The sequence below is a fragment of the Pseudophryne corroboree genome, chromosome 8 (genome assembly GCF_028390025.1).
Source record: "Pseudophryne corroboree isolate aPseCor3 chromosome 8, aPseCor3.hap2, whole genome shotgun sequence".
Classification (NCBI taxonomy): Eukaryota; Metazoa; Chordata; class Amphibia; order Anura; family Myobatrachidae; genus Pseudophryne; species Pseudophryne corroboree.
In genome coordinates, this window is record NC_086451.1 from 230667028 (window position 1) to 230955385 (window position 288358).

Sequence of the window (288358 nt, forward strand, 5' to 3'; positions counted from 1 at the left end):
GTGTTCCAGTCAGTGTACGTGTTTCCACCACTCCCTCTCATCCCAAGAATCCTAAAGCTCATAAGGAGAACAAGGGTTCAGGTGAACCTCATTGCCCCAGATTGGCCAAGAAGGGCTTGGTACGCGGACCTTCTGAATCTACTGCAAAAAGAGCCAAGGCCTCTTCCTCTTCGGGAGGACCTGCTGCAGCAGGGGCCGTTCGCCTATCAAGACTTACCGTGGCTACGTTTAACGGCATGGAAGTTGAGCGCCTGATTCTTGCTTGGAAAGTTATTCCAAAGAAAGTTATTCCTATCCTCATACAGGCTAGGAGAGGGGTAATGTCAAAACATTACCATTGTATTTGGAAGAAATATGTATACTTGGTGTGAGTCCAAGAAATTTCCTGTGGTGGAATTTCAACTGGGGCGTTTCCTCTTCTTCCTGCAAGCAGGAGTGGATATGGGTCTGAGGTTAGGATCTGTGAAGGTCCCGATTTCAGCGCTATCCATTTTCTTTCATAAGCAATTGACTGCCCTCCCTGAGGTTCAGACCTATTTGAAGGGGGTTCTGCATATACAACCTCCCTTTGTACCGCCTACGGCGCCATGGGCCTCTTCAGGAGGTGGAACTCAAATTTCTTACATGGAAGGCGGTCACTTTGTTGGCCTTAGCTTCTGCTAGACGTGTTCCTGAGCTGGGGGCTTTATCATGCAAAAGCCCTTACTTGATCTTCCATGAAGATAGAGCGGAGCTCCGGACTCGTAAGCAGTTTCTTCCAAAGGTTGTGTCGGCATTTCATATCAATCAACCTATTGTGGTGCCAGTGGCTACTGACTCCTCAATTACTTCAAAGTCCTTGGATGTAGTGAAGGCTCTGAAGATTTATGTGAAGAGAACTTCTCGTCACAGGAAGTTGGACTCTCTGTTTGTTCTATATGATCCCAAGAAAATTGGGTGTCCTGCTACTAAGCAGACTATTTCTCGCTGGATTAGGTTCACTATCCAGCACGCTTATTCTACGACAGGACTGCCATGTCCAAAATCTGTTAAGGCCCACTCTACTCGTAGGGTGGGGTGGGGTCTTCCTGGGCGGCTGCCCGGGGTGTCTCGGCATTGCAACTTTTCCGAGCTACAACTTGGTCTGGATCGAACACGTTTGCAAAGTTCTACAAGTTCGATACTTTGGCCTCTGATGATCTCAAGTTCAATCAATCAGTTTTGCAGGAGCCTCCGCGCTCTCCTTCCCATTCTGGGAGCTTTGGTACATCCCCATGGTACTAATGTGGACCCCAGCATCCTCTAGGACGTAAGAGAAAATAGGATTTTGGTACCTACCGGTAAATCCTTTTCTCGTAGTCCATAGAGGATGCTGGGCGCCAGCCCAGCGCTTCGTTTCCTGCTGTTGTTATTTGGTTCAGTATAACTTCATTTTAGTTGAGTACTGCATTGTAACTTGGTAAGTAATGTTTCAGCCGCCACCGAATAGTTCAAGCTAGTTGTCTTGACGTGCCTTGTATGTGTGAGCTGGTATGAATCTCACCACTATCTGTGTTAAGTCCTTCTCTCAAAGTATGTCGTCTCCTCGAGCACAGTTTCTAGACTGAGTCTGGTAGGAGGGGCATAGGGGGAGGAGACAGCCCACACTCTTAAACTCTTAAAGTGCCAGTGGCTCCTGGTGGACCCGTCTATACCCCATGGTACTAATGTGGACCTCAGCATCCTCTACGGACTACGAGAAAAAGATTTAGCGGTAGGTACCAAAATCCTATTTTTTCTAGACATATCTAGAACACATAGTTGTTCTTGAAAAATGTAAATCCCTACTTCCAGTGTTAATTTCGTCAAGCATTTTAAATTTAGTATTAGTCTTGTTTTTTTGTTGCATAGTTTTATGTTAAGATTTAATTAGAGATAAGCGGGTTTGGTTCTCAGAGAACTGAACCCTACCAGACTTCATGCTCCGAGCCAGGATCGGAGTCAGGCTCGGGTTTTTCCACCTGACTCGGAATCCAGAACAAGGCAAAACGTCATCATCCCGCTGTCAGATTCTCGCGGGATTTGGATTCTATATAAGGAGCCACGCGTCCCCGCCATTTTCAGTCCCGCATTGAAGAGAGCAGAGAGAGGACGTGTCTCCGTTCTCTCAGTGTCCTCAGTGGCCATGTCTTGTGCTGCATTTGTCCAGTCACAGTGGTTGTGTCTTCTTGCTGCCATATGTCCAGTGCTGCTGTATAAGTCCAGTCCAGTGGTGCTGTGTTGTGCTGCATCAGTCCAGTGGTAGTGTCCTGTGCATCAGCCATCAGTCATTCCAGTGATCGGGCAGGCACAGTGGTATCCTCTGCTGCTATATGTCCGGTGCTGCTGTATAATGATAACAAGTCCCTTACAGTGTTGCTGTGTTGTCCTGCATCAGACCAGTGGTAGTGTCCTGTGCATCAGCCATCAGTCATTCCAGTGACCAGGCAGTCACAGTGTTATACTCTGCTGCCATATGTCCAGTACTGCTGTATAATAATAACAAGTCCCTTACAGTGTTGCTGTGTTGTTCTGCATCAGACCAGTCATAGTGTCCTGTGTATCAGCCATCAGTCAATCCAGTGAGCAGTCACAGTGGTATACTCTGCTGCCATATGTCCAGTACTGCTGTATAATAATAACAAGTCCCTTACAGTGTTGCTGTGTTGTTCTGCATCAGACCAGTCATAGTGTTCTGCGTATCAGCCATCAGTCATTCCAGTGACCAGGCAGTCACAGTGGTGTCCTCTGCTGCCATATGTCCAGTGCTGCTGTATAATAATAATAATAATAATAATAATAATAACAACAAGTCCCTTACAGTGTTGCTGTGTTGTCCTGCATCAGACCAGTGGTAGTGTCCTGTGCATCAGCCATTCCAGTGGCCAGTCACAGTGGTATCCTCTGCTGCCATATGTGCAGTGCTCCTGTGCCACATATAGGCCCTCATTCCGAGTTGTTCGCTCGCTAGCTGCTTTTAGCAGCATTGCACACGCTAGGCCGCCGCCCTCTGGGAGTGTATCTTAGCTTAGCAGAATTGCGAACGAAAGAGTAGCAAAATTGCTACAAAAAATGTTCATGCAGTTTCTGAGTAGCTCCAGACCTACTCCTAGATTGCGATCACCTCAGTCCGTTTAGTTCCTGGTTTGACATCACAAACACGCCCTGCGTTCGGCCAGCCACTCCCCCGTTTCTCCAGCCACTCCCGCATTTTCCCTGACACGCCTGCGTTTTTTAGCACACTCCCGGAAAACGCTCAGTTACCTCCCAGAAACGCCCCTTTCCTGTCAATCATTCACCGATCAGCAGTGCGACTGAAAAGCGCCGCACGAACACCAGTAAATCTACTAAGTTTTGTGTTAAATAACAGCGCATGCGCGCTGCGTACCATGCGCATGCGCATTTTCCACCTAATCGCTGAGTTGCAAAAAACTGCAACAAGCGAACAACTCGGAATGACCACCATTGTGTTACATAACTCCAGAAAAATTAATGGAGAACAAAAATTTGGAGGATAACATAGGGAAAGATCAAGAACCACTTCCTCCTAGTGCTGAAGCTGCTGCCACTAGCCATGACATAGATGATGAAATGCCATCAACATCGTCTGCCAAGGCCGATTCCCAATGTGATAGTAGAGGGCATGTAAATTCCAAAAAGCCAAGGTTCAGCAAAAAGACCCCAAAAATAAATTTAAATGATCTGAGGAGAGATGTAAACTTGCCAATATGCCATTTATGACATGGAGTGGCAAGGAACGGCTAAGGCCCTGGCCTATGTTCATGACTAGTGGTTCAGCTTCACATGACGATGGAAGCCCTCTTCCTCCCACTAGAAAAATTTAAAGAGTTAAGCTGGAAAAAGAACAGAAAAGAACTGTGTGTTCTGAGATGGTATCACAAATCCCCAAGGAGAGTCCAAATGTGTCGGCGGTTGCGATGCCTGATCTTCGCAACACTGGACGGGAAGAGGTGGCTCCTTCCACCATTTGCACGCCCCCTGCAAGTGCTGGAAGAAGCACCCACAGTACAATTTCTGATATTCAAATTGAAGATGTCACTGTTGAAGTACAGCAGGATGAGGATATGGGTGTTGCTGGCGCTGAGGAGGAAGTTGACGATGAGGATTCTGATGGTGATGTTGTTTGTTTAAATGAGGCACCGGGGGCGATACCTGTTGTCCGTAGGATGAAGAAGCCCATTGTGATGCCTGGGCAAAATACCAAAAAAGCCACCTCTTCGATGTGGAATTATTTCTCCACAAATCTGGACAACAGGTGTCAAGCCGTGTGTTGCCTCTGTCAATTTGTAATAAGTAGGGGTAAGGATGGTAACCACCTAGGAACATCTTCCCTACATCACCTGCAGCGCATTCCTCAGAAGTCAGCAGTGCCGTTTCTTGCGGCGGGCGAGCCGTGCAACTGCACGGGGTGCCCGCCGCGGCACTTGCTGAGCACTTTCAAACCCCCTCCCCTCTCCTCCCAAGTGCCCAGCTCGGGGGGCGGGGTTTCGCGGAATGACGCGTTTGCGTCGTGACATCACGACGCAATCGCGTCATTCCGTGAAACCCCACCCCCCGAGCTGGGCACTCGGGAGGAGGGAGAAGGGGGAGCCAAGCCGCCCAGCGCTGCGCAGACGAGGGAGAGGCGGCTGAAGAGCGGGAAGAACCGCTTCAAATGTAAGTCAGCCCCTCTCCCTCTCTCTCTCTCCCTCCCCCCCCCCCCACCACCACCACCTGCCATACTGTGTAAAATGGGGACACCTGTCTGCCGGAATGTGTAAAATGGGGACACTTGCCTGCCGGAATGTGTAAAATGGGGACACTTGCCTGCCGGAATGTGTAAAATGGGGACACTTGCCTGTTGTACTGTGTAGAATGGGGGCACGTGCCTGCCAGAATGTGTAAAATGGGGACACCTGTCTGCCGGAATGTGTAAAATGGGGACACTTGCCTGCCGGAATGTGTAAAATGGGGACACTTGCCTGTTGTACTGTGTAAAATGGGAGCACGTGCCTGCCGGAATGTGTAAAATGGGGACACCTATCTGCCGCAATGTGTAAAATGGGGACACTTGCCTGCCGTAATGTGTAAAATGTGGACACTTGCCTGCCGGAATGTGTAAAATGGGGGCACGTGCCTGCCGTAATGTGTAAAATGGGGGCACGTGCCTGCCGCAATGTGTAAAATGGGGACACTTGCCTGCCGTACTGTGTAAAATGGGGGCACGTGCCTGCCGGAATGTGTAAAATGGGGACACCTATCTGCCACAATGTGTAAAATGGGGACACTTGCCTGTTGTACTGTGTAAAATAGGGACACTTGCCTACCGTGCTGTGTAAAATGGGGACACTTGCCTGCCAGAATGTGTAAAATGGGGGCATGTGCGTGCTGCAATGTGTAAAATGGGGGCACGTGCCTGCCGCAATGTGTAAAATGGGGACACTTTCCTGCCGCAATGTGTAAAATGGGGACACTTGCCTGTTGTACTGTGTAAAATAGGGACACTTGCCTACCGTGCTGTGTAAAATGGGGACACTTGCCTGCTGTAATGTGTAAAATGAGGACTTTTTTTTTTTTATCCTGTGGTGGCAGTGATGATGAGATCAGCTGAGGCCACGCCCATCTTAACAAAGCCACGCCCATTTTAACGAGGCCACACACCCTTGTCGGGAGCGCGCGTTCCTTAGGCGCGCGCATACTTTTCCTCTTTTTATCTATGGGGGGGGGCGCATTTTTTCTTATGTGAATGGGGGGGCGCATTTTTAAATCTCGCACTGGGAGCCAAATTGGCTAGAAACGGCCCTGGAAGTCAGTGTCAAGTTGTGAAACTTTGGGTAAGAACGTAAGCAGTCTAATGACACCTAAATCCCTTCTTCCTCTTGTACCCAAGCTCCTGCAAGTCACACCACCGACTCCCTCAACGTCAAGTTCCTCCTCAGCCATGAACGTCAGTAGTCCTGCAGGCCATGTCCTTGGCAAGACTGACGAGTCCTCTCCTAACCGGTATTCCTCCGGAGTATCCTTGAGTGGTACGCTTGCTGTTGCTGCCACTGCTGTTGTTGCTGCTGGGAGTCGATCATCATCCCAGAGGGGAAGTTGGAAGACCACTTGTATTACTTCAACTAAGCAATTGACTGTCCAACAGTCCTTTGTGAGGAAGATGAAATATGACAGCAGTCATCCTGTTGCAAAGCGGATAACTGAGGCCTTGACACTTATGTTGGTGTTAGACGTGCGTCCTGTATCCGCCATTAGTGCAGTGGCATTTAGACAATTGATTGAGGTATTGTGTCCCCGGTACCAAATCCCATCTAGGTTCCACTTCACTAGGCAGGCGAGACAGAGAATGTACAGAGACGTCAGAAAAAGTGTCACCAGTGTCCTAAAAAATGCGGTTGTATCCAGTGTCCATTTAACCACGGACATGTGGACAAGTGGAACAGGGTCAGACTAAGGACTATTTGACTGTGACAGCCCACTGGGTAGATGTATTGCCTTCCGCAGCAACAACAGCAGCAGCTGCACCAGTAGCAAATCAAAACTCGTTTCTAGGCAGCTTACGCTGTGTATCACCGCTTTCCGTAAGAGGCACACCGCTGACAACCTCTTACGGAAACTGAGGGACATCATCGTGCATTGGCTTACCCCACTTAGACTCTCCTGGGGATTTTTGATATCGGACAACGCCACCAATATTGTGCGTGCATTACAACTGGGCAAATTCCAGCATGTCCCATGTTTTGCACATACATTTAATTTGGTGGTGCAGAATTTTTTTTAAAATGACAGGGGTGTACAGGAGATGCTGTTGGTGGCCCAAAAAATTGCGGGCCACTTTTGACGTTCTGCCACTGCTTGCCGAATACTGGAGCACCAGCAAACACTCCTGAACCTGCCCTGCCATCAACTGAAGCAAGAGGTGGTAACGAAGTGGAATACAACCCTCTATATGCTTCAGAGGATGGAGGAGTAGCAAAAGGCCATTAAAGCCTATACATCCACCTACGATATAGGCAAAGGAGGGGGAATACACCTGACTCAAGCGCAGTGGTGAATGATTTCCGTCTTGTGCAAGGTTTTCCAACCCTTTGAACTTGCCACACATGAAGTCAGTTCAGACACTGCCAGCTTGAGTCAGGTCATTTCCCTCACCAGGCTTTTGCAGAAGCAGCTGGAGATATTAAAGGAGGAGCTAAGATGGAGCGGTTCCGCTAAGTATGTGGGACTTGTGGATGGAGACCTTCATACGCTTTGCCAGGATTCTTGGGTGGTCAATCTGTTGAAATCAGAGCACTACATTTTGGCCACCGTACTCGATCCTAGGTTTAAAGCCTACGTTGTATCTCTCTTTCCGGCAGACACAAGTGTGTAGAGGTGCAAAGATCTGCTTGTGAGTAAATTGTCAACTCAAGCGGAATGTGACCCGTCAACAGCTCCTCCTTCAATTTCTCCCACTACTGGGGCTGCAAGGAAAAGGATAAGATTTCCTAGCCCACCCGCTGGCGGTGATGCAGGGCAGTCAGGAGCGACTGCTGACATCTGGTCCGGACTGAAGGACCTGCCAACGATTAATGACATGTCTACTGTCACTGCATATGATTCTGTCACCATTGAAAGAATGGTGGAGGATTATATGAGTGACAGCATCCAAGTAGGCTTGACAGTCCACATGTATACTGGCAGGAAAAAGAGGCAATTTGGATGCCTTTGCACAAACTGGCTTTTTTTAACCTAAACTGCCCCCCCCCCCCCCTCCAGTTTGTACTCCAAAAGAGTGCTTAGTGCAGCCGGTAACCTTGTCAGCGATCGGCGTAGGAGGTTACTTCCACAAAATGTGGAGAAGATGATGTTCATCAAAATTAATTATAAATTCCTCCAGGAAGACCTTGTCAGCAATTGTCTCCGGAAAGTACAGAGGGACCTGTGATGGTGGATTCCAGTGGGGACATATTAATACTCTGTGAGGAGGGGGATCTACACAGTGAAAGGGGTGAGAAATCGGAGGATGAGGATGAGGTTGAAGTCGTCATCTTGCCTCTGTAGAGCCAGTTTGTGCAAGGAGAGATTGATTGCTTTTTTTTTGGTGGGTGCCCAAACAAACCAGTCATTTCAGCCACAGTCGTGTGGCAGACCCTGTCGCTGAAATGATTGGTTTGTTAAAGTGTGCATGTCCTGTTTATACAACATAAGGGTGGGTGGGAGGGCCCAAGGACAATTCCATCTTGCACCTCTTTTTCTTCTTTGCATCATGTGCTGTTTGGGGACTTTTTTTTTTTAAAGTGCCATCCTGTCTGACACTTTCGTATATGTCCCGTGGTACTGCCATTTATTCCAGTGATTTTGCCGTATAATTCCAGTGATTTTGCCATTTAATTCCAGTGATTTGGAGGTATAATTCCAGTGATTTTGCCATTTAATTCCAGTGATTTGGAGGTATAATTCCAGTGATTTTGCCATTTAATTCCAGTGACTTGGAGGTATAATTCCAGTGATTTTGACATTTAATTCCAGTGATTTTGATGTATAATTCCAGTGCTTTTGCAGTATAATTCCAGTGATTTGGAAGTATAATTCCAGTGATTTTTGCAGAATTGCAGAATTTTTGAAAAATGACAGGGGCGTGCAGGAGATGTTGTCAGTGGACCAAACAATTGCGGCCCACTCACGACATTCAGCCACTGCATGACACTACTAGATGGGCAGGCGGTTGTGTCGCTTATCTTAGTCATACAGTAACCTCGGTGCACCTCTTTTTCTTCTTTGCATCATGTGCTGTTTGGGGCCTTTTTTTTGGATATCTGCCCTCCTGTCTGCCACTGCAGTGCTACTCCTACATTGGCCAATTGTTTGTGTTGCATGGCTTAGTCATACAGCTACCTCATTTCACCTCTTCTACATCTTTGCATAAGCTGCTGTTTGGGGCCTAGTTTTTGAAAAGTGCCATCCTGTCTGACACTGCAGTGCCACTCCTAGATGGGCCAGGTGTTTGTGCCGCACCCTTGTGTCGTTTGGCTTAGTCATACAGCAGCCTCGGTGCACCTCTTTATCTTCTTTGCAACATGTGCTGTTTTGGGCCTTTTTTTTTATATCTGCCCTCCTGTCTGACACTGCAGTGCCACTCCTAGATGGGCCAGGTGTTTGTGCCGCACACTTGTGTCATTTAGCTTAGTCATACAGCCACCTCGGTACAACCTTTTGGCCTAAAAACAATATTGCGAGGTGTGAGGTGTTCAGAATACACTGGAAATTAGTGGAAATGAATGTCATTGAAGTTAATAATACCGTAGAATCAAAATTACCCCCAAATTCTGTGATTTTAGCAGTTTTTATGTTTTTTTTTAAAATCATCCAGATATAAAACCAAAACCAAAACACGAAAGGGTGGTTTTGGCAAAACGAAGCCAAGATCAAAACACGAAAGTGGAATTAGAACCAAAACCAAAACACGAAAAGTGCCAGCCGCACATCTCTAGATTTAATCAGTGAATCTCAGTGAATTTCAGTCTAATTTTAGTTTGATTTTAGTCCTGACCAATCAGAGTACAAACAGCCACTCACTGTATTACAGCATGTAGAGAGATGGTGTGGGACCGCAAGAGGAGCTTGTTATATTTTTTTTTGTTTGTTTTTATTTGGTTTCCGACGCGTGAATGGATGTGTAGGCCAGAGCTCCAGTGCATTGCTTTGCACATGGCCCACAATGCTTAAGGTGGCCCTGCATATTACACAGCGCTTTACGGTGAATGTTTAATTATTCACATCAATATCTACCTCAGTGGAACTTACAGTTTATATACTCTATGCAAAAGAGTTAATTTAATCAGAGGCTAATTAACCTATGAATATGTTTTTGTGTAGTATGTTTAGGGTAGAGCTTGCACCCCTAGCACATAAGCTTACTAAAAAACAAAGAAGAATCCACTTAGTTGTCATCACACCTAGACTTTATGTGAGCTTGGTAAAGGAACAGACAAAAAATAAATACACCAATACATGCACCATAGACCTCTATTTCAGATTTCATTACATTACAAGCTTCTATTCATCTTTTTTTTTAATCAATCTGAAAAGAAACTGAATATAACAGGCATTGTAGATACAACAGCTCTGTAGAGGCAAATCTCCAGTCACTGCAAGTTGCTAGATTTAGAATAGGCATTTGCACGTTATTCTTGGCTTCCATTACCTATTAAATTTCCCATACTAATTCCATCCTCGCTCTTTTAATAGGTAGACTCTCATTTTCAATACATCCGTACATGAACAGTGATGGTAATGGTGCCATTATTCTTATTAACCTTGCGAGATAACACCAGCACAGTATGCAACATTGTACACTAGAAAAATTTATGTTTATTTTCACATCAGCCTCTTCTGCAGTGAAGCTCACAATCTAATTCCCCCCTCCAGATATCATACTGGTTCGAAGTAAAACCAAGGCCCAGTACTACGTGGCAGGAAATCCAAGCACTACACCCCCGAAACATCTTCACACTGGCCAACACCTCCTCAATTATCAAACTATCAAAGTTTTGATGTTGTTGCTCTACGTTATGCCAATATATAGTGGAGTAACTTTCCACATTCATCTCTAATGTGTAGGTATATGTATGGTGTGGTGTGGTATGCGTGACCGGCGGTCAGCATACTGATGCCGGTATCCTGGCCATGGAATGCCAGCGGGGGCGAACACAACAAGACCCACACTGTGGTCACCACGGGTTCTATTCCCACTCTATAAGTGTCATGGACACCCACGAGTGGGAATAGTCCCTGTTGGTCGGCATGCCGACCGTTGGGATTGTAAGGGGGCGGAATATAGATGGAGGTATTGTGACAGGCGGTCTCCTGACTGCCAGTCACATAACTACATCTCGTATGGTGCAAAGGTCTGTTTGAATAAGCACATCCAATGGTTCCCAAAAGTTACAATTTCACCCACAAGAGCATCAACTTTTCAGTGGCCGACTTCATCACTGGACCCTGCACCTTACATGTCACACCCAGTGCCGTAACTAGACATGTGTGCAAGAAACTGCCTCGGCGCCCCCCCCCCCCCCCCCCCCCCATGAAAAACAGAGGCAGTGCGCGCCTAAAAAATATATAAGGGCATGGCAGACAGAGTCCTCTTTTTTACACATTATGGCAGACAGTCCCACTTTTTACACATTACGGCAGCCAGTCCACATTTTTACGCATTACGGCAGACTGCGTCCCCTTTTTACACATTACGGCAGACAGCGTCCCCTTTTTACACATTACAGCAGACAGCGTCCCCCTTTTTACACATTATGGCAGCCAGTCCCCCTTTTTACACATTACGGCAGCGAGTCATCCTTTTTACACATTACGGCAGCCAGTCACCCTTTTTACACATTACGGCAGACAGTGTCCCCCTTTTTACACATTACGGCAGCCAGCCCCCCTTTTTACACATTACAGCAGACAGCATCCCCTTTTTACACATTACGGCAGACAGCATCCCCTTATTACACATTACGGTAGACGGCATCCCCTGTTTTACACATTACGGTAGACGGCGTCCCCTGTTTTACACATTACGGCAGACAGCGTCCCCTTATTACACATTACGGCAGACAGCATCCACTTCTTACACATTATGGCAGACAGCGTCCACTTTTTACACATTACGGCAGACAGTGTGCCCTTATTACACATTACGGCAGACAGCGTCCACTTATTACACATTACGGTAGACAGCGCCCCCCTTTTTACACATTACGGTAGACAGCGCCCCCCTTTTTACACATTACGGTAGACAGCGCCCCCCTTTTTACACATTACGGCAGACAGCGCCCCCCTTTTTACACATTACGGCAGACAGCATCCCCTTATTACACATTACGGTAGACGGCATCCCCTGTTTTACACATTACGGTAGACGGTGTCCCCTGTTTTACACATTACTGCAGACAGCGTCCCCTTATTACACATTACGGCAGACAGCGTCCACTTCTTACACATTACGGCAGACAGCGTCCACTTTTTACACATTACGGCAGACAGTGTGCCCTTATTACACATTACGGCAGATAGCGTCCCCTTATTACACATTACGGTAGACAGCGCCCCCCTTTTTACACATTACGGTAGACAGCGCCCCCCTTTTTACACATTACGGTAGACAGCGCCCCCCTTTTTACACATTACGGCAGACAGCGCCCCCCGTTTTACACATTACGGCAGACAGTGTCCCCTTATTACACATTACGTCAGACAGCGTGCCCTTATTACACATTATGGCAGACAGCGTGCCCTTATTACACATTATGGCAGACAGTCCCTACACACACACACAGCCTGTCACCTCCAGTCACACCACACACACACAGCCTGTCACCTCCAGTCACACCACACACACACAGCCTGTCACCTCCAGTCACACCACACACACACAGCCTGTCACCTCCAGTCACACCACACACACACATCCTCCCCCCCTCCCCTCCCCTCTCGCCATCTTTACCTCCAGGAGAGCTGTAGCAGCCAGAGACGGACGCAGGGAGACCAAACAGCATAGTCGGGGCATGGCCTAATCACGGACCCGTGGCCACGCCCCCTTGCAGCACTGATAGGCGGTCGGGGAAACGAGGAGGCGCAGGACGGACCGGACATATGCCAATCCCTTCCAGCGTCCTGATCCGCCGCTGCAGGTACAGGTTTTGCAGACAAGCACTGAGCAGCGTGGACCTGCAGGTGTTGCCGGCGGTCCTGCTCTCTCAGTGCACATGCGCTGTGTGCCAGGCACCGCCGGCATACACCTAGTTACGGCACTGGTCACACCCTCTTTATTATACTGAATATACACATTTTACAAGTGTCATAGCCAGGATTAGAAACCACAACCTATTACACTGGAAGCAGTCACCTTACTGATGAAGTTATTTGCTCCTGTATAGGAAATATGAGAATTTTAACTATATGAAGATACTTCTCTGACAATTACACGTAACTTCATATACAGGTTGAGTATCCCATATCCAAATATCCCAAATACGGAATATTCCGAAATACGGACTTTTTTGAGGGAGAGTGAGATAGTGAAACTTTTGTTTTTTGATGGCTCACTGTACACAAACCTTGTTTAATACACAAAGTTATTAAAAATATTGTATTAAATGACCTTCAGGCTGTGTGTATAAGGTGTATAAGAAACATAAATGAATTGTGTGAATGTACACACAGTTTGTTTAATGCACAAAGTTATAAAAAATATTGGCTAAAATGACATTCAGGCTGTGTGTATAAGGTGTATATGAAACATAAATACATTCTGTGCTTAGACTTGGGTCCCATCACCATGATATCTCATTATGGTATGCAATTATTCCAAAATACGGAAAAATCCAATATCCAAAATACCTCTGGTCCCAAGCATTTTGGATAAGGGATACTCAACCTGTAGTTATAATTCTCAGGCTTCCTATGCAGGATCAAATAGCCCCATCAGTAAAGTGTCTGCTGTTAGTGTAACAGGTCATGGGTTCTAATCCTACATATAACTTCTAAGAATTGTGTGATTTAAAATAAAACAACTAAATGTATAAATACAGTATATAATTTTTTTCACAACACACACACACACACACACACACAGACACACACACACCTTAATATAGGAAATAGGGGGGCACCAATATTTATCTTGCCTCCGGGCAACTGGGATGAACTAACGCCACTGATGCTAAGTATTGTGTATAATAACTTGACAACACAATGGGGGGGGGGGGGGGGGGGAGTAATATAGCAGGTCGCTATAGCACATACTGATTCGCCTCATTAAAGAAAGCAGCACTGATAATGACAGGCCTGTAACTGAGCATACACCACCGCTGTCATACATTGGGTAGAAGCATTTTCCGCTAATATCTATATTAGAGATGAGCGGGTTCAGTTCTCCGAGATCCGAACCCTCCCGAACTTCACCTATTTTACACGGTTCCGAGGCAGCCTCGGATCTTCCCGCCTTGCTCGTTTAACTGGAACGCGGCCGAACGTCATCATCCCGCTGTCGGATTCTCGCGAGATTCGTATTCTATATAAAGAGCCGCTCGTCGCCACCATTTTCACTCGTGCATTGGAGATTGAATTGAGAGGACGTGGCTATGTTCTCTCCCTGAAAAGCTCCATATCTGTGCTCAGTGTGCTGCAAATATCTGTGCTCAGTGTGCTGCAAATATCTACGTTCTCTGCCTGAAAAGCTTCATATCTGTGCTTAGTGTGCTGCAAATATCTGTGCTTAGTGTGCTGCATTTTGGTGACCAACAGTATAGTTGTACAGTACAGTAGGCCATTGCTGTATCTTGCAGCTCTGTGTCACTGCAAGTATCCATTCCATATCTGTGCTGCATTTTTGTGAGCAGTATATATAGTAGTACAGTGCAGCATTTTGGTGACCAACAGTATATAGTTGTATTCTAAGGGAAAGTATTGGAAGGTATTCTAAGAGATAGTATTCAGAAGTTCCTTGAAACCAATAAGGTCATTAAAAGGAATCAACATGGGTTTATGAAGGACAGATCCTGTCAAACCAACTTAATTGGCTTTTATGAAACAGTAAGCGCAAACCTAGATCAGGGTAAAGACGTGGATGTAATCTTTTTAGACTTTGCCAAAGCGTTCGATACTGTACCACACATGAGACTTATCTACAAGCTACAAGAATCAGGGCTAGGAAGCACAATATGCACTTGGGTCAAAAACTGGTTAGATAATAGGGAGCAGCGCGTTGTGGTTAATGGATCTTTTTCAACTTGGACTGAAGTGCTAAGTGGTGTGCCGCAAGGCTCAGTATTAGGACCGCTATTGTTCAATATTTTCATTAACGACCTAACAGAAGGTCTAGAGAGCACGGTGTCAATTTTTGCAGATGATACCAAATTGTGTAAGGCTTTAAATACAGAGGAGGATGCCGAGTCTCTTCAGAACGACTTAGTTAAATTAGAAGCATGGGCAGCCAAATGGAGAATGCGCTTCAACACAGACAAGTGTAAGGTAATGCACTGTGGTAACAAGAACAAAAATTACACCTACCTACTAAATGGGGTAAAATTAGGGGATTCTGTACTGGAAAAGGACTTAGGTGTCCTCATAGATAGCAAGCTAAGCAGTAGTACCCAAAGTAGGACTGCAGCAAAGAAGGCTAATAAGATATTAGCATGCATAAAACGGGGTATTGACGCTAGGGACGAGAGTATTATACTCCCGTTATATAAATCACTAGTGAGGCCACACCTTGAATACTGTGTACAATTCTGGGCACCGTACTACAAAAAGGATATCCTGTAGCTTGAAAAGGTACAGAGGAGGGCGACCAAACTAATTAAGGGCATGGAGACGATGGAATACAAGGAAAGGCTTGAAAGACTAGGCATGTTTACATTGGAAAAGCGGAGACTAAGAGGGGATATGATCAACATCTACAAATATATAAGGGGACAATACACAGATCTTGCGCGGGACCTGTTTTTGGTTAGATCAACACAGAGGACTCGTGGACACTCGCTCAGGTTAGAGGAGAGGAGATTCCACACAATACGGCGTAAAGGCTTTTTCACGGTAAGGACAATACGTGTTTGGAATTCCCTGCCTGAGGGAGTTGTAATGGCGGAATCTGTCAACACCTTTAAGAATGGGTTAGATAAATTCCTAATGGATAGGGATATCCAGGGGTATGGTGCAGAGTCATGCATTATAGTTACTATAAATAGGGATAAAATGCAACGGCTGACAGCAGCATCAGTCAGAAATTTTAGTCAAATCATCATGCATAGGAGACCACAAATAGGTTGAACTCGATGGACAATTGTCTTTTTTCAACCTCAGATACTATGTATGTACAGTAGGCCATTGCTGTATCTTGCAGCTGTGTCACTGCAAGTATCCATTCCATATCTGTGCTGCATTTTTATAAGAAGTATATATAGTAGTACAGTGCAGCATTTTGGTGACCAACAGTATATAGTTGTACAGTACAGTAGGCCATTGCTGTATCTTGCCGCTCTTTGTCAAGTATACTATCCATATCTGTGCTGCATTGTTGTTGTGAGTAGTATATAGTAGGACAGTGCAAGTGCAGCATTTTGGTGACCAACAGTATACAGTTGTACAGTATAGTAGTCCATTGCTGTATCTTGCGGCTCTGTGTCAAGTATACTATCCATATCTGTGCTGCATTGTTGTTGTGAGCAGTATATAGTAGGACAGTGCAGCATTTTGGTGACCAACAGTATACAGTTGTACAGTACAGTAGTCCATTGCTGTATCTTGCAGCGCTGTGTCAAGTATACTATCCATATCTGTGCTGCATTGTTGTTGTGAGCAGTATATAGAAGGACAGTGCAGTATTTTGGTGACCAACAGTATATAGTTGTACAGTACAGTAGTCCATTGCTGTATCTTGCCGCTCTGTGTCAAGTATACTATCCATATCTGTGCTGCATTGTTGTTGTGAGCAGTATATAGTAGGACAGTGCAGCATTTTTGTGACCAACAGTATATAGTTGTACAGTACAGTAGTCCATTGCTGTATCTTGCAGCTCTGTGTCAAGTATACTATCCATATCTGTGCTGCATTGTTGTTGTGAGCAGTATATAGTAGGACAGTGCAGCATTTTGGTGCCCAACAGTATACAGTTGTACAGTACAGTAGTCCGTTGCTTTATCTTGCAGCTCTGTGTCAAGTATAATAATAATAATAATAATTTTATTTATATAGCGCTCTTTCTCCAATAGGACTCAAGGCGCTTAACAGATACATAGCATAATATAGTACAGAAAATAATGAAGTACATTTTCATAAAATACAGAAGCATGAAGATACTAAAAGGGACATTATGGAAATGCTTGAGTAAACAGGAAAGTCTTGAGTCTACTTTTGAAGGATTCTATAGTTGGGGCCTCTCGCACTGTGCAGGGAAGTGAGTTCCATAGAGTCGGAGCCGCATGACTAAAAGCTCGACCCCCAGATGAATTACGGTAGATTCTAGGTACTGCTAAAAGTCCTTCATCTACAGATCGCAGTAATCGAGTGGGGCAGTATGGGGTCAGAAGCTGTTTCAGGTACCTTGGGCCTTGGTCATGTAATGCTTTGAAACTCAGTAAGCCAATCTTGAAGATGATTCGCCATCTTACAGGCAGCCAGTGAAGGGAGTAGAGGATGGGTGTTATGTGGCTAGAACGGGGCTGGTTGGTTAATAGCCTGGCAGCTGTGTTTTGCACCAGCTGTAAGCGTTGCAATTCTTTTGCTGGTAGACCAAGGTAGAGGGCATTACAGTAGTCTAAACGAGATGATACAAATGCATGTATGACTTTTGGCATGTCATCTGAGGGAATTAAGTGCTTGATTCTGGCTATGTTCCTCAGGTGAAAGAATGAGGATTTTATTGTGGCTGATATCTGATGTTTAAGTGTCAAGCCACCATCCAGGACAACGCCAAGATTCCGCACACGATCACTGGTCTGTAATTCTGAATCCCCCAGTGTTAGTCCAGTTGGTTGGCTATGCTGCAGTCTTGTCCTTTGATGTTGCGGTCGTATCAAAAGGACCTCTGTTTTATCCGGGTTCAGTCGCAGCCAACTGGCGCTCATCCACTCCTGTAGTTCAGCTAGACAGCCATTTAGGGTTGCTATTGGGTTATCAGTGCCCGGAGCAAAGGACAAGTACAGTTGTGTATCATCTGCATAGCAGTGGTAGACCAGGCCATGGCGCCTGATTATTTCGCCCAATGGGAGCATGAATACTGCAAAAAGCATGGGGGATAGTATAGAACCTTGTGGGACACCACATGGCAATGGCACTGGTGGTGATGAGTATAATCCAGATGATACTCTCTGTGACCTGCCTGTGAGAAATGATTTGAACCAGCTTAGGACTGTGCCATCCAGACCACAGAAATGTATCAGTCGCTCAATCAGAAGCCCATGGTCCACATACTATCCATATCTGTGCTGCATTGTTGTTGTGAGCAGTATATAGTAGGACAGTGCAGAATTTTGGTGACCAACAGTATACATATACAGTAGTACAGTACAGTAGTCCATTGCTGTATCTTGCAGCTCTGTGTCAAGTATACTATCCATATCTGTGCTGCATTGTTGTTGTGAGCAGTATATAGTAAGACAGTGCAGAATTGTGGTGACCACCAGTATACATATACAGTAGTACAGTACAGTAGTCCATTGCTGTATCTTGCAGCTCTGTGTCAAGTATACTATCCATATCTGTGCTGCATTGTTGTTGTGAGCAGTATATAGTAGGACAGTTCAGCATTTTGGTGACCAACAGTATACAGTTGTACAGTACAGTAGTCCATTGCTGTATCTTGCAGCTCTGTTTCAAGTATACTATCCATATCTGTGCTGCATTGTTGTTGTGAGCAGTATATAGAAGGACAGTGCAGTATTTTGGTGACCAACAGTATATAGTTGTACAGTACAGTAGTCCATTGCTGTATCTTGCAGCTCTGTGTCAAGTATACTATCCATATCTGTGCTGCATTGTTGTTGTGAGCAGTATATAGTAGGACAGTGCAGCATTTTGGTGACCAACAGTATACAGTTGTACAGTACAGTAGTCCATTGCTTTATCTTGCAGCTCTGTGTCAAGTATACTATCCATATCTGTGCTGCATTGTTGTTGTGAGCAGTATATAGTAGGATAGTGCAGAATTTTGGTGACCAACAGTATATAGTTGTACAGTACAGTAGTCCATTGCTTTATCTTGCAGCTCTGTGTCAAGTATACTATCCATATCTGTGCTGCATTGTTGTTGTGAGCAGTATATAGTAAGACAGTGCAGCATTGTGGTGACCACCAGTATACATATACAGTAGTACAGTACAGTAGTCCATTGCTGTATCTTGCAGCTCTGTGTCAAGTATACTATCCATATCTGTGCTGCATTGTTGTGAGCAGTAGATAGTAGGACAGTGCAGCATTTTGGTGACCAACAGTATACAGTTGTACAGTACAGTAGTCCATTGCTGTATCTTGCAGCTCTGTGTCAAGTATACTATCCATATCTGTGCTGCATTGTTGTTGTGAGCAGTATATAGTAGGACAATGCAGCATTTTGGTGACCAACAGTATATAGTTGTACAGTACAGTAGTCTATTGCTGTATCTTGCAGCTCTATGTCAAGTATACTCGCTGTCGGATTCTTGCGAGATTTGTATTCTATATAAAGAGCTGTGCGTCGCCGCCATTTTCACTCGTGCATTGGAGATTGAAAGGAGAGTACGTGGAAACGTTCTCTCCCTGAAAAGCTCCATATCTGTGCTCAGTGTGGTGCAAATATCTGTGCTCAGTGTGCTGCAAATATCTGTGCTCAGCGTGCTGCAAATATCTACGTTCTCTGCCTGAAAAGCTCCATATCTGTGCTCAGTGTGCTGCAAATATCTGTGCTCAGTGTGCTGCATTTTGGTGTCCAACAGTATAGTTGTACAGTACAGTAGTCCATTGCTGTATCTTGCAGCTCTGTGTCACTGCAAGTATCCATTCCATATCTGTGCTGCATTTTTGTGAGCAGTATATATAGTAGTACAGTGCAGCATTTTGGTGACCAGCAGTATATAGTTGTACAGTACAGTAGGCCATTGCTGTATCTTACAGCTCTGTGTCAAGTATACTATCCATATCTGTGCTGCATTGTTGTTGTGAGCAGTATATAGTAGGACAGTGCAAGTGCAGCATTTTGGTGACCAACAGTATACAGTTGTACAGTATAGTAGTCCATTGCTGTATCTTGCGGCTCTGTGTCAAGTATGCTATCCATATCTGTGCTGCATTGTTGTTGTGAGCAGTAGATAGTAGGACAGTGCAGCATTTTGTGACCAACAGTATATAGTTGTACAGTACAGTAGTCCATTGCTGTATCTTGCAGCTCTGTGTCAAGTATACTATCCATATCTGTGCTGCATTGTTGTTGTGAGCAGTATATAGTAGGACAGTGCAGCATTTTGGTGACCAACAGTATACAGTTGTACAGTACAGTAGTCCATTGCTGTATCTTGCAGCTCTGTGTCAAGTATACTATCCATATCTGTGCTGCATTGTTGTTGTGAGCAGTATATAGAAGGACAGTGCAGTATTTTGGTGACCAACAGTATATAGTTGTACAGTACAGTAGTCCATTGCTGTATTTTGCAGCTCTGTCAAGTATACTATCCATATCTGTGCTGCATTGTTGTTGTGAGCAGTATATAGTAGGACAGTGCAGCATTTTTGTGACCAACAGTATATAGTTTTACAGTACAGTAGTCTATTGCTGTATCTTGCAGCTCTGTGTCAAGTATACTCGCTGTTGGATTCTTGCGAGATTCATATTCTATATAAAGAGCTGTGCGTCGCCGCCATTTTCACTCGTAAATTGGAGATTGAACGGAAAGGATGTGGCTACGTTCTCTCCCTGAAAAGCTCCATATCTGTGCTCAGTGTGGTGCAAATATCTGTTCTCAGTGTGCTGCAAATATCTGTGCTCAGCGTGCTGCAAATATCTATGTTCTCTGCCTGAAAAGCTCCATATCTGTGCTCAGTGTGCTGCAAATATCCGGTGCTCAGTGTGCTGCATTCTGGTGTCCAACAGTATAGTTGTACAGTATAGTAGTCCATTGCTGTATCTTGCAGCTCTGTGTCACTGCAAGTATCCATTCCATATCTGTGCTGCATTTTTGTGAGCAGTATATATAGTAGTACAGTGCAGCATTTTGGTGACCAACAGTATATAGTTGTACAGTAGGCCATTGCTGTATCTTGCAGCTGTGTCACTGCAAGTATCCATTCCATATCTGTGCTGCATTTTTGTGAGCAGTATATATAGTAGTACAGTGCAGCATTTTGGTGACCAACAGTATAGAGTTGTACAGTACAGTAGGCCATTGCTGTATCTTGCAGCTCTTTGTCAAGTATACTATCCATATCTGTGCTGCATTGTTGTTGTGAGTAGTATATAGTAGGACAGTGCAAGTGCAATATTTTTGTGACCAACAGTATACAGGTGTACAGTATAGTAGTCCATTGCTGTATCTTTCGGCTCTGTGTCAAGTATACTATCCATATCTGTGCTGCATTATTGTTGTGAGCAGTAGACAGTAAGACAGTGCAGCATTTTGGTGACCAACAGTATACAGTTGCACAGTACAGTAGTCCATTGCTGTATCTTGCAGCTCTGTGTCAAGTATACTATCTATATCTGTGCTGCATTGTTGTTGTGAGCAGTATATAGTAGGACAGTGCAGCATTTTGGTGACCAACAGTATATAGTTGTACAGTACAGTAGTCCATTGCTGTATCTTGCAGCTCTGTGTCAAGTATACTATCCATATCTGTGCTGCATTGTTGTTGTGAGCAGTATATAGTAGGACAGTGCCGCATTTTGGTGACCAACAGTATATAGCTGTACAGTAGTCCATTGCTGTATCTTGCAGCTCTGTGTCAAGTATACTATCCATATCTGTGCTGCATTGTTGTTGTGAGCAGTATATAGTAGGACAGTGCAGCATTTTGGTGACCAACAGTATACAGTTGTACAGTACAGTAGTCCATTGCTGTATCTTGCCGCTCTGTGTCACTGCAAGTATCCATTCCATATCTGTGCTGCATTTTTGTGAGCAGTATATATTTAGTAGTACAGTGCAGCATTTTGGTGACCAACAGTATGTAGTTGTACAGTAAAGTAGTCCATTGCTGTATCTTGCAGCTCTGTGTCAAGTATACTATCCATATCTGTGCTGCATTGTTGTTGTGAGCAGTAGATAGTAGGACAGTGCAGCATTGTGGTGACCACCAGTATCCATATACAGTTGTACAGTACAGTAGTCCATTGCTGTATCTTGCAGCTCTGTGTCAAGTATACTATCCGTATCTGTGCTGCATTGTTGTGAGCAGTATATAGTAGGACAGTGCAGCATTTTGGTGTACAACAGTATATAGTTGTACAGTAGTCCATTGCTGTATCTTGCAGCTCTGTGTCAAGTATACTATCCATATCTGTGCTGCATTGTTGTTGTGAGCAGTATATAGTAGGACAGTGCAGCATTGTGGTGACCACCAGTATACATATACAGTAGTACAGTACAGTATTCCATTGCTGTATCTTGCAGCTCTGTGTCAAGTATACTCGCTGTCGAATTCTTGCGAGATTCGTATTCTATATAAAGAGCTGCGCGTCGCCGCCATTTTCACTCGTGCATTGGAGATTGAACGGAGAGGACGTGGCTACGTTCTTTCCCTTAAAAGCTCCATATCTGTGCTCAGTGTGGTGCAAATATCTGTGCTCAGTGTGCTGCAAATATCTGTGCTCAGTGTGCTGCAAATATCTACGTTCTCTGCCTGAAAAGCTCCATATCTCTGCTCAGTGTGCTGCAAATATCTGTGCTCAGTGTGCTGCATTTTGGTGTCCAACAGTATAGTTGTACAGTACAGTAGTCCATTGCTGTATCTTGCAGCTCTGTGTCACTGCAAGTATCCATTCCATATCTGTGCTGCATTTTTGTGAGCAGTATATACAGTAGTACAGTGCAGCATTTTGGTGACCAACAGTATATAGTTGTACAGTAGGCCATTGCTGTATCTTGCAGCTGTGTCACTGCAAGTATCCATTCCATATCTGTGCTGCATTTTTGTGAGCAGTATATATAGTCGTACAGTGCAGCATTTTGGTGACCAACAGTATATAGTTGTACAGTACAGTAGGCCATTGCTGTATCTTGCAGCTCTGTGTCATGTATACTATCCATATCTGTGCTGCATTGTTGTTGTGAGCAGTATATAGTAGGACAGTGCAAGTGCAGCATTTTGGTGACCAACAGTATACAGTTGTACAGTATAGTAGTACATTGCTGTATCTTGCGGCTCTTTGTCAAGTATACTATCCATATCTGTGCTGCATTGTTGTTGTGAGCAGTAGATAGTAGGACAGTGCAGCATTTTGGTGACCAACAGTATATAGTTGTACAGTACAGTAGTCCATTGCTGTATCTTGCAGCTCTGTGTCAAGTATACTATCCATATCTGTGATGCAATGTTGTTGTGAGCAGTATATAGTAGGACAGTGCAGCATTTTGGCGACCAACAGTATATAGTTGTACAGTACAGTGGTCCATTGCTGTATCTTGCAGCTCTGTGTCAAGTATACTATCCATATCTGTGCTGCATTGTTGATGTGAGCAGTATATAGTAGGACAGTGCAGCATTGTGGCGACCACCAGTATACATATACAGTAGTACAGTACAGTAGTCCATTGCTGTATCTTGCAGCTCTGTGTCAAGTATACTATCCATATCTATGCTGCATTGTTGTTGTGAGTAGTATATATAGTAGTACAGTACAGCATTTTGGTGACCAACAGTATATAGTTGTACAGTAGGCCATTGCTGTATCTTGCAGCTGTGTCACTGCAAGTATCCATTCCATATCTGTGCTGCATTTTTGTGAGCAGTATATATAGTCGTACAGTGCAGCATTTTGGTGACCAACAGTATATAGTTGTACAGTACAGTAGGCCACTGCTGTATCTTGCAGCTCTGTGTCAAGTATAATATCCATATCTGTGCTGCATTGTTGTTGTGAGCAGTATATAGTAGGACAGTGCAAGTGCAGCATTTTGGTGACCAGCAGTATACAGTTGTACAGTATAGTAGTACATTGCTGTATCTTGCGGCTCTGTGTCAAGTATACTATCCATATCTGTGCTGCATTGTTGTTGTGAGCAGTAGATAGGAGGACAGTGCAGCATTTTGGTGACCAACAGTATATAGTTGTACAGTACAGTAGTCCATTGCTGTATCTTGCAGCTCTGTGTCAAGTATACTATCCATATCTGTGATGCATTGTTTTGTGAGCAGTATATAGTAGGACAGTGCAGCATTTTGGTGACCAACAGTATATAGTTGTACAGTACAGTAGTCCATTGCTGTATCTTGCAGCTCTGTGTCAAGTATACTATCCATATCTGTGCTGCATTGTTGTTGTGAGCAGTATATAGTAGGACAGTGCAGCATTGTGGTGACCACCAGTATACATATACAGTAGTACAGTATAGTAGTCCATTGCTGTATCTTGCAGCTCTGTGTCAAGTATACTATCCATATCTGTGCTGCATTGTTGTTGTGAGCAGTATATAGTAGGACAGTGCAGCATTTTTGTGACCAACAGTGTAAAGTTGTACAGTACAGTAGTCCATTGCTGTATCTTGCAGCTCTGTGTCAAGTATACTATCCATATCTGTGCTGCATTGTTGTTGTGAGCAGTATATAGTAGGACAATGCAGCATTTTGGTGACACACAGTATACAGTTGTACAGTACAGTAGTCCATTGCTGTTTCTTGCAGCCCTGTGTCAAGTATACTATCCATATCTGTGCTGCATTGTTGTTGTGAGCAGTATATAGTAGGACAGTACAGCATTGTGACCACCAGTATACATATACAGTAGTACAGTACAGTAGACCATTGCTGTATCTTGCAGCTCTGTGTCAAGTATACTATCCATATCTGTGCTGCATTGTTGTTGTGAGCAGTATAAAGTAGGACAGTGCAAGTGCAGCATTTTGGTGACCAACAGTATACAGTTGTACAGTATAGTAGTCCATTGCTGTATCTTGCGACTCTGTGTCAAGTATACTATCCATATCTGTGCTGCATTGTTGTTGTGAGCAGTAGATAGTAGGACAATGCAGCATTTTGGTGACCAACAGTATACAGTTGCACAGTACAGTAGTCCATTGCTGTATCTTGCAGCTCTGTGTCAAGTATACTATCCATATCTGTGCTGCATTGTTGTTGTGAGCAGTACAAAGTAGGACAGTGCAGCATTTTGGTGACCAACAGTATATAGTTGTACAGTACAGTAGTCCATTGCTGTATCTTGCAACTCTGTGTCAAGTATACTATCCATATCTGTGCTGCATTGTTGTTGTGAGCAGTATATAGTAGGACAGTGCAGCATTTTGGTGACCAACAGTATATAGTTGTACAGTACAGTAGTCCTTTGCTGTATCTTGCAGCTCTGTGTCAAGTATACTATCCATATCAGTGCTGCATTGTTGTTGTGAGCAGTATATAGTAGGACAGTGCCGCTTTGTGGTGACCACCAGTATACATATACAGTAGTACAGTACAGTAGTCCATTGCTGTATCTTGCAGCTCTGTGTCAAGTATACTATCTATATCTGTGCTGCATTGTTGTTGTGAGCAGTAGATAGTAGGACAGTGCAGCATTTTGGTGACCAACAGTATATAGTTGTACAGTAGGCCATTACTGTATCTTGCAGCTGTGTCAATGCAAGTATCCATTCCATATCTGTGCTGCATTTTTGTGAGCAGTATATATAGTAGTACAATGCAGCATTTTGGTGACCAACAGTATATAGTTGTACAGTACAGTAGGCCATTGCTGTAACTTGCAGCTCTGTGTCAAGTATACTATCCATATCTGTGCTGCATTGTTGTATTGAGCAGTATATAGTAGGTCAGTGCAAGTGCAGCATTTTGGTGACCAACAGTATACAGTTGTACAGTATAGTAGTCCATTGCTGTATCCTGCGGCTCTGTGTCAAGTATACTATCCATATCTGTGCTGCATTGTTGTTGTGAGCAGTAGATAGTAGGACAGTGCAGCATTTTGGTGACCAACAGTATACAGTTGCACAGTACAGTAGTCCATTGCTGTATCTTGCAGCTCTGTGTCGGGTGGTCTTCAGTATGCTGACTGTCGGGATCCTGGCGCACAGTATACCAGCGCCGGAATCCCGACAGCCGACATACCGACACTTTTTCTCCCTCGTGGGGGTCCATGACCCCCCTGGAGGGAGAATAAAATAGCGTGGTGTGCGTAGCGCGCCACTGTGCCCGCAGCGTGGCGAGCGCAGCGATCCCACAAAGGGCTCATTTGCGCTCGCCACGCTGTCGGTATGCCAGCAGTCGGACTCCCGGCGCTGGTATGCTGGTCGCCGAGAGCCCGGCCGCCGGCATACCATACTACACCCTCTTTGTCAGGTATACTATCCATATCTGTGCTGCATTGTTGTTGTGAGCAGTATATAGTAGGACAGTGAAGCATTTTGGTGACCAGCAGTAGTAGTACAGACAGTACAGTAGGCCATTGCTAATGAAATATTACTGGCATATAATTCCACACATTAAAAAATGGAGAACAAAAATGTGGAGGGTAAAAATAAGAATTTACTTACCGATAATTCTATTTCTCGTAGTCCGTAGTGGATGCTGGGGACTCCGTCAGGACCATGGGGATTAGCGGCTCCGCAGGAGACAGGGCACAAAAGTAAAAGCTTTAGGATCAGGTGGTGTGCACTGGCTCCTCCCCCTATGACCCTCCTCCAAGCCTCAGTTAGGATACTGTGCCCGGACGAGCGTACACAATAAGGAAGGATTTTGAATCCCGGGTAAGACTCATACCAGCCACACCAATCACACTGTACAACCTGTGATCTGAACCCAGTTAACAGCATGATAACAGCGGAGCCTCTGAAAAGATGGCTCACAACAATAATAACCCGATTTTTGTAACAATAACTATGTACAAGTATTGCAGACAATCCGCACTTGGGATGGGCGCCCAGCATCCACTACGGACTACGAGAAATAGAATTATCGGTAAGTAAATTCTTATTTTCTCTGACGTCCTAAGTGGATGCTGGGGACTCCGTCAGGACCATGGGGATTATACCAAAGCTCCCAAACGGGCGGGAGAGTGCGGATGACTCTGCAGCACCGAATGAGAGAACTCCAGGTCCTCCTCAGTCAGGGTGTGCCCCTGACCAAGTATCAGCTCGGCAAAGTTGTAAAGCCGAGACCCCTCGGGCAGCCGCCCAAGATGAGCCCACCTTCCTTGTGGAATGGGCATTTACATATTTTGGCTGTGGCAGGCCTGCCACAGAATGTGCAAGCTGAATTGTACTACACATCCAACTAGCCATAGTCTGCTTAGAAGCAAGAGCACCCAGTTTGTTGGGTGCATACAGGATAACAGCAAGTCAGTTTTCCTGACTCCAGCCGTCCTGGAAACTATATTTTCAGGGCCCTGACAACATCTAGCAACTTGGAGTCCTCCAAGTCCCTAGTAGCCGCAGGTACCACAATAAGCTGGTTCGGGTGAAACACTGACACCACCTTAGGGAGAAACTGGGGATGAGTCCGCAGCTCTGCCCTGTCCGAATGGACAATCAGATATGGGCTTTTTTGAGACAAACGCCGCCAATTCTGACACTCGCCTGGCCGAGGCCAGGGCCAACAGCATGGTCACTTTCCCTGTGAGATATTTCAAATCCACAGATTTGAGCGGTTTAAACCAATGTGATTTTAGGAATCCCAGAACTACGTTGAGATCCCACAGTGCCACTGGAGGCACAAAAGGGGGTTGTATATGCAGTACTCCCTTGACAAACTTCTGGACTTCAGGAACTGAAGCCAATTCTTTCTGGAAGAAAATCGACAGGGCCGAAATTTGAACCTTAATGGACCCCAATTTGAGGCCCATAGACACTCCTGTTTGCAGGAAATGCAGGAAACGACCGAGTTGAAATTTCTTCATGGGGCCTTCCTGGCCTCACACCACGCAACATATTTTCGCCACATGTGGTGATAATGTTGTGCGGTCACCTCCTTCCTGGCTTTGACCAGGGTAGGAATGACCTCTTCCGGAATGCCTTTTTCCCTTAGGATCCGGCGTTCAACCGCCATGCCGTCAAACGCAGCCGCGGTAAGTCTTGGAACAGACATGGTACTTGCTGAAGCAAGTCCCTTCTTAGCGGCAGAGGCCATGAGTCCTCTGTGAGCATCTCTTGAAGTTCCGGGTACCAAGTCCTTCTTGGCCAATCCGGAGCCACGAGTATAGTTCTTACTCCTCTACGTCTTATAATTCTCAATACCTTGGGTATGAGAAGCAGAGGAGGGAAGACATACACCGACTGGTACACCCACGGTGTTACCAGAACGTCCACAGCTATTGCCTGAGGGTCTTTTGACCTGGCGCAATACTTGTCCAGTTTTTTGTTCAGGCGGGACGCCATCATGTCCACCTTTGGTCTTTTCCAACGGTTCACAATCATGTGGAAGACTTCCCGATGAAGTCCCCACTCTCCCGGGTGGAGGTTGTGCCTGCTGAGGAAGTCTGCTTCCCAGTTGTCCACTCCCGGAATGAACACTGCTGACAGTGCTATCACATGATTTTCCGCCCAGCGAAAAATCCTTGCAGTTTCTGCCATTGCCCTCCTGCTTCTTGTGCCGCCCTGTCTGTTTACGTGGGCGACTGCCGTGATGTTGTCCCACTGGATCAATACCGGCTGACCTTGAAGCAGAGGTCTTGCTAAGCTTAGAGCATTGTAAATTGCCCTTAGCTCCAGTATATTTATGTGGAGAAAAATCTCCAGACTTGATCACACTCCCTGGAAATTTTTTCCCTGTGTGACTGCTCCCCAGCCTCTCAGGCTGGCCTCCGTGGTCACCAGCATCCAATCCTGAATGCCGAATCTGCGGCCCTCTAGAAGATGAGCACTCTGTAACCACCACAGGAGAGACACCCTTGTCCTTGGAGATAGGGTTATCCGCTGATGCATCTGAAAATGCGATCCGGACCATTTGTCCAGCAGATCCCACTGAAAAGTTCTTGCGTGGAATCTGCCGAATGGAATCGCTTCGTAATAAGCCACCATTTTTCCCAGGACTCTTGTGCAATGATGCACTGACACTTTTCCTGGTTTTAGGAGGTTCCTGACTAGCTCGGATAACTCCCTGGCTTTCTCCTCCGGGAGAAACACCTTTTTCTGGACTGTGTCCAGAACCATCCCTAGGAACAGCAGACGTGTCGTCGGAAACGGCTGCGATTTTGGATATTTAGAATCCACCCGTGCTGTCGTAGAACTACTTGAGATAGTGCTACTCCGACTTCCAACTGTTCTCTGGACCTTGCCCTTATCAGGAGATCGTCCAAGTAAGGGATAATTAAGACGCCTTTTCTTTGAAGAAGAATCATCATTTCGGCCATTACTTTGGTAAAGACCCGGGGTGCCGTGGACAATCCAAACGGCAGCGTCTGAAACTGATAGTGACAGTTCCGTACCACGAACCTGAGGTACCCTTGGTGAGAAGGGCAATTTGGGACATGGAGGTAAGCATCCTTGATGTCCATGGACACCATATAGTCCCCTTCTTCCTGGTTCGCTATCACTGCTCTGAGTGACTCCATCTTGATTTGAACCTTTGTATGTAAGTGTTCAAAGATTTCCCATTTAGAATAGGTCTCACCGAGCCGTCTGGCTTCAGTACCACAATATAGTGTGGAATAATACCCCTTTCCTTGTTGTAGGAGGGGTACTTTGATTATCACCTGCTGGGAATACAGCTTGTGAATTGTTTCCAATACTGCCTCCCTGTCGGAGGAAGACGTTGGTAAAGCAGACATCAGGAGCCTGTGAGGGGGAGACGTCTCGAATTTCCAGTCTGTACCCCTGGGATACTACTTGTAGGATCCAGGGGTCCACTTGCGAGTGAGCCCACTACGCGCTGAAACTCTTGAGACGACCCCCCACCGCACTTGAGTCCGCTTGTACGGCCCCAGCGTCATGCTGAGGACTTGGCAGAAGCTGTGGAGGGCTTCTGTTCCTGGGAATGGGCTGCCTGCTGCAGTCTTCTTCCCTTTCCTCTATCCCTGGGCAGATATGACTGGCCTTTTGCCTGCTTGCCCTTATGGGGACGAAAGGACTGAGGCTGAAAAGACGGTGTCTTTTTCTGCTGAGATGTGATTTGGGGTAAAAAAGGTGGATTTTCCAGCTGTTGCCGAGGCCACCAGGTCCGATGGACCGACCCCAAATAACTCCTCCCCTTTATACGGCAATACTTCCATGTGCCGTTTGGAATCTGCATCACCTGATCACTGTCGTGTCCATAAACATCTTCTGGCAGATATGGACATCGCACTTACTCTTGATGCCAGAGTGCAAATATCCCTCTGTGCATCTCGCATATATAGAAATGCATCCTTTAAATGCTCTATAGTCAATAAAATACTGTCCCTGTCAAGGGTATCAATATTTTCAGTCAGGGAATCCGACCAAGCCACCCCAGCGCTGCACATCCAGGCTGAGGCGATCGCTGGTCGCAGTATAACACCAGTATGTGTGTATATACCTTTTTAGGATATTTTCCAGCCTCTCAGCTGGCTCCTTGAGGGCGGCCCTATCTGGAGACGGTACCGCCACTTGTTTTGATAAGCGTGTGAGCGCCTTATCCACCCTAAAGGGTGTTTCCCAACGCGCCCTAACTTCTGTCGGGAAAGGGTATACCGCCAATAATTTTCTATCGGGGGAAACCCACGCATCATCACACACTTCATTTAATTTATCTGATTCAGGAAAAACTACAGGTAGTTTTTTCACACCCCACATAATACCCTTCTTGTGGTACTTGTAGTATCAGAAATATGTAACACCTCCTTCATTGCCCTTAACATGTAACGTGTGGCCCTAAAGGAAAATACGTTTGTTTCTTCACCGTCGACACTGGAGTCAGTGTCCGTGTCTGTGTCGACCGACTGAGGTAAATGAGCGTTTTACAGCCCCTGACGGTGTTTGAGACGCCTGGACAGGTACTAATTTGTTTGCCGGCCGTCTCATGTCGTCAACCGACCTTGCAGCGTGTTGACATTATCACGTAATTCCTTAAATAAGCCATCCATTCCGGTGTCGACTCCCTAGAGAGTGACATCACCATTTCAGGCAATTGCTCCGCCTCCTCACCAACATCGTCCTCATACATGTCGACACACACGTACCGACACACAGCACACACACAGGGAATGCTCTGATAGAGGACAGGACCCCACTAGCCCTTTGGGGAGACAGAGGGAGAGTTTGCCAGCACACACCAAAAACGCTATAATTATACAGGGACAACCTTTATATAAGTGTTTTTCCCTTATAGCATTTTAATATATATATATACATATCGCCAAATAAGTGCCCCCCCTCTCTGTTTTAACCCTGTTTCTGTAGTGCAGTGCAGGGGAGAGCCTGCAAGCCTTCCCACCAGCATTTCTGTGAGGGAAAATGGCGCTGTGTGCTGAGGAGAATAGGCCCCGCCCCCTTTTCGGCGGGCTTCTTCTCCCGTTTTTCTGAGACCTGGCAGGGGTTAAATACATCCATATAGCCCCCAGGGGCTATATGTGATGTATTTTTAGCCAGAATAAGGTACTATCATTGCTGCCCAGGGCGCCCCCCCCCAGCACCCTGCACCCTCAGTGACCGCTGCTATGAAGTGTGCTGACAAAAATGGCGCACAGCTGCAGTGCTGTGCGCTACCTTATGAAGACTGAAGAGTCTTCTGCCGCCGTTTCTGGACCTTCACTTTTCGGCATCTGCAAGGGGGGTCGGCGGCGCGGCTCCGGGACGAACCCCAGGGTGAGACCTGTGTTCCGACTCCCTCTGGAGCTAATGGTGTCCAGTAGCCTAAGAAGCCAATCCATCCTGCACGCAGGTGAGTTCACTTCTCTCCCCTAAGTCCCTCGTAGCAGTGAGCCTGTTGCCAGCAGGACTCACTGAAAATAAAAAACCTAACAAACTTTTACTCTAAGCAGCTCTTTAGGAGAGCCACCTAGATTGCACCCTTCTCGGCCGGGCACAAAAATCTAACTGAGGCTTGGAGGAGGGTCATAGGGGGAGGAGCCAGTGCACACCACCTGATCCTAAAGCTTTTACTTTTGTGCCCTGTCTCCTGCGGAGCCGCTAATCCCCATGGTCCTGACGGAGTCCCCAGCATCCACTTAGGACGTCAGAGAAATAGGAAAAGATCAAGAACCACTTCCACCTCGTGCTGAAGCTGCTGCCACTAGTCATGGCCGAGACGATGAAATGCCATCAACGTTGTCTGCCAAAGCCGATGCCCAATGTCATAGTAGAGAGCATGTAAAATCCAAAAAACTAAAGTTCAGTAAAATGACCCAAAAATCAAAATTAAAAGCATCTGAGGAGAAGCGTAAACTTGCCAATATGACATTTACGACACGGAGTGGCAAGGAACGGCTGAGGCCCTGGCCTATGTTCATGGCTAGTGGTTCAGATTCACATGAGGATGGAAACACTCATCCTCCCGCTAGAAAAATGAAAAGACTTAAGCTGACAAAAGCACAGCAAAGAACTGTGCGTTCTTCTAAATCACAAATCCCCAAAGAGAGTCCAATTGTGTTGGTTGCGATGCATGACCTTCCCAACACTGGACGGGAAGAGGTGGCGCCTTCCACCATTTGCACGCCCCCTGCAAGTGCTGGAAGGAGCACCCGCAGTCCAGTTCCTGATAGTCAAATTGAAGATGTCACTGTTGAAGTACACAAGGATGAGGATATGGGTGTTGTTGGTGCTGAGGAAATTGACCAGGAGGATTCTTATGGTGAGGTGGTTTGTTTAAGTCAGGCACCCGGGGAGACACCTGTTGTCCGTGGGATGAATATGGCCATTGACATGCCTGGTCAAATTACAACAAAAATCACCTCTTCGGTGTGGAATTATTTAAAAAAAAATGCGGACAACTGGTGTCAAGCCGTGTGTTGCCTTTGTCAAGCTGTAATAAGTAGGGGTAAGGACGTTAACCACCTAGGAACATCCTCCCTTATACGTCACCTGTGGCGCATTCATCAGAAGTAATTGACAAGTTCAAAAACTTTGGGTGACAGCGGAAGCAGTCCACTGACAACTAAATCCCTTCCTCTTGTACCCAAGGTCGTGAAAACCACACCAACTCCCTCAGTGTCTATTTCCTCCTTAGACAGGAATGCAGGCCATGTCACTGTCAAGTCTGACGAGTCCTCTCCTGCCTGGAATTCCTCCGATGCATCCTTGATTGTAACGCCTACTGCTGGTGGCGCTGCTGTTGTTGCTGCTGGGAGTCGATCGTCATCCCAGAGGGGAAGTCGGAAGATCAGTTGTACTACTTCCAGTAAGCAATTGACTGTCCAACAGTCCTTTGAGAGGAAGATGAAATATCACAGCAGTCATCCTGCTGCAAAGCGGATAACTCAGGCCTTGGCAGCTGTGTTGGTGTTAGACATGTGTCCGGTATCCTCCGTTAATTCACAGGGACTTAAAGAATTGATTGAGGTACTGTGTCCCCGGTACCAAATACCATCTAGGTTCCACTTCTCTAGGCAGGCGATACCGAGAATGTACAAAGACGTCAGAAAAAGACTCACCAATGTCCTAAAAAAATGCAGTTGTACCCAATGTCCACTTAACCACGGACATGCGGACAAGTGGAGCAGGGCAGACACAGGACTATATGACTGTGACAGCCCACTGGGTAGATGTATTGCCTCCCGCAGCAAGAACAGCAGCGGCAGCACCAGTAGCAGCATCTCGCAAACGCCAACTCATTCCTAGGCAGGCTACGCTTTGTATCACCGCTTTCCATAAGAGGCACACAGCTGACAACCTCTTACGGAAACTGAGGAACATCATCGCAGAATGGCTTACCCCAATTGGACTCTCCTGGGGATTTGTGACATCGGACAACACCACCAATATTGTGCGTGCATTACATGTGGGCAAATTCCAGCACGTCCCATGTTTTGCACATACATTAAATTTGGTGGTGCAGAATTTTTTTTAAAATGACAGGGGCATGCAAGAGATGCTGTCGGTGACCCGAAGAATTGCGGGCCACTTTCGGCATTCAGTCACCGCGTGCCGAAGACTGGAGCACCAGCAAACACTTGAACCTGCCCCGCCATATGCTTCAGAGGATGGAGGAGCAGCAAAAGGCCATTCAAGCCTATACATCTGCCTACGATATAGGCAAAGGAGTGAAAATGCACCTGACTCAAGCGCAGTGGAGAATGATTTCAACGTTGTGCAAGGTTCTGCAACCCTTTGAACTTGCCACACGTGAAGTCAGTTTAGACACTGCCAGCCTGAGTCAGGTCATTCCCCTCATCAGGCTTTTGCAGAAGCAGCTGGAGAGATTGAAAGAGGAGCTAAAACGGAGCGATTCCGCTAGGCATGTGGGACTTGTGGATGGAGCCCTTCATTCGCTTAACCAGGATTCACGGGTGGTCAATCTGTTGAAATCAGAGCACTACATTTTGGCCACCGTGCTCAAACCTAGGTTTAAAGCCTACGTTGTATCTCTCCTTCCAGCAGACACAAGTCTGCACATGTTCAAAGACCTGCTGGTGAGATACTTGTCAACTCAAGCGGAACGTGACCCGTCAACAGCTCCTCCTTCACATTCTCCCGCAACTGGGGCTGCGAGGAAAAGGCTAAGAATTCCGAGCCCACCCGCTGGCGGAGATGCAGGGCAGTCTGGAGCGAGTGCTGACATCTGGTCCGGACTGAAGGACCTGCCAACGATTACTGACATGTCGTCTACTGTCACTGCATATGATTCTGTCACCATTGAAAGAATGGTGGAGGATTATATGAGTGACTGCATCCAAGTAGGCACGTCAGACAGTCCGTACGTATACTGGCAGTAAAAAGAGGAAATTTGGAGGCCCTTGCACAAACTGGCTTTATTTTACCTAAGTTGCCCCCCCCCTCCAGTGTGTACTCCGAAAGAGTGTTTAGTGCAGCCAGTCACCTTGTCAGCAATCAGCGTACGAGGTTACTTCCAGAAAATGTGGAGAAGATGATGTTCATCAAAATGAATTATAATCAATTCCTCCGTGGAGACATTCACCAGCAGCAATTGCCTCCAGAAAGTACACAGGGACCTGAGATGGTGGATTCCAGTGTGGACGAATTAATACTCTGTGAGGAGGGGGATGTACACAGTGAGGAATCGAAAAGGTGAGGAACCGGAGGATGATGATGAGGTGGACATCTTGCCTCTGTAGAGCCAGTTTGAGCAAGGAGAGATTGATTGCTTCTTTTTTTGGTGGGGGCCCAAACCAACCAGTCATTTCAGTCACAGTCATGTATCAGACCCTGTGGCTAAAATGATGGGTTTGTTAAAGTGTGCATGTCCTGTTTATACAACATAAGGGTGGGTGGGAGGGCCCAAGGACAATTCCATCTTGCACCTCTTTTTTTAATTTTTTTTATCTCTGCATCATGTGATGTTTGGGGCCAATTTTTTTAAGTGCCATCCTGTCTGACACTGCAGTACCACACCTAGATGGGCCAGGTGTTTGTGCCGCCCACTAGGGTCACTTAGCTTAGTCATCCAGCGACCTCGGTGCAAATTTTAGGACTAAAAATAATATTGTGAGGTGTGAGGTGTTCAGAATAGACTGGAAATGAGTGGAAATTATGGTTATTGAGTTAATAATACTATAGGATCAAAATAACCCCCAAATTCTATGATTTAAGCTGTTTTTGAGGGGTTTTTGTAAAAAACACCCGAATCGAAAACACACCCGAATCCTACAAAAAAATTTCAGGGAGGTTTTGCCAAAACGCGTCCAAATCCAAAACATGGCCGTGGAACCGAATCCAAAACCAAAACCTGAAAAATTTCCGGTGCACATCTCTAATGTAGAGCTATAGAACAAATAGAATGCTACAATACGGTTATTTTGCCAAATAACCACATTTAAGGGTATTCTGACCATACATGAAGAGGGTATGCGGTTAACATACCGCCCGTCGGGTCCCGGCTGTCTCAATACTGACGCTGGAATCCCGGCAGGGGTACTATACACTGGCAAGGTAGGTGATTCCCCCCTGTATGGGTGTCCATGACACCCATAGAGGAAGAATAGAACCTGTGTCGAGATAAGCTCACCACCGAGCCTGCAAGGGGATTGGTTGTGCTCGCCCCCCCCCCCCTGCTGGCATTCTAGCGCCCGGGATGCCGACGTCGGTTTACTGTCATTTGGCATGTTTTGTAAGGGGCCCATTCATTATATTTAGCTAATGACCATCTGCTGATGCAGTCATCACACACCCTCATTTCTCAGCCAGCACAGCGATCATTTGGAGGTCACACATCCCACTATGTCAGACTGTAGCATATGATCAGCTTTATAAAGGTATGCCCTTAGGCCCCGTACACATGGGGGAGATGTGTGCTGAGTGATCTAGCTCAGACCGCTCAGCACACATCTCTCCCCCCGCTCAGCACTCAGCGCGATATGTGCTGATCGAGGATGGGGTGGGGGAGGCCGCTCATTTCACCCAGCGGTGAAATGAGCGATCACCACTAGATTTGGCAATCTAGAGCTGGCTATAGTGACGTGCGGGACCACGCATCACTGTTGCCAGCACCCTACACACGGAGAGATCCGTACTTAATTTCTAAGCAATCTAGCCAGATTGCTTAGAATTTAAGCACTGATCTCTCTGTGTGTACCTCCCTTTAGTAAATACCTCATGACTTTGTGTTATCAGTGAATATTATAAAACAATAAAGCATGAATATTCAGTATAAGAGGTTACAAAAACAGGTGGTAGTCATGTGACCGCCGGTCGGCTGACCGACAGTCACATGACCTCCTCCGTGAGCCCGATGGCTCACTATCCTGATGGTCGGCATGCCGACCAACAGGGACTATTTCCACTCGTGGGTGTCCACGATACCATAGAGTGGGAATAGATCCCGTGGCGACCGCAGGTCGCCACCGAGCCCGCAGCGTGGCGAGCGCAGCGAGCCCGCAAGGGGCTTGCTGCACTCGCCCCTCCCCGCCGGGATCCCGGCGTCGGTATGCTGCCGGGATCCCGGCGTCGGTGATGTGACCGGCGGTCAGGAGACCGCCGGTCACCCGTACTACACCCTACAAAAACACTTTGCAGGCATTTTAGAATGGCTGTAGTTGCACTGCCTGAATACACACAGGAAAGTGGGCAAGCCTGTGGCCTGTGGCAGAATAATGTGGAAACCCAAATTAGATTTAAAAGAGAAAATAGGGTTTTAGGCAGAAGTTACTACATTTATATGATTTGCAGGAATTTGACAGACAGGGGGAAGGCGACACAAAGCACTTGGTAATGCAGAGTGTGAGGGGGCGTATAGGAATGTGAGCTTTACTATGCATGCTGTCAGTTTAGTTACTGATATAGGGGGTAATTCCAAGTTGATCGCAGCAGGAAATTTTTTAGCAGTTGGGAAAAACCATGTGCACTGCAGGGGGGGCAGATATAACATTTGCAGAGAGAGTTAGATTTGGGTGGGTTATTTTGTTTCTGTGCAGGGTAAATACTGGCTGCTTTATTTTTACACTGCAATTTAGTTTGCAGATTGAACTCACCACACCCTATCTCTCTCTGCACATGTTATATCTGCCCCCTGCAGTGCACATGGTTTTGCCCAACTGCTAAAAAATTTCCTGCTGCGATCAACTTGGAATTACCCCCTAAAATACACACAATACTGTGTGCAGTAGCGGATCTTGCCACGGGCAAGCAGGACTTTTGCCCGGGGCGCCGCCATCCGGAGGGCGCCGCACCATGGCAAGATCCGCTACTGCTGTGCCCCCGGCTGCCCGCTGTGTCCCCCGCTGCCCGCTGTGTCCCCGCTGTGAAGGGAACTAGACGCTACGCGTCTAGTTTCCCTTCATGGAGAGGACCTTTGCTGTGCGGTGCGCGATGATGTCATCACGCACCGCACAGCATTGTGGGACTGACACAGACGCTAGGGGTCATAATTGACCTCTAGTGTCTGTCTATGCCAGATCCGAGGAGCGGCGCCGGCGGAGGTCTGCAGCGGTCGGGAGCGGGGATAGTAAGTATTCATTTTTTTATTTTTTTTTCAGCGGCGCTACTCTACTGTACAGGGGGCGTAACTGTCCACACCCCCTGTATGAAGCCACGCCCCTATTTCCCTCCTGGGGCGCCAAAAGGGCAAGAACCGGCCCTGACTGTGTGTCTGTGTTGTCCTGAGTCCAGTGCTGCTGACTGCTCTCTATCAACCATTCTGCTCCTTTTAGCTTTGCTGACTGTCCTGGTATAGGTGAAGGATGGAGTGGGTGAGGGGCGTGATTGCAAATAAAGGACAGCTATTTATTTAACTTAAGCAGTAGCCAGCCTAACACCTCCTGGCTCCCAGAGTCCCTACTGCACAGATGTATGTCACACTCTGGCTTCCAGCTGCCATTCTCCACAACACCCTCCGGACTGCCCTCACCAACACAACCTCAACATTAACCTACTTTCACAACACGGCTACTTTCATTTTGTCATCATTGCTACAAGTTACAGGTTACCGAAGAACAGCACACAACTGGGTGACATACAGCCAGGGACCACCTTAAGCATCTATTCAAATAAAAAAACAGGCAGTCATGTTATGGATCATCATTATTTTAAACCTTTGATATTAACTGTGGAAAACAAAAGTCTGCACAGATATCACAGTTTTATCAAGATCTAATTGTCTCTCTTAAAAGTCCCCTGCAAACTATCTTTGTTATCACTTATAAGTGTGTAACATATGGTATAGGTATACAGAAAAACAACTGTATCATTGTCTGACTGCCATAAAATGATTTCAACGTCTCTGGAACATTGGCCCTCATTCAGATGTGGATGGAGGTGCTATTGCTGCTGCTTACACAGAAGCAGCACGGATAGCACTAATATGGTAATGCAGCCTCCTGCTGCATTACTATTCCGAACTGCAGTACTGAGTATGGGAACTACCCCGGCACCATCAGCCGGCTGCGTGACCCATGGGATCGTGCAAGCTGGCGGCTGCAGCTGCTACCTGTAGGCCAGGAAATCTCCATATAATGACAAATGGTAAGGGGGGTACACACGTAGGGATGTGTACTGAGCGATCTATCACTGACCACTCAGCACACATCTCTCCCCCTGCTCAGCACTCAGGATGTGTGCTGAGCAGAGGAATGGGGGGGGGGGGGCGCTCACTTCACACAACAGTGAAGTGAGCGACCTGACTGGATTGTGCCTGCAGCACAATCTAGAACCGGCGATAGCGACACGCGGGGCCGCGCATCACTCTCGCTATGGGCATACACACAGAGAGATTCGTGCTTAATTTCTATTTTGTCTTCCAACATTGCTGGGTGATCATATCATACAATCCACTAAGAACCTAGCAATCTGGGGAACCATTATGTAACAGGTATCATCTATCCTTGTGTATCAATGCCTATTTCCCTATAGATTGTAAGCTTGCGAGCAGAGCTACCTCTATGTCTGTCTGTCTTTGCCCAGTTTTGTTCTATAACTGTTGTCCTAATTGTAAAGCGCAACGGAATATGCTGCACTATCTAAGAAACTGCTAATAATAAAAAATAATAAGCAATCTAGTCAGATTTCTCCGTGTGTACCCCCCTGTACTTTGTCCACTTGTGGTTCTGAATCACCCCCAGTGTATCTGAAATTACTTAGATCAATGCTGTCCAAGTAGGTGCATTGATGTTTTTGTTATAAATGTGTTCTCGGGAAAAATATATATTTTTAAAATCATATATTTATGCCAGTCTATGGAGCTTATCAAAGAAGTGACACAGTGAGCCAGGAGGACTACAAGTTGTGCAGCCCTGCCTTTGATTGTAAGCTCTCATGTGAAAGATCCTCTACCAATGGCTTGAATATTTGTTTATTCAACTTCTGTATAATACTATACAGCACCATATGATGTGCATAACTGTATTATAAAGCATGTTGTGATAACTATTGCGCAGAACTGAATACACAGAGTTGGGCATCCTTGTGACATCCTAGACATTAGAATCGTTATCCTTTTCCCCCGAAATGTTAATTTTATAAAAGGTGTTTATTTATCCAATTGAGCATCTGTGATATGTGGCGAGATCCACCTCGCAGCTTACATGAGTTACAAAGAAACTACTGGTAACGTCCAGGTACCAGATACCACAAGACCACTTTATAGGTCTTGTAGAGAATGGCATGGACTGTGGAGTCATCAGTCATTTTTTACACAGTTTTATCTTTTACTTAAAAAAGAATATATGTGGAGATGTGTATCGGCGCTGGGACGGTGTGCTCCCATCAGAATGCATGGGATCTGTGTCTCCTGCAGGGCACCGAGTCAGACAGCAGCTGGGGCAGCTTGGCTGTCCCCAGCGTTGGTTGTGCAGCAGCGGCAGGTGTCCGTTGCAGGGACTGTGTATTGGTTCCCTGCGCCGGACCAGAATCGTCAACGGATAGCACCGCAGCAGCGGCACTTTAAACTTGGCGCCAATTTGGCAGCCCATGAGAAGCGCCGGCTGCGGCATTTCAAATCCGGTGACCTCTGCGAGCCAATCACGGCTCGTGGAGTGCTGGCCAGTTACGGGCAGCCGTGGCAAGCTAATCAGTGCACGCCGTGTCATAGGCCCCACCCCTGGTGAGTGACATCAGATCCAGGAAGAAGATGTCCAGCGGCAGCTGGACGCGGAGAGGCGACGGCGGTGCCCCTGGCCAGGACTGGCCAGCGGAAGAAGAGTAAGGCTGAGGACCCGGAGAGGCCACAAGGGAAGGAATGAAAAAGAGCCCCCCTGGTGCCTCTCCCACTGGCACCTGTCACCTCCCCCCCCCCCCCCATCCTCGCTAGACCATCAGGGAATGGGCATTAGGCTCGGGGGAACAGACAGGGTCAGTGGCCTGTGGCGCAGTAGGCGGGCATTAGACCCGAAGGGTATAGTCAGGCATTAGGCCTATGTCCATGTCCATATGTAGGGCCCTAACATAGGAAGACCATGGGACTTTATTTAGAGGTATGACAAGTTACTATGACCCATTGAATTATACTATGTAATGGTGTATATAAATGAATTCATGTATTTTCCATTATATATATATTTAACTATGTATGTGGCTGGTAATGATTACATGGTGTACAGGGCTGATACTACTTATGGGACAGCTGGAGAGATTGTTCCAGAAACTGACCCTCACGCTGCTATAACGGTCAAATGGCAGAGACCGAGGAGAGCAGGTGCACAAAAGTCAGTTGGTGCTGGTGATGCAGGAGACTGGATGCAGCTGGGAACTGCTGAACACAGCCAGCCCCGGGAGCGGTGAGAGGAGACAAGTGACAGCCACTAGGGAGAACCAGCAGAACTTTACAAGGGGGAGCACGGTGAGAGTGTGACGCAGCCCAGAGAAGACGCAGTCGGGAGCCCGGAGTCTGCATAGTACCTGCCAGCTATCCTTCCAGGCATCGGGAGGAGAGGAGGAGATCACACTGAGGTATTGTGCCACTGCACCATAGCCAGATTAAGGGGGGGTCGCAGGGCATACTGTACCCCGGGCCCCCCTTTGTTAGAGGGCCCCCCAGCAAGAGCACACTAACATCGCTAGCTTTCCCTCTTATGCAGTAGCAGAACCAGACAGCCAGAATGCGAGCTGGGCAGCATGCATTGCAGGCAGAGTATCAGGTTTTATGAGCTACCAATTGAGCTGTCCGACCAGAGGAGAGATAGGAGGGTGGAGAAAGCTGTAAGTGACACGGGTATCACAGCTTCTTTAATTCCCTGACTGGGTGTCTGAGTCCTGTGTAATCTGTTATCTAATTAGGGTCTAGAGAGAGACACACATACAGAGTCCTCCTGAGTCCTGTACCAGTGTGTAAGTAGTACAGAGGCTGCTGCTACTATTCTTGCATGTGACAGGATAAATTATAGATCTGTTTTCTATGTGTATTTTAAGGTTGTTTAAGTTATCTTTGTTCCACTACAAGAAAATGTTATAAAATAGTTGTCATTGAATAGGTGGAGCTATAAACCGTAACCATGCATTATTAAACTATTCGTTTAAATCTAATATACCACATTGGGTTATATTTAATATACACAGTCCATACATCCTAATATAATCCAGTCCTGGAGGGATAACATGCTGTCTTAAGTTATCACTGCAATCACCTGTGTTGAAATACCTTTCTTATCTATTAAATAGTTCAACACAGGTGACACCAATCATGTATTAAGAAGGAAGTCCAGATATAAAGTATTTTGTCCCTCCTGGAATGAGTCATGTTGGGGGTATGCACAATCTAAAATACACTTCCCAACCTTCCACTGGGGGCCCCCTTGTCTTAAGTGCCCCGGGCACCCCCAAGGCTTAATCCGGCCCTGCACTGCACGCTGCCCCCGCAGAGTCTTCCAGGCAGGCAGGGGAAGGTGGTGTGACCCGGCGGAGAGCCCTCTTAGAGTCCTCTGAGCAGCAGAAGCAGCGAGAGGGGAAGCGGAGTTGGCCGGTGCTATAACAACATAGACACCAGTAGCAGCCTAGCAACAGCCACACACACCCTAACCCCGGGCCGAGCCACAGAGTGAGGCGCCTATAAGCAGTGAAGAAGTGGCCTATGCAAATGAGAGAGGAGGAGTAGGGAGAGCCCCTTACTGCAGCATCAATGGGCGGAGGTGTAAGTGTATTTAAGCTGATATTCATCGTACACCTTACACCAGCAGTACTATCGCTCTAGTCTATGACAGGAGTGGGAGTGATTATACTGGCGCTAGACAACAGATATAGAGGAGCCAACTATAGTACAGATAAATCAAATTTTATTGCATCATTGGTCCAGTGTGGATTGTACAGTATCGGTTCCTGCTCCATCATAAGAAATTAAGAAAGCTGGAAAGTGCTAGAGGGCTATGTATATGTACCTGTGGAACTGTGCCCAAGGACTATAGTAGCGCTGCATAAATATTTCTAGCAGTGTCAGTTACCAGTGTTGCACAGCATCAAATTAGCACTGGTGCAGGCGAATCGGAACATTAAGCAGCCCTGAGGATTAATTTTTGAAGGATAGGAACTGCTATGTTTACAAAGGGTGTCGTTCTGCTTAGGAAACAGTAAGAGCGGAGACCAAGACATTAAGCGCAGCATTTATATAAAGACAGCAAATAAAAGCAGAGTCAATAGTAAAGGGATAGTCCAAATTAATCTGCATTTTATAAATAGATGCTGAACAATTCACCTGTTCCATAAGTACAAGGTGAAGAGACTGGTAGTCTAAGTACAAGGTGAAGAGACTGGTAGTCAGCATATAAAAGACTCTACTGTTATGAGCCAAACTACTTCAAGTACACCAAGACTGTGATTGTATTTCATATATTGCTTCTAACCCGGATATCGTCTAAGGGACAGCTTAAACACTAAAACTCTGCAGGAACATAGAAGACCCTTGTGTTAGGAAATACACAGGAATACAGTTGGTTAAGGAGGTACAGCCGCCAGGGATCAGATATACCAACGTCCCAAGGAGTACCATATAAAATTGTATAGCTACAAATACACATCTACTGTGAAGGGAAAAATCCGATTGTTAGTGTTTGATACATGTAAGTTAAGAAATACCTTCTACTCAGCAGACCACAGAGAAACATTTGTAACATTATATAGGACAGTAACTGTTGCAATAATTTTCCAGACTGAGCCAAGAGGCCTTTCACTAGCTAAAGGGAGAATTGAAGTTTATGGTTTAGTAATGATGTTACATAGTCTGTACTAAATGCTGCTGTTTTCATAGGTTTATGGGCCCTATAGTGCACTATCACCCTAAGAGTACCCGGGTCACTCAAACACCTATAGGTGTTATTTCAAAGAGTATTTTTTTTGTAATGCATGCAGTTGGAAATGTATGGTATAGAGTATATAGGATATTCTATGATATAAAGAGATAAGCTGAGATAAAGATTTATTACAATATAATTTCAAAGTTATAAGTGAGAGAAGTGGTTGTGTTTTATTTGCCATAAATACTTACCAATAGGGTTAATTGAGAATCCAGTTGATGACCGTTGGAGTGAATCTGAAACACAAGGAAGAACAGACAGTTGTGAAGGTACAGGTCAAAGTGCAACCTAGGGGAAGGGTATTAATACATGCTCTTCATTGGCTTTCCCAAGCAAGCCTAAACTACATAAGTGCTTGGGTGGAGGCACGCCTTAGTAGTCACTGATAGTAACCCCCTCACTGCAGGGAAATAGTGGGTAGGAAAGGGTTACACATATCAGAGGGCATTAGGCCTAGGTGAAGTATAGCCCATTAGGGGGTATAAGGTGACCTTGGGCACTAGACCCAGGTCACCAGGAATAAGCCCACTGTAGGCGGGCTTGTAAGCCTGAGGCTGAGCCACATTGAATAAGAGTGATCTGAGCACTAGGACCAGGTCACTCCAACCGACCCCAAGTTAGGCAGGCTATAGGCCTGTGGGATAAAGTCAGGCCTGTGTGCAGTCAGGGGACACTAGGCCCAGTATAAATAGAGTGCCCCTTGCAAGTTTCTGAGCCATAGGCCCAATTAAGCAGCATGGGGAAGTGGGCAGGTTGTGCGGCTCCCACTCCCCAGTAATCTAAAATAAGTTTTTCCTCTGTGTGTTCAGCTCCACACACTTAGTCACAACAGTAAGCAGATAGGAATTTAAAGGGACAGGACATTGCTATTTCTTGTACTGTACTGTTGTGATTGTTGTTTGCAGGGCAAAGTTGTTATAAAGTTTGTGCATAGTTTGTGTTGCACCACATACACTGAGTTAGTTTGAGGGCTCTGTAATTGATGCTAGTGTAGCAGACGCACACTAGGTTAGCTGTTGGCTGGCCCTACACGGCTGTGGTTTGTTTTGCCTCCTTACAGGGACCTGTAAGTGAAGAGGAAGATTGGCAACAGTGAGCATCATCTGTGTCTGTCTGTCCCTGTGTCCTTCTGTCCCCTAAGCGCCGTTTCAGTGGACCTTGCTCGGCTGTGCAAGGTCCAGGGTACACCTCAGCATTAGAGCGCTGTTAGGTGAAAATTGGGTGGGTGAGGCTTTATGCCAATGATGAATTTCACCTAACCGGTGAAGGTCGCTGCCACCCCTGGATTATACTCTTTTTCTTTGGAAAAGAGTTGATACTCCTTCACTGTTTTCCTTTCCTTCCTCGCTCATTCGTCGTCTGTTTCTGGAAGGGGATCACCGTGTCCAGGTTCCATTGAAGAGTCCAGGTCCGCTGAGGTTTCTGGATCCTGAAGGTGAAAGCACGGCACGAGGTAAGCAGTGAGACTACACCTGCACGGCAGCAGGCACTGCACCAGCACCCCTCCCACATTTATATATATATATATATATATATATATACAGGCTTTAAAATCTTTGAAGCAAGACACTAATATCGTAATTCGCCCGGCAGATAAAGGTGGGAGTATAATTATACAAAACCTTGAACAACACAAGTCGGAAATTCAAAAACAACAACAAGCTAAGCGACCCAAGTGGCCGACACAAACACCTGGCCCATCTCGGAGTGGCACTGCAGTATCAGACTGGATGGCACTTCAAAAAAATTGTCCCCAAACAGCACATGATGCAAAGAAAAAAAGAGGCGCACCAAGGTCGCTGTGTGACTAAGCTAAGCGAAACAAGTGGCCGACACAAACACCTGGCCCATCTAGGAGTGGCACTGCAGTGTCAGGCAGGATGGCACTTCAAAAAAATAGTCCCCAAACAGCACATGATGCAAAGAAAAAAAGAGGCGCAATGAGGTAGCTGTGTGACTAAGCTAAGCGACCCAAGTGGCCGACACAAACACCTGGCCCATCTAGGAGTGGCACTGCAGTGTCAGACAGGATGGCACTTCAAAAAAATTGTCCCCAAACAGCACATGATGCAAAGAAAAATGAAAGAAAAAAGAGGTGCAAGATGGAATTGTCCTTCGGCCCTCCCACCCACCCTTATGTTGTATAAACAGGACATGCACACTTTAACGAACCCATCATTTCAGCACCACAGGTATGGATGGATAGTATACTTGACGACACAGAGGTAGGTACAGCAGTGGCCTTCTGTACCGTACTCCTATATATTATATACTGGTGGTCAGCAAAATTATGCACTGTACTCCTACTATATACTAGAGATGAGCGGGTTCGGTTCCTCTGAATCCGAACCCGCCCGAACTTCATGTTTTTTTACACGGGTCCGAGCGACTCGGATCTTCCCGCCTTGCTCGGTTAACCCGAGCGCGCCCGAACGTCATCATCACGCTGTCGGATTCTCGCGAGGCTCGGATTCTATCGCGAGACTCGGATTCTATATAAGGAGCCGCGCGTCGCCGCCATTTTCACACGTGCATTGAGATTGATAGGGAGAGGACGTGGCTGGCGTCCTCTCCGTTTAGAAATAGATAGGAGAGTGAGAGTGAGACACTTCATTTACTGGAGCTTAGGAGGAGTACTCAGAGAGTGCAGAATTTTGCTGATAGTAGTTAGTTAGTTATACTAGTGACTGACCAGTGAGACCACCAGTGCAGTTTTATTATTATTTAATATAATCCGTTCTCTGCCTGAAAAAAACGATACACAGTGACTCAGTCACATACCATATCTGTGCTCAGCCCAGTGTGCTGCATCATCTATGTATAATATCTGACTGTGCTCACACAGCTTAATTGTGGGGGAGACTGGGGAGCAGTTATAGGTTATAGCAGGAGCCAGGAGTACATATTAAACAGTGCACACTTTTGCTGCCAGAGTGCCACTGCCAGTGTGACTGACCAGTGACCTGACCACACTGACCACCAGTATATTGTGATTGTCTGCCTGAAAAAGTTAAACACTCGTCGTGTGACTTGTGTGGTGTTTTTTTATTCTATAAAAAACTAATTCTGCTGACAGACAGTGTCCAGCAGGTCCGTCATTATATAATATATACCTGTCCGGCTGCAGTAGTGATATATATATATTTTTTATATCATTATTTATCATCCAGTCTATACTAGCAGCAGACACAGTACGGTAGTTCACGGCTGTAGCTACCTCTGTGTCGGCACTCGGCAGTCCATCCATAATTGTATACCACCTACCCGTGGTTTTTTTTTTCTTTCTTCTTTATACATACTACATCTCATTATCATCCAGTCTATATTAGCAGCAGACACAGTACAGTACGGTAGTCCACGGCTGTAGCTACCTCTGTGTCGGCACTCGGCAGTCCATCCATAATTGTATACCACCACCTACCCGTGGTTTTTTTTTTCTTTCTTCTTTATACATACTACATCTCATTATCATCCAGTCTATATTAGCAGCAGACACAGTACGGTAGTCCACGGCTGTAGCTACCTCTGTGTCGGCACTCGGCAGTCCATCCATAATTGTATACCACCTACCCGTGGTTTTTTTTTCTTTTTTCTTTATACATACTACATCTCATTATCAACCAGTCTATATTAGCAGCAGACACAGTACGGTAGTCCACGGCTGTAGCTACCTCTGTGTCGGCACTCGGCAGTCCATCCATAATTGTATACCACCTACCCGTGGTTTTTTTTTCTTTCTTCTTTATACATACTACATCTCATTATCATCCAGTCTATATTAGCAGCAGACACAGTACGGTAGTCCACGGCTGTAGCTACCTCTGTGTCGGCACTCAGCAGTCCATCCATAATTGTATACCACCTACCCGTGGTTTTTTTTTTTTCGTTCTTCTTTGTACATACTACTATAGTATAGTAGCTTACTGTAGCAGTCTGCGGTGCTGCTGAGCTGACAGTGTCCAGCAGGTCCGTCATCAGTCATCATTACCTAATAAATATATTATCTACCTGTCCGGCTGCAGTACTAGTGATATTATATATACATACATATATATATTGATTTCATCTCATTATCAATCATCCAGTCTATATTAGCAGCAGACACAGTACGTTAGTCCACGGCTGTAGCTACCTCTGTGTCGGCACTCGGCAGTCCATCCATAATTGTATACCACCTACCCGTGGTTTTTTTTTTTTCTTTCTTCTTTGTACATACTACTATAGAGTATAGTAGCTTACTGTAGCAGTCTGCGGTGCTGCTGAGCTGACAGTGTCCAGCAGGTCCGTCATCAGTCATCATTACCTAATAAATATATTATCTACCTGTCCGGCTGCAGTACTAGTGATATTATATATACATACATATATATATTGATTTCATCTCATTATCAATCATCCAGTCTATATTAGCAGCAGACACAGTACGTTAGTCCACGGCTGTAGCTACCTCTGTGTCGGCACTCGGCAGTCCATCCATAATTGTATACCACCTACCCGTGTTTTTTTTTTTTCTTTCTTCTTTGTACATACTACTATAGTATAGTAGCTTACTGTAGCAGTCTGCGGTGCTGCTGAGCTGACAGTGTCCAGCAGGTCCGTCATCAGTCATCATTACCTAATAAATATATTATCTACCTGTCCGGCTGCAGTACTAGTGATATTATATATACATACATATATATATTGATTTCATCTCATTATCAATCATCCAGTCTATATTAGCAGCAGACACAGTACGTTAGTCCACGGCTGTAGCTACCTCTGTGTCGGCACTCGGCAGTCCATCCATAATTGTATATCACCTACCCGTGGTTTTTTTTTTCTTTCTTCTTTGTACATACTACTATAGAGTATAGTAGCTTACTGTAGCAGTCTGCGGTGCTGCTGAGCTGACAGTGTCCAGCAGGTCCGTCATCAGTCATCATTACCTAATAAATATATTATCTACCTGTCCGGCTGCAGTACTAGTGATATTATATATACATACATATATATATTGATTTCATCTCATTATCAATCATCCAGTCTATATTAGCAGCAGACACAGTACGTTAGTCCACGGCTGTAGCTACCTCTGTGTCGGCACTCGGCAGTCCATCCATAATTGTATACCACCTACCCGTGTTTTTTTTTTTTCTTTCTTCTTTGTACATACTACTATAGTATAGTAGCTTACTGTAGCAGTCTGCGGTGCTGCTGAGCTGACAGTGTCCAGCAGGTCCGTCATCAGTCATCATTACCTAATAAATATATTATCTACCTGTCCGGCTGCAGTACTAGTGATATTATATATACATACATATATATATTGATTTCATCTCATTATCAATCATCCAGTCTATATTAGCAGCAGACACAGTACGTTAGTCCACGGCTGTAGCTACCTCTGTGTCGGCACTCGGCAGTCCATCCATAATTGTATATCACCTACCCGTGGTTTTTTTTTTCTTTCTTCTTTGTACATACTACTATAGAGTATAGTAGCTTACTGTAGCAGTCTGCGGTGCTGCTGAGCTGACAGTGTCCAGCAGGTCCGTCATCAGTCATCATTACCTAATAAATATATTATCTACCTGTCCGGCTGCAGTACTAGTGATATTATATATACATACATATATATATTGATTTCATCTCATTATCAATCATCCAGTCTATATTAGCAGCAGACACAGTACGTTAGTCCACGGCTGTAGCTACCTCTGTGTTGGCACTCAGCAGTCCATCCATAATTGTATACCACCTACCCGTGTTTTTTTTTTTTCTTTCTTCTTTGTACATACTACTATAGTATAGTAGCTTACTGTAGCAGTCTGCGGTGCTGCTGAGCTGACAGTGTCCAGCAGGTCCGTCATCAGTCATCATTACCTAATAAATATATTATCTACCTGTCCGGCTGCAGTACTAGTGATATTATATATACATACATATATATATTGATTTCATCTCATTATCAATCATCCAGTCTATATTAGCAGCAGACACAGTACATTAGTCCACGGCTGTAGCTACCTCTGTGTCGGCACTCGGCAGTCCATCCATAATTGTATACCACCTACCCGTGGTTTTTTTTTTCTTTCTTCTTTGTACATACTACTATAGAGTATAGTAGCTTACTGTAGCAGTCTGCGGTGCTGCTGAGCTGACAGTGTCCAGCAGGTCCGTCATCAGTCATCATTACCTAATAAATATATTATCTATCTGTCCGGCTGCAGTACTAGTGATATTATATATACATACATATATATATTGATTTCATCTCATTATCAATCATCCAGTCTATATTAGCAGCAGACACAGTACGTTAGTCCACGGCTGTAGCTACCTCTGTGTCGGCACTCGGCAGTCCATCCATAAGTATACTTGTATCCATCCATCTCCATTGTTTACCTGAGGTGCCTTTTAGTTGTGCCTATTAAAATATGGAGAACAAAAATGTTGAGGTTCCAAAATTAGGGAAAGATCAAGATCCACTTCCACCTCGTGCTGAAGCTGCTGCCACTAGTCATGGCCGAGACGATGAAATACCAGCAACGTCGTCTGCCAAGGCCGATGCCCAATGTCATAGTACAGAGCATGTCAAATCCAAAACACCAAATATCAGTAAAAAAAGGACTCCAAAACCTAAAATAAAATTGTCGGAGGAGAAGCGTAAACTTGCCAATATGCCATTTACCACACGGAGTGGCAAGGAACGGCTGAGGCCCTGGCCTATGTTCATGGCTAGTGGTTCAGCTTCACATGAGGATGGAAGCACTCAACCTCTCGCTAGAAAACTGAAAAGACTCAAGCTGGTAAAAGCACCGCAAAGAACTGTGCGTTCTTCGAAATCCCAAATCCACAAGGAGAGTCCAATTGTGTCGGTTGCGATGCCTGACCTTCCCAACACTGGACGTGAAGAGCATGCGCCTTCCACCATTTGCACGCCCCCTGCAAGTGCTGGAAGGAGCACCCGCAGTCCAGTTCCTGATAGTCAGATTGAAGATGTCAGTGTTGAAGTACACCAGGATGAGGAGGATATGGGTGTTGCTGGCGCTGGGGAGGAAATTGACCAGGAGGATTCTGATGGTGAGGTGGTTTGTTTAAGTCAGGCACCCGGGGAGACACCTGTTGTCCGTGGGAGGAATATGGCCACTGACATGCCTGGTGAAAATACCAAAAAAATCAGCTCTTCGGTGTGGAAGTATTTCAACAGAAATGTGGACAACAGGTGTCAAGCCGTGTGTTGCCTTTGTCAAGCTGTAATAAGTAGGGGTAAGGACGTTAACCACCTCGGAACATCCTCCCTTATACGTCACCTGCAGCGCATTCATAATAAGTCAGTGACAAGTTCAAAAACTTTGGGTGACAGCGGAAGCAGTCCACTGACCAGTAAATCCCTTCCTCTTGTAACCAAGCTCACGCAAACCACCCCACCAACTCCCTCAGTGTCAATTTCCTCCTTCCCCAGGAATGCCAATAGTCCTGCAGGCCATGTCACTGGCAATTCTGACGATTCCTCTCCTGCCTGGGATTCCTCCGATGCATCCTTGCGTGTAACGCCTACTGCTGCTGGCGCTGCTGTTGTTGCTGCTGGGAGTCGATGGTCATCCCAGAGGGGAAGTCGTAAGACCACTTTTACTACTTCCACCAAGCAATTGACTGTCCAACAGTCCTTTGCGAGGAAGATGAAATATCACAGCAGTCATCCTACTGCAAAGCGGATAACTGAGGCCTTGGCATCCTAGGTGGTGAGAAACGTGGTTCCGGTATCCATCATTACTGCAGAGCCAACTAGAGACTTGTTGGAGGTACTGTGTCCCCGGTACCAAATACCATCTAGGTTCCATTTCTCTAGGCAGGCGATACCGAAAATGTACACAGACCTCAGAAAAAGAGTCACCAGTGTCCTAAAAAATGCAGCTGTACCCAATGTCCACTTAACCACGGACATGTGGACAAGTGGAGCAGGGCAGGGTCAGGACTATATGACTGTGACAGCCCACTGGGTAGATGTATGGACTCCCGCCGCAAGAACAGCAGCGGCGGCACCAGTAGCAGCATCTCGCAAACGCCAACTCTTTCCTAGGCAGGCTACGCTTTGTATCACCGGTTTCCAGAATACGCACACAGCTGAAAACCTCTTACGGCAACTGAGGAAGATCATCGCGGAATGGCTTACCCCAATTGGACTCTCCTGTGGATTTGTGGCATCGGACAACGCCAGCAATATTGTGTGTGCATTAAATATGGGCAAATTCCAGCACGTCCCATGTTTTGCACATACCTTGAATTTGGTGGTGCAGAATTATTTAAAAAACGACAGGGGCGTGCAAGAGATGCTGTCGGTGGCCAGAAGAATTGTGGGACACTTTCGGCGTACAGGCACCACGTACAGAAGACTGGAGCAACACCGAAAACTACTGAACCTGCCCTGCCATCATCTGAAGCAAGAAGTGGTAACGAGGTGGAATTCAACCCTCTATATGCTTCAGAGGTTGGAGGAGCAGCAAAAGGCCATTCAAGCCTATACAATTGAGCACGATATAGGAGGTGGAATGCACCTGTCTCAAGCGCAGTGGAGAATGATTTCAACGTTGTGCAAGGTTCTGATGCCCTTTGAACTTGCCACACGTGAAGTCAGTTCAGACACTGCCAGCCTGAGTCAGGTCATTCCCCTCATTAGGCTTTTGCAGAAGAAGCTGGAGACATTGAAGGAGGAGCTAACACGGAGCGATTCCGCTAGGCATGTGGGACTTGTGGATGGAGCCCTTAATTCGCTTAACAAGGATTCACGGGTGGTCAATCTGTTGAAATCAGAGCACTACATTTTGGCCACCGTGCTCGATCCTAGATTTAAAGCCTACCTTGGATCTCTCTTTCCGGCAGACACAAGTCTGCTGGGGTTGAAAGACCTGCTGGTGAGAAAATTGTCAAGTCAAGCGGAACGCGACCTGTCAACATCTCCTCCTTCACATTCTCCCGCAACTGGGGGTGCGAGGAAAAGGCTCAGAATTCCGAGCCCACCCGCTGGCGGTGATGCAGGGCAGTCTGGAGCGACTGCTGATGCTGACATCTGGTCCGGACTGAAGGACCTGACAACGATTACGGACATGTCGTCTACTGTCACTGCATATGATTCTCTCAACATTGAAAGAATGGTGGAGGATTATATGAGTGACCGCATCCAAGTAGGCACGTCACACAGTCCGTACTTATACTGGCAGGAAAAAGAGGCAATTTGGAGGCCCTTGCACAAACTGGCTTTATTCTACCTAAGTTGCCCTCCCACAAGTGTGTACTCCGAAAGAGTGTTTAGTGCCGCCGCTCACCTTGTCAGCAATCGGCGTACGAGGTTACATCCAGAAAATGTGGAGAAGATGATGTTCATTAAAATGAATTATAATCAATTCCTCCGCGGAGACATTGACCAGCAGCAATTGCCTCCACAAAGTACACAGGGAGCTGAGATGGTGGATTCCAGTGGGGACGAATTGATAATCTGTGAGGAGGGGGATGTACACGGTGATATATCGGAGGATGATGATGAGGTGGACATCTTGCCTCTGTAGAGCCAGTTTGTGCAAGGAGAGATTAATTGCTTCTTTTTTGGTGGGGGTCCAAACCAACCCGTCATATCAGTCACAGTCGTGTGGCAGACCCTGTCACTGAAATGATGGGTTGGTTAAAGTGTGCATGTCCTGTTTATACAACATAAGGGTGGGTGGGTGGGAGGGCCCAAGGACAATTCCATCTTGCACCTCTTTTTTCTTTAATTTTTCTTTGCGTCATGTGCTGTTTGGGGAGTGTTTTTTGGAAGGGCCATCCTGCGTGACACTGCAGTGCCACTCCTAGATGGGCCCGGTGTTTGTGTCGGCCACTAGGGTCGCTTATCTTACTCACACAGCTACCTCATTGCGCCTCTTTTTTTCTTTGCGTCATGTGCTGTTTGGGGAGGGTTTTTTGGAAGGGACATCCTGCGTGACACTGCAGTGCCACTCCTAGATGGGCCCGGTGTTTGTGTCGGCCACTAGGGTCGCTTATCTTACTCACACAGCTACCTCATTGCGCCTCTTTTTTTCTTTGCGTCATGTGCTGTTTGGGGAGGGTTTTTTGGAAGGGACATCCTGCGTGACACTGCAGTGCCACTCCTAGATGGGCCCGGTGTTTGTGTCGGCCACTAGGGTCGCTTATCTTACTCACACAGCTACCTCATTGCGCCTCTTTTTTTCTTTGCGTCATGTGCTGTTTGGGGAGTGTTTTTTGGAAGGGCCATCCTGCGTGACACTGCAGTGCCACTCCTAGATGGGCCCGGTGTTTGTGTCGGCCACTAGGGTCGCTTATCTTACTCACACAGCTACCTCATTGCGCCTCTTTTTTTCTTTGCGTCATGTGCTGTTTGGGGAGGGTTTTTTGGAAGGGACATCCTGCGTGACACTGCAGTGCCACTCCTAGATGGGCCCGGTGTTTGTGTCGGCCACTAGGGTCGCTTATCTTACTCACACAGCTACCTCATTGCGCCTCTTTTTTTCTTTGCGTCATGTGCTGTTTGGGGAGGGTTTTTTGGAAGGGACATCCTGCGTGACACTGCAGTGCCACTCCTAGATGGGCCCGGTGTTTGTGTCGGCCACTAGGGTCGCTTATCTTACTCACACAGCTACCTCATTGCGCCTCTTTTTTTCTTTGCGTCATGTGCTGTTTGGGGAGGGTTTTTTGGAAGGGACATCCTGCGTGACACTGCAGTGCCACTCCTAGATGGGCCCGGTGTTTGTGTCGGCCACTAGGGTCGCTTATCTTACTCACACAGCTACCTCATTGCGCCTCTTTTTTTCTTTGCGTCATGTGCTGTTTGGGGAGGGTTTTTTGGAAGGGACATCCTGCGTGACACTGCAGTGCCACTCCTAGATGGGCCCGGTGTTTGTGTCGGCCACTAGGGTCGCTTATCTTACTCACACAGCTACCTCATTGCGCCTCTTTTTTTCTTTGCGTCATGTGCTGTTTGGGGAGGTTTTTTTGGAAGGGACATCCTGCGTGACACTGCAGTGCCACTCCTAGATGGGCCCGGTGTTTGTGTCGGCCACTAGGGTCGCTTATCTTACTCACACAGCTACCTCATTGCGCCTCTTTTTTCTTTGCGTCATGTGCTGTTTGGGGAGGTTTTTTTGGAAGGGACATCCTGCGTGACACTGCAGTGCCACTCCTAGATGGGCCAGGTGTTTGTGTCGGCCACTAGAGTCGCTTAGCTTAGTCATCCAGCGACCTCGGTGCAAATTTTAGGACTAAAAATAATATTGTGAGGTGTGAGGTATTCAGAATAGACTGAAAATGAGTGGAAATGATGGTTTTTGAGGTTAATAATACTTTGGGATCAAAATGACCCCCAAATTCTATGATTTAAGCTGTTTTTTAGGTTTTTTGGAAAAAAACACCCGAATCCAAAACACACCCGAATCCGACAAAAAAAATTCGGTTAGGTTTTGCCAAAACGCGGTCGAACCCAAAACACGGCCGCGGAACCGAACCCAAAACCAAAACACAAAACCCGAAAAATTTCCGGCGCTCATCTCTACTATATACTACACAATGCAGCACAGATATGGAGTGTTTTTCAGGCAGACATCGTATACTGGTGGTCACTGGTCAGCAAAACTCTGAACTGTACTCCTCCTATATAATATTATACTGGTGGTCCCCAGTCCCCACAATAAAGCAGTGCGAGCACAGATATATGCAGCACACTGAGCACAGATATGGAGTGTTTTTCAGGCAGACAACGTATACTGGTGGTCACTGTCAGCAAAACTCTGCACTGTACTCCTCCTATATAATACAGCTGCTCCCCAGTCCCCACAATTAAGCAGTGTGAGCACAGATATATGCAGCACACTGAGCACAGATAAGGAGCGTTTTTTTCAGGCAGAGAACGGATAAAACTGGTGGTCGCTGATCTGCAAAACTCTGCACTGTAATCCTCCTATATTAATATAAAGCTGTTCCCCAGTCCCCACAATGATATAAGCAAGCACAAATATTTGCATCAACTCAACAATGAATAAACGGAGAGGACGCCAGCCACATCCTCTCCCTAACATTTCCAATGCACGAGTGAAAATGGCGGCGACAATCTCGCGAGAATCCGACAGCGGGATGATGACGTTCGGGCGCGCTCGGGTTAACCGAGCCATACGGGAGAATCCGAGTATGCCTCGGACCCGTGTAAAATGGGTGAAGTTCGGGGGGGTTCGGTTTCCGAGGAACCGAACCCTCTCATCACTAATATATATATATATATATATATATACACACACACACACACACACAAACACACACACACACACACACACACACACACACAGTACTGTGTAAAGGTTTTAGGCAGGTGTGGAAAAATGCTGCAAAGTAATAGTGCTTTCAAAACTGGAAGTGTTAACAGTTTTTTTTTAGCAACCAATAAAATGCAAAGTGAATGAACAGAAGAGAAATCTAAATCAAAAGTCATATTTGGTTTGATCACCCTTTGCCTTCAAAACAGCATCAATTCTTCTAGGTACACTTGCACACAGGTTTTTTGAAGGAACTCGACAGGGAGGTTGTTCCAAACATCTTGGAGAACTAACCACAGATCTTCTGATGTGAGGCATACAGATGCTGTATACAGTGCCATCACAAGGGGGTTGCGGGGGGTGCGACCCACACCTGGGTGTCACCCACCAAAGGATGACACCAAAGTGCCAGCTCCTGCTCAGTGACAGTAGCCGGGTGCTGCACTGTAACATTACAGTGCAGCACCCCAGCTCCTGTCACCGTGTAGGAGCTGGCACTGCAGCAGGAACACTACCCGGGGGCAGCCCGCTCCTCCCGGACCCCCGGCATGATGAAAACAGGGGTCAGGACAGCTAGCCACGCCGCCTTCATGCAAGACCATGTCCCCATAATTTGAAGCCACACCCCCATCTAGCAAAGCCACACCCCTTTTGTGCCCACCGCACCGGGGTCTCAAGGGGCTTAGTGACACCTCTGGCTGTATATACACTGATGTTATTTATACAGATGCTGTATGAACACTGATGATGGATGGTAGAGTTGCTGTACTGCAGACAATACACAGAGATGGAATAAGAGGAATATCCCATGGGATGGTTGTGGTGCCATGGTAATAAGTGGGGACAATGATGTAGTGAATGAGTGTAATGAGCGTATCTATCACCTGCTGCTGTGCTGCCCACATCTGTCTCAGTGTCCGGCTGCATTATCCCAGGCTGCTGTTTGGATTTGGCAAGGGAAGGAGGTAAGGAGGAAGGGCTCTGCCTCAGCTCTGTTGAATGCCTGTGGTGGTGACAGGGAGGTGGGGCAGGATGTACTAACCTCTCCCGCTGCGGTATTAGGATTATCTCTGCATTCCCGGTGTTTACTCCTCGTTAGTTGTTTCCTCCTGCTGCCCGGAACCCCCCATCCGCTCCCACAAATAATGAGTGTAATGGTGCCTAGGAACTAGCCAATATTCTTTCTTACGATGCCGATCCCATGGGAGCGGGCATCGGTATCGCAAATGCATACACATGCATACACATGGTGCGATTTGCACTAACTTTTCTTACGATTTTGACTACAGTGGCGGATTTATAGGGGGCCATTAGTGCGTACGCCCCCCCTACACATACCGGCACCGGGATATATGGCCGGGTCCCGCCACGGTGCTGGACTGGAGAGCGGTACTGCGCGGCGGGGGAAGGGGAGACGAAGAGTTGCAGTGTAGGCGTGCGCACGGGGGGTGCCTGGTGCGCACAGGCATCCCTGCACACACGCCTGCTGCTGCCGCCGATTCCCGTCTCCTTGACGCTGAAGGGAGGAGAGCGCTTGCATGCGCCTCTCCTGCCCACTGTGTCCCCGTCTCCTGCAGTCATTTTAAATGTCTGTGGCTGTCAGCCAATCAGAGCTCACGGACCGGCTCTTGATTGGCCTCCGGCCCGTGAGCTTTGATTGGCTCACAAGCCGGCGCTATATTTCAAATGGCCGCCGGAGACACGGACTCAGTGAAAGGAGGCGCAGAAGAGACACGCGGTGCGCTCGCTCCCCCTCAGCATCAGAGACAGGAATCGGCGGCAGTGGCACTGGCAGCAGGAGGGTAAGCACCACTGGGGGAATATGTATCTGGCACCACTGGGGGCATATGTATCTGGCACCACTGGGGTCATGTGTATCTGGCACCACTGGGGTCATGTGTATCTGGCACCGCTGGGGGCATTTGTGTATCTGGCACCGCTAGGGGCATTTGTGTATCTGGCACCGCTGGGGGCATTTGTGTATCTGGCACCACGGGTGGCATTTCAGTATCTGGCACCGCTGGGGTCATTTGTGGTTCTGATGTGAATTTTGGCTCATTCTATGTGCTATAATGTAAATTTCGGCTCATTTTGTGTGCTATAATGTGAATTTCAGCTCATTTTGTGTGCTATAATGTGAATTTCGGCTCATTTTGTGTGCTATAATGTGAATTTCGGCTCATTCTGTGTGCTATAATGTGAATTTCGGCTCATACCGTGTGGTATAATGTGATTTCTGGTTCATTCTGTGTGCTATAATGTGAATTTCGGCTCATACAGTATGCTATAATGTGAATTTCGGCTCATTTTGTGTGCTATGCAGGAATGGTGATTCGCCAGTCTGTATCACCAGTGCGCAGGGTTCTCTCCACTAACTGGCAACATTTTATTAGTAATGGCAACAATAGGAAATTTTAAAAGCGAACGGGAAGGGCATCTATAAGTGGGAGGGGCTATGATTAGGGGGAGGAGTCATAATTCTTAAACCGCTCCCCCCTAAAAGTTAAGTCTAGATCCGCCACTGTTTGACTATATGGTCAAAACCGTAAGGACAAATTGCACCGTGTGTGTATGGGGCTTAAGGAGAATGAGCCACATCTTATTAGCCCTGCTGAATGGGAATCAGTATGATATGCCGGCTGACGGGATCCTGGCATTCATAATACAGACGCCAGGATCCCGATGAGAAGACGGACAGGGGTGAGTGTGGGGTGTTCTTCCCTCTCCCCTAACTCTCCCTGGCCGCAGCCTAACCCTAACCTCCCCTCTTAATGCCTAACCCTTACCACCCCCTGCAGTTTCCTAATCCTAACTCCCCGTCCCTGCTGCCTAAACCTAAAACTCCCTCCCCCGCAGCCTGACCCTAACACTCCCTGGGAGTGCCTAACTCTAACATTCCCTTCCCGCTGCCTATTCCTAACCTGGGGTTCCCTCCTTGATCCACATCCAATCACCCAATGTAACTAATTGTACTGTATTACTAGCTTGGCTCTCATTAAGTGGGTGACCTATTGGGGCCTCTCATAGCCCCACTGACCCCAGTGAGTGGGCGCTTTCAGTGTCTATAACAGGATGGCACCAAATATGGAGGAGGCTACATACAAGTGCAGTATAAAGCTCCCTGCATCCAGCATCAGCAAGTGCTGCACTCTCTGCCCTGAGCAGTGACATGAGGAATGGCAGCCAGGGATTTTGTCCTCAGCTCCCAGACAACTCTCTCTCTGGCAGGGGGTGCTGGGTGACTGGTGGGCAGGACTTGCAGGAGTAAAATGTGGGATCCAGAGATGGCAGAGAGGAAGAAGGCTCTCTGTAACACCTCCCTCTCCTCTGCTGGCTGGTATGTTTTCGAAAGGTGTGTAGTGTACACACGGTGAGATAAATCTGTGAGATTTTGACTATATAGTCAAAATCTTATGAAAAGTTAGTGCATATCTCAAGGTGTTAGGCAGCTTGCGATACAGATTCGATCCCGATGCGCGCTCCCGTAGGGTCGGTATCAGGCTAGATAGACTGTGCAGGCAAGTCAATCTTGACTATCTAGTGTACTATCTAGTATAAAGTATAGTCAAAATTGGCACTTAGTCAAAATCGTACATAGACAAAATCTCAAGCACAGATAGTCAAAATCTGTACAATCTGTGCAATCTGGTCTCTGGGGGAGTTCAAGGGAAATCGCATAGTGAAAATCGAACATAGCAGGGATCTCACCGTGTGTACACACCCTTACACTATGCCCTTCCCCTCACATACACACACACACTCAGTCACATTCGCACATACTAAACACAAACACCTGTCTCCTTCAGCACTCCCAGCACGCAGCAGAGATCTTCTTTGTGTCCCTCTCTCTGGCAGCCTGGTCCATATAGCTCTGCCCCCTCAGCGTCAAGAAGCTCCGTCCCCTTTTTGCCGAATGCTGTCAAGTAGGGAAGGACTGGAAGCTTGAAGCTGCTAGTGCCTGTCACACAGTGCGACTGACAGGCGAAGCAGCCACCAGCAGCAGGGGATAGGCGCAGCACTGGAATGCAGAGAGCCTCTCCAGCCTGGCGCCTCCCTGCTTTGCATCCCTTTGCTGAGCGGGTAGTGTCGTGGCTGTGCGGGGTGTAGCATGAGGGTGGCGCAGCGGAGTGGGGACAGCACCTTTCCAGTCCAGCGCCATCCTGCATTGCTGACTCCGCATACCGCATTGCGTTGGCCCTGGGCGGGGCAACATGTTAAAAAAAAACACTCTTACATCCGACAGATGGCCCCACGGGTCTGCCAGCACACCGGGGATCTTCCTAGGGAGCCCTGTGGCCAGTTCGCCCCAATCACAATAGTAGTCCTTCAGTGCTCCCACAGCCTATGGATGCGCTATAGGACCAATACTCTGTCTGCATAGATGCCAGAGCAGTCACATAAATTTCAACTAGGACAATTCAGAGGTCTTAGGTTATAACACAGCATTAACTTTTTGTAAAGTTGAGTTACTGTTTTCCTGGTGTCTGAGGATCCTTTAATCAGATCATAAGCAGCTAAATCTGGAGAGCTCTGTCCTGTAAAAAATTACAGTGCTTTTTAAATAATAAAATTAATTTTTTGTAATAAAATTAAGCTGTAAATAGTTGCATGTAAAAAAGCATGTTAATGTCCATATGCTGAGGACCCAGCTCTGCATTAACAGCATATGTGTGAGAGGGGTGCGGTGGCCTGCTGCCATGCAGGTGTTGACTTGCATCTTACCTGGCATCGCACCCTCTCACCTTCAGGCCGTGAGATGAACCAATAGTCCTGGTACACTAACTGGACATGATGATCTAGGAGGAAGGAGATGAGGTGAGTACCATCCGTCCCTAACGGTGAGCGATAAGTCCACCGAACTGAGACATGTTGCCAAATAGGGACTTCGGGCCTAAGTGATGGTCATCACCGTCACTCTTGGCCTCAGACCCTGAACTTTCACCTAGCGGTACTCACGCACCAGAGTGCAAGGTACTGTCTGCCCAGAAGAAATGTAGATAGGTAGTGACAGACACACACACACATACACAGGGACTAACACACAGAGATGGTTCTCATCGTCGTCAATCTTGTATTCCGACTACTTCTCCACTTACAAGGTAAGGAGACAAAGACACCACTGCCGTGTAGGCCCTAACTAACTTACGCCCAGATGTCTCAAGCTTTGGAGAGTGATAATTGCACGGTGATAAAGTACCAGCCAACTAGCTCCAAACTGTAATTTCTCTTACGTCCTAGAGGATGCTGGGGTCCATATTAGTACCATGCGGTATAGACAGGTCCACCAGGAGCCATTGGCACTTTAAGAGTTTAATAGTGTGGGCTGGCTCCTCCCTCTATGCCCCTCCTACCAGACTCAGTTTAGAAAATGTGACCGGAGGAGCTGGTCACAGCTAGGGGAGCTCTACTGAGCGTCTTTAGAAAAAGTTAAAAAAAATTCTTTTCAGAGTTTTTGTTTTACAGGGAGGCTGCTGGCGACAGCCTCCCTGCAGTGTGGGACTGAGGGGGGGAGCAGTGTCCGCCCTGCGGGGTCTTGAGCCACTGCTCCCACTGACTGAACATTTGGCTTAAGAGGGGTCTGATCTCGCCCCGCCGCAGGGGAACGCTTGCCCCGGCAGCCGGCCACCACCCCCTCGGGAGCTGAAGAGGTGGCGAGTGAGTCACTGTCCCCTCTTGCAAGCGGGGGGACAGTGTGAAGCAGGCGGCCTTAGGGTAAGGAGCGTGGTCTCACAGCGCTCCGTGATGGCTCAGCGGTACTGCGGTGCGGCGCTGGGAGGGGCGCCCTGGGCGAGCGCCGAACCCTACACTGTCCACTGCAAGTCTGTCGGGGTCTGCGGTTCCAGGCCAGCGCAACTCCTCCGGCCAGTATAATCTATCAGTGAGCGGGAAGACAGCGCCATTGAGGGGGCGGAGCTTCTCCTCAGAGCGGACCCTGCAGCGTTCAGCTCCATTTTTTCCTGCCTACACTTACTACAAGTGGAACCAGGTCCCTCCAGAGCAATCTCCAGCTGTCTGTACGGTACCAAGGGGGTTGTAGAAGGGGGGGAGGCTGTGTACAGGCTGTGTCACCTATTAAGGGACACAGCCAGCGCTGGTAAGGGACTCCCTATACCTTTAAAGCGCTGTGTGTGGGTTGGCTCCAATCTCTGTGTCTCTCTGCCATTCTTGGGGGAAACTCTGTCTTCATAATACCCTGTGTGTTTGGGGGGTGTTTGAGTGTGTGTGCAACATGTCTAGGGACACTGGCCCTCATTCCGAGTTGTTCGCTCGGTATTTTTCATCGCATCGCAGTGAAAATCCGCTTAGTACGCATGCGCAATGTTCGCACTGCGACTGCGCCAAGTAACTTTACTATGAAGAAAGTATTTTTACTCACGGCTTTTTCTTCGCTCCGGCGATCGTAATGTGATTGACAGGAAATGGGTGTTACTGGGCGGATACACGGCGTTTCAGGGGCGTGTGGCTGAAAACGCTACCGTTTCCGGGAAAAACGCAGGAGTGGCCGGGGAAACGGTGGGAGTGCCTGGGCGAACGCTGGGTGTGTTTGTGACGTCAACCAGGAACGACAAGCACTGAAATGATCGCACAGGCAGAGTAAGTCTGGAGCTACTCTGAAACTGCTAACTCGTTTGTAATCGCAATATTGCGCGTACGTCGGTCGCAATTTTAAGAAGCTAAGATTCACTCCCAGTAGGCGGCGGCTTAGCGTGTGTAACTCTGCTACATTCGCCTTGCGAGCGAACAACTCGGAATGAGGGCCACTGTTTCATATGCTGCAGAGGATTTGTCTTCGCAGGAAGACTCCATTCCATGTAATCGGTATTCCACTGTTTTAGCACAGATCCCAGCTAGAGAGCCAGAATGGTTAGTCTCTCCGAGGGGGACTATTTCTCAGATTTCTGATAGAGTTGCTAGGACTGAGCATGCCACTCAGGTCCTCCAGTCCTATGGTTGTATGGTCTAATACTGCCTCCTCGGGGTCCCCTGCGGTACATTCTCACAAACGTGCACTTGCAATTATGCAGGATGACACGGACACCGACTCTGATGCTGCAGACGGTGACGGGGATGTATCGAGGGGGACAGCATCACTTGCCAAGGGGGTGCAGTTAATGATTGAGGCTGTAAGGGATGTTTTACACATTTCGGACACAGCTCTGGAACAGGTGGAGGAGGCCCCCCTCACTTTCCCGGCATCCAAAGAATTGAATGCTATCTTTGAAAAGGCATGGGAAACTCCAGAAAAGAAATTCCAGATTCCCAAGAGGGTCTTGGTGGCTTTTCCCTTCCCAGATGAAGATAGGAAGAGATGGGAGTCCCCGTCGATAGTCGACGCTTCTGTCTCCAGGCTGTCCAAATAGGTGGTATTACCGGTCCTGGGATCTACCGCGTTAAAGGACCCGGCAGATCGCAAGGTGGATGCTACGCTAAAATCCATTTACACGGCTTCAGGGGCTATATTGCGGCCTACTATAGCCTGTGCTTGGATTGCTAAAGCTATTGCCAGGTGGTCTATTACTCTGCAGGGGGAATCGACTACCATATATATATATTGGTAGATGCTCAATTAGCTTAGTGATATCATTCAGGTGCTCGAAAGGGAGGGGTATTTCTAAGCAAGAAAAAAAGGCATTTGTTTCCCCCAGCACCCTGAATGATAACCGTAACCAGATATAAATTCCACATGATAACAGAATTCAGAGATCTTCGTTACACATATTTGCGCAAATGTGTGAATAAGCCCCAATGCCGCATCAAGGCGTCTCTGTATATTTGGGGTCCCTAGCGCTATATCTAGGTGCAGGGTGTGGCACCCCAAAACACCAGCATAAGCCAGAAAGCCCAGCGTAGCATACCAGTGAAAAAACAATAGTGTTAATAAATTAGTATTTAGGAAGCCGAAGCAATAGAGAAAGTGATACAAAAATGAAATGCAATTAAAATAGAGAAATAGTGTTAAGAAATTAATAAGTGAAAAGTGTTAATAGAATGTAAATAAACCTTTACATTCTATTAACACTTTTCACTTATTAATATGTGTAACGAAGATCTCTGAATTCTGTTATCATGTGGAATTTATATCTGGTTACGGTTATCATTCAGGGTGCTGGGGGAAACAAATGCCTTTTTTTCTTGCGGGGGAATCGACTACACTAGACAAAGGTGACGTTGATTTATTTTTACGTAATATTCAGGATTCTGCAGGGTTCCTGGTGGATTACATGAAGGACCTGGGTTCCATGGCGGCGGGGATCTCCTCCATGTCCGTCTCGGCTCACAGAGGTCTCTGGCTGCGCAACTGGTCTGCGGACGCGGAATCCAGGAAGTGTGTAGAAGGCCTACCATACAAAAGTCAGGCTCTCTTTGGGGAGGCGCTGGATGCGTGGAATGCCACGGCTACCGCGGGTAAGTCTCCTTTTCTCCCCTCAGCTGCACCGGCTACGAAGAAGCCCTTTTCATCTACCACATCACAGTCCTTTCGGCCCGCGAGGCCTAGAAAGAATAAGTCTTCGAACACCTTCTTCAGAGGTGGTCGTGCCAAGCTAAAGAAACCCGCTCCCACAGGTTCCCATACCCAGAAGCCCGCTTCTGATTCCCCTAAGTCCTCCGCATGACGGTGGACAGCTAGGCCTGGAGGAAGGTCAGGTGGGGGCAAGACTCTGGTAGTTCAGCCACGTCTGGGTGTCGTCAGGTCTGGACCCCTGGGTTCTGGATATAGTGTCCAGGGGGTACAGACTGGAGTCTCAAGATCCCCAGCCTCACCGTTTCTTCAAGTCAGGCTTCCCAGTGCTGCTGGCAGACAGGACAATTCTTCTGGAGGCCATCAGAAAATTGGTGGTGTAAGAGGTCATTGTTCCGGTCCCACTTCAGCAGCGGAACAAGGGTTATTATTCAAACATTTCTGTGGTACCGAAACCGGATGGTTCAGTACTGCCTATTCTAAAATTAAAATCTTTGAATCTTTATCTCAAGGAGTTCAAATTCAAGATGGAATCTCTGAGAGCTGTCATCTCAGGACTGTCGGAGGGGGAGCTCCTGGTGTCCCTGGACATCAAGGATGCTTACCTCCACATTCCCATTTGGGCGCCGCATCAAGCATATCTCAGGTTTGCGCTGATGGACGATCACTATCAGTTCCAGGCACTGCCGTTTGGCCTCTCCACAGCACCGAGGATCTTCACCAAGGTGATGGAGGAGATGATGGTTCTCCTCCGCAAATGGGGTGAACATAATTCCATATTTGGATGATCTCCTGATCAAGGCGTCTTCCAGAGAGAGGTTGTTGCGTTCCACCGCGCTCACGACACGGCTGCTCAGGAGGCACGGTTGGATCCTAAATCTTCCAAAGTCTCATCTGGTGCCGACAAGGCGGCTGTCTTTCCTGGTAATGAACCTCGACACGGAAGTGCAGAAGGTATTTCTCCAGGTGGAGAAAGCGTTGGTGATTCAAGCAATGGTCCGGGAGGTCCTAAAGCCTACCCGGGTATCGGTTCATCAATGCATACGCCTTCTGGGGAAAAATGGTTGCTGCCTACGAGACTCTACAGTACGGCAGGTTTCATGTTTGACCCTTTCAGCTGTACCTGTTGGACCAGTGGTCGGGCTCTCACCTACACATGCACAAGAGGATACGCCTGTCTCTGAAAGCCAGGATTTTGCTCCTCTGGTGGCTGCATCTTCCGCACCTTCTGGAAGGGAGAAGGTTTGGAATTCAAGACTGGACCCTTTTAACCACAGATGCAAGTCTAAGAGGTTGGGGAGCGGTCGCTCTGGGGGAAACCTTTCAGGGATGATGGTCGGATCAAGAATCACTTCTCCCAATAAACATCCTGGAACTCAGGGCCATTTAAAACGCCCTTCTGCAAACAGCACACCTTCTACAGAATCGGGCTGTTCAGGTGCAATCGGACAATGTGACCATGGTGGCCTACATAAACTGACAAGGCAGAATGAAGAGCAGGGCTGCCATGTCAGAGGTGTCAAAAATCCCTATCTGGGCAGAAAGGCATGCGGCGGCGATGTCGGCAATTTTCATTCCGGGCGTAGACAACTGGGAAGCAGACTTCCTCAGCAGACACGATCACCATCCAGGGGAGTGGGGCCTCCATCCGGAGGTGTTCGAGGAGGAAACTGGTTGGTGGGGGGTTCCCCACATAGACATGATGGCCCCACGCCTCAACAAGAAGCTACGGAGGTACTGTTCCAGGTCAAGAGACCCACAGGCAGTGGCGGTGGACGCACTGGTAACACTGTGGGTGTTCAAGTCAGTTTATGTGTTCCCTCCACTTCCTCTGATTCCAAAGGTTCTTCAGCTCGTAAGAAGAACAAAGGTTCTGGCAATCCTCATTGATCCGGACTGGCCAAGGAGGGCTTGGTACGCAGATCTGATGGATCTTCTGCAGGAAGATCCACGGCCTTTACCTCTTCGGGAGGATCTGCTTCTGCAGGGGCCGTTCGCTTATCAAAACTTACAGCAGCTACGTTTGACGGCATGGTGGTTGAACGCCAGATCTTAGCTCGGAAAGGTATCCCGAGTGAGGTCATTCCTACCCTGATACAGGCCAGGAAGGGGGTAACAACTAAACATTACCATCGCATTTGGAAGAAATATGTTTCTTGGTGTGAGGCCAAGAAGTTTCCGGCGGTGGAGTTTCAACTTGGACATTTTCTCCTTTTCCTGCAAGCAGGGGTGGATATGGGAGTGAGACTGGGCTCCATCAAGGTCCAGATCTCTGCTTTGTCCATCTTCTTCCAGAAACAATTGGCTATTCTTCCTGAGGTTCAGACCTTTTTGAAAGGAGTTCTGCACATTCAGCCTCCCTTTGTGGCGCCTACGGCTCCATGGGATCTTGATGTGGTGTTGCAGTTCCTGCAATCTGCCTGGTTTGAGCCTCTACAGGAGGCTGACCTCAAGTTTTTCACGTGGAAGGCGGTCACCTTGTTGGCCTTGGCTTCTGCGCGACGCGTGTCGGAATTGTGGGCTTTATCTTCCATGAAGACAGGGCGGAACTTAGGACTCGTCCACAGTTCCTACCTAAGGTGGTGTCTGCTTTCCACATTAGCCAACCTATTGTGGTGCCAGTGGCTACTGACTCCTCAATTACTTCAAAGGCCTTGGATGTAGTGAGGACTTTGAAGATTTACGTGAAGAGGACGGCTCGTCATAGGAAAAGTGACTCTCTGTTTGTCCTCTATGATCCAAAGAAAATTGGATGTCCTGCTTCTAAGCAGTCGATTTCCCGCTGGATCAGGTTCACTTTCCAGCATGCTTATTCCATGGCAGGATTGCCGTGTCCAAAATCTGTAAAGGCCCACTCTATTCGTAAAGTGGGCTCTTCCTGGGCGGCTGCCCGGGGTGTCTCGGCTGTACAACTCTGCCGAGCAGCTACTTGGTCTGGGTCGAACACGTTTGTCAAGTTTTACAAATTCGATACTTTGGCCTCTGATGACCTCAAGATTGTTCAAGCAGTGTTGCAGGAGCCTCCGCGCTCTCCCTCCCAAACTGGGAGCTTTGGTACATCCCCATGGTACTAATATGGACCCAAGCATCCTCTAGGACGTAAGAGAAAATAGGATTTTGGTTACCTACCGTTAAATCCTTTTCTAGTAGTCCGTAGAGGATGCTGGGCGCCCGCCCAGTGCTTCGTTTTCCTGCATTGGTTTTATGGTTCAGTGTTACCTGGCTCCTAGGTAAGTTCTGCATTATTTACTGTTTCAGCTGTTGCTGAAGTTTTTCCGGCATGTTGGCCGGATTCTCCTGTTGTGTGAGCTGGTGTGAATCTCGCTACTATCTGTGTAATTCCTTCTCTCGAAGTATGTTGTCTCCTCGGGCACAGTTTCTAGACTGAGTCTGGTAGGAGGGGCATAGAGGGAGGAGCCAGCCCACACTATTAAACTCTTAAAGTGCCATGGTACTAATATGGACCCCAACATCCTCTATGGACTACGAGAAAAGGATTTACCGGTAGGTAACCAAAATCCTATTTTTCAAACACAGCCTGTAACATAGAAGTTAGGAGCTGATTGGTTGGTACTTTATCACCATGCAATTTATAACTCTCCAAAGCTTGATAAATGGGGGCCATTGTGTGGCACACAACTACGCTGAATACAACAGTATCAGCCTCAACTGATCACACTGTGTGTAGTGTGGCACAACAGTTCTTAGTAACGTTGCCCTGCACGGAAACGACAAACACCAACACAGTACAGTCAGGGCCGTCTTTTCATATGGGCTCAATTGGCTCTTGCCCAAGGGCCCCAGGAGTATAAGGGCCCTAGGATGATAGCTGAGGGTCCCCTCTTTCCAGTGGTACCAGATTTTTGAAAATCGGCCGTGGGGAACCGGAGATATCCAACTTGAAAGCAGTGGTCCCCATCCAAGCCTGTTAATTGCTCTTCCCAACCAGATATCTCGGGTTCTGTCTGACTTAGAGTTTTTCTGAGGATATAATCCAAAAGCTGTAACTCTCCCCTTTCAGTGGACACTGGCCATCTTGCCTCTAGTATGCCCAGAACAATAGATATCAGCCTTCAAGCAGCTGGTCCCTGCTCCAGCTCCACACACCTAATATGTGCAGTTTTAGATTTTCATTGGTGAATTGCTCTGGCTCCTGAACTCTGATCCCCAAGTCCCCAGAACCTTCTGAAAGGTGGAACTCTCTAGTTTTTTATCCCATTCAAGGTTAAGAAATATATTTTCAGGAACTTAAGATATCTGCAGTCAAGCAAGCTGCCCTCCCACTGGAAAATTATAAATATTAAGCCCACTCCACTATCCACCCCTCCCCTAAGTATTAAACACCCCCTACCACCCTGGAAGTCATGTACCAGGGCTTCTTCATTCAGCCCAATGCCCCTTCTACAGTTTAGCCCCATCTGTGCAGTAAAGGAGTAATTATCAGAAATTACTGCTCCAGGTCCTACATGCTGAGCGGAAGATAGAACACCCCCTACCACACGCGAGACATCAAAGCTGATGCTGATAGCACCCCCCACCCCTACCGCTGGAGGATGAGTAGGGAGCCCAGTGCATTGCTGTGCCCAGGGGCCTACACTGCTGTTAAGATGGCCCTGAGCACAGTACAAGAATATGTAATCGTTCTGTCCCCTTCTGTGCCTTCAGCTGTTACATAAACCCCTACCTTTTCAGAGCTGGCCAGCCCTTTCCTATCCCTGGCTGTTAAGCAAGGATTCTATCAATGAACTATGACTACGTGTGTGGAGCCGGACACAGTGGAATTACTTTATTTACTGGGGAGTGGGCACCAGTGGCACTGGGGGGGAGTACTAATTACCAAGGCACAGGTCTGATGGAGGGGCCCAGTTGGGGCCCAGGCCACCCACTCCTTACTTGGCAGCAGCAGCTGTAGCTTTTCTCCTCAGCCCAGCACATACTGTGTGCTGAACTGCAGCATGGCCAAGGAGGCATTTAAAATACAATTTATTTTGTATTTTTTTCTGAGTGCATGACCACCCCTATTTTGATTAGGCCACACCCCCTGAATAGTACCTGGGCCCAGCCAGGCTCTCTACTGCCCTGGTGGGCGCCGCACAGCTTGCCCACCTAATTACCTGTACAAGATCTGTGCCTGGTGCCCAGATCTCTCCCTTGCAGTTCAGGCCTATGGGCCTGCCTTATTGGGGCTCCAAGTGAGCTGAGCCTAATGCCCAGAACACCTTATTTATATATCGGACCCAGTGCTAAAAGTAGGGTGGTACCGGGTGGTATGGAGTACCATTAAGAAATATGATGATGGTACTCAGTACCACCAGCCCAGTTCTGGGGTATAATTTATAAGGGGTATTTTTTTGTGTGGGACATAAAATAGTGTCAGTGGCATAACTGTGTGTGCCATAATATGTAATAGGCATTACGGTGTGTGGTATAATATGTAAGGCTTTACGCTGTGTGGTATAATGTGTAATGGGCATTATGGTGTGTGGCATAATGTGTAATGGGTGTTACGGTGTCTGGCATAAAATGTAATGGGCTTTACGGTGTGTGGCATAATGTGTAATAAGCATTACGTTGTGTGGCATAATGTGTAATAAGCATTACGGTGTGTGGCATAATGTGTAATGGGCATTACGGTGTATGGATTAATGTGGCCATGCCCCTACTGTCATATAGCCACTCTCCTAGTTTTGTGTTACAATGCCCCCTCATGACTCATGACCACGCCCATTTTTAATATCACTACCACTAAGAAAAAATTTCTACTTGCACTACTGCTCAGGCCCTTTTAGCCTGCCTAGATGAGGGGTGCAACAGTTGGGGAGACCTGTGCCTAGGCTTTTAGCCTGCCTACTTGAGGACTTTTAGATACCTGGGCCTAATGCCAAGACCACTATATTCACTTGGAAGGGGAACACTTATTAACAGTGCCTAGTGCCCCCCTAACTGTCCACAGGCCCAAGACCTAACTCACAACCATGGGTCTAGTGTCTGCCTACTGCGCACACCTGTCTCAGCACTGGTATTTGATGTGCCCGATGCGGGGTACGTCTGCACATATGTGCCAGGTTTATGTCTGGCATACCTCAGATACACTAACACCCAACTTCGCTACTATTATGATCAAGAATAACTGTTCTTCTTGTGCACTTCTTGTCATTTTGTTGACTTTCATCATGTAGATATTCATGTCGATATGAGAACAATGATATGGTCGTAATGTCAACATTCATCATGTCAACACTGATGAGATGTAGATTAGAATGTCAACAAAAGGTGGTGGACTAGCGGTAACTTACCTGTTGCAGGGGTCTGTCAGCTTCTGGGTCTGGCAGTGACATCATGATTACTTTTGGCAGATCCTGGGGTGCTTCAGGCGGTATCGCTAATCCTATTTCCAAGGCCTATCCCACCCTTCGTGCCTAACCTTCCCCTCCTGTAGCCTAACCCTAGCCCTGCCACTCCAGTCTGTGCAGAATGTCCACATTTCACATGTTGACATTTCAAATAGTTGACATTGTGAATATGTTGACTTTCTGTACATGCCAATGTGATCAATGTTGACATTTCAACAATGTCGATATTAAAACTGTTGGCACTGTGATGTCAATATTATGAATGTCAACATATATGTCAACATTATGACTACATCCCATTAAAACATGGTTATTAAATTGTATAATATCGGCACGTGCAACAAAGACTGCACCTATAAGCTTCAGCAATGAATCCGCAATCAGGCAATCAGAAGCAGCTAGCTAGCACTGACGATTGTTGTCACAATGTACATGCAACAGTTCGCAGGCACAGGTGTGTTTTTCTCCACAGGTCCGCAGCTGTGCTATTACATGAGCACACCCATACTGTACTCCACCTACCACATGCTGCCTTTCAAGTTGCAAGTGGATACAAGTATCAGATTTTAGCCAATCTGCATATGCGCATATTTTGGGCAAGCACAGTAATAATTTGCCTATCTTACACTAAGTAAATTGTTGTATGTCCAACCCCTGATCAGCCCAGTGGTGTCGGGTGGGGGAGAAGGGGACTAATTACCTGGGCCTACGTATGATGGAGGGGACCTGGCAGCAGCAGCTGTAGTGTCAATTTCCTCCTTACACAGGAAAGCCAATAGTCCTGCAGGCCATGTCACTGGCAAGTCTGACGAGTCCTCTCCTGCCTGGGATTCCTCCGATGCATCCTTGAGTGTAACGCCTACTGCTGCTGGTGCTGCTGTTGTTGCTGCTGGGAGTCGATCGTCATCCCAGAGGGGAAGTCGGAAGACCACTTGTACTACTTCCAGTAAGCAATTGACTATCCAACAGTCCTTTGCAAGGAAGATGAAATCTCACAGCAGTCATCCTGCTGCAAAGCGGATAACTCAGGCCTTGGCAGCCTGGGCGGTGAGAAACGTGTTTCCGGTATCCACCGTTAATTCAGAGGCAACTACAGACTTGATTGAGATACTGTGTCCCCGGTACCAAATACCATCTAGGTTCCATTTCTCTAGGCAGGCGATACCGAAAATGTACACAGACCTCAGAAAAAGAGTCACCAGTGTCCTAAAAAATGCAGTTGTACCCAATGTCCACTTAACCACGGACATGTGGACAAGTGGAGCAGGGCAGACTCAGGACTATATGACTGTGACAGCCCACTGGGTAGATGTATTGCCTCCCGCAGCAAGAACAGCAGCGGCGGCACCAGAAGCAGCATCTTGCAAACGCCAACTCGTTCCTAGGCAGGCTACGCTTTGTATCACCGCTTTCCAGAAGAGGCACACAGCTGACAACCTCTTACGGAAACTGAGGAACATCATCGCAGGATGGCTTACCCCAAATGGACTCTCCTGGGGATTTGTGACATCAGACAACGCCAGCAATATTGTGCGTGCATTACATCTGGGCAAATTCCAGCACGTCCCATGTTTTGCACATACATTGAATTTGGTGGTGCAGAATTATTTAAAAAACGACAGGGGCGTGCAAGAGATGCTGTCGGTGGCCCGAAGAATTGCGGGCCACTTTCGGCATTCAGCCACCGCGTGCCGAAGACTGGAGCAGCAGCAAACACTCCTGAACCTGCCCTGCCATCATCTGAAGCAAGAGGTGGTAACGAGGTGGAATTCAACCCTCTATATGCTTCAGAGGATGGAGGAGCAGCAAAAGGCCATTCAAGCCTATACATCTGCCTACGATATAAGCAAAGGAGGGGGAATGCACCTGACTCAAGCGCAGTGGAGAATGAGTTCAACGTTGTGCAAGGTTCTGCAACCCTTTGAACTTGCCACACGTGAAGTCAGTTCAGAGACTGCCAGCCTGAGTCAGGTCATTCCCCTCATCAGGCTTTTGCAGAAGAAGCTGGAGACATTGAAGGAGGAGCTAAAACAGAGCGATTCCGCTAGGCATGTGGGACTTGTGGATGGAGCCCTTAATTCGCTTAACCAGGATTCATGGGTGGTCAATCTGTTGAAATCAGAGCACTACATTTTGGCCACCGTGCTCGATCCTAGATTTAAAACCTACGTTGTATCTCTCTTTCCGGCAGACACAAGACTGCAGAGGTTCAAAGACCTGCTGGTGAGAAAATTGTCAAGTCAAGCGGAACGTGACCCGTCAACAGCTCCTCCTTCACATTCTCCCGCAACTGGGGGTGCGAGGAAAAGGCTAAGAATTCCGAGCCCACCCGCTGGCGGTGATGTAGGGCAGTCTGGAGCGAGTGCTGACATCTGGTCCGGACTGAAGGACCTGCCAACGATTACTGACATGTCGTCTACTGTCACTGCATATGATTCTCTCACTATTGAAAGAATGGTGGAGGATTATATGAGTGACCGCATCCAAGTAGGCACACCAGACAGTCCGTACGTATACTGGCAGAAAAAAGAGGCAATTTGGAGGTCCTTGCAGAAACTAGCTTTATTTTACCTAAGTTGCCCACCCTCCAGTGTGTACTCCGAAAGAGTGTTTAGTGCAGCCGCTCACCTTGTCAGCAATCGGCGTACGAGGTTACTTCCAGAAAATGTGGAGAAGATGATGTTCATCAAATTGAATTATAATCAATTCCTCCGTGGAGACATTCACCAGCAATTGCCTCCAGAAAGTACACAGGGACCTGAGATGGTGGATTCCAGTGGGGACGAATTAATAATCTGTGAGGAGGGGGATGTACACAGTGAAAGGGGTGAGGAATCGGACGATGAGGAGGAGGTGGACATCTTGCCTCTGTAGAGCCAGTTTGTGCAAGGAGAGATTGATTGCTTCTTTTTTGGTGGGGACCCAAACCAACCCGTCATTTCAGTCACAGTTGTGTGGCAAACCCTGTCGCTGAAATGATGGGTTTGTTAAAGTGTACATGTCCTGTTTATACAACATAAGGGTGGGTGGGAGAGCCCAAGGACAATTCCATCTTGCACCTCTTTTTTCTTTCATTGTTCTTTGCATCATGTGCTGTTTGGGGACTATTTTTTTGAAGTGCCATCCTGCCTGACACTGCAGTGCTACTCCTAGATGGGCCAGGTGTTTGTGTCGGCCACTTGTGTCGCTTAGCTTAGCCATCCAGCGACCTTGGTGCACCTCTTTTTTTCTTTGCATCATGTGCTGTTTGGGGACTATTTTTTTGAAGTGCCATCCTGCCTAACACTGCAGTGCCACTCCTAGATGGGCCAGGTGTTTGTGTCGGCCACTTGGGTCGCTTAGCTTAGTCATCCAGCGACCTCGGTGCAAATTTTAGGATTAAAAATAATATTGTGAGGTGTTCAGAATAGACTGAAAATGAGTGGAAATTATGGTTATTGAGGTTAATAATACTATGGGATCAAAATGACCCCCAAATTCTATGATTTAAGCTGTTTTTGAGGGGTTTTTGTAAAAAACACCCGAATCCAAAACACACCCGAATCCGACAAAAAATTTTCAGGGAGGTTTTGCCAAAACGCGTCCGAATCCAAAACACGGCCGCGGAACCGAATCCAAAACCAAAACACAAAACCCGAAAAATGTCCGGTGCACATCACTAATATATATATATATATATATATATATATATATATATAGTGCCTTGCTAAAGTATATACCCCCCCCCCCTTGGCTTTTTACCTATGTTGTTACATTACAACCTCTAATTTAATTTTTTTTTAATCTGAATTTTAAGTGATGGATATGCACAAAATAGTCTAAGTTGGTGAAGTCACATGAGAAAAATGAATATAAAAATTAATTTTTATAAATAAAAATGTTAAAATTGGCATGTGCACATGTATTCACCCCCTTTGATATAAAGCCCCTCTAAAGTCCTGGTAAAACCAATAACCTTCACATAATTAGTAAAGTGAAGTCCACCTGTGTGCAATCTAAGTGTCACATGATCTGTCAGTATAAACACACCTTTTCTGAAAGGCCCCAGAGGCTGCAACACCACTAAGCAAGAGACATCACTCCATGAAGACCAAGGAGCTCTCCAAACTAGTCAGGGACAAAGTTGTTGAGAAGAACAAATCAGGGTTGGGTTATAAAAAAATATCCAAATCTTTGATGATCCCCCGGTGCACCATCAAATCCATCATCTTCAAATGGAAAGAACATGGTACCACAACAAACCTGCCAAGAGAGGGCCGGCCACCAAAACTCACAGACCGTGCAAGGACGGGATTAATCAGAGATGCAGCACAGAGACCAAAGGTAACCCTGAAGCATGGCTGCAACTAGGGGGGCGTGTGACCCGGGTGCTGGATCAGAGGGGCCGCCAGGACAGACCCTTAACACCCTCCTCCCCCTGTGGCTGCGGTTCCAAAGAGCCGGACGCACTGTACTGCATAAACTGCCAAGACTGGCAGCACAGATTACACGCCGCCCCGGCCAGCCCAGCACCGGACACTGACTGACAGCCACTGCCTGGGAGAGCTGCCGCCTCTGCAGTGATGCCCTGGGCCTGGGTGATGACAGCAGCCAATCAGCACCGGCTGCCCCGGGCTCACTCCGGGCTTCGTATGCAGCGAGCAGTGCAGGAAGAGCCGGGTGCGAGGTGAACAGTCGGCTGTTGGTGAGGACCGCTCCCCAAGCCTGCAAAGCCAGCTTGAGGAGAGACACCTGGGTCCAGAGGTAAGCAGCCGCCGCATTCGTGCATAATATAATGCGGGGGGGAATACAAGTCTCAGCTGGTGGGACAGGCACACCTGCCATGTAATGAGCAGCATCTCCAGAGCAGGGTATGAAATAAGCAGGGTGTCCGGGGAATTGCACCATACAACCATGCCTGGCCGCAGCTGCCTCCATGCACTGTCAGTGTACAGTCCTCATATCATATGCTGCACTAGTGTCTGTGTTAGAGGGATGGCAGTGTACTCATTGCTGTACATTATACAACTGCAATGCACCCATGCCTGGCCGCAGCTGCCTCCATGCACTGTCAGTGTACTGTCCTCATATCATATGCTGCACTAGTGTCTGTGATAGAGGGATGGCAGTGTACTCATTGCTGTACATTATACACCTGCCATGCACCCATGCCTGGCCGCAGCTGCCTCCATGCACTGTCAGTGTACTGTCTTCATATCATATGCTGCACTAGTGTCTGTGATAGAGGAATGGCAGTGTACTCATTGCTGTACATTCAGAGGCGTAACTAGGGTTTTTGGAGCCCATGGCAAGATCAATAATGGTGCCCCCCCCCAAAAAAAAAAACCCTACAAAGGAAAGTATGTGCGCACACCACCGGCACGTTCTGAAAAAAATGGCCACTGTGTATAAAGATGTCAGGATGTGTATGTATACATGTAGGTGCAGTGGTCGAAGTGGAATTTTTTAAGTGGGGGTACGGAAAGGTAAAAGGTGCAATTATGCGCGTGCGCGCTCCAGAAAAGGGGACGTGGCCACTCTAAAGGGGGCGTGTCCTTCAGTGTAGTAGGAACCCTTATACTATCTAGTACTGGTGCCCCTTTAACATTATTGCACACGGTATGAGCCGAAATTCACATACTAGCACACAGTATGAGCCGAAATTCACATTATACCACACGGTAAGAGCCGAAATTCACATACTAGCACACAGTATGAGCCGAAATTCACATTTTACCACACGGTATGAGCCGAAATTCACATTATAGCACACAGAATGAGACGAAATTCACATTATAGCACGTAGAATAAGCCGAAATACACATTACAGAGTGAGTCGATCCTACCCCCTTAATTAACAATGCCCGCGGAGTACTGTGGTGAGGGGAGCTTACCCCCTTAATTAACTAATCCTAGTCCTAATTGACTAATTGCAGAGTTTTGCAGTGGAAGGGTTGCAGCGATTTCTCACCCCAAGCTGCAGCGCTTCTGCCACCTCCGACACTCCACGTCTTCGCGCCACCCGGGATGCAGAGCACCGCACCGGGGATGTACCCTTTTCAGTGTGGTCTGCTGCGCTCAGAAGGGGGATCTTCTCTCCAGCTGCAAGATCCCGATCTGCGCCGTCCTCCCCGCTGTTCCGCGCCGTCTTTTTTAAGCCAGCTGTGGTCTTCTGCGGGTCCTTGCTCTGGTAAGCGGGTGTCGTCCGTGATGCCAGTGCTCCCGTCGCTGGTCAGTCTCCTCGGGAGCACTGGCATATATATATATATATATATATATATATAAAACACACACACACACTATATATATATATATATATATATATATATATATATATATATATATATATCTTACTTATACACACACATAGAATACATACATGGAACACATGCACCCACACACACACACCTACATAATTATACACAAACACACTGAAAATATACATACATAAATATATACACACAGATAGAAGAAAATATACACACACATAGAACACATACACACAAACATTACGTTGACAAACACACACTTACACTGTCACTGACACCTGGACACCTGAACGAGGCTAAGGTATGCTGCAGGAGATCACTGGCTGTGCTGACTGGAGGCTCGGGCAGGAGCAGGGGAATGCTCATCGCTAGGCTACGCCCCCTCACGGTCGTTTGCCGCGATTTGCGGGTCAGTGGGAGGAGGGGCGGAGCCAATATGACACCCTTCAATGAAAAACGTCATGTTGGCTCCACCACTCACTGACCCGTGAATCGCGCCATATAGCCACGAGGTTGCGGGGCTCCAATCGCTGGCTGCTGCCTGGACCCTGACGCAACTGTGGGTGGCGGTGGGTGCATGGGGCGAGCGGGCCATGCAGGTGCTGGTGGCGCCCCCCTCTGCTGGAGCTTCCACGGCGCTCAGGGCACGTGCTCGCCCTATGCTAGTTACACCTCTGTGTACATCAGGCTTGCCTACCCTCCCGCATTCAGCGGGAGGCTCCCGATTTTTAAAGGAGCCTCCCGCTGCCCCGCAAACCTTGCCAGCCCTCCCGGATTCTAGCATTACCTCCATGAAAATGCTGGGGGCGGGGCCTGCACAGGAGACGTGGTAGCCGTTCTGCTGTGCGGTAGAGCCGGGTAGTCTGAGCGGAGGTAGTGCCGGGGGAATACCCAGCGGTGCAGCCCGTACAGTGAAGCACAATGAGCCGGCATACAGGGCTCTGCTTCACTGAGGCTGGCCCCGCCCACCACACTCTGAGTGCACAGCATGTAACGGCCCAGCACCAGCCTCCCTCTTCCTGATCCTAGATGGATGTGGCTGCCCTGACCTGCCTTCCCACACTGTCCCTGGGCAACAAAGCTACAGTAAGTGGGGGTGTGTGTGTGCTGGGGTTAAAACAGGGGAGGGGGGCTTTGTATTAAGTACTTAGTCTCTGACGTCCTAGTGGATGCTGGGGACTCCGTAAGGACCATGGGGAATAGCGGCTCCGCAGGAGTCTGGGCACAAAAGTAAAGCTTTAGGACTACCTGGTGTGCACTGGCTCCTCCCCCTATGACCCTCCTCCAAGCCTCAGTTAGATTTTTGTGCCCGAACGAGAAGGGTGCACACTAGGTGGCTCTCCTGAGCTGCTTAGTGAAAAGTTTAGTTTTAGGTTTTTTATTTTCAGTGAGACCTGCTGGCAACAGGCTCACTGCATCGAGGGACTAAGGGGAGAAGAAGCGAACTCACCTGCGTGCAGAGTGGATTGGGCTTCTTAGGCTACTGGACACCATTAGCTCCAGAGGGATCGAACACAGGCCCAGCCATGGAGTCCGGTCCCAGAGCCGCGCCGCCGGCCCCCTTACAGAGCCAGAAGCAAGAAGAGGTCCGGAAAATCGGCGGCAGAAGACATCCTGTCTTCACCAAGGTAGCGCACAGCACTGCAGCTGTGCGCCATTGCTCCTCAGCACACTTCACACTTCGGTCACTGAGGGTGCAGGGCGCTAGGGGGGGGCGCCCTGATCAGCAATAAAAACACCTTGGCTGGCGAAAATACATCACATATAGCCCCCAGGGCTATATGGATGAATTTTAACCCCTGCCAGAATACACAGAAAAATGGGAGATAGGCTCCGCCCCCTTCTCGGCGGCCTTATCTCCTCAGCACACTGGCGCCATTTTCCCTCACAGCTCCCTGGCTCTCCCCTGCAGTCACTACACTACAGAAAGGGTTAAAAAAGAGAGGGGGGCACTAATTAGGCACAGTATTAAAAATACAGCAGCTATAAGGGGAAAAACACTTATATAAGGTTATCCCTGTATATATATAGCGCTCTGGTGTGTGCTGGCAAACTCTCCCTCTGTCTCCCCAAAGGGCTAGTGGGGTCCTGTCCTCTATCAGAGCATTCCCTGTGTGTGTGCTGTGTGTCGGTACGGTTGTGTCGACATGTATGAGGAGGAAAATGATGTGGAGACGGAGCAAATTGCCTGTAATAGTGATGTCACCCCCTAGGGGGTCGACACCTGAGTGGATGAACTGTTGGAAGGAATTACGTGACAGTGTCAGCTCTGTATAAAAGACAGTGGTTGACATGAGACAGCCGGCTACTCAGCTTGTGCCTGTCCAGACGTCTCATAGGCCGTCAGGGGCTCTAAAGCGCCCGTTACCTCAGATGGCAGATACAGACGCCGACACGGATACTGACTCCAGTGTCGACGGTGAAGAGACAAATGTGACTTCCAGTAGGGCCACACGTTACATGATTGAGGCAATGAAAAATGTTTTACACATTTCTGATAATACGAGTACCACCAAAAAGGGGTATTATGTTCGATGAGGAAAAACTACCTGTAGTTTTCCTGAATCTGAGAAATTAAATGAGGTGTGTGATGATGCGTGGGTTTCCCCCGATAACAACTGATAATTTCTAAAATGTTATTGGCATTATATCCTTTCCCGCCAGAGGTTAGGGTGCGTTGGGTAACACCCCCTAGGGTGGGCAAAGCGCTCACACGCTTGTAAGAACAAGGGCTCTACCCTCTCCTGAGATGGCCGCCCTTAAGGATCCTGCTGATAGAAAGCAGGAGGGTATCCTAAAATGTATTTACACACATACTGGTGTTATACTGCGACCAGCAATCGCCTCAGCCTGGATGTGCAGTGCTGGGTTGGCGTGGTCGGATTCCCTGACTGAAAATATTGATACCCTAGATAGGGACAGTATATTATTGCCTATAGAGCATTTAAAAGATGCATTTCTATATATGCGTGATGCACAGTGGAATATTTGCCGACTGGCATCAAGTGTAAGTGCGTTGTCCATTTCTGCCAGAAGAGGGTTATGGACACGACAGTGGTCAGGTGATGCGGATTCCAAAAGGCATTTGGAAGTATTGCCTTATAAAGGGGAGGAGTTATTTGGGGTCGGTCTTTCAGACCTGGTGGCCACGGCAACAGCTGGGAAATCCACGTTTGTACCCCAGGTCGCCTCTCAACATAAGAAGACGCCGTATTATCAGGCGCAGTCCTTTCGTTCCCAGAAGGGCAAGCGGGCAAAAGGTTCCTCATTTCTGCCCCGTGACAGAGGGAGAGGAAAAAGGCTGCAGAAATCAGCCAGTTCCCAGGAACAGAAGCCCTCTCCCGCCTCTGCCAAGCCCTCAGCATGACGCTGGGGCTTTACAAGCAGACTCAGGCGCGGTGGGGGCCCGTCTCAATGAATTTCAGCGCGCAGTGGGTTCACTCGCAAGTAGACCCCTGGATCCTTCAGGTGATATCTCAGGGGTACAAATTGGAATTCGAGACGTCTCCCCCTCACCGTTTTCCTAAAGTCGGCTTTACCGACGTCTCCCTCTGACAGGGAGGCAGTTTTGGAAGCCATTCACAAGCTGTATTCCCAGCAGGTGATAATCAAGGTACCCCTCCTGCAACAGGGAACGGGGTATTATTCCACACTGTTGTGGTACCGAAGCCGGACGGCTCGGTGAGACCGATTCTAAATCTAAAATCTTTGAACACTTACATACGGAGGTTCAAATTCAAGATGGAGTCACTCAGAGCAGTGATTGCGAACCTGGAAGAAGGGGACTACATGATGTCTCGGGACATCAAGGATGCTTACCTTCATGTCCCAATTTACCCTTCTCACCAAGGGTACCTCGGGTTTGTGGTACAGAACTGTCACTATCAGTTTCAGACGCTGCCGTTTGGATGGTCCACGGCACCCCGGGTCTTTACCAAGGTAACGGCCGAAATGATGATACTCCTTCGAAGGAAGGGAGTTTTAGTTATCCCTTACTTGGACGATCTCCTGATAAGGGTAAGATCCGGAGAACAGTTGGAGGTCGGTGTAGCACTATCTCAGGTAGTGTTGCGGCAGCACGGTTGGATTCTCAATATTCCAAAATCGCAGCTGGTTCCGACGACTCGTCTTCTGTTCCTAGGGATGATCCTGGACACAGTCCAGAAAAAGGTGTTTCTCCCGGAGGAGAAAGCCAGGGAGTTATCCGAGCTAGTCAGGAATCTCCTAAAACCGAGCCAAGTCTCAGTGCATCAATGCACAAGGGTTCTGGGTAAAATGGTGGCTTCCTACGAAGCAATCCCATTCGGCAGATTCCACGCAAGAACTTTCCAGTGGGACCTGCTGGACAAATGGTCCGGGTCGCATCTTCAGATGCATCAGCGGATAACCCTGTCACCAAGGACAAGGGTGTCCCTCCTGTGGTGGTTGCAGAGTGCTCATCTTCTAGAGGGCCGCAGATTCGGCATTCAGGACTGGGTCCTGGTGACCACGGATGCCAGCCTGCGAGGCTGGGGAGCAGTCACACAGGGAAGGAATTTCCAGGGCTTATGGTCAAGCCTGGAGACATCACTTCACATAAATATCCTGAAGCTAAGGGCCATTTACAATGCTCTAAGCTTAGCAAGACCTCTGCTTCAAGGTCAGCCGGTGTTGATCCAGTCGGACAACATCACGGCAGTCACCCACGTAAACAGACAGGGTGGCACAAGAAGCAGGAGGGCAATGGCAGAAGCTGCAAGGATTCTTCGCTGGGCGGAAAATCATGTGATAGCACTGTCAGCAGTGTTCATTCCGGGAATGGACAACTGGGAAGCAGACTTCCTCAGCAGACGCTCTGGTAACACCGTGGGTGTACCGGTCAGTGTATGTGTTCCATCCTCTGCCTCTCATACACAAGGTACTGAGAATTATAAGATGGAGAGGAGTAAGCACTATATTCGTGGCTCCGGATTGGCCAAGAAGGACTTGGTAACCGGAACTTCAAGAGATACTCACGGAGGATCCGTGGCCTCTACCTCTAAGAAGGGACCTGCTCCAGCAAGGACCCTGTCTGTTCCAAGACTTACCGCGGCTGCGTTTGACGGCATGGCGGTTGAACGCCGGATCCTGAAGGAAAAAGGCATTCCGGATGAAGTCATCCCTATCCTGATCAAAGCCAGGAAGGATGTAACCGCAAAACATTATCACCGCATTTGGCGAAAATATGTTGCGTGGTGCGAGGCCAGTAAGGCCCGACGGAGGAATTTCAACTGGGTCGATTCCTACATTTCCTGCAAACAGGAGTGTCTATGGGCCTGAAATTGGGGTCCATTAAGGTTCAAATTTCGGCCCTGTCAATTTTCTTCCAAAAAGAACTAGCTTCAGTCCCTGAAGTTCAGACGTTTGTAAAAGGGGTACTGTATATACAGCCTCCTTTTGTGCCTCCAGTGGCACCTTGGGATCTCAATGTAGTTTTTGGGTTCCAAAAGTCACATTGGGTTGAACCACTTAAATCTGTGGAGTTAAAATATCTCACATGGAAGGTGGTCATGCTGTTGGCCCTGGCCTGGGCCAGGCGCGTGTCAGAATTGGCGGCTTTATCCTGTAAAAGCCCTTATCTGATTTTCCATTCGGACAGGGCGGAATTGAGGACTTGTCCTCAGTTTCTCCCTAAGGTGGTTTCAGCGTTTCACCTGAACCAACCTATGGTGGTGCCTGCGGCTACTAGGGACTTGGAGGACTCCAAGTTGCTAGACGTTGTCAGGGCCCTGAAAATATATGTTTCCAGGACGGCTGGAGTCAGAAAATCTGACTCGCTGTTTATCCTGTATGCACCCAACAAGCTGGGTGCTCCTGCTTCTAAGCAGACTATTGCTCGTTGGATTTGTAGTACAATTCAGCTTGCACATTCTGTGGCAGGCCTGCCACAGCCAAAAATCTGTAAATGCCCACTCCACAAGGGTGGTGGGCTCATCTTGGGCGGCTGCCCGAGGGGTCTCGGCTTTACAACTTTGCCGAGCAGCTACTTGGTCAGGAGCAAATACGTTTGTAAAATTCTACAAATTTGATACCCTGGCTGAGGAGGACCTGGAGTTCTCTCATTTGGTGCTGCAGAGTCATCCGCACTCTCCCGCCCGTTTGGGAGCTTTGGTATAATCCCCATGGTCCTTACGGAGTCCCCAGCATCCACTAGGACGTCAGAGAAAATAAGAATTTACTTACCGATAATTCTATTTCTCGTAGTCCGTAGTGGATGCTGGGCGCCCATCCCAAGTGCGGATTGTCTGCAATACTGGTACATAGTTATTGTTACCAAAAATCGGGTTATTGCTGTAGTGAGCCATCTTTTCTAGAGGCTCCTCTGTTATCATGCTGTTAACTGGGTTTAGATCACAAGTTATACGGTGTGATTGGTGTGGCTGGTATGAGTCTTACCCGGGATTCAAAATCCTTCCTTATTGTGTACGCTCGTCCGGGCACAGTATCCTGAGGCTTGGAGGAGGGTCATAGGGGGAGGAGCCAGTGCACACCAGGTAGTCCTAAAGCTTTACTTTTGTGCCCAGACTCCTGCGGAGCCGCTATTCCCCATGGTCCTTACGGAGTCCCCAGCATCCACTACGGACTACGAGAAATAGAATTATCGGTAAGTAAATTCTTATTATTGTGGTGATGTGTGTCAAATGGCAGGGGGGGGGGGGGTTATAATCAATATGTGTGTGTGTGTAATATGGTGCAGTGTGTATTAGGTATAATATGAGGGGAAGAGTGGTAGTGTATAATACAATATATATTGTGTGTACTGGATATATTATGGGGGAGGGGGGGCATGTGTTATGTAATATGGTGCTGGGTGCACTGGGTATAATATAAGAGGGGGTTGTGTATAATACAGTATATATGGTGCTATGTGTACTGCGTCTGTTATGGGGGAGGGGGGCTGTATGTGGTAGTGTGCACTGGGTAGAATGTACTCCACAAGGCTAATGCTGCATACTGCCGTCCGCTACCCGGGACCATACAGCGTGCCGCCAGCTGTGGATAACGCGTTGGGGCGTGGACTGCCAGACGCTCTATTCTCCATGTGAATTGTTCATTCCAAAAGGTCCCGTGGCGCGGTGTCCTGACGGGTCACGGCTGTTATCCACAGCCGGCGGCGCGGTGTATGGTCCCGGACGGCGGTATGCAGCATTAGCCTTGTGGAGTACATACTACCATGTAGTAACCAGCCCACAGTGTGGATGATCAGGGTACGAGTCTTACCATCATTGTCTGACCTGTCCTGTGATATTGTTTTACTTAATAAAAATTGATCTGCACTATGAGCGCAATTTCTCTTCATCCTTGTTTTTAGAAATATAAATATATATATATATAATATAAATTTACAGAGTCCTGCGCTAGTGTACAGTACAGTGTCCGTCTCTTCTCACAAATGTTTTTTTCTCCCACTTGTAGTACTATAGTTTTCACCTGCCATTGCAGGACACACCCCTGAGCAGAGGTGAAAGTATGGCGGTACGGGCCGTTAAGAGATTGGCAGCTGGTACGCCATACCGCCCGTCCCGCAGCTGCTGTGAAAGCTTTTGTATTAAAGTACCCATGTCATAACAGGACGCTGGTTGGCTGAGAATGGCTGTCTCTCAGCCAACCAGAGGCCTGTTACCATGGTAACGGCCGCTAACGAGGCGAGGAAGCAGCGCTGTTCCTAGCTTTGTCTGTCCTACACGCTCGGCGTGCTCTCTCCTTCCCCTGCTGCATGTGCTATGGTTCCCGGCTCTCTGTGGTGATGGCACGGCTCGGTCTACTAGCTCCCCTGGTGTGATCCTTCCGGCTCCAGAGCTCTGGGGATTTGTCTGCGGGGATGGTGCTGCTGCTGCTGCTGCTTCCCACGGTGCACGCCCAGTGTTGAAGGTGAGTGCTTGCACCTGGTCCCACGCTCCCCTCTGTGGCCCCACTCTCCCCTTGTGGACTCACTCTCCCCACTGTGTCCCTCACTCTTCCCCCTGTGGCTTTCCTCCCCAGTGTGTCCCCTACTCTCCCCCCTGTGGCTTCACTTTCCCTACTGTGTCCCCTACTCTTCTCGCTGTTTCCCCCACACTCCCCCTTGTGGCCTCACTCTTCCCCCCTGTGTCCCCCACTCTGCTCCGTGTCCCCCACTCCCCCCTGTGATCCCACACTCCCCACTGTGTCCCCTACTCTTCCCCCTGTGGCCCCACTCTCCCTACTATGTCCCTTACTCTCCCCCCTGTGATCCCACACTCTGCTCCCTGTGTCCACTACTCTTCCCCCTGTGTCCCCTACTCTACCCCCTGTGACTCTACTCTCCCCACTGTGGCCTCACTCTCCCCCCTCATGTTCACACACTCCAGTTTTCCGTAGTCACGCCCCTTGCGCGCACACTATACCACCAAGAGTTGTTTTCTGCTTGCACTACTGCCTGATGGCAATAAACACGCCCAAAGGTGGCGCTAGACACGCTCTTTGGGCGGAGCGTGGCACACCCTCAACAGCGCACCGCGCAAAGCATTCTGGTACCACCTGAAATCTCCCTGAAACAAGTTTTCAAAAGTAGGCAAGTATGGTGTACATTATACAACTGCCATGCACCCATGCCTGGCCACAGCTGCCGCCATGCACTGTCAGTGTACAGTCCTCATATCATATGCTGCACTAGTGTCTGTGATAGACGGATGGCAGTGTACTCATTGCTGTACATTGTACACCTGCCATGCACCCATGCCTGGCAGCAGCTGCCTCCATGCACTGTCAGTGTACAGTTCTCATATCATATGCTGCACTAGTGTCTGTGATAGACGGATGGCAGTGTACTCATTGCTGTACATTATACACCTGCCATGCACTCATGCCTGGCAGCTGCTGACTCCATGCACTGTCAGTGTACTGTCCTCATATCATATGCTGCATTAGCGTCTGTGATAGAGGGATGGCAGTGTACTCATTGCTGTACATTATACACCTGCCATGCACCCATGCCTGGCAGCAGCTGCCTCCATGCACTGTCAGTGTACTGTCCTCATATCATATGAAAAAATCCTAGTTTCAGCCCTGCCTGAAGGAGCTACAGAGTTCCACAGCAGAGACTGGTGTATCTGCACGGGACCACAATAAGCCGTACACCCCATAGAGCTGGGCTTTATGGTAGAGTGGCCAGAAAAAAAGCTATTACTTCGTGTTTAAAAATAAGAAGGCATGTTTTGAGTCTGCCAAAAGGCATGTGGACGACTCCCCAACTGTATGGAGGAAGGTGCTCTGGTCAGATGAGACTAAAATTTTACTTTTCGGCCACCAAGGAAAATGCTATGTCTGGCGCAAACCCAACACATCCCATCACCCCAAGAACACCATCAGCAGCAGGGAATGGGAAACTGTTTTGAGTTGAGGGAAAGATGGATGGTGCTAAATACAGGGATATTCTTGAGCACAACCTGTTTCAGTCTGCCTGTGATTTGAGACTGGGATGGAGGTTCACCTTCCAGCAGGACAATGACCCGAAGCATACTGCTATAGCAACACTCGAGTGGTTTAAGGGGAAACATTTAAATGTGTTGGAATGGCCTAGTCAAAGCCCAGATCTCAATCCAATTGAGAATATGTGGTCAGACTTGAAGATTGCTGTTCACAAGCGGAAACCATCCACCATGAAGGAGCTGGAGCAGTTTTGCCTTGACGAATGGGCAAAAATCCCAGTGGTAAGATGTCCAAAGCAACTTACAGCTGTAATTGCCGCAAAAGGTGGCTGTACAAAGTACTGACTTTAGGAGGGTGAATAGTTATGCACGCTGAAGTTTTCTGTTATTTTGTCCAATTTGTTGTTTGCTTCACAATAAAAAAAAGAAACATCTTCAAAGTTGTAGCCATGTTCTGTAAATGAAATGATGCAAACCTTCAAACAATCCATGTCAATTCCAGGTTGTGAGGCAACAAAACATGAAAAATGCAAAAGGGGGTGAATACTTTAGCAAGGCACTATATATGTGTGTGTGTGTGTGTGTGTGTGTGTGTGTGTGTGTGTGTGTGTGTGTGTGTATATATATATATATATATATATATATATATATATATTGGTGTTTGTCTTTCCAACCACCTATTTTACATAAAAGAATAATAGACAGATACTGTTCGATAGTGGCATTTGTGGTGTGAAATTGTTAAGGCCCATATAGACGGGCCAATGCGGGAGAGGTGTGCTGAGTGAACCGCTCAGCACACATCTCTCCCGCCGCTCAGCAAAGTGCAATGTGTGCTGAGCGTGCGGGGGAGGGGGGGGAGCATGCAGTCCAATCTAGCAGCAGCGATAGCGATGCGCGGAGCTGCGCATCGCTATCACTGTAGGAGGTACACAAGGAGCGATAATGCTGAAATTCTAAGCAATCTAGTCAGATTGCTTAGAATATTGCTCCGTGAGTACCCCCAGAGCCGGCGCAAGCTGCTCAGCAAAGGGATGCAGTGCAGGGAGGCGCCAAACTGAAGAGGCGCTCAGCCTCTCCCTGCTCTACATCCCTGCTGCTGCCAGCTACCTGTCACAGTGGATGACAGGTAGCGGCGCTGGCAGCGTGCAGAGCGGCTCCCTCCCCCTCCTCCTCCCCAGAGTGTGTATGCAGTGTGCGGCCTCAGCCCACACACTGTGCCGCTGACATCCCGATTCCCGATCTGCTTAGAGGGTGGGGGCGTGGCCTAATCGCGGGAGCCGTGGCCACGCCCCTTTCGGTGGTTTTTTTTTTAAAGTCCTTGCTGCACAATGCAGGGTGGGTGCCGTGCCCAATCCCTGAGCCCCCCAGCCCTCAGCCAGGATCATTTCGAGGGGGTAGTGTGATCACTGTGATCACACTCCCCCCACTCACCCATGCAGGAACACACAGTGAGTGGATCAGTATTAGCAGCAGCAGCAGCCTCTCTGCCCCACTGCAGCACAGTACACTGCAGCATGTGCTGTGCTGCCAAGATGAGAGCTGCTGCTGCTGCTGCCCAGTAAGGTGGGAGTGTAGCGGACCAGGGCCCCCTACGGGCCCCTCCATCAGTCCCAGGCCCAAGTAATTAGTACACGCTCCCTCCCCCTCGTCACTGACAGCATCCTAAAGAGCCATTGGAGTAACGGAGCCTGCGAGAAACTGGCGAAGAAGAGAGAGGAAGAGCAGCGCCCGAGCCGGGACCTCCTGCAGGTAACGGGCCACACTGGAGGGAACGAGGGCTGTACCTGGCATAGGGGGTCATTCAGAGATGAACGCAGATCACTGAATACGCAGCCGGATCTGCGTTCATCTCTGCACATGCTCAGGGCCGCCCAGCACAAAACAAGGCTGCACAGCATGTGTAGTGCCACCTGCCGATGCATCCGCAATTACATTGCCGACGTATCTGATGTAAGGTTGACCCCTGGCTGCGCTGTCAGCCGCCTTTTTTTTTTTTTTTTTTTTCAGACACTGCTATGCGGTGTAATGTGACTGACGCACACTACTGTGCTGTGTAATGTGACTGACGGACACTACTGTGCGGTGTAATGTGACTGACGGACACTACTGTGCGGTGTAATGTGACTGACGGACACTACTGTGCTGTGTAATGTGACTGACGGACACTACTGTGCTGTGTAATGTGACTAACGGACACTACTGTGCGTTGTAATGTGACTGACGGACAATACTGTGCTGTGTAATGTGACTGACGGACACTACTGTGTAATGTGACTGACGGACAATACTGTGCTGTGTAAAGTGACTAACGGACACTACTGTGCTGTGTAATGTGACTGACGGACACTACTGTGCTGTGTAATGTGACTGACGGACAATACTGTGCGGTGTAATGTGACTGACGAACACTACTGTGCTGTGTAATGTAACTGACGGACACTACTGTGCTGTGTAATGTGACTGACGGACACTACTGTGCAGTGTAATGTGACTAAAGGACCTACTATGTGGTGTAAAGTGACGAGCGAACAATACTGTGCAGTGTAATGTGACGAGCGATCAATACTGTGCAGTGTAATGTGACGAGCGATCAATACTGTGCAGTGTAATGTGACTAGTGAATACTACTATGCGGTGTAATGTGACTAACAGACACTACTGTGCAGTGTAATGGACACTACTATGAGGTGTAATGTGACTAGCGAACACTACTTTGCTGTGTTATGTGAGTAACGGACACTACTGTGCAGTATAATGTGCGTAACGTACACTACTGTGCGGTGTAATGTGACTAACGGACACTACTATGCGGTGTAATGTGACTAACGGACACTACTATGCGGTGTAATGTGACTAACGGACACTACTGTGCGGTGTAATGTGACTAACGGACACTACTGTGCGGTGTAATGTGACTAGCGAACACTACTGTGCGGTGTAATGTGACTAGCGAACACTAATGTGCGGTGTAATGTGACTAATGGAAACTACTATGAGGTGTAATGTGACTAGCGAACACTACTGTGCTGTGTAACGTGACTAGCGAACACTACTGTGCGGTGTAATGTGACTAATGGACACTGCTATGAGGTGTAATGTGACTAGCGAACACTACTGTGCGGTGTAATGTGACTAGCGAACACTACCATGCGGTGTAATGTGAATTGGTACTATTCTGTGGCCCCTATATTTTTGGCGCTTCCCCCTGCTGGAGGAAGTGGCATGTGTAAAAGGGTGCTCTACCTGGCGCAAAGTGTAAAAGGGTGCTCTACCTGGAATAATGTGTGACTGGCTCTACCTGGTGCAATATGTAAAAGGGGGCTGTATCTGGCGTAATGTATATAAGGGGCACTACCTAGCGTAATGTATATAAGTGGTACTACTGTGTGGTGTAATTTTGAATGATGGAGACTACTGTGCGTCATAATTATTTTACGCCCCTATATTTTATGTAATTTTTTTATGACCCTATATTTATGGATCTTGAGGGGGGGGGGGACCAAAATATCTAGTTATAGCTCTGAGGATGAGATCGGTCACATTTGTATTTGTAGAAAGGCGCAAAATTGATAGTTTGCAGGAGGGCGCCGAACACCCTAGCACCGGCCCTGAGTACACCCCTTAAAGAATATCGCTCCATGAGTACCCCCCTTTAGTTTCAGTTGCTTTCACTAGCAGTGCCTAGGGCAGGGGTAGGCTATGTATGTACATGTACTGCACTCCAGCTGCTGTGAAAATACATATCCCTGCAGGCCCTTCCACAGTTTTGCTGTTAGGGCATGGTCAAAAAAAATCCCTGCAGGCCCTTCACAAAAAGTTAATGCTGGGAAGTAAAGTTGTACAGCACCTGGAGTGCTAGACATACTGTACCTACCCTGGCCTAAGGTATCACCAACTGCAAGAACAGCCATATTTGTTGCACACCTACAAACTAGAGGACAGATGAGAATAGGGGTTTTGATTTCCCTATTTAATTAGGTGTTATTATTGATTGATTTTAAATGACTAACTAAATTAACAATTAATATTTATATACTCTCTTCCTCTGATTTTCAGATTAATAAACTCCTAGTTAATATTAATGAGCTCATAGCCAAATTAATAAGATCATAACCAAAGTACATTGTGGATATTGTATTAAAAATGTTGTACTGAAAGCAGAGCCGGTCATAGGCATAGGCAAACTAGGCAATTGCCTAGGGCATTTGATATGCCTAGGGGCATCAGCAGCTTCTGCTGATTAAAATTATATGTGGTATGCCTTTATTCTGTGTGTAGCATTTCATATGCAGATACAGCCACAGTCTCACACAGAATATAGGCATGCTGCATATCAGTTTAATCAGCAGAAGCTGCTTGTGCATCCTAGCCACATACCAATGCAAATAAGATGCATTTTCATAAAAAAAGGTGCCCGACGTTAGCATTGAGGTAAGATTTATGAGGACACATCTGTTTCTAAGCAGTCATTCAATTCCAACACTATGAATATCAATTTAACGTTTAATTCTAGTATGGAGAAAGTATGCTTTCTAGATTTGAGCATTTACGTTGAAGAAGGATCACTACATACAATGACATATCGTAAACCCACTGACTGTAACAACTTCATTGATACCTCTAGCCAACATCACAAAAACTGGCTAGATGGCATACCTTTTGGCCAGTTCACCAGAATAAAAAGGAATTGCACAGATCAAACTGTTTGCAATGAACAACTGGATGAACTGACAGAAAGATTTGAAGCGAAGGGTTATTCATCTGATATCTTGACAAAAGCAAGAGATCGAATAGATCAGGTTAATAGGAAAGATTTATTGGAAGAGAGGAAAGTGAAATCTGGCTCTGACTCTAGGACTCAATGGGCCTTTATCACTCAATTCAATTCTTGCCATAGAGACATAGAACGAGTGATAAAGAAAAACTGGAAAATATTACAATTGGATGCTATTCTATCACAACATATTCCTAACAAACCGTCATTCATATATAGGAAAGCTCCTTCGCTAAAAGATCATCTGGTTAAAAGCAGTATTGAACCTGAAATTAGACAGAGTGTCAGAACTAAGGGTTTCCACAAGTGCGGGTCTTGTTTGATGTGCAAGACCTCTAAAGATAAACAGCGCAAACAGGTGGAATTCACTGTAAACAATCAGGTGTATCCCATCAGGGAGTTCATCACGTGTCACTCCAAAAATGTAATTTACATCTTGGAGTGTACATGTGGTTTATTCTACGTGGGGAAAACCACCAGATGTCTTAAAGTCAGGATGGCCGAACACGTATATAATATACGTAAAGGCCTAGATACTCATACTGTATCTGCTCATTTTAAAAAATGTCATAAGTCTAAAGAATGCTATATAAAAATTTTTGTTGGAATACAATTAATATTACCTTCATGGCGCAATAGGGACTTAGAGGAAAGACTCTCAAGGTCAGAAATGAGATGGATTCACCGTTTGGGCACTCTTATACCGAGAGGACTCAACGGTGACTTTGAATTAAAGTGCTTTCTTACTTGAGACATTCACTCACTGCTGCTGCCTAATTCCCTTATTCCTTTTTGTCTTTTCATTATCTTTGCACAATCCCCACTTTTGCACTTATCTATAGTTACAATATGCAATAAGGATCACTTTTAACTATGTTTTTACTATGTTTTTATTATTTTATTTCTATGATGAATTTGACCATTGTAACCATGGACATATGATGCTATGTGCTGTATTCGAGATGATAGCAGGATCAGCGCTATCATTAACATGGACTTCCGGCTTTTGGAACGCACATGACGCACTTCCGGACCGAAATGGAACGCAATGCCGGCTTCCGGAGAAACGGCGCATGCGCGGAATGTCCGGGACGCCGGGAAGGAGTAATCATCACACACAGCTGTGATGATTACAAGGAATATAAAGAGGACTATCAGGACATACAGGCTACACTTCTGACGAAGGACTTTTAAGTCAGAAACGCGTTAAGTGCCTGTTTTTCTCACAAGGAAACTCACCAGCTTCAACACCATTACTCTGAGGGTATTTCCTGATCTCCTGTATCCGGACCTAGAGATCTTCTGTTGGGAACCGCGGGTCTGTGGGCTGTATGCTGAGTTGATGTACCTTCCTTTGGATTTTTATACCATGCCTTTGAATCATTTATGTCTGTAAGTGCATTTTTTGTATTAAATGTGTGTTTTTACAAAATCTACTGCACTATGGCCCTCATTCCGAGTCGTTCGCTCGGTATTTTTCATCGCATCGCAGTGAAATTCCGCTTAGTACGCATGCGCAATATTCGCACTGCGACTGCGCCAAGTAATTTTACAATGGAGATAGTATTTTTACTCACTGCTTTTTCATCGCTCCGGCGATCGTAGTGTGATTGACAGGAAATGGGTGTTACTGGGCGGAAACAGGCCGTTTTATGGGCGTGCTGGAAAAAACGCTACCGTTTCCGGAAAAAACGCAGGAGTGGCCGGGGAAACGGAGGAGTGTCTGGGCGAACGCTGGGTGTGTTTGTGACGTCAAACCAGGAACGACAAGCACTGAACTGATCGCAGATGCCGAGTAAGTGTGGAGCTACTCTGAAACTGCTAAGTAGTTTGTAATCGCAATATTGCGAATACATCGTTCGCAATTTTAAGATGCTAAGATACACTCCCAGTAGGCGGCGGCTTAGCGTGAGCAACTCTGCTAAAATCGCCTTGCGAACGATCAACTCGGAATGAGGGCCAATATTCTTTCACTTGCACTCCTTCATACTATACGGAGGCAAGTACATTCTATCTTACAGATTTAAACATCTTATATGCCAAAGAGATCTGAAAGCTCTCCTTCTACACCAGTGGAACCATCTTTGAAATGCAGATTTTTTTCGTATGTTTGTAAGTGCATCATTTGCATAAATTTAATCCACTGTAAAAAGGATCACCGCTATTTTTTTTTTTTTTATCCTTGACCCCACTGCTAACAATCATTGTGTGGAGGTGGTCACCCTTTTTCCCTAGGTTGATAAAAGAAACAGTGGATCATCAATACTGTGAATATCTAGGGTGATTATTGTTTTATTATCCATTATGACACATGGGAGACTAATTTGTCCTTGAGCGCCACATGTGTGTGTAATACTTCTTTTTATACCATTTAATTTCAGTGGCTGTGGATGTACACTTTTATTACACTCACTTGGGCTGCACTCTGGTCTTAATTGCGCACTGGAATTCTCATTTTTGCTATTATCCTGTTTCTAAGCAGAGGCAGAGGTCACAGTGTTAGTGGCAGTATGAGTGCTGTGTGCATGTGTGGGTTGGTTGTGCATTAGTGTTCGGAATATGTGTAAGGAGCATTATGTGTGTCATGTAAAAATGCATTAATAATGTGCAACATATGTGTAAGGGGCACTGTGTGTCATTATGTGTATAGGGGCATTAATAATGTGCGGCATATGTGTAACAGGGTACTACTGCATGTGTGTCATTATGTGTATAGGGGCACTAATAATGTGCAGCAAATGTGTCGATGGCACTATGCATGTCATTATGTGTAAAAGGGCATTAATAAAGGTTGTCATAATGTGTAAGGCGCATTATGTTTATAAGGACATTAATGATGTATCTCATATGTGTAAGGGGCATTACTGTGTGGAATTATGTGTATAAATGCATTACTAATATGTGACATTATGTGTATAAGGTGCTCTACTATGTGGCGTTGCGTATAGAAAGGGCACTACTGTGTCGTCTAATGTGAATAAAGAGCGATAGGATGTGGTGTAATGTGAATAAGGAGCAATTCAGTGTGATGTAATGTGAATAAGGGGCTCTACTGTGAGGAATAACGTTTATAAGGTAAAGTAATACTACTGTGGGATGTAATATGAATTATGGACACTATTGCATGATCAAATGTGAATAAAGTTGCAGTACTGTGTGGCGTAATTGGAAGTGGGGTTACTATTGTGTGGCAATGCCCCTTGCCAGCAAAAACACACTCCTTTTTGGGCTGTGCGCCAAATGTGCGAACTGTTCCTATTTAAAATATAGGGGGTACAAACCCCAAAATAAGGACTACTATGGGTGAGGGGTGATGGTGCTGGGAAAGAGGTGCAAGGTCAGAGGCGGAACCAGCGGTGGTGCTAGGGGGCACCAGCCAAAATCTTGCCTAGGGCATCATATTGGTTAGGGCCGGCTCTGACTGAAAGGAGGAGACCAATGCAAATATGGCTCATAAAGTGATTTTTATAGGAAGTACAATGGAATGTAGTCTTCTGTTTAGTGACTTTGGTATCAAAAACAAACGTCTCAGCTGTTTTCCTATTACTGTGGTGAAGCATAAGGGAAGTATTTATACCATACTATCCTGCATCATTATGTAATGACCTAATAAATAAAGGTTCTCCAGTTCAGGGTGAAAGTTCACACTGAATGCAAAGGAGGCTGAGTGGATTTGGTATGGAGCCATTAACCTCACAATACATGGAGCACAGCCTAGGTTACAACTTCCCACCCAGCACATCTATAACTCACACAATACAGGGGTCCCCTGCAATCTGTAAGGTGACAGCTCCCCACAAGTCATGATGACATGGTGGTGATTCTCACCCAGCTGTTCTGTAAACTGCAAGTCTTACACCGATTGATTGCAGGAAGAACAACAATGAGCACTTTCCTTTACAAATCCCAATCCTAAACGGCAACTCCCTTGTCAATCCAATTACCCAGGAGAATACCCACAAGGAGGAGAATAAACCTATTAATAATGGGGAGGCCCACAACAGCTCTGTGAGAGTAATTGTCTCTGGTGACTAGATTAGGGATATAGAGGCTGTTTCAGGTCGCAGCTCAAATGTGATGCAACCGCAATTTTTAAGAGGGCCTCACTGTGTGCATGTGCAGGTCCCGCCCCGCACTTGCGCCAGCAGTTAATGTGATTGGTTCGCATTAACTGCGAATGCCTCTGCCTGTTAATCAGATCATTTTTGTGGTGGAGCCGGGGAAACGTGGGCGTGTTGGTGGCGTTTTCAGGGTGGCTGTGTGTCGTCACATGCAGCAGCTCTGATCAAAAAAATGGCAGCAGGACTCCTGCCGTCGCAGCCAGAAGGAAGCATCCACAGTTTCTACGACCATGCTGTAATTGCGGTGCGATCGCAATTACAGCGTGGTCGCAGTTGGTGAGCGGTGGGTAACATGCAGGGCAGCCTTGCTCTGCGATGGGCGGACCCCAGCATGCGATTGCAAGAGTACTGAATTAGGCCCATTGTATTGACAAAAATTTGGGTCTTACGCTGGTGCTAGATTGGCCTGCCGTGCAGGCCAATCTAGCAGGTCGCTCATTTCACCCGCTGGGTGAAATGAGCGCCCCCCTCCCCCCGTTTCCCCCTACCTGCTCAGCACACATCGCGCTGTGCTGAGCGGCGGAGAGATGTGTGCTGAGCGGTTCCCTCCAGCACACATCTCTCCCACATCGACCAGTGAGTACTGGCCTTAACAGTTACTCCTGTTAATGTAAATGCTCAGCAATGTCAAATGAATGTGCTCAGTAACCTGACCTCACTGGGAGAATCTCCCGCAGGCCACAATCCTGTCTCATCCCCTGAAGGATCCCAGCAGGAGAATGGCACTCCTGAATCCTTCCACCCATTTATTAGGGACAGTGTCATTTACTGTTTAACTCTTTCAGTTACAGTGGAAAACAAGTCGTTTAGCAGTGACTGCAAATAGAACAAAGTAGCAACATTTCTAGAGTAGGAAAACTGTGCAGAACCTGTAGCCTATACAATAAATGCGATGGGTGTGTAATTATAGGCAGGATACCAGAGCCTGGTGCTCCCCAACTGCCTAGTGAGCCATGCATTTATGGAATGGCTTACAAGCAATAGTAGTTTCCTTAAGACACTATAGTGAAAATGCAGATTCGTCATTTTGCGCATTGACGTGACCGATGCTTTCAAATATCCCAGACCCAATAGCAGCAGAGCTAAAGTGACAAAACAAACAAAAGTAAAACTAACTGGAAATCATAAAAGCCTGTTGTCTACAGTCACTTATACAATACTACAGAGACCAGTATGGTACTAAGGTAATATTTACTATTATTAATTAGTATGTTAATGCAAACTATACCCTTAAATGCTACAGTTACAAATGTAAATAGTTATTATACAGTTACTAGGAGTTACTAGTAGAAAGCCCTGCAGGACATCGCGTCATTGTGACATGCCCCTTTCTGCTCAGTGATGTGATTTGCAGCATCAAGAATTGTGCCATTATGCCCTCAGACTGCCAACTTCACTAGGGAGTGTTAGCAGATGAAAGAGGCTGACTTGGGGCCTAATTCAGAGTTGATCACAGCAGCAAATTTGTTAGCAGTTGGGCAAAACCATGGGCCTAATTCAGACATGATCGCTCGCTAGGTTTTTTTTGCATTACTATGAACAGATAGTCGCCGCCCATAGGGGAGTGTATTTTCGCTTTGCAAGTGTGCGAAAGCATGTGTAGCAGAGCTGTACGAACAGATCTTGTGGAGTCTCTGAGTAGCCCAGGACTTACTCCGCCGCTGCGAACACTTCAGCCTGTCCGGGACCGGAGTTGAAGTCAGGAACCCTCCCTGCAAACGCATGGACACTCCTGCGTTTTTCCAGTCACTCCCAGAAAACTATCAGTTACCAACCACAAACGGATACTTCCTGTTAATCTCCTTGCGATTGCCCGTGCGAATGGATTCTTCGCACAAACCCATTGCTGGGCGCCGATTCACATTGTACCTGTGCAACGCGCCTGCGCATTGCGGTGCATATGCATGCGCAGTTCTGACCTGATCGCATCGCTGCAAAAAATGCTAGCAAACGATCAGCTCTGAATTACCCCCCATGTGCACTGCAGGGAGGGCAGAGAGAGTTAGATTTGGGTGGGGTGTGATCAAACTGAAATCTAAATTGCAGTGTAAAAATAAAGCAGCCAGTATTTATCCTGCACAGAAACAAAAGAACCCACCCAAATCTAACTCTCTGCAAATGTTGTATCTGCCCCCCCTGCAGTGCACATGGTTTTGCCCAACTGCTAACAAATTTGCTGCTGCGATCAACTCTAAATTATCCCCTTACACTCTTGGGAGCCTAGGAGAACTCTCTGGATACCGGGAATCTCCCAGATAGGCAAGGGGAGTAGGGAAAGAATGTGTAATTATGAAATGCAGCATTTTTTACTGTATATTTATATTTACTAAATATGTGGAAATGTCTGCTACATCTGAGAGGCGTGTCATGAAAATTACTTGCATCCAAACGTAAATGGGTCCTAAAGTTAGTATACTGTATATTGTATACACATACAGATGGGTCCACGGTTATCTTGGCTAGTTTGCTACGCATAGGCACAACATAGTTTATTAACATAGGGGGTAATTCCAAGTTGATCGCAGCAGGATTTTTGTTAGCAGTTGGGCAAAACCATGTGCACTGCAGGGGAGGCAGATTTAACATGTGCAGAGAGAGTTAAGGGGGGTACTCACCCGCTGGGTGAAGTGAGCGCCCCCCCGTCTCCCCCCGCACGCTCAGCACAGATCGCGCTGTGCTGAGCGGCAAGAGAGATGTGTGCTGAGCGGTTCGCTCAGCACACATCTCTCCCCGCATCGGCCCATCTATATGGGCCTTTAGATTTGGGTGTGGTGTGTTCAATCTGCAATCTAATTTGCATTGTAAAAATAAAGCAGCCAGTATTTACCCTGCACAGAAATAAAATAACCCACCCAAATCTAACTCTCTCTGCACATATTATATCTGCCTCCCCTGCAGTGCACATGGTTTTGCCCAACTGCTAACAAAATTCCTGCTGTGATCAACTTGGAATTACCCCCATAAACCCTTCATCTATTGTTCTCAGATGAAACACAATACAGAGAACAATCCAGCAGGGGATTAAGGGGATCACTTCAAGTTGATCGCTAGCTGAAAATGTTCGCTGCATAGTGATGAGGCAAAAAAAGGCACTTCTGCGCACGTGCAATGTACTTTCACAACATCCGATGTAGTTTCACACAAGGTCTAACGAAGCTTTTCAGTCGCACTGCTGGCCGCAGAGTGATTGACATGAAGTGGGCGTTTCTGGGTGTCAACTGACCGTTTTCAGGGAGTGTTTGGAAAAACGCAGGCGTGACTGGGCGAACGTAGGGCATGTTCGTGATGTCAAAACAGGAATGGAACAGTCTGAAGTGATCGCAAGCGCTGAGTAGGTCTGAAGCTACTCTGAAACTGCACAAAATTATTTTGTAGCCGCTGTGCGATCCTTTTCGTTCGCACTTCTGCTAAGCTAAAATGCACTCCAATTGGGAGGCGGCATAGCGTTTGCACGGCTGCTAAAAACTGCTAGCGAGCGAACAACTCGGAATGACCCCCTAAATCATTACAGCAGCGGATTAAGTCTGACTGCCCAGTCTCAGTTAATCCTATTAAAGGTCGAGATAAACATGGACCCATCTGTTTACTGTAAGTGGCCGTGAGAAACCTTATTTACCAGGCATGTAGCCATAGGGATCGTTGTGCCTTATAACCATTACAGGGATATGGCACTGATTATCCCATTTGAATGCATATATCACTGATTTATCCCCCCCCCCCCCCCCCATCCTCCCAAGAATGGAACAGCTATATAATGGAGGTAAGGTGCAATCAGGGAGATTGTAGGTCTATTCAGGGAGTCTCCTGCAGAATGAGGGAGGGTAGACAAATATGATATGATGCCCTACTCTACCAGTAATCCTTACTTCCCAACATGCCTTTTCAAAAAGCCCCATCTTCCTAGATCTCCCCTTGACCTCTGGTCAGCTTCTGCTTTGTGACTGTTGGATATTTCATGGTTAATTGCTGAATCAGAAGATATGCCCAAATGCCCGCCAGTGTACGATTTGCTCCCCAGCACATGTCTGTAGCACCAAACCTATATTTCCATCTGATGCTTTTATGCCACTCGCACTTACCTTCATTGTTTCTTCTTATTCTATTTTATCTTTCTTTATAATAAGCAACAATTTTCCTTCCTCACAGTGAAGGATTCTAACATATTAGCTTTATTTTACTGTTTAAAGCTATAGATCTGTATACACAGTCTCTGATAAATGCAGCAGATCTTACGGTCTTATTTCGTATGCTTCATGGCTCACGTATGGGATATCATGTAACATGCATTTCAAGGCGAGGCAGCAAAAAGCTATTATTTTATGAGCAAAAACAGCTGCCATCTGTGACTAATACCAAATATATAGAAACATATGTTGTAGATTAAAAACAAAGGATTTGTGAACATGACGCTCAAAAATAATGGATATTTTGTTTTATAATGTATGAAATACTTTTGTCCAAATCTAGTTGGTGTAATAAAAAAAATCAACCTGTAAAATATGTGTATCACAAGAAACTAGGTAGCTGTACCATGTCATTATACTAAACTGAGACATTGAATACACGACATTACTAACTAGCAGCTAGATATGTTAGTGATTGATAGAGACAATAGATGAAGATTTATAGTAGACCTGTATTGGATGGATACTGATGTATTATGGTTCGTATTGGTGGTATATTGATCAGTGAAAACTGCTTTGGTGAATATAAATGTGGCTTAAGTGAGTGTGTGGGTGTGTATGTATATGTGTATATATGTATATGTGTGCGTGTATATATGTGTATGTATATATATGTGTGTATATATATATATATATATATATATATATATATATATAATATAATATTAGAGATGTGCAGCGGGCATTGGTTTTGGATTCAGTCCTGCGGTCGTGTTTTGGATTCGGACGCGTTTTGGCAAAACCTCCCTTAAGAATTTTTGTCGGATACGGGTGCGTTTTGGATTCTGGTGTTTAAAAAAAAAAACCTCAAAAACAGCTTAAATCATAGAATTTGGGGGTCAATTTGATCCTATAGTATTATTAACCTCAATAACCATAATTTCCACTCATTTCCAGTCTATTTTGAACACCTCACACCTCACAATATTATTTTAGTCCTAAAATTTGCACCGAGGTCGCTGGATGGCTAAGCTAAGTGACACAAGTGGGTGGCACAAACACCTGGCCCATCTAGGAGTGGCACTGCAGTGTCAGACAGGATGGCACTTAAAAAAATAGTCCCCAAACAGCACATGATGTAAAGATTAAAAAAAAAAAGAGGTGCAAGATGGAATTGTCCTTGGACCCTCCCACCCACCCTTATGTTGTATAAACAGGACATGCACACTTTAACAAACCCATCATTTCAGCGACAGGGTCTGCCACACGGCTGTGGCTGAAATGACTGGTTGGTTTGGGCCTCCACCAAAAAAGAAGCAATCAATCTCTCCTTGCACAAACTGGCTCTATAGAGGCAGGATGTCCACCTCCTCCTCATCGTCCAATTCCTCACCTCTTTCACTGTGTACATCCTCTTCCTCACAGAGTATTAAGTCGTCCCCACTGGAATCCACCATCACAGGTCCCTGTGTACTTTCTGGAGGCAATTGCTGGTAAATGTCTCCACGGAGGAATTGATTATAATTCATTTTGATGAACATCATCTTCTCCACATTTTCTGGAAGTAACCTCCTACGCCGATCGCTGACAAGGTTACTGGCTGCACTAAACACTCTTTCAAAGTACACACTGGTGGGGGGCAACTTAGGTAAAATAAAGCAAGTTTGTGCAAGGGCCTCCAAATTGCCTCTTTTCCTGCCAGTATACGTACGGACTGTCTGACTTGCCTACTTGGATGCTGTCACTCATATGATCCTCCACCATTCTTTCAATGGTGACAGAATCATATGCAGTGATAGTAGACGACATGTCAGTAATCGTTGGCAGGTCCTTCAGTCCGGACCAGATGTCAACACTTGCTCCTGACTGCCCTGCATCACCGCCAGCGGGTGGTTTTGGAAATCTTATCCTTTTCCTGGTAGCTCCAGTGGCAGTAGAATATGAAGGAGGAGCTGTTGGCGGGTCACATTCCGCTTGACTTGACAAGTGTCACACCAGCAGGTCTTTGAACATCTGCACACTTGTGTCTGCCGGAAAGAGAGATACAACGTATGCTTTAAACCTAGGATCGAGCACGGTGGCCAAAATGTAGTGCTCTGATTTCAACAGATTGACCACCCGTGAATCCTGGTTAAGCGAATGAAGGGCTCCACCCACAAGTCCCACATGCCTAGCGGAATCGCGCCATTTTAGCTCCTCCTTCAATCTCTCCAGCTGCTTCTGCAAAAGCCTGATGAGGGGAATGACCTGACTCAGGCTGGCAGTGTCTGAACTGACTTCACGTGTGGCAAGTTCAAAGGGTTGGAGAACTTTGCACAACGTTGAAATCATTCTCCACTGCGCTTGAGTCAGGTGCATTCCCCCTCCTTTGCCTATATCATAGGCAGATGTATAGGCTTGAATGGCCTTTTGCTGCTCCTCCATCCTCTGAAGCATATAGAGGGTTGAACTCCACCTTGTTACCACCTCTTGCTTCAGCTGATGGCAGGGCATGTTCATGAGTGTTTGCTAGTGCTCCAGTCTTTGGCACGCGGTGGCTTAATGCCGAAAGTGGCCCACAATTCTTCGGGTCACCGACAGCATCTCCTGCATGCCCGTCATTTTTCAAAAAATTCTGCACCACCAAATTCATTGTATGTGCAAAACATGGGATGTGCTGGAATTTGCACACATGTAATGCACGCACAATATTGGTGGCGTTGTCCGATGTCACAAATCCCCAGGAGAGTCCAATTGGGATATGCCAATCTGCGATGATGTTCCTCAGTTTCCGTAAGAGGTTGTCAGCTGTGTGCCTCTTATGGAAAGCGGTGATACAAAGCATAGCCTGCCTAGGAATGAGTTGGCGTTTGCGAGATGCTGCTACTCGTGCCGCTGCTGCTGTTGTTGCTGCGGGAGGCAATACATCTACCCAGTGGGCTGTCACAGTCATATTGTCCTTAGTCTGCCCTGCTCCACTTGTCCACATGTCCGTGGTTAAGTGGACAGTGGGTACAACTGCATTTTTTAGGACACTGTTGACTCTTTTTCTGACGTCTGTGTACATTCTCGGTATCGCCTGCCTGGAGAAGTGGAACCTAGATGGCATTTGGTACCGGGGACACACTACCTCAAGCAATTCTCTATGTCCCTGTGAACTAACGGCAGATACCGGACGCCCGTCTAACATCAACATAGTTGTCAAGGCCTGAGTTATCCGCTTTGCAACAGGATGACTGCTGTGATATTTCATCTTCCTCGCAAAGGACTGTTGGACAGTTAATTGCTTACTGGAAGTAGTACAAGTAGTCTTCCGACTTCCCCTCTGGGATGACGACCGACTCCCAGCAGCTACAATAGCAGCGCCAGCAGCAACAGCAGCAGTAGGCGTTACACTCAAGGATCCATTGGAGGAATCTCAGTTAGGAGAGGACTTGCCAGTGACATGGCCTGCAGGACTATTGGCGTTCCTGTCTAAGGAGGAAATTGACATTGAGGGAGTTGGTGGGGTGGTTTGCAGGAGCTTGGGTACAAGAGGAAGAAGGGATTTAGTTGTCAGTGGACTGCTTCCGCTGTTACCCAAAGTTTTTGAACTTGTCAATGACTCCAGATGAATGCGCTCAAGGTGACGTATAAGGGAGGAGGATGTTCACAGGTGGTTAACGTCCTTACCCCTACTTATTACAGCTTGACAAAGGCAACACACAGCTTGACACCTGTTGTCCGCATTTCTGTTAAAATAATTCCACACCGAAGAGGTGATTTTTTGGGGGGTATTTTGACCAGGCATGTCAAAGGCCTTATTCATCCCACGGACAACAGATGTCTCCCCGGGTGCCTGACTTAAACAAACCACCTCACCATCAGAATCCTCCTTGTCAATTTCCTCCTCAGCGCCAGCAACACCCATATCCTCATCCTGGTGTACTTCAACAGTGACATCTTCAATTTGAATATCAGGAACTGGATTGTGGGTGCTCCTTCCAGCACTTGCAGGGGGTGTGGAAATGGTGGAAGGAGCCACCTCTTCCCGTCCAGTGTTGGGAAGGTCAGGCATCGCAACCGACACAATTGGACTCTCCTTGGGGATTTGTGATTTAGAAGAACGCAAAGTTCTTTGCTGTGCTTTTGCCAGCTTAACTCTTTTTTCATTTTTCTAGCTGGAGGATGAGTGCTTCCATCCTCATGTGAAGCTGAACTAGCCCCCTCCCCACTAGATTGTTAGCTCTACAGAGCAGGGCCTTCTTTCCTCTTGTTATCTAAGCCCTCGTCTCGACACATTTCACTCGCAGCTCTCCCCTACTCAACGACCATCTTTATCCTGCTAGTAAAGGCTCATCTCCATCTATGGCCACCTGCCTCTAGTAGTACGATGATCACTCCATCAATACTTACATCTTAGCTGTATTATGTCTTGAGAACGTGTGGTGCTCTGTTACCTGTACTCTATTTCTGTTATTTATTTACTGTAATGCTATGTTTGTACTGTACTGTCCTTTGATGGCGCTGCGAAACACATGTGGCGCCTTATAAATAAAATGTAATAATAATAATAACATAAGCCAGGGCCACAGCCGTTCCTTGCCACACCGTGTCGTAAATGGCATATTGGCAACTTTACGCTTCTCCTCAGACGATTTTGATTTAGATTTTTGGGTCATTTTACTGAACTTTTGTTTTTTGGATTTTACATGCTCTCTACTATGACATTGGGCATCGGTTTTGGCAGACGACGTTGATGGCATTTCATCATCTCTGCCATGATATGTGGCAGCAGCTTCAGCCCTAGATGGAAATGAATCTTGATCTTTTCCTATTTTACCCTCCAAATTTTTGTTCTCCATTTTTTAATATGTGGAATTATATGCCAGTAATATATCTGGAATTAGACGGCAGTAATGTCTGGAATTAGATACCACTAAATAGATACCAGATACCACTGTGACTGGTATGATGATGACCTATGCACAGTGACAGGACACTACCACAGCACCCTACAGCAGCAAGATGCAGCACAAGACACTGGACTTTTAGTAAATGTACTATAGTATACTGGTCACCACAATGCAGCACAAGACAATGAGTAGTGATACTGAGCACTGATGAGGATACTAGAACTGACACTGGGCAACGAGATGCAGCACTGGACTATTGTACTGTAGTATACTGGTCACCACAATGCAGCACAAGACAATGAGCAGTGATACTGAGCACTGATGAGGATACTAGAACTGACACTGGACAGCGAGATGCAGCACTGGACTATTGTACTGTAGTATACTGGTCACCACAATGCAGCACAAGACAATGAGTAGTGATACTGAGCACTGAGGAGGATACTAGAACTGACACTGGGCAGCGAGATGCAGCACTGGACTATTGTACTGTAGTATACTGGTCACCACAATGCAGCACAAGACAATGAGTAGTGATACTGAGCACTGGTGAGGATACTAGAACTGACACTGGGCAGCGAGATGCAGCACTGGACTATTGTACTGTAGTATACTGGTCACCACAATGCAGCACAAGACAATGAGCACTGATCCTGAGCACTGATGGGGATACTATAACTGACACTGAGCAGCGAGTTGCAGCACTGGACTATTGTAGTGTAGTATACTGGTCACCACAATACAGCACAGATACTGAGCACTGATATTGAGCTGATATTGAGCTTTCCACTGAGAGAACGTAGCCACGTCCTCTCGCCCTCTCAACAATGCACGAGTGAAATGGCGGCAACGCGCGGCTCTTTATATGGAATCCGAATATCGCGAGAATCTGACAGCGGGATGATGACATTTTGCCTCTTTTGGGTTTTCCGAGTCAGGCGGGAGGAACCGAGGCTGCCACGTACCCGTGTAAACCATGTGGAGTTCGGGGGGGTTCGGTTCTCGGAGAACCGAAGCCGCTCATCTCTAATATATATATATATATATATATATATATATATATAATAGGTGTATTCAATCTCCAAGAGTGTATTAACAGTGGGGGAAGGTTTTTCTATAGTGTCCTTAGCACTTTAGCACTTCTGCAGTATTTCTCATGGGGAACAAGACCTTTGCAGCTATCATGTATTTCTTTATAACCTTAAGTTATCCGCGGAATCCTGGGATTTTGTCCAAAAATTGCCCAGGATTCAATCCCGGGACTGGGGCTTCCAATCCTGGGGATTTCGGTATTAGGAAACCCTATTGTTTGTTTTTAGAATACCGGGCAGTGCTGAGCGTCCTCAGGAGGCTCAGATGCTGCACGGCTCCCCATACTTACCTCCCCCTGCTCCTGGATGTGCACAGCTGCGGGCGGTGTGCGGCTGTCTGCGCAGCATGACCTCTGACTTCACGTCACACTGTGCAGACAGCCGCACACCGCCCGTACCTCAGCGCTGGCACGCAACGCTTTGATTCCCGGGATTGAAAAAATGGCCCGGGATTGGCCTCCCTGGTTATGTGTTTTAACAGGTGATTTCATATTGCAAATAGCCTATCATTTTCTTTAATAAATATGAAGATGCCATGTTATGAACACATGATAACCAAGACTGAAGCACAATATTCCCCTTTCCTTGTGACTCGGCCTTAACACTGACTTTGTTAGCAGCTGACACTGCAAAAGTTCCAATGGGGAGATATCTGGCAAACTCTATGTGGTAAATTTACTAAGAATCAAGTTTTGGCCACATTTAAAGACGATCAGCATCGCTGGGATAAGTGAGATATTTTCAAGATCAAACACTTAAATTTACACAGAATGGAGTTTGACAGAATCATGTTTTCTGATGGTATGTGCAATAGTGTTTAATAGTGTGCGTATTCTTCAGTCATGTTTGTGCCTGAATTGTAAAGTCCTGCCGAGGGCCGTATTAACCCGTGGCTGGTCCCTAGGCTTCAGGTATTTCTTACCAACTCTCTAGGCACTTCAATCTTTCACCCCACTACAGCTGATGGTTGGGAAGCAGAGCTTATGCCATAATTTACACTTTCAGTATGCACACCGATGCACAGTTGCAATAAAGTCTACTGACGCCCTTCTCACAGATCAATCATTCTTCCTTTACTTTTCTCTTTAGAAATAGCGTTAGTATGATATTGGTACGCTGCCTCTCCCCCCCCCTTCCCCCACACTGCCTCAAAACAAACCTCAGTTGACTACAAGTGTGCCTTGCTCCAACCAGTGGAGCCAAGAGAAGGAAGCTGCTGTAGCCCCCCCCCGTCACATTAGATTGGTGCCCACTGTGGAGCACACAGGGCTGTGAAGTGGGCCCGCATTTATACATTTTTTACTGTGACAAGAACACTGGAATAGTGTTTGAGGGCAGGTATGTTTGTCCCAGGTTCTTGTCTTACATATATTAGGAAAATGTTTTGTTTTGTTTTGTCAGAACCTTTTCAGTTTATTGGAAAAGCTGGATAAGGGCCCTGAAAGAGAGATAGGGCAAGTTCCAGACATTGGGCCAAGTTTGGGTCTTTGGCCTCACAGAGGGCTAATCAGGGTTTCAGCTGTGTAAGTGGGTTATAGGGCTGCTAGCCTGATTAGTGTGTGCAGACTGCCTGGGAAGACTTCAGGATCTCTGTGAGAGAAATACGCTTCCTTATACAAATGAGCCATACAGTGTTGGTTGGAAAACTCTGTGTTTTTGTTTAGAGACAGTCAGGAACGTCTTATGTTTAGTTAGTGCCGGACAGGCAAGGTATTTTCTTTTGATGTTTGTTTTGTTTTATGTTTAATAAAACTGGTCATGGCCAGTTGCACGATAAAAACTGGACTTGTATGACTTCTCAGCTGCTGCCGGCTGCCATCTACCCCAAGAAACGGGGTCCAGTTCCCCAACAGTGTTACAACTTGGTGGAGAATGCGAGCATGCCGTTCTGAGCATAAGTGAAAGCCGCAGCTTTATGAGGCCTGCAGAAAACGGTGGTTTATGCAGATACAGCCCAGTGTGAAGTTGCTGAGACTCACCCCTGAGTGTTTGATATATGTCCTGGGTGAAAGCAGCTACAAAGCCGCCTGAAAAATCTGTCGACATGGAGGAACTGCTCAAAGCCTTGCTGCAAGCTACAGCGGCTCAGCAGGAGGCCATCAGACAGCAGCAGGTGGCAATGGAGGAAAATTGGAGGCAACAGCGTCAGGATAGAGAGGCCTTAGCAGAAATGGTGTAGAGCCTTGCAGCCCGGATTGGAGATGTGGCCGTTAGTGCTCCGACCAGCTCTAGCTCTATACGGGCCAGTCACTTCCTGCTGAAAATGACAGAGGCTGATGATGTGGAGGCCTACCTGACCACGTTTGAAAGGACTGCCGAGCGTGAAAACTGGCCGAAAGCACAGTGGGCCAGTCTGCTGGCACCTTTTCTGTCAGGTGAGCCCCAAAAAGCATACTTTGATTTAAGCCCTGCTGAGGCTCGGGACTATGATAAACTAAAGACTGAGATCCTGACCCGCCTGGGAGTCACGCTGTCAGTATGAGCACAACGGGTGCACCGTTGGGTGTACGCCATGGAGAGGCCTCCTCGCTCCCAGATGCACGACCTTATTAGGCTAACAAAAAAATGGTTACAGCCAGAGACATTAACTGGTCCCCAGATGGTTGAAAGAGTCGTCATGGACCGCTATTTGAGATCTTTGCCCGTGGTCCTGCGCAAGTGGGTGACCCATGGAAACCCGGATACTGCTGACCAATTAGTGGACATGGTAGAGAGGCACTTGGCGGCAGAGGAACTACTGATGACCACCCAGCAACCCATAGATCCTCGACAGCGCCCTTCGATAAAGACTGGAAAGACTGTTCCGTGAGAAAATGTTGCTGGGCGGATAAGAGAACGCAAGACTGGAGAGACTGTAAACACTGGCCCTGGAGACAGGCCAATGGGGCTAGAAAGGTCTATGCTGCCCAAACGGGTTGATAATCGTGTGGTTAAATGTTTTAGGTGTGGTATGCCAGGTCATGTTATTGCCAATTGCCCAGTCACGCAAGAACCCATGAAATTTAATGCTGCCTTTGAATGTCGCAGAATGTCTTTCTTTGCTAGGTTAGCCTGTACTGTGGTACCTTCACCTGAGCTGGAAAAACAAATGTGTGACGTGTTCTTAGAGGGTAACCGAGTAGAGGCCTTGCTAGATTCAGGAAGTTTAGTTACCCTCGTGAAAGCTGGGTTAGTGAACCCCTTAAAGGTACAGCAAATACCTATTGGGGTATCTTGCATACATGGGGATACCCAACATTATGTCACTGCTGAAGTGAATATAGAAACTTGTTGTTGGTCAGCAATTGTTAAAGTAGGACTGGTCCCCACCTTGGTGCATGAGGACATAATAGGGAGGGATTTTCCTCATTTTTGGATACTGTGGGAATACCGTTTATCAACAGATATGAGAAGTAAAGAGCCAGTTGATAATCACGGTGATTTTATGGATGTACGTGTGTCTTCGGAACTTTCTGACCCTTTGCCTTTGCTAGCTTGGCTGAGGAAGTGACAGATGGGGAGTCCAGTGAGGACCCTCTTGCTGGGAACAGAGACATAGTAGTTAGAACTGAAAGCGTGCCTGACCTGGAGGTAAAGAAGGATCTGTTTGCATCTGATCAGTTAAAGGATCCTACCTTAATAAAGGCTAGAGAGAATGTTAAGATTGTTAATGGGGAACCTGTGGTACCAGGTGACAGGTTTACGTATCCCCACATGGCCATCTGTAATGAGCTCTTGTACCACATTGTCAAAAGGGGTGAGGATGTGGTGGAACAGCTGGTAGTTCCCCAGCCTTATCGGAGAACAGTACTAGATTTAGCTCATAGTCACGTTACAGCAGGACATTTAGGGGCAGAAAAAACCACTGAAAGAGTTTTACAAAGGTTCTTTTGGCCAGGGGTTTATAAAGAAGAGTCTGAATATTGTTCTTCCTGTCCTGAATGCCAGTATCATGCCCCTAGACCCCATTTCAGGAGCCCACTAGTTCCCATGCCTATTATAGAGGACCCGTTTGACAGAATAGCCATGGATCTCGTGGGGCCCTTGTTAAAGTCCGCTCGGGCCATCAGTATATCCTGGTAATAATGGACTATGCCACTCGATATCCTGAGGCTGTCCCTTTACACACTATCACAACCATGGCAATAGCTAGGGAGCTGGTGCAGGTTTTTAGTAGAGTGGGAATACCAAAAGAAATTTTGACTGACCAAGGTACTCCATTTATGTCAAGGATCATGAAAGAATTGTGCAAATTATTTAAGGTCACGCACCTCAGGACGTCCATTTACCATCCCCAAACTGATGGGTTGGTGGAAAGGTTTAATAAAACATTAAAAAGTATGTTAAAAAAGGTTGTTGATAAAGATGGGAAAAACTGGGATTGTTTGTTGCCCTACTTGTTAATGGCCATCAGAGAAGTTCCTCAGTCCTCCACGGGGTTTTCTCCATTTGATTTGTTGTATGGTAGACACCCCAGAGGGCTGTTGGACATTGCCAAAGAGACGTGGGAAGGACAGCCCACTCCTTATAGAAGCGTTGTTGAACATATAACACAAATGCAGGATAGGATTGCAGACGTGGTACCTATTGTCAGAGAGCACATGGAACAGGCCCAAAGTGCCCAACAGAGGGTATATAACCGGAGTGCCAAGATACGGGAATTTGCTCCTGGAGATAGAGTTCTTGTTTTGGTACCCACTGTGGAAAGCAAGTTCTTAGCTAAATGGCAGGGTCCATTTGAGATTAGGGAAAAAGTGAATGAGGTTATTTACAAAGTATACCAACCAGCAAAGAGAAAACCCGCACAAATCTACCATGTTAACTTAATCAAACCCTGGAAAGATAGGTTGTCTCTGTCAGCGGAGCCTTGCCCTTCGGTGTCTTCACCTCGGTTGCTTCCCGCAGTAAAGGTGTCAGAGACATTATCAGCTGATCAGAACAATCAGGTTAAAGAATTTCTCATCCAAAATAGGGAGATATTTTCAGAGCTGCCTGGCCGAACGACCATAATAAAACATGACATTGTCACAGAAGAAGGGGTCAGGGTCCATTTAAAGCCATATAGGATTCCTGAAGCTCAGCAAGAAGCTGTTTCTAAAGAAGTTAAAACCATGTTAGAACTTGGAGTCATAGAGGAATCTAACAGTGAGTGGTCCAGTCCCATAGTTCTCATCCCGAAGCCAGACGGTAGCATACGCTTCTGTAATGACTTTCGTAAGTTAAATGAGGTGTCCAAGTTTGACGCATACCCCATGCCCCGTGTGGATGAGCTTATAGAAAGGCTGGGAACAGCCAGGTTTCTCACCGCGTTGGACCTGACTAAAGGTGACTGGCAAATACCTTTATCTGATAGCGCAAAAGAAAAAACAGCCTTTTCGGTTCCAGAGGTGCTGTACCAGTATAAGATGTTACCCTTTGGGTTGCATGGGGCTCCAGCAACCTTTCAACGGGCGATGGATAAAATTTTGAGGCCCCATAGAAAGTATGCAGCTGCCTATTTGGATGATGTGGTAATTCACAGTACAGACTGGGGGTCCCATTTGGTTAAAGTACAAGCAGTACTGGACTCAATCAGAGAGGCAGGGTTAACTGCTAACCCAAAGAAGTGCTGCCTCGCAATGGAGGAGGTCAAATACTTGGGCTTCACCAAAGGCAGAGGTCTGATTAGGCCCCAATTGAATAAAATTGATGCTATTCAAAACTGGCCTCGTCCAGTGAATAAAAAACAGGTAAGGGCTTTTTTGGGAATAACTGGGTACTATATACGGTTTATTCCCAATTTTGCGACCACAGCAGTGCCGTTGTCAGACCTTACCAAAGGGAAGCAGTCAAATATGGTGAAATGGAACCCTGATGCAGAAAAAGCGTTCCAAGCGTTAAAAGTGGCTTTGTGTTCACAACCTGTATTGATAACACCAGATTTTTCAAAAGAATTTGTGGTACAGACAGATGCCTCAGAGGTAGGGATAGGGGCTGTGCTGTCCCAAACCAGAGATGGGGACGAACACCCTATCATTTATTTGAGTAGGAAACTCAATGAGCATGAAAAAAGGTATGCCATTGTGGAAAAGGAGGCTTTGGCCATTAAGTGGGCACTAGATACCTTGAGATATTACCTCTTGGGTAGACAATTCAGACTAGTGACAGATCATGCCCCTTTAAAATGGATGTATGTAAAATAGAGGCAAGAATGCTCGTGTAACTAGATGGTTTCTAGCATTGCAGGATTTTAAGTTTACTGTCGAACATAGACCGGGTACACAATTGGCCAACGCAGATGCATTGTCCCGCATCTTTTGTTTGGGGGCTACAAGTGTTCCGGCCCCTAGGTCAAAACAGGGGAGGGGGATATGTGGCAAGAACACTGGAATAGTGTTTGAGGGCAGGTATGTTTGTCCCAGGTTCTTGTCTTACATGTTTTAGGAAAATGTTTTGTTTTGTCAGAACCTTTTCAGTGTATTGGAAAAGCTGGATAAGGGCCCTGAAAGAGAGATAGGGCAAGTTCCAGACATTGGGCCCAGTTTGGGTCTTTGGCCTCACAGAAGGCTAATCAGGGTTTCAGCTGTGTAAGTGGGTTATAGGGCTGCTAGCCTGATTAGTGTGTGCAGACTGCCTGGGAAGACTGCAGGATCTCTGTGAGAGAAATACGCTTCCTTACACAAGTGAGCCATACAGTGTTGGTTGGAAAACTCTGTGTTTTTGTTTAGAGACAGTCAGGAACGTCTTATGTTTAGTTAGTGCCGGACAGGCAAGGTATTTTCTATTGATGTTTGTTTTGTTTTCTGTTTAATAAAACTGGTCGTGGCCAGTTGCACCATAAAAACTGGACTTGTATGACTTCTCAGCTGCTGCCGGCTGCCATCTACCCCAAGAAACGGGGTCCAGTTCCCCTACAGTGTTACATTACATTGTATTATTTTTAGGTGGCATGGCCCCCCCTTATTAGGTTACACCCCCTGTTCATTACTGCCTCTGGCTACAGCGCAGGGTGAAAAGTGCCTTTAACCATTGCACTCCTTGGTGTCAGGTAACAATGTCTCAGCAAATAAAAATTGACAGGGCTCCTAATCCCTGAGGGGCAGAGAACAAAGATATCTCCTGCAGGCCGGCAACACAACAGAGTGATGTGTAGCTGCCCGATCCGTCGTATGATGGGACCTTGCATCGTGCAGTGCGTACGCACGTGCATGATGCAGCGGATTATGGCGTGATGTAGGATGGCATACCTCCCAACATGACCCTCTCAAGGAGGGACAGAATGCGCAACACAATATGTTTTGGTTGAGCTTGCAGCACAGCCAATTGAAATATATCGCATGAGTGTGGGAGCATGCAAATTGCGGTTACACACTGAATGGTCTGCCGCTATGTTGTTATGATTTGGCCGAAAATTACATATCGGTCCAAGATCGTTCTCATGTGTATCCACCCTAACACTGCAGCCGCAGTCTCCATTATTCTCACTGGCGACAGTGATCGTTGCTAATTTACCAAGACACAGAAAGCTTAGCGTTTCAGCGTTTGTCCCTTCAGATGGCATTAACTGTGTTGCATCACAGAAGAGGATCTCTAATTGCTCCTGCACACATCCCTGTGATCATACTGTACATATGTAGAGTCAGAGCTACCAGACCTCTTCTCCAGGAAAGGTCCCTATCAAACACAGGTCCACTGTCAAACACAGCTGAAATTTTTTTGTTTATAAAATACTTTTTGGGGCGTCACTGTCATTAATGATAACTAGACCCCTATTGCTTTTAAAGAACAGTGATTAGTTCTACAAACTAATGTACAAATTTGCTTTTTATATTTGAGAAAATGAAACTACATGAAACTTGGATCATCGGACAACATAATCTCTGCTGATCCGTGATCAATGCTAACCGAAACACGTTTCAGCATGGCACTTACTCGACTTAAACCACTGTGATTGTCTGGTCCCCCCATGGGCAAGGAAATGAGCTGCAAATGGCCTGAGGACTGTGTATCCTGGCACTGACTTGAAGTGAGACTAGTTGACACTGTGATGTTTTGTGTAACAAGAGAGTGTAGGAGAATAAAGGCACCCTGGAGTGCAAACACTGAATTTCTTTGTGAGCAGAATGCCAAGTAATAGATTGTCTGTGATGAGTGTACACAAATTCCCACTAAAAGCAGATTACAACTGTAAGTGACAAGTATCTCTATATCACATCACACAAAATGTTTAGGGGAATATTTCTTAATATTTGTGGGATATTCCATGTTTCAGGGGTAACCGCAAATATTATGGATCCTATTCAAGTAACAAGGAGGTTCTACATTGGATATCTGCAATACCTCCCACGGACCCTGCATTTCTGTCTGTAAAAGCAGAACCTGAATGCACCCCGGAGCTGCCCACTTGCACATATGCCGACAGATGTCGGTGCATGCACAGTAGCACAGCAGAGGTCCAAAGCAGGAGGTAAATTTATTGTATATAAAGGGAATAGAGCGATATTTCAGAAGTTGGTCTCAGGGGCATAACTAATAGTGGTTACACCCAGTGCACAGTATTTAATGTCGATGCCAAAAGGCTGTTTTGTCTGTAAAAAGGACTGTGGCTTTATGGATAAGGGATGTGGTCTTACACATGGGGGAGTGGCCTCACGATCCGAACCCCCGTTTCATCACTCCAAGGGTCCCGGAGATGCTCTCTCCCCCATGGAGACCAGTGTGAGTGGAGTGTCGGCTCCTACACAGTGACAGGAGTCGAATGCTGGCATAATGTCACAGTGCCCACACCCCCCACACTACGTTGTGATGCCATTGGTTAGTCTACTCTCTCGGGATTCTGGGAAAGCTCAACGATATTCAGGGGTCTTAAGGACATTCCAGGAGAGTAGGGAAGTATGGTCATTGCATGTGCAAGACATGGATAGTAAAACATAATAAAGGAAAGAGAACAAAAAAAAATAGTGTGTGCATTAAGGCCAAGAGGTACAGTGCATCCGGAAAGTATTCAGAGCGCTTCCCTTTTTCCACATTTTGTTATGTTACAGCCTTATTCCAAAAGGGAATAAATTCATTTTCCCCTCAAAATTCTACACACAATTCCCCATAATGACAACATGAAAAAAGTTTTTTTGAGAATTTTGCACATTTATTAAAAATAAAAAAGTAAGAAATCACATGAACATGAGTATTCACAGCCTTTGCTCAATACTTTGTTGATGCACCTTTGGCAGCAATTACAGCCTCAAGTCTTTTTGAATATGATGCCACAAGCTTGGCACACCTATCCTTGGGCAGTTTCGCCCATTCCTCAGCACCTCTCAAGCTCCATCAGGGTGGATGGGAAGCGTTGGTTCACAGTCATTTTCAGATCTCTCCAGAGATGTTCAATCAGATTCAAGTCTGGCCTCTGGATGGGCCACTCAAGGACATTCACAGAGTTGTTTTGAAGCCACTCCTTTCATATACTGTGTGCTGAGGGTCGTCCTGCTGAAAGATCAATCGTCGCTCCAGTCTGAGGTCAAGAGCACTCTGGAGCAGGTTTTTATCCAGGATGTCTCTGCATCATCTTGCTGCATTCATCTTTCCCTCTATCCTGATTAGTGTCCAAGTTCCTGCCACTGAAAAATATTTCCACAGCATGATGCTGCCACCACCATGCTTCACTGTAGGGATGGTAGTGGCCTGATGATGAGTGGTGCCTGGTTTCCTCCAAACATCACGCTTGGTAGTCACACCAAAGAGTTCAATCTTTGTCTCATCAGACCAGAGAATTTTGTTTCTCATGGTCTGAGAGTCCTTCAGGTGCATTTTGGCAAACTCCAGGTGGGCTGCCATGTGCTTTTTTACTAAGGAGTGACCTCCGTCTGGCCACTCTACCATACAGGCCCGATTGGTGGATTGCTGGAGAGGTGGTTGTCCTTCTCTCGCCACATGGGAATACTGTAGCTCTGACAGATTGACCATCGGGTTCTTGGTCACCTCCCTGACTAGGGCCCTCCTCCCCCGATCGCTCCGTTTAGACGGCCGGCCAGCTCTAGGAAGAGTCCTGGTGGTTCCAAACTGCTTCCATTTATGGATGATGGAGGCCATTGTGCTCATTGGGTCCTTCAAAGCAGCAGATATTTTTCTGCACCCTTCCCCAGATTTGTGCCTTGAGACAATCCTGTCTCGTATTCCTTTGACTTCATGCTTGGTTTGTGCTAAGACATACAGTGTCAAGTGTGGGACCTTATATAGACAGGTATGAGAATGTATGATAGAGTGGCCTGGGCGCCCCCTTTCAGTGGCTGGGTGCAGAAGTAATTACTGATGATTCACTTTTTTAACCCGTATAATCAGTAAATATCTCAAAATAAATGTCATCCAATTATATAAAAAAATGACAATAAATTTAATACAATGAGATAAAACAAACATGCATAAAATATTTCTAAGGACAAATGTCCCAAACTCAGAATGAAATCGTACCCATAGGGTAGCAAAGGAGCCGCAGGTGGTATATACGGCAAGGTGGTCCAGACTTTACCCTGCTCTGGCTCCTAAGCTTACCAGTGGAAGTCTATCCGCAAACGTCCTGGATCCGCCAAACGTGTAGATGTCCAATAGCTCCTTTGCTACCCTATGGGTACGATTTCATTCTGAGTTTGGGACATTTGTCCTTAGAAATATTTTATGCATGTTTGTTTTATCTCATTGTATTAAATTTATTGTCATTTTACTGATTATACGGGTTAAAAAAGTGAATTATCAGTAATTACTTCTGCACCCAGCCACTGAATGGTGGGCGCCCAGGTCACTCTATCATACATTCTCATATCTGTTTCATTTGGGGGTAAGGGAAACCCTTCAGTGTGTCCAAGGCAGCACCAAAAAACTTTCAGCGCCCAACGAGTTACTCCAAATTCCATATTTATATAGACAGGTGTGTGCCTTTCCAAATCATATCCCATGAACTGAATTTACACAGATGGACTCCAATTAAGCTGTAGGAACATCTCAAGGATTCAGTGGAAACAGGATGCACCTGACCTCAATTATGAGCTTCATGGCAAAGGCTGTGAATACTCATGTGATTTCTTAGTTTTTTATTTTTTAATAAATGTGCAATAATCTTAAAAAATATTTTTTTTTTCATGTTGTCTTTATGGGGTACTGTGTGCAGGGTTTTTAGGGAAAAATGAATTTATTTAATTTTGGAATAAGGCTGTAACATAACAAAATGTGGAAAAAGGGAAGCGCTGTGAATACTTTCCGGATGCATTTTTGACTTAAGAAAGACACAGCAAGAGAGTGAGTGTGTGAGTAGGAATTGAGCATAAATGCAGGATTGCAGGGATCAGATTGGAGGGTTAAATTGAGTTTATTGAAACTCACTGAAGTCATAATTATACTGAAATAACCTGATTGCATGGATAACACTGCTGTACAGTTGCCAATATTGCAGGGTTGCTGCAGAAAAAGTAATGCATTGAAATAGTAACAGCAGGGGTTAAAGTGGAGGGGAACGAGGTGGAACTGAGTTCAACCACCTGTAATGGTAGGGGGAACTAGTTCCACCACCTCCATTGCCCTGCACAGTAATTCCAACTGAAAGAAAAACTGCCCGATCACCTACATCAATAGATGATGCAGGAGGCACAAGTGTTACTGATGAGCTGCAGCCACCTCTGCCTTCCTCAGGTCCTGGTGGCTCCATGGTCCTCCACGATTTACCGCCCACAGCTCCTGGTCTGTTGGACAGCATTCATTTCCTCCTCAGGTCCCAGTGGCTTCCTTTTTTGGCACAGCGGATGTAATGTAATGCTGTTACCACTACTGAAGTGTAGAGGAGCCATGAAAAGGAGCTGGTTCTGTGCATCTTGAAGATAAGATGAGAGGGGGCTGGAGGGACAAAAGATGTCGGCAAGCTCCTGGAGGGGTACAAGGCATGGAGCTGCTGGAGGGACACAGGTGGTAAGCTGCTGGAGTGACAGAGATGTGTATAAGGGGCATTACTGTGCGCATTATGTGTATAAGCGGCAAAACTGTGGTCATAGGGGGTCATTCCGAGTTGTTCGCTCGTTGCTGATTTTCGCAACGGAGCGATTAAGGCAAAAATGCGCATGCGCATGGTACGCAGCGCGCATGCGCTAAGTATTGTAGCACAAAACTTAGTAGATTTACTCACGTCCGAACGAAGAATTTTCATCGTTGAAGTGATCGGAGTGTGATTGACAGGAAGTGGGTGTTTCTGGGCGGAAACTGACCGTTTTCTGGGAGTGTGCGGAAAAACGCAGGCGTGCCAGGATAAAACGCAGGAATGTCTGGAGAAACGGGGGAGTGGCTGGCCGAACGCAGGGCGTGTTTGTGACGTCAAACCAGGAACGAAACGGCCTGAGCTGATCGCAGTGTAGGAGTAAATCTCGAGCTACTCAGAAACTGCTAAGAATTATTTATTTGCAATTCTGCTACTCTTTCGTTCGCAATTCTGCTAAGCTAAGATACATTCCCAGAGGGCGGTGGCCTAGCATGTGCAATGTTGCTAAAAGCAGCTAGCGAGCGAACAACTCGGAATGAGGGCCATTATGTGTAAGGGACACTACTATTGTGGGCATTATGTGTAAGGGGTACTACTACTGTAGGCATTCTGTATATAAGCGGCACTTCTGTAGGCATGTGTATAAGGGTATCTGGACTCTGGGATGACACCCATTAGGTTGACACCCTTTGGTCAACAGTGAATAGGTCGACACTAGAAGTAGGTCAAAATGACCATTAGGTCGAAATGAACAAGGTCGACATGCAAAAAAAAGTTGACATGAGTTTTTCACTTTTTTTGGGGAACTTTTTCATACTTTACGATCCACGTGGACTACGATTGGGAATGGTAACCGAGCAAAGCAAACCATGCAAGGGGACACGGTGCAGTAATTGTGGGTCCCGGTCACTTTACGAAAAAAACGACACAAAAAACCCCATGAAAAACTCATGTCAACCTTTTTTCATGTTGACCTTGTCCATGTCAACATAATGGCCATGTCAACCTAGTCACTGTTGACCAATAGGTGTCAACCTAATGGCTATTGACCTAGACACTGTCGACCCTGAGTCCCATACCCGTGTATAAGTGGCACTACTGTGGTCATTATGTGTAAGGGGCACTACAACTGTGGGCATTATATGTAAGGGGCACTACTACTGTGGGAATAGTGTATAAGGGGCACTACTGTGTGGCATAACATACATATAGGGTACCATTGTGTAGTGCAATGTTAATAAAGGGCACTCCGGAGTGAATAAGGTACATTACTATGGTGTGTAATATGAAACAGGGGCACTACATGCGGTGTAATGTGAATAAGATTGTGGTACTGCGTGGTGTTATTTGAATAGGGGGTACTATGATTTGGCCGCTACTTCTTTGTAAGATCAATGTCTGTATGGGAAGTAGTGCACTAATTTATAGTTTGCAGGGAGGGGGGGTGCCGAAAACACTGTAGGGTATATTTGCTAAGGTGTGAGTTTTTAAAAAGTGGAGATCAGATTCCATTTAACATTTACCTAGCTGCTTCTAGAAGATAATAGCTAGAAACTGTTCGATTGCTATGGCCAACATCTCCATTTCTAAATAAAACTGACACATTCTTGAATATAAAGCCTAGCACTGGCCCTGGCTCCACTTAACGGGGAGGGGAAGGGGGGGGGGGGGGGTAGGTGGCAGGGTAAATGAGTTACACCACCTCTCTAGGACCATTTTAAGCCCTGTGTAACAGTATTTATGCATGGATGATAATAGTGTTTTATCATTGCAGAAATGGTAGGGTTAAGTAAGTTACATTGTTAAATAATTACTAGTTATTGCAGGCTAAGTTATTGCATGGTTATGGCAGGTATGACAACAGAAGGCCTAATTCAGACCCGATCGCTACCCTGCGAATTTGCAGAAGTTTGATCGGATAGTCGCCGCCCAGAGTGAATACCTGCCCATACTAGTCTGCGTACGCCGCGCGAAAAGCTTTGCAAACGCCGGTCAGCTGCAAATCCATTCGCAACTCACTCACCATCTAATGTTTTTTTCCAGTCGGTGCAGTCTGTACGTAGCCCAGGATTTACTCCTACAGTGCGAAAGAAACAGGCTGATCAGGCTGGAGCTGACATCACACACCCTCCATAAAAACGCTTGGGAACGCTTGCATTATTCTTGACACTCCCATAAAACGGCCAGTTACCACCACCAAGTGCCAGCTTCCTATCAATCAACCTGCATTCACCTAGCGATCAAAAAATATTATTTATTTTGCAGTTTGGCCTCGCATCTGCGCAGTCATTCGATAATAAACTGCCTTGTCAATTCGCACAACAACAATCAGGTCTGAATTACCCCCAGAGTTAGGGAAAAATATTTACATACAGTATTATTGCAGAGGTTGTAGGGATACGTAGTTACTGGGTTAAGTAGCTAATAGCTGTAGTACTGCATAGTTATCGTAGGGAACAAATATCTGTAGAAGCAATGTAGAGTGCACAATGTAGCATCCTGAAGATGTCCTATTGCTGTGGTCAGAATTTATGCGGTCTTTAGGTTGATACTAAACAAGTCAACAGTCAATAGGTTGACCACTATCGGTCTGCATGCGTTACGTTGACATGGTCAAAAAAATTGACATGATAATGGTCGATGCAACATATGGTCGACATGCATTTTTCACAATTTCTTTCACTTATATGTGCTACAAGTTAAAAATTGACACCCCCAAATCCTAAAAAACGCATGTCGACATTTTTCATGTATTGACCATTTTCGTGTCAACCTTTTGCTTGTGTCAACCTTTTTCTCATCTCGGCCTTGTGCTAGTTGACCTTTTGGGATCAACCTAGACACTATCGACCTAATGAACCATACCCTGAACAGAGAGAGTTGTGTGTTTTCTGTCTGGACATATGAAGCCCAAAACCAATACTTTCATTGTTTCTTGTGACCATGGACCATTTACTAGGTGTATAATCCATACAATGCGCCAATCCATACAATACTACTGCCCTGTGCACATCCCGATCAGGCACTTGTCCAGGCTAACTAGCAAGCATTTCAGGAGAATGCCTTCGAGATAGTCATGGTCAGGCTACACGAACATGATGAAGAGCATTGGCTCCTTCAGTTACTGAAGGTGATGCTGAGGATAAAGATTCTTCTTCATTTATTATTATTATTATTATTATTATTATTATTATTAATCACATCTCAGGTTACCATCTTGAAAAATGGAGGGACTTCATTTGAAAGTCTGGATTTGCATTGCATCCTTTTGGTGTAACTAAGGTCTATAAGGGATATTTATGAAGCCAGATCCATAGATACTTGGCCACGTATATGCAGAAGTTTTCTGCAAGACGGGACCATTGCATAAAGTTAGCGGCAATTAAGGACATCCTCTGTCTTTAAACTGTGCACATTGAAATACTGTGTTTGCTATTTTATACTCTGTCACATTTTCTGCATTTTTATCAGTGGTTCATTTATATAAGGCAACAAGCATTTTAGGATTAGTGTCCGTTTAAGACCTGAATATGTACTGGTTGCGTTTCCCATTTCCAAAATGCTACGGACCAGAAGTATTCTGTATATCACATTTTTCAGTATTTTTAAATATTTGCATATTATAATGAGCTATCTCGTTGATGGGACCCAAGTCTAAATACAAAATGCATTTCTGTTTCATATACACATTATACATGTAGCCTGAAGGTAATTTTATACAATATTTGTAATAATTCTGTGTATTAAAGTTTGGGTACATTGAACAATCAGAAAGTAAAGGAGTCACTATCTCAGTTGTGCTCCAAAATGTTTGTAATTTTCAGAATATTCCATATTTCGGAATTTTGGATATAGGATATATAAGAGACTCAACCTGCATAATCAATAAACTGTGAAAAGGAGATTTATGGTAAGAACTTACATTTGTTAAATCTCTTTCTGCGAAGTACACTGGGTTCCACAGGGATAACATCGGGGTGTAGAGTAGGATCTTGATCCGAAGCACTAACAGGCTAAAAGCGTTGACTGTTCCCAAGATGTTCAGCGCTGCCTCCTCTATAACCCTGCCTCCATGCACAGGAGCTCAGTTCTGGTAACCAGTCCAATGCAGTAGCAGGTAACAGAGATGACAACCGTTAGTAGCCACATACACCGCATTCTCACGACAGGAGAAGGTATCAGTGGCTAATGCCATACAAACCCAAAGAAGCTAAGTGCGTCAGGGTGGGCGCCCTGTGGAACCCAGTGTACCTCGCAGAAAAATATTTAACAAAGGTAAGTTCTTACCATAAATCTCCTTTTCTGCAGCTGGGTACACTGGGTTCCACAGGGATAACATTGGGGATGTCCTAGAGCAGTTCCTCATGGGAGGTGATGCACTGTAGATCCTGTTAGGCAGAAGTATCGAAGGCATAGAACCTTATGAACATGTTCACTGAGGACCACGTAGCCGCCTTGCACAATTGCTCAAGGGTTGCACCACGGCGGGCCGCCCAAGAAGGTCAAACAAACCGAGTAGAATTTAATGGCAGCAGGAGCTGGAAGACAAGCCTGTACATAAGCTTGTGCAATCACCATTCTAATCCATTTGGCCAGGGTCTGTGTATTCGCAGGCCAGCCACGTTTGTGAAAACCAAAAAGTACAAAGAGAGAATCAGACTTCCTAACGGAGGCTGTCCTCGTCACATAGATACAGAGCCCGTACCATATCCAAAGACCGCTCTTTGGAGGACAAATCAGTAGAGAAAAGGCTGGAACCACAATCTCTTGGTTAAGGTAGAAAAAAGACACCACCTTAGGTAGATAACCAGGGAGCCTCCGAAGAACCACCTGGTCACGGTGAAAAATCAGAAAAGGTGACCGACAGGATAAGGCACCCAACTCTGAAACCCGTCTAGCAGAGGCAATAGCCAGAAGAAACAAGCCCTTAAGAGTAAGCCACTTAAGGTCCACAGATTCAAGAGGTTCAAATGGATACTCTTGCAAGGCCTCCAGAACCACCGACAAATCCCAAGGAGCCACAGGTGGGACAAAGGGAGGTTGAATCCATAAAACACCCTGAGTGAATTTATGAACAGAGTCACAATTTTCCTCTGAAACCATACCAACAAGGCCAAAATATGAACCTTGAGAGAGGCCAGACGAAGGCCTAAGTCCAGGCCCTGTTGCAGGAAAGCCAACAGCTTGGCCATACTAAACTTGTAAGCATCATGATTTTTAGATGTGCACCAAACAAAGTAAGAATTCCAGACCCTATGATAAATCCGAGCAGAAACCGGTTTACGCGCCTTCAACATAGTTTGAATGACCGCCTCAGAAAATCCTTTGGCCCTCAGAACTGAAGCTTCAATAGCCACGCCGTCAAAGCCAGCCGGGCCAAATCCTGGTATACACAAGGGCCCTGAACGAGGAGGTCGGGACGTTGCGAAAGTAGAAGAGGACGCTCTAACGAGAGACCCTGTAGGTTGGAGAACCAATGCCGTATCGGCCACGCTGGAGCGATCAGAAGTAGTATTCCTCCTTCTTTCTTGAACTTCCTTATTACTCTGGGCAGGAGTGACACCAGAGGGAACACGTACGGCAGCCAAAAGTTCCATGGAATTGCCAGTGCATCCACGAACGCTGCTTGAGGATCCCTTGTCCTTGCTCCAAAGACCGGAACCTTGTGATTGTGTCGAGACGCCATCAGGTCTACATCTGGCAGGCCCCTACTTGTCCACTAGGAGTTGAAATACTTCTGGATGGAGGCTCCACTCTCTGGCGTGAACGTTCTGATGACTGAGGAAGTCCGCTTCCCAGTTGAGGACCCCCGGAATGAACACTACCGATATGGTCGGCAGATGGCGTTCCACCCACTGAAGAATCCTGGACATTTCCATCATTGCCATGCGGCTTCGAGTGCCGCATTGATGATTTATGTACGCCACCGTGGTGGCGTTATCCGACTGTGCTTGAACAGGCCTGTGCTGTATGAGATGCTGGGCCAGGTTTAGAGCATTGAACACCGCCCGCAACCCCAGAATGTTTATCAGGAGGAGAGCTTCCTCCCTGGTCCACTGACCTTGAAGAGAGTGTTGCTCCAAAACTGCTCCCCAAACCCGCAAACTCGCATCCGTCGTCAGAAGGACCCAGTTGGAGATCCAGAAGGGACGACCCCTGCTCAATCGATGGTCCTGTAGCCACCAGCTCAGCGACAGCTGAACCTCCGGAGACAAGGAGATCATGTGAGACATGATCCGGTGAGGCAAGCTGTCCCACCTGGCAAGAATCAGCTTCTGCAGAGGGCGGGAATGAAATTGAGTGTACTCTACCATGTCAAAAACCGACACTATGAGGCCTAGTACTTGCATTGCCGAGTGTATCGACACTCGCGGGCGAGAGAGGAAGCATCAAATTCTGTCCTGAAGGTTCAGGACCTTCTCCTGAGACAAGAATAACCGCTGGTTGTGAGTGTCCAACAATGCCTCCATGTGCACCATGCTCTGAGCAGGGACTAGGGAAGATTTCTTCCAGTTGATGAGCCACCCGTGGGCTTGCAGAAACTGGACCGTCAGATCCAGATGATGGAGGAGAATTTCTGGGGAATTCGCCAGTATCAGCAAGTCGCCCAGATACTGTAGGATTCTGACACCCTGACGGCGGAGTAGGGCCGTCATTACCGCCATGACCTTTGTGAATACTCACTGAGCCGTGGTCAATCCAAAAGGTAAGGCCCAAAATTGATAATGGAGGTTGCCAATAGCAAACCGCAGGTATTGATGATGTGACATGGCAATAGGAATATGGAGGTAAGCATCCTGTTTGTCCAGGTAGACCATATAGTCCCCAGGCTCCAAAGCCAGAACAATAGAGTGAATAGTTTCCATACGAAACTTGGAGACCCTCACAAATTTGTTCAAGGACTTGAGATTGAGAATGGGCCGGGAGGAACCATTCGGTTTCAGGATTAGGAAAATCGGTGAATAGTACCCTTAATAGTACAGCGGTGAATAGTACTCTGAGCCAGAGGCAACGGCACTACAACTCCTGTGTCCAGGAGGGACTGTACCACCAAATGAAGAATTTTTGCCTTCACCTGATTCGAAGGGATGTTTGGCAGGCAAAATTGATGAGAGGGACGATTCTTGAAGGATATGGCGTAACCGTGAGTGACAACTTCCCTTACCCAGGCGTTGGAAGTGGTCTTCAACCATACCTGGGTAAACCTTAGAAGTCTGCCTCCTACCCTGGGATCCCCCAGGGGGAGGCCCGCACCGTCATGCAGTAGGCTTGTCTGACGGGCAGCCCAGGCACGTTTAGGTTTGGGTTTAGTGGTTTTGGAAGTGGGAGCCTGTTTCGGGTATGCCTGACCCTTTGCTTTACCTGGAGGTCGAAAGGAACGAAAAGAAGTACTCTTAATCTTCGGAACCGAAGGAGCAGTACTAGGTAGACATGCTGTCTTAGCTAAAGCTAAGTCAGCAACAATCTTGTTGAGATCCTCACCAAAAAGGATGTTCCCCTTTTAAAAGGGAGCACCTCCATGGTTTTCTTAGAGTCCAGATCCACAGACCAGGACCGTAACCAGAGAATCCGGCGAGCCAGAATGGACGTAGTAGAGGCCTTGGCCGCCAGAACACCGGCATCAGAAGCCGCCTCCTTAATGTAATGAGAAGCTGTGACAATATACGAAAGACATTGTCTAGCATTATCAGAAAAATTGGACAGTAGCTCTGCTTCCACCTCCTGAGCCCACGCTTCAATAGCTTCTGTAGCCCAAGTAGCCGCAATAGTGGGCCGATGCACAGCTCCTTAAAGGGTATAAATAGCCTTTAAGCAACCCTCCACATGCTTATCCGTCGGTTCAAACAGAGAGGTGATAGTAGTTACAGGCAGAGCAGAGGACACCACCAGCCGAGCTACTTGCGAATCCACCGGCGGTTGCGTTTCACAATGTTTACTTAACTCCGCACCAAGGGGATAGCGAGCCAGCATCTTCTTGTGAGGTGTGAATTTCTTTCCTGTGTATGTCAACTAAGTGGTCAGAATGACGTAAAACTAATTTAGTAACCTTCTGAAGTTTGAATCCATCAGGTTTCTTAGAGGTAACAACAGGTTCTGGGTCATCATCAATTTGAAGAATCAGCCTGATAGCCTCTAATAGGTCAGGAACATCCACCTGTGATACAGATTCCCCATCAGAAGCAACTAGATCAGTGTCTGAAGGGTCAGTATACACGCCACCATCATCAGACGAAGTGTCTGAAACACGGGTGGATTGTGGGGAAGTAATGGCCCGCTTAGAGGAACCCTTGGTCTTAGGCGGGCGAGGAATAGGTTTCTGTTTGAGTGGACAGGAGATCTGCCCATGGCGGAATAACTGCAGGGACAATATGTGGCTGTACCGACACGTGAGGTCCCATAGGGGGCATAAGTCTAGTTACCAGCATATTTAGTAAAGTAGAGAAAGTAGCCCAAGGTGGGTCGTTATGTACCCCCATTTTCTACAGACCTACTGGGGGGTAGAGAACCCCCAGAACCTGAACCCTCCGCTACTATGTTTTCCTCTAATGTGTCTGTGACATCACCACCGTGTATTACGGGATCAGCCACAGAACCATTGCCCCTTGAAGCTGACATAATATGAGAGCATGAACCACAGGCAACACAGTACAATATCAGCAGTATAATACCTGACCAAGAACCCCCTGTACAGTGTGATAGCACAAACAGAGGATGCAAGAGGTATACAGTGACTGAAAAATCACAGAGAAAAATACACACTAAGTATATCCTGTGAAATACCTATATCAAATAATAACCCTGACACACTTAGCCCCCCTCAGGGTACAGAATATAGGGATAGCAATCTGAGTGAGATACACGAAGTAGAAATCACACAGCAGCTATATGCACGCACACACAGTCACATGTACGATGCAGAAATTATGACAAACAATAAAACTGCAATGCACTAGCAATACTAAGTAATACTTAAGTAAAGCTATAGAGACTTATAGATATATCAATGCACACATACCTCCCAACTGTCTCGATTTTTGCGGGACAGTCCCGTTTTTTGGGGACTGTCCCGCTGTTCCACCCGCGGGCCGCAGTGTCCCGCGGTGGGGGGGGGGGGGCAGTTGGGAGGCTCTGTCTCTCGCTGCCCGGCTTAGCAGAGCAGCGGTGAATAGAGGCTGTGCGCATGCGCACAGCGTCTATTCACTGGAGTCAGAGGGAGAGGGGGCATGTCAGCAGCTCACAGAGCGCTGGGCATGCCCCCTCACTGACGAAAACGGGGCGTGGCTCGCGATCGCGGGTCATTCCGTGAAGCCACACCCCATTTTCTTAGGCCACACCCCTTTTTCTGGGATGCACGTGGCTTCACCGCACGTTTGCCCCTCTTTGCAGAATAGAAAAGTTGGGAGGTATGATGCACAGTTAAGACTGGATGTATATCATAGGGTACTTGTACTACATAACCCTGAAGTAATGCACTGTTTCTTAACTAACACTGTCAAAAGACATGTCGAATATTTAAGTGCTCTGTAAAATGCACAGCGCTGATAATGCAGGCAGCTTTACAGAGGAGACTTTGCCCATGCAGTCCCAGAATTAGCTCAGCTTGTGTAATGGCGCCCAAACGCTGACAGGGAGTGAGGGAGAGAAAAAGATGCAGCTGCAGTGCAGGAACATTTACTCTAAATGGTGCCCTGGGGCTGGGGGAGGGGCTACAGGTCAGAGCTTTATTCCTTAGCTAGACTTCACCACTGGGTAAAGTGGGCCATGATAAAACAGTTTATGTAGAAAACCAATCTGTGCCCTTGCCCTGGTGGTCTAGTGGGGTCCCTGTACCAACACAGTGTCCACGCCAGCGCACGCGGCCTGCCTCCTAATGGCCACGCCGGATCGCGATTTACAGCGGGTTCCGCCTAGGGGACCCTCTTACCTCCTCCCTAGATGCGGCCACGAGATCCCGGAGAGCTGCGGTTAGTGTGTGTGCCTGACCTGAAGAACCGGAGCCCTCCGCTGTAAGTACTTGGCAACCAGGGCACGGGAGTATACAGCGCCGCCGGCGGAGATGATGGAGCTGCACCAGGAGATGTCAGAATGATATCTAGCACTAAGAGTGCCTCTGCTGCAGCCCTTGAAGTCTTCTATCATCTAAAAAGCTCTTTTCAGGGCTGCTGTCTGTTAGTGTCATGCACTGCAGGCATCAGCTTACAAACTGAGCTCCTGTGCACGGAGGCGCGGTTATAGAGGAGACGGCGCTGAGCATCTTGGGAACAGTCAAAACTTTTAGCCTGTTGGTGCCTCGGATCAAGATCCTACTCTACACCCCAATGTTATCCCTGTGGAACCCAGTGTACCCCACTGCAGAAAGAAGAATTTCACTTGTTGGCAAGAAGTAATCATACTGTAGGTGCATTTGTTATAAGGGTTCAATATGAAATACTGGCGGCCAGGATTCTGGCCGTCAGCAGGGCCGGCTCCAGGCCTACTAGCACCCTGAGCGAGAAAATGTAAAAGCGCTCCCCCCCCCCCCCCCCCAACCCCCATGCGCGCGCCGAAGGCGCGCACGCTTCTGGAAAAGTGGGCGTGGCCTCTGGAAAAGTGGGCATGGTCTTGCAACTTCATATCATCAAACTATAAACTAATATTTTCACACCCCCTCTACGCACACAATTAGCAGCCTTACACATAACAGCCACAGTAGTCTTCCTTACACACAATGTCTCCAGTATAGTGCCAGTATAGTGCCAGCTACACATAATCTCTCCAGTATAGTGCCAGATACACACAATGTCTCCAGTATAGTGCCAGATACACATAATGTGCAGTGCCAGACAGACATGATATGCCCTCCAGCAGTGCCAGATAGACATGATATGCCCCCCAGCAGTGCCAGCTACACATGACATGCCCCCCAGCAGTGCCAGCTACATATAACATGCCCCCCAGCAGTGCCAGCTACACATGACATGCCCCCCAGCAGTGCCAGCTACACGTGACATGACTCCCAGCAGTGCCAGCTACACATGATAGTGTTCACTTTTTAGGGCAGGTTGCTGATCACAGGGAGGGCACATTTTTAAGTTAGGTGGGCAAAATGATGTACATACTGTAATGCTTGTTGTTCCCATTTCCACCCGCTAAAGCATGGACAGTGCACGCCGAAGGCGCGCAGCAAAAATTTAGGGGAGTTACTTCGTGGGGAAGGTGCGTGGCCACATTATAGTGGCAATTCACATTACACCACACAGTAGTGCAGCTAATACACATTGCACCAGGTAGAACCTCCTATACACTTTGCGCCAGGCAGAGCACGTGAGACACACTGCCCAGCCACAGACGCCTAGCGGGAACACTACATGATATGCCCCCCAGGAGTGCCAGCTACACATGACATGCCCCCCAGCAGTGCCAGCTACACGTGACATGCCCCCCAGCAGTGCCAGCTACACGTGACATGCCCCCCAGCAGTGCCAGCTACATAAATGGCCACACAGTTCCAGATGGATAAATGCCCCCACAGTGCCAGATACATTAATGCCCTCACAGTGCAGATATGCCCCCACAGTGCCAGATACATAAATGCCCCCACAGTGCCAGATACATAAATGCCCCCACAGTGCCAGATAAATAAATGCCCCCACAGTGCAGATATGCACCCAAAATTCCAGATACATAATTAGCCCCACAGTGCAAGATTACTCCATGATACCTGTGGTGGTGGTGGCGGGAGGGGGAGTGCCGCAGAGTACGCGGGCGGCTCTTCTAAAACTCACCCCCTCAGTGCCAGATATGCCCCCACAATGCCAGATACATTAATGCCCTCACAGTGCAGATATACCCCCACAGTGCCAGATACATAAATGCCCCCACGGAGCCAGATATATAAATGCCCCCACGGTGCCAGATACATTAATGCCCTCACAGTTCAGATATGCCCCCACAGTGCCAGATACATAAATGCCCCCACGGTGCCAGATACATAAATGCCCCCACAGTGCCAGATACATAAATGTCCCCACAGATATACTCCCACAGTTCAAGATATGCCCCCACAGTGCAAGATATGCCCCCACAGTGCAAGATATGCAGTGCAAGATATACCCCCACAGTGCAAGATATGCCCCCACAGTGCAAGATATGCCCCCTCAGTGCAAGATATGCCCCCACAGTGCAAGATATGCCCCCACAATGTGCCCGATCCATAAAGTACTTTATTATACCTGCGGTGGTGGCGGGAGGGTGAGTGTCGCCGAGGACGCGGGCGGCTCTTCTAAAACTCCTGTGTGCGCGCTATGCGCGCTGCCCGGCGCCGGCGTCTTACGTCGGACGCCGGCGCCGCACAGCCGCGTACACAGGAGTTAAAGTTCAGGCCAGGAAGCACTGCAGGCTGGCTCCAGGCACAAAGATGGCGGCGCCAGCGCGCGGCGCCCATTAAGGGTGGCGCCCTGCGCGGTTGCTCTAGTCGAACGTGCCTGGAGCCGGCCTTGGCCGTCAGTATACCGTCAGTGGGGCGAGCACAAGAAAGCCCCTTGTGGGCTCGCTGTGCTCGATATGCTGTGGGCACAGTGGCTTCCTGCGCTCGGCACAGGTTATATTCTCCCTCTATGGGTGTCATGGACACCTACAGAGGGAGAATAGCCAATGGCGCCGGTATTCCAGCTGCAGCATTTTACCGCTAGTCGGAATTCTGGCATTGGCATTGTGACCTTTGGGATCCCAACTAGTGGTATTGTTCCCCATTATAACTGTTCCTTTGTTGTTTCTAGTGGATTCAGGAAACTGTGGGGGTGATTCAGACCCGATCGCTAGGCAGTGATTTTTCCAATGCTGTGATCAGATAGTCGCCACCTACAGGGGGAGTGTATTTTAGCTGTGCAAGCGCGCGATTGCGTTTGTAGCAGAGCTGCACAAACTGATTTTGTGCAGTCTCTGCACAGCCCAGGACTTACTCAGTCGTTGCGATTACTTCAGCCTGTACGGGACCGGAAATGACGTCAGGAACCCTCCCTGCAAATGCTTGGACACGCCTGTGTTTTTCCAAACACTCCCAGAAAGCGGTCATTTGCCACCCACAAACGCCCTCTTCCTGTCAATCTCTTTGCGATCGCCCGTGCGTTCGGAAATTTCGCACCATCCCGTTGCTGACTGGCGATCCACATTGATGCAGTCCGTTGCGCCTGCACATTGTGGTGCATACAAATGTGCAGATCAGGGGCCTAATTCTGAGTTGATCGCAGCAGCAATTTTGTTAGCAGTTGGGCAAAACCATGGGGGTCATTCTGAGTTGATCACTAGTGAAAAGTGTTCGCAGCGCAGCGATTAAGTGAAAAAGCGGCACTTCTGAGCATGCGGTGCAGTGCGCACGCGCGACGTACTTTCACAATGGGCGATGTATTTTTACACAAGGTCTAGCAACGCTTTTCTGTCGCAATGGCAGCTGCAGAGTGATTGCCAGGAAGGGCGTTTCTGGGTGTCAACTGATCGTTTTCAGGGAGTGTTCGAAAAAACGCAGGCATGCCAGGAAAAACGCAGGCGTGGCTGAACGAACGCAGGGCGTGTTTGTGACGTCAATTCCGGAACTGAATGGTCTGAAGTGATCGCAAGCGCTGAGTAGGTCTGGAGCTGCTCTAAAACTGCACAATTTTTTTTATATCCGCTCTGCGATCCTTTCGTTCGCACTTCTGCTAAGCTAAAATATACCCCCAAAAGGGCGGCGGCTTAGCGTTTGCACGACTGCTAAAAACTGCTAGCGAACGATCAACTCGGAATGACCACCTATGTGCACTGCAGGGTGGGCACATATAACATGAGCAGAGAGAGTTAGATTTGGGTGGGGTGTGTTCAAACTGGACTCTAGATTGCAGTGTAAAAATAAAGCAGCCAGTATTTACCCTGCACAGAAACAAAATAACCCACCCACATCTAACTCTCTCTGCAAATGTTATATCTGCCCCCCTCCCCCCCCCCCCCCCCCCCCGCAGTACACATGGTTTTGCCCAATTGCTAACAAACTTGCTGCTGCGATCCACTCAGAATTACCCCCCAGATCTGATCACAGGCTGTGAGAAAACGCAGCCTAGCGATCAGGTCTGAATTGGCCCCTGTGTCTATGAGAACATGGATCTGTTTTTTCACACTTCTATGATCCATACCTCCCAACTGTCCCGATTTTCGCGGGACTGTCCCGCTGTCCCACCCGCGGGCCGCAGTGTCCCGCGGTGGGGGGGCAGTTGGGAGGCTCTGTCTGTCGCTGCCCTGCTTAGCAGAGCAGCGGTGAATAGACACTGTGCAGCGTCTATTCACTGGAGTCAGAGGGAGAGGGGCATGCCAGCGGCTCACAGAGCGCTGGGCATGCCCCCTCAGTGATGAAAATGAGGGCGTGGCTCACGGTCGCCAGTCCTCCACGAAGCCACGCCCCTTTTCTTAGGCCACACCTCATTTTTGGGAGCGCGTGTGGCTTCGCCGCGCATGTGTCCCTCCTTAACAAAATCAAAAGTTGGGAGGTATGATGATCTACCAGAAAATGAATAGCCCACACTCACTTATCACAGCTATTTGCACATCTTAATACTTAGGCCCCAGGGCCGGCGCCACCATTAGGCAGCTTTAGGCAGCTGCCTAAGGGCGCCGGCCACCGGAGGGCGCCACTACATCTGTCATACTGAAAAGTGAATCCTCCTTTCAAAGATTGCGCTAGCCAGCGGCAGCTGTGAGTCTAACCATTCACAGCCATCGCTGTCACTAGATCCCTGCTTGTGGGGAGAGTTCAGTGTTGTGGGAGTTATAGGGTTTACTGATGGCTCCTACCGCGGAGTGAGATGGAGGGAGCGGCGCCGGGTGTCACTGCCTGTCCACCTATCGCTGCTCTCTTCTGGAGGGTGGGGGGAGTTCTGATGACTGCTAGAGTGTGCGCTGCGGGGCGGGTGAGTGATTGTAAATGCCGGCTGCTGTGTTTGTTGTAGGACGGGGCAGGAGAGAAAAATCGATGCCGCTGAATGTGTCTCTGGGGACGGAGGAGCGTGCCAGCGCCGGGCGCTCATGTGTATTCACAGGTACGGGGAATTCACTGGCCACTTCCACTGCTGTGTGGAGGGGAAGGGGGGTTTGCTGCAAATTCTGAGTAATGTGGGGTGGGGATGGATGGATGGATGGATGGGAAAAGGGAGTTTTCAGCCGCTCATATGTATTGGGAAGGGGGGGGGGGGGGGCTGCGGTGGTATAAGGTCAGCTGTTACTGCTGTGTGTGTGATATATATATATATATATATAATGCAGCAGGTATACCCAGGTTAAAAGGAAAAGGCGGCATTCTTGTCTTGTGCTTTAAAATCCAAGCTGTGCTGTTTATTCCCAACGTTTCAAGGCCTGCTGGTGCATAAATGTTATAAGTGAAAGGCTTACCTTAAATAGGGAGACATCAGTATTTGTGTGCATTGTCTCCTCCCACTGTGCTTCCAGATGTCGGCGGCATAGTGACGTCGCATGTGCATTTGTTTATATTTAGGTAATAAAATAATGCAATAAAACAAAAAATAAAGTATATTGCTGTATTCCATGCAAGCAAGTGGCAGGGGTACTTGTAAGATGCCACCTGCGTGCGCGTGTTTGTATGTGTGTGTGTGTGTGTGTGTGTGTGTGTGTGTGGGGGGGGGGGGGGGGTGTCGTAGGCTGAAGTTTTGCCTAGGGTGACACGAAACCTTGCACCGGCCCTGTTAGGCCCTCATTCCGAGTTGTTCGCTCGCTAGAAGATTTTAGCAGCATTACACACGCTAGGCCCCCGCCCTCTGGGAGTGTATCTTAGCTTACCAGAATTGGGAACGAAAGATTAGCAGAATTGCGAATAGAAAATTCTTAGCAGTTTCTGAGTAGCTCGAGACTTACTCCTACACTGCGATCAGCTCAGCCCGTTTCGTTCCTGGTTTGACATCACAAACACGCCCTGCGTTCGGCCAGCCACTCCCCCGTTTCTCCAGACACTCCCGGGTTTTATCCTGGCACGCCTGCGTTTTTCCACACACTCCCAGAAAACGGTCAGTTTCCGCCCAGAAACACCCACTTCCTGTCAATCACACTCCGATCACATCAACGATGAAAATTCTTCGTTCGGACGTGAGTAAATCTACTAAGTTTTGAGCTAATATACTTAGCGCATGCACACTGCGTACCATGCACATGCGCATTTTCGCCTTAATCGCTCCGTTGCAAAAATCGTCAACGAGCGAACAACTCGGAATGACCCCCTTAAACCAGCTCATACTGAAGTAATGAGCTAATCTAACCCCCAATGTGGAGGAGGTTTGGGATCTGATATTGCTGTGTAACCAGATGGAAACTATTTGCAGGACACAATTCAAATTACTGATTTCTGAATGCTTGGACTTTGGTCACAAAGAGGTAAAAAACTTTTTTGTCTAAAAGACAAATGCTGTAAATCCCACCTATAATTAGCATGCAGGTAACAGTCATACCCCTTTCAGACTGACAAATATTTCCACGGTTATTGCACATGAGTGCCCGGTGTTGTGAAAGGGTACTGAAAGAATATCCCGGTACAAGCGTCCCGGCATTTCATCCCAGTTCTCGACCAGGGTGGAATCCGGGATCGTCCGGGGATGCAGTGTAGTGTGAATGGGCCCTACCCGGTATTCAGTACACGGGACTGTTAAAAGGCCTCTCATTGGAGCTTTCTTGGGCTCAGAAAAGATGATATCATCATCCAGAGCCCAGGGAAGCGCCCCGGAAGCGGAGGAGACAGGCAATATGGCGACCTGGACTGATCATGAGATCAGAGAGCGGCTTCACATAAAGGGGGAGGAGGAAATAAAGAGACAGATCACAGGCACAGTGAAGGATGCTATTATTTATAAAAACATTGCAAAGCTGCTTGAAGCCAGAGGAATTATCCGTACACAACAGCAAGTTGTTAATAAAATGAAGACTCTGAAAAAGCAGTTCTTGAAGGTGCATGACAACAACCGTAAAAAGAGTGGGGCTGGCCGGATCGAATGGCAATACTATGATATCTGCGCAAATGTCTTTGGACACACAGCTATCTGCAATCCGGTGAGTCTGTCTTCCAGTTCACAGTACACTTCTACAGAAGGCAGTCAAGATCCTGAAGATACACAGACAACCAGTGAAGTCTGCCCGCCATCACCCCTGTTAATTGAGGACACACCTGAGAACAGCGAACCTGAACATGACACATCTACCCACCTGTCCACGCATACATCTAGCCATGATGACAGCATAACTGACACCATTGGTGACGTCGCGGAAGCTCAGACCAGTGACTGTGCAAAGAGCCGTCGCCGTTACCCCAACTTTGCAGGAAAACAGTAAGTATATTTTCTCAATTTTAAACACACATAGCACAGTATAGGGTTAAATATGAGCCAGTGTTAAAGGTGAGTGGCAATTTTCTCCACTGCTGCACTTCCCCAATTTTTTCACAACATGTGGTGATGGGAGTATGAGCCCCTTGTGGGCTCGCTGCACTTGCCACGCTGTGGGCACGGTGGGCGCTACACGTGCCATGCTATTTATTATCCCTCCAGGGGGGTCGTGGACCCCCAAAAGGGAAAATAGCTGTCAGTATGCCAGGTGTTGGGATTCCGGCACCGGTATACTGAGCTGCGGGATCCCAACAGGCGGCATACTGAATGCCACCCATGGAGACGATACTGGCAGTCAGGATCTTGAACATCTGACCATGAGAGTTGAGTATTCAGTCAGGGAAGGGGGGTTAGGGTAGGGAGGAGGAAGCTTAGGGTTAGGCTGTGGGGTTATCCATCACCCAGGGGGACTTAAGAGTTATGTACTTATGTATGCAGGAGTTAAAGTGTGTGGGGGGGGGGGGGATGAGGTGGAACTGAGTTTTACCACCTTTAATGGCAGGGGAACTAGTTCCACCATCTCCATTGCCCTGCACAGTAATTCCAAAAGAAAAACCTGCCCCATTACCTACATCAATAGATGATGCAGGCCGTGCTAATGTTACTGATGAGCTGTAGCCACCTCCTTCTTACTCAGGTCCTAGTGGCTCCATGGTCATCCTCCATTTACAGCCCACCCCTCCTGGTACTCACATGCTGTGTCTGTTGGACAGCATTTATCTCCCTCCCTCAGGTCCAAGTGGCTTAATTTTCCAACACAGTGTATGTCACCACTGCTGAAGTGAAGAGGAGTCAGGAAGAGGAGCAGGCTACAGTATGTGCACCTTGAAGACAAGAGGAGAAGGGGCTGGAGGTACAAGGGAGGTGGGAAAGCTGCTGGAGGGACACAGGCAGTGATCTGCTGGAGTGACAGAGGCAGAGATGTGTATAAAAGGCACTACTGTGGGCAATATGTGTATAAGCGGCACTGCTGTGGTCATTATATATAATGGGGCACTACTATTGTGGGCATTATGTGTAAGGGTTAATTAGTCACAGTGCAGAGACGGATCCGGCTGCTCAGAGGCAAATGCTGCTAAGGTGGGTGCAAGGTTCAGGGTATCGCCAGATAGCAGAGTCTAACAGCACAATACATTGAGCTATTTTCTAACACGGCAATTACACTGTATCACGGAACTGCAACAATCACATACTGCTAATTAGTGGCAAACTGAACTGTATCCACTTATTGTGATTGTGGATTCCCGTTCATTCATTCATTCATTATTTCTTTAGAGTATAGTTATTGTTATATGGTCTCTTGCTGCTACTCAGTTACTATTATTGGTTGACAGACCTTGTCTTTATACCATCAGGGTGCAAAGCAATATCATTATCTCACGGTATCTAATTAAGTTTTACTAATCATTGTGTGTATACATATTTTAACCTTTTTGTTTAAATAAACCTCTTTTTATCTATACACGTCGGCTCTCTGTTATCCTAACTTTCCCTGCTACCTTGCGCAGCCTTTTTTTACTTAATTTTCCATTTCTGTTGTTTAAACACACACAGTGTTTATTACGGCAGCGCATAGTACCAGGGCAACTTCATATATTTTGTGTTTAATTTAGAGGTGCTGTTAAAGCAGTTATTTGTTTTTCTTTGGTCTTCATACTTAACATTATGTGTAAGGGGCACTACAACTTTGGGCATTATGTGTAAGTGGCACTACTATTGTGGGAATTGTAAATAATGGGCACTACTGTGTGGCATAACATGTATAGAGGGGACCACTGTGTAGTGCAAATTTAATAAAGGGCACTACTAAGTGTCATAACCTGAATAAGGGGCATTACTATATGGTGTAATATGAATCAGGGGCACTACATACGGTGTAATGTGAATAAGATTGTGCTACTTTGTTGTGTAACTTGAATTGGCAGTACTAATATGTGACCACGCTGCTTCTTTGTGAGATCAATGTCGCTTTATAAAGTGTGGGAGGTAGGACACTTATGTACAGTTTGCAAGGGGGTGCACTTGGCTCTGCTTAATTAGTGTGTGTGTGTGTGTGTGTGTGTGTGTGTGGGGGGGGGGGGGGGGGTGTAGGTGGTGTGGTAAATGAGTTCCACCACGTCTCCAGGACCACTTTAAGCCCTGTACGTATGTACTTGGTGACCAATTATGTTCAGGATTGCCACGCTCAGAATGCCTGCATTGAGAGCCACGGGATATCGTTTTCACTTCTTTATATATAGATCAATGTAACTAGTTGCAGAGTTAAGCTAGTGTGTGGGTGGGTTAATGCCACAAACACTGTGCCCGAGGAGAGCTGGAAGAGACCAACATTAAAATAGAGGAAGTTAGCTAAGCCATGTAAAACAGGATAACACCAAGTAAACCTGGAAACATACTGTATAACCGTAGAGAAAGATTAACATGAATAAAACAAGCAGCCACTCAGTGACATGCAAACAGAGAAGTGAAGTAGGAGGAAACAGTGCGGGGTGGGCACCCAGTGTCCCCTGTGGAATCGGAGAAAGGCATTTAGCGGTAAGTACCAAAATCCTGATTTCTCCTTCATCCACTAGGGGACACTGGAGAGCAGTTACAATGGGGATGTGCCAGAGCTCCCAAGATGGGAGGGAGAGCGCTGAGAGTCCTGCAAAACCGCCCGGCCAAACTGACGCAGAGGCAGCAGAAGTGTCAAACCTGTAAAACTTGACAAACGTATGTCGGCCCAACCAAGTGGTAGCGCGACATAAAGTACTCATGGAAACCCCATGGGTGGCCGCCCACGAGGGACCCACAGAGGGTGTAGAGTGCACAAAAATGGAAAATAGAGACTCTCGAGAAGCCGCCAAATAAGCTTGTCTGATGGTCAGCCGGCCATCCATGACGGGCAACATCGTACAGAACAAATAAGGAATCAGACTTCCAAATAGCCAAAGTCCTATCCATATAGATTCTGAGTGCCCTGACAACATCCAAAGATCTCGAATTCGGTGAATCCGCTGAGAGGACCGGAACCACAAGTGGCTGATTGATGTGAAAATCGGACACCACCTTCGGTAGAAACGACATGCGAGTACGAAGCTCAGCTCTATCCAAATGAAATATCAGGTAAGGAGGTCGACAAGAGAGAGCCCCAAGTTCCGGTACCCATCTGGCCAAAGCCAGAGCCAGGAGAAGAACCACCATCCAGGTGAGATATTTCATCTCCACCGACTCTAGAGGCTCAAATAACGGAGACTGCAGAAAAGAGGGGACCAGATTGAGGTCCCATTGTGTCCTCGGAGGGCGAAAGGGAGGTTGTATTCAGAGAACCCCCTGAAAGAAGGTCTGAACTTCCAGCAGCAAGGCTAATTTCCTTTGGAAGAAAACCGAAAGAGCAGATACCTGAACTTTTAGTGAACCCAGTCTTAGCCCTGCTGAGAAACCCACCTGCAGAAAACTGAGAAGGCGGGCTAAGTGAAAAACTGAAGGGGAAAACTCTCCTCGTTCACACCAGGCCACATAAGCCTTCCAAATGCGGTAGTAGTGAGACGATGTGACTGACTTCCAAGCCTGGAGCATAGTAGGTATAACCGTACAAGGAATCCCCTTCCTTCAAAAGATGACCTTCTCAACAGCCACGCCATCAAACGTAGTCTGCGTAAGTCTGGATAAAGAAAAGGACCCTGTTGTAGTAGATCATCTCATATTGGCAGGGGCCAAGGCTCCGCTACTGACAACAGGTGTAGGACGGAGTACCAAGTCCTGCGTGGCCAATCTGGAGCCACCAGGAGGACCAGCGAGTCTTCTCTCTTGATGCGTTGTAACGGGAAAAGAGGAGAGAGATAAACCGGAAGTTCCAAGGAGCCGTGAGGGCATCCACAGCCGCCGCCACTGGGTCCCTCGTCCAAGAGTAGTAAAGAGGCAGTGGTCTTCCCCAACGGTGGACCAGCTGACAAAACACCTGGGGATTGAGTGACCACTCCCCCGGGTACACGTCCTGGCAGCTGAGATAATTGGCTTCCCAACTGTCCACCCCTGGAATGAATATTGCCGACAAGGACAGAGCATTTTCCTCTGCCCAGAGGAGGATGTTGGTGACCTCTCTCATCGCCGTACGGCTTCAAGTGCCGCCCTGATGGTTGATGTATGCCACTGTCGTGGCATTGTCGCACTGACTGCCCGACCGCGAAGCAGGTGATGTGCCTGAAGTGGGGCATTGTACACTGCCCGTAGCTCGAGAATGTTTATGGGGAGAGCGGATTCGTGAAATGACCAGTGCCCCTGAGGAGAGACCAATCCCAAATGCCTAACCGCTTTCTTTCCAACAGATAAGTTAAATTGAGCCACCAGAGGAGAGACAACCGTGCTTTTGGAGACAGCGTCACCCGCTAATGAATAAATAGATGAGACCCTGACCACTGATGTAGGAGACACAGTTGGAAGGGTCGAGAGTGGAACCGTCCATATGGAAGAGCTTTGAACGCCGCTACCATCTTTCCCAGAAGGAGAATACACAGATACACTGACACCCGACGGTGACGAAGGACCAACCTCACCAACGTCTGAAGAGATAGGATCTTGTCCTGAGGAAGAAAAACCTTCTGACGGACTGTGTCGAGAATCATCCCCAAGAACAGCAACCATTGTGAGCGGCATAAATGAGACTTTGGGAAGTTCAGTATCCACCCGTGCCAAATCAGAAGGTCCTGGGTTATCCAGATATTCTGAAGCAATAGGACTGCAGAGTGCACCTTCAGCAGCAGATCGTCCAGACAGGGGACAATCGTCACTCCCTGCTTCCGAAGTAGGGCCATCATGACTGCCATGACCTTTGTGAACACTCTGGGAGCAGAAGAGAGACCGAACGGAAGGGCCTGGAACTGGAAATGAGCGTCCTGTATCGCGAACCGGAGAACAGCCTGATGAGGAGGCAAAATGGAACATGTAAGTATGCATCTTCGATGTCCAAGGACGCCATAAACTCATTTTACTCCAACCCAGCAATAACAGACTGAAGGGACTCCATCTTGAATTTGAATATCCTCAAAAACGGATTGAGATCCTTTAAGTTCAGAATTGGCCTGACCGAGCTGTCCGGCTTCGGTACGAGAAACAGGCTTGAGTAATAGCCCTGTTTCCGATGATGTGAGGGAACAGGGATCAGTACCCTTGTGGACAGAAGCTTCTGGACCACCGCCTGCAAGGCGACCCTTCTGTCGTTGGATACTGGCAAACCCGTGGTGAAGAAACGCTGAGGCGGTTGGGTTTGAAAATTGAGTTTGTAATCGCAAGTGATGAGATCCCTGACCCAAGCATCTGGACTGGATTGAACCCAGGCTTCCCTGAAATCCCACAAACAAGCTCCCACCCTGTGATCCCCCAGGTGGGATGGAAGCCCGTCATGCGGTTAGAGTGGTGGAGGACTTAACCTCTGGCTGGGTTGAGGCTGTGGAACCTCTGCCTCTACCTCTATGGCCACGGGAGACGGAAGCTCCACCCCTGGCCTCAAAACCTGGAAGGGGCACAAAAGGACCGAAACGAAGGACCCGTATAGGTCTTCCAAGAAGCTGGAGCAGCAGGGGGAAGATAAGTCGACTTACCCCCAGTGGCTTGAGAAATCCAGGCATCCAGATCCTTTCTGAACAGGACCTCTCGTACAGGGCAACGCTGCTGCTGCCCTCTTGGATTCAGCATCCGCCTGCCACTGTTGTAGCCAGAGAGCTCTGCGGGCCGAAATAGCCACTGTGGAAATCCTGGCTCCGAGGATACAGACGTGTTTGGAAGCCTCACAAAGATAAAGGGCTGATTCACGAATATGCTCTGCCAATGGTATCAGCTGATCTGGAGGCAAATCGTCACATAGGCCTGATGACATTTGTTCCGCCAAAGCTTCCATAGCCTGTTGACCGAACAACCTACCTGCGCCAGATGATGTAAACCCCCCGCCGCCGAGTAAATCGACTTCAAGGTGGTTTCCAACTTTCTATCAGACTGTTCTTTCAGCGAAGTCACTCCAGGAACCGGCAGAACCGTCTTCTTGGACAGACGAGACACTGAAAGATCCACAATCGGAGAGGTCTCATAACACTTCCTGCTATCTGCGGGAAAAGGATAGGAAGACAACATTTTCTTTGATACCTGAAATTTTGCATCCGGATGTTTCCAAGCTGCCGTCATGAGCGCATCCAGCTCCTCCGAAACTGGAAAGGTCACTGGCAGTTTTTGGTTGGTGCCAAACCTTGAAGGATGTAAGGTATCCTGTTCCGTCTCCTCTACCTGTAATACTGAGCGAATAGCTGTAATAAGCGCCTCGATACCCGGAGCCACTGGTTCAGAGTCCTCATAAACCTGATCATCATCAGTATCCTGTACATCTACCGCCTCCTCCAATAGTGGCATATCATCGTCAGAGTCATGCAACACTGAGGCTAGCAACCTCTTTTTTGAAACCTGGGAGGGGAAGTTAAGGACGTGGTCTGGGAAGGGAGCACAGCCTTAGAGAGCCCTTCAACTGATTTTGCCAGGGACCGAGCCCATGCTGGTTCAGGCTCAGGAATAGGAAAAAGCTGTTGGAACCGGGCAGCTTCTCTATCTTCCAGAGAAGCCTTCAGTTACCTAGTTAACAGTGACTTAACTTCTGTAACCTGTGTTGTCCAAACAGGAGTGCTCTGCAGCTGTGATGAGGGTTGAACAGAAGGTATAGCCCCACAATCCTCACATAACAGGGAATTCCCAGACTGTCCCTGAGTGTACTTTGCAGAACATTTTTGACATGTAAAAACTTTCTGTGCTGCCTTGGAACCCTTTCCAGCCATGACAGCACCCTTCGCACAGCCACATACACAAACAAGCCGTAACATACAGAAGGGGGTGTAGAGGAGTATAGCCACGCCCTCCCTGTAAGCCCTGCACTGTACTGTGCAGTGACAGGCACGTTCTTTCAGTAAATTACAGGTGCCTCACACGATCCCTGACTGTCCCACAAAACATCCCACTGAAACTGCTCACAGTGCCTTGGGATGTAGCGTTAAACCTCTGTGCAGTGGTGTAAAAAAATGGCCGCCTGCACGTGCAGAGACACTGGGGTTGCTGGGAGCGGAGAGCCCAAGGTGGGATTAAGCTCTGCCCCCCATTATGGTGCCCAATTTAAACTTAAGCAGTGCCAGCGGTATCTGAGCGTGGGGGAGCCTGTATCCCCCGCCGGCAATGTGAGCCACGGCTGGGGGTAATACTTACCCCTGCCGCGCTGCCGGTCTGAGTGCTGATGGAGAGGCCCCAACATGCGCTGCATGCAGCGGGGTCCGGCCATCTCCAAAGAAATGTCTCTTCAGCCGAGGATCCATTCCAAGCCACACGCAGCTGCGATGGGACCCCGCCAGCAGCTCCCGTGGTGCAGACCGGCAGAGGCAAAGTTGCCAATCTGTACAAGAAAATAAAAAAGAAGAAATAAATTTCAGACAGAAATCCCAAGAGTGACCAGCTCCCTTGGGCACAAAATAAAGACTGACTTGGAGGGGGGACATAGTAGGGGAGGAGATAGCCGCATTGTTAAAGTTTTAAAGTGCCAGCTCCCAGTTACTGCCTACTATATCCCCATTGTAACTGCTCTCCAGTGTCCCCTAGTGGATGAAGGAGAAAGATAAGCTGAGTGTTGTGTCCAATGCTGCAGAAGGTTCAGTGAAACACAGCGGTGCTGCTGACCCCCTGGATGGCTAAGGCAGCCAGCACATATATTACATACAACATTGCATGTATGTTTATATGTGCTGACTGGCTCCCCCCTGCAATGTGTGGTCGGCGCAGCAGCTAAGGGGCAGCAGCCAACATTGGTTGAGAGGGTATGAATTGGCTCATCATGGCGCCGTCACTTACAACCTAAACCCATGTTTTACGGCACTCCGACTTCATAGCAAATCACGTCACTGCACCTCCTTACACCAATCCAATTCACTGGATAAGTGAACATAAAGCAGGAGCGTTGCCTACTCTACCGGGAGACAAGTAAAATCCCCCAAAGTCGTGAGGGATGTGAATTAAAAGATCACCAGTATATAGATAGACAAACAATAGGTCGACCTCAGATGGTCAACAGGTTGACAGGGTCAAAAGATCGATAGTTAAATGGCCAAAATGGACTTAGGGCAACAGGGTCAAAAGGTTGACATGCAAAGAGTTGACACAGAACCTTCCCCTGGTGCCTAACCCTACCTATCCTTTTCTGCAGCCTAACCCTTACCCTCCAAGTGCCTCACCCTAACTCTAGCCCTGACCGTACCTCTTAAAATCATGAAAAAATGTGTCAAACTTTTCTGTGTAGACCACTTGGATGTCGACATTTTGAACCTATAAACCTAAGTCCATGTCAACCATTTAACTGGACCTTTTGGCCCTGTTGACCATCTGGTGTCAACCTATTGATTGTTTTCTGTCTATCTTCCATCTGGTTACCATTCATGAGTCTCTCAGAAATTCCAGAACAGTAGGCAACAATGAGTTGCTGTAAATGAAATCTGAAGTTTCCTCAAGCTGTGGGGAATTTTACATAAATAATATCTGTTAAAGTCAGGGTTGTGCAAAAGTGAAATGAGTGGGGAGATAGGGGACAATGTATTTATTTTAGCAAGTCAGCTGCGGGATGATCGCTGGGTGAGAGGTAAATGGGAGGGATAGGTCCAAAGGAGGGACCTCTAAAGGGATTTGCAGGATCACGGGCGTTTTCACAGGAGGGGGCCATGTGCTCCCTTGGGTAGACCCCTCCCCTGTACGGCGCAGTAGTGTCTGGCACTGTGCCGGAGACTACTGCGCTTGCACAGGTCTCTAGAAACATGGCGCCTGCCATGTCCCGGAGACCAAATTGACTACTGCGCATGTGCAGATGCTTGTCTCCGGAAATGTAAGTATTAGAATTTGGGCGCAGTGTGTGGGGAGTGGTCCTCATCTGGATCCAGGTGCACACATTGCACCCATTATAGAAATGCCAATGTGTATAAATTTATCTTCCTTGCATCTGGACCACTCCACTACTCTAGTTAGAAGGACAGCATGATAGTATATTAAGAAATGAGGGAGTTGAAGACTTCCCTGGGGTTTTAGTCTCTAGAAAATATGATTACTGAATCTAGGCTTTCGTCTACCCCAGACAAAGTCTTTCCTAGACGAATGTCTCTAAATATTTGGAGCAGAATATGTATGGCCAGTGTAATTACAGTATATTGTTAGGGGGTGGTGTTTCATTTTTATTATATTGATTCAGCCCAGCCAAGATGGAGTCAGTAACTCCAACACTGGAAATCAGTTTTTAGTTTACTGAGGGCCAGATCAAGATTTAATTTAGGCAGATCTGTATTGTCTTTTGTGAATTTGGGAGATGTTTCAAATGTAGGAAAATGCTTGTTTCAGGCATTTACAATATGTCAGGTTATACTGCTATTTAATTCTGCAGATTGAGAATATTTGCTTTTAAAGTCGATATAAGTCCAAATTACAGAAACTCCATATAAAGAATGGGAAGGGACACTGAGGCCAAAAGAGCGAGTTTATGCTCACTACTTCAGTCTACCCAGTCAATTGCTTTCTCCGCATCTGTTGACAGTAGAATTGTTGGAGTTTGAGAACCAGAGACATTATGAGTAAGATCAATCTCCTTTGTGGTGATTAACAATATTTATTGCCAAAAGATTTACATCAATATTAAATAAGGGTAGAGGCCGGTAACTATAGCATTATGTGGACTCCTTACCCCTGTAGCATGATCATGACATGGTCCTCTAATATCTGTGGTAACAGTGTCCATGTCCAGGTGTCTAAACCTTGGTTCATGGCCTGCAATAGTAACAGAGCAAGTTTGTCTTTAAACACTATGTAGTATGTAATGGTAAAACCATTAAGACCAGGATTTTTATGATGAGACATTATGTCTCTAACTCGGTTATCCTGCACAGACTGTACAATTGGGTGTCTTTAAGTTTGCATTTGCGGAAAGTTTGGTCTTATTCTAGCAGAACTTGTCAAGTGCCTGTGGTGTTTCTATTAAATCAGCTTGAGTTGAAAAAGATAGGGATCATTTGTGTTCGGCTCCTAATGATTATTACGCATTTCTTGCTTTTGGAATTCACGTTTCATTGGAGAACCTAGTTGAAAGCATTTCCCTCTCATAATACATATATGAGCTTCACAAATTGTAGGTATCGGGGATATCATTCATTTCTATTTAGTCTACTAATGCAAGTTCTATTTGGGTTTACATACCTAGTGAAGAAGCAATTAATTCAACCACCAGGTCTAGGGGTAGAGTGTGGGATGAGAAATGTGCAGGATATAGGAGCAAAGTCCGGCCATGTTATTTGTGAAACTGAGGAGTTGTGTAAGAGGTGTAAGTGCCTATGACCAATGAGAAAATAAACTTGTGTCATAACACTTGGTGTGGGAAGAGGAAGGTGTAATCCCGGTCCAAAGGGTGTTGCTGATGCTACATGTTGGTCAGCTGGTAGAGATGAAGTAAGTGTCTTACCTGATGGTGGCATCAGAAAAAAGACCTGGGGTGCAATGGTGGATTTTACCTATGCAGGACTGAGCCCCCCCCCAGGTAAAATCCACCACCCAGCTCAGCGTCAGTGAAGCCAGATGCAGTACATGACTGCATTTTGTGGGCCCCATAGCAACATTTTGAAGGGCCCTTTACCAATGCTTCTAGAGAGACACCGCTCTGCAGCAGTTGTTAATCTTATGCTCCATAATATTGTTCAAGTTTATTTTATGAACCATGGTAGTGCCCTGCTTCACATTATTCATGTTTTAGAGCTGGCAGTACACATTATGCAACACAGTTCCCTGATTCATATTATGACATACAGTATCCCCAGTTATATTATGCCACATTACAGTGCCCCTAGTTCATATTATGCCACATTACAGTGCCCAAAGTTCATATTATGTAACAGTACAGTGCCCTCCTGTTGACTTTATATGACATTACATTGAGCAGGTCCAAGGTCATAACCAGATATATTGTAGGCCCCCAAGCAAAGTTTTTAAGTGCCTCTATGCATTAACCAATGGGGAAAAAAATATATAACACATGTTTCTGACAGGGAAGATGAGCTCCTCTCAGCTCTGGGACCCATAGCAGCTGCACTTTCTGCACCCATGGTAGCTACGCCCTTGGGGGGTAGCGGCAGCCCCCCAACTATATGTAAGTAGGAGCTGCCGCTGGAGGTGTCAACTTGCAGGTCGAGGGATATAGTGTTTTGATACTAAAAGTGAAGGTATGCTTGCCTACCCACTACCCTTCCGAATCCCACTTATACTTCCTGTAAACCGGGCGAGGCCTGATAAGGCAAATTGCATCACCATGGTCTGCCCCCTGCTATACAAGGCACAAGGATACAATTGTAACATTGCACAGTGAAGGGCAGGCCGTGATGATGACATGACACTTGCCTCTTGAACTTGCTCTCCATTATCTCATGGAGCGGAGGTCTCACCTTCCTTTTTGTAGAAAAAAACAGGTAATTATGAACTAAGGTGAAGCATAAATTGTTCAAACCATATTATCAAATGTACCAGCTTTACAGACGTGCTAGGTGCCACTTGTGGAAGATGCTCCTCAGCAGCTCTGATGGTGAGTAAAATACAATCAGAACATGCAAGGAGCATCTCCAAGCTAGGGATCTGAGCCACAACATTCACTATCATTGCCAGTAGGGAGGTTAGCTACAGGGTACACTGATCTAAGCTTTATAAATCAGACATTCAAGATTGAAGACTATTACTCTGATAATTTGACTGATAACTTATTTCATTTGAATTGTTATTGTATAGTATAGTGTTATTGTAGTTTAAATTTTTGTATAGCAATAACTATATCTACAAGCATTGCAATCTTAAAAGCAATACAAAAAAACTGAGACTACAAAAGAAATCACATTGTCTCGCAGAAACAAAGGGAGTAATTCTGAGTTAATCGCAGCAGGAACTTTGGGGGTAATTCCAAGTTGATCGCAGCAGGAAAAATTTTAGCAGTTGGGCATAACCATGTGCACTGCAGGGGGAGCAGATATAACATTTGCAGAGAGAGTTAGATTTGGGTGGGTTATTTTGTTTCTGTGCAGGGTAAATACTGGCTGCTTAATTTTTACACTGCAAATTAGATTGCAGATTGAACTCACCACACCCAAATCTATCTCTCTCCGCACATGTTATATCTGCCTCCCCTGCAGTGCACATGGTTTTGCACTTGGTATTACCCCCAAAGGCTGATAATACTCTAATTCTCTCATCAACATGAGAAGTTATACAATAAAACACGAGATGGACATTAAGTGAAACTTAAAATCTCTGTATAATGAAACCATTTATTTTACTTTCTTTTAGTTTAATAATACTAACGTCTTTACATGAGATACTTTGTTTAAAATGTATTGCTTGGTAAATCTACACAAGTCATGTTAATTATAACTGATTGATGAAGTTCTGGCCTTTTGTAGTCTATGATCAGTATTTAATATTTGCGGCCTAGCAAAACCAAGTTCAGATCACTGGTGGTCATTCCGAGTTGTTCGCTAGCTGCTTTCATTCACTGCTCAGCGATCAGGCAAAAAGCCAGCACTTTTGCGCATAAGTATGCGGCGCAATGCGCAAGTGCGTCATACTATTACAATGAACGATGTAGTTTCACACAAGGTCTAGCGAAGCTATTCAGTCGCACTGCTGGCCGCAGAGTGATTGACAGAAAGAGGGCGTTTCTGGGTGTCAACTGACCGTTTTCAGGGAGTGTTCGAAAATATGCAGGCATGCCAAGAAAAACGCAGGCATGGCTGGGAGAACACAGGGCGTGTTCGTGACGTCAAAACAGGACCTGAACAGTCTGAAGTGATCGCAAGTGCTGAGTACGTCTGAAGTTACTCTGAAACTGCACAAAATTATTTTGTAGCCGCTGTGCGATCCTTTCGTGCGCACTTCTGCTAAGCTAAAATACACTCCCAGTGGGTGGCGGCATAGCGTTTGCACGGCTGCTAAAAACTGCTAGCGAGCGAACAACTCGGAATGACCACCACAGTCTTTTAAAATCAGTTGTCACCTACAGTCATTTCCTGGCCTGCACCAGTATCATGATTATAAAGTTTACTAATTCAAAAATAAACAAGTGATGACATCACACAAAGGTACTAATGATTTCATCCCTCAAAATAGCTGCTGTCACTGTGTGCTGCCCTTTTCTCTGGCATGGTCCACAGGTTATCCACAGGATAACATTGAGATAAGATGAAGCGACAGCGGATTTGCAACAATCGGTGAAAGCTTTTCGGCCTCCCAGCATGCAGTGGACCCATCCATATATCCTCGCCTCCCGGCTCAGACAAATCAGTTTTTTGTTTGGTGCTGCAGGAGCTGGACCATGGTCAGAGGGCTGCTGGTTTTCAGCAGCCCTAAGTTTTCTTATTTTATTTTTATAGTCCTATTTTTTTATTGCATGATCTTTCTAAAAAGCATCTTATACATACCTTAGAAAGAGTCGCTCCAACAACTCTCTGCCGTGTCGCGACAAAGCTTACCCACGAGTACAGTGCTGAATCGGTGGGCGTCTGTGTTGGATATACTAGCAGGTACAGCAGATGTTACCGAGCTGTGGCCGGAGCACGGGGAGAGGGTAAGGCATCTGTTCCACTTACAAGGGGAATACGGACACAGCTGCACTGTTTTGGGAGGAGACTACCAAACAGTTGCTGACGCGGCTGCCACCTCGGGTGCACCAGCGCTAGGCCTTAGGGATCATAGGGGTTCATTCCAAGTTGATCACACGCTGCAACTTTTTGCAGCCCGTGCGATCAACTCGATGCCGCCTATGGGGGAGTGTTTTTTTGCATAGCAAGGCTGCGATCGCTTGTGCATGATGATCACTCCCTCACTACTTACATCTTAGCTGTATTATGTCTTGAGAATGTGTGGTGCTCCTTGTTACCTGTACTCTATTTTTGTTATTTATTTACTGTAATGCTAAGTTTGTCTCCCTGCACTCTCCTTTGTACGACGCAGTGAAACACTTGTGGCGCCTTATAAATAAAATGTCATAATAATAATAATAACAAACAATCAGCTCCTAACTGTCATGTCACAGCCTTTGTTTTTTAAATGTCAGTTAGTAGTTGATTACTACTTTTTCACTCCTCATTTTAAGCGTTTACAAATGATGACACATCCCTAGATATTGATAATTTACCTTTTACAGAACACACCAAGCAAAATATGTGAGATAAAGTTTTTTTTTTTTTTTGTTTTTGTTTTTTTGGGGGGGGGGCTTAATTTTATATTGTGAAAAAAATTGAATAAAAATTATTAACACATTTTGCCTAAGGCAATGATCTCCTCAAGGAGCCCACAAGCAATGCTGCTCCATCCTCGCAACAACCTGCCGCATTTCCACATTTGGATCTCCAACCGAAGCATCTGTAATGAATGTAAACAATACCAAATTAATTTCACACGTATCACAATACAGAAGCAAGGCACAAAGCCCATTTCAACAGCTCACGGGCTAGGTCAGGGATGGTGAATGTTTGGCCCTCCAGCTGTTGCTGAACTATACATACCAGCATGGCATGCAATTTTTTTTATAAATCTGGCCATGCTAAAACTGTAGCAGGACATGCTGGTATGTGTAGTTCTGCAATATCTGGAGTGCCAAAGGTTCAACATTCCTGGTCTAGGTCCTGGATCAGCAACCTGCAGCTCTACATCTGCAGAGGAACTACATATCCAAGCATGTCCTGCCTCAGTGATAGCATGCCTTTATACATAAACTGTGACAGGGAATGTTGCAATGTGTTTTAGCACAGCAGTTGCAGGGAGACAGTTTGAAAACACATGTTGTTGTATCTACATTTAAACCAACTTAAAGAAACATTTTTCAGGCAGAAATAACTTACTCTCCACCAATGACGGAAGATCACCCTCAACTTCCTCCAGGGCCTCAGCTGCACACTCTCAATTGTCAGTGTCACTGTGGATGGGGGAACGGTATTAAAAGGGAAGTTTGGATGGGGAAGGGTTTTGGAAAGGTGTTGGAGGTTGGATGGGGGAAGGAGGATCAGATTGGGAAGGTGTGGGAATGTCCATGGTATTTGGATTGGGGGAGGGTGGTTGAGAGGGGGAAGAGGAGATTGAATGATGGACAGGTGCTTGATAGGGGAGGAGGATGAGGAGGAGTCAGATTGATGGAGGACAGGTGCTTGAGAGGGGGAGGAGGATGAGGAGTCAGATTGATGGGTGGAGAGTGGTTGAGAGGGGGAAGCAGATTGATGGGGGGAGGGTTGTTGAGAGGGGGAAGCAGATTGATGGGGGAGGGTTGTTGAGAGGGGGAAGCAGATTGATGGGGGAGGGCTGTTGAGAGGGGGATGAGGTTTGATTGGGGGAGGGTTGTTGAGATGGGGAGGGGTATTGATGGGGTATGGTTGTTGAGAGGGGGACGGGGATTGATGGGGGAGGGTTGTTGAGAGGGGGATGGGGATTGATGAGGGGAGGGTTGTTGAGAGGGGGATGGGGGATTGATGGGGGAGGGTTGTTGAGGGGGATGAGGTTTGATTGGGGTAGGGTTGTTGAGAGGAGAAGGGGGATTAATGGGGGGAGGGTTGTTGAGAGGGGAAGGGGGATTGATGGGGGAGGGTTGTTGAGAGGGGGACGGGGATTGATGGGAGAGGGTTGTTGAGAGGGAAAGGATTCCTCTGGTTCCGCTCCTGCAACCTGCCTTTTTGCTCTTCCTAAAGAGATATAAACACACAAATATGTAATTATGTATTGCCCAATTTTTTTTTTCTTACAATAAATATACTATTGTAAAATTTTTGTTCTTTTTATTTCTCATATGGTCCCATTGTGGTTTTTTGTCTAGATTTTCTATTGTGGTTTATATACATTTGTAACGTGATTTTTTTCTAGTTATTACTAATTTTTTTATAATGTAATATTTCACAGACATACAGGAATGTGCTGGCCCACAGGAGAACACTGGATTTACCGGGGGGACCACTGTGCCTTGCCCCACAACCTGCACCTCTAGGGATTATGCTCCAACCTGTGCACTTGAATTATACCTGAAACATCTGTAAACTTAGACTACGCAGGACAATGGCCATTTTTAGGCATTGCATTATTATTATCATGATTGCATTAGTAATGTTTACTGTATATATTTATGTTGGACCGCAGTCCATGCACTCTAAACTTGTTTGTCAAACCAAAGTGGTGTCTGTCTACATCCTCTCTGGCAACTGCCCACACCCCTACACATGGGCCCCAACCACTGCATTCCCCAGTGTGTCCTGCATGGCTTACCCCCACACAGTCTATATGCATACAGTACAGGTCTATCTTATAATTGTCATGATGTTTGCTAATATTGTTAAACATTTAAATGCTAAAATACACACTCACGCAAACACAAGTGTTAGTGTGGATTACTCACATGCGCTTGTTTGCTGGTGCAGTTGCACCAGCAATTCTGGCTGACGGTGGCGGAGGTCAGACCACCACTGCTCAAGCTGAACTATGGTCCGACGGGTGCTTGACCGTCACCCGCAGTCTTCTGCGGACATCCGCGTAGGCCGCACGCTATCGGGAGTTGGGGATATACGGCCCCGCACAGCCTACGTGGTGGTCCATAATAGCTGTTAGCTCCCTCATAGAGAATGCAGCAGCTCGCATGGTGCCAATGGTGTTTTCTTCACATGGTCTAATATTTATACTGTGTGCTAACTGTTGATTGGATGACACCTGTGATGGTGTCATCTTTATTAATAAGCTTTATTTATCTTACCAGATATCACATCCTTTACCAGCCAGTATAGGAATTTCGAAAAATCCCTTAATAGACATTGGGGGATTCTAAAGAAGGACCCCATCATTGGGGGGTGTATCCCACCTAAACCTAAGTGTATCTTCAAAAAGGCCCCCAATCTCAGAACAAGTCTTGTAAAAAAAAGTGCCCAGCCTTTGAAAAAAGCAATGTGCACTATAAAATCCAAAGGTTTTTTCGATGTGGGCTCTGTTTGGGATGTCGTGGGATACCGAGTAAAAACAGTAAGATTACGGAAGTATCCACCAATGGCCATAATTGTAAGATAGTGGATTTTGTAACTTGCAACACATCTAATGTGATCTACGCTACTGAATGTATATGTGGCCTATGGTATATAGGCCGAACTTCTAGATCACTCAAGGTCCGCATTGGTGAACATTTAAGGAACATAAGGAATGGTCTCACCACCCATGCACTATCAGAGCACTTTATGTTAAAGCATCAAAGTAGTACTTCTGGTATTAAACAATTTTGTGGTTTTAAACATGATAAAGGACATTGGAGATGGAAGAATGTCTCCTCCCAGCTGGCTAAAGCAGAAATGAGGGCTATTTATGATTTAGGCATTCTCAAACCAGGGGGATTAAACCTGGATTTTGAGGTGAAATGGTTTTAGAAAGAAAAAAGAAAAGATTTTTTAGCCCACACTTCCTTTTTTATACTATGAATTTTTTACACTGTGCATCTTTTTACATTATACTAATTCATGCATCTTGGATCTGTGTTTAGAGGAGAGGTTTTTAGTTTTGTTAGGTAAAGAGATCATAATACGCCCATTTGTTTATGTATATATCACCAGAAGTGATGTTACGGACGAGGTTTTAAAATTATATTTTATTTGGGGAGAAATTATTCAATATTTTTATGTGTCATGCCTCTATGTTTTATTCCAGCGTGATTTCTGACATTAGATTACCATAAACAAGTGGCTGAACAGGAGGATTATCTGATCTGCAGTGACGGGAGGCGGAAGAGATGTGACGCAATCCGGCTCTGAGCAGCGCTTTGAATATAGAGACGCGGGTCCCCATGACAACGGGGACGCCGTGCGGCGCCTGATTGGACACTTATTGGAGACAGGGTTGCCATGACAACAAGGGGGAAATGACGGACTGGTACAGTAGAGGACCATGGAACTTTTAGTTTATTTATAGGGTCCAGCTGGAACTGTTGGCCTGTGATTGGTGCCCTGGATATTTAAATATATGTGTTTATGGAGAGATCAGCACTATATGTCTGCACCTTGAAAAAGACCCCAGCATGGGGTTGAAACGCGTCGGTGGTGTCCTTGGAGCTAACAACAATACTTACAGTGGAGTGGAGTGGAGATTTTGTATCCAGTAACATCAAGCAGGTTTACTGGGGGCAATCCGGAACCCTTTAGATAAAACCCACATGCTTTTTTAGAACTGTTTGGCCACAGTTCTTTACTATCTGGTAATTACCCGCTGTACTTGTTTTAGCCCTGGGATTTGTGCTATATTTCAGTTTGATTTGTATTTGTCTTTGTGTATCTTAAACGGTATTTCACTATATACACTTTTTCTCTTTGTGCACGGTACCTAATAATGATGAACACACAAGGAATACATTGGATCCGGAAAGCAATTTTAAGCGCTGGTTAAGTCTTACTCTCCAATTTATTTATTCATGAGCACTTTTTGGTTAGGGTTGGAGGAGACCTCACAGGAGTGTTGAGTAATTTACTAGCTGCTGTTGCGCACTTGACATTTCTTTACTTTTTCTATTATTTATCTTACTGTATATTAACAATGTGGTGTTTGTTCCTCTTGCGTAAACATATGCGACTATTTGCGACTGTCAGTGCTAAAAACCTCACTGTTATAAAATTATTGACAACTCACCAAATTTGCCAGCACCATTCAGCTAAAAAAATCCAGGATTGTTGTATTAGTGTGGCAATGTGTATATGGTGTTTGAAAAATAAAGCATAGATTCAATCAGAGGATTGCATGTCAAAATAACAAAAACATCAAACAATGTTCCATTTTAATTGTAACCATAAACAAAATAAACATTAGGATATAGCCAATATATATGTTAACCCCAAAACAATACTGTTGTTCAGTAGCCATTTACATACATATCATTTTCATAGTAAGTTAATTCCCTACTCAAAACACATACACATATAATATTTATATGTCAAACTGTCATTTTTTTTAGTTAAAAAATCAAATCTGGAGCCACATATGTTATCCCTTACACAAATATCAATATAAAAACTACCATAAACAAGTGTCTAACGTGTTCAGGACATAAGCATACCTGAAATAATCTCGGACTATTCGTGCCCTAAGGGCATGTCCCCACTGGGCCTCCGAGCCCCGGATCCTTGTCCGGCCAAACCCTGGCCCCTCATCCTCTCTGGCCAATTCCTCACTTGGAGGAAGCTCCACACGCCTCTTTACAGCAATATTGTGCAGGATTACACACAGGACAACAATTTTACTTACCATTTCCGGCGAGAACATGAGGAGCACACGTAAGCGTCCTTTCAGGACACCAACTGTGCACTCCACCAGCTGCCTAGTGGCTGTAAGCGCGGAATTAAATGCCATTTGTGGCCCTGATGTCGGTGTGCTGTAAGGTCATGAGCCAGGGGGTGCAAGGGTATCCATGATCGGGGGAGTGGCCATGACGGCAAGCGGGTAGGAAGCAAGGCACAGGAGCTCCCCGGGCTATTAATCCTTCTTTCCTCCTTGGCCCCTTTTCCGGAGCTACATTTTAGCTGCTACAGTCATCTGTCTCCCCAGGGCAGCGGCGGGCGTCCTTGGTCATCTCCCGTGTGAGTCTCCTGGCCGTGCCAGCTGCCGCCCGTGATTTAGGCCTAGGCTGCCTGTGCATCGCCGGCCTCAATTTTGCGGTGCCCCACCACACTGCTGCGGGCGCACGCAGGTGCAAACCCGCTGTGAAGATTGACACTGCAAACAGCCTGGAGTGTGTGGCACCCCCCTGTACCCCCTGGAGAATTGTACCTGGCTTTTTCTGATCCCTGTGTATGGGCTCTACACCTCTACTGGAGGAGGGGGGAGGCTGTGGGCCCGGCAGCCATCTTGGAAGCAGCTCCCTCTGCAAATCCCCACTGCACTGTGACTCTGAGGAGCCTGAGGGGCTGGGTGAAGTGACCCTGGACACACTGCCCTGCTTTCCTATAACTTAGCCCTTATTGAGTATATATCCTTGGGTCCTTCTGATCCCCCCCTCTTACATCACTGAATGTTTGGGATTTTTGTGCTCTATTGATACTACATATCCTAATCACTGCTGAGTTTCCTGACACTGAATATCTGGGACTTGCATGCTGTCCGAGCCTACCTGGACCCGTGTTTGTGCCTGGTCGGTGGTTCAACCCTTGGATACCATGGTGAAAGACAGCCAACGCACGGCTGCGGCTAAATTGGAGAAGTTTGCCTGCCAGTCTACTAACCAGCCGGCGCAGTCGTCTCCTAAATCATCCCCTTCTACTCGTCCTGATCCCCCGGCCGGGGCCGACTCGGGCGTGGCTATGCCGCCATCTGCTCCTTCCATTCAACAGGTTCTGGAGGCTATAGCAGCGAGCGAACAGCGTTTGTCGGACAAAATGGAGAAAGTGCAGTGCGATCTTTCATTATTGCGTCAGGATGTCCAACGTATCCAGGAGAGAGTGGGTGAAGCCGAGACGCGGGTTTCTAATCTGGAGGATCTATGTGGCCCCCTGAAGCAATCCATCTCTGCAGTGTCCCAGCAAGTTTCAACAATGCAAATCAAGCTCCTGGATATGGAGGGACGCCTCCGTAGAAACAATGTGCGGTTTGTGGGCATGCCTGAAAAGAAAGAGCTGGCACATCCTGAGGACTTTCTGGAGTCATGGCTTAAGGAGGCATATGGTGCAGACTCCTTTACATCCCTGTTTGCGGTGCAGCGGGCTCACAGGGTACCTTTCAGGCCGTTACCTCCAGGTGCCCCACCATGAACTTTTATTGCCAAATTTTTGCAATATAAAGACCGGGCGCACTGTCCTGCGCCTGGGCCGCACAAAGGGGCCCTTGCTTCGAAATGTTGTCCGGGTGTCGGCATTTCCAGATTTTGCAGCGGATGTCCAAAAAGACCGGGCCCAATTCCTGCCCATCAAGCGGTGTCTTCGAGACCTGAATCTCCTACTCGATGCTGTTCCCCTCCAGGCTACGTGTGGTGGCGGATGGCGAGACCAAATTCTTCAATTCTCCGAGGGAGGCAGCGGCATGGCTGGACAGATATGCTCTGGGCGCCCGTCAGCTGGCTCCGGACTGACATCCAGTTTTATTTCTTACATGGGCCTAAAGCATGCAAGTATATGTCCGGGGAGCAACCTCTTGTTTTAGTGGTTCTAGACTTTGCTGCGTAGTATTGTATACACATAGGTTTTTGTACTGGGACTTTAGGTTTTTTATGCTAGGCATTTGGATCTCCAGGGTTGGGGTTTTGTTAGGGATATGTGTATGCCACAGTTCAGGGAGGTATACGGGGAGGGGGGCTGTTGTTTGGGCGCTGTTTGTTTCTATATGGGTTTTTACCTTCAGTTTATTGTTTTCTATATGTCTGTATTTTAATATGTGAAGTGATGATGTGTTGTTTTGGCTGGCTCGGCTCGCGGCCCGGGGTCTGCGGACGGCATGGTTTCTGGGGTAGCGCTTTGTATGGGCGGGTGGATACATGGCTAATTTTGATAATGTGGCTCCCTATCCACCCTGCGTGGTGTATATCTGTTGCGTCCCAGATGACTACATGGATGCAATGCCAGCCTTAAAATTTCTGGCGTGGAATGTCCGGGGTATTAACAATAAAGTAAAGCAATCCCTTGTACTTAAAATGATTAAGAAATACGACCCGAATATCGTCTGTTTGAGTGAGACCCACTTAGAGGGAAACAGACTGTTGTCGCTCCGCAGACCTTGGGTGGGATGGGCATTTCATTCCTCTCACTCTTCCTTCTCTCGAGGGGTGTCGGTCATGATAAAAAGAACTGTCCAGTTTGAATTGATTACAGTGAATACTGACCCTTACAGCAGGTTTGTGTTTATGGAATGTAAATTGAGCTCCTGTAATTTTTTCCTTCTATCAGTATATGTTCCTCCACCATTCTCGTATGATGTTTTGCAAAAAGGCGCCTCATTTATCGCCTCTTCCCCTCACACCCCTGTTATTTGTTTGGGGGACTTCAATAACGTGTTAGATATTTCCCTGGACAGGTGGAAGTCTCCTCAGACTCCCAGGGTGGGGGGTAGCCCATCTAAATTTGCAGACTTTGTGAATAGTATGCAGTGGGTGGATGCTTGGAGGGCTCGGTATCCCACGCTTAGGCAATTCTCATGTTTTTCCAGCACACATGGCTCATTTTCCAGAATCAACCTGGCCCTGGTCTTGCCTGAGCTTCTGCCTAGAATTGTAGATGTTCATTATGAAGCACCGGGTGTATCAGATCATTCACCCTTGATATCTATAGATGTGGAGTGCCAGAGGGGACAGTCATATTGGAAGTTACATCCATCCTGGTTGGCTCAGTTGGGCGACTGTTCAGACCTGACAACCCAGTGGGAGGGTTGTCTGTGGATAATGTGGCCTCGGCCCCGGCGCCTGTTATCTGGGATTCATTTAAAGCTTTTTTACGTGGCACGCTGTTGGTACAATTGCTGCTCACAAATTGTCATGCAGGGAGAGGGAGAGAGAACTTGAATCTGAATTTAGGGACCTCGAGATCCGCTATTTGGCAGAGGGCACCTCTACGCTTAAAACACAATGGTTGGCAGCTCAGGCGGCATGGATGGCTCCCCTATCAGATAAAAATGCGCGTTCTCTTTTGTTTCGAGCAACTAATTTATATATGCAGGTGGATCGATCGAGTAGCTTAGAAAGTTCGTGACTCTGCGCACCGAGTATACCTGTTCGGGCTAGCTGCAGCACTTAGGTGACTAACCTATAGACAGTAATCGGTGATTAAATGCTGCGCTCGGCCCTATTCATTGTGCGGGTGTCTCCTATATATACAAAAAAATGGCCAATGTGTAGAAATATGGACCTTGCACAATATAGGTAATATATCTTTACTGATCAATTCAAAAAGTAATTAATGACATAGATCATTGAGCCGCGACTGTTCTTCATCCCCCGTGCAGACGTTTCTTGCCTCCACGGCTGACTGACATCTGGTGAGCGTCCGTACACTGACGCGTCACTGGAGTTCAGGGCCAGGGTGGCTTGATTAGTCCCCCATCCAGACAGTTCGTGCTACAGCGGCTGACTGAGATCCGGCGAGCGTCCGTACACCGACGCTCAGTCAACAATGCAATTATAGTGAAACCAGCGGACAAAGGGGGGGGGGGAATAGTCATCTTGAATAAAACAGAATATTTAAAAGAAGCACATAGGATTCTAGACGACACGCAAACATACAAGAAACTCAAACAGGACCCCACGAACACTTTCCATAAACAACTCGAGACACATCTTCAGAAGGGCCTAGGGGCAGGTATTCTTAACAAACAGGAATATCAATTCATACAGACACAACATCCAATCATTCCAGTGTTCTACTATCTGCCCAAAATTCATAAAAACCACACCAACCCACCGGGAAGACCGATCATTTCAGGGATAGGTTAACTTACATCCAACTTATCACAGTATCTAGACTCATTTTTGCAGCCATATGTACTGAAACAATGCTCCTACTTGAGAGACACAACGCATATACTGAACCGTCTACAAGAAGTATGTTTGGGATGAAAAAACTTTGCTGTTGACCACAGATATTACATCACTGTATTCAGTCATAGACCATGATCAGGGTATTGAGAGTATTGATTACCACTTAGAACAGGGCCAAGATCTCACACCGCTACAACGTAGTTTTATCATTGACAGCATAACCTTTATACTGAAGCATAATCACGTATGGTTTGAGGGCATCTACTACTTACAGACTACGGGGACAGCAATGTGCACGAGATTCGCCCCAAGCTACGCCAATCTCTTCATGAGCTGGTGGGAGGACCATTACATCTGGCCCGAGGCGGGGCTTGGGGAGAATCTCGTGCTCTGGACCAGATACATTGACGATATCTTTTTCGTCTGGCGGGGGGATGAATGTACTCTCACGGATTTTCTCACACACATGAACACCAATAACAATAATTTAAAATTTACCACCCATTACAGCAAATCCAACGTCGAGTTCTTAGATCTCAACATCTTTATTGATAGTGGGAGCATACAGACCAACACATTCAGGAAAACTGTAGATGTTAACAGCTTCATTTTATTCTCCAGTGGACACCACCCAAGCTGGCTCAAAACAATTCCAAATGGACAGTTTACTAGACTAAGAAGAAATTGCTCAAGAGTAGGTGACTATAGGACACAAGGGAGCGAACTTGCGAAACAGTTTAGGGAGAAAAGGAACGAGAACAGGCTAGTAGAAGAGGCTTTTAAAGAGGTCGAGGAAACAGACAGGACTAAGCTACTTGAGTATAGAAACAAGGACAAGACAACAGGGATGCAAGAGATCAAATTCATAACAGACTATTCCCAACAAGCACCATTATTGCAAAACATCTTAAAGAAACATTGGCCTTTATTGTTGGAGGATGAATCCTTAGGAGAGCATATACAGGCAAGACCTAAGGTCGTTTACAGGAAGGCACCCGATCTAAAACAAAAATTAGTCCACAGCCATATTCCCCCTAAGAAAACAACGCAGTTGACCATTAACAACACTACACCAAAAAAGGGCTTTTATCACTGCGGTACATGCAAGGGGTGTAGGAATTCAAGAACGATCAGTACTAAACCACAATTGGGATTCAAATCCAACAATACAGACAGAGTGTACGACATAAGGGATAGGATCACATGCACCACCAAAGGGGTCATATACCTGTTGGAGTGCGCCTGCTCGAAACAATATATAGGTAGGACGACAAGACAGCTCAAAACAAGAATCAGCGAGCATATTTACAACATAAAACGAGGCTATGAAGACCATTCCCTGTCCAAACATTTCAAAGACTACCATAATAAGGACCCCCGCTCATTAAAATTTTTAGGGATACAAGAGGTACAACACAATTGGAGAGGGGGGGACTACACAGAGAGGATTAACACTATCGAGTTACGATGGATGTACGAACTTAAGACACTGACCCCATACGGTCTGAACAAATACAACGAAGTAAAATCCATCGTTTGCAGAAAAAGACATTGGCCCTCATTCCGAGTTGTTCGCTCGGTAAAAATCTTCGCATCGCAGCGATTTTCCGCTTAATGCGCATGCGCAATGTTCGCACTGCGACTGCGCCAAGTAAATTTGCTATGCAGTTAGGAATTTTACTCACGGCTTTTTCATCGTTCTGGCGATCGTAATGTGATTGACAGGAAATGGGTGTTACTGGGCGGAAACAGGCCGTTTTATGGGCGTGTGGGAAAAAACGCTACCGTTTCCGGAAAAAACGCAGGAGTGGCCGGAGAAACGGAGGAGTGTCTGGGCGAACGCTGGGTGTGTTTGTGACGTCAAACCAGGAACGACAAGCACTGAACTGATCGCAGATGCCGAGTAAGTCTGAAGCTACTCAGAAACTGCTACGAGGTGTGTAATCGCAATATTGCGAATACATCGTTCGCAATTTTAAGATGCTAAGATTCACTCCCAGTAGGCGGCGGCTTAGCATGAGCAAATCTGCTAAAATCCGCTTGCGAGCGAACAACTCGGAATGAGGGCCATTAGTCCTAGTATTTACCGAGATCTGTAGTAAGGTTTTACCACATGGTTTTTAGATCCAATATCCCATTACGGCATGTGAAACCATATATACATGGATGTATCATCATATATGTGTACATGGTTTATGTTTCCGACTCATTTATACAGAAACATTTAGAGTGTGATACACAACATCTGTTTTTAACAAAATGCTAGCGAACAAAAGAACAAAACTTGCTACGACACAGAGATAATAAGTACCTAAATTACCATAAGGAATTATATTACGCAGGGAGCTGTCCCCTTTAGCATTTGACAGCAAGATTACCATTAGGAACAATGTTGTATGATATCCATTTATTGCACATGTTTCTGCACATTCATGCACATGTATATACTTTTATATGCATCTGTATTTACATAGAGTTTTGTTGTCATGCATTTTATTTATTCAATCCCATTGAACATGGACGTGGGACTGTAGTTTACCAGAGTAACCTGGTTCTAGCCTTAAATGGAAGGCTAGAATTTCTAAGATTGACAGTATCATGGACCAATCAGTGACTGAACCAGATGGACCAATGGGAGGGTAGAACTCCCAAGACTGACAGCATCACTGACCAACCAGGAACTTAATTAGATGGACCAATAGGAAATGCACTCTTTGAGACCTGCAGAAGGCGGGGTATTTGAAATTATACCCTTTATAAAGAGCACCCATGGAGAGGACATGCAAAGACTCCCAGAGGAAGGCCCCTAGTGGGATGAAACGCGTTGGAGAGACACACATTGGAAACCACCTCGACAGAGTACAGGACCCGTGCACGGGAGAAAGACAGGACACTAGGCTGAGAACGCGTCATCGAGAACTCCGCTAACAAACACTACAAGGCGAAACCAGAGGAAGAAGCCGGTGACGGGAGGCCATTATCGGCGGTGACAGGTGAGCAGAGTCAACTTCCCTACACGGCGGGGGGGACGGTCAGCGGTTCATTGAGCCGCGACTGTTCTTCATCCCCTGTGCAGACGTTTCTTGCCTCCACGGCTGACTGACATCTGGTGAGCGTCAGTACACTGACGCGTCACTGGAGTTCAGGGCCGGGGTGGCTTGATTAGTCCCCCATCCAGACAGTTCGTGCTACAGCAGCTGACTGAGATCCGGCGAGCGTCCGTACACCGACGTGCCGCCGGAGTTCAGAGCCGAGGCAACCTGACTAGTCCCCGGGGGGGTAGTTTGACAGACCCTATCCGTACGGCGGGGAACACGGCGAACGTCGCACACAGCCGCTGCCGTGATATACTCCCTGCCGAGACAGGTCCCTGCTTACACAGCACACGATCACCCAGGGAGCGCTGGTGAACCGGCGCTCTGCAGGGGAACGGGGCTGCAATAGGGCGGACCAGTCCGGAGGGTATTGCTCCCAACACACACCCGGTCAATACCCACCGAACACCGTGAAGAACTACTCCCATAAGGTATACCTAAGTGCAAGTAGCTACTCGGACGAGCGGGACGCCGCCGTCCGAAGGACATTCTAGACTGTGTTTCCCTTAGTCTCTTTGGTCACTCACCAAGGGTCAGGTACCGCTCACATTACCGTGTTGACCAGGAGGTTAATATCACTTGTTGCGGGACATTATACTTTAATTTACTTTACTTTTAATTTATTTGCAGGATTAACTGTATTTAATCCTTATGTTACTTATATTTCTCATTTGTTTGGAAGATCTATGTCATTAATTACTTTTTGAATTGATCAGTAAAGATATATTACCTATATTGTGCAAGGTCCATATTTCTACACATTGGCCATTTTTTTGTATATATAGGAGACACCCGCACAACGAATAGGGCCGAGCGCAGCATTTAATCACTGATCGCGTAGCTTGTTGGCCCACTTGGTACATTACAACTGGCCTGGGACTACGTTTGCGCAGATGTCTGGTCCTGATGGCTCCATTGTAGACAACACCCCAGACATTGCGCAGCTGTTCCTTTCGTATTACAGAGATGTATATGGATCTCAGCTGGCATGCTCCACGGAAGACTTGGACATATATTTGAACAGTATATCCCTCTCCAAACTCTCCTCTGAGGCTAGTGACTATTTGGACGCGCCTTTGACTTTAGAAGAGATGACTGCAGCAGTGGGTTTGTCTCCCAATGGCAAGTCTCCGGGATGTGATGGTATTCCCACTGAGCTATACAAAAAACATATTGAGTTCTTTGGCCCTAAGTTGCACGATATGTTTATGGATATATTAACCACTAGCCAACTTCCTCCCTCAATGTCTGAGGCTGTTATAGTGTTTCCGAAGCCTGGTAAGGACCCCAGACTCTTAGAGTCCCATAGGCCGATCTCTCTCATTCCCACCAATGCTAAGATCCTGGCAAAAATTTTGGCGGTTTGGCTTAACTCGGTTATTAAATCCATAATACATAAGGATCAATCTGGCTTTATGCCAGGAATGTCCACGTCTATTAACCTGCGCAGGCTGTATACTATTCTGCAAGCTCCACATGATTTCCCCTCGGACTCGGTCGTGGTCTCATTGGACGCAGCTAAGGCGTTCAATAGTGTTGAATGGTCCTACTTGTGGGGAGTCATCAAATGTATGGGCTTTGGCCCTAACTATATACAATGGATCAGATTGCTATATCAAAGTCCAAGTGCCAGGATTTTGGTAAATGGATACATTTCTTCCTCTTTTACTTTGTCTCAAGGCACCAGACAGGGATGCCCCCTCTCCCCTGCCTTATTTGCCATAGCCATTTAGCCTTTGGCTTGTTTGATTAGGTCACACCCGGACATTGGGGAATTGCTACAGGCCTTTGTATAGACAAAATTGCCCTGTTTGCGGATGATCTGCTGTTTTTCCTACATGATTATGCTGTATCTATGCCTATTTTGCTGCAGGTCATTGAGGAATTTGGCGGCTTTTCTGGTCTCCGTATCAACTGGTCCAAGTCATTTATTATGCCCGTCATTGGTTCTCCTCCCCATGTCCCGAAGCTCAATCTGCCGCTATGCTGGACAGACCAGTTTAAATATCTTGGAATCCAAGTTACGAATAATCCTTCAGATTTTATACCTCTGAACCTTGACCCACTTATGCAACTGATTATACGTAAGTCGAGAGCTTGGTGTAAGCTTCCACTGACAGTGACAGGCAGGGTTAGCCACATTAAAATGATAGTCTTGCCCAAACTATTGTATATTATTTTGCAATCTCCGGTGTATATCTTTCCGGCATTTTTTAGGAAATTGAATAGTATATTATCATCCTTGATCTGGGCCAACAAACGGCCTAGAATACAGCTGAATACCCTCACTAGACAAAAAGCTGATGGTGGATTGGCCTTACCCAACTTTCAATTATATTAGTATGCGGCTCAGTTGTCACATCTTAGCACTTGGATACAGGGTGGGGATGCTGGTTCTTTACATTGGGCGTTTCTCCAGTGCTACTACCCGGCCTCTCTCCGGCGCAGGTTTTGCTGAGTGGGAATGTTTCTCGGTTCTCTCCCCCTATTGTATTCCAGGCCATGAAAATCTGTCTCGCCCTGAGGGGTTTGCTCGGGTTTGATGGTATGGACCCGGATACTCCCCTCTGGCACTTTGCTTCGTTTCCTGAGCTGGGGGCTCTTGAGGGCAGGGTGGTATGGGCTCCTCACTCCATAGTCTCCATATCCCAATTGTACAGCGATGGCACAATTAAATAGTTTCAGCAATTAAAGGAGGAATATAGTCTGCCTAATTATTACTTTTATAGGTTCCTACAACTCCAACATGCCTTGCACTCACAGTTTAGGAACTCGCCCCCAGTGCTTTGCCCCTTTCCCATAAAGATCTTTTTAAGCTCACTGGGACGAGTTAAGGTGATCTCTTTCACATACTCGTACCTTCTTAAAACACTTCATGCAGACCCTCTGTCGAGACTCCGTGTGCGTTGGGAGTTTGATCTGGGCCCCATAGATGAGGAAGACTGGGAGCTTGCCCTGGAGTACCCGTGTATGGTCACTAAATCGCTTAGGTTTCTACAAATACAATTCTATATTTTGCATAGATCCTATATGACACTGGCTCGGCTGGCTAGGTTTGGGGCTGGTAATCTAGCTGTTTGCCCTAAATGCGGGGCTGCTGAGGGATCCTTTTGGCACCTTGTTTGGGACTGTCCATCAATACAGGTGTTTTGGTCTGGGGTCGGGTCGATTCTGGAACACACGGGGATACCTAGAAGCATGCTGACCCCGAGATTTTGTATACTGGGAATGGAAGACCATGATTCATGGTACAAATGGGAGGGCCTCTATGCTCGCAGTATTTGTGCCCTAGCCAAGGTGTGTATTGCGAGGTCGTGGATGGCCTCACATTTTCCTTCTATATCTGCTTTTAAGGCCCTGGTGAATTACACTCTTTTTAAAAACCGCTATATATATATATATTAAAAATAATGCCATTTCTAAATACGAGAAAATATGGTCCCCTTGGATTGAATCTGTATACTGCTCTTGCGTTATAGGGAGTACTGAGCCCTAGCGCCGGAATACGCCTTGGCCCTCCTGTGCTGAGTTGTGATACTACACAATGATACTTCACTTTCTTTATTCTTGTTGCCTTTAGGACTGTTTTTGTTTGTTTTGTTTTTTGTTTTTAAAAGTTTTATGTAGGTTATACTAAAGCCTACTAGTTGGATTTGTAAAAGCAAATTAACTGGGGAGAAAATTGAAAATTGTTTAATACGTTGCATGACAACCTGTTTACAGACATCGTAACTTCCTTATATTGCGGGATTGGTAATATCTTGGGAGTGATTTTATATGTGATGCATTTTTCTTTGCTCTTTATGTACCAAAACAATATATTGATGCAATGCATGATTATGCAATATTTGTTTCCACTTGTAAACTGCGATGTGTCATAAGTAACAAATATGGGATGCGGTCAAGATGCCGCCGGCCGGAATCCCGGCGGTCGAAATACCGACGCCGGAATCCCGACCGCCACAATCCCGACATATTCTCCCTCCGTGGGTGTCCACGACACCCATAGAGGGAGAATATAATAGTGTGCCCGCAGCGTGGCGAGCGAAGTGAGCCCGCAAGGGGCTGCGTTCCGCTCACCACCCCTGTCGGGATTGTGTGGTCGGGATTCCGGCGTCGGTATTTCGACCGCCGGGATTCCGACCGGCGGCATTTAGTACTGATCCCACAAATATGACCAACATAAAATCACCAACATTTTTTTTTCAACATTACGGCAATACAACTCACCCAGCAGCCACGTGTCTTGGCCTTCCATAAGTCTTAATTTTAGCCAGATCCCTGATTGCCTAATGATGTAGGAATCATGTGCACTGCCTGAGTACTTGGCATTCAGGGAAAGGATCTGGAGGGATGGGCCACAAACAACCATCACATTCAGAGAGTGTAACATTTTTTGGTTCCTATAGATTTTTTCATTATGGTTTGGGGCCACAAGTGGAACATGTGTCCCATCCACAACCCTAATAACGTGTGGGAAGCGACTACCCCCTTCCTGGAATTGCCATTTCAACACAGCTAGGGCCCCCACATCCAATGGTATTGATATAAACTTAATTCTTGATAAAAAAGCACCAATTACACGCTGCAGGATTTTCGAGAATGCTGACTGGGAGATTCCTACCAGCACCCCAACCATGTGCTGGTAGGAACCTGTGGCACAGAAATGTAACACAGCAAGGCAATGCTGGTATTGCTGTAGGATGCCGAATTGATCTATCTAGATCACTCTTTATTATTGAGTTTCTAGGATGACATGAGGGGGCAGCCTGTAGCGCCGCACCACCTCATCTGGCATACCAAACAGGGTGACACGGGTACGGAATATAGTAGGCCTTACACGCCTCCGTTGCCTTCTAGGAGGAGGGGCAGGCAGGGGTTGGATGACTTCGAACCCTAGATATGAGGCAACCAGCATTTTAAAAATAATAGTGTGAAAACAACATCCAATGTGTTCCAAAAAAAAAATATATATATATATATATATGTATATCGTAGGAGTGTACGGCACTCAGGACTCTGACAGTCGAATGAAGCAAGCCTTCTAAGCTGTTAACGTTTCAATTTATTCAATTTTCTTCAGAACATGTTCTGAAGAAAATTGAATAAATTGAAACGTTAACAGCTTAGAAGGCTTGCTTCATTCGACTGTCAGAGTCCTGAGTGCCGTACACTCCTACGATACAATTACTCTCTTGCCTCTGAGGGTTCAGTAAGGGCACCGGACCAAGCCACTCTATATACCAGAGAGTGCCGGATCATCACTTTATTATATATATGTATATATACCTAATTAAAAAAAACACTACACTTACTTCCGTATCATAAACCATATGATAATGTAGAACACCATATATTTGGGTAATATTTCACACAATTTTAACAAACAATACTACACCACAAATTAAACCACAACAACAAAATTATTATGCATATACTTACCTTGAACATGCAATTAACAAACAAATATACTTATGCAGAGAAGAAAACCACACAAACCTATGAGCATGCATATACTTACCAGCAGATGAACTGGAATACAAAAAACAGGCAAAAGGCCAAGAAAATAAAGTAAGGAACTCAGATATAATCTTTCTGGAGAAGCAAATGACAGCAAAAAAACATAAGCACAAGAAGATATACCAACACCCCAACACCCAAAACACACCTAGGAACATGCATATACTTACCAGCAGATTTATTTATTAACAGTTTCTTATATAACGCAGCAAATTCCGTTGCGGTTTACAACTGGACACAATTAGAAGACAAAACCAGGTAAAAACAAACAGTCATAGAGGTAGGGTAAACTGGAATACAAAAAAAAACAGGCATAAGGCCAAGAAAATAAAGCAAGGAACTCTGTCCAAAAAATCAAAATCAAATATAATCTTTATGGAGAAGTAAATGACAGCAAAAAACATAATAAGCACAAGAAGATATACCAACACCCCAGCACCCAAAACACACCTAGGAACATGCATATACTTACCAGCAAATAGATATACTGTTGGTCCAATTAAAATAAAGGAAAACAGATTCCAATTACAATGAAGGACATCACCACTACAAACTTCATACAATACAGACCAAAAAACCCATAAACCACCAGAAATTATTGTTAAAAAAATAAAAGCTGTGCGTTCGCACAACAACAAATAACTGCACTGCAACACATTGGGATGTGCTGCATACATGTCACCATACAACATACTAAACACAATTCTAAAAAATTACACGTCTACATAACATTACAAATACATTACTACATGGACCTAAGCTTGGAAGCACGGCTTTGTTTCAAACATCTAAACACAAACATATCTTACCTTGAATACTGGAGAACTCTCAAACTGTCTTGCTAACTCGCACACTTCTCAACATAAACTCCTGCATACACCCAAAAACACAGGCTGTATATAACATGCTTAAATAGTGTCAGCAATCAAAACATGTGTACCGATTTTGTATGCATCACCTGTGGACATCGACACACCTGCCATGGAAGGAACACATGTCTTGGCAGGTAAGTTTTGAAACATATATTGTCAAGTGTTTACTGTATTAGTTGGAATTTTTTTTTCTAATTTTAATATATTAAACTCTTTTTTTACAAAACATAGCACCGGAGGGGCATCCCAGTGAGGCTGAGGAGGGGGCAGAGGCAGAACTCTGGGAGGCAATGGAGTCAGCTGCCGCTGGGCTCCTGCTTTGAAGGGGGCACCTCTCCTCCTGTTCTATGTGTTCAGCGACATTAATCAATTAAGTTGACAGCAGCCGGTATCTTTTCCGTAGCCGACTTCCCCACTAGTCATTACACATTACAAATTACACCCTCTTTATTATAGATACACTGGAAGCAGACACCTTACTGATAAAGCTATTTGCTCCTATAAAGGAAGCATGAGAATTATAACTATATGAAGTTATTTCTCTGACAATTTCAAGTAACTTCATATAGTTAGAATTCTCACACTTCCTGTGCAAGAGCACATATCTCCAACAGTAAGTGCATGCTTCCAGTGTAATAGGTTGTGGGTTCTAATCCTGGATATGACACAAATTAATTGTCAGAGAAATAATCAGCATTGGGAGTGACTGAGCAGATCTATGTAGGGTGTGGCTGGACCCCTACATAGATCAGCCTAGTTGCAACGGGTTTTGTAGTAGCTTCATATAGTTAGAATTAGTTAGAATTATAATTATAGAGGAGCGGCGCGTTCAGACGCAGCGGCTGCGAGCTTGCAGAGCCATGGGAGCAGTAGTAGGAGCAGTAGCAGGAGCATCGCTACCTACCATCAGACTCACCCTTTTGTTTGCAACGTGGATCGTGGGCCTGGGGGCTCTGCTGCCGTGTGGTCCATGTGGGATTGTGTACTCGCGGTGGGAGCTGCTCGCGGTCCGTTCCGCCTCTGGTCCCTCTGCTGCATCGCTGTCGCTGGGGGAAGCCGCGTGGGGGATCCTGCGGGCTTCCGGTGTCCTGGTGGCGGGCGGGCGGGCTGGTGCGGCCAGGGGTGTGCGGCCGGCGGGCGCCGGTGTGCGGGCTGGCGGGGACGCTGGCTGGCCTCCGGGCGCTGCTGCTGTGGATGTGGGAGGCGCTGGCCGGCCTCTGAGTGCTGCTGCTGCGGCGGGCTCGCAGGCTAGTTCCGGGGTCAGAGGAGGTGATGGCCCGAGGCATGCTGGGTGCTCCTCTGGTCAGGAGAATTGTGGTGGATCCTGCGGAGGTCTCAGGAGGACCGTGGTTGCTAGGGGCTGGAGGAGGCAAGGAAGCCTGGAATCTGGTCAGCCCGAGCAGCCTGAGCAACAAGACTCTGCCCATGAATGGAGGATGCCTAGTCCCTGGAGGGTATGCAAGCCCAGATGGAAACGCAGACCACGGAGAGAGAGGAAGCAAAAGCGGGGTAAAAGAGCAGGTATTAGGGTAAGACTTTATCTGTGCCCCTATAGACCAGCGCTTCCCAGTTTATTTATGGCAAACGTAAGATCTCTTACGAACAAATTGGATGAGATCCATGTGAGACTGGCAAACAAGTCCCCTTTAAAGACCTGCTCTCTCATGATTTTCACAGAGACATGGCTGAATGACTCTATCCTGGACTCTGTAGTTCAGCTTACAGATAGATCATTATTTAGATCAGACAGAACCATGGAATCTGGGAAAACGCGAGGAGGTGGACTATGTGTATACGTAAATAATAACTGGTGTACTGATGCCAGTCTTGTTGCGACTTTTTGCTCTGTAATTGTGGAATATATGGTGGTAAAGTGTCGACCATTCTATTTGCCAAGAGAATTTTCAGTGGCGTTGGTAATGGCCGTATACATTCCTCCCTCTGCTCATGTAGAATCTGCATTAGATATCTTGCACGCTGCTATAGTTAAACTGGAAACTAAATATGTTGAGGGGGTTCTTTTAGTAGCAGGGGATTTTAATCAGGCTAGATTGAAGGTAGTTTTACCAAAATTCTATCAATATGTTAAAGTCCCTACTAGAGGGGGAAATGTGTTGGACCACGTCTATTGTAATATTAAGGATGCTTATGCGACTTTTAGATATCCCAATATTGGTCATTCTGATCACATGTCCCTATTTTTGGTTCCAGCATACAAAACCGTAGTCCAACGGTTTAGGCCGACTAGTACTAGTATTACAGTTTGGCCTGAGGGGGCAATGCAGAAACTTCAGGATGCTTTGGAATTTACTGATTGGGGGTTGTTCATTGAAGAATCATTGGGGGATGATAATAATGTGAATGTGGACTCCCTTACTTCCATGGTCCTTGGTTATGTGTGTTGTTGCATACAGAGTGTAACAATTAAAAAGTGTGTTCGTACTTACGCAAATGATAAACCATGGATAAATGGTACGGTTCGAACCTTATTAAGTGAGAGAGACAAAGCTTTTAGATCTGGTGACCAAAATGTTTTTAGGGCTGCCCGTCAAAAATTAAAAAAGGGTATAATAGAGGCAAAAAGGGCCTTTTCTGTTAAACTCGAAAGCAAGTTTAAAAATGATAAAGATGCAAAAAGTCTGTGGAAAGGTATTCAAGATATCTCTGACTACAAAGTTAATAAGAACCCCTCTCATAAAGAGGCTGACAGTTCCCTAGGGGAGACATTAAATATATTTTACTCTCGTTTTGATAGCATGGCTGTTTCCCCTGTAGACTGGGATGGGAATCTGGAGAACGCGGAGCCCCTGGTACTGGATGAATTGTCTGTCAGACGGTGCTTTGCCAGTTCTAAATCAGGTAAGGCCCCCGGCCCAGATGGGATTCCGGGAAATGTTATCAAGACATGTGCTGAGCAGTTGGCTGGGATTTTTACTATAATTTTTAACCTTTCTCTTGCCACTTGTCATGTGCCTAAGTGTTTTAAGTCATCTATTATTGTCCCGGTCCCCAAAAATGGTAAGGCCAGTGAGCCAAACGATTACCGACCAATTGCTCTGACATCTCTTATAATGAAGGCCTTTGAAAGATTGGTTATGGGACACATAAAAAAAAGTATCCCAGCCAATCTGGATCCTTTTCAATTTGCATATAAAGCAAATAGGTCGACAGATGACGCTGCTATCACCTTGATTCATCGTGTGGCTACCCATCTAGAATCCACATGTTCCTCTGCGAGAATTTTGTTCGTGGATTACAGTTCGGCATTTAATACAGTAATCCCAACATCATTAGTGTTTAAATTATCTGAGTTGGGATTGAATAACTTTGTATGTAGATGGATCTTGGATTTCTTGACTAACAGGCCCCAATCTGTTAGATTGTACAATTCCCTGTCAAGCGAACTTGTAATCAGTACAGGGGTGCCTCAGGGTTGTGTACTGAGTCCCCTGCTGTACTCTCTGTTTACCTATGATTGCCATTCAAATTCGGAGTCAGTTCACATTATTAAATTTGCCGATGATATCGCAGTCGTAGGTTTAATAAGTAAGGACGATGAGTCAGAATATAGATCTGAGGTCGCTAGGTTAGAAGCTTGGAGTCAAACTAATCACTTAATTTTAAATGTAAAAAAAACAAAAGAAATGATTGTAGATTTTAGGAAAATTCACATGCAGCCTTCTTGTCCCCTAGTCGTAAATAACCAGGTTGTGGAGACAGTTGAGTCCTTTAAATTCCTGGGTATTAACATCTCCAATGACCTGTCTTGGGGTATCCATACACGATGTGTTGTTAAAAAATCTCAACAACGCCTGTTTTTATTGAGGAAAATGCGCATGGCAGGGATACGTAAGGAGATTTTAGTAAACTTTTATTCAGCAATTTTAGAGAGTGTCCTCACATACGGAATTATAGTATGGTTTGGAAACTGTACTGCTATAGAACGTAAGTCCCTTCAGAGAGTGGTTAAAACTGCAAGTAGAGTAATTGGAGTCAGCCTGCCCTGTATTCAGGATATATATGAAAAAAGGCTCCTCACTAAGGTGAAAAGTATTCTGGGAGATCTATCTCATCCAAATGGGGGGATGTTTTCTGTGTTGCCATCTAATAGGCGTTACCGTTCTATTCTTTGTCGGACAAACCGGTTAAGGGGTAGTTTTTTCCCAAAAGCAATAAACATGTTAAACCAGATAGGACTGAGATAAATTGACAATTGGGAATGTCTTGGGTTTAGGAGTGCTCTCTTCGTTCTGTTCTTATGGTCTCTGTATATGCTTGCTTTTTAGTTTCGTTGATTGTTCATTGAACTATTGATGACAATAAAGTATTATTATTATTATTATTATTCGGTTTTACTCGGATCTCAAAATGGCATCTTATTGGCTTACGGATGATATATGGGGTGGGGCACCAATATTTTTCTTGCCTCCGGGCAACTAGGACAAACTTACGCCACTAGGAGGGGAGAGGTAGTAACACCTCCAGTGTGGGCAGGAAATACCACCAGCCCAGCCCAACACTGGCACACCCCCCAAAGCAATCTCCCTGCAATTCTGGATGATAGCCAGTTATGGAATTAGAAACACCGAATTCCATGACCAAATGATCCAGGAGGTACGTGAGATGTCCTTTTCGACTCACTGACCTGACCACCTGTGTTCGCCAAGGCATGTGCGACATCAACTCCTCGGTCAAACAACTGAACAACACAATAGGACAAGGCATACAGACCATTGCTGGCCTCCTTGGCCACAGTCTCAGGGAGGCTCCAACACCTGGCTCATCCCCTACACCTGCCCAGGAACAAAATCCCACTGGGCAGGGCCCTCGAAGGTTAGTGCGCAGAACTACCACGGACCAACATCCCCTTCAGGCGGGGCGGAAAAAGAAGAAAAAATAAATTATCTCCATATGCATCCACATTTCCCAGCACCCATGTTGTTTATGTACTAAAATGGTTTATCAATGGCTTGTGGGACCAGAACGAAAATCTCCCTCCTGCTGAATGTGGTTTGTCATCTTCTCTTTTTGTTACCAGCCTGTGATACATTAGCCTGTGAACTTGGCCCACCTTCCTCTTCTGATTGTGGTCTGGCTACTTGGGTTTGGGTATTGTGTCAAAATTCTTCCTCAATTTGCCCCACATCTTCCTCAGCCAGGGTAATGAGACCAGTCTCTTGTTGTGTTTGATGGCCAGTAGATGGGGTTGCTTCACTACTGGGTACTGTCATCCTATTTTTTCACAGGCAGGTGTTTGTTGCTGTGCCATGTTCTGTTTGGACAAATATTATTTTTTCCTTACATGACATTATTTAATATTGTTTTGCCTAGTAACATTTTTTAAAATGTATTTTAATCCTGCTTGTGTCAATTCCAGAAAAACATGCGATGTTACATATAGAAAAGTACACAAATATACTTCACATGTATCTTGCTCCTTAGACAATATAAGGGCAGGAATCTGTTTGGTTACTATGGGCAACCAGCCATCTTAAATATAACTCACATCTGACCTAATTAATCAATACGGACTGGTGAAGAGAGAGATTCCTGACATGGGGGGTTATTCAGAGATGAACGCAGATCGCTGCATACGAAGCCAGTTCTGCGTTCATCTCCTCACATGCTGGGGGCCGTCCAGCACAGGGCAAGGCCACCCAGCATATGTGAGGCCACCTCCCAATGCTTCCGCAATTAGATTGCGGATGCTTCGGAACTAAGGTTGACTCCTGGCAGTGCTGCCTGGCTGCGCTGTCAGCCGGCCCACCGCCAATTGTTTAATCAGAGAAGCTGTATGACGTCATGCAGCCGACCCAAAAATGGTCCCGGCCCACTTCCGTCCTGGATGCTGCCACAATGTGTAAGTATGCGCAGACCACCTGAATGCAGTTGCTACGTACAGACGCGTGGCTGCGTTCGGGTCTGAATTATACCCTTGATCCTCTCTGGGTGAAATCACTATGCGTATGCGTGTGCATATCACTTTGACCCTTCACCATCAGCGCTTTCACTGCCAGTAACCAGGAGAAAATCCTTGCTAAGTATCCATGGCCTGGTAAATGTATGGCGTGATATGCTGCAATACATAATAATTGTAACCGCGGCTGCATAGTAACTAGCTAACATAGTACTATTTTATCATTTAATTTTATGTCTATGACCTAATATACTACAGGGTGAGTCTAACATATCCAAAATTCCGAAATACGGAATATTCCGAAATACAGAATTTTTTGGAGCACGACAGAGATAGTGACACCTTTGCTTTCTAATGGTTCAATGTACACAAACTTTGTTTCATGCACAAAATTAATATGTGTGTATAAGGTATATATGAAACATAAATGCATTCTGTGCTTAGACTTGGGTCCCATCCCGAAGATATCACATTATGCTATGCAAATATTCCAAAATATTCAGAATACATCTGGTCCCAAGCAATTTGGATATGGGAGACTATACCTGCACATAGACATTAATATAACTTGTTTAAACCATAGTTACTTATATTTCCAAGCATATCAAGCACAAGCAGAAACACGAACTTTGGCAGCTACATTGTGATGGATAAATTATTTGTAAGTGAACAAACAAAATGAAAGTGTTTACAAAGGCTCCTGTTTCCTGATTGATTTCCAAGGAGCGAAGCAAGGGTTAAACAATGCAATGCCCCTGGGACCTGCAGCTGCATATGCTATGTTAATTACATAGGCCACTGCTACTTTGTACAGTGCGAGTTATCACCTGCTTTTACTGACAATAGGCCTGTGTATTGGGGCCAGACGTATTGCGTCCCTGATCTCCTGGAGGGAGAAGCCACAAAAGATTCATGTAGTCCACACATAGGCACATGCTCCTGTGCTTTGCATATTATTTTGTGGTCTAGGGAGAGTGTGGCTTAAAGTATTATCCCATTTCTGCTGCTACAGAGGGGATGGTATCGGTATCCACGCGCTTGGGATGCCAGCAGTCAGAATACTGACAGCGGCTTCCCGATACCTAGTAGGTAAGTATACTACAAGTAATCCCTAACCTCCATAACCTTAACCCACCATTCCCGCAGCCTGACCCTAACTCCCCCCCCCCTTCCCCCTCAGCCTACTCCTAACCCTCCCCTAGGGTACCTAACCCTCCCCCCTGCAAGCCTATCCCTCCCCCCACAGCCTACACCTAACCACCGCTCCACCCCATGTCTTACCAGTGTGGGGTCCCGGCAGTTCTTCGTTCAGGATTCCAGCATTCGGGGTCCTGGCGTTGGCATTTCGATCCATGTTGGGATCCCACTGTCGGTATTCTGCGCAGTGACAGGATTCTGGTATCAGGATTCCGACTGCCAGGATCCTGACAGGATCCCCTACAGAGCTACCATTATATACTGTAATATTACTAGCTCAGGGGGTGAATTACTATGCAGCCTTAATTTAGCAAATCCAAGTTTGCCATCCTCCTATCCAATCAGGATTGTATCCATACCTGATTTAATAAACATAATCTTAAACTCCACACACGTCTAAAGATTATCATTCCAACAAGCCAGTTTTGCTCCCAAACGGGCATTCAGAGAAGTTTGTTTGTTTGGCTTAACCAACTTGTCAGATCATCCGTTGTCATTGGCTATCTGGCGCTTGGGAGTAAATGTACAATTGTCTTTTGCTGCCATAAATGACCAGATTTTCATTCCAACAGCCACTAAATTGTCTGGTTGGAAAGATAATCCCTAGATGTGTGGCCATCTTTAGTCCTGCCAAGTGAGTCCCCAATTAGTGCACTGGCAGTGGCTTCACAATGGAAGAGCTTTCCTGTGCAAATGATGGACAGACAGTCTGAGGGAAAGTATTCTCTCCACCTGGGACTGCCAATTAAGAATGGAATTGGCAGTATTTCTGCGTGCGTACCAGCGATAGTGACAGACAGGTGACTGGACACACAGACAGTCGTAGCACCCCTCAATAATTAGGAGCCGCCACTACACTTGTTGCATTTGTACAGAGACCATTCAATGTAATCACCTCTTTCTGGGCCAGATGTACTAAGCCTGAAAAGTGATAAATATCACAGTGATAAAGTACCAGCCAATCGGCTCCTGTCATTTTTCAAACACAGACTGTAACATGGCAGTTAGGAGCCGATTGGCTGGTGCTTTATCACAGTGATATTTATCACTTTTCAGGCTTAGTACATCTCCCCCTCTGTAAGGCAGAAAGAAGCTGAAACACTAGAATTCAGGTGGATGCAACAATTGTGGTGGTAGAATGGTGAGGGAGATTCTGGGTACAGACGAGTCTGATATGTGTAGTACAGTGATGGTTGCATTGGCGCGCTCCACCGCACAGTACCCTTAATCTCTGTAATAAATCAAAACATTTACTCAAAGAGACACCTATCTATAATAACCGAAGTTTAAATAAGTGATAAGCTATAAACACAAATGCTGCAATAAAGCAGGAAGGCGCTGGGGACTGCCGGTGAAGGCGCAAAGGATGTGACGATATGGCCGGCCGCCTATTGCCCATTACTGGTGTAGTAATATTCCTCTAGAAACCTTCCTGTGACCATTCTTTAGGGGGGTACTCACGGAGCGATATTCTTAAGCAATCTGACTAGATTGCTTAGAATTTAAGCATTATCGCTCCGTGTGTACCCCCTACAGCGATAGCGATGTGCGGGGCTATCGCTGGTGCTAGATTGGTCTGCATGCAGGCCAATCTAGCGGGTCGCTCAACACCCATTGGGTGAAATGAGCGCCCCCCCTGTCTCCCCCGCACGCTCAGCACACATCGCTACCACATCGGCCTGTCTATATGGGCCTTTACATTCTGTATTCATGGGAGAACTCAGCAGGTGCATTCAACTGACTGCAAAATTCTTAATATTTGTAGTGATAAATCCAGCAGTCAGAGATGCTACTGATATTATCAATAGCTCACACTATCCCATTATCACCTTGTGATGCACACACAGAGACTGTGATCCAGGCATTGAGAAATATGAGGTTTCCAATAAAACACACAGACAGGGGGGTCCCTGGGCTAACTCTGACATGCCAGGCTTGTTGGCTAGTTGCTCTTAAAAGTTATTTGCATGTAAATAGAGCTGAAGTAACTGAAATCTTCTTTCAAACCAAGTAGGGAAATGGGAGTGGTAAGATTTAACACCTCTGCTGTGTGCGTCAGGACAGAGGTGTCAATGCTAATGTAAGACCTGCTACTTGTTAGGCTTTAGGTAAATGATCTGGGAAGGAAACCTGGACACACACGGAATAAATGAATGCCTCCGCTTTGGAGAACGATCTGACATATATCTAGTGCCAATAGTGATGGGCATAAAAAAAATGACAATTTAATGTAAACATACTTTCGCCTGCAAAAGGATAACAACAGCTGCAGATCGCAGTTCCCATTACTGCACTTGATTCAGAGATGTACACAAATGTATTCAGAGCAGCAATTTTGTAAATGTGCAAATATTGCAGCCGCTGGGAATTGTATAGAGATGTCCAAAATTGGCGTCTCTGACCCACTGCTTACGTACAAAGATCCACCACTGGACACACATAGGGGCACATGTATTACCCTCCGTTATGGGATTCAAGCAGTATCAGCGCACATTATGTGCACGGATACAGCTTCTCCCCATATAAGCAGTGATGCTTGCTCAGTGACTCTTGCAATGCGCCCCTGTCCTTATCAGCGCTGCTATCTAAAAGATATGAGGGAGCAATGTATGAACGAACGGTCAGCATCACTGACCATTCCGGCGCCTTCAGCTGTCGATTGCGAAAGCTGCAGGTGGCAATGCCCATAGAGCACAGCAGGGATGCTGTTCCGCAGGTGCTGGCTCCAGATTGCGCAGGAGATCTGGTGTGAGTAGCGAGATCCTGCACAAGTGCAGAGGAGCCAGCCGGGCAGGGAGACACAGCGCATCAGCACAGAGCTGATGCGCTGTGTGCTCAGGGGGCATCGCTTGAGGGGGGAGCGCCGGCGGAGATATTCTTACATCTTGTTGATGTCTCTTCCTGCTTCACCTCGGTAATGAGGCGAAGCAGGAAGTGTTATAGCGACACGATACATGCCGCTATAATACATTTAACCCATAGAATGAACATCGACCATCTGAGTAAGCAGTGGCGGAAGTTCCGGAGGCAACGGAGTCGGTCGCCGCCGGGCTCCAGCTCTGAAGAGGGCACCTGGCCCGGCCCGACCGTCTCCATTGCCTCTGCTGAGCTCCAGCCTCCGTGCGCAGCGGGAGAGCGCTCCGATCAGCGCAGCCGTGTATAGCAGCGCGGCGCACGCCATACTTTCAGCAGGGGCAGGAGGGGTTTGCCGGCAGTGTGTCAGGCAATGCTGCCGCCTCCTCACAGCCCTGCTCACTCGTCTCCCGCCAGCTCTCTCCCCACCCCCGGCTCAGAGGGTCAGCTTGAAGACGGGAATCGTGAGCTGCTGCCAGAAGATGCCTCTTCTATTGGTGAGGAGCAGCAGCGGTGGCTGTAGTGTTAGGGACATGTGCTGTGTGTGTGTGTGTGTGTGTGTGTGTGTGTGTGTGTGTGTATACATAGGGTTGTGTGTGTGTATCCTATATGGAGCTGTGTGTGTGTACAGTATATACAGGGGCTGTATGTGTGTCTATATGGGACTGTGTGTGTATATACATAGGGTTGTGTGTGTCCTATATGGAGCTATGTGTATGTATGGGGCTGTGTGTGTATATACATGGGGTTATGTGTGTCCTATATGGAGCTTTGTGTGTGTATATACAGGAGTCTGTATGTGTATATATACACATGGGGTTGTGTGTGTGTCTATATGGGGCTTTGTGTGTATATATGGGGCTTTGTGTGTGTATATACAGTATTTGGGGCTGTGTGTATGTCTATATGGGTCTGTGTGTGTATATACATGGGGTAGTGTATGTGTATATATGGGGCTTTGGGGGGGGGTGTATGTGTGTGTATATATATATATATATATATATATATATATATATATGGGGCTGTGTGATATATGGGTCAGTGTGTGTGTGTGTGTGTGTGTGTGTGTGTATATATATATATATATAGATATATGGGTCTGTGTGTGTATGCGTGTGTGTGTGTGTATATGTATGTATATATATATATATATATATATAAAATATACGTACGTATGTGGATAGACTCTATCTATCTATATACTGTATATAGGGCTGTGTGTTTATACTATGGTGCTATGTGCTATGTGCATGCGCGTATTTGGGCAGTGTGCATATATGGGGCTGTGTGTGCGTATGTATGTATATGGGGCTATGTGTGTGCGTATGTATGTATATGGGGCTGTGTGTGTGTATATGTGGCTCTCTGCATATGTGGCTGTCTTTGTATGCGGCTTTGCATGTGTATATGTGTCTCTTTGTGTGGCTGTGTGTGTGCACATATGAGGCTGTGTGAGTGGGGGGGGGGCACACCATTGTCTAATTCGCCTCCAGGCATCTGGTTTAAACTTACGCCCCTGTGAGTAAGCCCTATGGTCGTGCAGCATGGCCACAGGCGGTAAATTGATAGAGACATTACTGCATATGGGATCCCAGTTGTATGCTGAAACACTTCCCAAAATAGTTGTGACAAGCCTGCGTAAGAGTCACCACCATAGGCGTGCGCATGGGGGTTGCCTGGTGTGTACAGGCACCCTCTAATGTCCGGCACCCCCCTCACACACGCCTGCTGTAGTGATCGCCGGCACTCATGGGGGAGGAGGGGGTGCAGCGTCAGGCGTTCATTGCCTGTCCTCCCTGATCCCCAGTCTAGCAGGTGACGGGCTCCGGAGCTGATGCGCGTGTGGGGGTTTGGGGGGCGGCAGCAGGTGCTTTCTGTAGATTGGCTCTTTCCCCTGCCTGCTTAACAGCAGCGTGGTGGGGGAGAGCTGCGAGGCGGCAGAGTGTACCTGCCATGCGGAGACTACTGCCCGCTGCCAGGAAGGGAGGGGAGGGGGGGGTTGCGGGTTCCTCCCGCCATCAGGGCAGGCTATGCTGCTGTGCCTGAGTCTGTTCAGTGCTGGTCTCCCCTCTGATCTCCTGGCTGCTGCTATGATTGGACACTTTGGCTTCTGGCCCCTGCACAGGAACCCCTGATTTCTTATGGCTTCTTGCTGCTGCTGTGGAATGCTCCTGTTTCTGCAGACAGACCCTTGTCTTATCTACACCACCTCTTTAGGTATTGTTTTACCCCACTTCTAACCACTCTCTTACTGTGCACCAGTCCTCCTGCACCCTGAAACTGACCTTGAAACTGCCTTCCCTGCAAATGACACCCCTGCATCTTACATCCCTGTACCCTGCATCTACCCACCAACAATATGCACCTTCAACCAGCACCCTACACCTTCCCTCCCTGCACCTGCCCACTTCTGCACCCTACGCTTTCCCTCCCTGCACCCTGTAACTGCCCACCTCTGCACCCTACGCCTTCCCTCCCTGCACCCTGTAACTGCCCACATTTGCACGCTATACCTTCCCAAATATGTTTTATAACAGTTCATTATCCATACCTATTACAAGTGCGGCTAGTAAGAAGGAATTTGGTAAGGGGTAACGTGTATAAGGGATGCTACTGTGCGGTGTAATGTGAACAATGGACACTACTCAGTGGCGTAACTACTGCCCCCGCAGTCCTCGCGGTGGCTTGGGGGCGAGGGGCTGCGGGGGCGCCACTGACTTAGAACAGATTGACATGCGGACGAGCGTCCGCATGTCAATCTGCGGTCTCCTCTCCCTCCCTGCTGTGTTGGAGGGACACGGAACGCACATCGCGCGTCTCTCCTGTGTCCCTCCCTGGCTCTCCCCCGGCCGGTCTAAGGAAGTGCCGTTCGTGAGCTCTGATTGGCTCACGAACCGGCACTTCTTTTATTAGACCAGCCGGGGGGAGAGCCAGGAGGGACGCAGGAGAGACGCGCGATGCGCTCCGTGTCCCTCCAACACGGGGGGGGGGAAGCAGGGAGCAGGCACTGTGGGCATATACCTGGCACTGTGGGCATATACCTGGCACTGGGGGCATATACCTGGCACTGTGGGGGGAAGATCTGGCACTTGGGGCATATACCTGGCACTGTGGGGGGCAGATCTGGCACTGGGGGCATATACCTGGCACTGTGGGGGGCAGATCTGGCACTGGGGGCATATACCTGGCACTGTGGGGGGAAGATCTGGCACTTGGGGCATATACCTGGCACTGTGGGGGGCAGATCTGGCACTGGGGGCATATACCTGGCACTGTGGGGGGCAGATCTGGCACTGGGGGCATATACCTGGCACTGTAGGGGGGAAGATCTGGCACTGGGGGCATATACCTGGCACTGTGGGGGGCAGATCTGGCACTGGGGGCATATACCTGGCACTGTGGGGGGAAGATCTGGCACTGGGGGCATATACCTGGCACTGTGGGGGCAGATCTGGCACTGGGGGCATATACCTGGCACTGTGGGGGCAGATCTGGCACTGGGGGCATATACCTGGCACTGTGGGGGCAGATCTGGCACTGGGGGCATATACCTGGCACTGTGGGGGGAAGATCTGGCACTGGGGGCATATACCTGGCACTGTGGGGGCAGATCTGGCACTGGGGGCATATACCTGGCACAGTGGGGGCAGATATGGCACTGGGGGCATATACCTGGCAATGTGGGGGGAAGATCTGGCACTGGAGGCATATACCTGGCACTGTGGGGGCAGATCTGGCACTGGGGGCATATACCTGGCACTGTGGGGGCAGATCTGGCACTGGGGGCATATACCTGGCACTGTGGGGGCAGATCTGGCACTGGGGGCATATACCTGGCACTGTGGGGGGAAGATCTGGCACTGGAGGCATATACCTGGCACTGTGGAGGAATATCTGGCACTGGGGGCATATACTTGGCACTGTGGGGGAATATTTGGCACTGGGGGGAGCAGGCACTGAGGGGGCATATGTGGCACTGTGGGGGAATATTTGGCACTGGGGGGAGCAGGCACTGAGGGGGCATATGTGGCACTGGGGGGGGGGTATATGTGGCACTGGGGGCATGTACCTGGCACTGTGGGGGAATATCTGGCACTAGGGACATATACCTGGCACTGTGGGGGAATATCTGGCACTGGGGGCGTATGTGGCACTAGGAGCATGGCCCTAGCAACAAGCACTACCCCCTAGCAACGAGCATGACACCCAGTGCATGAAACCCCTGGCAACGAGCATGACACCCTGAGCATGAAAACCCCTGGCACCGTGCATGGAACCAAGAGCATGAAACCCCTGGCAACGAGCAGGTAATTTAAAAGTAATTAGAAGCCTTACTGTAGAACTTAATGTGTAATGGGCATTACGGTGTGTGGCATAATGTATCAGGCATTACGGTGTGTTGTATACTATATCACGGGCATTGTGGTATGTGGTATAATGTCTCAGGATCATTGTGGTGTGTGTCATACTGTGTCACAGACATTGTATGTGCTATAATGTATCAGGGGCATTGCAGTGTGTAGCATAATGTATAACGGGCATTGCGATTCCTGTCATAATGTGCCACAGGCATTACGGTGTGTGGCATAATGTGTCTGGGGTATTACAGTGTGTGCATATTGTGTCATGTGCATTATTGTGTGTGGAATAATGTCTAAGGGCCATTGCAGTATGTGGAATAATGTATACTGGGCATTACTATAAGGAGGAAAAATGACAAATAATGTAAGGGGCATGAATCAGGATTATTTTTCTTTCCTGTGGTGGCCAACGTCTGGGCGTGCAGGTTGCAAAACTGGGGTATAAGGTAGTCTTTTCCTGCAATGCCACGCCCTCCACGCAAAGCCACGCCCATTTCGACAAAGCCACACACCCTTTTTGCCGACGCGCGCCTGCGGCGCGCGCATTTTTCTACCTTTGCTAGTGCCAATTACAGGGGGTATGGGGGGGGGGGGCGCCGAAGGATTTTTTGGCTTGGGGGAGAAAAATTTCTAGTTACGCCACTGACACTACTGTTCAGTTTAATGTAAGTAAGGGCCACTACTATGTGGTGTTACGTGTGAATTGAAGGGGGATGGTGAGAGATGCAGACAGGAGATGATGGCGTGACTGAGAAACAACACAGGGATGAGATGATGGTGTGGCTGAGAGATGCAGGCAGGAGATGATGGTGTGGCTTAGAAACAACGCAGGGAGGAGATGATGGTGTGGCTGATAAACGATGCAGGGAAGAGATGATGGTGTGGCTGAGAGATGCAGGTAGTGGATGATGGTGTGGCTGAGAGACGCAAGGAGGGGATGATGGTGTGGCTGAGAGATGCAGGGAGCAGGAGGTGACACAAGTCTTCTTGAATCTCTGTTGCATGATGATGACATTGGTTATATTCCTACAAAAACAGGAATCTTCCGTACCATGTGATATCCTACATTAATAGTGAATACCGACTGATGACGCTGTCTGCCCAGGGAGGACATTTCTTCAGAGGTTCCCTGTTGTGAGAAGCCACCATATAGGTAAGGTGCATATGGAATGAAAAGGAATGTCAATAGGCGGTGCTAGATACGCCCGACAGGCGGTGCGACACATGCCCAGTAGGTGGTGCTAGACACGCCCCTCTGACGGTGCACCCCCTAATGAAATGTGCTGTGCACGCCTATGGTCACTACTCCTCGAGTACATCCTCCATGTGGTCTCTGACTATCAATCACTTTGTAAATGTGTCCTCTCTGCGACCACTGTAGCAAGACCATCGTAACAAATGCATAATGGGCTTTATATGTATGCGCAGTGGCAAAAAATACTGCTCCACTGCATACAAAATCGACATTGCGTCAATCTCTAAACTGGAGCTTGATCTCCAAGGCTGCCGCCGTCCTCAGATGGCTGTAACCACTTTATGCCAATGGAGAGCCCTCTCCCGCAGCCTCCATCTGGTACCGAGGAGCCTGTGCACATGTACAGTGTCAGTCACTGTGGGACTCCTGCAATATGGCGGGAAGTATATATCAGAGACAGCGCTTTATCAAGTGCACTGTCCCTGTAAAAGTTATTAGTACATAGTGGGGATAATCCTGTAAAAAATGTTTATTCCCGCTGTGATGCACACCGCAAAAAATTGTGGCACTCCTACGATTAATAATACAATAGCCCCTAAATAAGATATATGGACATAACAAATAATAAGTTCATTTTTTATGGAGGCTTATGTGTTAAATGTGTTTAGGTAACATTGTGATATACAATGCATTACCTAACAACGCATATTCATATCTCCTATATATTAGCCCAGATCTGTGACTTTGTGACTCATTTGCTAACCCTGGGTGGAGTCACAACGCTGGGCGGAGACAAGTCACAGATCTGCCCTAATATATAGGAGATATAGGAGAGTAGGATAATACATGGGAGAGGAGGATATATCGATAATAGCTGAATACTAGGCAAAATAGATATAATTAGTGAGTGAGTGCAGGAGATTGTGCGGAGACAGCAGCAGCGCCAGCTGAGCAGGTGAAAGCTCCGTCCAAACCCCGCCACTCCCCCTGCCAACCATTGGACAGTTGGCGGAAGGCCGCGCTGTGATTGGCCACCCCTGCAGCTAGCAGTGAAATGATTGACACCTGCTGGGTCCCTGCTCACACAGCTAGACGCTGACGGACACTACGCTGCCAACCTGACACAGATCCACTCCCGGCCTCACCCCCCGTGCCCCCTCCCACGTCCCCGCTGTATGGAGGGAGCTGGGGATGCTCTGTAGCACACCTGCACGGATCCTGTGCTGCGGTTAGGAGGGCGGCTGAGCACGGCCACAGATTGAGGCCGTCTCCCGCCGCTGCGGCCACCGCTCCTCCCCGAATCCCCTCTCACTGTCAGCCACCGGAGGCGCGCCCACTGTCACTGGGTGGCGCGCTCCCTCCCATCACCTGCTGCAGACTAGCCACGACCCTGTCTCTGAGCCCCTGCCGCCGTTACCCGGACAGCAGGCGCAGCACCAGCAGCAAGTAAGCAGCAAGCAACTACTGTTGCTCCAGGAGATTGTGTGTGTGCTGTCTGGGGTATAGTGCGTGCATGGGGTATGTGGACAGTGTCTCATGTGTGAATGTTTGGCTGCATATACAGTATCCCTCCCCCACCCACACCACCACCGTACCCGCCCCTCCACCACCCACAGGAACCTCGCACCCGCCCCTACACCACCCACAGAGCCCCTGGACCCCCTCCCCCATCCGCGAAAACCCCGCACCCGCCCCTCCTCCACCTGCGTCGCCTCCTGGCCCCCCTACCCCACCCGTGACACCCACACACCCGCCCCTTTACCCTCCGCAGCGCCTCTGAACCTGCACCCCCCTACCTGCCCCTCCCCCACCCGCGGCGCCTTCAGACCCTCTACCCCACCCGCCCCTTCCTCACCCGCAGCACCTCCGGAACCCCTCCCCCATCCATCGCAACCCCGCACCTGCCCCTCCCACTCACATGTCACGCCCATACCTACCCCACCTGCAGCCCCTCCGGACCCCTTCCCCCATTTGCCGCCCCCACACCCCTGACCCTGTCCCACCCATAGCACCTCCCCACCCCCTCCCCCATCTGCGCATCCTCACCCCCCCCCCCCCCCCCACCATACGCACCTTCCCCAACCACAGCACCTCCGGGCACCCTCCCCATCCGTGATATCCCCACACCCGTCACTCCACCACCCACAAAACCTCCGCAACCACCCCTCCCCCACCCACGGCACCCCCTCCCCCATCCACGTCTCCCTTGCACCTGCCACTCCCCCAACCACAGCACCTACTAGGTGACTTATCGTGCGCTGTTCACACCGTCACAATGGACTACGGCCCCTTAACCATCGCACGCCCTTTGTCAATGCTATATTTCACCACTCACTAAATTATGCATGGCGCAAATACTCCATATAATAAAAATGTTGGGGCGTGCAAGGGTTAAGGGGGCGTAGCCCCTACCGATGGTGTGAAGAGCGCCCGTAGGGCGCGATGAATCACCTAGTTAAAATAATATAAAGGGTATGATGAATTGTGTGCATGCAGGGTGCATAACACAGACACATTCTTTATTACAGACTGTCAAACGATATCCCTACAAATTACTTCCTTCCTTCAACTAAGGTCAAGAAAGCAATATACAAGAATGCATATATGCATTATTGTATTGCCCCCCACCCCACTGATCTGCTGCACCACGGCAAGCATCTATCTATAGGAATACCCTGTGCTGAACTTTCACTCCACCGGGAATTCAAGTCTACACATTATATATTATCAACTTAATCTCGTTAATTCTAATACTAATGTTTTCTCCGCTATCACACATGGGAAGAGGCGCTGCTCTAACACACTCATTAGTCCCCGATCGAAACTAGCAGTGTAATTAATTTACAGTTAGCATTACTCGTGTTATAATCCGCTTTATCCCGAATTACTGGTACTATAGTCACTTCCCAGATCATTTAGCATGTGTGTGCGTGAGGGGTGCTGGGCTTCTGGCACTGTTCTGATAAAGACATAAAACTGAGCTCCGGAATCATCATAAAGGAGAAATTAGGTGTTGTCCCCACACAAAAACCAGGGGGGCAGGCAGATCTCACCTGTACTGCTCAGATCCTGCTCCGGGGGCGGGGCGATGACGTCACATGGTGGTATAAAATTTTCCAGGCGTAGTCCCCTCACCCTGTAGTCGGTCTTGTAATGTGAGGAGGCTGCTAGAGATGAAGTGACAGCGGCCGGGCTGGGGGCTAATACTTGTATAGAAACACTTTCTCTGCACAGATCACTAATCACTATCATTGGAATTCACACTTGGGAATCTCACATACCCCTCGTTGGAAGTCACCACTTTTACACCAATCTCTGCAAGTCACAGACTTTTCACTATTATTCACCAGGGCTCACTGTTGGCCGAAATGGCTTTATTTCATTTTTGGATCTCCCTACTTGTTTGCTGTATCGGACCGTGTGGCGCCATCCACTGGCTGTGAGTATATATTATGCAGTTATATTGCAGGGTAGTCTCCTGGTGTATTCCTACTTTGTTATTGTGTTGCACATATGCAGTGAGATGCTGTATTACTGTCCTTGGTACTGTACTCTCTACTGTATAGCTTTCCTGGTGGTTTTACATGGTACCTTTTTTTTATTTTTTATTTTTTTTTACCCCCTTGCAAAGTGCAGAGTTTACTTGTTGTTCTGCTTGTTTTCCTTATGAAGACTGAGCTAAGACTCCTGGTGATCTCATTATTATTTAGTGGTGGAATCCGTTGCTTCTTCCCATTATCTCAGTGGTCTGTGGCCTTTGTGTAAGAACAAATGGCTGTTTTGTTCCAGTCTGCAGTGCCAGTTTGCTCATTGTAACAACTACTAGTTGGCTAATTTTTGTTTTTTTAAAGTGTGAGTTTAATCAGCTTCCTATCCTCTTTATCTGCACAGGAGCCAACCCTTATCTAGCCTGTGTACCATGATGCTGGGCCACAATCCGGCTGTTCTGTTATCTGTCTGCTTCTATCTGCTCACTGTGGGGCAGATGTAGAGTTGGGCATATGCATGTCTGTACTGTGGATGCTTACAAAACCAATTTGGTTGCATTATACTTCTCTGACCCCTTAATTATGCTTGTAAGCGAAATGGGGTGTATAAGTGTACGCTGAGTACACTAAGGGTGTGTTTACTGAAACGCTGTTAATGCAGACCACAACAAAGACATGTGCCTGTCGGGAGGCGTATATCTTGTGGGTGCTCGAACCCTGGTGCAAAATACACCCTGATGACAATTGGCAGCTGCTTCTAATGCCATCCAACTTCTACTACATACATTATGATTATTGTGCAGCTGCTGTTTATTTGCATTATTTAATCAATATTTCCAAACGGTAAATGGCAGGAAATTATATTCCCATAATGATATCCTTATGTATGTGACACTCTATTAAACTACTATAGTGTACAAATTGGGCCCTGTAACTTCAGAATTTACACAGTTAAGTCACATTTACTGGCATACACTACATATGCTACTGTTTTACACAAGCACCAACCTGGAGCATATCCTATAATATTTTTTATTTATTTTTTGGCCTGGCATAAAAGTGGCACATATGCAACCCTTACAGAGGTGGATGCATCTTAAGATCACGAAACATGGTTTTTACTTGTTTTATTTCTCATTTTTGGCACGTGTTATTGCTGCAAAATACACCCAACTCAAAAACAGACTCCATGGGGGCATACATGTATGTAATGGAGTCCGTGTTTGGCAGAAGTGCAAGATGCTGGCCAATATCAGACTTTTTTTGTTAAAGCGGCAATCATTAACAAGGTATGGTTTGGCCTTGTAAATAATTGCAGCTTGAAAAACCCATCGTGATCGTCCGGCATTCCCACACCTTCGGCAAACTCTGACCCTCTTACATATGCCCCCATGGGCAGTACGGATGGTGTAATGGTTAGCATTACTGCCTCACAGCACTGAGGTCATGGGTTCGATTCCCACCGTGGTCCTAACTGTGCGGAGCTTGTATATTCTGCCCGTGGGTTTCCTCCGGGTACTCTGGTTTCCTCCCACAATCCAAAAATATACTGGTAGGTTAATTGGCTCACAACTAAAAATTAACCCTAGCGTGATTGTGTCTGTGTGTACATGTGATAGGGAATATAGGGGGTCATTCCGACCCGATCGCACGCTGCGCTTCTTCGCAGCCGTGCGATCGGGTTGAACTGCGCATGCAAAAAAAAAACACTCCTCTATAGACGGCGTCTACCTGATCGCACGGGCAGCAAAAAGTTGACCCCCATAGATTGTAAACTCCACTGGGGCAGGGACTGATGTGAATGGCCAAATATTCTCTGTAAAGCACTGCGGAATATGTGTGCGCTATATAAATAACTGGTAATAATAATGTATTCTCTCTGCTCCAACCTTTATTGTTTTTATATTGAACATTTGCAGGTTTGCCTGTATTTCCATGCTTATGCAAAGTCTTTAGTGGTGTACTAGTTTTTATTAATATAGGGAGCAATCTCGTAAATCAAAAGATGTTTTTCAAGAAGGATTAGCACTCTGCAGCTATTAATGCAGTTGGCAGTTTATTTGCATCAAAGTAACTATTCTGTAGAATATTATTTTTCTTTGTTGATGTAAATTATTTTCTTAACTTTTTTTTTTTTGTGTGTGGTGCCAATGTATGCAACATTATCTTTTCTAAATTCTGATTCATTGTTGTTCTTATTTGAATCTTGGGTGCCTTTCAGGGGTCTGACAATAAATGGCAGCTCGGTAGCATGGAATGAGAGTGAGCACTGCAGCCTACTTCAAGGGCTGGTTCCTGACCAAACACAACTCTGTAAGAGGAACTTGGAGCTTATGCAGAGTGTTGTTACTGCAGCTAAGCAGACCAAGCTGACCTGTCAGATGACCTTCTCCGACATGCGATGGAACTGTTCATCAATTGACCTTGCGCCACACTTTACCCCAGACTTGCTAAAAGGTAAAGACAATATTATATAGAGTAGCGAAAATCTGTATAAACAGTGGGTTGTGATGTTGTCATTTAAATGTTCCTTAGGGAAACTCGTGTATTATAAAGGAATAACACAGCCCCTACTGTAAATCATTACACACTAGATGTCTCCCCTGTGTCAGCCTACAGTCTAAGGATTTTTATATGGTCGGAGAGCTCCCGTACATAAGCTTACCATACTATACCTTTAAACCAGGACATTTGAATTGCACAGGTTCTGTGGCTGGCTGACTTCTAGCCTGCATCTCACCTGGTTTTAATTGGCCACAGAACCTGTTTAACTTATGAGAGAGTATGGTAAGCCTAGCTGTATATAATCTACGGGATCCGGTCTGAAGATCGACAGTGTCTAGGTCGACCACTATAGGTCGACAGTCACTAGGTCGACATGGATGGAAGGTCGACAGGGTTTATAGGTCGACATGTGCTAGGTCGACAGGTCTAAAGGTCGACATGAGTTTTTCACTTTTTTTTCTTTTTTTTAATTTTTTCATACTTAACGATCCACGTGGACTACGATTGAAACGGTAAAGTGTGCCGAGCCAAGCGGTAGCGGAGCGAAGGCACCATGCCCGAAGCATGGCGAGCGAAGCGAGCCATGCGAGGGGACGCGGTGCACTAATTTGGGATCCCGGTCACTCTACGAAGAAAACGACACCAAAAAAAATCCTCATGTCGACCTAGAAACCCTGTCGACCTTCCATCCATGTCGACCTAGATACTGTCGATTTGATGAACCACACCCATAATCTACAGTGGTGACTGTGTTATCCCTTATGTTACTGTAGAAGAGAAAATACCTTTTTAGGAATCCATAACTTCTGTTTTTAGCTAGTGATAAATGTAATATTTTTATTTAAGGAAAGTTACTACTTTAAAAATAAAGTGGAGCTGAAAATATTCACGGTCTAAAAGTTCTTAACCCCTTAATGACAACACTGACTGTGCAACTTTGGGATTAGGAACACGTCAGCATGTGTTACTAACATATAAAATGAATTTCCGAGTAATGTCAGATCCTGTATAGTTCTCTTCTTATTCATTATGATTTTTTATTTATTTTCATAACCCTTTTTTAGAGATGAAGAGTAAAGAATATCTGCAAACAAGTACTTTGCCTTAAGGGGTATATTCAATTGAAGTCGGATCCAGTCCGACATTCATTTGTCGGAATGGATCCGACCTGGGCTATTCAATGTCATCTCAATTTGACTTTGAAAAAAGTCAAATTGAGATGCGGGAGCTGAGACGGGAGAGACGCTGGCAGATGGGGGAGAGCAGCGCTGCAGCAGCAGCTATACAGCCGCTGCTGTAGCGCTGCCCTCCCCCGTCTGCCCACGGGTCTCCCCCCGCCCCCGTCTCTCTGCCTCTCCCCGTACCTGCATCACAGCCGCCGCTCACAGCAGCGTCCACCCGGCTCCAGCAAGCGAGGTCTCACTTGCTGCAGCCGGTTGAACGCTGCTGTGACATCCTCCAGTGCTGCTCTCCGTCTGCCCGCGGCTCTCACGGTCTCGGGTCACTCATCTCACTTTGACTTTTTTTTAAGTCAAATTGAGATGGTCGAAAAGGTGGCCAAAACCGACACAAGCACGTGGATCAGCAGCTATTCCGCCAAACACGTGCTTTTCGACAAGTCAAATTCCTCAACTTGTCGAATAATTTGGGGTTATATTGAATAGGTCGGAACCTCTTCCGACCTAAAAAGGCGAAAACTGCTGTTTTTTCGACAGACTGCAGCTTTCGACTTCAATTGAATATACCCCTAAATCTGTTCCCCTTACTCTTCCCATTCATTTTGTTACTTTATGTAAAATGTACTCTAGCTTATCAAAGGTTTATAGCAGTTGTGGTATGTATTTTTGTGCTAATAATTTATTAGAGCATCTCCCGGTAGATCAGAATAGGCCAGTGATTTCCAAACTTTTTTGAATCACAGCGCCCTAGAATATCAGAATTTTTTTCACGGCACCCCTAGGCCAAAAATTTCTTATTGAGAAATTTAGAAATAAATATTACATTAAGTAGATCGCATTTATATGTCATCCTTAGGGTCAGTTGTGTGGTGAGGGACAAGATTTCCTTCTGTTTGGCCACATATTTTATGACTGGTAGCCAACAGCACTGGTTTTGCCTATTATATTGACCATGAATAATTTTAATTGGTCCTGGACCACCAACCCAGGGCACCCCTGCAAGTGTCCCGAGGCACCCCAGGGAGCCACGGCACACAGTTTGGGAACCTCTGTAATAGGCCATGGGGACACAACAATAGATATTTTATAGAACGGTTTATTAAGGTGGGTACACACTAGATGATATGCTCCATGCTCCATCGTCGGTGATTGCCCTTGAACTCCCTAGCAAACAGTGTGCACACACTGAACGATATCACTAACCATATCATTCAGTGACGTCATTTTGCCACAACCCCTAACATGCAGTTTCTGATGATATCGTATGATTTGGCGGCATGTTTGGATGGTATGGGATATCGTTAACCACCCACGGAAGCGCGCATCGTTAACGATATTGTGCGTACACACTATACGAAAATCGTCTAGTGTGTATGGGGCTTTCAAAATGAATTGGAGCGGTCTTAACCGCTCCATGTAGAGTAGAAATTGTGCTGTTTTTTTTTTTTTTTTTTTTACCCCAAATCCTTTTCTTTACTCTGATGGCTAATATGGGCATTCTTAACCAATAGCTCTGTCTCTCCAGCAATCGGACCTGTTGTAAATATATGGCACAAATGTTTATAGCCCATGTTTACCATGTGCAGCTGTCGAGGGGTCAAACATTCTATAACTGTCTATACATTTAAAAAATGTAAGGGTCACTAAACCAATTAGAAAAGTTGGTGACATATTTAAGCTAAGTTACAAATTTAGGGTCATCAGTAGCAGTCATAAGGGGATCAGATTTAATACAGGTTGAGTATCCCATCTCCAAATATTCCGAAATACGGAATATTCCGAAATACAGACTTTTTTGAGTGAGAGTGAGATAGTGAAACCTTTGTTTTTTGATGGCTCAATGTACACAAACTTTGTTTAATACACACAGTTATTAAAAATATTGTATTAAATGACCTTCAGGCTGTGTGTATAAGGTGTATATGAAACATAAATGAATTGTGTGAATGTAGATACACTTTGTTCAATGCACAAAGTTACAAAAAATATTGGCTAAAATTACATTCCGGCTGTGTGTATAAGGTGTATATGTAACATAAATGCATTCTGTGCTTAGATTTAGGTCCCATCACCATGATATCTCATTATGGGATGCAATTATTCCAAAATACGGAAAAATCCGATATCCAAAATACCTCTGGTCCCAAGCATTTTGGATAAGGGATACTCAACCTGTATATTGGAACCCTTACAACCACATACGTAATTTATGTGGTTGGCTTTAGTGCGGAAAACCATCCCTCTTTTTCTCTTAGGACCCGTTTGAGCCACAGGTGAAATTACTTCTGAGTAATGGGTAGTAAAATGGCAGTCCTTTGAGTAAATGCTTTCTGTAAGTGTATATAATGTGTCTGCAAAAGCGAACTGCATCTTGTATAAAAACCACAAAGTACATGAAAGTCTGTTTGTTTTTTTGTTTTGTTTTTCAAAGTAGGAAACTAGGCAACATAAATTACTATGCAGTCCCTTTCCAAACGCTTTAGGGCACAGTAGCTTTTGCCATTGTTTTAGAGCTTTCACAATCTGTTTTGTTAAAAAATATTTAAAAGTGTGCCAGGTCTTGCAAAGGAATATATGTTAATATAACACCATTTTTCCCCCTGATATTTTTATTTCCCTTAAACTTTGTGCTTAGTGTAGTGTAGGTTTTGCATGTTATTTTCTAGAGATTTCTTTCCTGTTTTTCCTAAATGGCTGTTTTTTTAATTCTAGGATCCAGAGAATCTGCCTTTGTATATTCTTTGGCCTCTGCAACTATAAGTCATGCCATTGCTCGAGCCTGCGCCTCAGGGGAGCTGCCCACATGCTCCTGTGGAGCTACGCCTGCTGAGGTACCTGGACCAAGCTTCCGCTGGGGCGGATGTGGTGACAACTTGCGTTATGGCCTACAGATGGGTTCTGCCTTTGTTGATGCCCCAATGAAGTCTAGCAAGTCAGGGACCCAAGCTACCAAACTAATGAATTTACACAACAATGCAGTTGGTAGACAGGTAAGTTTAATACGGTTCTTAACGCAGTAATGTAACTTCTGAAAGGACTGCCAACCTGAATAAACAATTTGCTTTGTATGGAAGGTTAATGATACATATGTATGTATATGTGTGTATTTGTGTAAATGTTGCCAGGCCATATTATGCAATAAGAGATTTGAAGCTTTCATTGAGGGAGATTCCCAAACTTTAAGCCTCTTTAAAAGTTAGTGGTTCTGCTAACAAAGAATAATACAATAGCTCACACACAGTGTGTAGCAATTATAAGCACAATACCAAACTTAGTCTACAAACGGATGCTTTTTGTTTCATTTTATTAGTCAAAAAATAACAATATTAAGTTTAGCATTCCATTAAATTGAAATTACCATTAATTGGCTTTTAAAGCTGTAATATAGATTGAAAGAAATGATGCAGAGCATTAAAGATTAGTTCATACTCATGCCCTGGGAAAAGGGATAAAAACACAAGAAAACAAACAAGCACTTTTTATTTATAGTACAGGTTGAGTATCCCTTATCCAAATATTCCGAAATACGGACTTTTTTGACTGAGATTGAGATAGTGAAAACTTTGTTTTTTGATGGCTCAGTGTACACAAACTTTGTATTAAACAAAGTTATTAAATATATTGTATTAAATGACCTTCAGGCTTTGTGTATAAGGTGTATATGAAACCTAAATGAATTGTGTGAATGTAGACACACTTTGTTTAGTACACAAAGTTACAAAAAATATTGGCTATAATGACCTTCAGGCTGTGTGTATAAGGTGTATATGTAACATAAATGCATTCTGTGCTTAGATTTAGGTCCCATCACCATGATATCTCATTATGGTATGCAATTATTCCAAAATACGGAAAAATCCCATATCCAAAATACCTCTGGTCCCAAGCATTTTGGATAAGGGAAACTCAACCTGTACATACTTTTAGTGCATATTACTGTATGAGAAATAGGGCATGCCTGTTTAAATGCAGAGGTACAATTACAGAGCACAATGGTGGGAACATCATGTTTGACTCCTGTTTGTACTAATTAGAATGTTCTTTTTATGCATTTATTAACATGCAATAAAAAGCGGATAGGTGTGAAAAAGCCTAAGAGCTATGTTTGTATGGAACACAGTCTGTAGTGCATTGTCATTTAAATTGGTGTGGTAAATTTATGCAAGTTTTCTTTTTTCCTTTTATGAAGGTACTAATGGATTCCCTGGAGACCAAGTGTAAGTGCCATGGAGTATCTGGGTCGTGTTCTGTGAAGACCTGCTGGAAGGGGCTGCAGGATTTGCCACAAATAGCTGACGAGCTGAAATCAAAGTACTTGGCAGCAACTAAAGTCACCCATAGGCAGATGGGAAGTCGCAAGCATTTAGTTCATAAGGAGCTGGACATCCGGCCAGTTAGAGAGTCGGAGCTGGTGTATCTGAACAGCTCCCCAGACTACTGCGCCCGAAATCCCACCCTAGGATCGTATGGAACACAAGATAGGTAAGATGATCCTTCTATCTTATCTCGCCATAGTATCTGCTAAGTATACACTCTGGTTTGCAATATTTTGCACCCCCTGACAAACACACACTCTGATATCTTAATGCTTGATTTGTGTTTTTGGGTAACTGCAGTTTACCAGTCGTGAATTATTTGCCAGTCTCTGGCCATTATTGCTTCATTTGTGTGGGTACAACAGTGCCAGACTTAAACAATGAAAGCCTTTGTACTTATACAACTAGTCCATAGAATAACCTTTTTTACTCCGCTACATACTGTATGTCATGAATGACTGGCTATGGCTTATATTCTTTAATTGTAAACGTGTAGCAAGCTGGTCTATCACCAGAAAATCCTTCATGCCCCTTATTCTGTCATCTTGCAATAACAGTGCAAGCATGTACAGTATAGAATTGTATGTAGTGTGCCAAAACCTATCCTCCCAGAAATGTGTTTGCACAGTTCTCATTGCTTATTGTGCACTTATTCCTTCTCTTTCAGACTATGCAACAAAACCTCAGTGGGCAGTGACAGCTGTAACCTGATGTGTTGTGGTCGTGGGTACAATGTCTACACAGAAACCATTGTGGAGCGATGCCAGTGCAAATATTACTGGTGCTGTTATGTCATGTGCAAGAAATGTGAGCGGACAGTGGAACGATATGTCTGCAAGTAGATCTATTGTGATCACCTTGTTATTGCACAGACAACCTGCCTCCTTTAAAACATTGCCAAGTACCTGTTCTGAGAAGCTGAGAAAAAAGCAGGTACTAAGACTACAAGACTTTTATGGACGACAGATGCAGGCAAATGTTCTGCAGCTGGTTAGGTCTCTCCTTCCTTCATGCAAGGACTTCATCCCGTGCGATCATCTTGGATTGATTAACTGTACACTGCAAAAATGGGCAGCTAGGTGGCAGTCTGCACATGCTTTCCTGATATGGAGCAACCCAGTAATGCAATTTCTATAATTTTATTTTTTAAATAAGGGTTTTGAAAGTGTTCTGCTGCCACCTGTGTAATACATAATATATATGCACTGTGCAAGTTCAGAAAAAATGTGTCTAAATTTTTAGACTGGTTTATGGTATGTAAATATATATATTTTATAAATTGTAGATATATATTTTTTAATAAACTTTTTTTTTTGCTGCTGCAGAGATCGGTCTTGTGCAAATGACTAGTAAAATTAGTTTATCCTGTAAGAAGGGCAGTCCATAGGGTTGCATTAAGGCTTAATAACTCCTCAGATTAAGGCATATGTACTCTGTCTTGGAACGCTCCAGTCTTTCAGCACTGATGGGGTTTTTCTGCACCTGTGGGTATGCACTCTGACAGCTGTATGGGGGAGGGCTTGGCAGGTGCCTTTTGCAGAGCCTGGTAAAGAGCAGCTGCTGCAGTTTGTGACGGGATCTGTATTGGTGAAGTCCTTGGATACACCCAGAGTACATGTAATCCTCAGAATTCCAAAATTTTACATCCCAAAATACCTGTAGTTTTATTTGGAACTGAAATCTCTCCCCAGTTGCTTCAAAGCAGAGCAGGGTACTGGGAAAAGCCAGTCTTCCATCCCTCCCACTGTGCCGGAGACAGGCTTCCAGGAATATCTCAGAAATACTTGCAAACACCAGCACACACATGGAATCAGACCCCACAACCCTTAGGTCTGATTTATGGCTGTCCTATAACCCTAAACTGCACTCTGTGGGGGTTCTAGCCTCATGTCCATGCTCTGGAATCTCAAGGTCTGAGTGTGTTAGGGTTTTTTTTTATTTGTTTTATGTATTTTTTTTATTTTGTAGCTGTTTGACAAAAGGGTCATTAAGGGGATCAATACAGCTTGGTGAAAGTGCTTAGCCATTATATCCCTTTTGTGTTTATATAATGATAGAGCTAGACTGGTCCTTGAAAGGTGTGTGTGTGTGTGTGGAGGGAAGGGGGGGCGGAGAGGGTTACTTTTACTTTCTATGAGAATCACAAACTATGGTTGAGCATAAACTCCATGATATGGCTTGAGATCCTTTTGTACATGTTTTGTTTGCTAATTCAATAATATGGTTTGCATTAATGTGTTTACTTGTTAAATAGCATTTACCAGTCTTAACTTTTTTTTTTTTTTTTTTTCCCAGTAACACGTTGTATGTTATCAGTAATCCAACAAAGCACTCTTGGACATTATCTCGTAATTCATCTTTCTCTTCAGAATGACTCTCTCCTTTATTGGAATTATCCAAATTAAGGGGGTCATTCCGAGTTGATCGCTAGCTGAAAATGTTCGCTGCGCAGCGATGATGCAAAAAAAGGCACTTGTGCGTATGCGGCGCAATGCGCACGCGCGACGTACTTTCACAACGGCCAATGCAGTTTTACACAAGGTCTAGCGAAGCTTTTCAGTCGCACTGCTGGCCACAGAGTGATTGACATGAAGTGGGCGTTTCTGGGTGTCAACTGACCGTTTTCAGGGAGTGTTCGGAAAAACGCAGGCATGCCAGGAAAAACGCAGGCGTGGCTGGGCGAACGCAAGGCATGTACGTGACGTCAAAACAGGAACGGAACAGTCTGAAGTGATCGCAAGCGCTGAGTAGGTCTGAAACTACTCTGAAACTGCACAAAATAATTTTGTAGCTGCTGTGCAATCCTTTCGTTCGCACTTCTGCTGAGCTAAAATACACTCCCAGTGGGAGGCGGCATAGAGTTTGCGCGGCTGCTAAAAACAGCTAGCGAGTGATCAACCTAAGAACCCTAAGAACGATGGGAAATTGCATTTCATATCTAAGACTACAGTATAGAGCAGCTTAAATGGTATAATAGTATAAATCTCTTAACTAGACTGCATTCTCCTGGCTTGTACACACACTTACTATCTTCCTGAGCAATCTTTCTAAACAGCGTCTTATACGTACCTTAGAAAGAGTCGCTCCAACAACTCTCCGCTGGGTCGCAACAACGCTTACCCACGAGTACAGTGCTGTTTCGGCGGGCGTCTGTGTCTGATATACTAGCAGGTCCAGCATTCGTTACCAGGCTGTGGCTGGAGCACTGGGAGAATGTAAGGCATCTGTTCCACTTACAAGGGGAATACGGACACAGCCGCACTGTTTTGGGAGGAGACTACCAAACAGTCGCTGACGCGGCTGCCACTTCGGTTGCACCAGCGCTAGGCCTTAGGGATCATAGGCTCCAGGAGTAGTATAAGGCCATGATCCCTAGGGTTGATGTCGGCAGTGGGGAGTCAGACGCTCTCCTAGTCGCCCCTCCCCCTAGTTCATGACCAGTTTCCTACAAGTCTCCCGCCATAAACTGTTTCCCGCTTCCCATCTCAGACGCTGTACACGAAGGGTACCCAGTCGCAGCATAGGCGGCTGTGTGACTGGTGCTGTGTTCACTGAGCATCTGTGTTCACTATAGGTTCATGGAGTGTTGGTGTACACTAGTAGCGTCTGTATCCACTCAGCGTTCGCTAACGTATTGATTGGTCCTGGAAGCGAGGTGAGTCTCCCTGTATCCCACTCTGAGTACGGGTAATACAGCACTAAGTCTCTACCTTTTTGAGTATCAATAGTTAGATAAGTGGCTATTGCATATGAGTCTGTATACATTTACTGTTTCTTTCACAATGCGTCTGAATACGGTAGATCTGTTTAAACATGATTCAGTAATATGTTCTCCTACATACTTGAAACATAGTTGTAGTTGATGATGTGCTCATATTGCTTATTATACTAATGTATAACATGTGACTGACTGTTGGTGTGATTGCTGACTTTACTATATTCTGTCAGTTTTGTTCTATTCTGATCCTCAATGCTGGTGCATGGGTAGGGTCGGATTGTATTTCACTTTAAAAAGCTTAAAGTGATTACAGTCACAAATTGTGTAGTATACTGTGGAAGGGTTAATTATTTATCATGTCTAAGAGCGGCAAAGGTGAGGAAGATACACTCACAGCAACACCAACACTCACATCATGTTTTGCAAAGCTGTGTTATCCTCTCAGGATCTGGTTCAGGATGGTTTGTGTGCAAATTGTTGTAGCTTTCACCAGGGGTTCTTGAAAAATACAAGGCAGACTCAGGTGCAGGTTGATCCACCTTGGGCTATGTTTGCACAGACTTTATCCAGTATAGCTGAAAGGATAATTCCTCCAACTCCTGTAACGGGGATAGGTTACACGATTAACCCTTACACCACAGGTGGGAAGCTGCATGTATCACTTCCAGCAGCTGCCTCTCAAAAGAAACGGGTTGATAAGCTGGTGGTAAGTAAACCTTCATTCTCACAGGCTACACATGGTTCAGATGAGGATTCATCGGAAGATGAAAGCTCAATTAATTATACTTAAGCATACAAAGAGGAGGAGGAAGGTCTCATCTCAGTGGATATAGCTGAGTTAATTAAAGCAATGAAAGCTATTCTATCCTTTGAAGATTCAGCGGACCCTGTGTTAAAAACCAAGGCACCTGTGTTTAAATGTCCCAAAACAGTTAAGACTGAGTTTCCAGGGTCAGACCAGCTGACTGAAATCATGGAAGAGGCTTGGGCTACGCCTAATAAGTTTAGAATTCTTAAGAAATGGAATTCCAATTATCCTCTTCCAGCTGGGGATTGTTTAAAAAGGGAGGTGGCTCCTAACGTAGATACGCATGTGATTCGATTAGTGCGAAAATCTACATTATCTGTGCCTTCAACATCATTTAATGATGTCACGGATAGGAGAGTAGATGGTTTTCTAAAAAAAACATTTTTTTTCCCCGTCTGGGGCAGTCATAAGGCCACCCATGGCTTCAGCTTGGATGGCAAAGGCAGTGACTGCCTGGGCTGATGCATTGGAGGGGGATTTTTCAATAACATCTAGAGAGCAAAAATCCCATATAGCACATTTAAAAACAGGCTGCAATGTTCTTGGAAGAAGCAGCATTGGATATGGGTACTATTGCCTCCAGGGTATCAGCTTCAACAATAGCTGCTCGTAGAACAGTTTGGCTACGTATGTGGAAAGCTGATTAAGAATCTAAAAAGGTTTTGGAATCTTTGCCCTTTTCTGGAGATATTCTTTTTGGTGAAGAATTGACAGATATTTTGGAGTCAGAAGCAGACTCCAAGAAAGTAATGTTTCCTTCCACATACAATTTCAAACCTAAAGTTCTGGCTTTTCAGCCCTTTCGGTCTAAAGGAAAAGCTAAAGGTAAAAGTGATAGCAGGCAGTCCCATTACAATTCTGGTAAGACTGAAAAGCATTGGGCTACCAGAGGACCAGTTGGTAAGATGGATAAGCCGTCATCCTGATGGTGCAGGCCTCCACCTGGGGGACCCCAGGGTGGGGGGCCGACTTCTTCAGTTTGCACAGATCTGGCAGCAGTCTACAACAGATGTCTGAGTGCAGGAATCAGTATCTCTAAGCTATGCTTTTGCCTTCAAGAAGCACCCTCCTCGAAGGTATTTTTGTACCAGCCCGTCTCGGGTAGAGACGAAGACCAGGGCTTTGCAAGAGGCAGTTCAGCAATTGCTTCAGTTAGGAGTAGTCATTCTAGTTCCCCATGCACAACGAGGACAGGGGTTTTACTCCAACCTGTTTTTAGTTCAGAAGCCAAATGGGTCATTTTGGCCCATTCTCAATCTCAAAGTGCTGAACAAATACATTTGGGTACCTCTGTTTCACATGGAGACTTTACATTCTATCATTTTGGCCATGGAACCAGGGGTTTATATGGTATCCCTGGATATACAGGATGCTTACCTACATGTTCCTATAGCACTGTCCCATCAGTGCTATCTCGGGTTCACTATCCTCCAACAGCATTTTCCGTTCCAGGCCCTACCTTTTGGGTTAGCCACAGCCCCCAGAGTATTTACGAATATTATGGTGGTAATGGCAGCTTATCTCTGCCAGCAGGGGATAAAATAATTTCCATACCTCAACGATCTTTTAATCCTGGCACAGTTGCAGGAATTGCTCCTATGTCATCTGCAACAGACAATAACGTGTCTGCAGAAGCATGGGTGGCTCATAAATTGGGCAAAATTGTCTCTGGTTCCATCACAGTGGATGACTCACTTGGAGGCTGTACTGGATTCAAGTCTTTCAGAGAGTAATGTTACCTCTGAACAAGATATCCAAGGTTCAGTCAAGGATTCAGGACTTGCTACAGTCAAAAGTTATCCATTCACGCAGCAATGCGTGTGATGAGTTTGATGGTGTCAACATTCAACATGGTGGGGTATGCACAATTCTCCTCGAGGCCTCTGCAGCCTCTGATTCTTTCCAAATGGAATGTGTTGCATCAGACGATAAAAACGGACTATGGTTTTTACGATAGAAGAAAGAAGGTTATTAGCCTTGTGGCTACAGACATCCCATCTGGACAAGGGGAGACCCTTTTGGATATCCGATTGGGAAATTCTGACGACGGATGCCAGCCTCTAGGGCTGGGGAGCAGTGTCAGGAAGGTCGTGTTTCCAGGGGCAATGGACCAAGGAAGAAGGTTGCCTGCCAATTAATGTATTGGAACTTCGGGCCATATACATGGCACTGATTCAGGCAAAGGACATTCTCTGGGGAAAACCAGTCCAGATCCGCTCAGAAAATGCGACGGCAGTTGCGTACCTCAACCATCAGGGAGGAACTCGCAGCCGAAAAGCAATGAAGGAGGTAAATCACATACTAAAGTGGGCAGAACTTCATCATCCACCCTTGTCCGCAGTGTTCGTTCCGGGAGTCCTAAACTGGGAAGCGGACTTTCTCAGATGACACGCCATTCAGGCAAGCGAATGGGCTCTACACCCGGAGGTCTTCCAGACTCTAGTAGACAAGTGGGGGTTGCCAGAGATGGATCTCATGGCGTCCCATCTGAACAACAAAGTTCTCGCATATGGGTCAAGAACAAAGGATTCCAGAGTGATCTTTGTGGATACCCTGTCGGTAAGATGGGACTTTCATCTGGCTTATGTGTTTACTCCAATCACTCTATTACCCAGGGTGGTGAGAGAGATAAAGCAAGGGAAAGGTGCCGTGATACTAATAGCTCCGGCTTGGCCCAGAAGGCATTGGTACACAGATCTGCAGAGAATGTCAATGGATGCTCCACTTCTGCTCCCTCAACATCCAGATCTACTGATGCAGGGTCCTTGTTATCACAGACATCTGGATCAACTGTCTTTGACGGCGTGGCTCTTGAAACCTCTATCCTGAAGTCAAGAGGTTCTCACAACAGGTAATTCAAACTATGCTCAGAGCAAGGAAACCTTCCTCAGCTCGCATTTATCACCGAATATGGCAAACCTATATTCATTGGTGCTGGAAACAGAAAATGGACCCTAAGTCTTTCAGTGTTTCCAGGGTCTTAGCATTCCTTCAGGCAGGAATGGATAAAGGTTTGAAGGTGGTTTCCTTGAGAGTGCAAGTGTCAGCATTGACTATATGGCTCCAAAAGAAAATAGACAACTTACTGGATGTGCGTACTTTTTACCAGGGAATACTGCGCATTCAACCTCCTTTTGTTCCTACTACAGTGTCTTGGGACTTAAATTTAGTCCTGAAAGCCCTTCAAGTTGCCCCATTTGAACCACTTAATAAAGTGGATCTAAAATGGTTGACAGCTGAAGTTCTCTTTCTACTGGCTATGGCGTCAGCTAGAAGAGTAACCGATTTAGGGGCATTATCATGTCGTTCCCCATTTCTGATTTCTCTAGCATCCATAAGGGGTATTGGGGACATAATTAGTACGATGAGGTATAGACGGGTCCAAAGAAGCTGGGGCACTTTAAATTTATTTCACTGGGTGTGCTGGCTCCTCCTTTCTATGCCTCCTTCTACAGCTCAGTTTAGAAAAAAGTGCCCTCAGGAGAGGATGCACACTCTGCTAGCTCCAGAGTTTTTCTTCAATTTCTTTTAACGTTTTATTTATTTCGGTATGCTGTTTGGGCAACGGCATACCTGCACCGTGGGAGTTTGGGGGGGGGGGGGGGGGAGGGGGAGGGGGGAGGATGGTAACCAGCCTCTTGAGGTGCAGAGCTGGTTCCCTGCAGCAGGGGCGCTTTTTTCAGCGGGGCATGGCGCCTTGGCTGCCGCACACCCCTAACGCTGCCTGAAGGTGATCACCGGTGGTGAGTACCAACTGGGGGCCCTACTAGGGGGTTCCCCGGTTTACTGTGTGGCAAAAAGCGCGGGTGTGGCGATCGGTCCTTCCTGGGGGGGGACCCGCTATAGCCCCTGCGTGAAACTGGCTAATTTAGGGTAAACCAAGCATTTATGTAAGGTTTTACAACTTGGGAGACATGGCCAGTATAAATATACAGAGGCAGCTCCAGTGCCATGGCGGGGGGCGGAGCTACACGAGAGTGGTCTCAGTGGCATTTTGGCGACTTCCTCTGCATAGCAGCAGCAGCCGCCTCCACAGCTCCTCCAAACAGTCCCTAGATCACTGGTACGGGGTAGAGAGGGGGAGAGCCGCTATATTACTGCACAATAACAATCCCTATGAGGGATTTTTATCAAATTACAGTCTCAATGTGTTTACATAAAAAAGCCGACCGCCTCACTGGGGCTGTGCAGCGCTGGGTGCATTGGGGTTCTTTCTTCTGTGTCTTCTCTCACATGCACTAGGGCAGGCTTGCAATATATCAATATCAGGCTGTGTTGTATGTATATTGTACCTGTTTTTTCTCATTCACAATGGTAAAAAAGAAGTCATGCAGTGTATGTAATGCTAGACTCTCTCCTAGTTCATATGACTCCATATCATGTGAGCAGTGTAGTCAGCCATCTCTAAATGCTGATAACAATGTGGGGGAAAGTCCAGAGCCCTCCTGGTTGGGGGCTATCAAAACTATGATGGCTAATATGTCATCTCAGCTCACTGCAAATGCCAATTAGACTCAGGAACTACAACAAGCAGTGGCAAGTCTCACTGCTAAACATCTTCCCCTGTCTACTAAGGGTGCACATAAATGTGCTTTACCTGCACTACTCTCCGATACTGATGATGATATACAGGATGATGTGGACCCCATAAGTGGAGATCCCACCCCCACCCATGGTATTGAGCCCCTCATATTTGCTATTAGGGATGTGTTAAAGCCCCCCTAGAGGATGCTACTAATCAGCAGTAATTTTCCTCCCACAAGATAAAATGGCAGTCACATTTCCTGATTCCAAGGAATTGGATGACTTATTTAAAATTAGAGATGAGCGGGTTCGGTTCCTCGGAATCCGAACCCCCCCGAACTTCACCCATTTTACATGGGTCCAAGGCATACTCTGTTTCTTCCGTATGGCTCGGTTAACCCGAGCGCGCCCGAACGTCATCATCCCGCTGTCGGATTCTCGCGAGATTCGGATTCTATATAAGGAGCCGTGTGTCGCCGCCATTTTTCACTCGTGCATTGGAAATGATAGTGAGAGGACATGGCTGGTGTCCTCTCACTTTGTTTCAGTGGGCTGCATATCTTTATTCTGGGGACCAGCAGTATTATATAGGAGGAGTACAGTGCAGAGTTTTGCTGACCAGTGACCACCAGTATACGTTGTCTGCCTGAAAAACACTCCATATCTGTGCTCAGTGTGCTGCATATATCTGTGCTCACATTGCTTTATTGTGGGGACTGAGGACCAGCAGTATTATATAGGAGGAGTACAGTGGAGAGTTTTGCTGACCAGTGACCACCAGTATTATACGTTCTCTGCCTGAAAAACGCTCCATATCTGTGCTGCATTGTAATATATAGTAGGAGTACAGTGCATAATTTTGCTGACCACCAGTATATAATATATATATGAGTACGGTACAGAAGGCCACTGCTCTACCTACCTCTGTCGTCAAGTATACTATCCATCCATACCTGTGGTGCATTTCAGTTTTGCACAGTATATATAGTAGTAGGCCATTGCTATTGATACTAGCATATAATTCCACACATTAAAAAATGGAGAACAAAAATGTGGAGGGTAAAATAGGGAAAGATCAAGATCCACTTCCACCTCGTGCTGAAGCTGCTGCCACTAGTCATGGCCGAGACGATGAAATGCTATCAACGTCGTCTGCCAAGGCCGATGCCCAATGTCATAGTAGAGAGCATGTAAAATCCAAAACACAAGTTCAATAAAATGACCCAAAAATCAAAATTAAAAGCGTCTGAGGAGAAGCGTAAACTTGCCAATATGCCATTTACGACACGGAGTGGCAAGGAACGGCTGAGGCCCTGGCCTATGTTCATGGCTAGTGGTTCAGCTTCACATGAGGATGGAAGGACTCATCCTCTCGCTAGAAAAAAGAAAAGACTTAAGCTGGCAAAAGCACAGCAAAGAACTGTGCGTTCTTCTAAATCACAAATCCCCAAGGAGAGTCCAATTGTGTCGGCTGTGATGCCTGACCTTCCCAACACTAGACGGGAAGAGGTGGCGCCTACCACCATTTGCACGCCCCCTGCAAGTGCTGGAAGGAGCACCCGCAGTCCAGTTCCTGATAGTCAAATTGAAGATGTCACTGTTGAAGTACACCAGGATGAGGATATGGGTGTTGCTGGCGCTGAGGAGGAAATTGACAAGGAGGATTCTGATGGTGAGGTGGTTTGTTTAAGTCAGGCACCCGGGGAGACACCGGTTGTCCGTGGGACGAATATGGCCATTGACATGCCTGGTCAAATTACAAAAAAAAATCACCTCTTCGGTGTGGAATTATTTTAACACAAATGCGGACAACAGTTGTCAAGCCGTGTGTTGCCTTTGTCAAGCTGTAATAAGTAGGGGTAAGGACGTTAACCACCTCTGAACATCCTCCCTTATACGTCACCTGCAGCGCATTCATCATAAGTCAGTGACCAGTTCAAAAACTTTGGATGACAGAGTTAGCAGTCCACTAACCACTAAATCCCTTCCTCTTGTAACCAAGCTCCTGCAAACCACACCACCAACTCCCTCAGTGTCAATTTCCTCCTTACACAGGAAAGCCAATAGTCCTGCAGGCCATGTCACTGGCAAGTCTGACGAGTCCTCTCCTGCCTGGGATTCCTCTGATGCATCCTTGAGTGTAACGCCTACTGCTGCTGGCGCTGCTGTTGTTGCTGCTGGGAGTCGATCGTCATCCCAGAGGGGAAGTCGGAAGACCACTTGTACTACTTCCAGTAAGCAATTGACTGTCCAATAGTCCTTTGTGAGGAAGATGAAATATCACAGCAGTCATCCTGCTGCAAAGCGGATAACTCAGGCCTTGGCAGCCTGGGCGTTGAGAATTGTGTTTCCGGTATCCACCATTAATTCACAGGCAACTACAGACTTGATTGAGATACTGTGTCCCCGGTACCAAATACCATCTAGGTTCCATTTCTCTAGGCAGGCGATACCGAAAATGTACACAGACCTCAGAAAAAGAGTCACCAGTGTCCTAAAAAATGCAGTTGTACCCAATGTCCACTTAACCACGGACATGTGGACAAGTGGAGCAGGGCAGACTCAGGACTATATGACTGTTACAGCACACTGGGTAGATGTATTGCCTCCCGCAGCAAGAACAGCAGCAGCGGCACCAGTAGCAGCATCTCGCAAACGCCAACTCGTTCCTAGGCAGGCTATGCTTTGTATCACCGCTTTCCAGAAGAGGCACACAGCTGACAACCTCTTACGGAAACTGAGGAACATCATCGCAGAATGGCTTACCCCAAATGGACTCTCCTGGGGATTTGTGACATCGGACAACGCCAGCAATATTGTGCGTGCATTACATCTGGGCAAATTCCAGCACGTCCCATGTTTTGCACATACATTGAATTTGGTGGTGCAGAATTATTTAAAAAACGACAGGGGCATGCAAGAGATGCTGTCGGTGGCCCGAAGAATTGCGGGCCACTTTCGGCATTCAGCCACCGCGTGCCGAAGACTGGAGCACCAGCAAACACTCCTGAACCTGCCCCGCCATCATCTGAAGCAAGAGGTGGTAACAAGGTGGAATTCAACCCTCTATATGCTTCAGAGGATGGAGAAGCAGCAAAAGGCCATTCAAGCCTATACATCTACCTACGATATAGGCAAAGGAGGGGGAATGCACCTGACTCACGCGCAGTGGAGAATGATTTCAACGTTGTGCAAGGTTCTGCAACCCTTTGAACTTGCCACACGTGAAGTCAGTTCAGACACTGCCAGCCTGAGTCAGGTCATTCCCCTCATCAGGCTTTTGCAGAAGAAGCTGGAGACATTGAAGGAGGAGCTAAAACAGAGCGATTCCGCTAGGCATGTGGGACTTGTGGATGGAGCCCTTAATTCGCTTAACCAGGATTCACGGGTGGTCAATCTGTTGAAATCAGAGCACTACATTTTGGCCACCGTGCTTGATCCTAGATTTAAAACCTACGTTGGATCTCTCTTTCCGGCAGACACAAGTCTGCAGAGGTTCAAAGACCTGCTGGTGAGAAAATTGTCAAGTCAAGCGGAACGTGACCCGTCAACAGCTCTTCCTTCACATTCTCCCGCAACTGGGGGTGCGAAGAAAAGGCTGAGAATTCCGAGCCCACCCGCTGGCGGTGATGCAGGGCAGTCTGGAGCGAGTGCTGACATCTGGTCCGGACTGAAGGACCTGCCAATGATTACTGACATGTCGTCTACTGTCACTGCATATGATTCTGTCACCATTGAAAGAATGGTGGAGGATTATATGAGTGACCGCATCCAAGTAGGCACGTCACACAGTCCGTACGTATACTGGCAGGAAAAAGAGGCAATTTGGAGGCCCTTGCACAAACTGGCTTTATTTTACCTAAGTTGCCCACCCTCCAGTGTGTACTCCGAAAGAAAGTTTAGTGCAGCCGCTCACCTTGTCCGCAATCGGCGTACGAGGTTACTTCCAGAAAATGTGGAGAAGATGATGTTCATCAAAATGAATTATAATCAATTCCTCCGTGGAGACATTCACCAGCAATTGCCTGGGACCTGAGATGGTGGATTCCAGTGGGGACGAATTAATAATCGTCGAGGAGGGGGATGTACACAGTGAAAGGGGTGAGGAATCGGACGATGAGGAGGAGGAGGTGGACATCTTGCCTCTGTAGAGCCAGTTTGTGCAAGGAGAGATTGATTGCTTCTTTTTTGGTGGGGGCCCAAACCAACCAGTCATTTCAGTCACAGTTGTGTGGCAGACCCTGTCGCTGAAATGATGGGTTTGTTAAAGTGTGCATGTCCTGTTTATACAACATAAGGGTGGGTGGGAGGGCCCAAGGACAATTCCATCTTGCACCTCTTTTTTTTCTTTCATTTTTCTTTGCATCATGTGCTGTTTGGGGACTATTTTTTTGAAGTGCCATCCTGCCTGACACTGCAGTGCCACTCCTAGATGGGCCAGGTGTTTTGTGTCGGCCACTTGGGTCGCTTAGCTTAGTCATCCAGTGACCTCGGTGCAAATTTTAGGATTAAAAATAATATTGTGAGGTGTTCAGAATAGACTGAAAATGAGTGGAAATTATGGTTAGTGAGGTTAATAATACTATGGGATCAAAATGACCCCCACATTCTATGATTTAAGCTGTTTTTGAGGGGGTTTTGTAAAAAAAAAAAACCCGAATCCAAAACACACCCGAATCCGACAAAAAAATTTCAGGGAGGTTTTGCCAAAACGCGTCCGAATCCAAAACACGGCCGCGGAACCGAATCCAAAACCAAAACCCAAAACCCGAAAAATGTCCGGTGCACATCACTATTTAAAATGGCCTGGAAGGATCCAGATAAAAAGTTTCAGGTGTCCAAACGGTTTTTGCATACATTCCCCTTTGCCCTTGATGGCAGAAAATTCTGGGAAGAATCTCCTGCAATAGACGTCTCAGGCTCTTGCCTTTCTAAAAAGGCAGTACGCCCTGCTCCAGGCTCTTTACAGTAAAGGACCCGGCAGATAGGAAAATTGAGACCACTCTTAAATCTATTTACATTGTTGCAAGTGTTGCTCAAAGGCTGGTCATTGCAGGTTGCTGGATGACACATGCAGTTCATTCCTGGGCTAATCAAATTAAAGACGGTCTCTCGGGTGATATGACCTTAGTTAATAGTTACTCTCCTGACTCACATTCAGGACACGGCAAGAGTCCTCTGTGACTCCCTTAGAGATTGGCAATATTAATGCTAGGACCACGGCTATGGCTGTGTCTGCGCGCAGAGCCATATGGTTACATCAGTGGATTGTGGATTGCTGATGCTGACTCCAAATGTAATTTGAATCTCATCCCATCACAGGTGAATGGCTCTTTGGAGGTGAATTGGACACATGGATTTCCAAAGCTACTGCTGGAAAATCCACGTTTCTCCCTTTGGGGACTCCACCTGCTAGACGTACCTATCCGGGACCATCTACTCAGTCCTTTCAGTCCTCCAGATTTCGATCTAGGGCCAGAGGGGCCTCCAACTCAGCTAGAGGCTTCAGAGGAAAACCTAAGAAACCAGCCATTGCTGGATCTCAGGACCAGAACACCAGTTCTGCTCCCGCAAAGACTTTAGCATGACTCTGCCCACCCACCCCAAGGAGATCTCATGGTGGGAGCTCGGTTACGTCACTTCAGCCACATCTGGGATGGTTCCTGCCAAGATGCTTGGGTAAGACACTTTATCTCTCAGGGTTACAAGCTGGAGTTCGACGGTACTCCTCCCCAATGGTTTTTCAAATCAGCTTTGGAAAGTATGCGTGGTATGCTACTACTGGCCATAAACAAGGTGGTCTAGTCCCAGGTCATTGTTCCAGCACCCCTACTACAACAAGGACAGGGTTACTACTGCAGTCTGTTTATCGTACCAAAACCAGATGGGTCTTTGAGACCCATTCTGAATCTGAAGTCCTTGAATCCTTACTTATAGGTTTTCAAATTCAAGATGGAATCTTTGAGAGCAGTGATCGCAGGCCTGGAACAGAAGGAATTCCTAGTGTCCCTGGATATCAAGGACGCTTACCTACATATCCCAATTTGGCCTCCTCATCAGGCCTATCTGAGGTTTGCCCTAATGAACGATGACTACCAGTTTCAGGTGTTACCTTTCAGCCTGGCTACAGCTCTGAGGGTGTTCACGAAGGTGATGGCAGAAATTATGTTTTTCAGCTCAGGGTCCAGGGGGTCAATGTAATTCCATACCTGGATGATCTCCTGATAAAAGCGAGTTCCAGGGAGCTTCTATTGCTCCATATACTGTAGATCGCACTATCCAACTTCTGTCTCACCACGGGTGGATCCTCAATCTGCAGAAGTCCCACCTGGAACCATCTCAGAGACTCCTGTTTCTGGGAATGCTACTGGATACACAGAGACTGGATGCACAGAGTGTTCATCCCAGTGGAAAATGCGAGAACACTCCAGGAAATGGTTTGCATGGTACTCAGACCTGCTCGAGACTCTATTCATCTTTGCATAAAATTATTGGGAAAGATGGTGGTCTCCTATGAGGCGATACAGTATGGAAGGTTACATGCTAGACTTTTCCAATTGGACATCCTGAACCAGTGGTCCGGTTCCCATCTTCAGATGCACCGGATGATTCAGCTGTCACCCGAGGCCAGGATTTCACTCCTGTGGTGGCTACAGTCTTCCAACCTCCTGGAAGGCCGAAGCTTCGGGATTCAGGATTGGATCCTCCTCACAACGGATGCGAGTCTAAGAAGATTGGGAACTGTCACCCAAAGGGCGCAGTTCCAAGGCAAGTCGTCTGCCCAAGAGGCCCTACTTCCAACAACATTCTGGAACTTCGGGCTATCCACAATGCTCTGTTTCAGGCGTCTCATCTACTATGGGATCGGGCGATCCAGGTGCAGTCGGACAACACCACGGCAGTGGCGTACATCAGTCGATAAGGAGGGACAAAAAGCAGGACCTGCATGCGAGAAGTCTCAAGAATACTCCTCTGGGCTGAGAGAAATGCAAGAGAGCTGTCTGCAATCTTCATTCTGGGAGTGGACAACTGGGAGGCGGACTTCATAAGTCGCCACGACCTCCACCTGGGGGAATGGGGACTACACCCTCAGGTTTTCCAACTGATCATCGACAGGTGAGGTTGCACACAGATCGACTTGATGGCCTCTTGTCTCAACAAAAAGCTTTGCTGCTATTGCTCACGAACTAGGGACCCTCAGGCGAGCACAGTGGATGCGCTGATTTCGCCTTGGCCTTACCAGCTGTTCTACCTGTTTCCTCTGATTCCTGTGATCCCAAGGGTGCTCAAGCGGATCAGACATCAAAGAGTGGAAGCAATCTTGATTGCCCCATATTGGCCCCGAAGAGCGTAGTACACGGCTCTCCTGAACTTGTCCGTAGAGGACCCTTGGACTCTACCACTAAGAAGGGATCTTTTTCAACAAGGACCATTCATCTACCCGGACTTACGGCGGCTTTGTTTGACAGCATGGAAGTTAAGTGGAACATCCTAGCTCACAAAGGTCTTTCCAAAAAGGTCATTGCCACTATGGTGCAAGTCAGAAAACTTGTGACGTCAAAACATTATCATCATATCTGGCGGAGATATGTTTTGTGGTGCGAGGAATGCAAATTTCTCTTACGTACTAGAGGATGCTGGGGTCCACATTAGTACCATGGGGTATAGATGGGTCCACCAGGAGCAATTGGCACTTTAAGAGTTTGAGAGTGTGGGCTGGCTTCTCCCTCTATGCCTCTCCTCCCAGACCCCGTTTAGAAAATGTGCCCGGAGGAGCCGGTCACAGCTAGGGGAGCTCTCCAGAGTTTCCCTAGAAAAGTTTTATTTAGAGTTTATTATTTTACAGGGAGGCTGCTGGCAACAGGGGGGGGAGTAGTGTCTGCCCTGCGGGGTCTGAGCCACTTTGTCACGATCCGGGTATCTGGACGCCATTACCTGCCTTTCAGATGTCTCCTGAGGCTCGCTCAGCGTTCCAAGGCCGAATCTCATCTGTGTCCACATACTGCACATTCCTCCTGTCACGCTGAGATGCTGTCACAGCGGCGCCATGTTTGAATCCTGCATGGCGTCTCCCGTTCTCCGCGGCCTCCGCCGCCGCGCCTGTGTTTATAGGTGCAGGTTGTCAGTGTGGTGTTCCATGCCTGCCGCGGCCTCCGTTGTCATCCACGAGTCTCAGCATACATTTGTCAGTCTGGCGTCTCCTGTCCTCTGTGGCCGGCGCCGCCATTACAGTTATGTTTCCACATGGTTTCCCAAGCCAGTTTTCCCTCCAAGTTCTAACATGGGCGCAGCCATGTTGGATCTAATCACATGCTTCAGTTCCTCCAATCCACTGCCTGGAAATCTGCATAATTGCCCAGCCAATACCTGCATTGCTGCAGGTATAAGTATCCTGTGCCTGGGCCAGGAAATGGTCAGTGCTTTGTTTGTCATACCTTGTTCCAGTCTCTCTCCTGTGGTTGTGTTTCCAGGTTCCAGCTCCTGTCTCCAGCATCCACCAAAGAGACCCGCACCTGCCTACCATCCTGCGGTGCAGCCTGACTCTGCAGTCCTCCGTGGCTGATCCAGCTTCCAGCTATTTCATCTGCTTCCAGCAGTATCCACTACCACCGGTAATCATCCTTCAATTCCTCTGTTTCCACGCTCCCTAGCATCTTACTATATTCACTCCGTGTTTCATCACCTGGCTGGTTCCACCCAGCATTCATTCAGTGACTTTATCATCTGGCTGATTCCATTCCGCATCCACTCCGTGTCTTACCACCTGGCTGGTTCCATCCAGCAATTACAACAGTTGATTCAAGTTACCAACTTCATCTGTTCCATCTACTGTCATGTTCCTTGGATATCTTCACTACTACAGCCAGGCCTGGTAAGGTTATTCCATCTAAGGACTGTAATAGCTGTTCTTACCTACCAGTGTCCTGTGTAACCATTTCATGGTCAGAGTGCTCCAGGAATCATATTATTTATCATTGCCATTATTTACCTTGAATGCTGTTTGTTTACACGGAGTCTGTTAATAAACTTTTATTTTGACTTTTACCTGATTGTCATGGTCACACCTTCAGGTTTCCTTTTAACACTTACATGTCCAGGGGTCTGATTAAACCTCCCCGGTTTAAGTTCCTCTCAGCCCCTATAACTGAGGCTTTCTCCTGTCAGCCAAAACCCTCAGTTGTGACACACTTACTCCGCTGACAGGACACTGAGCTCCAGAGGGGATAGATCGCTCCCCGCCACAGGGGAAAGCTCAACCCAGCAGCAGGCCGCCACCCCCTTGCAGAGCTGAAGTGTGGCGAGTGAGTCACCATCCCCCCTAACAAGCGGGGGGACGGTGTGAAGATGGCGGCTTCAGGGTAGGAGCGCAATATTAACTGCGCTCCCGGACGGCTCAGCTGTACTTCAGTGTGGCGATGTGAGGGGCGCCCTGAGCCAATTCAGCCTGTCGGTGTCTGCGGATCTCAGCCAGCACTCAAAAAATCCTCAGGCCAGTATAATCTTGAAGAGCAGGAAGACAGCGCATTAAGGGGGCGGAGCTTCTCAGAGCGGACCCAGCAGCGTTTCAGCGCCATTTTCCTGCCTGCAGTCGGATGCAAGTGGAAGATCAGTCCCTCCAGTGCAACTCCAGCTATCTGTACGGTACCAGTGGGTTGTAGAAGGGAGGGGAGGCTGTGTAAAGGTTGTGTCGCCTATTAAGGGACACAGTCAGCACTGGTTTAGGGTCTCCCTATACCTGTAATAGCGCTGTGTGTGGGTTGGCTCCAATCTCTGTGTCTCTCTGCCATTCTTGGGGGTGAAACATTGTCTGCCCAGTACCCTGTGTGTATGTGGGGTAATTGGTGTGTATTAGCAAACTTGTCTAGAGAGACTGTTTCATGTGCTGCAGAGGATTTATCTTCTAAGGAAGATCCCATCCCATGTAATCAGGATTGCACTGTTGTAGCGCAGTTCCCAGCTAGAGAACCGGAGTGGTTAGCCTCTCTTACGGGGACTATTTCTCAGATTTCTGAAAGGGTTGCTAGAACTGAGCCTGCAACTCAGGTACTGCAATCCTCTATGGTTGTATGGTCTGATACTGCTCCCTCAGCGTCCCCTGCGGTACATTCTCACAAACGTGCACTTGCCAAGATTATGCAGGATGACACGGACACCGATTCTGACACTGTAGACGGTGACGGGGATGTGTCAAGGGGGACAGCATAACTTGCAAAGGGGGTGCAGTGGATGATTGAAGCCGTACTGGACGTGTTGCACATTTCTGACACAACTCCTGAGCAGGTTGAGGAGGCCTTTTTCACGGACAGTAAAAAGGCCCCTCTCACCTTCCCAGCATCTAAGGAATTAAATGCTATCTTTGAAAAAGCCTGGGAAAATCTGGAGAAAAAATTCCAGATCCCAAAGAGGGTCTTGGTTGCTTTTCCCTTCCCAGAGGAAGATAGAAAGAAGTGGGAGTCTCCGCCGATAGTTGACGCCTCTGTCTCCAAGCTGTCAAAACAGGTGGTTTTACCAGTCCCGGGATCTACCGCGTTGAAGGACCCGGCAGATCGCAAGGTGGATGCTACGCTCAAATCCATATACACGGCCTCTGGGGCTATACTGTGGCCTACTATTGCCTGTGCATGGATTTCTAAAGCAATAGCCAGGTGTTCAATCACTCTGCTGGAGAACTTGACTATGATGGATAAAGGTGACGTTGATTTATTTTTACGTAATATTCAGGATTCTGCAGGGTTCCTGGTAAATTCCATGAAGGACCTGGGTTCCATGGCTGCGGGGATCTCCTCCATGTCCGTCTCGGCTCACAGGGGTCTCCGGCTGTGCCAATGGTCTGCGGACGCGGAATCCAGGAAAAGTGTGGAGGGCCTACCCTATACAGGTCAGGCTCTCTTTGGGGAGGTGCTGGATGTGTGGATTGCCACGGCTACCGCGGGTAAGTCTCCTTTTCTCCCCTCAGCTGCACCGGCTAGGAAGAAGCCTTTTATACCAGCCACGTCACAGTCCTTTCGGCCCACAAAGCCTAGAAAGAACAAGCCTTCTCACACCTTCTTCAGAGGTGGTCGTGCTAAAGGAAAAAAGCCTGTTCCCTCAGGTTCCCAAGACCAGAAGCCTGCTTATGGTACCTCAAAGTCCTCCGCATGACGGTGGACAGCACAGCCTGGAGGAAGGTCAAGTGGGAGCGAGACTCCGGCTTTTCAGCCACGTCTGGATGTCGTCTGGCCTGGACCCTTGGGTACAGGATATAGTGTCCAGGGGGTACAGGCTGGAGTTTCAAACTCTCCCATCTCACCGATTCTTCAAATCAGGCTTGCCAGCTCTGCCGGCAGACAAAACAATTCTTCTGGAAGCTATCTGACAATTGGTAGTGTCCGAGGTCATTGTTCCAGTTCCGCCCCATCAGTGGAACAAAGGTTACTATACTTTTCGTGGTACCGAAGCTGGATGGTTCAGTACGTCCAATTCTGAACTTAAAATCTTTGAAACCTTATTTTATGGAGTTCAAATTCAAGATGGAGTCTATGAGAGCGGTAATCTCAGGACTGACGGAGAGGGAGTTCCTGGTGTCCCTGGACATCAAGGATGCGTACCTCCACATTCCCATTTGGTCACCGCATCAGTCATATCTCAGGTTTGCACTGTTAGACGATCACTATCAGTTTCAGGCGCTGACGTTCGGTGTCTCCACGGCACCGAGGGTCTTCACCAAGGTGATGGCAGTGATGATGGTTCTCCGCAAACAAGAGGTGAACATAATTCCGTATCTGGATGATCTCCTGATCAAGGTGTCATCCAGGGAGAAGTTGTTAAGATCCATTGCTCTCACAACACAACTGCTCATGGAGCACGGTTGGATCCTGAACCTTCCAAAGTCTCATCTGGAGCTGACAAGGAGGCTGTCTTTCCTGGGGATGATCCTAGACACGGAAGTGCAGAGGGTGTTTCTACCGGTGGAGAAAGTATTGGTGATTCAAACAATGGTCCGAGATGTCTACCCGGGTATTGGTTCATCAGTGCATCCGTCTTCTGGGGTAGATGGTTGCCACCTATGAGGCTCTGCAGTACGGAAGGTTTCATGCTCGATCCTTTCAGCTGGATCTCTTGGACCAGTGGTCGGAATCTCACCTGCATATGCACCAGAGGATACGTCTGTCACCGAAAGCCAGGTTTTCTCTCCTCTGGTGGCTACAACTACCACACCTTCTGGAAGGCCGAAGGTTCAGAGTTCAGGACTGGGTCCTTCTAACCACGTATGAAAGACTCAGAGGTTGGGGCACAGTCACCCAAGGGGAAACCTCCCAAGGAAGGTGGTCAAGTCAGGAATCCCTTCTTCCAATAAACATTCTGGAGCTAAGAGCCGTGTACAACGGTCTTCTACAGGCAGCACAACTTCTGCAAGATCAGGCCATTCAAGTGCAGTCGGACAATGTAACGACGGTTGCCTACATAAACCGACAGGGTGGAAGGAAGAGCAGAGCTGCAATGGCAGAAAGATACGCGTTGGCGCTGTCAGCAATCTTCATTCCGGGAGTAGACAACTGGGAAGTAGACTTCCTCAGCAGACACAATCTCCATCCAGACTTGATCTTCCACAAAGATAGAGCTGAGCTCAGAACACGTCAGCAGTTTCTTCCGAAGGTTGTGTCGGCATTTCATATCAACCAACCTATTGTGGTGCCAGTGGCTACTGACGCCTCAATTTCATCAAAGTCCTTGGATGTTGTGAGGGCTTTGAAAATCTATGTGAAGAGGACTGCTCGTCACAGGAAATCGGACTCTCTGAATGTCCTGTATGATCCCGAGAAAATTGGGTGTCCTGCTTCAAAGCAGACTATATCTCGCTGGATTAGTTTCACTGTTCAGCATGCTTATTCTACGGCAGGTTTGCCATGTCCAAAATCTGTTAAGGCCCACTCTACTCGTAAGGTGGGGCCTTCCTGGGCGGCTGCCCGGGGTGTCTCGGCATTACAGCTTTGCCGAGTGGCAACTTGGTCTGGGTCGAACACGTTTGCAAAGTTCTACAGGTTCGATACTTTGACTGAACTTCAGATCATCAGAGGCCAATCAGTTCTGCAGGAGCCTCCGCGCTCTCCCTCCCATTCTGGGAGCTTTGGTACATGCCCATGGTACTAATGTGGACCCCAGCATCCTCTAAGATGTAAGAGAAAATAGGATTTTGGTTACGTACCAGTAAATCCTTTTCTCGTAGTCCGTAGAGGATGCTGGGCACCCGCCCAGCGCTTCGTTTTCCTGCACCCGTTATCTGGTTCAGTACAACTTTGTTTAGTTATGTACTGCATTGTTACTTGGTAAGTAATGTTTCAGCAGTTGCTGTGTTTTCAAGGTAGTTAGCTTGAGGTGCCTTGTATGTGTGAGCTGGTGTGAATATCGCCACTATCTGTGTTAAATCCTTCTATTGAAGATGTCCGTCTCCTCGGGCACAGTTTCTAGACTGAGTCTGGTATGAGGGGCATAAAGGGAGGAGCCATCCCACACTCTCAAACTCTTAAAGTGCCAATGGCTCCTGGTGAACCCGTCTATACCCCATGATACTAATGTGGACCCCAGCATCCTCTACGGACTACGAGAAAAGGATTTACCGGTAGGTAACCAAAATCCTTTCTCTAACGTCCTAAGTGGATGCTGGGGACTCCGTAAGGACCATGGGGAATAGCGGCTCCGCAGGAGACTGGGCACATCTAAAGAAAGCTTTAGGACTAACTGGTGTGCACTGGCTCCTCCCCCTATGACCCTCCTCCAAGCCTCAGTTAGATTTCTGTGCCCGACGAGAAGGGTGCACACTAGGGGCTCTCCTGAGCTTCTTAGTGAAAGTTTTAGTTTAGGTTTGTTATTTTCAGTGAGACCTGCTGGCAACAGGCTCACTGCATCGAGGGACTAAGGGGAGAAGAAGCGAACTCACCTGCGTGCAGAGTGGATTGGGCTTCTTGGCTACTGGACATTAGCTCCAGAGGGACGATCACAGGCCCAGCCTGGATGGGTCCCGGAGCCGCGCCGCCGGCCCCCTTACAGAGCCAGAAGAGCGAAGAGGTCCGGAAAAATCGGCGGCAGAAGACGTTCCTGTCTTCAATAAGGTAGCGCACAGCACTGCAGCTGTGCGCCTTTGCTCTCAGCACACTTCATACTCCGGTCACTGAGGGTGCAGGGCGCTGGGGGGGGCGCCCTGAGACGCAATAAAACATGATAAAAATACCTTACATGGCAAAAAATACATCACATATAGCTCCTGGGCTATATGGATGCATTTAACCCCTGCCAGAATATACAGAAAAACGGGAGATAAGGCCGCCGAAAAGGGGGCGGAGCCTATCTCCTCAGCACACTGGCGCCATTTTCCCTCACAGCTCAGTTGGAGGGAAGCTCCCTGGCTCTTCCCTGCAGTCACTACACTACAGAAAGGGTTAAAAAAAGAGAGGGGGACACTAATTAGGCGCAGTATTAAAACATACAGCAGCTATAAGGGGAAAAACACTTATATAAGGTTATCCCTGTATATATATATATATATATAGCGCTCTGGTGTGTGCTGGCATACTCTCCCTCTGTCTCCCCAAAGGGCTAGTGGGGTCCTGTCCTCTATCAGAGCATTCCCTGTGTGTGTGCTGTGTGTCTGTACGTTTGTGTCGACATGTATGAGGAGAAAAATGATGTGGAGACGGAGCAGAGTGTCTGTAACAGTGATGTCACCACCTAGGGGGTCGACACCTGAGTGGATGTACTGTTGAAAATTACGTGACGGTGTCAGCTCTGTATAAAAAAAAAAAAAACAGTGGTTGACATGAGACAGCCGGCTACTCAGCTTGTGCCTGTCCAGACGTCTCATAGGCCGTCAGGGGCTCTAAAGCGCCCGTTACCTCAGATGGCAGATACAGACACCGACACGGATACTGACTCCTGTGTCGACGGTGAAGAGACAACCGTGATTTCCAGTAGGGCCACACGTTACATGATTGAGACAATGGAAAATGTTTTATACATTTCTGATAATACGAGTACCACCAAAAAGGGGTATTATTTTCGGTGAGGGAAAAACTACCTGTAGTTTTCCTGAATCTGAGAAATAAAATGAGGTGTGTGATGATGCGTGGGTTTCCCCCCGATAACAATTGATAATTTCTTAAAAAGTATTGGCTGTATACCCTTTCCCGCCAGAGGTTAGGGTGCATTGGGAAACACCCCCTAGGGGGGATAAGGCGCTCACACGCTTGTAAGAACAAGGGCTCTACCCTCTCATGAGAGGGCCGCCCTTAAGGATCCTGCTGATAGAAAGCAGGAGGGTATCCAAAAATGTATTCACACACATACTGGTGTTATACTGCGACCAGCAATCGCCTCAGCCTGGAGGTGCAGTGCTGGGTTGGCATGGTCGGATTCCCTGACTGGAAATATTGATATCCTAGATAAGGATAGTATATTATTGCCTATAGAGCATTTAAAAGATGCATTTCTATATATGCATGATGCACAGCGGAATATTTGCCGACTGGCATCAAGTATAAGTGCGTTGTCCAATTCTACCAGTAAAATGGTCAGGTGATGCGGATTCCAAACGGCATTTGGAAGTATTGCCTTTGAAAGGGGACATTTGGGGTCGGTCTTTTAGACCTGGTGGCCACGGCAACAACTGGGAAATCCACGTTTGTACCCCAGGTCGCCTCTCAAAATAAGACGCCGTATTATCAGGCGCAGTCCTTTGTTGGCATGCGGACAAAAGGTTCCTCTTTTCTGCTCGTGACAGAGGGAGAGGAAAAAGGCTGAAGAGATTACCCAGTTCCCAGGAACAGAAACCCTTTCCCGCCTCTGCAAAGCCCTCAGTATGACGCTAGGGCCTTACAAGCTCAGGCACGGTGGGGGCCCGTTCTCAATGAATTTCAGTGCGCAGTGGGCTCACTCGCAAGTAGACCCCTGGATCCTTCAGGTAATATCTCAAGGGTACATATTGGAATTCGAGACGTCTCCCCCTCGCCGTTTCCAAAAGTCGGCTTTACCGACGTCTCCCTCTGACAGGGAGGCAGTTTTGGAAGCCATTCACAAGCTGTATTCCCAGCAGGTGATAATCAAGGTACCCCTCCTGCAACAGGGAACGGGGTATTATTCCACACTATTGTGGTACCGAAGCCAGACGGCTCGGTGAGACCGATTCTAAATCTAAAATCTAAAATCTTTGAACACTTACATACAGAGGTTCAAATTCAAGATTGAGTCACTCAGAGCAGTGATTGCGAACCTGGAAGAAGGGGACTACATGATGTCTCGGGACATCAAGGATGCTTACCTTCATGTCAAAATTTACCCTTCTCACCAAGAGTACCTCAGGTTATGGTACAGAACTGTCACTATCAGTTCAGACGCTGCCGTAGGGATGGTCCACGGCACCCCGGGTCTTTACCAAGGTAATGGCCGAAATGATATCCCTTCGAAGGAAGGGAATTTTAGTTATCCCTTACTTGGACGATTCCCTGATAAGGGTAAGATCCAGGGAACAGTTGGAAGTCGGTGTAGCACTATCTCAGGTAGTGTTGCGGAAGCACGATTGGATTCTCAATATTCCAAAATCGCAGCTGGTTCCGACGACTTGTCTTCTGTTTCCTAGGGATGTTCCTGGACACAGTCCAGAAAAAAGGTGTTTCTCCCGGAAGAGAAAGCCAGGGAGTTATCCGAGCTAGTCAGGAACCTCCTAAAACCGAACCAAGTCTCAGTGCATCAATGCACAAGGGTTCTGGGTAAAAATGGTGGCTTCCTACGAAGCAATCCCATTCGTTAGATTCCACGCAAGAACTTTCCAGTGGAACCTACTGGACAAATGGTCCGGGTCGCATTTTCAGATGCATCAGCGGATAACCCTGTCACCAAGGACAAGGGTATCCATCCTGTGGTGGTTGCAGAGTGCTCATCTTCTAGAGGGCCGCAGATTCGGCATTCAGGACTGGGTCCTGGTGACCACGGATGCCAGCCTGCGAGGCTGGGGAGCAGTCACACAGGGAAGGAATATCCAGGGCTTAGGGTCAAGCCTGGATACATCACTTCACATAAATATCCTGAAGCTAAGGGCCATTTACAATGCTCTAAGCTTAGCAAGACCTCTGCTTCAAGGTCAGCCGGTGTTGATCCAGTCGGACAACATCATGGCAGTCACCCACGTAAACAGACAGGGTGGCACAAGAAGCAGGAGGGCAATGGCAGAAGCTGCAGGGATTTTTCGCTGGGCGGAAAATCATGTGATAGCACTGTCAACGGTATTCATTCCGGGAGTGGACAACTGGGAAGCAGACTTCCTCAGCACGACCTCCACCCGGGAGAGTGGGGACTTCACCCAGAAGTCGTCCACATGATTAAAAAACTCGACAGGTATTGCGCCAGGTCAAGAGACCCTCAGGCAATAGTTGTAGACGCTCTGGTAACACCGTGGGTGTACCAGTCAGTGTATGTGTTCCCTCCTCTGCCTCTCATACCCAAGGTACTGAGATTGATAAGATGGAGAGGAGAAAGCACTATATTCGTGGCTCCGGATTGGCCAAGAAGGACTTGGTAACCGGAACTTCAAGAGATGCTCACGGAGGATCCGTGGCCTCTACCTCTAAGAAGGGACCTGCTCCAGCAAGGACCCTGTCTGTTCCAAGACTTACCGCGGCTGCGTTTGACGGCATGCCGGTTGAACACCGGATCCTGAAGGAAAAAAGGCATTCCGGATGAAGTCATCCATATCCTGATCTAAAGCCAGGAAGGATGTAACCGCAAAAACATTATCACCGCAATTGGCGAAAATATGTTGCGTAGTGCGAGGCCAGTAAGGCCCGACGGAAGAAATTCAACTGGGTCGATTCCTACATTTCCTGCAAACAGGAGTGTCTATGGGCCTGAAATTGGGGTCCATTAAGGTTCAGATTTCGGCCCTGTCAATTTTCTTCCAAAAAAGAACTAGCTTCAGTCCCTGAAGTTTAGACGTTTGTAAAAGGGGTACTGCATATACAGCCTCCTTTTGTGCCTCCAGTGGCAATTTGGGATCTCAATGTAGTTTGGGTTCCAAAAGTCACATTGGTTTGAACCACTTAAATCTGTGGAGTTAAAATATCTCACATGGAAAGTGGTCATGCTGTTGGCCCTGGCCTGGGCCAGGCGCGTGTCAGAATTGGCGGCTTTATCCTGTAAAAGCCCTTATCTGATTTTCCATTCGGACATGGCGGAACTGAGGACTCGTCCTCAGTTTCTCCCTAAGGTGGTTCCAGCGTTTTCACCTGAACCAACCTTTTGTGGTGCCTGCGGCTACTAGGGACTTGAAGGAATCCAAGTTGCTGGATGTTGTCAGGGACCTGAAAATATGTTTCCAGGACGGCTGGAGTCAGGAAATCTGACTCGCTGTTTATCCTGTATGCACCCAACAAGCTGGGTGCTCCTGCTTCTAAGCAGACTATTGCTCGTTGGATTTGTAGTACAATTCAGCTTGCACATTCTGTGGCTGGCCTGCCACAGCTAAAATCTGTAAAAGCCTGTTCCACAAGGAAAGTGGGCTCATCTTGGGCGGCTGCCCGAGGGGTCTCGGCTTTACAACTTTGCCGAGCAGCTACTTGGTCAGGGGCAAACACGTTGCTAAATTCTACAAATTTGATACCCTGGCTGAGGAGGACCTGGAGTTCTCTCATTCGGTGCTGCAGAGTCATCCGCACTCTCCCGCCCGTTTGGGAGCTTTGGTATAATCCCCATGGTCCTTACGGAGTCCCCAGCATCCACTTAGGACGTTAGAGAAAATAAGAATTTACTTACCGATAATTCTATTTCTCATAGTCCGTAGTGGATGCTGGGCGCCCATCCCAAGTGCGGATTGTCTGCAATACTTGTACATAGTTATTGTTACAAAAATCGGGTTATTATTGTTGGGAGCCATCTTTTCAGAGGCTCCTCTGTTATCATACTGTTAACTGGGTTCAGATCACAAGTTATACGGTGTGATTGGTGTGGCTGGTATGAGTCTTACCCGGGATTCAAAATCCTTCCTTATTGTGTACGCTCGTCCGGGCACAGTATCCTAACTGAGGCTTGGAGGAGGGTCATAGGGGGAGGAGCCAGTGCACACCAGTTAGTCCTAAAGCTTTCTTTAGATGTGCCCAGTCTCCTGCGGAGCCGCTATTCCCCATGGTCCTTACGGAGTCCCCAGCATCCACTACGGACTATGAGAAATAGAATTATCGGTAAGTAAATTCTTATTATTATCCCTCTGCGGAATTCCACTTGGGAAGGTTCCTCCATTTTCTGCAGGCTGGAGTGGATAAAGGCTTACGTCTGGGATACATTAAGGTCCAGATTTCAGCTCTTTCCATCTTCTTTCAGAAGAAGTTGGCTCTCTTGCCGGAAGTTTAGACCTTCTTGCAAGGGCTGCTTCACATACAACCTCCTTTCGTGCTGCCTACAGCACCTTGGGATCTGGATGTAGGGTTATGCGTTCTACAGTCCTCCTGGTTTGAACCTCTGATGATGGTAGAAGATAAGTACCTCACGTAGAAAACAGTGATGTTACTGGCCCTGGCTTCTGCTAGGCGTGTCTCAGAATTGTGGGCCTTGTCGTGCAAAAGTCCGTACTTGGAGGGTCATCCTGACCCGATCGCACGCTGCAGTTTTTCGCAGCATAGCGATCGGGTCAGAACAGCGCATGTGCGGGCGCCGGCACATGGCCGCCCGGTGCTGCGCTACGATTGTCTCTGCCTGATTGCCAGGCAGAGGCAGTCGATGGGCAGTAGGGGGCGAAATGGCAGGCATGGCCGGACCGTGCGGGGAGTGGCCCGCAGTGGCTGCGTGACGTCACACGCAGTTACTGCTGGCCGGAGAGCGAAAACTAGCTCCCGGCCAGCATGCTAAAGCTGCGCTGGCCGGGAGCTACTCTTGAAGTGCAAAGGCATCGTCACTGTGGGTGGCGGGGCGGAATAGCCCTGTGCTGTGCGTCCCCCTGCATGTCTGAGTTCATGATCGTAGCTGTGCTAAATTTAGCACAGCTACGATCAACTCGGAATGACCCCCCTGGTCTTTTATGAGAACAGAGCGAAACTCAGGACTAGACAGCGGTTCCTGCCAAAGGTTTCACTTGAATCAACCTATTGTGATTCCGTCTGGTTCTGACACTTCTGCTCTTCCGGAGGCATCGGATGCAGTGCGAGCCTTGAAAATCTATGTCAAGAGGACAGCTCAGATCAGAAAGACTGATTCCTTGTTCATGCTGTATGATGCGCGGAAAAAGGGTTGCCCTGCTTCAAAGCAGTCCATCGCTCGTTGGATTAGGCTTACTATCCAACAAGCCTATGCATCGGCAGCCTTACCGGTTCCACAGTCTCTGAAGGCCCACTCTACTAGATCAGTGGGTTCTTCCTGGGCAGCTGCCCGTGGAGTCTCGGCCTGCAACTATGCCTAGCCGCTACCTGGTCGGGGACGAACACCTTTGTGAAGTTCTACAAGTTTGATACCGTGGCCAAACAGGATTCCCAGTTTGGGCAGGCGGTGCTTCAGTTGTCTCCGCGTGATCCCACTCGTTATGGAAGCTTTGGGACATCCCCATCGTACTAATTCTGTCCCCAATATCCCTTATGGATGCTAGAGAAAATAGGATTTTGAATACCTACCAGTAAATCCTTTTCTCGTAGTCCATAAGGGATATTGGGCACCCGCCTCTCTGCGGTGACTTTCTGCAGGTTCTCTGTTACGTGTTCCTGTTCAGTTGTTGCTGTTAATGTTGCCAGACTTTGCTGGCTAAGTTATGTATTGGTGTGCTGGTGTTCAAATCTCACCACACCTGTTGTTGTTATGTTCCTTCTCTCAAGTATGTCATTCTCGTTCGTTCACTGTTTTACCTATAACTGAGCTGTAGGAGGAGGCATAGAGGGGAGGAGCCAGCACACCCAGTGGAAGAAATTTAAAATGCACTGGCTACTTTGGATCCGTCTATACCCCATTGTACTAATTCTGTCCCCAATATCTCTTATGGACTATGAGAAAAGGATCATTGGAAAAGAGGAGACTAAGAGGGGACATGATGAACATCTACAAATATATAAGGGGTCAATACACAGAGCTCGGGAGGGACCTGTTTTCTATAAGATCAGCACAGAGGACACGTGGTCACTTGCTTAGGTTAGAGGAGAGGAGTTTCCGCACATTGAGGCGAAAAGGTTTTTTCACAGTATGGACAATACGTGTTTGGAATTCCCTGCCTGAGAGAGTAGTAACAGCGGACTCAGTCAACACCTTTAAGAATGGGTTAGATAAATTCCTATTGGATAAAGATATTCAGGGTTATGGTGCGTAGGCAGGCATTATAGTTAATATAACTAGTCCTAACATAAAAATAACTAGTCCTATAATAAGGCTGCATAGGAGACCACAAATAGGTTGAACTCTATGGACAATTGTCTTTTTTCAACCTTAGTTACTATGATTTAATACCGGTAGGTATTCAAAATCCTATTTTTTTTTTATCCAGATAAAGCAGTTCTCAGAACTAGATCTGGGTATCTTCCGAAGGTGGTGTCTAAATTCCACCTTAATGAAGAAATTGTAGTCCTGGCTTTCCAGGTACTGGGCCTTTCTGCGGGAGATGCATCGCTGGCCATGGTCCATGCATTAAGGATCTACGTGGATCGTACCAGTGCCATCAGAAAGACAGATTCTCTCTTCATTCTCTACGGATTTCACAAGAGAGGATGGCATGCTGATAAGCAGACACTGGCGAGGTGGCTTCAGATGACTATTTCAGAAGCATATTCTCTAGCTGATCTCCCTGTTCTGGCTAATGTCTCTGCTCACTCTACTCGAAAGGTAGGTCCATCATGGGCAGCACAACGTGGTGCTTCAGCAGAACAGATATGTAAGGCAGCCACATAGGGGTAAATTTACTAAGATGGAAGTTCTATTTAAGATGGGATGTTGCCCATAGCAATCAATCAGATTCTACTTCTCATTTATCTAGACCTTTCTAGAAGATAATACCTGGAATCTGATTGGTTGTTATGGGCAATCTTAAATAGAACTCCCATCTTACTAAATTTACCCCATGGTCTACCATTAACACATTCATTAGACATAATGCCATGGATACCTTTGCCTGTCATGACGCTGAATTCGGCCGAAGGATTCTCCTGTCCAATCAGGAGCGTCCCCACCACTAAATTGCTTTGGGATATCCCAATGTTATCCTGTGAATAACCTGTGGACCCTGCCGGAGAAATATATGATATGGTAAAAACTTACCGTTGATAACGGTATTTCTCCTAAGTCCACAGGGATCCCACCCTGACGCACCTGAGTTGAGGATCCTTTTACTCACTAACCTCTTCCTTCTTGCACAGAAGAGTGTGCATGTGTGTTGTTATCGCCTGATTAGGGCTATCTATGATGCTCCTGCCTTCAGCTTTGGAATACAACTGATTTGCCTGAGCCAGGAGGCGGGGATATATGGACAGGGCCATTGCATGCTGGGAGGCCGGAAAGCTTTGACCGATTGGTGCAAATCCGCTGTCGCTTCATCATATCCCAATTGTTATCCTGTGGATCCTGTGGATTTAGGAGAATAAGCGTTATCAACTATAAGTTCTTACCATAACGTATATTTCTCCATTTTGCAGGCTTTTGGTGACCATCTTTTTTTCAGGATTTTATAGAACTTTGTTTTTCATACACACTGGCAAATATGAACTCACGATATTAACAATACGATGTGATGGATATATTGTTCATATTGGCCAGTGTGTATGGATGAATGATGAACGATGCACTCACCCACAGGTCGTTCTCATTCGTCCATCATCTGCCGAACATGCAGCTCAATGTTAATATTTCTGACCTGCATATTCGAGGTGTGTGGGGGATGACGTCACTGAACAATATTGTACATATGGTCCAGTGAGCATGCACTGGCGATCTCTCCTAATTCGCAATCGGCGATATAGTGCTGATTGCTAACTAGCTGAGGTCACTCAGTGTGTACCTGGCTTTAGTGTGACTTGAGGACCGAGATTGGAAGATACTGATTAGAGGGCTGATCCAGTTTTTAAGCTATACTGTTGACTCTAACTCTGTCATTTTACCTGGGTCTTTATTGTCTATTTGGATGTTTTAAGCCAGGTACACACTAGAATATATACTTCATGAGCGATATCATCAGTTTGCCCTTGACCTCCCAGGCAAATGACATAGGGGGTCATTCCGACCCGATCGCTCGCTGCAGTTTGTCGCAGCACAGCGATCGGGATGGATCTGCGCATGCGCCGCAGTGCGCTGGAGCATGGCAGTTGTCGTGGCCCAACCATTGGGGGGGGGGCGTTCCGCGGCGGCGGCGCTGGCCGGGAGTTACTCCACAAATACAAGGGGGACCGGCATTGACATGCGGGCGGACTAGCCCTGTGCTGGGCGTCCCCTCGCATGTCTGTGTCCCTGATCGTAGCTGTGCTAAATTTAGAACAATGCATTGTTCCAAAAAACATCCAGTGTGTATGGGGATTTTAGAGTGCTCAATGTACATGGTAATCTTATTTTATTTTTTCATTTATCTTTCCCTCTCTACAGTAGGAAAAATAAATTACTACAGTTGTTGTTTACTGTCCATTCCAACAGTTTTTTTATTCTCCTATGTACTTGAACCCTCAGTTTAATATAATCCTAGGTTTACAGTGAAAAATTATTAAAGGCCAAAGTTCCTAAACTCTTAGGGGTATATTCAATACCTGTCGGATCCTTTCCGACGGAAGGATCTGACAGGTCGGTATTCAATGAGCGGCCAAATCCGACTGTCGGATTTGGCCGTTCCCAACAACTGTCACACAGCTGCTCATACCCTGTGCTGTCCCGTCCATGCTGCTACTGTTTCACGCCCTTCGCCTCGCCCATGCACGCTCCTCGCCTGTCCATGGTCCTCGCCTTACCCATCTACGGTCCTCTCCTCACATGGTCCCGTCCCCTCCTAACTGTCCCTGCTCCTCAGTCTCATCTCTCCGGTTCCGACAATGTCAATCCGACTTTAAAAAAAGTCGAATTGACATTGTCTGAACCGGGGCCAAAACCTGTGGGTTTGGCCGCGTTCCCAACAATACACGCGTGGATTCCGACAAGTCGGAAATTCCCGACTTGTCAGAAAAAAACAGCCGGCATTGAATAGGTCGGAACCCCTTCAGAACTAAACCTGTCGGAAACTGCCATCTTTCCGACAGGTATTGAATAAACCCCTTAAAGATTTTAAATCTCAAAACAAAAACTCCAAACTAAGGGGAACATTTACTAAGCAATAATGAGAGCGGAGAAGTGAGCCAGTGTAGAAGTTGCCCATGGCAACCAATCAGCACTGAAGTAACATCTATAATTTGCATACTATAGAATTATACAGAGCTGCTGATTGGTTGATGGGGCAACTTCTCCACTGTCTCACTTCTCCGCTCTTATCACTGCTTAGTAAATGTCCCCCTTAATGTATAATATAGAGTAAATAGTCCCATTTATAGATATTTAGATTTGCTTTATTCAGAAACCAGAATGGGTGTCGTACTATATTCATGCTATGCACGTCCCATAGTGGTGGTTGTTTTTAGTTAGTTTATGGTACAGTGCCACCTACTGTGTCCCTACAGTATAACGTTCAAGCAACACTAGCAGTGAAACCCAATTTTCTGAATAACTTGTGATGCATGTCCACAGGTAGAGACTTTGGGAGTAATTTAGATCTGATCGCTGGGCTGCTAATTTTGCTGTCATGTGAGCAGATACTTGCCGCCTCCAGGAGGAGTGTAAATTCACTGTGCAAGTGTGCAATTGCATGTGCACGCCGAGCTGCGAAAATCCAATGTGTGCAGGACTTACTCCTCCAGCGTGATGAGAACAGGCTGATCGGGGACCCGGAGCTAACATCAGACACCCTCCCTGAAAACGCTTGGTAGCGCCCGCGTTTTTCCAGACACTCCCTATAAACGCTCAGTTGCCACCTGCAAACTGCCTCCTCCTGCCAATCACTTTGCGAATGCCCGTGTGAACTGATTTTTTGCACCATCCCGTTGCTGACTGGTGATGCCCGTTGTTGTTGGACGTGCATGTGCATTGTGGTGCATGCGCAGTTAGGACCTGATTGTCCGCTGTGCGAAAACGCACAGCAGCGATCAGATCTGAATCACCCCCTTTGTAATGATCAACATTGCCACCTGTGTAATATTTTTCTTTAAACATCTATTTGTTAATTATGGTTCTGGAGAATAATCTGTTTTATAAGTATCTGTCCTTGTTACTTTACTCCATAACTTTTCAGTTACACTGGAGTCTACAATCATGTATATTATATCAGTTAGGAATAGGATTCAAATAAATTAGAGCTAATAGAACAAAACATAATATTAGTGGTGCACGGCTACACCAATGTGCATTTCACTCTATATTAAAGCTTCTTCTGGGCTCTAGCGTCCGGCTCCCACCTCCTCACAAGGTTTATACGTGGGGAGACCAATCGTAATGTCCGCTACATTCATACCTTCCTTTCATTGGCGAGCGGGGGATTTTCAAACCTCCCGGCCGTTTCCCCGGCTTACGATATAGGCAATTAGTCATCCCTCCTGACTCGTTCATCCACCACAGGTGATCGTATCGAGCCGTGTCCCAATGCATCAATACATTAATTAGCCTGGGCAACCCCGCTGCATGTATGGTCACTCTTTTAATAAGTTAAAGTGTGGTGATCATATGTTAGAGCCATACCCACGTTGAACCACAATACAAGAATTATAAAGTGTTTATATAAAACGTGTCAACCTTGACCTTGTATTAGGAAAAATAATAATTCAAGGTTTCAAATATAAAAGCAATTGCAGCTGATGGATTCATGTGCATTACATTTTGAGCAGTTTTATATGTAAGGAGTATATATATTCATAAACAGAACCACACAGTTTTAACTGTCTAGCCACTAATGGTTTCAACTGTCAAACCTGTGTAGAAATCAAGCGCACTAGAACTAACTTTCCTCTGATTGGTACCAATTTTATATCATATTTGCAGCTCCCAATAGAGTATTCTACCGTACTCAAAAATAAACACTAAAAGCATATAACATATAAAAATATATATCACATGGAAGTGCATGTATATATATTGTGTTTGATTAAAAAATATTACATTTTTTATTTAGTTATAAATTTTCTTAATAATGCACAGCATAATATATAGACTTTAAAACACACCAATTACTGCAGTACAAGAGTCCAGTAAACTTTGCCGTTATTAGTATTACCGTCCAAACAACCGTATACCGCTGGAGCTCCAATTAGGATATTCTTTAAGCACAAATAGTGCTATTTGTGTAACTCCCCGGTGAAGAGCTGGTTGATTTGTAGTAAAATATGTTGTTACTTTGTATTCACAAGCCAGAGGAATATACTTTGTAGGAACTACAAGTGTTCACAATGTGCCTGCCGCACACTAGCTAGTGACCCCTTCTCTCCCACCGCCAATGATTAATGCTCACCACAGTCGTATGTTGAAGCCTCAGTACGGCTAGATCTTGAACGGCTAGTGCCGAAGTTCTCAGGCGGGACCTACAAAGTATATTCCTCTGGCTTGTGAATACAAAGTAACAACATATTTTACTACAAATCAACCAGCTCTTCACCGGGGAGTTACACAAATAGCACTATTTGTGCTTAAAGAATATCCTAATTGGAGCTACAGCGGTATACGGTTGTTTGGACGGTATTACTAATAACGGCAAAGTTTACTGGACTCTTGTACTACAGTAATTGGTGTGTTTTAAAGTCTATATATTATGCTGTGCATTATTAAGAAAATTTATAACTAAATAAAAAATTTAATATTTTTTAATCAAACACAATATATATACATGCGCTTCATTGTGATATATATTTTTATATGTTATATGATTTTAGTATATATATTCAAGTCAGAAATCTCTATAATCTAAAGGATTTATTTAATCCTGTTGTTGTTCTGTCCATCCTAATGTTATCTTATAAAATTAAATAGCATTTATTATGTGCTAAATAATAAGAATTTACTTACCGATAATTCTATTTCTCGTAGTCCGTAGTGGATGCTGGGGACTCCGTAAGGACCATGGGGAATAGCGGCTCCGCAGGAGACTGGGCACAAAAGTAAAGCTTTAGAACTACCTGGTGTGCACTGGCTCCTCCCCCTATGACCCTCCTCCAAGCCTCAGTTAGGATACTGTGCCCGGACGAGCATACACAATAAGGAAGGATTTTGAATCCCGGGTAAGACTCATACCAGCCACACCAATCACACCGTACAACTCGTGATCTAAACCCAGTTAACAGCATGATAACAGAGGAGCCTCTAGAAAAGATGGCTCACTACAGCAATAACCCGATTTTTTGGTAACAATAACTATGTACCAGTATTGCAGACAATCCGCACTTGGGATGGGCGCCCAGCATCCACTACGGACTACGAGAAATAGAATTATCGGTAAGTAAATTCTTATTTTCTCTAACGTCCTAAGTGGATGCTGGGGACTCCGTAAGGACCATGGGGATTATACCAAAGCTCCCAAACGGGCGGGAGAGTGCGGATGACTCTGCAGCACCAAATGAGAGAACTCCAGGTCCTCCTCAGCCAGGGTATCAATTTTGTAGAATTTTACAAACGTATTTGCTCCTGACCAAGTAGCTGCTCGGCAAAGTTGTAAAGCCGAGACCCCTCGGGCAGCCGCCCAAGATGAGCCCATCTTCCTTGTGGAGTGGGCATTTACAGATTTTTGGCTGTGGCAGGCCTGCCACAGAATGTGCAAGCTGAATTGTACTACAAATCCAACGAGCAATAGTCTGCTTAGAAGCAGGAGCACCCAGCTTGTTGGGTGCATACAGGATAAACAGCGAGTCAGATTTTCTGACTCCAGCCGTCCTGGAAACATATATTTTCAGGGCCCTGACAACGTCTAGCAACTTGGAGTCCTCCAAGTCCCTAGTAGCCGCAGGCACCACAATAGGTTGGTTCAGGTGAAACGCTGAAACCACCTTAGGGAGAAACTGAGGACGAGTCCTCAATTCCGCCCTGTCCGAATGGAAAATCAGATAAGGGCTTTTACAGGATAAAGCCGCCAATTCTGACACGCGCCTGGCCCAGGCCAGGGCCAACAGCATGACCACTTTCCATGTGAGATATTTTAACTCCACAGATTTAAGTGGTTCAAACCAATGTGACTTTTGGAACCCAAAAACTACATTGAGATCTCAAGGTGCCACTGGAGGCACAAAAGGAGGCTGTATATGCAGTACCCCTTTTACAACGTCTGGACTTCAGGGACTGAAGCTAGTTCTTTTTGGAAGAAAATTGACAGGGCCGAAATTTGAACCTTAATGGACCCCAATTTCAGGCCCATAGACACTCCTGTTTGCAGGAAATGTAGGAATCGACCCAGTTGAATTTCCTCCGTCGGGCCTTACTGGCCTCGCACCACGCAACATATTTTCACCAAATGCGGTGATAATGTTTTGCGGTTACATCCTTCCTGGCTTTGATCAGGATAGGGATGACTTCATCCGGAATGCCTTTTTTCCTTCAGGATCCGGCGTTCAACCGCCATGCCGTCAAACGCAGCCGCGGTAAGTCTTGGAACAGACAGGGTCCTTGCTGGAGCAGGTCCCTTCTTAGAGGTAGAGGCCACGGATCCTCCGTAAGCATCTCTTGAAGTTCCGGTTACCAAGTCCTTCTTGGCCAATCCGGAGCCACGAATATAGTGCTTACTCCTCTCCATCTTATCAATCTCAGTACCTTGGGTATGAGAGGCAGATGAGGGAACACATACACTGACTGGTACACCCACAGTGTTACCAGAGCGTCTACAGCTATTGCCTGTGGGTCCCTTGACCTGGCGCAATACCTGTCGAGTTTTTCCCAACGGTTTATAATCATGTGGAAGACTTCTGGGTGAAGTCCCCACTCTCCCGGGTGGAGGTCGTGTCTGCTGAGGAAGTCTGCTTCCCAGTTGTCCACTCCCGGAATTGCTGACAGTGCTATCACATGATTTTCCGCCCAGCGAAGAATCCTTGCAGCTTCTGCCATTGCCCTCCTGCTTCTTGTGCCACCCTGTCTGTTTACGTGGGTGACTGCCGTGATGTTGTCCGACTGGATCAACACCGGCTGACCTTGAAGCAGAGGTCTTGCTAAGCTTAGAGCATTGTAAATGGCCCTTAGCTTCAGGATATTTATGTGAAGTGATGTCTCCAGGCTTGACCATAAGCCCTGGAAATTCCTTCCCTGTGTGACTGCTCCCCAGCCTCGCAGGCTGGCATCCGTGGTCACCAGGACCCACTCCTGAATGCCGAATCTGCGGCCCTCTAGAAGATGAGCATTCTGCAACCAACACAGGAGGGACACCCTTGTTCTTGGTGACAGGGTTATCCGCTGATGCATCTGAAGATGCGACCCGGACCATTTGTCCAGCAGGTCCCACTGGAAAGTTCTTGTGTGGAATCTGCCGAATGGGATTGCTTCGTAGGAAGCCACCATTTTACCCAGAACCCTTGTGCATTGATGCACTGAGACTTGGCTCGGTTTTAGGAGGTTCCTGACTAGCTCGGATAACTCCCTAGCTTTCTCCTCCGGGAGAAACACCTTTTTCTGGACTGTGTCCAGGATCATCCCTAGGAACAGAAGACGAGTCGTCGGAACCAGCTGCGATTTTGGAATATTGAGAATCCAATCGTGCTGCCGCAACACTACCTGAGATAGTGCTACACCGACCTCCAACTGTTCCCTGGATCTTACCCTTATCAGGGAATCGTCCAAGTAAGGGATAACTAAAATTCCCTTCCTTCGAAGGAATATCATCATTTCGGCCATTACCTTGGTAAAGACCCGGGGTGCCGTGGACCATCCATACGGCAGCGTCTGAACTGATAGTGACAGTTCTGTACCATAAACCTGAGGTACCCTTGGTGAGAAGGGTAAATTTGGACATGAAGGTAAGCATCCTCGATGTCCCGAGACATCATGTAGTCCCCTTCTTCCAGGTTCGCAATCACTGCTCTGAGTGACTCAATCTTGAATTTGAACCTCTGTATGTAAGTGTTCAAAGATTTTAGATTTAGAATCGGTCTCACCGAGCCGTCTGGCTTCGGTACCACAACAGTGTGGAATAATACCCCGTTCCCTGTTGCAGGAGGGGTACCTTGATTATCACCTGCTGGGAATACAGCTTGTGAATGGCTTCCAAAACTGTCTCCCTGTCAGAAGGAGACATCGGTAAAGCCGACTTTAGGAAACGGCGAGGGGGAGACGTCTCGAATTCCAATTTGTACCCCTGAGATATCGCCTGAAGGATCCAGGGGTCTACTTGCGAGTGAGCCCACTGCGCGCTGAAATTCATTGAGACGGGCCCCCTACCGTGCCTGATTCTGCTTGTAAAGCTCCAGCGTCATACTGAGGGCTTGGCAGAGGCGGGAGAGGGTTTCTGTTCCTGGGAACTGGCTGATTTCTGCAGCCTTTTTCCTCTCCCTCTGTCACGGGGCAGAAATGAGGAACCTTTTGCCCGCTTGTCCACGAAAAGACTGCGCCTGATAACACGGCGTCTTCTCATGTTGCTTCCAAATGCCGTTTGAAATCCGCATCACCTGACCACTGTCGTGTCCATAACCCTCTACTGGTAGAAATGGACAACGCACTTAGACTTGATGCCAGTCGGCAAATATTCCGCTGTGCATCACGCATATATAGAAATGCATCTTTTAAATGCTCTATAGGCAAAAATATACTGTCCCTATCTAGGGTATCAATATTTTCAGTCAGGGAATCCGACCACGCCAACCCAGCACTGCACATCCAGGCTGAGGCGATTGCTGGTCGCAGTATAACACCAGTATGTGTGTAAATACATTTTAGGATACCCTCCTGCTTTCTATCAGCAGGATCCTTAAGGGCGGCCATCTCAGGAGAGGGTAGAGCCCTTACAAGCGTGTGAGCGCTTAACCACCCTAGGGGGTGTTTCCCAACGCACCCTAACCTCTGGCGGGAAAGGATATAATGCCAATAACATTTTAGAAATTATCAGTTGTTATCGGGGGAAAACCACGCATCATCACACACCTCATTTAATTTCTCAGATTCAGGAAAACTACAGGTAGTTTTTCCTCACCGAACATAATACCCCTTTTTGGTGGTACTCGTATTATCAGAAATGTGTAAAACATTTTTCATTGCCTCAATCATGTAACGTGTGGCCCTACTGGAAGTCACATTTGTCTCTTCACCGTCGACACTGGAGTCAGTATCCGTGTCGGCGTCTATATCTGCCATCTGAGGTAACGGGCGCTTTAGAGCCCCTGACGGCCTATGAGACGTCTGGACAGACACAAGCTGAGTAGCCGGCTGTCTCATGTCAACCACTGTCTTTTATACAGAGCTGACACTGTCACGTAATTCCTTCCAACAGTTCATCCACTCAGGTGTCGACCCCCTAGGGGGTGACATCACTATTACAGGCAATCTGCTCCGTCTCCACATCATTTTTCTCCTCATACATGTCGACACAAACGTACCGACATACAGCACACACACAGGGAATGCTCTGATAGAGGACAGGACCCCACTAGCCCTTTGGGGAGACAGAGGGAGAGTTTGCCAGCACACACCAGAGCGCTATATATATACAGGGATAACCTTATATAAGTGTTTTTCCCCTTATAGCTGCTGTATCTTTAATACTGCGCGTAATTAGTGCCCCCCCTCTCTTTTTTAACCCTTTCTGTAGTGTAGTGACTGCAGGGGAGAGCCAGGGAGCTTCCCTCCAACGGAGCTGTGAGGGAAAATGGTGCCAGTGTGCTGAGGAGATAGGCTCCGCCCCCTTATCGGCGGCCTTATCTCCCGTTTTTCTATGTATTCTGGCAGGGGTTAAATGCATCCATATAGCCCAGGAGCTATATGTGATGCATTTTTTGCCATCCAAGGTGTTTTTATTGCGTCTCGGGGCGCCCCCCCCCAGCGCCCTGCACCCTCAGTGACCGGAGTGTGAAGTGTGCTGAGAGCAATGGCGCACAGCTGCAGTGCTGTGCGCTACCTTGTTGAAGACAGGACGTCTTCTGCCGCCGATTTTCCGGACCTCTCTGTCACAACTGAGGGCCTGAGCTGACGGGAGGCAGCCTCAGTTGTAGGGGCTGAGATGTACCGGAACCTGGGAGGTTGTATCAGACCCCTGGACATGTAAGTAACATGAATAATAACTGCCCGAAGGCGTGACCACGACAACTTGGATAAAAGTCAATGATGTTTATTATGACAACTCCGCAACACAGCAGCAGTAAAAGAAAACGTAAAAGTCAGCAAATAATAAATACAGTTCCTGGGTACTACAGGATGGCAGGAGCCACAGGGCACTGGTAGTGTGAGATGGTTCTTATGATCTTCTAGATGGAAAGTCCTTACCAGGCCCGACTGTAGCAATGGAGATAACCCAGGATTGTGCCAGCTGGTGTTCCAGGAAAAGCTGGGTTGCTGAAGGTAAACCAGCTGCTGTGGATACTGGCTGGAACCAGACTGTTGTTAGCACGGAGTGGATACTGGCTGGAACCAGTTAAATAATAAATGAACTTGGGATCGATGAAATATGAACTGAAATGTAGAACTTGAGAGCGGAGAAATAATAATACCGGTGGAGAGTGGTAAAGTGTAGAAAGGACACCGGCCCTTTAAGGGAAGCTGTACTCTGCTGAAAGCTGAGCTGGAAGCAGGTAATGGTGTAGCTGGAAACAGATGAATCCACAATGGATTGGAGAGTCAGGCTACACCGCAGGTGGAATGCTGGTGCGGGTCTCTATGGTGGAAGTCTTGAGACAGGAGCTGGAACCTGGAAGACAATCACAGGAGAGAGACAAACAGGAACTAGGTTTGACAACCAAAGCACTGACGCCTTCCTTGCTCAGGCACAGTGTATTTATACCTGCAGCAAGGAAGGGATTGGCTAGGCAATTATGCAGATTAACAATACTGACAACAGATTGGAGGAAATGATCAGCTGACAGAATCCAAGATGGCTGCGCCCATGCAGACACTTGGAGGGAAGTTTGGTTTGTAATCCATGTGGTAATGAAAACAGTAATGGCGGCGCCGGCCACTGGAGACAGGAGACGCCAGGCTGACAAGTGCACATCCAACCACGCGGACACAGCGGAGGCCGCGGCTGACGTAATCGCCACTCTGACACTCTGCATGCAGAAGCTCAGGGACGGCGGCGGAGGCCGCGGGAGACGCCACGCCAGATGTAATATGGCGTTACTGTGACAGCGTCTCAGAGAGACAGGAGAGGATACAGGAATGTACACATCAGGATAACAGATGGGATCCGGTCCTGGAGCGCTGAGCCAGCCTTAGGAGGCATCTGATGGGTAAGAAATGGCGTCCAGATACCCGGATCGTGACAGCACCCCCCCCTTTAGGAGTGGCCCCAGGACACTTCTTTGGCTTTTGAGGAAACTTGGAATGGAATCTCCGGACCAAGGCAGGAGCATGGACATCAGAAGCATTGGTCCACGACCGTTCCTCAGGACCATAACCCTTCCAGTCAATAAGATATTGTAGTTGACCGTAACGGTGATGTGAGTCCAGAATCTTGGCCACTTCATACTCAACGCCTCGTTGAGTTTGGACTTTCGGAGTTGGAGGAAGTGAGGAATGAAACCGATTCAAGATCAGCGGTTTCAACAGGGAAACATGGAATGTCCTGGGTATTTTTAAGAAGGGAGGCAACTGGAGTCTGTAAGCAACAGGATTGATGACTTGTTCAATATTGAAAGGACCGATATAGCGAGGTGCAAACTTCATACTGGGAACTCTTAACCTCAAATTCTTCGTGGATAACCATACCCGATCACCCACCTTGAGAGCAGGAACTGCTCGACGCTTCTTATCCGCAAACTTCTTGTACCTGAACGATGCCTTGAGCAGAGCTGATCGTACGCTCTTCCAGATATTGGCAAACTGATGCAAGGTGATATCCACTGCGGGAACCGAAGTTGCTGGAAGCGGTTGGAGCTCAGGGACTTTAGGGTGGAATCCAAAGTTAGTGAAGAATGGTGTTGAAGCAGATGAAGAATGATACTGGTTGTTATGACAGAACTCGGCCCAGGGAAGTAATTGAATCCAGTCATCTTGAGAGGAGGACACATAGATGCGGAGGAAGGCCTCCAAGTCCTGATTCACCCTCTCGGTTTGACCATTGGTCTGAGGATGGTAAGCCGTGGAAAACTTTAGCTTGACTTGGAGGACTTGACATAAACTTCGCCAGAATTTGGCTGTGAATTGAACTCCTCGATCTGAGATAATTTCTTCAGGAAGACCGTGGAGTCGGAAGATCTCTTGTATGAATACTTGAGCCAACTTGGAAGCTGACGGAAGACCGGTGAGAGGAATGAAGTGTGCCATCTTGGTGAACCGGTCAACTACCACCCAGATGGTATTGAACTTGTTGCACATGGGTAAGTCTGTAATGAAATCCATCGACAAGTGGGTCCATGGTCGACGGGGAATGGATAGTGGAACCAGTTGCCCCGCAGGCGACTGGCGGGATACTTTATGTTGGGCACACTTTGGGCAAGATGCAATAAACTCCAGGACGTCTTTTTTCAGAGTTGGCCACCAATAGGACCTAGAGATAAACTCCAGGGTTTTTTGGATACCTGTATGTCCGGCAAAACGGGAAGCATGGGCCCAATGCATGAGCTTCTTCCTTAGCATCGGCTTCACAAAACTTTTCCCTGATGGGGGCGTAGAGTCCATCCCTACCGTGGAGAATGCCAACGGATTTATAATAGGATGCTTGTCTGAAGACTCTGACTCATTTTCTTGCTCCCATGAGCGGGAAAGGGCATCGGCCTTGCGATTCTGAGAGCCCGGACAGAACTGGAGTTTAAAGTCGAACCTGGAAAAGAAAAGTGCCCATCTGGCCTGACGAGGGTTGAGACATTGTGCGCCCTTCAGGTATAAAAGGTTCTTGTGGTCTGTAAGTATGGTGATTAAATGAGAAGCTCCCTCCAACAGATACCTCCACTCTTCTAGAGCGAGCTTGATGGCTAGCAACTCCTGGTCGCCAATGGCATAGTTGCGCTCAGCTGGGGAGAACTTCCGGGAGAAGAAACTGCAAGGATGTAAATGGCCATCTTTAGCCCTCTGAGATAACACCGCTCCTACTCCAACGGAGGAGGCATCCACCTCTAGGATGAAAGGAGAGTCGATGTCAGGCTGTTTCAGGACAGGCGCAGAGATGAACCTCTGTTTTAAAAGATGAAAAGCTTGCATGGCTTCTTCAGACCACTTGGACGGGTTAGCACCCTTCTTGGTGAAAGCAGTAATAGGCGCCACAATGGTGGAAAAGTCTCGTATAAACTTTCGGTAATAATTGGCGAACCCTAAGAACCTCTGGACCCCTTTGAGGGTTAAGGGTACCGGCCAATTCTGAATTGCTTGTAGTTTCTCAGGATCCATCTCTAGTCCGGAACCGGACACAATGTACCCTAGAAACGGAATGGACTTGACTTCAAAGACGCATTTTTCTAATTTGCAATAGAGATGATTGACACGGAGACGGGACAGAACCTCTTTAACCCAAAAACGATGTTCCTCTAAATCGTTGGCAAAAATGAGGATATCGTCTAGATAGACCACGACATGACGGTATAGAATGTCTCTGAAGATCTCATTGACAAAATGCTGGAAGACAGCTGGAGCATTGCTCAATCCGAAGGGCATGACGAGGTACTCATAATGTCCGTCACGGGTGTTAAAGGCGGTCTTCCACTCGTCACCCTCACGGATCCGGATGAGATTGTATGCACCTCGCAAGTCCAGCTTTGTAAAGATGGTAGCTCCGCTAACTCTGTCAAAGAGCTCAGTAATCAGGGGTAAAGGATAACGGTTCTTGATGGTAATGTCGTTCAAACCTCTGTAGTCGATGCACGGCCGCAGACCACCATCTTTCTTTTTTACAAAAAAGAAGCCTGCGCCGGCTGGGGAAGAAGAAGGTCGAATGAACCCCTTTGCTAGGTTCTCTTTAATGTATTCCTCCATAGAATGCGTCTCAGGCAGAGACAACGGATAAGTTCGGCCTCGAGGTGGAACCTTCCCTGGAACGAGATCAATCGGGCAGTCCCATTCTCTATGAGGAGGAAGGATATCAGCAGAAGCTTTACTGAACACATCCGTGAAATCTTGATATGGAGGAGGTGGAACATCAGACGACCTGGGGGAGGAAGAACAGACAGGCAATACTTTAAACAAACATGTCTCTGCACAGGAGGAACCCCATGCCAGGATTTGCGTAGTCGTCCAATCAATTGTAGGATTGTGAAGACGGAGCCATGGAAGGCCCAGGACCACAGGATGTGTGGCTCTTGGAATCACTAAAAGTGAAATAAGTTCGGAATGAAGAACTCCCACTCTCAGACGAACTGGTAGAGTCCTTAGAGCAATAACAGTATCAAAAATTTTACTGCCATCCACGGCAGTTAAGGAAAAGGAGGAAGGAAGTCTCTCGGTGGGTAGGGACCACCGTTTAACATAGGCTTCAGTAATAAAGTTCCCAGCTGCTCCGGAATCAAGGAGAGCAATGACGTTCCGATAACGTTGAGCAACTTGAAGCGAGACTGGGAGATTACAATCATGAGGAGATGGAGAGGAGATCATTACTCCTAGCCGGCCCTCTCCTGGGCGAGCTAGGGTTTGGAGTTTTCCCGGACGTTCGGGACAGGCATTGATGGTGTGAGACGGAGCTGCACAGTAAAGACAAAGAGACTCAGAGAGACGTCTTCGGCGCTCAGCAGGAGTTAAACGGGAACGGCCAATTTGCATGGGCTCATCTTTAGATGGTGACAGTTGACGAGGAGGAGGAGCAGAAGATTTTGGAGCAGATGATCTTCCACGCTCAGTTGCTCTCTCTCTGAAACGTAAATCAACTTTCGTGCAGAGTGAGATGAGCTCATCTAACTTAGAAGGTAAGTCTCTGGTAGCTAACTCATCTTTAATAAGCTCAGATAAGCCATGCCAGAATGCAGCATACAGGGCCTCGTCGTTCAATGCCAGTTCGGATGCCAGGATCTGGAACTGTATCAGATATTGTCCTACAGTACGTGACCCCTGGCGTAAACGGAGAATCTCGGATGAAGCTGAGGTTACCCGGCCTGGCTCGTCGAAGATGCGCCTGAATGTTGACACGAATGCAGTGTAAGAAGATAGCAGGGTGTCGGACCTCTCCCATAACGGTGATGCCCAGTCAAGGGCGGAGCCACTGAGAAGAGAGATGATGTAGGCAATTTTTGTACGGTCACTGGGAAAATTGCCAGGTTGTAGCTCAAACTGAATCTCACACTGGTTGAGAAATCCCCTGCAGAATCTTGGAGATCCGTCAAATTTTGCTGGCGTTGGAAGATGAAGACGTGGAGCAGAAATGGGTAAGGTGGGTGGGGTTATAGCTGGAGTCACTGTGGTTGACGCACCAGATGCGCCTGATCCACGGAGAGTTGTCTGAATCCCATCCAGCCGAGTAGAGAGATCCTGGAGACAGCGGATGATGTGGCCCTGTGCAGCCTCCTGATGTTCTAGTCGGGCTGCCAGTTCTTGCATCGGCCTGGCCGCTTGATCCTGGTCTCCGGCTGGATTCATTTTGGTCAGTGCTTACTGTCACAACTGAGGGCCTGAGCTGACGGGAGGCAGCCTCAGTTGTAGGGGCTGAGATGTACCGGAACCTGGGAGGTTGTATCAGACCCCTGGACATGTAAGTAACATGAATAATAACTGCCCGAAGGCGTGACCACGACAACTTGGATAAAAGTCAATGATGTTTATTATGACAACTCCGCAACACAGCAGCAGTAAAAGAAAACGTAAAAGTCAGCAAATAATAAATACAGTTCCTGGGTACTACAGGATGGCAGGAGCCACAGGGCACTGGTAGTGTGAGATAGTTCTTATGATCTTCTAGATGGAAAGTCCTTACCAGGCCCGACTGTAGCAATGGAGATAACCCAGGATTGTGCCAGCTGGTGTTCCAGGAAAAGCTGGGTTGCTGAAGGTAAACCAGCTGCTGTGGATACTGGCTGGAACCAGACTGTTGTTAGCACGGAGTGGATACTGGCTGGAACCAGTTAAATAATAAATGAACTTGGGATCGATGAAATATGAACTGAAATGTAGAACTTGAGAGCGGAGAAATAATAATACCGGTGGAGAGTGGTAAAGTGTAGAAAGGACACCGGCCCTTTAAGGGAAGCTGTACTCTGCTGAAAGCTGAGCTGGAAGCAGGTAATGGTGTAGCTGGAAACAGATGAATCCACAATGGATTGGAGAGTCAGGCTACACCGCAGGTGGAATGCTGGTGCGGGTCTCTATGGTGGAAGTCTTGAGACAGGAGCTGGAACCTGGAAGACAATCACAGGAGAGAGACAAACAGGAACTAGGTTTGACAACCAAAGCACTGACGCCTTCCTTGCTCAGGCACAGTGTATTTATACCTGCAGCAAGGAAGGGATTGGCTAGGCAATTATGCAGATTAACAATACTGACAACAGATTGGAGGAAATGATCAGCTGACAGAATCCAAGATGGCTGCGCCCATGCAGACACTTGGAGGGAAGTTTGGTTTGTAATCCATGTGGTAATGAAAACAGTAATGGCGGCGCCGGCCACTGGAGACAGGAGACGCCAGGCTGACAAGTGCACATCCAACCACGCGGACACAGCGGAGGCCGCGGCTGACGTAATCGCCACTCTGACACTCTGCATGCAGAAGCTCAGGGACGGCGGCGGAGGCCGCGGGAGACGCCACGCCAGATGTAATATGGCGTTACTGTGACAGCGTCTCAGAGAGACAGGAGAGGATACAGGAATGTACACATCAGGATAACAGATGGGATCCGGTCCTGGAGCGCTGAGCCAGCCTTAGGAGGCATCTGATGGGTAAGAAATGGCGTCCAGATACCCGGATCGTGACACTCTCCTGTCTTCTGGCTCTGTAAGGGGGCCGGCGGCGCGGCTCTGGGACCCATCCATGGCTGGGCCTGTGATCGTCCCTCTGGAGCTAATGTCCAGTAGCCTAAGAAGCCCAATCCACTCTGCACGCAGGTGAGTTCGCTTCTTCTCCCCTTAGTCCCTCGTTGCAGTGAGCCTGTTGCCAGCAGGTCTCACTGAAAATAAAAAACCTAAAACTAAACTTTTCACTAAGCAGCTCAGGAGAGCCACCTAGTGTGCACCCTTCTCGTTCGGGCACAAAATCTTAACTGAGGCTTGGAGGAGGGTCATAGGGGGAGGAGCCAGTGCACACCAGGTAGTTCTAAAGCTTTACTTTTGTGCCCAGTCTCCTGCGGAGCCGCTATTCCCCATGGTCCTTACGGAGTCCCCAGCATCCACTTAGGACGTTAGAGAAAAACATGCATACCCTCATTTGCATATGTATACAATTAAATAGCATTTATTCCTTCAATGTGAATTATGTGCTATATAAACATGCATACCCTCATTTGCATGTGTAGTGAATATACCTATGTGTGTAGTGTATACAGGTTGAGTCTCCCTTATCCAAAATGCTTGGGACCAGAGGTATTTTGGATATCGTATTTTTCCGTATTTTGGAATAATTGCATACCACAATGAGATATCATGGTGATGGGACCTAAATCTAAGCACAGAATGCATTTATGTTACATATACACCTTATACACACAGCCTGAATGTAATTTTAGCCAATATTTTTTATAACTTTGTGTATTAAACAAAGTGTGTGTACATTCACACAATTCATTTATGTTTCATATACACCTTATACACACAGCCTGAAGGTCATTTAATACAATATTTTTAATAACTGTGTACTAAACAAAGTTTGTGTACATTGAGCCATCAAAAAAACAAAGGTTTCACTATTTCACTCTCACTCAAAAAAGTCCGTATTTCGGAATATTCCGTATTTCGGAATATTTGGATATGGGATACTCAACCTGTACTACACTATCTCAGTGAAAATAACCGTGTTATTAGGTGCTAAGAATCCAATGATAAAACTTATCATGTGCCCATACCAAAACTCGACATGTGCAGTCCTAATAAATATATATATCTGTACATATAATAATATATAGTGCATTCCCTTATGTGAATCTAGATGCATATGTGAAAAGTGCCTGAAAAATAAACAAAACAAAACAAAACCGTGTTGGTGAAAATCATAATTGAAAAAAACATTCAAAAACAGGAAATGTGCTAAATTATCAATAGTTTATATTAATATAAGATTATGTAACATTAATTTGATGAGCCTTTCCACTCACTGCCATACATGACTTCTATAAGTGGAATTCCTCATTCAGTATACATGTATAGATATACTAATTATACACTGTATACCCCAATCCAATATACATAATCATGGATTGCAGAATCTAACCTTATCCAATGATATATTGACTATATCCAAGTGCACAGTGTCCTCTTGTGTACATGTGTATGTGTTATATATATATAAATCATGGATTATTACTCCAAGAATTTGTGATTCCCTAACTTTAAAAGATAAATATGCCACACCATCGTCCTCTGTGCATATATTTGTCATACATATTCATTTATATCCGTGTATATTTAATTCTCACAATGATCACCCATTGAATATATGCTCCAATTGCTATATACTTCGACAGAGTATCTCATATTGTGGATATTTCAATCCCCTAATTTATTGATTATAAACATTCCATAAATAATCCACATACCTAAATCCTTGATTGCTTATGGATATCAGCATTTAGACATGCACGGTAAGTGGTTACTGTATTGGTTCAACCAGTTCTTCATATTAACTATATTCATTTATTCCATATTCCCATGGAAGGTGAGTATTAAAACCAGTAATGTTCAATGCTCACATAGTAGGTTACATACGAATATCCACACTTAGACATCCACGGTAACTTGTTATAATATCAATTAAACCAGTTCTCCATGTTGACTGAATAGTTTCCATTCTATATTCACATGAAAGGTAAGTGTTGGGATCAGTGATATCTATTGCTCAGATGGTAAGTATATAGTATGGTAAGTATATCAATGATTGTATAATGATAACAATAAATATAAAGGTTATTTATAAATTATAAATGCATAGCCTACATCTATTCTCTAATTCCATGGTCCACAGTGTTCTTCACTCAATTCACTTGATGTACCTGGTGTTGATCCTACTTGCATAAATATAATCACTATATGTTGGTGTTTCATGGTCCATGTTGCCAGATCATCCTACAAAGGGCCCTATTATCCTATTTAACAAGTTCCCCAACCCCCATGGGGATATTCCATTCTGATGTTATTATGCTTGATATCAGTGTAGGAAATTGATAATTTCAAATACAGATAATAACCCTCCCTCGTCTCAATGAACTGATATTTCCTAAACAGGAATAGTGATTATTCATATATCTGTGCATAGAGGAATGCTGAATATTGTATCTCCTCATTTAGCCCATGTGGGGTCAGACTGTTCATAAGAAATATCTGTCTTGATTCTCTCTTTAAGAGTTCCTTCATTTTATTTCCTCCTCTCAATCCCAATTCAACTTTTTCAAGACCAAATACCTTCATCTGACTTGGATCACTCCCATGCTTTCTCATGAAGTGCCTAGCCACACTGGTTAGCTTCTTCATGTTGGAGTGATCCCTTCTTGCATGGTTGATGTTGCCCACATGTTCTAAAATCCGTTGCTCAAACTGTCTCTTAGTCATTCCTATATAATTGAGTCCACAGGGACAATTAAGGCAATAAATGACCCCTTGGGTCTTGCAGTTTATATTAGAGATGAGCGCCTGAAATTTTTCGGGTTTTGTGTTTTGGTTTTGGGTTCGGTTCCGCGGCCGTGTTTTGGGTTCGAACGCGTTTTGGCAAAACCTCACCGAATTTTTTTTGTCGGATTCGGGTGTGTTTTGGATTCGGGTGTTTTTTTCAAAAAACACTAAAAAACAGCTTAAATCATAGAATTTGGGGGTCATTTTGATCCCAAAGTATTATTAACCTCAAAAACCATAATTTCCACTCATTTTCAGTCTATTCTGAATACCTCACACCTCACAATATTATTTTTAGTCCTAAAATTTGCACCGAGGTCGCTGTGTGAGTAAGATAAGCGACCCTAGTGGCCGACACAAACACCGGGCCCATCTAGGAGTGGCACTGCAGTGTCACGCAGGATGTCCCTTCCAAAAAACCCTCCCCAAACAGCACATGACGCAAAGAAAAAAAGAGGCGCAATGAGGTAGCTGTGTGAGTAAGATTAGCGACCCTAGTGGCCGACACAAACACCGGGCCCATCTAGGAGTGGCACTGCAGTGTCACGCAGGATGGCCCTTCCAAAAAACCCTCCCCAAACAGCACATGACGCAAAGAAAAAAAGAGGCGCAATGAGGTAGCTGTGTGAGTAAGATTAGCGACCCTAGTGGCCGACACAAACACCGGGCCCATCTAGGAGTGGCACTGCAGTGTCACGCAGGATGTCCCTTCCAAAAAACCCTCCCCAAACAGCACATGACGCAAAGAAAAAAAGAGGCGCAATGAGGTAGCTGACTGTGTGAGTAAGATTAGCGACCCTAGTGGCCGACACAAACACCGGGCCCATCTAGGAGTGGCACTGCAGTGTCACGCAGGATGTCCCTTCCAAAAAACCCTCCCCAATCAGCACATGATGCAAAGAAAAAGAAAAGAAAAAAGAGGTGCAAGATGGAATTGTCCTTGGGCCCTCCCACCCACCCTTATGTTGTATAAACAAAACAGGACATGCACACTTTAACCAACCCATCATTTCAGTGACAGGGTCTGCCACACGACTGTGACTGATATGACGGGTTGGTTTGGACCCCCCCCAAAAAAGAAGCAATTAATCTCTCCTTGCACAAACTGGCTCTACAGAGGCAAGATGTCCACCTCATCTTCACCCTCCGATATATCACCGTGTACATCCCCCTCCTCACAGATTATCAATTCGTCCCCACTGGAATCCACCATCTCAGCTCCCTGTGTACTTTGTGGAGGCAATTGCTGCTGGTCAATGTCTCCGCGGAGGAATTGATTATAATTCATTTTAATGAACATCATCTTCTCCACATTTTCTGGATGTAACCTCGTACGCCGATTGCTGACAAGGTGAGCGGCGGCACTAAACACTCTTTCGGAGTACACACTTGTGGGAGGGCAACTTAGGTAGAATAAAGCCAGTTTGTGCAAGGGCCTCCAAATTGCCTCTTTTTCCTGCCAGTATAAGTACGGACTGTGTGACGTGCCTACTTGGATGCGGTCACTCATATAATCCTCCACCATTCTATCAATGTTGAGAGAATCATATGCAGTGACAGTAGACGACATGTCCGTAATCGTTGTCAGGTCCTTCAGTCCGGACCAGATGTCAGCATCAGCAGTCGCTCCAGACTGCCCTGCATCACCGCCAGCGGGTGGGCTCGGAATTCTGAGCCTTTTCCTCGCACCCCCAGTTGCGGGAGAATGTGAAGGAGGAGATGTTGACAGGTCGCGTTCCGCTTGACTTGACAATTTTGTCACCAGCAGGTCTTTCAACCCCAGCAGACTTGTGTCTGCCGGAAAGAGAGATCCAAGGTAGGCTTTAAATCTAGGATCGAGCACGGTGGCCAAAATGTAGTGCTCTGATTTCAACAGATTGACCACCCGTGAATCCTTGTTAAGCGAATTAAGGGCTCCATCCACAAGTCCCACATGCCTAGCGGAATCGCTCCGTGTTAGCTCCTCCTTCAATGTCTCCAGCTTCTTCTGCAAAAGCCTGATGAGGGGAATGACCTGACTCAGGCTGGCAGTGTCTGAACTGACTTCACGTGTGGCAAGTTCAAAGGGCATCAGAACCTTGCACAACGTTGAAATCATTCTCCACTGCGCTTGAGACAGGTGCATTCCACCTACTATATCGTGCTCAATTGTATAGGCTTGAATGGCCTTTTGCTGCTCCTCCAACCTCTGAAGCATATAGAGGGTTGAATTCCACCTCGTTACCACTTCTTGCTTCAGATGATGGCAGGGCAGGTTCAGTAGTTTTTGGTGGTGCTCCAGTCTTCTGTACGTGGTGCCTGTACGCCGAAAGTGTCCCGCAATTCTTCTGGCCACCGACAGCATCTCTTGCACGCCCCTGTCGTTTTTTAAAAAATTCTGCACCACCAAATTCAAGGTATGTGCAAAACATGGGACGTGCTGGAATTTGCCCATATTTAATGCACACACAATATTGCTGGCGTTGTCCGATGCCACAAATCCACAGGAGAGTCCAATTGGGGTAAGCCATTCCGCGATGATCTTCCTCAGTTGCCGTAAGAGGTTTTCAGCTGTGTGCGTATTCTGGAAACCGGTGATACAAAGCGTAGCCTGCCTAGGAAAGAGTTGGCGTTTGCGAGATGCTGCTACTGGTGCCGCCGCTGCTGTTCTTGCGGCGGGAGTCCATACATCTACCCAGTGGGCTGTCAGTCATATAGTCCTGACCCTGCCCTGCTCCACTTGTCCACATGTCCGTGGTTAAGTGGACATTGGGTACAGCTGCATTTTTTAGGACACTGGTGACTCTTTTTCTGAGGTCTGTGTACATTTTCGGTATCGCCTGCCTAGAGAAATGGAACCTAGATGGTATTTGGTACCGGGGACACAGTACCTCCAACAAGTCTCTAGTTGGCTCTGCAGTAATGATGGATACCGGAACCACGTTTCTCACCACCCAGGATGCCAAGGCCTCAGTTATCCGCTTTGCAGTAGGATGACTGCTGTGATATTTCATCTTCCTCGCAAAGGACTGTTGAACAGTCAATTGCTTACTGGAAGTAGTACAAGTGGGCTTACGACTTCCCCTCTGGGATGACCATCGACTCCCAGCGGCAACAACAGCAGCGCCAGCAGCAGTAGGCGTTACACGCAAGGATGCATCGGAGGAATCCCAGGCAGGAGAGGACTCGTCAGAATTGCCAGTGACATGGCCTGCAGGACTATTGGCATTCCTGGGGAAGGAGGAAATTGACACTGAGGGAGTTGGTGGGGTGGTTTGCGTGAGCTTGGTTACAAGAGGAAGGGATTTACTGGTCAGTGGACTGCTTCCGCTGTCACCCAAAGTTTTTGAACTTGTCACTGACTTATTATGAATGCGCTGCAGGTGACGTATAAGGGAGGATGTTCCGAGGTGGTTAACGTCCTTACCCCTACTTATTACAGCTTGACAAAGGGAACACACGGCTTGACACCTGTTGTCCGCATTTCTGGTGAAATACCTCCACACCGAAGAGCTGATTTTTTTTGGTATTTTCACCTGGCATGTCAACGGCCATATTCCTCCCACGGACAACAGGTGTCTCCCCGGGTGCCTGACTTAAACAAACCACCTCACCATCAGAATCCTCCTGGTCAATTTCCTCCCCAGCGCCAGCAACACCCATATCCTCCTCATCCTGGTGTACTTCAACACTGACATCTTCAATCTGACTATCAGGAACTGGACTGCGGGTGCTCCTTCCAGCACTTGCAGGGGGCGTGCAAATGGTGGAAGGCGCATGCTCTTCACGTCCAGTGTTGGGAAGGTCAGGCATCGCAACCGACACAATTGGACTCTCCTTGTGGATTTGGGATTTCGAAGAATGCACAGTTCTTTGCTGTGCTGCTTTTGCCAGCTTGAGTCTTTTCATTTTTCTAGCGAGAGGCTGAGTGCTTCCATCCTCATGTGAAGCTGAACCACTAGCCATGAACATAGGCCAGGGCCTCAGCCGTTCCTTGCCACTCCGTGTGGTAAATGGCATATTGGCAAGTTTACGCTTCTCCTCCGACAATTTTATTTTAGGTTTTGGAGTCCTTTTTTTACTGATATTTGGTGTTTTGGATTTGACATGCTCTGTACTATGACATTGGGCATCGGCCTTGGCAGACGACGTTGCTGGCATTTCATCGTCTCGGCCATGACTAGTGGCAGCAGCTTCAGCACGAGGTGGAAGTGGATCTTGATCTTTCCCTAATTTTGGAACCTCAACATTTTTGTTCTCCATATTTTAATAGGCACAACTAAAAGGCACCTCAGGTAAACAATGGAGATGGATACTAGTATACAATTATGGACTGCCTGCCGACTGCAGACACAGAGGTAGCCACAGCCGTGAACTACCGTACTGTACTGTGTCTGCAGCTAATATAGACTGGTTGATAAAGAGAAGATGTCTATGTAACTATGTATGTATAAAGAAGACTGAAAAAAATCCACGGTTAGGTGGTATACAATTATGGACGGACTGCCTGCCGAGTGCAGACACAGAGGTAGCCACAGCCGTGAACTACCGTACTGTACTGTGTCTGCAGCTAATATAGACTGGTTGATAAAGAGAAGATGTCTATGTAACTATGTATGTATAAAGAAGAATGAAAAAAAACCACGGTTAGGTGGTATACAATTATGGACGGACTGCCTGCCGAGTGCAGACACAGAGGTAGCCACAGCCGTGAACTACCGTACTGTACTGTGTCTGCAGCTAATATAGACTGGTTGATAAAGAGAAGATGTCTATGTAACTATGTATGTATAAAGAAGAATGAAAAAAATCCACGGTTAGGTGGTATTACAATTATGGACGGACTGCCTGCCGAGTGCAGAGACACAGAGGTAGCCACAGCCGTGAACTACCGTACTGTGTCTGCTGCGACTGGATGATAAATGATATAAAAAATATATATATATCACTACTGCAGCCGGACAGGTATATATTATATATTATATAATGACGGACCTGCTGGACACTGTCTGTCAGCAGAATGAGTTTTATTTTTATAGAATAAAAAAAAAAAAAACACACAAGTGAAGTCACACGACGAGTGTTTAACTTTTTCAGGCAATCACAATATAAGTATACTACTAACTATACTGGTGGTCAGTGTGGTCAGGTCACTGGTCAGTCACACTGGCAGTGGCACTCCTGCAGCAAAAGTGTGCACTGTTTAATTTTAATATAATATGTACTCCTGGCTCCTGCTATAACCTATAACTGGCACTGCAGTAGTGCTCCCCAGTCTCCCCCACAATTATAAGCTGTGTGAGCTGAGCAGTCAGACAGATATATAATATATATAGATGATGCAGCACACTGGCCTGAGCCTGAGCAGTGCACACAGATATGGTATGTGACTGACTGAGTCACTGTGTGTATCGCTTTTTTCAGGCAGAGAACGGATATATTAAATAAACTGCACTGTGTGTCTGGTGGTCACTCACTATATAATATATTATGTACTCCTGGCTCCTGCTATAACCTATAACTGGCACTGCAGTAGTGCTCCCCAGTCTCCCCCACAATTATAAGCTGTGTGAGCTGAGCAGTCAGACAAATATATATAATATTATATATAGATAATAGATGATGCAGCACACTGGCCTGAGCCTGAGCAGTGCACACAGATATGGTATGTGACTGACTGAGTCACTGTGTGTATCGCTTTTTTCAGGCAGAGAACGGATATATTAAATAAACTGCACTGTGTGTCTGGTGGTCACTCACTATATAATATATTATGTACTCCTGGCTCCTGCTATAACCTATAACTGGCACTGCAGTAGTGCTCCCCAGTCTCCCCCACAATTATAAGCTGTGTGAGCTGAGCAGTCAGACAGATATATATAATATTATATATAGATAATAGATGATGCAGCACACTGGCCTGAGCCTGAGCAGTGCACACAGATATGGTATGTGACTGAGTCACTGTGTGCTGTGTATCGCTTTTTTCAGGCAGAGAACGGATTATAAAGTAAACTGCACTGTCCTCACTAGTAAACTCTCTCCACTCAGTCTCTACACTTCTACAGTAACAGTACTCCTCCTAGTCAGCTCCAGTAAATCTCTCTCAGTCTCTTATAATCTAAATGGAGAGGACGCCAGCCACGTCCTCTCCCTATCAATCTCAATGCACGTGTGAAAATGGCGGCGACGCGCGGCTCCTTATATAGAATCCGAGTCTCGCGAGAATCCGACAGCGACATGATGACGTTCGGGCGCGCTCGGGTTAACCGAGCAAGGCGGGAAGATCCGAGTCGCTCGGACCCGTGAAAAAAAACATGAAGTTCTGGCGGGTTCGGATTCAGAGAAACCGAACCCGCTCATCTCTAGTTTATATATCCTGGATCTTAACCAGTTTATCATACCTGTTAGAATAATCCTTGGTAGTTTTAACATATTGACAAGCCTTACATTTACCACAAATGTGGCATCCTTGAACTACTGGCTCACGTTTTTTCTTTCTAATGAAGTGACTGCGGACCATTTTATTACGCACGTTAGGCGATTTTCTCCAACTTGTAAGAATCCTCTCTCCAATCTCCTTCAGTAGGTCCTCGTCTGTTCTCATTACATCATAATGTTTCTGCAGGGCCTTGTTGATGTCTCTCCATTCTCTACAGTACGTGCTAATGAACCTCGTGGGCACTTTTCTTTTTCTTTTTTGGAGTGAGCAAATCAGCTTGTGATGTATTCCTGGTATATTTGTATACTTTCTCTCACATCTCTAATAGCCTTTATCATCAACTGCACCCCTTTAGCAAGAGACGCTGCCCCCCACAACACATCCCCGTCACTGTTTGCAGTGTCAGAATCGGTATCCGTATCATCCTGCATGATTTGCGCAAGAGCACGTTTATGTGAATATACAGCGGGGACCCCTTAGGTACCAGAACTGGGCCAGACTGCCATAGAGTTCTGTAAAGCCTGAGATGCAGATTCATTTTATGCAACCCTATTTGAAATCTGAGAAATCATAGATTTGATAGAACACTCAGGCTCCCTTGCTGGTATCTGTGCTAAACCAGTGCATTCCTGATTACATGGAATGGGATCATCCTGAGAGGACATATTCTCTGCAGTATATGACACAGAGTCCCTGGACATTGCTTAATGGAGACCACAGACACTCCACACACACACAGGGCAAGAGAGACACAGAGATTGGAGCCAACCCACACACAGCACTTTTAATGTAAAGGGAGACCCCTACTAGTGCTGACTGTGCACCTTAATAGGTTACAGAGTCTTAATTCAGCCTCTCCCTCCTTCTACAACCCCCTCGTACTGTGAGAGATAGCTGGAGTTGCTGTGGAGAGACTTGCTCTTCCTGGACAGCGCTGTGCAGGTAGGAAAATGGCGCTGAACACTGCTGGGTCCGCTCTGAGGAGAAGCTCCACCCCCAAAATGGCACTGTCTTCTCGGTCTTCACAAGGATTATACTGGCCTGAGGTAAAATGCTGGCTGAGATCCACGGACCCCGACAGGCTTGCTGACCAGTGCAGGTTTCAGGTGCTGGCTCAGGGCGCCCCTCACAGCACCACACTAAGTACCGCTGTGCCTCCGGAGCACCGTTAGTACTGCGCTCCTACCCTGTTGCCACCATCTTCACACTGGCCCCCCGCTTGCTAGGGGGGTCGGTGACTCACTCGCCATTGATCTTCAGCTCAGTAAGGGGGTGGCGGCATGCTGCTGGGGTGAGCGATCCCCTGTGGCAGGGAATGATCAATCCCCTCAGGAGCTCAGTGTCCTGTCAGCGGAGATAGTGGTTTAGACCCCACAGGACGGACACTACTCCCCCCCCCCTTAGTCCCACGAAGCAGGGAGGCTGTTGCCAGCAGCCTCCCTGTAAAATAATAAACTCTAAAAAAAACTTTACTAAAGAAGCTCTGTGGAGCTCCCCTAGCTGTGACCGGCTCCTCCGGGCACATTTTCTAAACTGAGTCTGGTAGGAGGGGCATAGAGGGAGGAGCCAGCCCTCACTCTCAAACTCTTAAAGTGCCAATGGCTCCTGGTGGACCCATCTATACCCCATGGTACTAATATGGACCCCAGCATCCTCTAGGACGTAAGAGAAATAGCTATGAAGCAATTTCTGCGCATGCAAGTATGACGGTACATGCATGTGCAAGGTCCTAAACTGCGTTCTCTTCAGAATTCAGTTTAAGACCTGAAGTGGGGTGGGAACGGGGTATCATCACCTCATTTTGTGGGCATTAACACTCCGTTTTAGGGATGCAGTTCGGACAACGGAGGCGTGTCTGGACCATTTAAGGGACGGGCCATGGCGGCTGTGTGACGTCACACGCAGCCCTTGTGACACTTAACATGGTGGGTAGCCGTCTGCCTTCACAGCTCGAAGCATACTAAAGCTGCTTCCGTGCGTGTGTGTGTGGGGGTGGGGGCAGGATCTTGTATGCAGGGAGGACTTGTCCTGTGCTGGGCATCCCCCCCGCATGTCAAAGAAATTGATCGTAGATGTGCGTTTTCTCGCCCAGCTATAATCAGGTCTGAATTAGGCCCAATGTTTCATTTTTGTTCTTTTATTAGATAAGTGACTATCTAAAAGGGCAGACTTGATGGGCCAAAGTGGTTCTTATCTGTAGTCAAATTCTGTAACTACTAACTATATCTTGAATAGTAGTCTGAAAAGGTCACTACAGTATACTGTATATCTGACTCCTGGTGTGGATATTTGAATATTGCAAAATTAAAAAACGAATGCCCGTCAGCCCAGATTGCCCGTACACACTGGAACGATGTTAATGAATGATTGAAAGATCATGTTTTGTCCTTCTTTAGCATACTACAGGACGCTAGTGATATTGTCAGGTTGGATATGCAACACAAATAAATTCAGTGTGGAGCCGCACTAGTCTAAGCAATCTAAACGTAATATAGAGGTAGCATCAAAAGAAAGAAACCAATATATATGCAGTTTAAAAAAATGGGAATCTGAAACTGCTAATGATTGGCGGTGCTCCCAGGAATTTTGTAGACTAGACTACAATTAAAAAGGAGAGAAAAGACAAAAAACCCTTGTTTGGGAGCACTCGTTTATGATAATTAGTATAATATAAAGTAAGATAAATGATGAAATGGGATAAAACTTAACCTTTAATTGTTTCTTGAGTAAAATAAAAGTAGAGTAATTATAAGACTCATGTCTGATGTTTGAAGTAAAAAACCTTGTTTGACCTTTTTAACAAATGAGGTACAAGGTAATGAAGGAAGGTGAAAATATCAGAAATAATGTGTATTGCATGGATACCATGGATTTCTGATGAAGTAAGGGTACCCAATGGAGTCACTGTACATGCCTTATGATGAAGGTATTAATTGTAACATAATATGGTAGCAGAGTTGGATTAAGATGGAGAGAGATGGCAATAAAGAATGGAGGGGGGGGGGGGGGGGCACTGCACCTGGTATTCTCAGGAGGTTTCCCTTCCTGATACTGACCAGGCCATACCTGCTTAGCTTCCGAGATCGGACAAGATCGGGCGTATTCAGGGTAGTATGGCCGTGGGCCTGTTTGTTGGAAATGTGAGAGAAGAAAACGGAGGAAAACGACTCCTATTGTCTGTACTGAACATAAATCAAAACCATGAATAGTCTGGGAGGGTTATTCCAGAAGCAGGGATGCATGAAGTATTGGATGGGATTTTTCCTTATTAAAGGGCCCACTGCACCTGGTATTCTCAGGAGGTTCACCTTCCTAGTACTGACCAGGCCATGCCTGCTTAGCTTCCGAAATTGGACAAGATCGGGCGTATTCAGGGTAGTATGGCCGTGGGCCACTGTAGAGGAAATATATGAGATGGGGAAGTATACATGCTCTGCTTGCTGTACTTCACACTCAACCACGGCTATGGACAGTCTCAAAATTGTATTTCCAGACAGCGGTATGTCTGGATAGTTCTGAGTGTCTGGGATGTTTTTGCAGGATGAATCGGTGGTGAAATGTAATAGGTAGAGTTTTTTACAAATAATGAGCTCTCATGGAGATGCTGAATAAAGATGTGTGTGCTGTGTATATGTATAGCTATATCCATAAAACAATTATTTTGTAATTGTTGGTCCCCTGAGGGAAAACAGATAAGTGGTCATATGCTGGCAAAAAGATCAAGGCTGACTTACAAATGAAAAATATGGCCTTTGTAGTGGGAGTGAAGGATACCAATTATCAGAAAGCAGTGTTCAGAGCTGACTCAAAAAATTATCAGGTAACTAATTACACTATAGTCACCAATCTCCTGGAGGGTGGTCAGAAAAATTCTCATATGCTGACACAGAGCTCAGAGCTGGCTCATAAATGGTACAATCATATGAGTGAGATTGATTGATACTAGATAATTGAAAATAATTATTAATAATTAATAGAAAGTAATAATATGCAGAAAAATGAAAATTGCTACCATAAATAAGGTTGTAAGAAAAGATCAGGATAATGTAACACAAATAATACAAAAATCATAAAGGCATAGGCGGGGAATAAGTGCAAGATATAACACAATTCTGAGACAGAGGAAAGTATAGTGGTATACAGCGGTCTAATATCCGTTACCACTATCTTTGGGTAAACTGTCAACTCTTTACAAACTAATGGTGAGTATAAACAAGGATTTAAACCCTGGTGGTTTAATGAGATTAACCTTAGTATAGGTAACAGCAAAGAGAAAACACGGCAGCGCAAAAAACAAACAAGTATATACTCAGTGTTGGGCAGGGGATAAATTCCCGTACTGCACTGAAATGTGGTGGTGCGCTTGAGACCCTGGTGGTCTAGTGTTAGTTACCCCGGCCGTACGATATGCGGCAGATGCTGAGTTGATTTCCCCTGTTCGAAGTCCCGCTGTAGTGACGAGCGCGGCCGCCCGCTTCCGGACTGGGCGTCGCCGCAATGACGTCACTGTGGACGTTTCTCAACGTATGTTTCACCTATTCAGGCTTGGTCACGAGAGCCTCCCTCTATTGCTCTCAAAGTGGCCAGTACTTGAGTATTAGGACGACCAATGGAAAAGGCATATTGATTTGACAGACTGATGGTAGAGCCTATCAGATCTTATGTGGGTTAACCAATGAGAAGATAGTTGGGGCGGGGGAAAGGGAAGGGAAGACAGGGATGGATGTGTGGTGATAGAAAAAAGTGATGATAGATGGTGAAAGAAAATGGAAAGAAGGGAATGTGAAAGATGAAATATGATAGTGATACTAATGAATAAATGAAAATGAAATGAATGATATAAATGTGAAGAGATGAAATAATGATAATAAAATTAATAAATATAAATGAAAGAATGAAAAATAAAAATAAATATAAAAATATGAATAAATATAAATAAAATATAAATAAATATATAAATATAAATAAATATAATTAAACTGAAATGATTATAATGAAAATAAAGTGAAAATAAAGTGGAATGTGAAATGAAAAAGAAAATGATAATAATATGATGAATAAATGAAAATAAAAATAAAAATAAAATGAAAATGAAATGAATATGAATATAATTTAGAATGGGAAGGGGTAAGGGATGCTGGGAAAGGGGTGTGTTGTAATTATGTGGTATGATGTGTAGGGAGTGATGAAGTGTGAGCAAGGTGGAAAAGGGGTTTGGGTGAGGAATGCTAAGAATTTGGGTGTATTACTTATTGAGTGGTGTACTTGTTATTGAGTGGTGTGCTATGTGGAAGTGATGAAGTGTGAGCAGTGTGGAATAAAGGGGAGTGTTTTGGTGGAGCTGGAGAAACAAGCAGAGAGGTGTGGAAAGATGTGGGGAAGTGGGGTGAGGAAACAGGCTGGGGGAGAAGTGACGGCAGGAGAATGGGTGAGGAATTGAACTTGAAGATGTGGTAATTGACTGGGAGAAGAATGGAGGGGGGGTTTTTGGTGAGGAAAGGAATGAAGAGAAGAGAGAGAAAGAGAAGGAGGGAAACAAGAGTGGGGTTGTGGAAAGTGATGGGGGGGGGTTTTTAGAGACAAAAAAAGGGGGGGGAGGGGGGGGGAAGTGAAAACCTAGGGAGGGGAGGGGGAAGGAAAAAGACTGATGGGAGAAAGGGCGAGAAAGAGAGAAGAAAGAAAGGGAAGTGAGGGGGGGGAAGGGAAGGCTGGGAAGAGGTGATAGTGGAGGAAGGAAAAAGGGGGATGGTGGGGGGGGGCGGAGAATGAGATAGAATGGTGAGGTGGGAAAGGAGCAGGGTATTTAAATAATGCGATTATGTGGGTAGAAAGATGCTGTAATTAATGTATTCATTTAAACCCTTGGGCATAAGGGTGTCCAATTTGAAGATCCATTCAGATTCCTTTTTCTGTAGTGCCATATTGTAATCTCCTCCTCTTAATCCCATTTTTACATGTTCTAGACCTGAAAAATGCAAATCTTCTGTTCGACTGTCATGAAAGCGTAAAAAATGTCTGGCGACTGTGGTGAGCTTCTTGAACTGGGCTGAGTCTTGTTTGGCATTCCTCACTGTGCTGATATGTTCAAGTGCCCTGACTTTAAACATACGAGATGTCATGCCCACATACCTAAGATTACAGGTACATGAGATGCAGTAAATCACATTCTCAGTCCTACAGTTAAAGAAATCTTGTACTGTGATCTGCTGATTGAATCTGTCAGTGATTGACATAAGGTTGGTAATGTTTGGGCACAATTTACATTTACCGCACGGATAGGTACCTTTGAGAGGTCTCGGCTTTGAGGGCTGCGAAAAATAGCTTCTTACCAATTTATCTTTTAGGTTTGGTGCCCTCCTCCAGCTCATGTTGATGTTCTGGCCAATATGGTCCGAGATGTCCTCATCCATTTTCAGAATGTGCCAATGGGTTTGCAGGATTTTTCTGGCCTCTTTCCAATTCTTACAGAAGTCACCGATAAAACGTAGAGTATTTTTATCTTCCTTAATTTTTGTAGTAGGGAAGACTAAAGAATCCCGTTCTACTTTCTGTACTTCAGATTTGGCTTTTTTGATAAGTCTGTTACTATATCCACGCTCTTTCAATCTTGCAGACAAATCAATACTTTTCGTTTGAAAGGTGGAGTCTTCAGTGCAATTCCTTTTAAGCCTAAGGAATTCTCCCTTAGGAATGTTTTTAATAGTTGATGGAAAATGACTGCTGGTTGAATGGAGTAAGCTGTTGGTTGAGGTATCTTTCCTGAAAATTTCGGTGGCAATTATGTTGGTATCATCTCGATATATCCTGAGGTCAAGGAATGGGATAGAGGATTTGCTGCTGGTGTATGTAAATTTCATGTTGATCTGATTGGCATTGAGAGAAAGGATATATTGATCCAGTTTTTCTTGGGTGCCATCCTAGATCATGAAAACGTCATCGATGTAACGTATCCAAATCAGGATATGGTTGGTATATTCCTCTTGATCATCATTGAATACCATTTCCCGTTCCCACCAGCCTAAAAAGAGGTTCGCATATGTGGGGGCACATGCCGCCCCCATAGCGGTGCCTCTGGTCTGTATATAGAAACGGTTGTTGAAGAGAAAGTAATTATGATTCAACACAAAATGTAGTAATTCCAAAAGGAAATCATGAAAGTCACCAGTGCCACACATAGACAGAAAATATTTGACAGCGTTGATACCCAAATCGTGTTTGATGGATGTATATAGAGATTCAACGTCTAATCCAACCAATATATGGGAATCTTCCAATCGTATACCTTGAATTTTCTTTAAGACGTCAGTCGTGTCTTTGACGTATGAGGGAAGGGTAAGGACATGTTGTCGCAAATGGACATCGAGGAAGCAGCTGGCTTTCTCCAGGAGACCCCCATTACCTGATATAATGGGTCATCCAGGTGGATTGTCCACATTTTTGTGGACTTTTGGCAACAGATACAGTGTCGGAGTCCTTGGGTGTGGGGTATTCAAATAATCCCATTCTGTTTTTGTGATGGTACCTTGTTGTAGGTATCTGTTGATGATTCGAGAATATAAATTTGAGAAATTCTGTGTGGGATCAAACAGGGTCGTCTTGTAACAGGAGGTATCTTTCAGTTGTCTGTTAGCCTCTTTGAGGTATAGTGTGGTAGGCCATACCACGATGTTGCCTCCTTTGTCTGACATTTTGATCTGTACGTCGTACCATTTTTGCATCTCTTTAATGGCTGTTTTCTGTTGTCTGGATAGGTTGCCAGTTGTCTTAAAAGATTTCTGGCGCCGGTAAAGTGTGTCAAAGTCACGTGACACCAGATCCAGAAATACCTTTATCTCAGGACTTTGGTTATCCTGAGGAAAAAAGGTTGACTTCTTTTTGCAGATAGGGCGAGTGGAAGTGGAGGGTTGTTCATCCGATAGTTCCTCTAAAATGGCTAAAGCATCTTGTTCCTGTTGAGACCAGACGGCTGGGTCACTGTTTGGCGAGAGAGTGGCCTTATCTTTCTTAGAGAAGTGTTTTTTAAGTAAAAGTTTGCGGCCAAAATGTCGGAGATTTATTTCCCACTTGAAACGATCGAAATGATTGGTCGGTGAGAATGAAAGACCTTTCTCGAGGACACTGGTTTGGTCTTGCGTGAGAACATGTGTGGATAAATTGATTATCCTTAATTTAGTAAGGCTCTCACTGGTTACTTCTGTTTCCTGGAGGGGTATCGTCTCTGCTGAGGTGACCGCCATCTTTGTCTTGATGTTCTTCCTTCCCCCCCGCCTGGTTTTTGTTTTGCAGGGTATCCACGGGTCTTGCCCCTGCCTACCTCTAAAAAAGAGGCAGATGTGGAAGTAGAGTGGTGACTGGAATCTCTCCTGCGATCGAAAGGATCTCTCGAATCTGAGTTGGAGTCTGGGTGATCTTCTGTATCTGATAGTTCGACTTCAGAGGATGATGGTGTATAATCCCGTCTGGTCGTATCCCTTCTGCGAGTTTGTTGTGTCCACTTAAAAATATGTCCTGAAGTGAAGTCGCGTTTATCCCTAGCGAACTTGGATTTCTTCCTTTCAATGATGTTATCCTCATATGACTCAAGATCTTTTTTCATTTTACCGAAGAAATCTTGGAAGGAAGGGTTATTTTCCCATTGTTCCAATTTTAGGCCCAAGGTATCGATCTCTTTGGTACATTCTTCCATGATTAGGTGATTATGTTTTATTAAGATACCCATTAAGTCTTGGGAGCATTTTAAGAGACATTGTTCCCAATCTTTACGTAAATTATCCGTGGGGAGTGCAAAAGAAGGAAAAAGTTTAGGCCGTAAGCCTCTTGGAGATATTTTTTGTCTGCAATAGTGTTCCAGACTGGTTAAATCCCAATCGACTCTGATGCGCCTTTGAAGAGTTCTTTTCAAGTGGGAAAGATCCTCTTCCCAATTGGTCTCTGTGATAGGATCAGGGATCTTGATAGGAAAAATAGTATCTAGGTCTTCTATAGATCTTTTATTTTTTAATTCAGTTTTTAAACTGAAAGTGCTCATGTTAGTACTGGTCGTTGGTGGTAAGAGAGAGGCGTCTGAAATTCTTGAAACAGGAGATTAAAGGGAAAAGTACAAAATTAAGACAATAATATAGAGACAATTACTAATTTTGGCTTGAAAATCTGCCTGGATAACTGTGCTGGATCCGAGAGCTGAGGAAAAGACCTCAGTACCAAGAATTGTATACAAATAAATTCAGTGTGGAGCCGCACTAGTCTAAGCAATCTAAACGTAATATAGAGGTAGCATCAAAAGAAAGAAACCAATATATATGCAGTTTAAAAAAATGGGAATCTGAAACTGCTAATGATTGGCGGTGCTCCCAGGAATTTTGTAGACTAGACTACAATTAAAAAGGAGAGAAAAGACAAAAAACCCTTGTTTGGGAGCACTCGTTTATGATAATTAGTATAATATAAAGTAAGATAAATGATGAAATGGGATAAAACTTAACCTTTAATTGTTTCTTGAGTAAAATAAAAGTAGAGTAATTATAAGACTCATGTCTGATGTTTGAAGTAAAAAACCTTGTTTGACCTTTTTAACAAATGAGGTACAAGGTAATGAAGGAAGGTGAAAATATCAGAAATAATGTGTATTGCATGGATACCATGGATTTCTGATGAAGTAAGGGTACCCAATGGAGTCACTGTACATGCCTTATGATGAAGGTATTAATTGTAACATAATATGGTAGCAGAGTTGGATTAAGATGGAGAGAGATGGCAATAAAGAATGGAGGGGGGGGGGGGGGCACTGCACCTGGTATTCTCAGGAGGTTTCCCTTCCTGATACTGACCAGGCCATACCTGCTTAGCTTCCGAGATCGGACAAGATCGGGCGTATTCAGGGTAGTATGGCCGTGGGCCTGTTTGTTGGAAATGTGAGAGAAGAAAACGGAGGAAAACGACTCCTATTGTCTGTACTGAACATAAATCAAAACCATGAATAGTCTGGGAGGGTTATTCCAGAAGCAGGGATGCATGAAGTATTGGATGGGATTTTTCCTTATTAAAGGGCCCACTGCACCTGGTATTCTCAGGAGGTTCACCTTCCTAGTACTGACCAGGCCATGCCTGCTTAGCTTCCGAAATTGGACAAGATCGGGCGTATTCAGGGTAGTATGGCCGTGGGCCACTGTAGAGGAAATATATGAGATGGGGAAGTATACATGCTCTGCTTGCTGTACTTCACACTCAACCACGGCTATGGACAGTCTCAAAATTGTATTTCCAGACAGCGGTATGTCTGGATAGTTCTGAGTGTCTGGGATGTTTTTGCAGGATGAATCGGTGGTGAAATGTAATAGGTAGAGTTTTTTACAAATAATGAGCTCTCATGGAGATGCTGAATAAAGATGTGTGTGCTGTGTATATGTATAGCTATATCCATAAAACAATTATTTTGTAATTGTTGGTCCCCTGAGGGAAAACAGATAAGTGGTCATATGCTGGCAAAAAGATCAAGGCTGACTTACAAATGAAAAATATGGCCTTTGTAGTGGGAGTGAACGATACCAATTATCAGAAAGCAGTGTTCAGAGCTGACTCAAAAAATTATCAGGTAACTAATTACACTATAGTCACCAATCTCCTGGAGGGTGGTCAGAAAAATTCTCATATGCTGACACAGAGCTCAGAGCTGGCTCATAAATGGTACAATCATATGAGTGAGATTGATTGATACTAGATAATTGAAAATAATTATTAATAATTAATAGAAAGTAATAATATGCAGAAAAATGAAAATTGCTACCATAAATAAGGTTGTAAGAAAAGATCAGGATAATGTAACACAAATAATACAAAAATCATAAAGGCATAGGCGGGGAATAAGTGCAAGATATAACACAATTCTGAGACAGAGGAAAGTATAGTGGTATACAGCGGTCTAATATCCGTTACCACTATCTTTGGGTAAACTGTCAACTCTTTACAAACTAATGGTGAGTATAAACAAGGATTTAAACCCTGGTGGTTTAATGAGATTAACCTTAGTATAGGTAACAGCAAAGAGAAAACACACGGCAGCGCAAAAAACAAACAAGTATATACTCAGTGTTGGGCAGGGGATAAATTCCCGTACTGCACTGAAATGTGGTGGTGCGCTTGAGACCCTGGTGGTCTAGTGTTAGTTACCCCGGCCGTACGATATGCGGCAGATGCTGATTTGATTTCCCCTGTTCGAAGTCCCGCTGTAGTGACGAGCGCGGCCGCCCGCTTCCGGACTGGGCGTCGCCGCGATGACGTCACTGTGGACGTTTCTCAACGTACGTTTCACCTATTCAGGCTTGGTCACGAGAGCCTCCCTCTATTGCTCTCAAAGTGGCCAGTACTTGAGTATTAGGACGACCAATGGAAAAGGCATATTGATTTGACAGACTGATGGTAGAGCCTATCAGATCTTATGTGGGTTAACCAATGAGAAGATAGTTGGGGCGGGGGAAAGGGAAGGGAAGACAGGGATGGATGTGTGGTGATAGAAAAAAGTGATGATAGATGGTGAAAGAAAATGGAAAGAAGGGAATGTGAAAGATGAAATATGATAGTGATACTAATGAATAAATGAAAATGAAATGAATGATATAAATGTGAAGAGATGAAATAATGATAATAAAATTAATAAATATAAATGAAAGAATGAAAAATAAAAATAAATATAAAAATATGAATAAATATAAATAAAATATAAATAAATATATAAATATAAATAAATATAATTAAACTGAAATGATTATAATGAAAATAAAGTGAAAATAAAGTGGAATGTGAAATGAAAAAGAAAATGATAATAATATGATGAATAAATGAAAATAAAAATAAAAATAAAATGAAAATGAAATGAATATAAATATGAATATAATTTAGAATGGGAAGGGGTAAGGGATGCTGGGAAAGGGGTGTGTTGTAATTATGTGGTATGATGTGTAGGGAGTGATGAAGTGTGAGCAAGGTGGAAAAGGGGTTTGGGTGAGGAATGCTAAGAATTTGGGTGTATTACTTATTGAGTGGTGTACTTGTTATTGAGTGGTGTGCTATGTGGAAGTGATGAAGTGTGAGCAGTGTGGAATAAAGGGGAGTGTTTTGGTGGAGCTGGAGAAACAAGCAGAGAGGTGTGGAAAGATGTGGGGAAGTGGGGTGAGGAAACAGGCTGGGGGAGAAGTGACGGCAGGAGAATGGGTGAGGAATTGAACTTGAAGATGTGGTAATTGACTGGAAGAAGAATGGAGGGGGGGGGTTTTGGTGAGGAAAGGAATGAAGAGAAGAGAGAGAAAGAGAAGGAGGGAAACAAGAGTGGGGTTGTGGAAAGTGATGGGGGGGGGGTTTAGAGACAAAAAAAGGGGGGGGGAGGGGGGGGAAAGGGGGGGGAAGTGAAAACCTAGGGAGGGGAGGGGGAAGGAAAAAGACTGATTTATGTTCAGTACAGACAATAGGAGTCGTTTTCCTCCGTTTTCTTCTCTCACATTTCCAACAAACAGGCCCACGGCCATACTACCCTGAATACGCCCGATCTTGTCCGATCTCGGAAGCTAAGCAGGTATGGCCTGGTCAGTATCAGGAAGGGAAACCTCCTGAGAATACCAGGTGCAGTGCCCCCCCCCCCCCCCCTCCATTCTTTATTGCCATCTCTCTCCATCTTAATCCAACTCTGCTACCATATTATGTTACAATTAATACCTTCATCATAAGGCATGTACAGTGACTCCATTGGGTACCCTTACTTCATCAGAAATCCATGGTATCCATGCAATACACATTATTTCTGATATTTTCACCTTCCTTCATTACCTTGTACCTCATTTGTTAAAAAGGTCAAACAAGGTTTTTTACTTCAAACATCAGACATGAGTCTTATAATTACTCTACTTTTATTTTACTCAAGAAACAATTAAAGGTTAAGTTTTATCCCATTTCATCATTTATCTTACTTTATATTATACTAATTATCATAAACGAGTGCTCCCAAACAAGGGTTTTTTGTCTTTTCTCTCCTTTTTAATTGTAGTCTAGTCTACAAAATTCCTGGGAGCACCGCCAATCATTAGCAGTTTCAGATTCCCATTTTTTTAAACTGCATATATATTGGTTTCTTTCTTTTGATGCTACCTCTATATTACGTTTAGATTGCTTAGACTAGTGCGGCTCCACACTGAATTTATTTGTATACAATTCTTGGTACTGAGGTCTTTTCCTCAGCTCTCGGATCCAGCACAGTTATCCAGGCAGATTTTCAAGCCAAAATTAGTAATTGTCTCTATATTATTGTCTTAATTTTGTACCTTTCCCTTTAAGCTCCTGTTTCAAGAATTTCAGACGCCTCTCTCTTACCACCAACGACCAGTACTAACATGAGCACTTTCAGTTTAAAAACTGAATTAAAAAATAAAAGATCTATAGAAGACCTAGATACTATTTTTCCTATCAAGATCCCTGATCCTATCACAGAGACCAATTGGGAAGAGGATCTTTCCCACTTGAAAAGAACTCTTCAAAGACGCATCAGAGTCGATTGGGATTTAACCAGTCTGGAACACTATTGCAGACAAAAAATATCTCCAAGAGGCTTACGGCCTAAACTTTTTCCTTCTTTTGCACTCTCCACGGATAATTTACGTAAAGATTGGGAACAATGTCTCTTAAAATGCTCCCAAGACTTAATGGGTATCTTAATAAAACATAATCACCTAATCATGGAAGAATGTACCAAAGAGATCGATACCGTGGGCCTAAAATTGGAACAATGGGAAAATAACCCTTCCTTCCAAGATTTCTTCGGTAAAATGAAAAAAGATCTTGAGTCATATGAGGATAACATCATTGAAAGGAAGAAATACAAGTTCGCTAGGGATAAACGCGACTTCACTTCAGGACATATTTTTAAGTGGACACAACAAATTCGCAGAAGGGATACGACCAGACGGGATTATACACCATCATCCTCTGAAGTCGAACTATCAGATACAGAAGATCACCCAGACTCCAACTCAGATTCGAGAGATCCTTTCGATCGCAGGAGAGATTCCAGTCACCACTCTACTTCCACATCTGCCTCTTTTTTAGAGGTAGGCAGGGGCAAGACCCGTGGATACCCTGCAAAACAAAAACCAGGCGGGGGGGAAGGAAGAACATCAAGACAAAGATGGCGGTCACCTCAGCAGAGACGATACCCCTCCAGGAAACAGAAGTAACCAGTGAGAGCCTTACTAAATTAAGGATAATCAATTTATCCACACATGTTCTCACGCAAGACCAAACCAGTGTCCTCGAGAAAGGTCTTTCATTCTCACCGACCAATCATTTCGATCGTTTCAAGTGGGAAATAAATCTCCGACATTTTGGCCGCAAACTTTTACTTAAAAAACACTTCTCTAAGAAAGATAAGGCCACTCTCTCGCCAAACAGTGACCCAGCCGTTGTTATGCACACCAGTGCCTGCAGGAAAGTACTGGTGTCAGGACGTTTATGCACTCCAGTGCCTGCAGGAATGTACTGGTGTTTGAACTGTTATGCAAAACAAATGGACTCACAGACAGACTAGGGAATATGACATAACGTACACAGAAGGTGGTAGGGTAACAAAATACACACAACGTGAACAGAGAAGCCCAGAGGCTAAGGAACTGGGTATCTCCCTTGTATTAGAACTGCTCAGATGTGAAAAGCAAGATGTTGTGTTTTAATACATAGAAAACCCGAAATGCTGTTGCTAAGGGCAACAGTAAAACCCTAAAGGGTTACCAACGGGTGTGGCAGTAAACTCCTTGGTCAGAGATGGAATGATAGACACAAGGAGATTCTCCACAATCCTAATTCTCACTTGCAGTGCACAGGTTCGGTTTACTGCCACTAAACTGACCCCTGACACCTAGCACAGTGAGACAGGATTAGGCAGGCAAGTCTTAGAATACAGCCGCAAACTTGCTAAGTTCACAGAGTAGTAACAGAACCCCAGCAAGCTAAACGACTGACTCCAGTCTTACTGCTAGGTCTGGATTGGCAGAGTGTAATACCAAATCCCCAGGCCTATTTGCAGTAAGCAACAAACAAATACAAAGCTACACAGTACTGGCTAACTTTCAGAAACTGACTAACCAACAAAGATTCAGCAGCATCTGCTTACCCTGAAAAGAGGCCTTATAAAGCAGGTGCTGTCCACGCCCCACTCAGACCTCACAGACTGTGAGCACAAAAACCAGCACCGGATCCCCTGCCATGCACAGAGCCTATAACCACTGCACAGCAAAAGACCCGAACCGGAGTATCAGCTGCGCTCAGGTTACTCCGCTAGCACTTGTCTCCCGGTTGCCATGACGACGTGGCAGCACAGGGCAGGAGACCCTAACAGTACCCCCCCTCTGACGAGGGGTCAAAGAACCCCTACCACCGGGTTTATCGGGGAACTGCGAGAAGAAAGAGCGTATCAGTCTGGGGGCATGAAGATCACAACTGCGCACCCACGACCGCTCCTCCGGGCCATACCCCTTCCAGTGCACCAAAAATTACAGCCGACCCCGAACCACCTTGGAGTCAAGAATCCTTTCAACAACAAACTCCCTCTGGCCACGTATCAGAAGAGGGGAAGGTCTTCCACTGGAAGAAGGATTACTAATCGCCCGTTTTAAAAGGGAACAATGAAATGTTTTATTGATACCCAAAGAACGGGGCAGATCTAACTGAAATGCCACCGGATTGATAACCCTGGTGATCTTATAAGGGCCGATGAACCGGGGGCCTAACTTATGAGATGGCTGTCTCAACTTCAAATTCTTGGTAGACAACCAGACGAAGTCTCCTAATTTGAAGCTGCAGGGTCTTTTCCGCTTATCAAAAACCCTTTTGGTCACTAATGACACAGACACAAGGGCTTTTTTCACTTTCCGCCAAATACCTCTAAGGACCGAAACCACAGAGGAACCACCAGGCGTGGAGTCCAGGGGGTCAAAAGAATTGGCCTTAGGATGATGCCCATACACACAAAGGAAGGGAGAGATCCCTGTAGCAGAGTGAGCCGCGTTGTTATAGGCAAACTCCGCCATGGACAGATGAGCAACCCAGTCAGTCTGACACTTGGAGACATAACACCTGAGGAACTGCTCCAAGGACTGGTTCACCCTTTCAGTCTGCCCATTAGACTGCGGATGGTAGCCCGACGACAAGCTGACAGAAATCTGGAGATTGGAACAAAATGCCCTCCAGAATTTGGCCACAAACTGGGATCCGCGGTCAGAGACCACATCAAGTGGCAACCCGTGGAGACGCACAACATGCAGCATAAATAATTCAGACAGGCGTCTGGCCGATGGCAGCCCAACCAGTGGAACGAAGTGCGCCATCTTCGAAAACCTGTCAACGACAACCCAGATGGCTGTCATCCCCGAGGATTTGGGCAAGTCCACCACAAAATCCATTGAAATGTGGGTCCATGGCTTAGATGGGATAGAGAGTGGATGTAGTGGGCCAACAGGAACCCCTCTAGGAGTCTTATTTCGGGCACAGATGTCACATGCCCGAACCCACTGATCCACATCCTTAGCCACCGAGGGCCACCACACCGCCCTAGATAGCAACTCCCGAGTTCTGGCAATACCCGGGTGACCTGCAGACTTCTTGGCATGGAATTCCAGGAACACTCGCTGTCTTAACCTAGGAGGCACAAACAAAAGACCTACCGGAAGGTCTGGAGGAGCCTGCTCCTGTGCTCTAAGGACTAATGATAAGAGGTCCTGGGTAATGCCCACTTTAATACATGATGGGGAAACAATGGGCAACGGCTCCTCGGTGGTCTCCTGGATTGGAGCAAAACTCCGCGAGAGCGCATCAGCCTTGATGTTTTTTGACCCAGGGCGATATGTTATCAAAAAATTAAAGCGAGCAAAAAACAAAGCCCATCGTGCCTGCCTGGCATTGAGACGCTTCGCTGACTCTAAATATGCCAGATTCTTATGGTCAGTGAGAATTGAGACCACAAACTTAGCCCCCTCAAGCCAGTGTCTCCACTCCTCGAGTGCATCCTTAATAGCCAACAATTCCCGGTTACCCACGTCATAATTCATCTCGGCAGGCGAAAATTTACGGGAAAAGTAAGCACAGGGATGAAGGCGATTATCTGACACTCCCATCTGAGAAAGCACTGCCCCAATACCCATCTCAGAGGCATCCACCTCCACCACAAAAGGACGCTCTGGATCTGGGTGTCGCAGCACCTTGGCCGAAACAAATGCCCTTTTGAGACGGGCAAAAGCCGCTTTAGCCTCACAAGACCAGTGAGCAACATCCGCCCCTTTCTTTGTGAGTGCCACCAAGGGCGCCACTATAGACGAAAATCCAGCGATAAATCGTCTATAAAAATTCGCAAAGCCCAGGAAACGCTGAAGCGCCTTCAAACTAGTGGGCTGCACCCAATCCAGGACTGCCTGTACCTTGGAACCCTCCATTTGGAAACCTTCTGGGGAGATAATATATCCTAGAAATGCGATTTGCTGAACTTCAAATTCGCACTTCTCCAGCTTCGCCCCAAGCCGGTGGTCTCTGAGTTTCTGGAGGACTAAGCGTACATGCTTCCGATGTTCCTCCAGGGAATGGGAGAAGATTAGGATGTCATCTAAGTATACAACTAAGAATCTATCCAAATATTCCCTGAGCACATCATTCATGAAATCCTGGAAGACTGCTGGGGCATTACAGAGCCCAAAAGGCATCACCAAATATTCATAATGCCCCGAGTGGGTATTAAAGGCAGTCTTCCATTCATCCCCCTCTCTTATTCGGATTAGATTGTACGCACCGCGTAGGTCAATCTTAGAAAAAATGGTGGCAGTACGAAGCTGGTCAAACAAGACCGAAATGAGAGGCAGTGGGTATGAGTTTTTAATCGTGATACGGTTCAATTCCCTGAAGTCGATGCAGGGTCGCAACGAACCGTCCTTTTTACCCACGAAGAAGAACCCCGACCCAACTGGAGACTGTGAAGGTCTGATAAATCCCTTAGCCAAGTTCTCCTGAATGTACTCTGCCATAGCCTGAGTCTCAGGACGTGACAGGGAGTACAACCTGCTCTTGGGAAGCTTAGCATTTGGCAACAAATCAATGGCACAGTCATAGGAGCGATGGGGAGGTAGTACCTCTGCAACTTTTTTGGAGAACACGTCCGCAAAATCTGCATAACACCCTGGCAATCCTGGCAAACTTAGCTGCGAGAACCTGACTGGAAGGCTCAAGCAACTCCTGAAACAATCAGTACTCCAACTAAGAATCTCCCCAGAGACCCAGTCAAATTGAGGATTGTGGGCCCTTAACCAGGGTAACCCCAACACCAATGGGGCAAAAGTACAGACAGTCACATAAAAGGACAATTTTTCAGAGTGTGTGGCTCCAATAAACAAAGAAATCTGGCTAGTGCAAGAGGTAATTTTACCTTGGGATAATGGTTCCCCGTTTAACCCACAAATCTCAATTTCCGATGCCAAGGGTACTAAGGGAACAGAGTGTTTCAGGGCGAATTGGCGGTCCATAAAAACCCCGTCGGCCCCACTGTCCACAAAGGCCTCAGTCTTGACAGTTTGACCGAGGATCTTCAAGGTCACCGGAATGATAAAAGTCTTCTTGGGAAATTCTGACTTCTGGCCTGACAGGATATTTCCCATCACCCTCAGGCCCTGAAGTTTTCCGGCTTTTCTGGGCATGATACTACCACATGACCTTTATTCCCACAGTACAAACACAACCCCTGCTGTCTCCTCCGCATCTTCTCACGCGAGGAGAGGCGGGTAGCCCCAATCTGCATAGGCTCCTCGGAAAATTCCTCAGAGTCTGAGGTTCCCTTGGGAAGGAAGGAAATCTCAGTCTCCCTTTCAAGCCTACGCTCTCTCAGCCGTCTATCCACCCGGATGGATAACTGCATGAGCTGATTCAAGCTATCAGGCAAGGGATGTTGTACCAGTTGGTCCTTTATCTGGTTAGAAAGACCTCTTCGGTACTGGTGTCTCAGGGCTGGGTCATTCCACTGGGTATCATGGGCCAACCTCCGAAACTCCGTACAGTAAACCTCAACTGGCCTTCGCCCTTGCTTAAGGATCGAAATCTGAGCCTCGGCTGAGGCCGTCTTGTCAGGGTCATCATACAACATGCCTAGTGCCGTAAAAAAAGCATCAACACTTTTAAGCGACGGACAGTCAGGCTGCAACCCATATGCCCAGACCTGTGGGTCTCCTTGTAGCAAGGAAATCACTATGCCCACCCGCTGAATCTCCGACCCAGAAGACTGAGGCCTAAGCCGGAAGTATAGCTTGCAGCTCTCCTTGAAACAAAAGAACTGCGAGCGATCTCCAGAAAAACGATCCGGGAGATTTACTTTCGGCTCCTTAACCCCTGCAGGTGCTGCTGCTGCGGGAGCTCCGCCAGCAGCCTGGGAGGTGTGCATTTTAATGGACAAATCATTACATTTTTGAGTCAGGACCTGCACCTGATCAACCACCTGTTGCAACGTATTTTGAGGGGTATGCTCCATATTCCCACAAAATTTCAACAGGAGTATTGGGCTGCTGAATATGTTATGCACACCAGTGCCTGCAGGAAAGTACTGGTGTCAGGACGTTTATGCACTCCAGTGCCTGCAGGAATGTACTGGTGTTTGAACTGTTATGCAAAACAAATGGACTCACAGACAGACTAGGGAATATGACATAACGTACACAGAAGGTGGTAGGGTAACAAAATACACACAACGTGAACAGAGAAGCCCAGAGGCTAAGGAACTGGGTATCTCCATTGTATTAGAACTGCTCAGATGTGAAAAGCAAGATGTTGTGTTTTAATACATAGAAAACCCGAAATGCTGTTGCTAAGGGCAACAGCAAAACCCTAAAGGGTTACCAACGGGTGTGGCAGTAAACTCCTTGGTCAGAGATGGAATGATAGACACAAGGAGATTCTCCACAATCCTAATTCTCACTTGCAGTGCACAGGTTCGGTTTACTGCCACTAAACTGACCCCTGACACCTAGCACAGTGAGACAGGATTAGGCAGGCAAGTCTTAGAATACAGCCGCAAACTTGCTAAGTTCACAGAGTAGTAACAGAACCCCAGCAAGCTAAACGACTGACTCCAGTCTTACTGCTAGGTCTGGATTGGCAGAGTGTAATACCAAATCCCCAGGCCTATTTGCAGTAAGCAACAAACAAATACAAAGCTACACAGTACTGGCTAACTTTCAGAAACTGACTAACCAACAAAGATTCAGCAGCATCTGCTTACCCTGAAAAGAGGCCTTATAAAGCAGGTGCTGTCCACGCCCCACTCAGACCTCACAGACTGTGAGCACAAAAACCAGCACCGGATCCCCTGCCATGCACAGAGCCTATAACCACTGCACAGCAAAAGACCCGAACCGGAGTATCAGCTGCGCTCAGGTTACTCCGCTAGCACTTGTCTCCCGGTTGCCATGACGACGTGGCAGCACAGGGCAGGAGACCCTAACAGCCGTCTGGTCTCAACAGGAACAAGATGCTTTAGCCATTTTAGAGGAACTATCGGATGAACAACCCTCCACTTCCACTCGCCCTATCTGCAAAAAGAAGTCAACCTTTTTTCCTCAGGATAACCAAAGTCCTGAGATAAAGGTATTTCTGGATCTGGTGTCACGTGACTTTGACACACTTTACCGGCGCCAGAAATCTTTTAAGACAACTGGCAACCTATCCAGACAACAGAAAACAGCCATTAAAGAGATGCAAAAATGGGACGACGTACAGATCAAAATGTCAGACAAAGGAGGCAACATCGTGGTATGGCCTACCACACTATACCTCAAAGAGGCTAACAGACAACTGAAAGATACCTCCTGTTACAAGACGACCCTGTTTGATCCCACACAGAATTTCTCAAATTTATATTCTCGAATCATCAACAGATACCTACAACAAGGTACCATCACAAAAACAGAATGGGATTATTTGAATACCCCACACCCAAGGACTCCGACACTGTATCTGTTGCCAAAAGTCCACAAAAATGTGGACAATCCACCTGGACGACCCATTATATCAGGTAATGGGGGTCTCCTGGAGAAAGCCAGCTGCTTCCTCGATGTCCATTTGCGACAACATGTCCTTACCCTTCCCTCATACGTCAAAGACACGACTGACGTCTTAAAGGAAATTCAAGGTATACGATTGGAAGATTCCCATATATTGGTTGGATTAGACGTTGAATCTCTATATACATCCATCAAACACGATTTGGGTATCAACGCTGTCAAATATTTTCTGTCTATGTGTGGCACTGGTGACTTTCATGATTTCCTTTTGGAATTACTACATTTTGTGTTGAATCATAATTACTTTCTCTTCAACAACCGTTTCTATATACAGACCAGAGGCACCGCTATGGGGGCGGCATGTGCCCCCACATATGCGAACCTCTTTTTAGGCTGGTGGGAACGGGAAATGGTATTCAATGATGATCAAGAGGAATATACCAACCATATCCTGATTTGGATACGTTACATCGATGACATTTTCATGATCTGGGATGGCACCCAAGAAAAACTGGATCAATATATCCTTTCTCTCAATGCCAATCAGATCAACATGAAATTTACATACACCAGCAGCAAATCCTCTATCCCATTCCTTGACCTCAGGATATATCGAGATGATACCAACATAATTGCCACCGAAATTTTCAGGAAAGATACCTCAACCAACAGCTTACTCCATTCAACCAGCAGTCATTTTCCATCAACTATTAAAAACATTCCTAAGGGAGAATTCCTTAGGCTTAAAAGGAATTGCACTGAAGACTCCACCTTTCAAACTAAAAGTATTGATTTGTCTGCAAGATTGAAAGAGCGTGGATATAGTAACAGACTTATCAAAAAAGCCAAATCTGAAGTACAGAAAGTAGAACGGGATTCTTTAGTCTTCCCTACTACAAAAATTAAGGAAGATAAAAATACTCTACGTTTTATCGGTGACTTCTGTAAGAATTGGAAAGAGGCCAGAAAAATCCTGCAAACCCATTGGCACATTCTGAAAATGGATGAGGACATCTCGGACCATATTGGCCAGAACATCAACATGAGCTGGAGGAGGGCACCAAACCTAAAAGATAAATTGGTAAGAAGCTATTTTTCGCAGCCCTCAAAGCCGAGACCTCTCAAAGGTACCTATCCGTGCGGTAAATGTAAATTGTGCCCAAACATTACCAACCTTATGTCAATCACTGACAGATTCAATCAGCAGATCACAGTACAAGATTTCTTTAACTGTAGGACTGAGAATGTGATTTACTGCATCTCATGTACCTGTAATCTTAGGTATGTGGGCATGACATCTCGTATGTTTAAAGTCAGGGCACTTGAACATATCAGCACAGTGAGGAATGCCAAACAAGACTCAGCCCAGTTCAAGAAGCTCACCACAGTCGCCAGACATTTTTTACGCTTTCATGACAGTCGAACAGAAGATTTGCATTTTTCAGGTCTAGAACATGTAAAAATGGGATTAAGAGGAGGAGATTACAATATGGCACTACAGAAAAAGGAATCTGAATGGATCTTCAAATTGGACACCCTTATGCCCAAGGGTTTAAATGAATACATTAATTACAGCATCTTTCTACCCACATAATCGCATTATTTAAATACCCTGCTCCTTTCCCACCTCACCATTCTATCTCATTCTCCGCCCCCCCCCCACCGTCCCCCTTTTTCCTTCCTCCACTATCACCTCTTCCCAGCCTTCCCTTCCCCCCCCCCTCACTTCCCTTTCTTTCATCTCTCTTTCTCGCCCTTTCTCCCATCAGTCTTTTTCCTTCCCCCTCCCCTCCCTAGGTTTTCACTCCCCCCCTCCCCCCCCTTTTTTTGTCTCTAAACCCCCCCCCCATCACTTTCCACAACCCCACTCTTGTTTCCCTCCTTCTCTTTCTCTCTCTTCTCTTCATTCCTTTCCTCACCAAAAACCCCCCCTCCATTCTTCTTCCAGTCAATTACCACATCTTCAAGTTCAATTCCTCACCCATTCTCCTGCCGTCACTTCTCCCCCAGCCTGTTTCCTCACCCCACTTCCCCACATCTTTCCACACCTCTCTGCTTGTTTCTCCAGCTCCACCAAAACACTCCCCTTTATTCCACACTGCTCACACTTCATCACTTCCACATAGCACAACACTCAATAACAAGTACACCACTCAATAAGTAATACACCCAAATTCTTAGCATTCCTCACCCAAACCCCTTTTCCACCTTGCTCACACTTCATCACTCCCTACACATCATACCACATAATTACAACACACCCCTTTCCCAGCATCCCTTACCCCTTCCCATTCTAAATTATATTCATATTTATATTCATTTCATTTTCATTTTATTTTTATTTTTATTTTCATTTATTCATCATATTATTATCATTTTCTTTTTCATTTCACATTCCACTTTATTTTCACTTTATTTTCATTATAATCATTTCAGTTTAATTATATTTATTTATATTTATATATTTATTTATATTTTATTTATATTTATTCATATTTTTATATTTATTTTTATTTTTCATTCTTTCATTTATATTTATTAATTTTATTATCATTATTTCATCTCTTCACATTTATATCATTCATTTCATTTTCATTTATTCATTAGTATCACTATCATATTTCATCTTTCACATTCCCTTCTTTCCATTTTCTTTCACCATCTATCATCACTTTTTTCTATCACCACACATCCATCCCTGTCTTCCCTTCCCTTTCCCCCGCCCCAACTATCTTCTCATTGGTTAACCCACATAAGATCTGATAGGCTCTACCATCAGTCTGTCAAATCAATATGCCTTTTCCATTGGTCGTCCTAATACTCAAGTACTGGCCACTTTGAGAGCAATAGAGGGAGGCTCTCGTGACCAAGCCTGAATAGGTGAAACGTACGTTGAGAAACGTCCACAGTGACGTCATCGCGGCGACGCCCAGTCCGGAAGCGGGCGGCCGCGCTCGTCACTACAGCGGGACTTCGAACAGGGGAAATCAACTCAGCATCTGCCGCATATCGTACGGCCGGGGTAACTAACACTAGACCACCAGGGTCTCAAGCGCACCACCACATTTCAGTGCAGTACGGGAATTTATCCCCTGCCCAACACTGAGTATATACTTGTTTGTTTTTTGCGCTGCCGTGTGTTTTCTCTTTGCTGTTACCTATACTAAGGTTAATCTCATTAAACCACCAGGGTTTAAATCCTTGTTTATACTCACCATTAGTTTGTAAAGAGTTGACAGTTTACCCAAAGATAGTGGTAACGGATATTAGACCGCTGTATACCACTATACTTTCCTCTGTCTCAGAATTGTGTTATATCTTGCACTTATTCCCCGCCTATGCCTTTATGATTTTTGTATTATTTGTGTTACATTATCCTGATCTTTTCTTACAACCTTATTTATGGTAGCAATTTTCATTTTTCTGCATATTATTACTTTCTATTAATTATTAATAATTATTTTCAATTATCTAGTATCAATCAATCTCACTCATATGATTGTACCATTTATGAGCCAGCTCTGAGCTCTGTGTCAGCATATGAGAATTTTTCTGACCACCCTCCAGGAGATTGGTGACTATAGTGTAATTAGTTACCTGATAATTTTTTGAGTCAGCTCTGAACACTGCTTTCTGATAATTGGTATCGTTCACTCCCACTACAAAGGCCATATTTTTCATTTGTAAGTCAGCCTTGATCTTTTTGCCAGCATATGACCACTTATCTGTTTTCCCTCAGGGGACCAACAATTACAAAATAATTGTTTTATGGATATAGCTATACATATACACAGCACACACATCTTTATTCAGCATCTCCATGAGAGCTCATTATTTGTAAAAAACTCTACCTATTACATTTCACCACCGATTCATCCTGCAAAAACATCCCAGACACTCAGAACTATCCAGACATACCGCTGTCTGGAAATACAATTTTGAGACTGTCCATAGCCGTGATTGAGTGTGAAGTACAGCAAGCAGAGCATGTATACTTCCCCATCTCATATATTTCCTCTACAGTGGCCCACGGCCATACTACCCTGAATACGCCCGATCTTGTCCAATTTCGGAAGCTAAGCAGGCATGGCCTGGTCAGTACTAGGAAGGTGAACCTCCTGAGAATACCAGGTGCAGTGGGCCCTTTAATAAGGAAAAATCCCATCCAATACTTCATGCATCCCTGCTTCTGGAATAACCCTCCCAGACTATTCATGGTTTTGATTTATGTTCAGTACAGACAATAGGAGTCGTTTTCCTCCGTTTTCTTCTCTCACATTTCCAACAAACAGGCCCACGGCCATACTACCCTGAATACGCCCGATCTTGTCCGATCTCGGAAGCTAAGCAGGTATGGCCTGGTCAGTATCAGGAAGGGAAACCTCCTGAGAATACCAGGTGCAGTGCCCCCCCTCCCCCCCTCCATTCTTTATTGCCATCTCTCTCCATCTTAATCCAACTCTGCTACCATATTATGTTACAATTAATACCTTCATCATAAGGCATGTACAGTGACTCCATTGGGTACCCTTACTTCATCAGAAATCCATGGTATCCATGCAATACACATTATTTCTGATATTTTCACCTTCCTTCATTACCTTGTACCTCATTTGTTAAAAAGGTCAAACAAGGTTTTTTACTTCAAACATCAGACATGAGTCTTATAATTACTCTACTTTTATTTTACTCAAGAAACAATTAAAGGTTAAGTTTTATCCCATTTCATCATTTATCTTACTTTATATTATACTAATTATCATAAACGAGTGCTCCCAAACAAGGGTTTTTTGTCTTTTCTCTCCTTTTTAATTGATATGCAACACATCAACCCTGAAGACGCTGCTAGAAACCGCGGGCACCCGCATTTCGTTCATACACACTGGCCAATATGCTCCAATGTGAGCGATATATCTGCAGTGCCAGATTAAGGTCTTAATGGGCCTGGAGCTGAAATTTTTGAAGGGCCTGTTGTGTGCTTCCGCAGGGGGTGTGGGGCTGTGATGGGGGCTATGGATATGGGTGCGTGACCAGTGCTGTATTTAGATATATATATGCGTGGGTGTATTCGTGTTTGAAAATTACAAAACTCTATCTACATATCTTTCTCTCTATATGTATCTATTTATCCAGCAAGAGAGAGAAAAAGGAGAGAGTCACTGGGATAATTTATTTTTTGGGTGCCCATAAGTAATTGGTGCCCAACGGAACTATTCAATTGTTTTGCCATGACTGCATGCTTTCTGCTTGCAGTCTCTTGAGGTGGTGAGCAGAAATCTGTGAACAATTGGCTGTTGGAGCACCCAAATTGCTGTTTTGGCAGCATGGCCAATAGTTTAGACTGGTTTAAGCACTTTACACTGTTTAACCAAGTGCTTTTGAGTGATAAGCAATAGGCGCCTGCGGAACTCACTTCCATTTGCATTCCAATTGAATAGCTCTGTCGAGCTGCCATTACTTCTGGGCATGCAAGAAACAATTGGATTCAACTCACTATGTCAAAGGACACAGTATGTCTCATCCAAAATATATATGTAAATATGTATGTGTGTGTGTGTGTACTGTATGTGTGTATATATACAGTGATCGGTGTGTACTGTATGTGTGTGTATATATACAGTGATCGCGCTTAGCGGAAAAAAATTGTGGGTCCCAGGGACCCATTACTTTAAAAAATTGGGGTCCTAGTCCACTGATTCTGGGTCCCATCACATATCATGGGGGGAGAGTCAGGGAGAAGTTGGAAGAGCTGGGGTAAGGGCAGGCAGTGCTGGGAGTAGTGAGGGGTAAGTGCAGACAGGAGCTGGGGCAGTACTGGGGGTGACTGGCAGTGGGTGACTAGTGTCAAAGTCGAAAAATATTACAGAACACACAGCACGTATAAAATACACACACATGCCCACTGCGCGTGCACTTGTTCCGCCGTGCGTGCACATATCCGCAATTTGCGTATGGTCGCTCCCGCGGACCTGCGCGTGGTATGGGTATTTACGGCGGAGTTTGTAAACGCATGGAGGGCTATCAAAACATTACATATTTAATCCAAATAGTGCACATTGTACACATAGTCACCCTGCACCACATCAGAAAGTATCAACAGTTTAAGTGATTCCAGAACAAAGGGATTCACCTTTGCATGATAGGAGGGGACATACTAAGGTTATAAGGTGGTGTCTGGTATCCAGCTGTAGGGTATTTTAAGGGTAACATTCCGGTGTTGGTTTGAGGAAGATCGCATGTTCCTGCGGATAGTTATGTGCAGAAGCAGAATATAGATATAAACTGTATTTACTGTATATTATGTATGCGGCGGGAATCCAGAGGAGACCACCCACAAGAACAGTTGAGAAAGACATCGCCCACCTTTTCAAATCAACCTATGACCTCTCCTGTACTGTAAAGATGCATCTCTGTGTCCAATGGACAAAGGGATTACAGTATCCATTGTATTGCTTTTGGAAGTATTGTATAAAAAGCCTGTTGCTGCCTGGCTGGACGAACAAGACTCTCAACGTTATCTACCTGATAGCGGAGGACCGGACCGGGAAGCGCAAGCGAATATTCTCACGTATGTACATTGTCTGTAGCCATTTACTCTGTTGTATTGTAGTGCATAATTTGTATTGTTAACCCCCTTTCAGAAATATTACTCTGTGGTGTCGGAACCCAGTGATTAACTACAAATCGGTGTTGTGTCCTCTTTTCCCTGCTAGGGTTTAAAGTGTATTACATTGCCTAACTGTATAAGGTTTAAAAGTGTATTAATTGAGTGTGTACGCACTGCGTGTACTTTGTACCCCCAGCGCGGCGTTTGTACGCAGAGTCCGTACATGGTACGGGACTTATTACGCAAATAGCGTAAAAGGTACGTAGAGTGCATTTTAAGTTTAGCGGCCGCAGCGGCTCCATGGCATAAGTGTGTTTAAAGGTATAGATTTATGTTTTAAGATAATAACGACATTATGAATTGGGGGCATCGTCCGTTTTTTCCACATACCCGCAGCCTAGCAGGTTAAAGCAGACTTTATCTATAAGCAAAGGGCAGACAGGTATCCTACGTAAACCTTTTTCTGGCCGCAGGATACACTGGAAACCCTATTTTATTGCTGATTAGATGGCGTCTGCTCTGCATGGTTTGTAGGGATGCTGGTGGGACCCGTAGAGTAAATATGCAAAGCTATTTAAAAAGTCTGTGAATTTCTGTTTGGCGCCAAATGCGCACACAACACAAGCGTACACCTGTACTCTGTATACCTGCTCACATTGTTGCCATAAGTACTGAGAAATTTGTTGCTATTTAGTTAAAACATAGAATAAATATTAAGGAGGTAAACGTAAAACACAAACACACTCTGGCCTAGTTAAAAAGGTTTATACAGAAAGAAACTGTGTTGTGTTAAGTGAGCGATTATAGGTAATATCGCTTACATTTATAGAAGTGTGGGATTTGTGCTATTGCGGACGTACGGGTTTTTTTTGTACACGTATCTCGGACAAAGGACGGGACTGCGTACGCAACGTAAAAACATACACACGGTTGCGTGTTTACGCAACGTGCGTAAGGGTACAACTGCTAAGTACAAATTACACAATAGCATTGTTTAGTTTAGGGGCGGGACAGTAGCCACGCTACATTAGCACAAATTGCTCAGTTTCCAAGATTTAGTTTAAATAAAACCTTTTTTACTGTATTGCCTCTGGTAGTAAAGCTGTTTATCTGAATGAAAGATAATTTTCTGTACAGAAAAACCAAAGTGTATTTGAATGAGCGAACGTGAGTGAGCAAACGTAACAGAGAACGTAGTGGACCCAGGGAATTCGGATCCCGTCGAGTGGTACATCAAGTGACTGGAGACTTGGTGGCGTGAGGCAGCTGACTCACGTTAATATAGATTTAAGTACAAAGGAGCAAGGTAGCCAATTGTGTTAGAGTACCGCGGCCCAGGGGGTTAGCGAAGGTTTACCCATTTAGTGTTTTTTGATACGCTCCGGCTGAGGTTTCGCAGCCTGAAAATCGATTCCAGTGGTCGTACGGCGGATAAGTAACAAGTACCTATACGCTGTGCGATTGGACCGCGCGTTCGTGGGTGCAATATTTAGCGCAACGTGATACCCTTTTTACGAGCTTTGTGTAATATCGCGGTATCATTAGCGCTGTATATAGCATACGCAAATGTGTTTTGTGTATAATAAAGGTTTAGGGAGTTTTCGCTGGTCTCTCTCAGGAAATCTCCAACAGCCTATATTTACTGGAAAGGGTAAGTTATTCCCAGAAACTTCCAGTAAATAGAGGTTACATAGGGCCCTAAGTTGGGTACATTGCCTTCGCTATCGACAGTGTATGGTAGTACTGGCCAATGTGGGTGGTGAGCGGGTGAAGAGCGCTCGGAGAACTTTCACCGTTGCCTTATATTGAGTATTTTGTTTTTTTGTGGGATTAGCCGAAAGGGCAATACCTGCAAAATATGGGGGCCAGTTGCTCAAGTAAGGGATGTTCAACCAGGGTTCAGGTTGACATACCGCGGCCCAGGGGGTCAGCGAGGTTCATAATGTGTGAGAAGCATGGACCACACACAGAAGTTTTGTGCAATGAATGGGGACGTATGACTGCGGGAGATAGGGAACCATTCCCTAAGGTAGGCAGTTTTGAACCAGAGGTATTGCAGAATTTAAGGATTAGGATATGTCTGATAAAATCCCGAAAAACAAAGGGTCAGACACACAAATTGTTTAAATTTATGGCAGCAAGAGGGCGATATGTAAAGAGAATTAGCTCACGCAGCAGGTTCCAAACCTAGCAGGAAAATGATGGCAACCGCACCACCACCACCGTATATTGTAGGGGAGAAAGTGGCTACAGACAATGGCATATTGGTATCCGATAAGAGTATAGTTGATAAATGTACTAACGCTAACCCTTGCAAGTTGTATCCCATTTTAAACTTTCCTCAGGACTACGAGCAAGAAGATGAGCCGAGCACGATATCGGCACTCTCTCTAGCAGCCACCATACAGAATACTCAGGTGGGCACGGCCCAACCAGTAAGAGCAGTAGTAAGCCCCCTAGCGGAGGGATAAGTGAGGTCATGTCCACAGGTAAGTACGGTACTATACATTATGCAGAGACAATAGCACCTCAGATTGTGGAGTCAACTCAGAATGACATAATTGAATTAAATCCTGTCAGGGTGATCGCAGTCCCCAATGGGAGGACTGACGCTCAGGGAGTCACTCCCATCAGGAACATTGCTATGCATTGTCCCTGGTCCCGGACAGAATTGAGGGCAATTATGTCAGAATTTCCCGATCCCAGAAAGGATCTAGTCGCATGCCAGAGGTTCATTAAAGATGTTAGGTAACGCCACCGAACCCACAAACAAAGATTGGCGAACAGTGCTACGAGTATGTTTACCTTCCAATATTGGCCCCGCAAAATTCATTACTGATTGTAAATTAGACGCAGAAGTACTTCTCACTGATGAGTACACTCAGGAGAATGTACGACAAATCTGCAATTAGGAGTATATTTCCCTACTGTTGTCAAATGGAATAAAATCTTTTGCATAAGACAAAAAGAAGGTGAAATGGCATCTGAATATTTCCATCGAGCACTGTAGGAAATGGCTAGATACACTGGGATCGAGGACATTAAGGACAACGTACATCACAGGGAGGTAGCTGTATCAGTATTAATGGACGGGTTAAAAGAGACATTAAGAACAAGGGTACAAACCTCTCTACCTAACTGGAGAGGTATCTCGGTGGCTGCATTAAGAGAGTCCGCTATCGAACACGGAACGTCATTAAGCACAGGGAGTCTCAGGGGGACAAGCTGATAACAGTAAGTATAAATGCTCTTACAACAAAACCGCATCAGCCAAAACCCCAGACCCCTGATGGTAAGTCACGTGTAGTAGTATGCTATAACTGTCAGAAGGAAGGACATTTTGCACGGAATTGTAGATATAAAAACACACATAAGGTATACCGACCCCCTAGACCAGGATATGAACCACACTATAATACACATAATTGGGATCAGGGATCGCCTAGGAGAAGTTTTGAGCCACATGCAGGGGAAACAAGGAGGTATCCACCTAGGAGGAACTGGCAGACCTCCGAAAATTCTCAGTTACCCCCCTCACATATTGTAGCTGCCAGTGCGCTGCGGGAGGGTCCCAATATACAATAGGGGTTGGGCCACACCTGTAGCCAGTGAAGTTGATTGCTAGCCTTGGTGGTGAACCTGAGGTCACAGTTGATGTAGCTGGTAGATCACTACCTTTCCTTGTAGATACAGGGGTGGCCAGGTCAGTGTTAAAATCGACGGTAGGTATGAAAACCACGGGTAAAACAATTTCGGCAATGGGAGTAACAGGAGTAGTGCAACACTACCCTTTAAGTAGACCTGTGGAGATTACGATAGGGCCTTTGCAGACCAAGCATTCCTTTTTGCTAGCTGCATCGGCTCCGACTAATCTACTTGGGAGAGATTTATTGTGTAAAATGCAGTGTGTCATATACTGTACTCCTGAGGGTGTCTTCTTGGATATACCGGAGAACCATGCTATTATGAACAAAGTTTTCCCAAGTTTTAAGTACTATGGGGGTCATTCCGACCCGATCGCTCGCTGCAGTTTATCGCAGCGCAGCGATCCAGTTGGAACTGCACATGCGCCAGCTCCTCCCTGCTCAGTCCGGCGGCAGCGTGTCTCAGCTGTCAGAACAGGGAGGAGAGCGCGGCTGTCGGGTGGGAGCGGCGGCGTGTATGACTTGAAACCAGCCGCCGGTTCGTGAGCCAATCAGAGCTCACGGACCGGCAGCCAATCAGAAACCGCGGCTGCCGGTCCGCGAGCTCTGATTGGCTCTCGAACCGGCGGCTGGTTTCAAGTCCTACATGCCGCCGCCGCCCAACATAGCCGCGCTCTCCTCCGTGTCCCGCCGAAAGCAGCACGGTAAGCAGCACGGAGGGGAGGGGGGGGGGGGGGGCAGGGGAGGGCATCTGTATACCTGGCACTGTGGGGGGGGGCATCTGTATACCTGGCACTGTGGGGAGCATCTGTATACCTGGCACTGTGGGGGGTATCTGTATACCTGGCACTGTGGGGACATCTGTATACCTGGCACTATGAGGGGCAACTGTATACCTGGCACTGTGGGGGCATCTGTATACCTGGCACTGTGAGGGGCATTTGTATACCTGGCACTGTGGGGGCATCTGTATACCTGGCACTGTGGGGGTATCTGTATACCTGGCACTGTGGGGGCATCTGTATACCTGGCACTGTGGGGACATCTGTATACCTGGCACTGTGAGGGGCATTTGTATACCAGGCACTGTGAGGGGCATTTGTATACCTGGCACTGTGAGGGGCATTTGTATACCTGGCACTGTGAGGGGCATTTGTATACCTGGCACTGTGGAGACATCTGTATACCTGGCACTGTGGGGACATCTGTATACCTGGCACTGTGAGGGGCATTTGTATACCTGGCACTGTGAGGGGCATCTGTATACCTGGCACTGTGGGGGCAATTGTGGATCTGGCACAGCACTATTGGGGGCATATGTGTATCACGACCCATTTTAACTGGCCACACCCATTTTTTTACCTCTAAGGGGCAGACCTACTGGGGGGCAGGGTAATTTTTTAAGTTGAGAATTTTTGTATGGCCCCCAAAGGATTTTATAAATATCCAAATGGCCCTTGGTAGAAAAAAGGTTCCCCACCCCTGCTTTATGCAGTAGCATAGAGACTACAAATCCCATGAGGCATTGCAGAAAGATGGCCGCCGCTGCTGGAGCTAGGGAGTCAGGGTAACGTCTAGTTTCCCTTCCTCAGCGGCAAGTCGAAAAAGTATATACCGCCCGCCCCCGCCCACCCGCCCTCGCTACGAATGTGGTCAGCTGCTGACCTTTTTCTGGCCCCACACAGCATTGCATTCAGCCCGCTGACAGCACAGTGATGGATGGAAGCAGGACAGCGAAAACACACACACACACATACTCAACTGTGACTGGTGTTAACCCCTGCAGCTCATTTAAACTAGTTTACTTAAGCTTCTATGCAGTATATTGCCCTAATCTATAATGCTGAGACTGCTCATTTTCACCACTGTGACAGCTACAGATTATATACATATATATATATATATATATATATATATATATATATGTGTGTGTGTATGTATGCGGCTGTGTACATATATACACACGTATGTGTATGTGTATGTATGTATGTATATATATATATATATATATATATATATATATATATACATAGCATGTGTGTATTACTGGTGTCTGCTGGTCTGAGGGATATCTGTTTTGAACTTGTTTGTTTCTTATTTTGTTTATATATTTTTTTCTATTTTATTATATATATATATATATATATATATATATTTATTATTATTATTATTATTATTATTATTATTATTTTTTTGGGGGGGGCTAAATTTCTGTCTTGCACGGGTGCCGTTAGTCCTAGTTTCGGCCCTGGTGTGCCTCCATAATATTAATATACATTACTATGCCAAGGATTGGGAACTTCAGCATATGCAGGTATAGTATCTACAACATCCATCTATAGCATATCAGCGAAATGTGGGCGGAATACGGTCGTTAGGTTGACACAGCTTGGGTCAACCACTTAAGGTCGACATGGTCATTAGGTCGACATGTACTAGGTCGACAGGTCAAAAGGTCTACATGAGTTTTTAAAAATGTTTTTAATTTTTTGGGGGATTTTTTCATTCTTAACGATCCACGTGGACTACGATTGGGAATAATAACCTTGCCCGAAGCATGGCGAGCCAAGCAAGCCATGCGAGGGGACACGGTGCACTAACTGGGGTTCGCCGTCACTTTACAAAGAAAACGACGCCTAAAACAGTTTTAAAAAACCATGTCGACCTGGTTCATGTCGACCTAATGACCATGTCGACCTATTGTTCCTGTCGACCTAATGCATGTCAACCTTCCATGGTCGACCTAATGACTGTAGACTCAAGTTGTGTCTATTCAATAACCCGTACCCATGTGGGCTAACTCGGTCAGGCATTAGAAAGGATGTCCATTAAGTCTCCATGCAGTTAAGGTGTTCTATACTGACAATTCAGGCCGGCCCAGTCTAGAACCGCACCACCCATCCCACTTCACCTTAAATTTAGAAATGGAGACAGGTGTTTTGTACATACGTCGCTCATGCCTGGCTACATCGTTAACCAGCGCCCTCCACCGGCATATGCTAGGGGAGTCAGCTGAGAACCAAGTCCTTGCTACAATGACTTTAGCTAGAGTAGTGAGACAGAGAACATATCTATAAATTATGACCGAGTGAGTCTCTTCAAGGTCCAGGCCATACATGCATACACTATGGTTCAGAGCAGAAAGGGAAGGAGTAGTTAATGTGATATCCTGCCACACACGCTCCCAGAAAATAGAAATCACAGGACAGTCCCAGAGAAAGTGCCAAAATCCAGCATCAGCAACTTGATATTTAGGACAAAAGGAATTATCTCTGAGACCAGCCCTCTGCATGGACACAGTAGTACGGCAGATCCTATGGAGCACATAGAAAAACACCTGCCTATATCTAATACAGGGTGTGGTATATGTGATAGATCCAATCATTTGGAGCCATTGCTCATTAGACAAGGGACCTAGATCCAATTCCCACTTTGAACGGAGACCATTTAACTGGTCCGGGTTGAATCTATCATTTAGAGCAGCATACGTGGTGGATATTTTCCCTCTCTGGCCTAGAGTAGACAATAGCATTTTGACAGGTGAATCTGAGATCACCAGGGAACCTTGGGGAAATTGGCTTGTACAGCATGTCGTAACTGGAGGTATCTGAACATAGCAGTCTTAGGAATACCAAATTTCTCTTTCTGCTGCGGGGTACACTGGGCTCCACAAGGAATGGACAATGGGGTGTAGAGTAGGATCTTGATCCGAGGCACCAACAGGCTCAAAGCTTTGACTGTTCCCAGAATGCATAGCGCTGCCTCCTATATCACCCCGCCTCCCTGCACAGGATCTCAGTTTTGTAGTTGGTGCTGCAGTAGCAGGCACTTAACAGAGGGGCTGCTCCAGACAGCCCTAAGAAGAGCTTTTTTCCTGAGGAAAAAAGTGAAGACTTCAAGGGCAGCAGCAGTGTTACATGTCAGTGGACATTCACGGCTGCAGCTTCGGCTCTCCCCAGCGGCGCTGTACACTCCCGAGCCCTGGTTGCTGGGTAACCACAGCAGGAGGCTCCGGTTTTCTTCTTGTCAGGCACACACGACGGGGGATCTCCGGGATCGCGTGGCTGCGCTTCGGGAGGTGGTAAGTGGGTCCCGCTTGGGGGACCCGGTCTTTATCGCGATCCGGCACGGTCAGTGGGAGGCGGGCCGTGCGCGCTGACGGTGGACACTGTGGCAGTACAGGCGATCCCACTAGATCACCAGGGCATGGGACAGGTCAGGTTTTCTCTATAAACCGTTTTATCAGAGCCCGCAGTACCCTGTGGTTTTGCCAGCAGGGGTATAGAGCTTGGACCTGAAGCCCCTCCCCCAGCCCCAGGGCACCATTTTCTGCAAATGCTCCCGCCCTGGAGCTGCATATCTGTCTCTCCCTCACTCCCTGGCAGTGTCTGCGGCGCCATTATCCCTCAGCTCACTGTTCCTGGGAATGCTTGGGCAAATCCTCCTATGTAAAGCCGCCTGGTTGTCAGTGCTGTGACTTTACAAGACACTTAAGTATTCTACCTGCCTTTTTAGTCAGTGTTAGTTAAGAAAGAGTGCATTTATTCAGGGTTTCCTAGTACAATTACCCTGTGATATACATCCAGTTCTTACTGTGTACTGTTATATCTATTGTTATATACAGTGGGGATCGAAAGTTTGGGCACCCCAGGCAAAAATGTATTTTAATGTGCAAAAAGAAGCCAAGGAAAGATGGAAAAATCTCCAAAAGGCATCAAATTACAGATTAGACATTCTTATAACATGTCATAAAAAGTTTGATTTTATTTCCATCATTTACACTATCAAAAGAACAGAAAACAAAAAATGTTGTCTGCAAAAGTTTCTCCTCTGACCATGCTAGACATTGCTTGTCGTATATTGTCACAGCTTCTCGTTATATTAAAGAGGCGGCTTCTGATGCCGGTATCCTGGCAGCCAAGGCCTCTACTAGGTCAGTCCTGGCTCGCCGGATATTGTGCCTGAGATCCTGGTCTGTGGATCTGGACTCTAGAAAAACCCTGGAGGTACTCCCTTTTAAGTGAGATATTCTGTTTGGGGAGGAATTAAATAAAATTGTGGCTGACTTGGCTACTGCCAAAACTGCCTGTCTGCCAAGTACTGCTCCTTCTGTGTCGAAGGCTAAAGGTACTTCCTTTTGCCCCTTTCGTCCTTCAGGTAAAGCAAAAGGTCAGG

General features: G+C 46.4%; 1 protein-coding gene, 1 long non-coding RNA gene and 7 pseudogenes across 3 annotated transcripts; 5 read left to right on the forward strand and 4 right to left on the reverse strand.

Moving 5' to 3' along the window:
* The first annotated feature begins 40890 nt into the window (after positions 1-40890).
* LOC134948846 (uncharacterized) lies at positions 40891-170598 on the forward strand. Of its 2 annotated transcripts, XR_010183047.1 has the most exons (3): positions 40891-41118; positions 152292-152835; positions 170328-170598. It is a non-coding gene; the product is annotated as an uncharacterized LOC134948846 (long non-coding RNA). The 2 variants fall into 2 exon arrangements; XR_010183046.1 differs by lacking the exon at positions 170328-170598 and having other exon boundaries at positions 152292-152933.
* Positions 170599-186214: 15616 nt separating this feature from the next.
* LOC134948847 (protein Wnt-11b) lies at positions 186215-195908 on the forward strand. Its single transcript, XM_063937095.1, has 5 exons — positions 186215-186534; positions 188805-189040; positions 192979-193256; positions 194456-194748; positions 195250-195908. Exons 1-5 carry the CDS (start codon positions 186464-186466, stop codon positions 195422-195424), a joined length of 1053 nt encoding a protein of 350 aa, XP_063793165.1. The 5' UTR covers positions 186215-186463; the 3' UTR covers positions 195425-195908.
* A 58969-nt stretch (positions 195909-254877) lies between these two features.
* Positions 254878-254995, reverse strand: LOC134950084 (5S ribosomal RNA; annotated as a pseudogene).
* Positions 254996-255144: 149 nt separating this feature from the next.
* On the reverse strand, positions 255145-255262 carry LOC134950002 (5S ribosomal RNA; annotated as a pseudogene).
* Positions 255263-261648: 6386 nt separating this feature from the next.
* On the reverse strand, positions 261649-261766 carry LOC134950085 (5S ribosomal RNA; annotated as a pseudogene).
* Positions 261767-261915: 149 nt separating this feature from the next.
* LOC134950003 (5S ribosomal RNA) lies at positions 261916-262033 on the reverse strand (annotated as a pseudogene).
* Positions 262034-264376: 2343 nt separating this feature from the next.
* LOC134950086 (5S ribosomal RNA) lies at positions 264377-264494 on the forward strand (annotated as a pseudogene).
* A 12463-nt stretch (positions 264495-276957) lies between these two features.
* On the forward strand, positions 276958-277075 carry LOC134950004 (5S ribosomal RNA; annotated as a pseudogene).
* Positions 277076-277224: 149 nt separating this feature from the next.
* LOC134950087 (5S ribosomal RNA) lies at positions 277225-277342 on the forward strand (annotated as a pseudogene).
* Positions 277343-288358: the final 11016 nt, after the last annotated feature.

Coding starts and splice junctions, on each gene's coding strand:
- LOC134948847 (XM_063937095.1), top strand. CDS start 186,464: ATGGCTTTATTTCATTTTTGGATCTCCCTACTTGTTTGCTGTATCGGA. Junction 186,535..188,804: donor TGTGGCGCCATCCACTGGCT/GTGAGTATATAT, acceptor GGTGCCTTTCAG/GGGTCTGACAATAAATGGCA. Junction 193,257..194,455: donor ACAATGCAGTTGGTAGACAG/GTAAGTTTAATA, acceptor CCTTTTATGAAG/GTACTAATGGATTCCCTGGA.